The sequence below is a fragment of the Schistocerca americana genome, chromosome 5 (genome assembly GCF_021461395.2).
Source record: "Schistocerca americana isolate TAMUIC-IGC-003095 chromosome 5, iqSchAmer2.1, whole genome shotgun sequence".
Taxonomy (NCBI): Eukaryota; Metazoa; Arthropoda; class Insecta; order Orthoptera; family Acrididae; genus Schistocerca; species Schistocerca americana.
Window position 1 is genome coordinate 320,619,353 of NC_060123.1, and position 288,358 is coordinate 320,907,710.

The window sequence follows — 288,358 nt, forward strand, 5'->3', positions numbered from 1 at the left end:
TCTCATGCATCACTGAGATGTGGGTCTTAGAGAAAGGCAGGATTCGCTGTGGACGGGGCCTTACTCAGTTGCCTTTGGTTGCTCAGTTTTTTTTTTTTTTTAAATCACGTACGCTTTATTAGGAACCAATTGCAAATAAGGTTGGCAATAAGGAACGATTAAAAAATTTGACTGTTAAGACACAATCATCATCATCATCATCAAGACTGATTATGCCTTTCAGCGTTCAGTCTGGAGCATAGCCCCCCTTATAAAATTCCTCCATGATCCCCTATTCAGTGCTAACATTGGTGCCTCTTCTGATGTTAAACCTTTTACTTCAAAATCATTCTTAACCGAATCCAGGTACCTTCTTCTTGGTCTGCCCCGACTCCTCCTACCCTCTACTGCTGAACCCATGAGTCTCTTGGGTAACCTTGCTTCTCCCATGCGTGTAACACGACCCCACCATCTAAGCCTGTTCGCCCTGACTGCTACATCTATAGAGTTCATTCCCAGTTTTTCTTTGATTTCCTCATTTTGGACACCCTCCTGCCATTGTTCCCATCTACTAGTACCTGCAATCATCCTAGCTACTTTCATATCCGTAACCTCAACCTTATTGATAAGGTAACCTGAATCCACCCAGCTTTCGCTCCCATACAACAAAGTTAGTCGAAAGATTGAACGGTGCACAGATAACTTAGTCTTGGTACTGACTTCCTTCTTGCAGAAGAGAGTAGATCGTAGCTGAGCACTCACTGCATTAGCCTTGCTACACCTCGCTTCCAGTTCTTTCACTGTGTTGCCATCCTGTGAGAATATGCATCCTAAGTGCTTGAAACCGTCCACCTGTTCTAACTTAATTCGTCCTATTTGGCACTCAATCGGTTTATATTTCTTTCCCACTGACATTACTTTCGTTTTGGAGATGCTAATCTTCATACCATAGTCCTTAAATTTCTGATCTAGCTCTGAAATATTACTCTGCAAACTTTCAATCGAATCTGCCATCACAACTAAGTCATCCGCATATGCGAGAGTGCTTATTTTGTGTTCACCTATCTTAATCTCACCCAGCCAGTCTATTGTTTTCAACATATGATCCATAAATAATATGAACAACAGTGGAGACAGGTTGCAGCCTTGTCTTACGCCTGAAACTACTCTGAACCATGAACTCAGTTTACCATCAACTCTAACTGCTGCCTGACTATCCATGTAAAGACCTTTAATTGCTTGCAAAAGTTTGCCTCCTATTCCATAATCTCGTAGAACAGACAATAACTTCCTCCTAGGAACCCGGTCATATGCCTTTTCTAGATCTATAAAGCATAGATACAATCCCCTGTTCAACTCATAAAACTTCTCCATTATTTGTCGTAAGCTAAAGATCTGGTCCTGACAACCTCTAAGAGGCCTAAACCCACACTGATTTTCATCCAATTGCTCCTCAACTAATACTCGCACTTTCCTTTCAACAATACCTGAGAAGATTTTACCCACAACGCTGATTAAAGAGATACCTCTGTAGTTGTTACAATCTTTTCTGTTTCCATGTTTAAAGATTGGTGTGATTACTGCTTTTGTCCAGTCTGATGGAACCTGTCCCGACTCCCAGGCCATTTCAATTATCCTGTGTAGCCATTTAAGACCTGACATTCCACTGTACTTGATGAGTTCCGACTTAATGTCATCCACCCCAGCTGCTTTATTGCACTGCAATCTATTGACCATTTTCTCCACTTCCTCAAACGTGATCCTATTTCCATCATCATTCCTATCCCATTCTACCTCTAAATCTGAAACATTACTGACCGTATTTTCACCTACATTGAGCAACTCTTCAAAATATTCCCTCCATCTGCCCAAGGCATCCACAGGATTCACCAGCAGTTTTCCTGACCTGTCCAAAATACTTGTCATTTCCTTCTTACCTCCCTTTCGAAGACTACTAATTACACTCCAGAATGGTTTTCCAGCAGCTTGACCCAATGTCTCCAACCTGTTTCCAAAGTCTTCCCAAGATTTCTTCTTGGATGCTGCAATTATCTGTTTGGCTTTATTTCTTTCTTCAACATAACTTTCTCTGTCTACCTGAGTTCTAGTATGTAGCCATTTTTATACGCCTTCTTTTTCCTTTTACAGGCTGCCTTGACTGTGTCATTCCACCAAGCTGTTTTCTTCCTCCTACTTTTACACACTACTGTTCCAAGACATTCTTTAGCCACTTCCAGTACTGTGTCCCTGTACCTTTTCCATTCCTTTTCCGCCGGCCGGTGTGGCCGTGCGGTTAAAGGCGCTTCAGTCTGGAACCGCGTGACCGCTACGGTCGCAGGTTCGAATCCTGCCTCGGGCATGGATGTGTGTGATGTCCTTAGGTTAGTTAGGTTTAATTAGTTCTAAGTTCTAGGCGACTGATGACCTCAGAAGTTAAGTCGCATAGTGCTCAGAGCCATTTGAACCATTCCTTTTCCAATGACTGTAATTGACTACATTCAACTAACTGGTACCTTTCTGAGATCGCTGTTATGTACTTGTGCCTGATTTCCTTATCCTGAAGTTTCTCCACTCTTATCCTCCTACATATGGACCTGACCTCCTGCACATTCGGCCTCGCAATCCCAATTTCACAGCAGATTAAATAATGATCAGTGTCATCAAAGAATCCCCTGAATACACATGTGTCCCTCACAGCCTTCCTGAATTCCTGATCTGTTATTATATAGTCAATGACAGATCTGGTTCCCCTGCTTTCCCAAGTATACCGGTGAATGTTCTTATGTTTAAAAAAGGAGTTTGTGATTACTAAGCCCATACTGGCACAGAAATCCAAGAGTTCCTGCCCGCTCCTGTTGGCCTCCATATCCTCTCCAAATTTACCCATAACCTTTCCATACCCTTCTGTTCGATTTCCAATCCTGGCGTTAAAATCACCCATGAGCAGAACACTGTCCTTGTCCTTTACTGAGTGCCTCATAAAAACTATCCATCTTATCTTGATCAGTCCCTTCACAATGCGAAAATACTGACACAATCCTAATTTTCTTGCTAGACACTGTCAAATCTGTCCACATCAGTCGTTTGTTTACATACCTTATTGCAACTACGTTGGGTTCCATTTCTTTCCTGGTGTAAAGCCCTACACCCCATTGTGCTATTCCTGCTTTGACTCCTGACAAGTAGACCTTGTATTCTCCCACATCTTCTTCTTTCTCACCCCTTACCCGAATGTCACTAACAGCTAAAACGTCCAGCCCCATCTTACTTGCAGCCTCTGCCAGCTCTACCTTCTTCCAAGAGTAGCCCTCATTGATATTAATAGCTCCCCATCTCATTACCATTTGTTTGCCAAGTCGTATCTTAGGAGTCCCTGGTTTGTCAGTTAGAGGTGGGACTCCGTCACCTCCAAAGGTCCGAGGCATTTTGCTCTGATTGTTGCCAGCATCATATTTAAAGTACCAGGGAAGCAGGTTGCTAGCCTTACTTGCCCTGAGTCCCATTGGGTTTTACCCCTAACGGCTGAGGGACTAACCGTTGGATTTGGTAGTCTTTGCCGTATGAGCACAAAGGTGACCACGACTCAGAATATGTCCGAGATGCCCAGCCTTATTCCAAAGTAACGGGTATCCCGACTGTCGGGACCACTTACATGGCCACTCATACGTTGCCCGTGGTTCATGAACTAGGACATGACTACAGGAACCCACACCATGAACCACACAATGTCTAATAAAAAATTCTTAAGCAAGTGGCACTCACGGCTGAAGGCCTTATTGACCAGGAATTCACAACTATTGGTCGGCTGAAGGCCCAATAGTAATAACTCAAAAAAACAATTTGACGGCTGAAGGCCTGGGTACCGAATTCTTAAGAACAGTTAAACTTCTCCAACAGATACTAAAACTCTTTTTTTAAAAAAAAAACACAATCAGCAACACTTCACTATTGAGAGACAATATCTAATTAAAAATTCTTAATACAAATTGCATTCACGGTTGGAGGCCTTATTGACCAGAAATTCAAATTACTTGTCTGCTGAAGGCCCCAATGGTAATAACTCAAAATTAAAAAATATATATTTTTTAAAACAAACAATCATCACAATCTGATCAAACCAAGAGAGAAGTGGGCCTCAGACAGTGCTCCAAGGATCGGCCTGGGAAAATCACTCAACTTCGTAACCGATGAGATAGGCAGCCAAGAGTTGTAATCACGTAACCGGATGGCAACTCACACTAGACACAGTTTAAACGCAGACCAAAACACTTGAAAAATCTACCTAACGCTCAAATGGCTCTGTGCACTATGGGACTTAACATCGGATGTCATCATCAGTCCCCTAGAACTTAGAACTACTTAAACCTAAGTAACCTAAGGACATCACACACATCCATGTCCGAGGAAGGATTCGAACCTGCGACCGTAGCAGTCGTACATTTCCGGACTGAAGCGCGTAGAACCGCTCGGCCACTGTGGCCGGCCTCTACCTAAAGTCCGATAACCAATACAGCGATGGAATAACCCAAGCAAGGTGGAACCGGCGGACAGTACTGCGTCTTCACAATCCGGCGTTCAGATCATCCAGAAGCAGAAGGAACAACTACGACCAAAGCAGTGCAACAGAAACAACACTTCCGAACCACAAACACAATCACGGAGGCTGTCGAACTACAGGCCTTACCGGACAGCAGAAGCACGGCGGGGAAAGGTACACTGCCGCGAAAATACGCTGACCTCCAGGGAAGGGAACCGGGTCGTTAGTGGCCCCTAGGCAGAAAAATATCGCTGGTTGAACTTCACCAATAAACACAAGGAATTCAATGATTGATAAAAAGAAGCAGAGGACAGCTAATTTCGCCTACTCCAAAGACTCCACTCGTTGCTCTTCGTCTCAGCGACCTTGCGGGGTGGAGGTTTCACTACTGGGTTAATGTTCACTCAACACAAACGTCCTGGGTCTGGTGGACAACGAGGTTGTGGCCCTCGCAACTACAGCCCCTCGATTCGGCTGCTCCTTCCCAACCGAACTAGCTGTCTCACTGCGATCTGGAAAACACTTGACGTCCTTCCAAAGATAGTACTAGGGTACTAGATATCGATAACTGCTGCTGCTGCCACTCGTGGACAGACAACGCTAGGAAACGTAGTGGCGCCAGCAAACACGAGAAGAAAACGAGACGGCACTATCCCTATCACATGATGCCAACCTACCAACAGCACCAACGTGAGCAGCAACATGGCTCAATTACTGCTTCAATATCTTTTGGCAAGGGAATATTCGTTTTTACTTGATTGTCTCCACAGTTTATTTTGATGTGGAATATATTCGGAACGTACCAATATGATACGACTAAAATTCCATCCCATTCTTGGTGTTCGCTTGGGAGATACTGTGCCTCCACTCCTGCAGAGACGTGCATGTAACATGCGTATCCCAACCTCAGTCTCATCATTTATGTTACATATCTCTTTGGGAGATTATTTTAGGTTTACCACTATTTTGTTGCTACAATGCGCTGAAGTAAAGCAAACAAGCTGCGACATTTGCCACTGGGTTTCCCACCGCTCGTAGGCCTCGTTTTTTGATACGCGTAGACAGTCGCAATGTTATGTAAAATGCGGGTCCCCTTCTTTGACACTTTCCTTAGCAAGACTGTCTACTACTTCAGAATGGCGAATAATCTGAATATCCCTTTACCCAGTTAGATGAACGGATTTATTTTCTTTTTTTTTCCTATCGTTATTACTTATATCCGATCAGAAATAAAGCCATTACGAGTTTTCCAGTTTCAATGTTCTAATCGCTCCAAAGCGTTAGATTTAGTTGATGATGATGACGATGAGGTCCCAGTTACAACTAGTATTTTGTTTCTTTTTTTTTAAGTTTCAAACTTTATTACTTCTTTACCTGCTGTTACTTCTGCAGTGTAAATACTGCACCGCAGGGGCAATAAAACTTTCAGCCTATAACGACCTAGGGTAATATTATGCGCAACCAAAAATGGATCCATCACTGTATACTAGTGAATCACCTAAAATTGGCACCGTAAATATGGCGGAAATGGAATGTGCCAATGATTTGCTGTTTAACAGAGTGAATTGGTAGTCAGGGGCTCCCAGCCAACGAACAGACTGTAATAATACTTATAAAGTGGACTTCCGAGAAAGCAAACACTATTTTAAATGGAACGATGCCTTTTGACGTTACCAACTTAAAGTAGGATAGAACAAGAGAAGTTCTTACGCTAGAATTGCGGATTCTGGGCAGCAAGGAGATAACTGATCATCACACATTGTGATCAAAATGACTAAAGGCAGTGGTGATACCCGCTTCCAGTCTGTTCCAGTCTGGTATGGAACGACTACTGCACGCGTACTAGCATTTCACTGGAGATGTCCTAGCAGGCTGCGGTAATACGTCGTTGCATGTTGTTGGGTACACTTGGAGTGTCTGTATAGACAGCGTTTTGGAGATTTCCGCAAAAAAATAAATAAAATTTCTACAATCGTCAAATAAGGGGAACGAGCCGGCCAGGGTACTGGTCCTTTGCGTGAGATCAAGCGACTTGTAAAAAATTGATGAACACATGCTGTAGTATTTTGTGCACTATGGACTGGACAGCTATCTTTTTGATACAACAACTTTCTCCTAATCTGCAGAGTAATGTCTTCCAGCATCCGTGGAAGATGGTCTATTAGAAGGCTGTGATGCCTCTGCGCGTTCAGTGTTCCGTCTACTAAAAACGGACCTTTCATATGAAGGTTCACTATCGCACATCCTGCGTTCCCAATCCATGGACGCTGACGTAGCCCCTGAAGGAGCCGAGGGGTTGTCAACAGACCAATAGTGCATTTTTCGGCGATTTACTTGGCCATGATTAGTAGGTGTGGTTCATCACTAAACGAGATACATGGTACATCTAGAGTATCTTGTCTCAACGCCCATGTACAGAAGTTAACAGGATTCTTATATTCGTTTTCATACAACAATTGATGGAGGAAGATTTGATTTGGATAGAACCTATGTCAATGTGGAATACATAGGACAGTTGCATCACTCAGACCACTTCCTAGGGCGATTGTGCGAGAGCTGACGTGCGGACCAACTGCAACAGCAGCAAGAACGTTAACTTCCCGCTTTTCTCTCGCCACTTATTTCCCTCCCGTTACATTGTCTAGCTATTACACTATAACTCTCACGTAATTGGTTGAAGAGGTTGATAAATAACTGACGAGTTGGTTGACGTCTATCGGGACATCTTGCCCCATATACTGTACAAGGATGAAGTGCATTCTTCCTACGCTCTCCACAGACAATGAGCATGTCGGGTATTTCTGCATCGGAAAATCTCATCGCCCACTCACCACATAATGTTTGCCCTGTCACACAGTAACTGACCAGCAAGTCGCAAAGCACTCAAGGAACACACGCACAATGTAAGCAAACGTAACAACATCGTACCTAGCAAGTCAATGAGGAAAACTTTCCAAAATACGTTTCATAAACGACTCGCACGAGAATTTTGCTCCCTGCCGCCGTTGGATAAGCAGCTGAGCAGCAAGTCGTATACTCCTAGCTCACTCATTTGTTACATAGTTTAATTCTTAATTTCTTTACGTGTTTTTGGTACTTGCATTGTTTAATTCATAAATTTTGGGCGTATTATAGTATTTGAGAGTTGTAGCATCGCGTTTTAGTACCTGAATAGTGTAAATTTGCGTAGTCTTCTTCCGCCGCCGAGCAGTGTCAGCAGTGCGCAAGTAGCGGCATTACTGCATTTACTATGCAATCTTGTATTTCAATAACCGTTTAAATTTTGTCGATTTGTTTGCGCTCTCTGTAGATTAGTTCAGACGTTCTTTGCAAAACAGTTTTTAGCATGGATAGGGACGGAAACTGCTGTGTTCGGATGCAGGCTGAGTTGGCATCCCTTCGCTCCCAGCTTCAGGCAGTGTTGGCTTCGGTCACACAGCTTGAGGCTGTTGCCAGTGGGCATCACTGTGGGGGTCCGGATGGGAGTTTGTCGGGGACGGCCAGCTCGTCCCACGCATCCCCTGATCGGACTACGACTGTGGTTGCCCAGGATACTGCCCGCATTGAGGCTGATCCCTCACCTGTGGTAGCGTGGGAGGTCGTCTCAAGGTGTGGCAGGGGGCGAAAGACATTCCGGAGGGCTGAACGGAAAGCCTCTCCAGTTTGTCTGAGGAACCGGTTTCAGGCTCTGTCTCAGGCTGATACTGATCTTCGGCCTGACATGGCTGCTTGTCCTGTTCCAGAGGTTGCCCCTCAGTCTGCAAGATCCGGGCAGTCGCAGAGCGTGGGCTTACTGGTAGTTGGGAGCTCCAACGTCAGGCGCGTAATGGGGCCCCTTAGGGAAATGGCAGCAAGAGAGGGGAAGAAAACCAATGTGCACTCCGTGTGCATACCGGGGGGAGTCATTCCGGATGTGGAAAGGGTCCTTCCGGATGCCATGAAGGGTACAGGGTGCACCCATCTGCAGGTGGTCGCTCATGTCGGCACCAATGATGTGTGTCGCTATGGATCGGAGGAAATCCTCTCTGGCTTCCGGCGGCTATCTGATTTGGTGAAGACTGCCAGTCTCGCTAGCGGGATGAAAGCAGAGCTCACCATCTGCAGCATCGTCGACAGGACTGACTGCGGACCTTTGGTACAGAGCCGAGTGGAGGGTTTGAATCAGAGGCTGAGACGGTTCTGCGACCGTGTGGGCTGCAGATTCCTCGACTTGCGCCATAGGGTGGTGGGGTTTCGGGTTCCGCTGGATAGGTCAGGAGTCCACTACACGCAACAAGCGGCTACACGGGTAGCAGGGGTTGTGTGGCGTGGGCTGGGCGGTGTTTTAGGTTAGATGGCCTTGGGCAAGTACAGAAAGGGCAACAGCCTCAACGGGTGCGGGGCAAAGTCAGGACATGCGGGGACCAAGCAGCAATCGGTATTGTAATTGTCAACTGTCGAAGCTGCGTTGGTAAGGTACCAGAACTTCAAGCGCTGATAGAAAGCACCGAAGCTGAAATAGTTATAGGTACAGAAACTGGCTTAAGCCAGAGATAAATTCTGCCGAAATTTTTACAAAGGTAAAGACGGTGTTTAGAAAGGATAGATTGCGTGCAACCGGTGGTGGAGTGTTCGTCGCTGTTAGTAGTAGTTTATCCTGTAGTGAAGTAGAAGTGGATAGTTCCTGTGAATTATTATGGGTGGAGGTTACACCCAACAACCGAACTAGGTTAATAATTGGCACCTTTTACCGACCTCCCGACTCAGCAGCATTAGTGGCAGAGCAACTGAGAGAAAATTTGGAATACATTTCACATAAATTTTCTCAGCATGTTATAGTCTTAGGTGGAGATTTCAATTTACCAGATATAGACTGGGACACTCAGATGTTTAGGACGGGTGGTAGAGACAGAGCATCGAGTGACATTATACTGAGTGCACTATCCGAAAATTACCTCGAGCAATTAACAGAGAACCGACTCGTGGAGATAACATCTTGGACCTACTGATAACAAACAGACCCGAACTTTTCGACTCTGTATGTACAGAACAGGGAATCAGTGATCATAAGGCCGTTGCAGCATCCCTGAATATGGAAGTTTATAGGAATATAAAAAAAGGGAGGAAGGTTTATCTGTTTAGCAAGAGTAATAGAAGGCAGATTTCAGACTACCTAACAGATCAAAACGAAAATTTCTGTTCCGACACTGACAATGTTGAGTGTTTATGGAAAAAGTTCAAGGCAATCGTAAAATGCGTTTTAGACAGGTACGTGCCGAGTAAAACTGTGAGGGACGGGAAAAACCCACCGTGGTACAACAACAAAGTTAGGAAACTTCTGCGAAAGCAAAGAGAGCTCCACACCAAGTTTAAACGCAGCCAAAACCTCTCAGACAAACAAAAGCTAAACGATGTCAAAGTTAGCGTAAGGAGGGCTATGCGTGAAGCGTTCAGTGAATTTGAAAGTAAAATTCTATGTACCGACTTGACAGAAAATCCTAGGAAGTTCTGGTCTTACGTTAAATCAGTAAGTGGCTCGAAACAGCATATCCAGACACTACGGGATGATGATGGCATTGAAACAGAGGATGACACGCGTAAAGCTGAAATACTAAACACCTTTTTCCAAAGCTGTTTCACAGAGGAAGACCGCACTGCAGTTCCTTCTCTAAATCCTCGCACAAACGAAAAAATGGCTGACATCGAAATAAGCGTCCAAGGAATAGAAAAGCAACTGGAATCACTGAATAGAGGAAAGTCCACTGGACCTGACGGGATACCAATTCGATTCTACACAGAGTACGCGAAAGAACTTGCCCCCCTTCTAACAGCCGTGTACCGCAAGTCTCTAGAGGAACGGACGGTTCCAAATGATTGTAAAAGAGCACAGATAGTCCCAGTCTTCAAGAAGGGTCGTCGAGCAGATGCGCAAAACTATAGACCTATATCTCTGACGTCGATCTGTTGTAGAATTTTAGAACATGTTTTTTGCTCGAGTATCATGTCGTTTTTGGAAACCCAGAATCTACTGTGTATGAATCAACATGGATTCCGGAAACAGCGATCGTGTGAGACCCAACTCGCTTTATTTGTTCATGAGACCCAGAAAATATTAGATACAGGCTCCCAGGTAGATGCTATTTTTCTTGACTTCCGGAAGGCGTTCGAAACAGTTCCGCACTGTCGCCTGATAAACAAAGTAAGAGCCTACGGAATATCAGACCAGCTGTGTGGCTGGATTGAAGAGTTTTTAGCAAACAGAACACAGCATGTTGTTATCAACGGAGAGACGTCTACAGACGTTAAAGTAACCTCTGGCATGCCACAGGGGAGTGTTATGGGACCATTGCTTTTCACAATATATATATAAATGACCTAGTAGATAGTGTCGGAAGTTCCATGTGGCTTTTCGCGGATGATGCTGTAGTATACAGAGAAGTTGCAGCATTAGAAAATTGTAGCGAAATGCAGGAAGATCTGCAGCGGATAGGCACTTGGTGCAGGGAGTGGCAACTGACCCTTAACATAGGCAAATGTAATGTAATGCGAATACATAGAAAGAAGGATCCTTTATTGTATGATTATATGATAGCGGAACAAACACTGGTAGCAGTTACTTCTGTAAAATATCTGGGAGTATGCATGCGGAACGATTTGAAGTGGAATGATCATATAAAATTAATTGTTGGTAAGGCGGGTACCAGGTTGAGATTCATTGGGAGAGTGCTTAGAAAATGTAGTCCATCAACAAAGGAGGTGGCTTACAAAACAATCGTTCGACCTATACTTGAGTATTGCTCATCAGTGTGGGATCCGTACCAGATCGGTTTGACGGAGGAGATAGAGAAGATCCAAAGAAGAGCGGCGCGTTTCGTCACAGGGTTATTTGGTAACCGTGATAGCATTACGGAGATGTTTAATAAACTCAAGTGGCAGACTCAGAAAGAGAGGCGCTCTGCATCGCGGTGTAGCTTGCTCGCCAGGTTTCGAGAGGGTGCGTTTCTGGATGAGGTATCGAATATATTGCTTCCCCCTACTTATACCTCCCGAGGAGATCACGAATGTAAAATTAGAGAGATCAGAGCGCGCACGGAGGCTTTCAGACAGTCGTTCTTCCCGCGAACCATACGCGACTGGAACAGGAAAGGGAGGTAATGACAGTGGCACGTACAGTGCCCTCCGCCACACACCGTTGGTTGGCTTGCGGAGTATAAATGTAGATGTAGATGTAGAAACACCACTGACATTCTAATTTACGCTACATTTAGTTTGTTAATTTCAATAGGTATTGTTCTATTTAAAAAGTGTATGTTTGCAGAAAGAGTACCCTTTCTAAGGATTATTCTGTTGATTGGCTAATAATATTAGCCTCTGACTACCAATCCATTCTGTTAAAACCACACGTCAGGATTACTTCCTATTTCCGCAATATGTGGGGTACAAGTTTTAGGTAATTCACTCTGTATATGCAAAAAATCAGGCTATTTTATTTCAGGGTAATTTGTTATATCACTATTCGCTCTAATCCTTCGTACATCCACAGTTTAAATGGAGGACAGTGGGACGTCAGCTGGTATAAATTTATATTAAAAATGAAGGAATTCCTCCAGCTGTATTTAAGCTGTCGATTTTATTTTGGCAACTAGTTTCAACGTTGTAACAACGTCATCTTCAGGCCCATACACTTGTTGACGTCAACTGCGTGCGGCTGACACTAGAAGTCAGTGGTGAGATTTTTTGCATATACAGGGTGAATTACCTAAAATTTGCACCCCAAATATTGCGGAAATGGGAAGTAATACTGACGTGTGGTTTTCACAGAATGGATCGGTAGTCAGAAGCTAATATTATTAGGCAATCAACAGACTTTAATAATACTTATAAAGTGGACTCTTTCTGCAAACATACACTTTATAAATACCCACGTTCCACACGGAGCACGTCCATATCTCACCACTGACTTCTAGTATCAACCGCATGCAGTTGACGTCAACAAAGTGTATGGGCCTGAAGATGACGTTGTTAGAACGTTGAAACTAATGACCAAAATAAAATCGACGCCTTAAATACAGCTGGAGGAATTTCTTCATTATTAATATAAATCAGCTCCATTCTGTCTGATGGCAAAAAACGAACCTAAATCTGAGACACGAGAAAACTTTTACTATCAGTGGTCTCGGTTTTTCTTCCCCTGGATATCCTCTTTCCGCCAATAGCTCTGCTTTAACTATGACTGGATCATTAATTACCAGGTATCTCTCAAGCAGAAACTTTTTGACGAGTACTCCTCTACGGACGTCAAAAGCCATTTTATTTGCTTCTATTAGAAGGGAATTGATTGGTGAGGACTTCATTGATCCTAGGCAGTGCCTCATAGCATTTTTAGTATATTTTGTGGGGCATTTCCACACAGAAAACCTCAGTAGTCCATTACAGAGCGTATCATTCTTACGAGGGAACCACCCCATCGCACCCCCCTCAGATTTAGTCGTAAGTTGGCACTGTGGATAGGCCTTGGAAAACTGAATACTGATCAATCGAGAAAACAGGAAGAAGTTGTGTGGAACTATGAAAAAAATAAGCAAATTATGCAAACTGATTAGTCCATGGCAAGATAGACAACATCAAGGAGAGTGTGAACTCAGGAGCGCCGTGGTCCTGTGGTTAGCGTGAGCAGCTGCGGAATGAGAGGTCCTTGGTTCAAGTCTTCCCTCAAGTGAAAAGTTTAACTTTCTATTTTCAGACAGTTATTATGGGACAAACTCTTATGCTTTAATCACTTTTTTGGGAATGATTATCACATCCACAAGAAAACCTAAATCGGGAAAAGTAGAAGAATCTTTTTACCCATTCGCCAAGTGTACAAGTTGGGTGGGTCAACCACATATTCCTGTCATGTGACGCACATGCCGTCCCCAGTGTCGTATAGAATATTTCAGACGTGTTTGCCTGTGGAGGAGTCGGTTGACCTATGACCTTGCGAACAATTGTTTTCGGTTCGCATTGGAGAGGCACGTCCTGTTGTCTACGAATCGCACGGTTTTGCGGTACGGTCGCAAAACACAGGCAATAAACTTATTACAGTGAACAGAGACGTCAATGAACGAACGGACAGATCATAACTATGCGAAAATAAAAAAAAGGAAACTTTTCACTCGAAGGAAGACTTGAACCAAGAACCTCGCATTCCGCAGCTGCTCACGCTAACCACGGGACCATGGCGCTCCTGAGTTCACACTGTTCTTGATGTTGCCTATCTTGCACATGGACTTCTCAGTTCGTATATTTTGCTTATTTTTTTCATAGTTCCACACGACTTCTTCCTGTTTTCTCGATTGATCTGTGTTCAGTTTTTCATGGCCTATCCACAGTGCCAACTTATAACTAAATCTGAGGGGGGGGGGGGGGTGCGATGGGGAAGTTCCCTTGTTAGTATAAGATCAGTCCGGCTTGACCCCCAAACCACCACACGTGATTTGCAGCACGGAAGACATTCAGAACTTTTTCTGTTTTCATATCAAAATGTTTAACGTGTTCAACCCAGAGTAGTCGACTGTCCCAATACTTTTGCTGATGTTCGTACTTTGAATCTAAAAGGATCCAGCCTTATCGTATTCAGAGGGTGCGACCGGTGTTTTCGTGTAAAGGAAGCTAGGGAATATTTTGCATGCGCCAGATTGAGATAATTCGTCAGGAACCATTCTCACACTGGAGCGGTGGTGTTAATCGTCCGTGAGCAACATAGTTCCAGGTTGACAGATGCAGTGCGTTTGCAAGTATCATCTGCATATTGTAGCACATTAATAGTGAGGCCAAATACATTCTGAGATCTGCTACAAATGAGGCATATAGGAGCGATGCTTGTAACAGACGTACTCCTTTCCACTCTTGTTTACTCTTAGAGGCTTAGTCTCATCTGTGACTGATGCTCGTGTTTCCAGAAGTGTTATTTTTAACGCATGCGCGTTTACTCTACAGTTGAGAGTGCTTTTAACATGTCACAAATGATTCACCTTGAGAATGGCTCAAAGGTTGCCAGAGGAAATAGCGGTACAAGAGTTAATAATACGCACTCCCAAAAATTGCCGGAATAATCTTATTTGTGTTTGAGAAATGGCACAGTGAATTAATTCAGTGTCCCCATCTACAGTGAGTATCGATGTCAGCGTCGAAACCGAGATGCTGCACGTCTCTAGCAGAAAAATCGCCCCTGCTGACCGCAAAAAGCGGGACTGGTGTGTCACGTGGGTGCCTAACGCAGACATAAGCCTGCCTATGAGCTGTACCGGCACTGTGCTTAGTATGTCGTCATAACTGTGCGGTCACAACGTGACTGTGCTTTTTTTCTTTTTGGACTGTCTGGTGTTCGCCACTGGCGTATGTTCGGTGCACTGTTTACGTATTAGCCTAGTATTGGGAATGGACAGAAAAATTACCACAACTAGCACTGCGTCATTTCTTCGTCTGCTACACGTGCGACTACATTTTTTTTGAATTTATAGCAGCATATGTATCCGTCGTTACGCTTCATGTCTAATGTCCTCCTGACCGTCAGACGTTTATTATTCTGGAGCTGTGCAGTTTACACGGGTTATGAAGTTCCGATTTCATAGAATGGAGCGCCAAAGTCACCGACAGTGAAGTTTTACTGTGCGAATAAGGCAACAGAGGTATTCAGTAAATTGTAATGGTAAATGATTGTAAGAGATTGATACTTTTTACATTACGTGCGGTTGTTTAAGTCCACTGAGACGTTTTATTGGGTGGCATTGGCCCAGACTGTCGTAACAGAGAGAGAGAGAGAGAGAAATGGGTAGGGAGGGGGAGAGGGCAGGAGACAGCGAGGAAACGGAAACCCTTCTTGCCAGAGACTTCTGAGAGATGTCGCCTTCCATGAATGCAATAGACTGGCGAAGGAGAGCTGTTCCAGTTGTTCTTGTAGTGAGTAACCTACTTCTGCGAAACGTGCCTCAGTCGTTCCTCAGTGCCCCAGTCGTGTTCATGCAGAGCGAGATTTTGTATCCAGCGAAATATATTTAGATTGGGGTGCAGAAAAGAATTCTCATATCATAAGAGCAGATATTCGGCGTCACACTGACGTTAAAGTACTGACATGTCAATAAAGGGATTGCTTTTTTTGCGCTAGAATACTATGTCTTGAAAAGTAGGTAACATTGTACTCGAGAAGTCTGAATAGAAGGTAGGGACATTTTATAAACGAAGTCGAAGAGGCCGTGACTGTATAACAACTGATGCCCGTAGCTTTCTGTAGTTCCCGCAGTCGATACGATGAAGTCAGTCAAACAAGTTGGTTATATGTAAATTGAAGGTTTAGGGTTAAAAAAGGAATGAAACTGTGCCGTACTGAGGAAGGTGGCCTCGTCGCCTTCGACGTGAATCATTTATGGGAATGGATGGTGTCTGTTCTTGTTCCAAAAAACAAACAGCACGCATTGACATATACGAGTTGGTGGCAGCAACAAGGGCAAGTAGAAACAAGCTGTATTAAAATGGAGGAACAGAACCATATTTGATCAAGGCACAGTATTATCATTATCTTCGCACGATAAATGTGACTGGGGGTCGACTGGCTGAAGGACATAAACGAGCATTATTCGTGAACTGCGTATCTTACATGGCTTAGCACTTAATCGAAATTAATAACAAGCTACAAATGTCATTTTCATTGGCCCAACATGCCATACTGCTATTAGTTCACGATCTCCTTAACAACGTCTCACGGTAACAGAAAGATAAAAAATCTTGACCATTCTCGACACAAGATTCGAGGTCGGACGTGATATTCTGTCTTTTTTTTTTTTTTTTTTAAAAAAAAAAAAGGGAACGCGAAGCCATTAGCTCTCCTGGTCCTCCAGAGACTCGCCTCCTCACTGCTTCCATAAGCCTGCTGTAGGCGGAGGTTTTGCCGTTTCGCGTCTCTTTATCACGATGTAAGGACTCTTCTTGGTTGTCTCTAAGCCATGGAGGCCTGCTGTTCGTATGCCAATATCTTCGACCTTGTTCCGACAGGAAGTGTACGGCTCCCTTGGTCGGAAGGAAATATCTCATTCTTGTTCTTTCTATTATGATAGGAACTGGTGGGATCTCCTTCAATTTTATGCCTTGTCCTAGGTTTCTTGCCCTTCTCTATCAATGCATGGTTTTATTTCCTTGTTAGAGAAGGCTCTTGTGCCCTGTATCTCCTTTACCTTATCATATTCGGGCTCTTTGAGGCAATGTTGTGCACCTCTCAGTCTTACTGTTAGGTCTAGAGGTAGCAAGACTAATATCACCAGCAGTGCCTCAGCCATTGTTGTTCTACACGCACCTGTCATGCGCAGTTGACTCCTCTGCGCTCGCCGTAGAGCCTGTACTGCCCTTACCTTTCTTGCTCTATGAGCCCAGAAGTTCGACCCATATCCCACAATAGTGAATAATATTGCGTTATGATACGTTCTTGTTGTATTTAGTGGCAACTGAAAACTTCTTTGGCGAATTGTTGCTATTTTATTTAGCATTTTAATGACTCTGTGGCAGACGATTTCTACATGTGCATGAAAGTTTTGCCATTCGTCGATGTTAATTCTAGGGTACCAATATACTTCTTTTCTTTTCGCAGGTTGATTCATTTATTCTGATTGCAGGTTTTTTCGTGCTTGATAATGTTCCTTTTAATACCACACAGATTGTTTTGTGCGCTGCTATGCTTAGTTTGTTTACTACGCACCAGTTGCTTAGTCTTTCAAGAAAAACGCTATCGTTTTACTTTAATTTAGTCCTTGTGTTAGCAGAGACTATAGTTAGCGGGTTGTGTGTGTAGGCGATGCAGCCTCTAGTGTTCGTAATACTCTGATTCAGTTGCGGCTTTATGCCAACGTCCCAGAACTCTGGACCACAAACAGCCCTTGATAATGTCCTTCAAAATTTTCTTTCTAGGACATTCTAATTACAACTGCCTGTCTGTACAGTAATTTCGTAGACACCTTGGACAGTCCATCTGTTTCACTCTTTCTAACAGGGCAGGCCACCAAAGATTATCAAATGCCAACGCCACGGCAACATCTGTCATTATGACTATGACGTATTTGTGTTTCGAGGAGTTCACAATATTCACTGCGTGATTTATCGTATCTTCGCTGGATTTCCCTTTCCTGAATTGGTACTGCAGGGGGTTGATGCCGACTGTCCGTTGTCCCTCACTCGTCGGCACAGAACCTTTTCCTGTAGTTTGGATAGTGCATTTCCCATGCAAATCGTCCTGTAAGATTTCGGTTTTCTAGGGTTTTTGGAGTCCCCTTCTTTTAGTGAAATGATATTCGGCATTTTTTGTATTCTGGGCTCCCAACCCTGCAAAAAATGTTGATTTAATAACACTGTGATATATGTCACAGTTTGGTCCAATAGCTGATGCAACACTTCTGCTAGTGTTCTATCAGGTCCTGGTGCTTTCTTTTTCTTCATTATTGCCAGTCTCACTTCCTCCTTGAAAAATGGAATCACAACACTGTTTTTCACATGCTGCTCCAGTTATTCAAAACGAATATTCAGATAGAACTCTTTGTCCTCCATCGTTGTATCGTCAGACAACAATGTTCTGAGTAGGTACTGAACTTCACGTTTCCCAGTCTGTCGTCATCGTACCGTCGGATATTCTCAGTGTGGATAATACAGTGGGTAATCGAACTTTATTTGTTGCAACTTTTTATGGGAAACACCAAACATTTGTTACCATTCGGTCCTTAACATTTCGTCTCTCATATTTTCTACTCTTGTTTGGTGTAGTAGTTCTTTATGTTGTAGTTTGATTGTTCGATAGGAAATCAGCCTTCTCTGTAGTTGCGTTTTCCCTTAAAGATATTTGGTGGTGTCTCATCGTCTGCCTTGCTCTACATCTTATTGCATTTAGGGTGGGATTCCAGGAAATTTTAAACCCTTTTGACTTCCTAACAAATGTTGGGATTGCCTTGTCTTGCACCATCTGCAGCGCTCGCACTGTTTCGTGCGCTTTGTCGTCAACATCAAATACACTTCCTTGTAGTGGTTGTGTCTTGAATTCTACCTTTAAAATTTTCCGATTCGCTCTGCGTAGATTTTATAGTAGCTCGGGATGGATTTTAGTGTCTAACTCACTAGCCGCGTTTGTAATTATGAAGTAAATAATATTATGGTCACTTGTAAATCCGTCACAGATCTTTCAGTCGGCAGTGTGGTCACTGACTTTCGAGTTTGCGGTTTTGGAAAGTAGGTGGCTTGAGTGGCGTATTCATGACATGAAGGCCAAGTTCTTGTATAGTGTCCTGATGGCGCAGTCCTCTTTCGTCCGCTACTGTGCTATGCCACAACGTTGTTTTCGCTTTTGCGTTCATTACGAAAACTTTTCTGTCTCTTAACCCAGTATTGCTGCTGTTTCTAAGTTTTCTATGTGTGACTGTATCTCCTGACTGTATTGAAAATATTGATTAGTCATGTAAATTTTTTGCTAAGGCTGTCTTTATTACCATTGTGAGCGCGTGTTCGTCACAGAGTTGGTGTAGCTATGTCACTGTTATGTCTTTATCTGGCCCGGCACAACACATTTATCTGGGCGTTTTAATCATTTGCCTCTGTTCCAGTGCCGTTGGGGTGCGATCTGATTGTTAGTGAATGCTACGGGAACCTAGTGAGCACTTAGCAATACGGCTAGTGTAATCTGCAGTCATATAATTTCGGCCATATATCGTCAATAATTGCCAGTGCATGTGCTCGATATCAAGTGTTTTCTGTCTCATCTGAAAGACGACGTCAAGTAGAGTCTACATTTCCTTCGTATTTGTTGGAAAGTTTTTGACACTGAGTTGAATATAATTAACTTCCTCCATGACAGGAAAATTTATCGTGCAGCCTCTCGGATGACTGGGCCTTACTCTGTTAGCTGCTGCACGCTACCACACACCGCTACTACAACGTATTTCATGCTGCCACAGATTTCATTTATTGCACTTCCAGCTTTGCGTGAATTTGACAGAATGTCCTTCTTTCAGTCTTCGTTATCTAGAGGCAGCCATGCTGTCGGCCCCTTGCTTTCCTTACTTCTTAGGCACTTTCAGAAACTCGACTCCTTCTCTCCATTATTATTACTGTTGACCTTTTTATTGTCCACCTCGTTATAGTCCTTGTTAGTATGATCAGTCACGTTTTCAGTTTGTGTCGCTATGTCTGTTCTCGTTCTGACATTCACAATGGACCAAAATATTTTGCCTCTTTCTGTATCTCTCATTTTTTCCGATGGATCTTTCCGTTTATTACAATGAGGAGAGAGTCATGCTCTCCACAGTGAGAGCTAGTTGGCTTGTTTTCCGTACAGTACTTTGCAGTGTGCTCAAACCGTGGCAGTTATAGTTGGGTTGTTTGGGGAAAAGAGACCAGACAGCGAGGTCATCGGTCTCATTGGATTAGGGAAGGAAGTCAGCCGTGCCCTTTCAAAGGAACAATCCCGGCATTCGCCTGGAGCGATTCCTCTTCTGTTTCTGTTTCTGTTATGACTACACTGGTAGCTGTCTCAATTTTCCTAAGTCTTATATTTTCTTTATTCGGGTCAATTAACTGTGGCAAACGCGTCTGTATTTCCTTTGCGTCTTTCTTGTCCTTGGATTTGATGCACAGCCTGCTATCTTTCCTGGCTTGCGTGGTCTAAATCATTCACTTGTTGGCTGAGCCGTGGCGCCATATTGTACTTCGCTTGGATCTTGTGTGGCGGCACTCGCTCGAGTTTGCCATCGATTTACTATTTGTTCAGTAAGCATCTTTGGTCGAAGTCGCCCTGGGCGGAAGTGCGGGCTGTTTGGTGTTTCTCTGGGTGGGAAGAGAGTTAGTCTGAGGCAGCGGAGTTGCTCGGTTAGAGACGGTTTGCCGTGACATCGGGTTCCTATGTGGGAGCTAGGTTGGGCTGTTTGAGCCAAGTTGGCCTGCGAAAGCCGCATCCGCCCGGCACAGGAAACTGTTGGACGAGTGGTGTGTGGGGCGTGCTGGTCGGTTGGTGGGGTCTGCAGCCTTGTTCGTCTGCTTCACCATGGACCGTTCTGCCGGATACGCCATCTGATTGTTTGTTTAAAAATTATCATATCAAGTCAACTCTGGAATCCATGCCAACACCTTATGCAAGATTAGTATTAAGTGTGGCTTCGTTTGACTAGTAGTCTAAAAAGAATAACATTGTACTCATATTTCTCCAAACTGTCGCAGTAAGATTTAAATTGCAAATTTCAGCTGAACTTTTACATAGCTGGCTCTTTTCTTCCTCTTGCTATTATTATTAAAAGCAAGTTATATCTCCCCAAACTGTGGCCTTAAGATTTAAAATGCCATTTCATTTCTTTCATTTTAAGTTAAATTTTAACTTATCAATCAATTGTTATTTGCATGAAATAATAACCAGTTGATTTGTGGGCCCGGTCCTTCCAGTTTCCCCGATTTTCCGGTGAAGTGGCGACCGTCTGAACGAGTGGAACAATAGTAGCACACTACATCTACATCCATATTCGGCAAGCCACCTGACGGTGTGTGGCGGAGGGTACCCTTAGTACCTCTATCGGTTCTCCCTTCTATTCCAGCCTCGTATTGTTCGTGGAAAGAAGGATTGTCGGTATGCTTCTCTGTGGGCTCTAATCTCTCTGATTTTATCCTCATGGTCTCTTCGCGAGTTACACGTAGGAGGGAGCAATATACTGCTTGACTCTTCGGTGAAGGTATGTGTGGTGTCACCGCCAGACACCACACTTGCTACGTGGTAGCTTAAATCGGCCGCGGTCCATTTAGTACATGTCGGACCCGCGTGTCGCCACTGTGTGATCGCAGACCGAGCGCCACCACAAGGCAGGTCTCGAGATACGGACGAGCACTCGTCCCAGTTGTACGACGACTTTGCTAGCGACTACACTGACGAAGCCTTTCTCTCATTTGCCGAGAGACAGTTCGAATAGCCTTCAGCTAAGTCAATGGCTCCGACCTAGCAAGGCGCCATTAACCATTTTAAGATAGTCTCACTTGTATCATCAAGGAATGCTGTACACAAATAATGGATTAAAAGTTAAGTATTATAGCAGCTACGTACTTTTCTTGTTACCATTTATTACGTATCCTGTTTCAGACCTCTCTCTAGCCTAAGTGAGATTACGCGTGCCTTTCGGCTACTTCAGTGTGGCGCAGCTGTCTTGTTACGCCACAACAGTATGTTCTCGAAACTTTAACAAAAGCCCGTACGGAGCTACTGAGCGTCTCTCCTGCAGAGTCTTCCCTGGAGTTTATCTATCATCTCCGTAACGCTTTCGCGATTACTAAATGATCCTGTAACGAAGCGCGCTGCTCTCCGTTGGATCTTTTCTATCTCTTCTATCAACCCTATCTGGTACGGATCCCACACTGCTGAGCAGTATTCAAGCAGTGGGCGAACAAGCGTACTGTAACCTACTTCCTTTGTTTTCGGATTGCATTTCCTTAGGACTCTTCCAATGAATCTCAGTCTGGCATCTGCTTTACCGACGATCAACTTTATATGATCATTCCATTTTAAATACCTCCTAATGCGTACTCCCAGATAGTTTATGGAATTTACTGCTTCCAGTTTCTGACCTGCTATTTTGTAGCTAAATGATAAGGGATCTATCTTTCTATGTATTCGCAGCACATTACACTTGTCTACATTGAGATGCAATTGACATTCCGTGCACCAAGCGTCAATTCGCTGCAGATCCTCCTGCATTTCAGTACCATTTTCCATTGTTACAACCTCTCGGTACACAACAGCATCATCTGCAAAAAGCCTCAGTGAACTTCCGATGTCATCCACAAGGTCATTTATGTATATTGTGAATAGCAACGGTCCTATGACACTCCCCTGCGGCACACCTGAAATCACTCTTACTTCGGAAGATTTCTCTCCATTGAGAATGACATACTGCGTTCTGTTATCTAGGAACTCTTCAATCCAATCACACAATTGGTCCGATAGTCCATATGCTCTTACTTTGTTCATTAAACACTAGCGAACGAACGGTTCGTCTTGTGTTTGTTTCCTTCTCTTCAAAATACATCGAATATCATTTTGTGAAACAAAGAAATTGAGTTTAATCTTGAAGGAATGGAAGATACGAAGGACGCGTTTGGACCTATAGCCATGGATGTTCTTGGCTGGCGAGATAAAGATAAAAATTCTAGTAACTATATTCTGGCTACATCCATATTCTGCAAATCACCGTGAAGTTTATACTACAGGCTACATCCCATTATATCAGTTATTAGGGTTTCTTCCCCTACGATTCACGTACGGAGCGCGGACGGAGTGGTTGAATGTCTCTCTGCGTGCAGTGATTACTCTAATCTCATCTTCACTCTCCTTATTTGAGCGGTATGTAGGAGGTTGTAGTATATTCCTAGAGTCATCATTTAAAGCCGGTTCTGGAAGCTTGGTCAATAGACTCTCTCGGAACGGTTTACGTCTAACTTCAATACTCCTCCTGTTCAGTTCCTTTAGAATCTCTTTGTTACTCTCCCTTTTATCAAACAAACCTGTGACCATTCGGGCTGCACCAATCATCTGAGGTCGTTCTCACCCTCACCACGATGACTTCAGATGATTAAGTGATTTTATTTCTTACACCAGATGATGGACCCGTATCTGTTCCGAAACCAGCGTGTACACAATAAAAGATTGTGGATTAAGTAGCTGTCCTGTGGTTTCTTTATTTTTCAAAATACACATTCTGTTTCAAGATTTCTCATTATATTTGAGCTCACAATATGTTCTGATTTTCTACAACAAATTGATGTAAACACTGGACGATGTTTTGAAGATAACTTCTATTACCCTTCTTGTAGAGGGAGTGGACTGTGCTTCTTTTTGAGAACTGTGCACGATTTTTTGATCGAGAGATCTGCGATAGATTATAGTTTAGGGACGGACTAACTCATCGGCAAATTCAGTATAGAATCTGACAAGGATTCGATTCGGTCCTTGAGCTTTGTTCAATTTTATCAATTCCAGCTGTTTCTCAACACTACTGACACTCATACTTATTCCATTCATCTTTACAGTGAGAAGAGGGTTTAATTGGAGCAGTTCTCCTGGTTTTTCTTTGTAAAAGCACATTTGAAAACAAGCGTTTCGGCTTTGCTTTGCTACCCTCAACTTCAGTTCCTGTCTCATTCGATGGGGACTGGTCACAAATTTGGTGCCACTAACAGCCTTTACATGCGACCAAAATTTCTTTGGGTTTTGTAAAATATCATACGACTATATTCTGCTAAGGTAGTCATTGAAGCCATCACGGAATGCTCTTTTGGCAATGAAATGTTTCCATCGAAGAAAAAATAGTGAACAATATTAGTGATTGTACGGATGACACACCAATTTATTTACTTATTTCATTAAGAGTACAGAGTAACTCACCACCTTGAAATATAAGGTGGGTGGGATGCTTCTGAATCCAACAGCAAAACACTTCTCAGTATTAAAATTTTAATTGGTATACAGACAGCTGTTAAGCCGGCCGGTGTGGCCGTGCGGTTGTAGGAATTTCAGTTTGGAACCGCGTGACCGCTACGGTCGCAGGTTCGAATTCTGCCTCAGGCATGGACGTGTGTGATGTCCTTAGGTTAGTTAGGTTTCAGTAGTTCTAAGTTCTAGGGGACTGATGACCATAGATGTTAAGTCCCATAGTGCTCAGAGCCATTTGAGCCATATAGCTGTTAATGCATTTTTTAAATAATATTAAGAACATAACATAAAAATTTCTCTAAGGTTACAGCGAATTGAGTGCTTAACAGTTGTTAAATGTTTAAACCGTCAAAAGCGGGGAACAATTGGGAAAGAAATATCAGCCTCATTCAGCCGCTTCCTTAAATTCGGGTAGGCGCTCCGACCCTGTATTCAATCGCCCAGCAGGTTAACGGCGACGACTGGTGTGCCCGCCAGCCTGGATGCATTTGTTAGCCGGTTTCTCGCATACGAACAGGTGAATGCTGGGCTGGCACCCGCATTTGGTATCACCTACGACAACGTACTCCCTCTTTCACGTGGGATAACACCGGACGCAGAAAAATGGAGTTTACATAAATTCCGTCCCCAGTAGGGACTGAGGAGCGTCAGAGGCAAGGGGTGTCGACAAGAAGGACATCTGGCCCCTAACGTTGCAAAATTCAGACAAACATGCCCAGCCCATGAAGATACACTAAAATAGATGCAACAACAAGTGATGAAAGATTAATACACAAAAGAATCTAATTTCCTTGTATACGCTATTGTTAACGGACATCAGGGATGAAATTTTGCTATGAATCATCGTCGGGTGGCGGTGTCGATTTGGTTGCTGTGGACCATACAATTGTTTATCCAGATGACAGTAGCAAATAAGTGGTAAAATACGAGTACTTACCATTTTTCAGTAAATGCACCATACAAATTTGCAGAACAGGGCAGACTTTTATTTTTGAACTCACAGAGTAATATTTATATGCAGTAGTCTATATCTCAAGATTGTCTGTGTAACCTTTGAATATGTATTGTAATTTAGAATTGTTTAGCCCTATCGTTAGTTATTATGACGTCTTTACATTAGTTGTCTTTCAATTAAATATTATCTACAGTATTTCACATAACTATTACTGTTCATATACTTTTTGTTTAATTATTGCATGCACTGTATGTAATATCCGTAATGGTAGTTTCCCGTAACTATAAAAAAATTCTATAGTTCAAGCTTTCAATAATTCGGTCTGAGACTCCCTGTACCTTTCTATTTTATTGTAAAAAGTTTCAAGAAACTGTTTTCTAAATCTATAACTAGCACGTGACAGCAAAGACACTACATACAGACTGCTCAAAAAAAAGTGTCGTTACATTGAGAGGTGATAGTACTTATCAAAACACGAGAAACGACTCGAATAAACACTTTCTGAGATAAGTCCAATAAACATTCGTCTGAAAATGTATACGTTTCGTGATAAATGCAGGTTTGCAGGTGGTGTTCAAAGTGGCGTCCATTCATGACGCTTCACCCCTCTGCCCACCGCGTAAGGAGTGACGCACCAATTGATATTTTCCCGGTTGTTGCTGTACCTGTTGTCATGCATCGTTAATTGGCGTGCCTAAGACCAATTCCTGCTTATCCTCGTAAACAAAAATCTACGGGATTGAGGTCTGGGGAACGATCAGACCAAGGTGTGGGGTCTCACGACCAATCAAGCGGTCCTGAAATGTCTGCGTCACATGTTCGAGCACATTGTGACGAAAGTGGACTGGAGCGCCATCACGCATGAACGACATTTGTATTCGTTGCTGCAATGGCACAACCTCTAGCAAGGCAGGCAATACATTAGTGGCAAACTCCAGATAATGCGCCCCAGTTAACATTTGTGATAGCACGTGTGGCGCTATTAATCTATCGCCCAGTATGCACATAGGTTGATTGTGTTGATGCCCTCTTTCCTGAATTGATTGGGGATTTACATTTGACCATACAAGTTGGTTATGGGAATTCAAAACACTACCTCTTGTAATCCCTGCCTCATCGGTAAATAATATCTTGGATCTGAACAGTGGATCTGCTGCAAACTTCTGCAACAGCTATGTACAGAACCGCCGCCTGCCGTGATGATCCTGTGGCCTGCTGCCTGAACGCTCTGTAGGTGATATGGAGACAGCAGTTTTTCATGAAATATTCTCCAGATAAGAGTCAGACAGGCCTTCTGCTGCTACTATTCGTCGCACACTCGTCCCAGCGGTTTCTTCCACAGAATGGAGCACACCCTCTTCCTTGCCTGGCGTGCGAATTGTGAGAGGCCTTTCATTGCCAGTCTTGCGAGGAGCAAGGGTACCTACGTCTCTCAGACGCTGGGAAAGTCTGACGAACAGCTTACAGAGGGCCATGTTTAATGGACTTATTTTTCTTGATGAAATCCATCACCTCTCAAAGTATTCAACACATTTTTGAACACCCTGTAGGATTCCAGGACACCAACTAAAGCTGTCTTGCTAAAAAGGCATAAATAAAAAATTAATACGCAGCATGCAAAAGCGCTTTTTCTTGTAGAATACTGCAATTTATATACAGCTGCCGTGAAAAGTGGCCACCACAAGAAATTTGTACAAATATTAATTTTTAAAAATCCCACCACAGTCATGTCCTTTGTATTAAGTAACCGAAATTTAATTTTGACTCGTTTCAATACAGGTGACAGGCGTGTATTTGCGTAAATTTAAACCTAGATTTCAAGCTTCTTAAGATCTGAATTATTGCCATTTACTTAGAAGAGAACGAGTTTTGTTGGCTTTATTAAAAATACTCATCTAGTTGCGTGTCTATAACGGTATCTAAGAGATTCTTGAGCAAGGTAGAGGTATAACAACGAAATCAATATATTCAGGAAATCTAACTCATGCGAATTAATTTGAGAGCAGTGGTAAACTCATGTCTCTGGTAATGAACTTACGCCGATAAAAAAGCAATATGTGACGCCTATAGTTAATGTGTGGGACTTGGCTTGATTGGAACATTAGCTGATTTTTTCAACGTGAACTCTAGGATATTGAAACTAAACTGTTTAATTCGTCTTGAAATAAATTCACCCCTTGCTGAGAGTACGGCTGATATGTTCAATAAAACGTTAACCGTGATTGCACCACACGTTCATTGCTATACAAAAGGCGAATCTACGGATCTGAGGCCCAATGCTGGTTAATCAACTAGATGTTTAAAGTGTAAGGCCTGAAATGTCAAATTTTTAAGAGCTTGATATGATGTACATCTACAAGGTTACTCTGCAATTCACACTTAACTGCCTGGCAGAGGGTTCATCGAACCATTTTCATACTACTACTCTGCCGTTCCACTCTCGGATGGCGCGTGGGAAAAAGGAACACCTAAATCTTTCCTTTCGAGCTCTGATTTCTCTTATTTTATTATCATGATCATTTCTACCTCCATAGGTGGGTGCCAACAAAATATTTACGTATTCGGAAGAGAAAGTTAGTGAGTGAAATTTCGTAAATAGATCTCACCGAAAGAAGACGGCCTTTGTTTGCAGTGACTGCCAGCCCAACTCGAGTATCATACCAATGACACTCTCACCATTACTGCGCGATAACACGAAACGAGCTGCCCTTCTTTGCACTTTATCGATGTCCTCCGCCAATGCTACCTGATAAAGATGCCACACCGCGCACCAATATTCCAGCAGAGGACAGACTAGTGTAGGGTGTCTCTTCAGTGGGTTTGTCGCATCTTCTATGTGTTCTGCTAACAAAGCGGAGTCTTGTTTCGCCTTCCCCACGATATTATCTATGTGGTATTTCCAATTTAAGTTTCTCGTAATTGTAATTCCTAGGTATTTAGTCGAATTAACAGCCCTTAGATTTGTGCGACTTATCGTATACCTAAAATTAATTGGATTTATTTTAGTACCCATGTGGATGACCTTGCACTTTTCTTTGGTTAGTGCCAATTGCCATTTTTCACACTGTACAGAAATTATCTCTAGATAGTTTTGTAATAGGATTGATTGTCTGATGATTTTACTAGACAAAGATACATTAGCGACAACTGATTTATCAGTCTATCATTTTTACTGCAGTCTATTGTCACATTTATCTTTATAACAATAAGCGGTTTATTTCAAATTTTGAACGTCTTCATATCCATTGCAGTTGTGGAACAATCCTTCAGTTTTTTGCTCTGTTTGCAGCCTGCATGAATCACATACAACTGACGGGCTGCTTTACAATTACAATGGAACTGAAAGTATTCAAAATTTGAATGAAACCGGTAATAACTATAAATGAAAATGAACAATAGAATGTAAGAAATAATATTGGAAAAATAATAGCAAGTACTGGTTGGTAGCTTCTAATGCACAACTAAGTACAATTAGACTCACCTCAGACTGTAGAGAGAGTGTAGGGAAATCAAGTGGCTGTAGGTGCATAAACCTTGAAAAGCCGTCCAGAAAGCTACTGGGGAAGATCGTCATGAACGATGTAATAGCACAAGACAGAAAGTTTACACTTAATCTAGGGCGGGCTCATAGGGCTTTAGAGTTGTTAGACAGACACAAGATTGGATCCCATGACCAGAACACCCTTTGTCTGCATTCAGTCCCGGTGTAATACCGTTACTCAACCATTTTTGTCAAAACAGCCACATACCATAACTAAAGCCCAACAAATCAGTAAATATATCCAATCAAAATTAACCTCCATCTAGAAATGAAAGTACGAGTACAGGGTGACAATCATGGAAACACATGAGATAAAATCTTCATAACTTCTGAAAGGTTTGCATCATGACGTTCAAAGTGCGCGGTTGACCGTGGGGCATGATGGGAATTAGTATGCGCAGTATGGTTTGGTTTAGCGACAAAGCACACTTTCACTTGTTTGGGTTCGTCAATACGCAAAAGTAACGCTTTTGGGGGACTGAGAAGCCGCATTTTGCGATCGAGAAGTCTGCTCACCCTCAACGGGTGACTGTTTTTTTTTTTTTTTTTTTTTTTTTTTGGTCATTAGTCTACTGACTGGTTTGATGCGGCCCGCCACGAATTCCTTTCCTGTGCTAACCTCTTCATCTCAGAGTACCACTTGCAACCTACGTCCTCAATTATTTGCTTGACGTATTCCAATCTCTGTCTTCCTCTACAGTTTTTGCCCTCTACAGCTCCCTCTAGTACCATGGAAGTCATTCCCTCATGTCTTAGCAGATGTCCTATCATCCTGTCCCTTCTCCTTATCAGTGTTTTCCACATATTCCTTTCCTCTCCGATTCTGCGTAGAACCTCCTCATTCTTTACCTTATCTGTCCACCTAATTTTCAACATTCGTCTACAGCACCACATCTCAAATACTTCGATTCTCTTCTGTTCCGGTTTTCCCATAGTCCATGTTTCACTACCATACAATGCTGTACTCTAGTCGTACATCCTCAGAAATTTCTTCATCAAATTAAGGCCGGTATTTGATATTAGTAGACTTCTCTTGGCCAGAAATGCCTTTTTCGCCTTAGTGAGTCTGCTTTTGATGTCCTCCTTGCTCCATCCGTCATTGGTTATTTTACTGCCTAGGTAGCAGAATTCCTTAACTTCATTGACTTCGGAATATTTTGGATTATGGTATATCGCCAGACTCATATATTCTACACACCAACGTGAATAGTCGTTTTGTTGCCACTTCCCCCAATGAGTTTAGAAATTCTGATGGAATGTTATCTATCCCTTCTGCCTTATTTGACCGTAAGTCCTCCAAAGCTCTTTTAAATTCCGATTCTAATACTGGATCCCCTATCTCTTCTAAATCGGCTCCTGTTTCTTCTTCTATCACGTCAGACAAATCTTCAGCCTCATATAGGCTTTCAATGTATTCTTTCCACCTACCTGCTCTCTCCTCTGCATTTAACAGTGGAATTCCCGTTGCACTCTTAATGTTACCACCGTTGCTTTTAATGTCACCAAAGGTTGTTTTGACTTTCCTGTATGCTGAGTCTGTCCTTCCGACAATCATATCTTTTTCGATGTCTTCACATTTTTCCTGCAGCCATTTCACCTTAGCTTCCCTGCACTTCCCATTTATTTCATTCCTCAGCGACTTGTATTTCTGAATTCCTGATTTTCCCGGAACATGTTTTTACTTCCTCCTTTCATCAATCAACTGAGGTACTTCTTCTGTTACCCATGGTTTCTTCGCAGCTACCTTCTTTGTACATATGTTTTCCTTCCCAACTTCTGTGATGGCCCTTTTTAGAGATGTCCAATCCTCTTCAACTGTAATGCCTACTGCGCTATTCCTTATTGCGGTATCTATAGCGTTAGAGAACTTCAAACATATCTCGTCATTCCTTAGTACTTCCGTATCCCACTTCTTTGCGTATTGATTCTTCGTGACTAATGTCTTGATCTTCAGCCTACTCTTCATCACTACTATATTGTAATCTGAGTTTATATCTGCTCCTGGGTACGCCTTACAATCCAGTATCTGATTTCGGAATCTCTGTCTGACAATGATGTAATCTAATTGAAATCTTCCCGTGTCTCCCGGCCTTTTCCAAGTGGACCTCCTCCTCTTGTGATTCTTGAACAGGGTATTCGCTATTACTAGCTGAAACTTGTTACAGAACTCAATTAGTCTTTCTCCTCTTTCATTCCTTGTCCCAAGCCCATATTGTCCTGTAACCTTTTCTTCTACTCATTACCCTACAACTGCATTCAAGTCACACATGACTATTAGATTTTCGTCCCCCTTTACATACTGCATTACCCTTTCAATATCCTCATACACTTTCTCTATCTGTTCATCTTCAGCTTGCGACTTCGGCATGTATACCTGAACTATCGTTGTCGGTGTTGGTCTGCTGTCGATTCTGATTAGAACAACCCGGTCACTGAAATGTTCACAGTAACACACCCTCTGCCCTACCTTCCTATTCATAACGAATCCTACACCTGTTATACCATTTTCTGCTGCTGTTGATATTACCCGATAGTCATCTGACCAGAAATCCTTGTCTTCCTTCCACTTCACTTCACTGACCTCTACTATATCTAGATTGAGCCTTTGCATTTCCCTTTTCAGATTTTCTCGTTTCCCTACCACGTTCAAGCTTCTGACATTCCACGTCCCGACTCGTAGAACGTTATCCTTTCGTTGATTATTCAATCTTTTTCTCATGGTAAGTCCCCTCCCGGAGATCCGAATGGGGGACTATTCCAGAATCTTTTGCCAATGGAGAGATCATCATGACACTTCGTCAAATACAGGCCATATGTCCTGTGGATACACGTGACGTGTCTTTAATGCAGTGGTTTCCATTACCTTCTGCATTCTCATGCCGTTGATCATTGCTGATTCTTCCGCCTTTAGGGCTATTTCCCACCCCTAGGACAAGAGGGTGCCCTGAACCTCTATGCGCTCCTCCGCCCTCTTTGACAAGGCCGTTGGCACAATGAGGCTGACTTCTTATGCCGTAAGTCTTCGACCGCCTATGCTGATTATTTATCAAAATTTAGGCAATGGCGGGGATCGAACCCGGGACCGAAATCATTTTGGTTATGAATCAAAGACGCTACCCCTAGACCACGGGCACCTGTAGGGTGTGAAATGTCCAGTCCCGGAATAACCGATGCGATATTCCTTGATGTTACATAGACTGCCGAAAGGTACGTGAAGATTTTGGAAGATGATTTCATCCCTATTATTCAAAGCGACCCTGATTTCGACAAGACGTGGTTCATGCAAGGCGGAACTCGACCCCGTCGAAGCTGGAGAGTGTTTGATGTCCTGGCGCACCCAGAGACCACTGGCTTGGGCCTCGATGGGCCTCCGTAATCTCCGGATCTGAACGCACACGATTCCTTTTTGTGAGGCTATATTGAAGTTAACATCATTGACTGCCATATTCAATTATTATATTTCCACATTAAATTTCTCTACTGAAGGTCTGTCGGAATGTGGCTGGGAATCGTTTCGAGTTCTTATTGAACAAAGGCCACAAGACTAGGAAAGACAGCGTCCATTCTTTAAGAGCGACCATAGCCTTTTTAAATGCAACCACCACCAGGTGAAGGAGCAGAGCAGGTAGGAAGTTAGGATCTGCCTATTGCACGTGGGATGAACTCCACCAAAGAGACGGCATCTCTGTTCTAAATGACGGAAAGCCATTGTATCGTGACTGAAACATAGGCACTCCGCTGGCGCGAAGAGGACTCGCCACAAACATGTAATGAGGCATCGCAGTTTTACGGTGGCCCGCCCGCCGCAGGAAGCCAGTACCCTGGGAAACTCTGGAACTGAAGCAGTGCAATGATACAGTCTGTAAAGTATAGTGAAAGAGGAGGCCATGTGGCCGTTTTGTGTTCGAGGACACGGCAGCCGCAGGTGTCAGCCCGGCGCCAAGGTAATTACCTCGTTGACTCTGCTAAACCTTGTTAACTCCGCTAAGGAAGAGCAGCTACCATTGGCTAACATAAATAAAATCTAGAGTTGGAGAAATGAAATCACTGTATGTATGTGGGGAAGGCCTGGTTGGCTAAGACAAAACAGGACAGTAAGTGGTGGTCAGAAGCTACTTGTTTCTCAACACCAGCATTCAAAAACCACACGACTTGTTAGCTATGTTTAATCTGAGTATGGAAAGGTAATTTCTGCATTATTGGAATAGACATGATTGGTCAACACTGAGAAGAATCACTGTCACTGGTGGGCAATATCGTTCTCAAGTGAATATTATGTTCCAAGAATTTTGCTTCTTGTTGGGAGTGCATTTACTTTCGCCTGACAGCAGGGGACTTTTTAACCGAGAGATGGAGTTTGATTCCGGGAAGAGCAGCCTGATGACTCAGAATTTTCAGCCGCCACAGCTTCCACTCGCTGGTTATTGTTATTCTAAGTACAATAAGCAACTGCTGCGTCCGCATAGCAAGTGGTGGGATAGATGCCAAGTTTTCAGAATGACATTAGGGTATCTAGGTTTTTAATTCAACCATTTTTGTTAGCAATATCGAACTCAAGATGCACTGAATCCAGAAAATGGGTGCATTTATGATTGTTTCTGTAGTTCTTCCATTCCTCTCTAACTTTCGACAATCACTGTACGACTTTCGCTAACTTAATCTTTCCCCTAAAACAATGAGTTGACTTGACGTATTCACCTCAACCTCATTAGAGTATCTTATTCAGGGTGCCGTTATATCACTTCTATTGTCTACTTGTATTAATATCCAGTGAGCGTAATGGTTACATGCCCTTGTATATCTGAAGTCCACTGTATAATGCAAAAGATAGAATTCTATAGTGACCATTGTTTCATTGAATATTCTCTAATGAATTAAATTTGTTATCTGTCGTGTAATAACTGTAATTAAATCCACATGACTCTATTGGTTAAAGGCGCTGCCGTCTGGAACCGCAAGACCGCTAAGGTCGCAGGTTCGAATCCTGCCTCGGGCATGGGTGTTTGTGATGTCCTTAGGTTAGTTAGGTTTAACTAGTTCTAAGTTCTAGGGGACTAATGACCTCAGCAGTTGAGTCCCATAGTGCTCAGAGCCATTTGACTCTATTGGAAGCGTGTTTAGTATCGCTAAGGTCACCCTTAACAGTTGTTTCTGACATCAACAGGGTGTGTTGATGGCTCTGTAATAACTTCGCAGTAGGCAACGACTTTTCCCCTTCACTTCAATTTTAAACAGTGTAGCACGACACAAATTTATTTTCGTCGAATAAAGACTCAAGAAAATTATACGTTGATACTTACCTTAAAAGCTATAGGAAGGACTCAGTCGAGACATGGACCACCTGAAATGAGAAAAAGCGTCTTAATTCATTTCATAATAGTGTCGTGACGAACAGAGGAACAGTAGTCATGTACTCCATAGTTTAAAACTCTCCCTCAAAAGAAAGAATGGTGCCGCAGCGTGCCGAACATTACTCAGTGCTATCAGGAACACAAATCGGAATTTCTATTAGCTATGAAACGTACTGTTCGTCAACAGGCTGCAGATGCCCTTTCACATAGTGTCAAAGTGCTAGTGTGTGACTTCCCATTGTTTGGCCGTTGTGCTCAGATCAGTAACAAAGAACATACAATGGGTCAGCAGTGTGATTACGTCAGTTATAGAACAGATAGTCGTAAATCCAAGCGTGCACTGTCAAAGGTCTTTTATGAGCCCCGACACGTGTTGTCGACTGCTTTGAATTCATGTTTAAACGTGAAAAGGTATTCCAATATTGAGCCAAGGGCATCAATGAGCAGTACAGCCAGACAGAGTTCTATTACGCCTTGTTCACAGCTTGAAGTGTGAAGCTCAGCTCTAGCGAACGAATTAGATGGCGCTTTTCATAAAAGCAGTGGACAGGCCTGCGATAGTACCATAGTCTAGATCTCTAAGGGGCTATTCTAATTAAGATTTATCGGGCTTTACTCAGTCGATTAAGGAAAATAGCGGATTGGATCCCCTACAAAAGATCTCGCACGATAAGCTTCCCCATCTTTGTCTTATCCAAACTTCTGCTCCGTCTCTAAAGACCTTGTCGTCAACGGATATGTGCCTCGTCGGGTAGCCGCGCGATCCTAGGCACCTTGCCACTGTTTGTGCGGCTCCCCCCCCCCCCCCCCCCTGTCGGAGGTTCGAGTCCTCCCTCGCGCATGGGTATGTGTGTTGTCTATAGTGCAAGTTAAAGTTAGATTAAGTAATGTGTAGGCTTAGGAACCGATGATCTCTGCAGATTGGTCTCATAAGACTATACAACAAATTTCCAATTTCCGTCGACGGATATTAAGCGCTTAACAATCTTTTATCTTTCCTCACTTGTAGTGACCCTTGAAAAACCGAAGGAGGTTAATAACGAATCTTAATAATGTCAGCTTCCGGGGCCAGCTACATTGTGAATCAAAAAGCTACTGTTTCAAAGTTCACGTACATTCCGAAAACAGCTATGTAATGAAACTTAACTAACGTTCCCTCGCCAAGAAAGAAAACAGTGATGAAACGGAGAAAGATCTGCTGAGGATCGATGCTTGATACAAAGACTAGCACATGGATGGTTACGTGTAAAGTGCAGCTACTTACTGAGGTCCATTGTGGGCTGTAATTATTGTATGGAAGCGAAAGTTATGTAGATACGCTAATGCGTTAATGAGGAACCAACTTACGCTCAAAAAAAATTAGTTCCAGTTTTGACCACATGGTGGAAATCTAACTCTGTGCAGCCAACGTCTCCAGCTCTCATATTGAACAAATTGTGTAACAATAAATTCATCTTGCCATTCACCAAACATGAGAAAATTTCTACATGCCTTTAATGTATTCACAGCGCCAGATTTGCATCTGATAGCCAAAACTGGACCTAACTCTCTTCCAGCGTAAACTGGTTTCACACTACGGCATTAGAATATTTGCCAAGTCTCGCTGCCATACGATAATAGAAACCCACACTGATCTTTTGAGTAGCTGCACTTTAATTATAACCATCCAGTATAAAGACTTTTCGCATATACCGTACCATTATAATTACGCAATTGGCTATGTGCATCCAGAAACACAATAAAAATCATTATGTAGGAGTATGAACGCAGAACTTCCTAAAGTGTAAAAATCTCATAAACCTACATTTTAGAACAGAGAATGCATCAAAGAATTCAAAGAAAAGAATGTGAGGGAATTAATTTGCCCAAGAGAGGTGTAACTTACACGTATTGCCAATTCTTGGATACCAGCAGTGAATCTCGAAGATAAGCACATTTCGCTACGTAGTTTGTGTGGAGAATATGAGAGCATCGCAGAGATACTCATATGAAAACGAGTGACAGACCTAATTAAGAAGGCATTGTGCATCAATAAATTCGAGAGCGTAGAGTTGAAGATGAGTGAAGCAATACATTATCTCCTCCTACATACCTCTCTGACGTCACTATGACACAAATGGTTCAAATGGCTCTTAGCACTATGGGACTTAACAGCTGAGGTCATCAGTCCCCTAGAACTTAGAACTACTTAAACCTAACTAAGCTAAGGACAGCACACACATCTATGCCCGAGGCAGGATTCGAACCTGCGACCGTAGCGGTCGCGTGGTTTCAGACTGAAGCGTCTAGAACCGCTCGGCCACATTATGACACAAAAATCCTCTAAAGCCCATATGGAGCGATGGTGTCCCACACTATTCGCGATCTGAACAGTAATTGGAGTAGAGAGTAGTACAAGGAGTGCCCCCTGCCAGCCACCAGGACAGGACCAACGTAGTACAGGGTCAGAGCTACAGGGAATGGACAAAAACATGGGGGCTCCGAAAACACAACACATTACCATCATTAATATGGTGCAGATAGATCGTTGGCATTCAAACCAGCTTCCAGTCATCTCAAATGGATAAAAACAGCTCCTATATGGTTTTGAAGGTAGTTTTATACCACACTTGTTGTAAAATAAAGGCAAATTTTGGTAACGATTATGAAGGCGGACAGCGTGAAATGAGCCGAAGTTCGTCGTATTATTAGAGGAATCCAGCCAAACACCAAATCCTGTCGAAGTTCGCAGTGTAGGCAGTCGACAAGAGGGTAGCCGATATGTAGGTTGCAAGCATGTAGGGTGACTACGGCAACACTTCCTATCACCGTGCGGGCAACCTTATTCCTCTCCAGAGTCAAAAGAATCACTCTACGTGACGTGACGTGATGTCTCTAGTCTGCTTCAGTGCGCTTGATGCCTACTGCTAGTATGAGACGCCGCCAGTTGTGAGAGCAAATTAATATTCTCGCTATTTGAGTTCTGGTTGCAGCATCATCATGAATGTATGTTCATGGGTACTGAACACACAGATTTTTTTTAAAAAAAAGATTCTTCAGTTTTCACAAGGTTTCAACACGATGCATGTTGACTTACACATTGAAACTAAAACTTTACCTTAACCAGTTGAGGATGTTGCTGTAGGGGTCATCCTGATATAGTTAGCTCATTCGCTCGCTCGTTTATCTGTTTCTCTTTCCACAGTTGCGAGAGAATGACAAAAATTTCATTATGACTCTTGAAAAATAAACATTTTTCAACAAGCCGGAGCACAACCGCCCATCACCTGTCTGTACCTCAACAGTGAGCTGTCTCAGTAAGGACAAAAGGGGTTTACGGATCCCATATTGCATCACAGATAGCTTTATTTCTATGAATGTCGTTTATTCGTCTGGGTTTGTGAGACACTTCGTCTATGAGCCTCCCTTTCTCATAACTTTGCGTGAACTGCGATGCCACTAGACAATTTCAGTTAATACAAACTTGTTCGCAAAATTATGGGACTAGTTTAGATACAGATTACATGGTTTTAGTTCGTCCAGTGAACAACACAATGAACATTTGTAAACGGTAAATGAAAATTCTGATGCTAAACCTAATTGTAAAATACACAGTAAGGTCTTATGTGGACGTATGTAAAAGACCTGTGCTTATAAACCCAGATGATGGGTTTGACTATGAAAGCTTTATAAAATATGTGTCAGTTAAAATTTAACCAACTAATCTTGTATTCACTATATTGAGTTCGGTACAACAAACAGGGTCATACCTACAACTGATGTAGCACGTGAGTTGTAAATAGGGCAGAATGATCCAAATTTGTGGTTGTATATTTTGATTTAACTTGAACTACAAGAAGCGTATTACTGAGCGTCTCTTGTAGTTAAGTTCAGCTACCTTTGATCCTCGCATAATTGTTGATCTTGAAAACAAAATGATTAACCTTCTGACATATTTTGCACATTTCCACTGAATAATAAATTAGGGAATAATTTTTTGGGGCAATGCATCACTTAGAAAAAAGTGCTAATGGCACAAAAGCAAGCAGTAAGTACAATCTCGGTGCTGTACAGCGGTCGTCATGTAGGTTCCTCTTGGAGTAAGAAGCATTTTAACAGAACCACTACAATATATGTACTCCACGACGAAATTCGTCATACATAATCCATCAGGATTAGAGAACAATTGTGATATCCACACTAACTAAAAGAGAGTTAAAATGTCTTTTATTACCAATTACTAAAGCTGTCAACGGCACAGGAAAGAGTTCAGTACCCAACAACAAATTTTTTTTATCATGTATCTAGTAACATAAAATGTGTGAGATGCAACGAGACAAGTCTTAAATGTAAACAGTTTTTCTGGTGAAGCCCTTCTCTTCCGTAGACAGATTTCTATTTCTTCTTTAAAGCAAACTGGATTTTAAGTGTAGTTGCATGAGTACGAATAAAATATAATGTGTTCATTAATGTTAACATTAAACGTGTATACATATCATGTAAACTCGTTGCATGTCATTTCAGTAAGAGAGTCGTTCAAATGATCTATGGTATATGTAACTAACTATCTAATCAACACTGTTCATCCATGTCGAAGATATTGTGAAATTGTTACCCTTTTGGAAACACAATGAATGCTCTTATAAATTCCTGCAATAATTTTTAACTCCTGTAAGGCAGTTACGATACCATAAACGAAGAAGTGCGCCATCGTCACTCTACACACATAGAGATTTAATCAATTAGTAAATCTGTAATACTTGTTCAGGTAGACAGCTTGGTGCCTCTTCCGTCACTGTGTTTGGTGGCTAACGTATTACGTAATTTGGCCAAGCTGGTCTTCCGAGTTTCCTTTTGGTCTGATTTTAGTGGGTGCTTATATAGCGGTACGCCACGCGAGTGGTTTATAGCGCGCACCGACCGACATCACCATTTGAGAGAAATTCTCCGTTTTATTCCTGATGCCGCACATTCATCACGGCGAAAATTAATACGCGCTGTATGCTGAGGCACGGCCGGGATTTAAAATTAATTTACGGCTAAGCTGGGTGTGAGAGAGCTGTGGCCATTCGTGCAAAGCGGCCGACGGCGGCCGCGCGACCGCCAGAGACCGGCTTACGTAGTCGTGAATTAGCAGTGCAGCCAGCAACCAACCTAACACAAGCGGAACAGTAGTAGCGGCCGGATTTGTGCGGCTACCGTGCCTTGTTAAGAGCAAGCAGCTTTGACGGTACTTGCTGAGGACTAGAAGAAAAAAAACTAAGAAAAAACGTGAAGTTTGACGACCTGTCAACGACTAGGCTAGGCAATTAGAGACGGGGCACATTCTTAGAGTGGAGAGGGATTGAGAAAGGAACCTGCGGTGTCATTCCCAAAGGAAACTATCTTGCTTTCTAGTAAGCTGTTTAAAGGAAACCGAGCGCGCGTCCAGGAAGTATTTCGTTGTAATGTATTGCATCTTCGTCAAATTTAGAGCACAATAACAAAGTTTAATTTCTTCTACAGGACTGCAAACATCACAGATTTCTATGCTACATCTTTTAGAACGTGATGCTGAAGTTTCAAAAGATTCCTGTTACTATCTTTTACCCTTCGGCAACGGCCTTGCCGCAGTGGTTACACCGGTTCCCGTGAGATCATCGAAGTTGAGCCTGTCGGGCGTGGTCGGCACTTGGATCGGTGACCATCCAGGCCGCCATGCGATGTTGCCATTTTTCGGGGTGCACTCAGCCTCGTGATGCCAATTGAGGAGCTTCTCGACAGAATAGTAGCGGCTTCGGTCTACAATACCATCGTAACGGCCGGGAGAGCGGTGTGCTGACCCCACGCCCCTCCTATCCGCATCCTCCACTGGGGATGACACGGCGATCGGATGGTCCCGGTAGGCCACTCGTGGCCTGAAGACGCAGTGCCTTTTTATATTTTTTACCCTTCCTCACATCCCTTAGATGTAATTCCTTTGCTGAATTTTGATACACCACCATGAAACTGCCTCCAGCAGTCATAAAGGTGAACTGAGGGTAAACTACATTTTAATGCCCACAAATAGATGGCAGGACACTTTTGAGCACGTAGTGTAACTTGTCGTCACCCCCACTATTAATGCGTCACAGATGCGTAGCATTTCAATAATAATAATAATAATAATAATATTAATAATAATTACCCGAAAGTTCCTAAATGCAATGTAACATATACCGTAGAGTTAAAAGGAAGTCACTCTTTATCAAGGTCCGGGCCACTTTCCATTTTTGACCAGACATAACGTCTGAGAAAAGAATGAATAATGATAATAATAATAATAAAGAAATATATAAAAAATTAATACTATAATAATATAGTTGCAAACAAGTTGCTAATGTTCTGCAAAATTGTATTATTTAGTCACGAAGCGGTTTCGGCTCCAGAGATCTTCATCAAGTGGAAATTTACTGTCGCGAACATGTATGGAATGACGCGTTACTTACACAGGTATTACTGATACAGTGGATAGAAACGTGATGACATGTACTAACTAAAGGAAAGTGCTACTGTTTGATGTAACATGGTTACATGTTACTAAATAATGAAAATTTATTACTCACGTTAGTGTTGTTACATTTAACAACGGGTGAAAAGTAAAATTCGATTTACAAATGTGATCTGCTATTTGTATAACTAAAATGTAATTCAGTCCGTATCATGCGTTTAATGTTTCCAATTACACCTGTAGCGTCACCTTCGTGCTTTTCATAACAGAATGTAAAACCCCACACTCTACATAAGATGGGTTGTTTTCTGTTAAAACGTGTTCCCCAACGTTGAATCTTGAAGACTGACTTTTATATTATCCAAGTTTATTATGTGTCAACTACTTGTGAGCAACTTTTGCCGTTACCTAGGAACCCGCTGGTCGACTACTGTATGTCCGCTACGGCGTCTTGTTCCGTGTGTTTCTCTGTCGATGATCTTCGAGAAGTGTGCGGACTCAGGCAACGAGGAGCGAGAACACTCAGAGACTAGGCAAGGTTTGCAAGTTTTGAACCAAGACAAAACGTTCTTTTTCACTCTACTCTGGTTGAAGCTGTGCTAGAGTGTACATTTCTTACGATGTGATACCGTATGCTACTGAAAGTGGCTGCATGTATTATCTTGCGAAAGAGAGAGAGAGAGAGAGAGAGAGAGAGAGAGAGAGAGAGAGAGGGAAGGAGAGAGAGGAGAGAGAAGGGGAGGAGAGAGAAGGGGAGGAGAGAGAGAGAGAGAGAGAGAGAAGGGGAGGAGACAGAGAGAGCGCGCTGCATGAAAGTAGCAATTGGTTTGTGTTAATAACTAATGTAGCTCCTCTCATGAAATTATTGTATGACAGAGGGAAACATTTTTCTACAACTGAATGTTAGACGAACTTAACTGACGTTGCGAGGTTTCTTTGGCACTGATATTGAATGAATGGCATTCATTGCTACGATCAAATGTGGCAGATTCTGTTCTGTTTATTAACTGTATTTTACTTGCAATCACGTTTAGTAAGACGCATTTCCTTAACCAAACAGATTTCTCACCGTTATACTCTTCTTCTAATTAAAATTATGGAGGAGATATTTGTGCATGTGCTGAAACAGAAGACACTTGTCTCGTGTAATCTCGATCGCGTTGCCCTGTGTAGAAACTGTTACTGAAATAAAATAATATTCACCTTGTGAAATAAAATTAAGTGTCTTAATTCACAATTTATTCCTTTCATAATTAAATGGAGTAAAAATTTTTGCAAGGTAGTATTAATGAATATCTATGAGGCCTTGCACCAAGACTTTGTGCAGAAGTAATAAGATCAATATTCTCTTGTCTTTAAGTCAATCGATAGTTCAATGTGAATCACTGTCGCTCACAATATGTAATCAAATGGCAAGCATTTGTTTTGCATTAGTTAACTAATTTCAGGTCACAAAAGTTATATTTGCCACACGATCTTCAGAAAAGCAATTACTTACCCATTTTGATGATATATTTTGTGACATCATGGCATTACCAGATCACAACAGCGAAGTATGATAAATTTGTGAGTGACAAAACGTACGATTATGGGTTCATGTCGTGATGAGCAGGTGAAAATAAATGTTGTTTCTAGGATCAAACTTGGGTCCTATAAAGGTAAAATCAGCACGTAAACAACAGTAAAACATTTCAGATGCTAAAGGATATCAAGTGGTGTTTAAGCGTGTATGTATGTGACGAGCCATACCTGAAGGTAGTCAGATTGACCAATTACTTCCTTTGTACCCAGTTCACTTTGGAAATTAAATGACTACTGAAAGCAGCAGCATAAATAGACACACAATAAAATTTTGTAGACATAATACAATCTCTCTTGGTTAATGTTCAGATATCCTTATTGCCACAGCTCTGTCTAACTGCACAAAATATAATTTTCCACAGAGATTTTAAGCAGACCAATCTGTGGCAAAGTATGTGATTTGTCTTTATACTGAATGAAAATTTTGATATTATGTTGGTCTCAGGTTGTGAGATTTTAAGTTTCTTGCGCGATTGTAGGAAATTTAGACAGTGTATGTCACAGTGCATCCAGAAAGGCCCGTACAGGACCTGCAAAATATGGTCGTGCGTTATCCTGCTCAAATGTAGGGTTTCGCAGGGATCGAATGAAGGGTAGAGCCACGGGTTGTAGCACATCTGGAATGTAACGTCCACTGTTCAAAGTGCCCTCAATGTGAACAAGAGGTGACCGAGACGTGTAACCAATGGCATCCCATGCACCACTCCTTGTAACTACTGACTGTTTCCTGATGGCCAACATACAGATGTGGTTTGGCTGTTCCATTGGTTCATGCTATAATATTTTGTACACTACGAACGAAATAACTCAAGAAACTTGCGTAATTTTCTCACTGTTTAAAATTTATCAATCAGTGTTGGCTCTTACGTCATCTTCAGGCACAAAGATATATATGTATGGCTGAGAAATGTTTTTGGGTCCCAATTTCTTAAATTAGATTCTTTTACAGGGTAACTGAGTTGGTTTTCGAAGAAGACAGCTGAAGTGTTTGAATTACGACTAAAATTGTGAGATGAGTTATTTCAGTAAAATGCGATGTATAGTAGATCGAACATGCAACACATTAAATAATGAACTACACGGCAATTTACAATAATTTTTCTGAGAAAAGAAATACGTTGAACAACTTGTAGTAAATTTTGGTAACGTGTTCCAAGGGCGAAGAAGATAATCTTGTCCTTGACAAGTGCTCTATTACAAACTTGTAAAATACGAAAGTTGTCCAGAAAGTAAGTTCCGATCGGTCGCTAAATGGAAACCACAGTGAAAATCAGAAACATTTTATTTGCAGGAGTTAGCTACACTTTCCAGATAATTCTCTACATTGTCGCCGCTCCGACGTATACATTTGTCGGACCGTTATACCAAATTTCCAACACCATCGTCATAGAAGGCAGCCACCTGTGCTTTCCGATAATTCTCTACGCTGGCCTATAGCGTGTAGTCTGCGCGCAAGTGTTGTCTTCGTATCCAGCATTTCATGTGAAGAGACATGATACTCAGGACGAGCCAGTTACCATTGTGTTGTGGGTGATAGAACATTTCCCATCGAAAAGGCTGCAGGAGCGTCTTCACTGCCTCTGCAGAGTGCGGCTGAGAATTGGCATGAAGAAGGAAGCGCCTGGCAGTTGTGTTACGTGGGCTGCATTCATTAAGGTGAATCCTCTCTGCAGGCCCTCCTACTTGGTGGGAGGCATCGTTGTTCTACGCACCTTTACTCGCTCACAGTGCGCTCACACCAGTGAAGAGCGCCTTGATGCGATCAGCGGTCACAGTAGAGACACTACTCAACACATCTGTGCAAAGCTTCATCTCGTTCCCACTGTGGTGCCCATTTCGCGACCAGTCGGAACTTACTTTCTGGGCAACCTTCGTATTACAAGTGCGACTGAAAGGAAAAATTTTGACAGGGCAAATGAAACTGCACTGTAATGAAACATATAAGGAGGAGGGATAATTTACGAATCCTCTGGATTTCCCCGAGGGAAAACAGATTTTATAACACACAGCAGCAGTGGAGTGGGCTTACTCGACAACGTTAAAATTCTTCAGTTAGTCACTAGTCAAATTTTTGTGCACCTTGCATCACAGAATTGTATTGTAAACGTTCACACAGAAAAATAGTTTTCAAAAGAGCATCGAGAATACATTGTGGACTGCAATCGGGTAATTTTCTCTTCACAAAGTATGATGTAAACATAGATTTATTTAAGCAGTAAATTTCCTGACAGTTGTTTCGTTGGTAGAGGTAACATTCCAATAGAATTCTGTTATTATGAAAGCAAGTCTCATGAAGTTTATACATATACGCTTCCGTAGTTTTATGATAATTGCCGGAAACGTACCAACTAATCGTGCTGAGACAATATGCTCTCCTTGGTGATTAGCATGGTCGATTGTCAAGGAAATGATCGCTTAGTAGGAAGCTGTAAGTTATTTGGTGAAAACCTATAAGCATTACTCTATTTTTTCTGTAGTGCGATCGGCGATGCAATGCTGGCAGTGAAAATAGTAAAATTTGTTAATGTTTTCACCTTTTACCACAACCGGTAACGTGCCTTTAGTATAAAAACAATGTATGAGTACGTACTGTGTGCTACAACCACTCGATCGTGAGGACATCATTACAATGTTCCGAATTGTAGTTTGGTAGCGAATGCACTTCGCATAGCACTCCCAATCGCCAAGTTCTCGCGGCACTTTTATTGTTGTCGCAGCCCAGACAACAAGTAGAAGCAATCATAAATGAAACCCCATGTGGTAGCAGGATACAGGAATTGGCCCTAGACAGCAGTCCGTGGGACGCTCTAGGCTAATCGAGAAAGTTTCTGTTGGATCGAAACTCAAACAAACACACACACACACATCGGTTTTGAGATGTAGTAGTGTTAGCTGTAGAGCGGATATCATGAGAATTAAAACAGGACATGTGTTCTCAACTTACGAGTTTCATAAACAAACAGTAATAACACAATTATACTTTTACTGTAAAGTGACGAGGAATAGTAAAACCTTTAGAATAAAATGAACCGTTTATTGACGAGAAGAACACGGCAAGTGCCAAACCCGATTTCCAAGAACCTTCGATGTCTGAAAAAGGGGTCAAAGTAAGCGAGCACGTGTCTCAGCTTATCCGTAGACACTCGACGGTTTTTGGAAAAACTACAGTCGAAGTTATTGATGTATTTTCCACGTACCTTACGTGCCTTTTATTATGCGGTATCCTCAGACGAACTATTGACACAGTAGTTAGCGTCACGGTTTTTTTATTTCGCGCTCCCTATTCGAAACTCGAGTATTACTTTTATTTCTGCTTTTCATTTATATAACCATGTCTGTAGAAGATTATTACTTGAATGTTTTCCAGCGTATAATGACATAACGTTGCCCTTAATCGCCTAGTAATTGTATGTCCTTTTCTGCGAAATTCCTGTAGTGCATCTCGATCCATTATAAATTGGAAGCGCCAGTTTCCGGAAAAATCATCTTTTATGCAGGCTTTGCTGCGGAATTATCGCCAATGCGTGAAATCTTCGCCAGTGTTAAAGATGATATGATATTGAAAAACCTGTGTTATTCTGAAATACGATCTGACGTGGGAACTGGTACTGCGGCGTCTACAGCCGTTCTGAAATACGTTTTCAATACACGCGCAATTGCTAATGTGGACAACCTTCACCTGTAGAATGGAGTGAAGACTGGAAATTTATGCCGGACAGGAACTCGAACCCGGATATCCCGCTTTTCGCGAGCGGTCGTTCTATTACACTACTGGCCATTAAAACTGCTACACCAAGAAGAAATGCAGATGATGAACGGGTGTTCATTGGACAAATATATTATACTAGAACTGACTTGTGATTGCATTTTCACACAGTTTGGGTGCATAGATGCTGAGAAATCAGTACCCAAAACAACGACCTCTGGCCGTAATAACGGCCTTGATACGCCTGGGCATTGAGTGAAACAGAGCTTGGATGCGTGTACAGGTACAGCTGCCCATGCAGCTTGAAACACGTATGTAACGTAGCAGCGATGGTGAGGCACGTTAAAATCTTTGACCAGAGGGCCTATTATCGTGGTTAGTCTGCGCTTGACCGCGCGAGTGTTGCGAGCAGTACAGTAGTAGTCGTCGTGCAGTTCGCTAGTGGTAGTCGTGCAGTACAGTACAGTAGTAGTCGTCGTGGAGTTCGCTAGTAGTCGTCATGTAGAGCGGTTGGTCAGTAGTAGCAGCCCAGTGCGGTTGTGTGATGTAGTCTGTCGGCAACACTGGTCAAGATGCTGAATGAGGTATATTGTTAATTAAGGTAATCTTCAGATAATGTAAAGTTTATTTATTGTAATTAATTTCCAACAAGTGCCCCAATAATAATTTTGATTTCAAAGCATTTTACAAAAAAAAAATTTTTTTATTTAATTGAATTAACGATTTCGTTTCACTTCCCTTAAAGAAAAGTTTCAGTTAAATTAAAAAAAAAAATAATATTATTATTTGCAATGCAGTTCCTCCAAGCCGTGCGGAAGAATAAGAGCAGAAATTTGACTAGCAGTTACTATGAGGTAAGAATTTAATTCTGATTTTTGCACAGGGCCAAAGACCGATATTTCGGTTTAACTGAATTATCATTATCACTGAGATTTTCTTATCACTGAATTGACTTTCATTATTTTCGTGACGAACTTATACTTGGGTCAGATTGCGATTCTCATTTTTTATTGTCATTAAAATTTAATTGCTAGGGAGGTTACGTTTGGCTCCCATTCATTTATTATTTCTGTCTCTTTTAAATTTTTGTGGGGAGGTTACACTTGGCGACACCCAGTCCAGGATCGTATTTCGTTGAGAGTCTTTTGAAAAAACAGTCAGATATCTGCTCTTATTTGCTTAGATATAATTAGAATTTAGCGCAACGCTTTTACTAATCTTGTGACCTTCTTTCTACAGGTCAACGGCAATTCGTTGCTCTGTTGTATTTGTGTGTTGCTTTTGCATTTGTGCTTATTGTTTTGTGAATATTTGTGACTACTGTAAAAATGCCGCGAAAGACTGTGAATAGTGTTTCGCGAGGTATTATGAGTGAATTTACCGATTTAAACAACGTGACCGATAGTAATTGTGACATGCAGTGTAATGATGACAATTCTGCGTTCACTAACAATCAGTGCATTCCAACCACTAGTGATGACTTTTACCCTGATAATGAACAAACGAACTCAATTGTCTCGTCTCTTAATTTGACGACAATTGATGACGCGGAGCGGTCTATTGTAATGAGCGCTGCCCAGCTTAACACACCCGATTTGGAAAATTCAAGTAATGTACAGACAAATTTTTCTAATAAGAATGGACAGTGTACCGAAAATACGACGGATTCATTTAATTCCGAAATAGTGTCTGACAATGTACGTTCGAGTGACAGATCTTTTTGTAAATTACAGAATGACCAAATGGTCGCACAAAACGTAACAATTGTATTTACGCAATCAAACAGCGCAGATAATAGAGTAGAGGATGTTACATTGGATCAAATTTTGGCAATATTACAACTAATGACTGAAATACAGAAAAACGATCGCAAACAACGTGAATTAATTAATGAAAGGTAAAAACAATCGAATGAAGAACAAGACAACATTAATAAAAAAATCAAACAGCTTAGTGAACGGAATGAACAGCTTGAGGAACAGATTAAAGCCATTGCCGCGCAAAATTATGATAATAGAGGACAATTACGTGTGAATACTAAGACTTGTGCTAATAACAGTAATGAAAAAGTTGGCACTGTTGCACAAGAATTAAATAGTACACGTGTAAGCACAACAGAATTACATAAAGACGAAGTTAATGCAGTCACTGAACAATGTTCAGCAAACGCAACACAGGTACACGAAATTAATGCAGTCACCGAACAATGCCCTAAAAACGCAGTACAGATTCGCGACGAGGTTAATTTAGAGTCAGTGGAAGTTTCACACACTTCGAATACGGAAGTTGACGAGAAATTTGCATGACAGATCAACCAAATTGACGAAAGTGTTACAGTAACAGAATTAACAATTATTTCAGTCACCAACACGTCACAGAATCCGCCACTTTGCGAGCATTTGTCAGAGTCACGCAGCGTGTATAATGTGAGCAATTTACAGAGACTACGAGACGTAAAATCCGAAAAGCCACGCGACTTAAAATACGAAAAACTACGCAACTTGAAGTACGAAACGACACAGACAAACAGATTCACACACAAACCCGAACGTGTTCTCAAATTCAGTGACGAGAGCGTTGATAATAAGCAATTTGTATTTGTAAGAAAATGTAAAGAATTTAATAACGACAGAACACAGGTACACGCTTTGAGCTATATACGACAATTTGTTTTTGTACTTTCGCCGCTATTGTCTGTAATGCAGAAGCTAGCTTTGAACCTGATGCGACAATTTGCTATTGCATTTACAACAGTATTGCCTATAATGAAGAAACTAGAATTAACTTGGATACAACTATTTGCTTTTGAATTTATACCGCAATTGCCTGTAACGCAAAAACCAAAATTTATTTGCAGTGCGTAAATGACCTCAGGGGATTCATTACGCTTTAATGAATATGTGCCGTAGCGAGCATAGGGCCTCGAGCTGTAGTAGTGCTGTTTCATCTTTAGTTTTCTGCACTGCTGCCTTTTCTTCTACTATCCTTTATATCTATCAAAACTGCTCTTTAACTATTGCTCTATCTAGGATTAAGAATTTGTAATGGAAACCCGATATGACAAATCTTTTACCGAATGTGACAATTTTCAGTAGGCACTCCCGTAATGACAACTACCAGCGTAATTTTAATAACAGATAAAATCGTAATCATCAGTATGTACAAAATTTTCGGCAGTCGCAACCACATTTTTGTAACAATAGATGTTTTTCACCACAATAGCATGAAAGTCAACCGCTTAGCATACCTAACCAACAATGCAGTCTACAAGGCCAACCAAACTTTAATGTTTCGCCGCGTGCACGTATAATCCCAGCTCCAACAAATAGTAACGCATGGCAGCAAAGAAATAACTACGTACAGACAACACGCTATTTCAACTCGTATCGCAATGCGCCGTATAGAAATTACTATCAGGACAGACGTAAAAAGAATGATGAGCACAATTTTCAGCGTACATTTAATAGCGATCGATCTTATGAGCAGCAACAACATCAGCAACAACATATTATGATGAATGAAACAGACAATAGGTGTCATCTATAGCGTAACACGTCAGTAAGAAATAACAGAACAGTTCATATAGCGGATATGCCACAACATTCTCCCGTAAATAATAGCACGTACGACAGAATTTGACCAGACACAGTACAGGTTTCATATTCCAGTAACGTAAGCAATAATTTTGACACGCAGAATCTTCTTCACGAAAATGTTATTAATTTTGACGCCATCCGACACACGTTTGCATTAAGGACAGAATTACGACGTACGTAGACGATATTCTTATCGCAGAAGCTAACTGGTCTGAACACAATCTGATTCTTGAACAACTGTTACAAACTTTTCATGCACAAGGACTTACAGTTAATCTTAGTAAATCGCACTTTGGCAAAACCTCTATAAAATTTCTTGGACACGTAATTTCAGCAGAAGGCATTGCACCTGATCCGGAAAAACTTCAAGCTCTACGTGACATTACTGTTCCTACGACAAAGAAGCAATTACGCAGTTTTTTTGGGCTTAATTAACTTTTTTCGTAAATTTATTCATCACTCTGCTTTAGACACACCAAGATTATGTCAATTAACAGGTAAAAACAGTATTTGGTCTTGGGATAAGCAAGCACATTCTGAATTTGTGAACCTGAAACATGCTTTGTTGAATGCTCCACTTTTATCGCACACAGATCTTACCAGAAATTTTTCCATTGCCACCGACAGTTCCAATACCGCTTTAGGCGTACACATTTTCCAGGAAATTGAAGAAGATGGTTCTACAGTAATTAAAAACATCGCATTTGCAAGTCGCATTTTGTCACCTGCTGAACGAAATTACTCCGTTACAGAATTGGAAATATTATGTGTTGTATGGGCTTTTACGAGATTTCGGCATTTTCTTTATGGCAGACATACCACCGTTTACACAGACCATAGAGCTATACAATTTTTGCTTTCAGCTAAATTTACTCACGACAGGTTAAGTAGATGGAAACTATATTTACAAGAATTTAATTTTACGATTGTCCACATTCCCGGCACACAAAATGTTATAGCAGACGCACTATCGCGTTCTCTCGGCAACAATCAGCAAGACGTAGCAACCAACTTCTGCAAAACAAATTTCAGTGTCATGTACATTCAGCAAGTTGCATTTGAAAACTTTATTTCATCGTCATTACAGGACATAGCAAAAGAGCAAAATAAAGACAACGTGTGGAAAGAAATTAAACACCTTTGGGAAGAGTAGAATAATGTTACGATTAGAAACCATTACACTGTACGCAATGACATTCTGTTTCGCCGCTCTCATCCTGACAGCAACAATTGGTTATAATGCATTCCTGACGAACTGGTTAACAAATTAATCTGGTACACTCATTTAAGTTACGCACATTACGGAGCAAGAAAATGTTTTCTTATACTGAGACAGAACTGTTATTTTACCAACATGGAGAAACGTATACGACGAGTTTTAGCGTCTTGTAAAATTTGCCAGAAAGCTAAATCAGACACCACTTCACATATTCCTCCTTTATATCCCATTATACCTGTTAAATTAACACATATGGCCGCAGTAGATATTTTTGGTCCAATTCCGAGAACTAACAGAGGTTTTTGCTACATCTTTGTCGCTGTTGAGCTCACTTCAAAATTTGTTACTTTCACTCCATTACGCAAAGCTACTGCTAAAACTGTTTCGAAAGCATTTGTAAAACATTTTCTATTTCATGTAGGGCATGTGATGAAAGTAATTTCTGACAATGGATCACAATTTCGATGTGGCGTATAGACACGCATGTTACGAGCTAGAATCATTTCTCCGATTTATATATCCAAGTACCATGCTTCTTCGAACCCTTGTGAACGGTTAATGAAAGAAATTGGTAAGCTGTGCCGAATATACTGCCACAAAAGACATATTGATTGGGATACACACATACTCTCATTCCAAGATGTAATTAATTCCATTCCAAATGAATCCACTATGCTATCTCCGTCTGTTATACTGAAAAACGTTGAACCACCAAACAAAATTAAAGAATTAGTAAACTTCCCTAAATGTCGTCGACTAAGACACCACGAAATAATTGACATTGCGCTGAACAACATCAAACGTGCCGCAGAGCGCCGGAGAAGACAGCAAAAACAGGTTTGTAGACGCCGAGACTTTCACGTTGGACAGAAGATATTAGTACGTACACACTATTTATCCAGTAAATTAAAAGGTAAGTGCAGTAAATTTGAACTTCTATACGCAGGTCCATATCGGATTCGCAGCATCCCTCACCCCAATGTTGTACACGTTGAAACTTTGAGAACCAGAAAATCGAAAGGCAACCACCATTGGTCAAATATTAAACCCTTTATTGAATGAAGACACTGTATGATTCAACACACTATGATGCCATTTACTAATGCAATTATATTCACCTGACTAATTACTGATGATTATCGTATTTTGTATTGGCAAGTGCCCGGCAAGGTAAGGTTAGCAGGTCGCTCTTCTTGTCGTTACACATCAGACCGTGCATATTTTTCCAGACGAACTTACGTATTTTATGACTAATTATGCAATGTTATCTAATGACATGTTAATTTCGTTACACTTTTCTCCATTAAAGTCTTTAATTCTCGCCTCTATACAAGCTGAACACAACGAACGTCACATTTTGTCCTTTTATGTATGATTGTATTCCAGTTTTGTTTGTATGCACTGTGAAATAGTTAAGATATAACACACACCAGTTGACTCTGACATTTTTTGCCCTATGATATCTCAACATCGTGACTGTTTTACATTTTTTGCTGCTGCATTGTATTATTCTGTGTACATTTTTGCATCTGAACACTGTCAATGTTTTTGACATATTACGTTTTCTGTCATGTTATGCTGTATGGTTAAGTATGTTACCATAAACCAGTCATTATTTAGTGGGTATATGATTTAAATGCAAGACATTAATCTCTGTCCATCAATTTCAGAAAGAAATGATGCGTGTAAGAAATAAATTCAACAGAAATGGGAATTTCACCTACGGAATAAACGAAAGGAGATGCAATAACTTTATGGGGAAGAGTAAATGGATCAGGATTAACAAGCATTAACAAGAATATACTATACTCATCGTAGAATAGCAGTCTTAACTAATTTTTTCTTTCAGAATACAAGGTGATTGATGCAGGCTGTCAGACAGAACTACACATCTTAGTTTTAGTGATGAAATATGCTAGAGATAAGAAATAGTTGTATAATGAGTAATGAAGTGATTTTTTTGCAGATGATAATGAATGCTGATGAATAATGATGAAGAATATGCTGTTATGAATAATGAAGTTTTTCTTTAACGGTGATGATAATAATGAAGTTATGATAATATGGATAATGAAGTGATTGATAACGAAGTTTTTTTCTTTACAGATGAGGATAATGTTGAAGTTATGTATTTATGCTATGTAGTTATTTAAGTATTTGTTGCAGTTTGTTTTGACAGCAGGCGTTATATTGCATAGTAGGATGACGGAAAGTTTTGGAAAGGACAGCTATGGAACACATTTTTATACACATTTCACTACCTGTTAATTCGAAGTTCACTACTTTTCAGCATAGTGTGCGTTTCTTCTTTCAGGTCAATAATCCATTTTGTATTTTTTCCAGGAGAAGCTTTTCATGATACTTACTAAACCTGTTACTTATTATACCTGTTCTAGTACTTGCATTTTTATTTTTTACCCATTTGTGTTTATCATTTATATATGTGATCACATATACTGCCTTGTTACATAACCTTGCTACAGCTGACTCATGACGAATGACGTTACCTATCCTCATTTGCAGCAATAGGTCAAAAGCAAATAGTGTTATGCCTCAGCAATTAATTATCGATCCCAACGCAATGCATTGCTAACAAAAAAATGTATTACCAGTCCCAAATAGTGATACCAGTTTGAGAAAGTTCTGAGTAATGCTGATCAGCTCTGAATAGTATGTCACTTCAGTAATGACTTCTTAATGATACAAAAAAAAAATATATATATATATATATATATATATATATATATAAAATAATGCTTTGTAACTGGCTAATAACTGCCACTGTTTATTGTAATGAGACTACTTATAATGCCCATGATTATTAATGCTATGACTGTAATTAACTGATTTTTAATAATGACTTCGTAATGATCTGAATAATACTGAATGATGAACAATGTTTTATTCTATTCAATACTTACTGGCCACTGAGTGCCAATAATTAATGTCAGTCAATGAATTATGTTATTAATTATGCCGTTAATTAGCTCTTGTTTTCAATGTGGAGTTTTCATGTTTTGGTAAATGGCCAATGAGTGCCAATAATTTGTATCACTCAATGTATTATGTTAATACTAGGCCAATAATTGACTCTCCTTTTCAATTAAGACTTCTGATGAACATTATTCTGTCATACTAAATATGCTTTGTAACTGGCCAAGGACTGCCACTGTTTATTGTAATACGATTACCCATGATGCCAGCTAATGATTATTACTATATTGGAATGACAAATAATTAATTAACTATGCCATACTTTGTAACTGGAAAAGAATGTGATTGTTTAATAATGCTTTGTAATTAGGAGAAGGCTAATGATTCTTAATTATGCTTTGTAACTGGAAAAGAATGCGACTGTTTAATAATGCTTTGTAATTAGGAGAAGGCTAATGATTCTTACTATATTAGAATGACAAATGATTAATTAACTATGCTATACTTTGTAACTGGAAAAGGATGTGATTGTTTCATAATGCTTTGTACACATAATTAATTAACTATGCTATACTTTGTAACTGGAAAAGAATGCGATTGTTTAATAATGCTTTGTAATTAGGAGAAGGGTAATGATTCTTACTACACTCCTGGAAATTGAAATAAGAACACCGTGAATTCATTGTCGCAGGAAGGGGAAACTTTATTGACAGATTCCTGGGGTCAGATACATCACATGATCACACTGACAGAACCACAGGCACATAGACACAGGCAACAGAGCATGCACAATGTCGGCACTAGTACAGTGTATATCCACCTTTCGCAGCAATGCAGGCTGCTATTCTCCAATGGAGACGATCGTAGAGATGCTGGATGTAGTCCTGTGGAACGGCCTGCCATGCCATTTCCACCTGGCGCCTCAGTTGGACCAGCGTTCGTGCTGGACGTGCAGACCGCGTGAGACGACGCTTCATCCAGTCCCAAACATGCTCAATGGGGGACTGATCCGGAGATCTTGCTGGCCAGGGCAGTTGACTTACACCTTCTAGAGCACGTTGGGTGGCACGGGATTCATGCGGACGTGCATTGTCCTGTTGGAACAGCAAGTTCCGTTGCCGGTCTAGGAATGGTAGAACGATGGGTTCGATGACGGTTTGGATGTACCGTGCACTATTCAGTGTCCCCTCGACGATCACCAGTGGTGTACGGCCAGTGTAGGAGATCGCTCCCCACACCATGATGCCGGGTGTTGGCCCTGTGTGCCTCGGTCGTATGCAGTCCTGATTGTGGCGCTCACCTGCACGGCGCCAAACACGCATACGACCATCATTGGCACCAAGGCAGAAGCGACTCTCATCGCTGAAGACGACACGTCTCCATTCGTCCCTCCATTCACGCCTGTCGCGACACCACTGGAGGCGGGCTGCACGATGTTGGGGCGTGAGCGGAAGACGGCCTAATGGTGTGCGGGACCGTAGCCCAGCTTCATGGAGACGGTTGCGAATGGTCCTCGCCGATACCCCAGGAGCAACAGTGTCCCTAATTTGCTGGGAAGTGGCGGTGCGGTCCCCTACGGCACTGCGTAGGATCCTACGATCTTGGCGTGCATCCGTGCGTCGCTGCGGTCCGGTCCCAGGTCGACGGGCACGTGCACCTTCCGCCGACCACTGGCGACAACATCGATGTACTGTGGAGACCTCACGCCCCACGTGTTGAGCAATTCGGCGGTACGTCCACCCGGCTTCCCGCATGCCCACTATACGCCCTCGCTCAAAGTCCGTCAACTGCACATACGGTTCACGTCCACGCTGTCGCGGCATGCTACCAGTGTTAAAGACTGCGATGGAGCTCCGTATGCCACGGCAAACTGGCTGACACTGACGGCGGCGGTGCACAAATGCTGCGCAGCTAGCGCCATTCGACGGCCAACACCGCGGTTCCTGGTGTGTCCGCTGTGCCGTGCGTGTGATCATTGCTTGTACAGCCCTCTCGCAGTGTCCGGAGCAAGTATGGTGGGTCTGACACACCGGTGTCAATGTGTTCTTTTTTACATTTCCAGGAGTGTATATTGAAATGACAAATGATTAATTAACTATGCTATACTTTGTAACTGGAAAAGAATGCGATTGTTTAATAATGCTTTGTAATTAGGAGAAGGGTAATGATGCTTACTATATTGAAATAACAAATGATTAATTAACTATGCTATACTTTGTAACTGGAAAAGAATGCGATTATTTAATAATGCTTTGTAACTAGGAAAAGAAGGCTACTGATTCTATGTAAAACAATTAATGAACATTTTTCTGTAATACTACATACTTGGTACAGAAATGTTAAATAACTGGGCTATGAATGCCGCAAACTGCTAATGAAGACTGTAATTGTCAATATTATGTGACTTAATGTCCTTCACCTCATGAGCTAACTACCCTGAATTACTGCAGTGTCCATTTGTCCTGTTTATCCTAGTGATCATGGAGCACTATATTTGGTTTTGCACTAATTCTACATTGGTGTGCCTTGTAAGAGCGTGATGTTGACACGACATGCTGTCCACCACCGTGAGCGATGAAGACGTTATTATGGTCCCACTGTTTGGTGTACCTAGTGTACTGCCAAAATGAGAACATGGAACATTACTACGACAGTTCAGTGTCTTGGCTACACTGATAAATTCTGATGGGAAAAGAACTTCAAATTGTGTCACTTGGTGTTGTACTGCTGTGGAAAGATATGGACTTTCAGAACAGCTGTGTGCAATCTAAAGTGCTACAACCATGATGCAATCCCCCTTTTCCTATCCTAATTCTTGTCACATAGTGAAAATCATTTTTTTGCTAACGTCATTTATGTTCATGGCTATACATTTTTTTTTCGATTTGCTGAACTCCAGTGCGAGTACAGTTATGTCACTTGCCGATATGATTTTTTGCCATTATGTTTATTTATTGCAAAAATGCCTAAGACAATTTTTCGATTTGTTCTCAAGTACAGTATGTGCACTCTTGTCTTTTATATTGTATATACATTTTTTTTTATTTTGAGGATATGTTCTGAACTACAGTGCATGTGCACTTATGTTAGGTGTTAATATGTTTTCTACTGAACTTCAGTGCCTGTGCACTTTTCTCATTTTTCGATATGAATTGTACTCATTCTGTATGTTCAATACTACAGTGCGTATGCACTTATGTCATTTGTTACTCATTGTATATACATTTCATCATTTACTGATATGTTCTCAACTGCAGTGCATGTGCACTCATGTCACTTGTCAACATGATTTTTTTGCCGTTCTGTTTTTGCTAAAGAATCTTTTCAGTGCGTGTGCACTCTGTTATCTGTCAAATAATTTGTATATACAGTTTTTTGATTTGCTACTATGTTTTGTGCTCACATCCTGTCTTTGTCTGATATATTTTGTACTCGGTGCATGTGCACAACATTTAATTTATGTACTAAATCTAAATATTCTGTAAATTGTAGAAGTTTATTAATTAAAGAAAAATGTTGCCGCGCTTGGCAAGTCCAAATGACTCACCATCGCTGCCAAATTTTTGCCCCCCCAGTGGAGGGTTATGAAACACGTATGTAACGTAGCAGCGATGGTGAGGCACGTTAAAATCTTTGACCAGAGAGCCTATTGTCGTGGTTAGTCTGCGCTTGACCGCGCGAGTGTTGCGAGCAGTACAGTAGTAGTCGTCGTGCAGTTCGCTAGTGGTAGTCGTGCAGTACAGTACAGTAGTAGTCGTCGTGGAGTTCGCTAGTAGTCGTCATGTAGAGCGGTTGGTCAGTAGTAGCAGCCCAGTGCGGTTGTGTGATGTAGTCTGTCGGCAACACTGGTCAAGATGCTGAATGAGGTATATTGTTAATTAAGGTAATCTTCAGATAATGTAAAGTTTATTTATTGTAATTAATTTCCAACAAGTGCCCCAATAATAATTTTGATTTCAAAGCATTTTACAAAAAAAAATTTTTTTATTTAATTGAATTAACGATTTCGTTTCATTTCCCTTAAAGAAAAGTTTCAGTTAAATTACAAAAAAAAAAAGAATATTATTATTTGCAATGCAGTTCCTCCAAGCCGTGCGGAAGAATAAGAGCAGAAATTTGACTAGCAGTTACTATGAGGTAAGAATTTAATTCTGATTTTTGCACAGGGCCAAAGACCGATATTTCGGTTTAATTGAATTATCATTATCACTGAGATTTTCTTATCACTGAATTGACTTTCATTATTTTCGTGACGAACTTATACTTGGGTCAGATTGCGATTCTCATTTTTTATTGTCATTAAAATTTAATTGCTAGGGAAGTTACGTTTGGCTCCCATTCATTTATTATTTCTGTCTCTTTTAAATTTTTGTGGGGAGGTTACAAGCTTCAACACGATACCACAGTTCATCAAGAGTAGTGACTGGCGTATTGTGACGAGCCAATTGCTCGGCCACCAGACGTTTTCAGTTGGTGAGACATCTGGAGAATGTGCTGTCCAGGGCAGCAGTTGAACATTTTTTGTATATAGAAAGGCCCGTACAGGACCCGCAGCATGCGGTCGTGCGTTATCCTGCTGAAATGTGGGGTTTCACAGGGATCGAATGACGGGTAGAGCCACGGGTCGTAACACATCTGAAATGTAACGTCCACTGTTCAAAGTGCCCTCAATGTGAAGAAGAGGTGACCGAGACGTGTAACCAATGGCATCTCATGCCATCACGCCGGGTGATATGCCAGTATTGCGATGACGAATACACGCTTCCAATGTGCGTTCACCGCGATGTCGGCAAACACGGATGCGACCATAATTATGCTGTAAACAGAACTTGGATTCATCCGAAAAAACGACGTTTTTCCATTCGTGCACCCAGGTTCGTCGTCGAGTACACCATCGCAGGAGGTCCTGTCTGTGATGCAGCGTCAAGGGTAACCGCAGCCATGGTCTCCGAGCTGATAGTTCATGCTGCTGCAAACATCGTCGAACTGTTCGTGCAGATGGTTGTTGTCTTGCAAACGTCCGCATCTGTTGACTCAGAGATCGAGACGTGGCTGCACGATACGTTACAGCCATGGGGATAAGATGCCTGTCATCTCGACAGATAGTGATACGAGGCTGTTGGGATCCAGCACGGCGTTCCGTATTTCCCTTCTGAACACACCGATTCCATAATCTGCTAACAGTCATTGGATCTCGACCAACGCGAGCAGCAATGTCGCGATACGATAAACCGCAATCGTCATAGGCTACAATCCGACCTTTATCAAAGTCGAAAACGAGATGGTACGCATTTCCTCTTCTTACATGAGGCATCACAGCAGCGTTTCACCAGGCAACGCCGGCCAACTGCTGCTTGTGGATGAGAAATCGGTTGGTAACTTTCCTCATGTCAGGAGGTTGTAGGTGTCGCCACCGGCGCCAACCTTGTGTGAATGCTCTGGAAAGCTAATCATTTGCATATCACAGCATCTTGTTCCTGTCGGTTAAATTTCGCGTCTGGTGCACGTCATCTTCGTGGTGTTGCAATTTTAATGGTCAGTAATGTATTTGGCTATATTTTGTTTTCTTTTTCCTCCTATGGGGAGTAGAAAAGGGATTAAAAAAAGAAGAAACATTGCCGCCCCCACTTTTGTCCTATTTAAGAAAAATTAAAACAAACCGCCCCTCAGGCGTTGGCCCCTATCTAATCCTCCTCGCAATACGACTAACGAAGAGCTTTGAGGGACCGAAAAAGTATAAAAGGAATGAAAACCACAGGGGAGCCATGAAAATTATTATTATTATTATCCCCTTCACTTTCTCAGACGTTAAGTCCGGTTAAAAATGGAGTGACGCGGACCTTGATCAAGCGTTACTTCCTTTTAACTGTACGGTATGTGTTATATTGCATTTAGGAACTTTCGGGTGATTGAACATGTATCAATAATTACGGATTTCTGTAGTTGTATATATAGGTTGGGATGTAGGTGTATTACATTGATGTACTGGTGGATATTGTGTGGTATGACTCCTGTAGTTGATAGTATAATTGGTATGATGTCAACTTTATCCTGATGCCACATGTCTTTGACTTCCTCAGCCAGTTGGATGTATTTTTCAATTTTTTCTCCTGTTTTCTTTTGTTTATTTGCAGTATTGGGTATGGATATTTCGATTAGTTGTGTTAATTTCTTCTTTTTATTGGTGAGTATGATGTCAGGTTTGTTAAGTGGCGTTGTTTTATCTGTTATAATGGTTCTGTTCCAGTATAATTTGTATTCATCATTCTCCAGTACATTTTGTGGTGTATACTTGTATGTAAGAACGTGTTGGTTTAAAAGTTTATGTTGTAAGGCAAGCTGTTGATGTATTATTTTTGCGACATTGTCATGTCTTCTGGGGTATTCTGTATTTGCTATTATTGTACATCCGCTTGTGATGTGATCTACTGTTTCTGTTTGTTGTTTACAAAGTCTGCATTTATCCGTTGTGGTATTGGGATCTTTAATAATATGCTTGCTGTAATACCTGGTGTTTATTGTTTGATCCTGTATTGCAATCATGAATCCTTCTGTCTCACTGTATATATTGCCTTTTCTTAGCCATGTGTTGGATGCGTCTTGATCGATGTGTGGCTGTGTTAGATGATACGGGTGCTTGCCATGAAGTGTTTTCTTTTTCCAATTTACTTTCTTCTTATCTGTTGATGTTATGTGATCTAAAGGGTTGTAGAAGTGGTTATGAATTTGCAGTGGTGTAGCCGATGTATGTATATGAGTGATTGCCTTGTGTATTTTGCTAGTTTCTGCTCGTTCTAGAAAGAATTTTCTTAAATTGTCTACCTGTCCATAATGTAGGTTTTTTATGTCGATAAATCCCCTTCCTCCTTCCTTTCTGCTTCATGTGAATCTTTCTGTTGCTGAATGTATGTGATGTATTCTATATTTGTGGCATTGTGATCGTGTAAGTGTATTGAGTGCTTCTAGGTCTGTGTTACTCCATTTCACTACTCCAAATGAGTAGGTCAATATTGGTATGGCATAAGTATTTATAGCTTTTGTCTTGTTTCTTGCTGTCAATTCTGTTTTCAGTATTTTTGTTAGTCTTTGTCTATATTTTTCTTTTAGTTCTTCTTTAATATTTGTATTATCTATTCCTATTTTTTGTCTGTATCCCAGATATTTATAGGCATTCGTTTTTTCCATCGCTTCTATGCAGTCGCTGTGGTTATCCAATATGTAATCTTCTTGTTTAGTGTGTTTATTATTATTATTATTATTATTACTATTATTATTTTATATGAGCACCTTGAGTAGCGTGTTCTGCGTCGGCCGGCGCGCCTACACGTCTCGTCTCGTTGAGTAGACGTAAATTCCGTTATCGCTTATATTCGGTTCGAGTAGGTTCAGATCAGGTTTCAGCTTCTCTGGGCTTGAGCGTTCCAGCTGCGAGGCGGATCATTAACAATGCTCGGTAGAAACTGAAAAAGTTTTGCTTATAGCGTGTGTTGCATGTTAGGATGCAGTGCCGTTCGTTGAGATACAGTAATTCCAATAACCTAGCGCTGGCTTATTGACACAATTATGAAGATAACGGATAGTGTTGCCACAGATCCAGTTCAAGAGTGAGTTTTGGTTGTGGGGTAAAATTCCCCGCGAGGAATAAAAGTGTTTGGACGTCGATCTGAGCGGGTGTTTGATGTGTAAGAAACGCCAAAATACGCCGCGCAAGCGCCCAGGCATCGGACGTTGGACCACAGTGGAACCGATTGTCGTCTGTGTCGTCCATTCCACAGTGGGTGCAGAGGGGCGAGTCGACTAGATGCATGCGTTGCACTCGACGTTGGCTGACATGTTTGCCATTCGCTGCGCTATACCACGCTGACTGGACGTCTGATGTGAGGAAGCGTGTTTGGACCGGTTTCCATATTGGTAGCCACACATACTGGGATACTTAATTTCTATGAGGTTGGGCGGGCGGCACTGTTTTCGTCTGGTGCAAACGTGTAAGTGGTTAAAGACTGGTAGGCACAACTCATGTCCCGGAAAAATCGTAGGATATAATAAAATGGAGATGGAATGGTCGACACCAAAATTTGGGCGTATAAAGAGACCAGCTCAACGTCTTGGAATTGAGGTCCAGTGAGGCTTTGCGGGGAACGATATCAGAGTTTTTGTTGGGACCTGACGCACAGCGCAGTGAATCTGGTTAGCATGTGTGTTAGACCCACTCCACCACGGCCCCGTGGGAGTGCAAGGGAGTCGCATTGCTCCTTGAGTGACATCCATGAGCTGATGGAAGAGCCCAATTACATCAACAGACGTCGAACCAGGAGAGTTGGGACCCGGAGGACCTGAGCCACGCGTGGTATACTGGATGCATGATTGCGTGAGCTGGGTAATGTCGAGGGATCGTAGCCGATAATCTTCAAGGCTTGCTCTGATTGTCTGTAGTAAGAGCCTACCGTTGACAGCCGCTGAGCGACGGAAATCGGCAGTGTATTCAACGGCAAGGCACTGAGAGATGACGGCGACGTTAAGCGGGTGACGCGTCTCTCTGGTAGGCCCTCCATCCATGTCAGGGCTGCTCGAACTTCATCCTTATTCTGCAGATAAAGGACTAGATCGTCTGCATAGGCCATGCAACAAAAACGGCGTCCGTGCAACGTCGTACCTTCCAAGCGTTGGCACAGTCCTTGGGACGTCGGTTCCAAAGCGAAAGCACATAAAACCGTGGAAAGGGGGCAGACTTGCCGAAGATACTGTGCTATGACCGGGGGCGGCATAGGGCGACCCATGTACATGAAGGCGTAAATCTACTCTGGCGATACAACCGGGGAAACCCATATTCTTAAGACCCGTCCGCAAATTTTTGTGGTCAACACGGTCGAAGGCCTGGCTTAAGCACAGTGATGCCACGGCGCCAGGGAGACATTGGTGACGAGGAACTGCTATCATGTCTCGGTAACGGCAAAGGGCCGCACTGATATTGTTGTCGCCTCCCAGCGAAGTCTGCTCACAAATGTGATGTAACGTACTACCGTGATGAGTCGCAATGCCAGCAGGCGTGTATTTATTTTTTTCAGCAACATGAGTCGTCGATGGACCCTCTGTCGCCAGTGCGGTATGTGAACGGGGATAATGATGCGATCGAGAAACGCCTTAGGGATCACTGCCATCGGGGTCATCAGCTTTTGTAAACTATCCGCAGACGACTCAGACCCAGACCCATACTTCCATATGTCGTCAATCATGCATCTACAATCTGTACTCGTGTCCGCCCCGGTAGCTGAGTTGTCAGCGTGACAGACTGTCAATCCTAAGGGCCCGGGTTCGATTCCCGGCTGGGTCGGAGATTTTCTCCGCTCAGGGACTGGGTGTTGTGTTGTCCTAATCATCATCATTTCATCCCCATCGACGCGCAGGTCGCCGAAGTGGCGTCAAATTGAAAGACCTGCACCAGGCGAACGGTCTACCCGACGGGAGGCCCTAGCCACACGACATTTCCATTTATCTGTACTCGTACATCCGTTACATATATTCCCGTACAGGTCGGACATTTTGCTTGAAAGTCGCTTGCTCGTTATAATCGGGTAAATACTGTATTGCAATGCCTGTATTATTCCCAATTACGATGCAATGTTCCCTCGTCCATGCATGAATGTCCTAAGGAAAATAAATCCTCACTGTCGTCGTTACATTCTGGTTCTCCTTATTTGAAATTGCGAATAGACTTCATGTATCTCATAATGGCTGTAGTCGCCACAAGTGCCTGTTCATTTGAACATGTATGCATGTCCAAAGCAATCTGCATCGTAATTCAGAATAACGCAGGCACAGCAGTACAGTATTTATCTGTCGACATAGCGAAAGAGATTTTGAAGTAAAATGGCTCACCTTTACGGGAACTATATACAATCGATGTACGAATATACTTAGCAGACGCATGGTTGTCGAGATATGGAAGTTTGGGTATGGCTGTGAGTGGTGCACGGATAGCTAAATGGTAAGGCGGCCTCTCGCAACAAGCGGGAGAGCCTGGTTCGAATCCCGGTCCTGTAGAAATTTTCATTGTCGTCATTATATTCTAGAGCTGATGGTTGTCCATATTTGCAACACGTTACAAATGTAATGTTAACGCTGTTCCTTTCTCGAGTGAGATTCGTAAGAAGAAATGTCGCTATGGTAAAACTGTCTCACGCGATGCTCCTACTGTTCGGAATATGGGTTTCTCTAATGTTTCCACGACCGGTATGATGCAAGGGAATGCTCCATAGCATCCTAGAGTGAACACAAATAAAATAATGGAATTGATATAAGCACGTAATATCAGAATATGAGAATTTAAAAAGATTATAACCCCTCAACATTCCATACAGACATGTATTATCTAATAAATGTGTTGGACTTATTGTAAGATACAGCTGAAATATTACAGTTAATGTAGCGCCCTTGTATCCCCTAATGTGATAAGAAACAGGCCTATAGTAACAGTCTATGGACACGAATAGGTAATCGAAAACGATAAAAATAAAATAAAGGAAATGAAAACGGTAATTTGGTTTCGAACACAAGGTGCAAAATTAAATATCTGAGACGCGAACCACCTACGGATAAACCGAGACGGGCGTTCGCTTGACTCCTCTTGTACTGAGCGAAGTTCCTGGAAAATCAGGTGATGGTACATGCCGTGTTCTCCTCTTAGGCATAAAAGTGTGCTGAGCGTCATAGTGCAGTGGTCTGCCACTGGATTCGCATTCAGGAAGACGACGGATCAAATACGCGGCCAGCACTGCATATTTCGGTTTTCCGTGGTTTCCCTAATCGCTCCAGACAAAAGGTGGAATACCTCATTGAAAAGGGCCCGGCCGACTTTTTTCCTTACCCTTGAAACATTACTAGCGTGTGTTCCGTCTCTGTTGACATCGATATAGTCGTTGTATTCAGCCCTAATCGTTTCTCCTCCCTTCCTTCCTTTCTTCTGAAGTGGGCAAGAAAATTTCGTCGCCAAAAGTATTAAGTCGGTGCACAGGTTCGTAGCGTTTTGCCGTAAGTTTAGTAAACACAACAGATAAACGTAACAGACAATTTAGTCATAAATATTATATTCTCCTTCACTACTGACAACAGTGTGTCAAGGTTGGGGTAACTTTTCGATTCTGTAACTGTAGAAATCACGTGACGTTTGAGGCAAAGAACTCGTCGAGACATGTTCAGAGAGTATTTTCATCCGGAAAGGAATTTCCTTAAAGGCTGTTCCAGAGAGAGTGCAAAGGTGAAAATCTGATGGCGCAAGATTAGGTGAATAAGGTGAGAGCAGTATGACTTCCCATCCCAACTGCTGTATAATGTTTTTTTCTTTCTTTTTTGTCACTCTAGCAGAATGCGGGTGGTCTTAATCGGGTTGTAGCACCACTTCAGTCAGTCTTCCTAGTTGTAGTTCTTGAACTGCGTGTGCAAGACGTCTCAGCTGTTGACAATAAATGTCAGTAGTGATGGTTACTGCTAGGGGAACCATTTCGTAGTACACCATACCGTTGCTGTTCCACCACAGGTATGACATTATGTTTTGTGAGTGCACACAGGTTTTGTACGTGGAGTTGATGCTTTTATTGGGCTCAACCATTCTCGTTGCCAGGATCGATATAGGCTAGGAATGGTCGGCGTTGTTCACGAGCCAATTGATGGTGAGCAAGCAGAGACGCACATATGTCCCAACGATAATTGTTTTTTTTTTTTTTTTTTTTTTGGTTTAGAGGATATGGTACCTACACACTCGATTTCTGAACGTTCTCTATTGTATGCAAACGTCGCACAATGGTGGAAGGATCACAGTTCATCACATTGGCCAGTTCTAGATTACATTGCTGTGTATCATTGAGGGTTAATGCTTTTCAACGATCTTCTTCAAACCTTGACGGTCTTCCTGAAAGTGGAGAGTCACTAATGACAAAACGATCCTCCTTAAAACGACAAAAACATTTTCTTGCCATACTCTGTCGAATGGAATTATTCCCATAAACGAAGGAATTGTAGCTGGCTGCATTCGCTGCCGCCATTCCTCTGCTAAACTCAAACAGAAGACTATGTTGGAAATGTTCAGATTTCCCCAGCTCCACTGACTATCTACTAAGGACAAAACGACAATATGTACACTTATATAACAACAGTGAACTACAAATACATCTAAATCTACACCTACATGGTTACTCTGCAGTTCACACTTAAGTGCCTGGCAGAGGGTTCATCGAACCTTTTTCATACTACCTCTATACTATTCCACTCTCGAATGGCGCGTGGGAAAAAGAAACACCTAAATCTTTCCGTTGGAGCTCTGATTTCTCCTGTTTTATTATGATGATCATTTCTCCCTGTGTAGGTGGGTGCCAACAAAATATTTACGCATTCGGAAGAGAAAGTTGGTGATTGAAATTTCGTAAATAGATCTCGCTGCAAAGAAACCGCCTTTGTTTCCGTGACTGCCACCCCAACTCACGTATCATACCAGTGACACTCTCGCCCCTACTGCACAACAACACGAAACGAGCTGCCCTTCTTTGCACTTTTTTTATGTCCTCCGTCAATCCTACCTTGTAAGGATCCCATACTGTGCAGCAATATTCCAGCAGAGGAGGACAAGTGTAACGTAGGCTGTCTCTTTAGTGGGTTTGTCGCAGCTTCTAAGTGTTCTGGCAACAAAGCGCAGTCTTTGTTTCGCCTTCCCCACAATATTATCTATGTGGTCTTTCCAATTTAAGTTGCTCGTAATTCCTAGATAATTAGTCGAATTGACAGAACTTAGATTTGTGCGATTTATCGTCTACCCAAAATTCATCGGATTTAAATCAAGCCACAGGAATCGGAATACCAACATATAAAACAAAGCCTCTACGAACTTGTGTAGCAACCTAATACAATGTCCCACCTGGACGGTGGTTGCGTTCTGAGGCATCAATCACAGAAATTGATATAACACTGCCACTGAGGTTAGAATTATTATTACACTAAGATTTTTTACAACGACTAGTCGTTGAAATCCAATGCAGATCCTTGGAAGATGCCGGTACCACATAAAAATTTTAACTATTGAGAATAATCTTAAGCCTGGTGGTCAGTCTCCGTGGATAAAGCATGGGAAGCGATCTCCGACTTTCCTTTGCCACCGTGTAGCGATATACAAATGAACTATTTACTAAACTCAGAATCTTATCATAAATTCTCCCAATGCGATTCTTATGCTCTTAATGACATCTGACTATGCAATACACGCCTCTGCCGAAGAATCCGGTTTGGTTAGGTTGCTTGCCTCATAGAGAGTAGTGACAGATGTCAATTATTAACATCAAATAAACCCCACCAACATTTCTGAAAAGCTTGTCGGATAGAGTTGGTATGTGTACATATGTAGTCTGAAATGTCGAGAAAGGTAACCAGCTTCATTTCATTTGAGAATTGACATTATTCATAAATTCCATTAAAGAGGTGTTCCCTCTTGAATGTGAACAGATTAATATCTTAAAAAATAGAAAGGAGGTTAACACGAATCTACGACTATAAAACAGAGTAGTACGGTTTGGCACTTCCCCTTAATTGAATGAGAGAACAAGATCGTAGGTCACGCTCTTTCCATTAGTATCTAATAACAGAAATTATGCAAGAGTGTGCTGTGATGCTCAGTGGATTATTGGCCACCCGTTTAACATCTATAAACTGCAAGGCTGATCGCACTGCGGCCGCAGCTGCGTGTATTACATATTCTGCTCTTCTGCTCCACGACAGGGTCCCCAGCCGGGTGTTAGTGTCGTGAAATTATAACAATCTGGTGTGATGTTGCTGCAGCCACAGCGGTGCATGTACACTACACAATTCCACGAAATTATCCGGAATTCCGGATAAGGTACGCAGCTACTCCACAATTACACCGTATCGCCCAGTACAGAGTACTGCGCCCTTATAGAACGGACGCGGAAACGCGAGTGTCTCATTTCTGCGAAAATCTAGTGTCGCCTGCAGCTCCGCTGCTGCGGCTGTCCAATCGCAACATTCCAACAAATTTTTCACCATTAAGCACCACTCCCTCTCGACTGTGAGTGCACTGGAAGCACTGCTTGGACACACTGCTTACTTCACATCGCCGCCAGTGGGACTCGCCGCTCGTCCGAAAAACTTTCCAGACCCTTCCTTGGCGCCAGCGTGTAAAACGGACACATTGCGCTCCTCTGCCACCGCTCAAAAAGCATCGAGTAGGGGATTGCGGAGGTATATTCCTTGCTGGAAATGTCGCCCGCGACGCCTTTCTGAGCCCAGGGCGACCCGGGCGAGGGGGAAGCAGCACTCCCTCCGTTATTGACTATGGGGAGACATTCTGCTTGTCTCGCAGTGTTCTGCTGGAAAAGCCACCTGTCGTCGGGTCGGCTTGGCGGGGACACCACCTCCTGAAATGCTTCAGATTGCAAACGTTGACCTTTGTACAAACGCGCTGGCTTTACGTCACCCTCTCCCTCAGTAAAACCCCGCACGAAAGTCTGTCTGCAAAAATTATTTGCACTTAATGCAATGCAGTAAATTCTCATGGCTCATCCCTTAGCTATCTCTGTTAGGTTAGCGTGATGAACCATACATTTGTTCACATCAATGCTGTACTTGTCTACACTGCCCTAATTAATTATTTAAAAATGCAAATTGGTCACTGATGTGGACCTTGCTGTCCCAGTGCACGGTCCTTATAAATAACTACCCAGAGACTTTCGTCTGCTCTAAGACGATAGCAGACTGATCTATAATGGAGCCACACAATAAATCAGCTACAACTCTGTAAGAAGTGAGTAAGAACTACGTAAAAACTTGCACCAACTTGGCTGGGGACGAACTGGCTGAGCTGTTGTCAGGCGATCACTTTATCCTTGTGATGCGTACAGCCGGTGGCGTCTCAGCTCAGGAGGCGTAGCATTCTCGCCACTAGCAGCTGGTCGGCTCCGGTCGTTGTCAGTCCTGCTTTCTGACGACGCGGCAGCTCTAGTGCCAACCTTGCAGCCTCAAACGATTGCCACCTGTGTGTTATCGAATGGTTTCGATACCACACCTTCAATTTGAAGAAGAAATTTATGCGTGTGTCGTCTAGACAACACTTTTGGCCGGCTGGTGTGGCCGAGCGGTTCTAGGCGCTACAGTCTGAAACCGCGCAACCGCTGCGGTCGCAGGCTCGAATGCTGCCTCGGGCATGGATGTTTGTGATGTCCTTAGGTTACTTTGATTTAACTAGTTCTAAGTTCTAGGGGACTGATGACCTTAGATGTTAAGTCCCATAGTGCTCAGAGCCATTTGAACAACACTGTGGTATACTCTGTACGAAACCTGAAAAAGAACTGAATGTCAGAGTCTAAGTGACTTTATGGTGTATATGTTATTGTAAGTTGATATCTATGGAGAAACATATTTCTGATTTCGCTCATTGTAGCGGAAGTACACAAAAAATGTAAATATACGTAACATTCACCCGCTACGGCACTGTATAAGGTGTCACGGGAGGAATAGTCAATAAAGAAATGCTCAAATGACACAAGAACTTTATATGGACACATGCCCAAGTACGAATGGTTTCTGGGATAGAAAATAAGCCGGCCGGAATGGCCGTGCGGTTCTAGGCGCTACAGTCTGGAGCCGAGCGACCACTCCGGTCGCAGGTTCGAATCCTGCCCCGGGCACGGATGTGTGTGATGTCCTTAGGTTAGTTAGGTTTAATTAGTTCTAAGTTCTAGGCGACTGATGACCTCAGAAGTTAAGTCGCATAGTGCTCAGAGCCATTTGAACCATTTGATAGAACATATTGTGCGTTTGTTATTGGGCTGGTGGTGCGTATATTTCCACGGAATGGAATCAACAAAATGTAACGATCACCGGTGATCGCAGGAAAATCCACAGGCTGCAATGGACCAATTTCAGAGTTCGTTTTTCGACCAGTGTTTCTTGCGGCATGATCAGTAACATGTTGATGGATTGAGTAATTCTAAAAGAGCAAATTCTGGGATATAATTACTTCTATTTTTTTTTTTTTTAAATTCGTTTGTTTTTCATCTTGAGAACGTTCCTTCACCATGAGGACTGCAATGTACCTCCACCATGACGGAGACCTTACCCTTTGTACCAAACGTATGAGGGAACATCTTAATTTCACTTACCCAAATCGCTGGATTGGGCGTGGTAGTACAGTTAACTGGCCTCCAAGATCGCCATACTCTTCGTCACTAGAGTTTTGTTCATGGGGTCGGATGAAGGCTGATGTGTACAAAAGAAAGTCGAATATGCGAGGTGAACCGCTTGGTCGCATCATGGACACTGGTGTCCTCTATAGGGAACGTGCAGAGACACTCAGACAAGCAACACAATTTCTCCTAAGAATTGGTTGGTTGGTGGATTTGGGGGGAGAGGACCAAACAGCTGTAGTTTGTCGTGTACAACATTGCTTAAAGCAAATGTGTTGCAAATCGTGTTTTTCAATTGGTAGGCTGCTTTGTAAAACGCAAGTTGCTATGTTTACCAATTGTTATACATCTGTAAAACTGATAATGAACTGACTAATACAGAAAATAAATAAGAATGTATAATAATTGTGTTCTGTCTCGGAAATCATTTGAAATACGGAATCTAAGAATATGGAATTTTTTACTTCAAATGCTCGTTTCCTGAACACTGACCATTCTTCCAGTGATATCGTGTATACTTACTTGCAGCACAGCTAGTTCTGTGACGATATCAATGTAAGTTACATTGCTCTCCTACATTTGTTCAAGCAATTAACCATGATAAAAGAAAATAATTTCCACTTTCCATCACTTATGTGTATTTTCCTGTATGTATAGGTCAGACGGGACTCCGCAGTTACTGTACCTAACGAGCGCTGTATTCATAAATATGACTTTGAATTGAGTCATAATATACCAACTCAAAATAAAGGATGATAAATTAGTATAATGATAATAGTATTTTACTTGTTGGTAGCTGATTTGCAAATTAATTTACTTTTCGTTCCAATCACAGTGAATCTCATTATGTCATACATTTACAACATAAAATTTTTATCTTTATTCCCTCTATTTGTCGTACATTGCTAACAAATAATCAACTTCAGTTCTGTCTAAGCCTATGTCTCAACAATAATTAAAGTTTCCTTTTTTATAAATAATTTAAGCAATGTTCGCTCAGATGGGGTGTCACTAGCACTCTTCTCTTCTACTGCCTCTTGATAGATGGTAACCAACCAGCAAACACTACAGTGGAAAAGAGCGAGCAGTCTGTCACAAGAGAGGAACATAGATTCAGTGATACTGGCGAAAAGTACCCTGTTCTTAAATAAGAACACGAAACTCCTTTCCTCAGTTAATCCATCTTTCCAGCGTTGGACCTCGGTTGTTCACCACACAGAAAGAGGTCAAATCAGACACTTTCAGCAATCTAAATTTCCGACCTGTTATTTTATTGGGCTAACAGTTTCGCGATATATTACAAGATGATGTTTGAAGTAATCGTCGTATCAAAAATCCTCAGATACCAGACGTTGAATGTTGACCCCTAGTTTGACCGGAACCGAGGTTGAAATCTTCCTACACGACTGTCAGGTGGCGTGAAAATAGAGTAATACGAGGGTTGGAGCTTTAATAGTGGTAACTATTTATTTACAGCACTTAAAAAATAGATACGTGTTTCAATGTTTTACTGACCTTTAACGTAGTCACCAGCATTGTGTACAACCCGCTGCCAGCGATGTGGAAGTCGTATGATACTCTTAGCAGTGTCAGTTGTGTTGACAGTTCGAGCGGCGCGGTCTATTGTCCAACGGATTTGTAGCAGTTCTGAAGCCAATGCCGAGAAGTGTACGACAGAAGTATCACAGTCATGATCCAGCTCCATCAAAGAATTTAGTTTTTGATAGAGCTGAATAAACTTTTTAACTGTTCAGCATGATAAAGATATGCAGCTCAGAATAAATGGAAAGCCACATGGACGACGGTATAGATGTGCAGGGAGAAAGAAGAAAGTTATTTCATTCATTTCACCATTCCTATGGATACGGTCGCCGACTGCAGTTCTCTGTTAATTAATCTTTGTACATTTTCTTTCATAATATCCTCACAAGTTCTTGCTTTACTTACAGAAAAATAACTAAAACTCCAAGCTTATTTTTATGACAAGACATCAATCTTCGAGTGTACAATTTCGGAATAGCATCACGTGACGTTTTTCAAAAACAATGTTTTTGAATGAAGCAGTTGTCTCTTAACGGACTTCGTGTACATCTACTATCTCCGATAACGTGTAGGTCTAAATTAGACTCATCACGTACGTTACTTATCAGAAGGTCACAAAGTTTTACAGATGTAGGAGGAGACCACTCTTGATTTGTCTATTAACACTCAGTGGTAACGACATCGTCAGTCCCAGATATCGAAAACGATTCAGACGTGAAAATTCCGTTACTACACTAATGTTACAGTAATATGACGTCACAGAATGAATGTCTTCATGTCACTCCTTCGTATGACTCTGCACGAAACGCCCACCAAACTTTAGTTTCGGGACGAAAACTAAAATCGTCCATAGCAGCAGGCAAATCCAGCCACTCTTACGGTATGCGATAAGTTGTGCTCTGCTTGACCACGTTTGCTATATCGATTATCGATCCTCTTGGGCGAGATACCGCGGCTTTAACGGTCAATCCACTCATCAGTAAACAGGCAAGCGAACGGGAAGCACTCAGCAGGGATCATCACTTCATCCCTGCTTTATGGCCAGGCACACCGGTAGCTATACACAGGCGGAAAGCAGGTCGAAACGGCGGGCCAGCATCCTCAGTCTTCCCAAGTCGGTGGTCACTGCTCGTGGGTACGTTCAACACCTAGAAATGCTATGTCATACGTCATAGATCTACAAACAAATATGTAATATCTCCGCTTGGTTGAGGCACTGATAGCACACACTCCTAACGAAAAGAAAAAAAAAAACCACTAATGTTACTTCATCAGTTAGTATTCTGTCTCTCGACTGCACATAGAAAGTCATGCAAGGGGGTCGACGTTAAGATGCCGGTGGACACTCACTGTTAGACGCAGGGGAGAGAGTTAATATGAGTAAAAAGTACATTGAAGGCCTCTACGAGGGAGAGATACTGTAGGCTAATATGATAAAAGGTGGAATGGGAGTCGATGTGGAAGACAGTATCAGGGTCGGTTTCATATAGGTCCGGGGTACTTGCATTAAAATAGAACACAGGGAACACATTAAATTTATTCGGAATTTTTAAAACCGTTGGGAGAAGTGGCAACAAGTAGTTCAAATGGCTCTGAGCACTATGGGACTTAACTTCTGAGGACATCAGTCCTCTAGAACTTACGAGATGCATTCAAGTTCTAAGGCCTCCGATTTTTTTTATTATTAACTACTCACCCGAAATCGATGAAACTGGCGTTACTTCTCGACGTAATCGCCCTGCAGACGTACACATTTTTCACAACGCTGACGCCATGATTCCATGGCAGCGGCGAAGGCTTCTTTAGGAGTCTGTTTTAACCACTGGAAAATCGCTGAGGCAATAGCAGCACGGCTGGTGAATGTGCGGACACGGAGAGTGTCTTCCATTGTTGGAAAAAGCCAAAAGTCACTAGGAGCCAGGTCAGGTGAGTAGGGAGCATGAGCAATCACTTCAAAGTTGTTATCGCGAAGAAACTGTTGCGTAACGTTAGCTCGATGTGCGGGTGCGTTGACTTGGTGAAACAGCACATGCGCAGCCCTTCCCGCACGTTTTTGTTGCAGTGCAGGAAGGAATTTGTTCTTCAAAACATTTTCGTAGCATGCACCTGTTACCGTAGTGCCCTTTGGAATGCAACTGGTAAGGATTAGGCCCTCACTGTCCCAGAACATGGACACCATCATTTTTTCAGCACTGGCAGTTACTCGAAATTTTTTTGGTGGCGGTGAATCTGTGTGCTTCCATTGAGCTGACTGGCGCTTTGTTTCTGGATTGAAAAATGCCATCCACGTCTCATCCATTGTCGCAACCGACGAAAAGAAAGTCCCACTCATGCTGTCGTTGCGTGTCAACATTGCTTGGCAACATGCCACACGGGCAGCCATGTGGTCGCCCGTCAGCATTTGTGGAACCCACCTGGATGACACTTTTCGCATTTTCAGGTCGTCATGCAGGATTGTGTGCACAGAACCCACAGAAATGCCAACTCTGGAGGCGATCTGTTCAACAGTCATTCCGTGATCCCCCAAAACAATTCTCTCCACTTTCTCAATCATGTCGTCAGACCGGCTTGTGCGAGCCCGAGGTTGTTTTGGTTTGTTGTCACATGATGTTCTGCCTTCATTAAACTGTCGCACCCACGAACGCACTTTCGACACATCCATAACTCCATCACCACATGTCTCCTTCAACTGTCGATGAATTTCAATTGGTTTCACACCACACAATATCAGAAAACGAATGATTGCACGCTGTTCAAGTAAGGATAACGTCGCCATTTTAAGTATTTAAAACAGTTCTCATTCCCGCCATGGGCGGTAAAATTCCATCAGCCATATGGTGCTGCCATCTCTGGGACGTATTGACAATGAACGCGGCGTCATTTTAAAACAATGCGCATGTTTCTATCTCTTTCCAGTCCAGAGCAAATAATCGGAGGTCTTAGAACTTGAATGCACCTCGTAGAATTACGTAAACCTAACTAACCTAAGGACATCACACACATCCATGCCCGAGGCTGGATTCAAACCTGCGAACTTAGCGGTCGCGTGGTTCCAGACTGTAGCACCTAGAATCGCTTGGTCACTCCGGCCGGCTGAAGTGGCAACAAAAAGAACAGCCAAGTATGTTTGTAGAGTCGATGAATCCAGATACACACCATTTGACTTTTCGGACAAATATTACGCACAAAATCTCGTAGATCGAAAGGGCAGGTAAGTGCGAGAACTATCGCCGAACCAACTAACATGAATAATATGCCGAACAATGTAAAATAAAAATAACTATCTGTTAGAGCACGATCAGGTTCACTTTACGAAAATGAAAGACACCAGAGGGGTTTGAGAGCAAAGGCCATACACAGTAACCCTCGTTGTATTAGACGAGCTACAGGAAGTGTTCGGCAATGTAAAATTCCGTACGATGTTTTCTGTAGTCTGAGAGATATGCACAGGCCTTTGAGAGCTGCGAATTTTGTGGAAAATATGCAAGAACCAAGATGGAACAATTAGAATGGAAGACCAAGAGAGAATTGCTCTGGTTAAAAAAGGGCGTTCGATATGGGTGCCGTTTTTCTCTCCAACTTTTCAACCTGAACATTGGAGAACCAAAACTGGAAATAAAATATTCAGATCTATGTTTGAATTTCAGGATAAAAAAATGATAAGTTTCAATGCCACCTTTCTAGCATTTGTAGGCATAGATTAAGCTTTTGACAACGTTGATTGGAATACTCTTTTTCAAATTCTGTTGGTGGCAGGGGTAAAATACAGTGAGCAAAAGCCTATTTACAACTTCTACAGAAACCAGCTGGCAGTTATAAGAGTCGAGGGACATGAAAGGGAAGCAGTGGCTGGGAATGGAGTGAGACAGCGTTGTAGCCTATCTCCGTTGTTATTCAATCTGTATATTGAGCAAGCAGTAAAGGAAACAAAAGAAAAATTCGGAGTAGGAATTAAAATCCATGGAGAAGAAATAAAAACTTTGAGGTTCACCGATGAGATTGTAATTCTGTCAGCAAAGGACCTGGAAGAGCAGCAGAACAGAATGGACAGTGTCTTGAAAGGAGGATATAACATGAACATCAACAAAAGCAAAACGAAGATAATAGTACGTAGCCGAATGAAATCGGGTAATGCTGAAGGAATTAGATTAGGAAATGAGACGCTTAAAGTAGTAAATGAGTTCTGCTATTTGGGGAGCAAAATAACTGATGATGGTTGAAGTAAAGAGGATACAAAATGTAGACTGGCAATGGCAAGGAAAGCGTTTCTGGAGAAGAGAAATTTGGTACCATCGAGTATAGATTTAAGTGTCAGGAAGTCGTTTCTGAAAGTATTTGTATAGAGTGTAGCATTGTATGGAAGTGAAACGTGGATGATAAATAGTTTAGACAAGAAGAGAATAGAAGCTTTCGAAATGTGGTGCTACAGAAGCATGCTGAATATTAGATGGGTAGATCACATAACTAATTAGGAGGTAATGAATAGAACTGGAGAGAAGAGAAATTTGTGCCACAACGTGACTAGAAGAAGGGATCGGCTGGTAGGGCATATTATGAGGCATCAAGGGATCACCAATTTAGTATTGGAGGGCAGCGTGGGTGATAAAAATCGTAGAGGGAGACCAAGAGATGAATACACTGAACAGACTCAGAAGAATGTAGGTGGCGGTAGATATTGGGAGATGAAGAAGCTTGCACAGGTTAGAGTAGCAAGGAGAGCGGCATCAAACCAGTCTCTGGACTGAAGACCACAACAACAACAAGATTCAATGATGACATTGCCATTCTCACTGGAAGTGAACAGAATTACAGGACCCGCTCGACGGAATTGATGGTCTAATGAGTATAGAATATGGATTTAAGTTAAAGTGAAGGAAGGCCAAGCAAATGAGGAGCATCAGAAATAAAATTAGCGATAAACTGAAACATAAAACTTGAGGTCCGCACAAGAGAAAGAGCAAGACTTCTGCTACCTCGGAAGCAAAACTTCACATGATGGACAAAGCGAGGAGGGCATAAGAAGTGGGCGGCCAAATGGAAAATGGGATTTACTAGCTGCAAGTTGTTACTAGAGTGTAAGTATCAAACCCTGACATTAATTCAAGGAAGAGATTTCCGAGACTACGTATGGAGTACTCGTATCTTTGGAGTTGGCGTATAGATATTGAACTACTTACTTACAGCTTCGGATCTGAGGTGAATGTGCCAATTGCATGGAGGGTGCATTGTCTTGCCGTATAATGGCCCGGATTAGTGGTCGCTCCCCGTCTTGGTGTGGGCTACAGGGCATGGTGACCGTATGGAGTCGCGTCGCAGATAAACAGTATGTGGTAGTTGGTAGTAAAATAATTAAGAACGGAAAGTGTTACGTGGCATCGTACAGAAGAAATGATTCAGTAATTCAGCCAGAATGGTGCTCGGGGTTACTTATGAGATTTATGGTTGAAACGGTGCTGACTTTGTGAATCAGTAATTTTATTGGAGGAACATTTTGGTGGTAGAAAGCAAGTGAAATGGCATTCGTGATCCGTGTTAACCTCTATAATGTTTGAGAAGTAGAGGGTGCTCCAGAAATGTTGCGACAGACGTCGAGGAGACCTAGGGAGGGTGTTGACCACAAAACAAGAATAGGAACCAGTGTCTAGGGACGTCATTTAACGACGCTGTAGAGCGTCGAAGTTGCAGGCACAGGAATCTGCCACTCGGGCACCCGTTCAATAGTATGCCGCCGGACAGTAGGCGGAAGGGCTCGCAATGTTCTTTCTTGTTCATGTTCGCCACTGATTGCCACGTTCTCCAGTGGAGAAAATGGAACTAGCTGTTGTGTAGAATGGTCATTTTCCCTCAAATTTGATGCTCTGTACCATCGACGGATGATACTTTCGGAGACAGGTTTCCATCAGCAGTTTATTTTTATCCTGGAAACTTCTAAAATCTCCAATGTTTCTCGATATACAGGAGAAAAATTAACTGCAGTTGGAAATTCGTATTCAAAACCGAGGCAACACAGTATCGCATTCGTAGGAGACAAAGCCTTTACACGCAGGAGCTAACTCTACCTTCCCCATTGGCGATAGTAGCCTTCAGTCTCGATAACTGAATGACAGACAACACTGATAGACTTCCCGCTATGGACCCACAGCGTACAAACTAACACTAAAACCTCTCGAACTTTGTCGCAACATTTCTGGGAGACAATGTATACCTAGACATGTGTTTGTATTAGCCGCATACCCTGGTTTATATCATAACGAAATATATTCGCTATGTAAAACTGACATACTCGAGTCCGATACGACGACATCCGCAAAATGTAATCTAAAAATCAGATTTTTAATAATACAAAGCACAGCTTTCCATGGCAGCGAGTAATGGACTGTGGGAAAACTGCAGAAGAAATGAATAGAATCGATTGAGATGTAGTGCTATACAAGGGACTTGATAATATGGTTGACTGATAACATGAAGTGAGGAAGTTCACTGTAGAAACCGAAAGGAAAAGAATTTACAGAAAACACAGAAGAAGTAGGGGATAGGATGACAGAACGTATGTTAAGACGTCACGGAAGAAAACGGAACATAACATGGTAAAAGCGCAGGAAAAGGCAGGTTAACATTCATAGATGAAGTGAAAATCGGCGAACTGCTTTTAGTGGACCGAACAAAAATATGCAATACGACCGGACCCCCAACTAGAGGGCGTGTTGAAAAGTAATTCCTCCGACTTTTTTATACGAAAACTGTTGAAGCTTTTAAACTAAAGCAAATGTCATTAACATTTTACATCCTTATTCTTTATGCTTACATATTTGCAGCCTTATGCCACTAGAGGGCTCCGAATTATAACGTGTAACACGGCGATGTGTGACGTAACTATGTCTATCCGTGAGAAACAGCGCGCTGTAGTGAAGTTTCGAATTCGAAAAATTCGTTCACATTTTGTTTTTCAGCGTGACAATGCCATCACACACTAGCGCTGCGACATATGCAACAATCAGGCGTCTTGTGCTCACTGTCATCGATCATCCTCCATACAGTCTCGACTTGGCCACATTCAATTTCATCTGTTTTCATGACGTAAAAAACACCTTCGAGGACTTCACTTTGGTAATGAACAACGAAATCAAAGATTTTACAGTGACGGTGTCCAGAAACTGGTCTCCGTTGGGAGGAATGTGTTTGTAACCAGGGCGACTATGGTGAGAAATAAATGCGTGGCCGTGATAAAGATGGATAATATTAATAAAGTTCGTTTTATTTAAAAAGTATTAAGAGTTTACACATCAGAAATTCGGAAGCGAAGTGTCACATCATTGATGGGTAAAATCTAAACACCCGTACTACAGCAGCATTCTTACGTGTTCTAAAGACTTACTTGGTAATGGTTTAAGGCCAAAAACCCACTGAAATATGTTAAACTGAAATTTTCATTGTGTAGTAGCATAACTGTAATTCAGTCGTAGGAGTGGATTATTAATCTCATAAATTGTGTAAAATTCAAACAATTTATTGTTTACAAATAATTTGTTTCACTTAAAATTGAACGTCAATCACTGATTGTCACTTTTATTATGACTTAGAGACAGACAAGTTTTTCTTCCGGACCCTTGACGATGAAGAGAGAAAAAATTGGCCTCTGACTTAAGATAGAGTTATCTGTTGTGTGTGCTGAAAATACAGCAGCAATATTCCACTGTATACGATAATACAGATTGAATATTTAGAAACGACATTGAAAAGTTATAGATGATGACACTCTTGCATAAAGCCTATTGTAAGGGGAGGAAATTGGTGACGTAGGGTTACTGGGGGAATTCTTGGAAGTGTCACTGCTATGCAAAACTTAAGAACGATGTAGATAAAGTAACATAATATATTAACTGCTTGGTGGAAATAAATGGAACTGCGATAACATATTCTCAGAAGTCTCTGAGTCGTGCACAGGAAGTAGGAAATCAGATGGCATAAGGCAGGAAGACCATAGCACCAAAAGGTGGCGACCCTGCAACAGCAGACAGTCGAAGGAACGGCAAAAAGTGTGTGCCAACCAGCGAGTAATTACGATCCACTTTGTTGGTGTTCCTCCTTGCACTAAGGCCGGGAGACAACCTCTGGATGACTTCACATGAGGAAAAATGGTCGGAAAACTGGGACAAGAACGAAGTGTGACTTGTGTAGCAGAGAGGTTTCGTTTCGTTCATAGCATTTTTTCACGTGCACGGGGAGCATTTCGAACAACAGGTACTGCTGGTCGAAGGAGGTCCACCACGGTCAACTAGAGGCGCAGATGGCCCCTATATTGTGCAAGTAACAGGAAGGGACTCACATCAAACAACGGATGTAATAGCAACCACAGGACTACAAGGCACGCAGTCCCACACATCACAGTGGCATGACGACTGCGTGGGACTGGTCTCTTTGCCCGACGACCAATACGTTGTGTTCCTTTTCTAACAATACCACCACTTGCAAAGTAGGTTATAAATCAGATTGGTAATGTTGCTCAATCAGCATATGTTCGCTTTATCGGGCAACAACAAAGTTCTTGACTGTGGATGGTATCGTCAGAATGGAAATAATGAGTTCACTGTAAAAAAAGTCATTAATTTGGCACTTATCTTGAAAGGATTCCGATGTAGATTTAGTCGAAGTCGTTATGGCTCATCTTGTTGATTCTAGGGAGATTCCACTTTGACTGCTAGAAGGTCCAGATCTGCATTTTAGCAATATTTGAAGACCTAACAATTGCGATTTTCATGAAATTCTTAATGACCAAACAATCTCAGATCAGAACAATGGTATGGTAGAAATAAGTTTTGACTTGGTGTTCAGGATCCACATTTTTATTAAACTTCTTCTAAATTCACATATACTTCTTCCTAATTGTCACATCGACAAGAAAACAGTTTTGTATCAGTCTTCATATATTTAATTTCCACTTTAACCAAACAAAAGACTTACTGTTATTTTACAAAGCGAAATAACAACTTAACTTCTGCAAAGTGAAACAAAGACTGCTCTGTGCGCATTCGCGCCAAAACGGTTACAAGTAAGTCAAAGATTATGACAGTCTCACAGAAATGAATACACACAAGAACCATATCACTATAATATATCGATACATCTGAGTACTTATACATCAATAAAACCAAATGTGAATATGGTCACAAGAATTTGTCTGTTACTTCGCAGAAAAGTAGTACGATATTACTGGTATCGAGAACTGGGGTTGGAGTGCCGTAATGGTCACGTAAATAGAGAACCATTACACGTTGACATCCGCACTAATGTGGCGCCGTTTCTAATGGTTCGAGGAGCATACTGAGTGGACCAACGGCGAGTGTAGTCGCGTGCTCTTTTCTGATGGGAGCAGATCTAGTCCCAAAGCTGTACACGTATCTCCATATTGCGAGATGTGGGAAAAAGCTATGCACTTAGGAACATTATCCAGTGTTATTGTTTTGAAGTTTAGGTGTCGCGGTGTTGTGATGAGTAACATTGCATGGGCGTATTGATCCATGATCTTTGAACACAGTGCAAATGGTTCAAATGGCTCTGAGCACTATGGGACGCAACTGCTGAGGTCATTAGTCCCCTAGAACTTAGAACTAGTTAAACCTAACTAACCTAAGGACATCACAAACATCCATGCCCGAGGCAGGATTCGAACCTGCGACCGTAGCGGTCTTGCGGTTCCAGACTGCAGCGCCTTTAACCGCACTTACTTTAACACAGTACCCCTTCCCCATGTGCGTCATCTCTTAGTGGCATTCAACCCTGACTTAATTTCTGTGGATGACAATGCGCGACCTCATCGAACAGCACAGGTGGAGAACCTCTTGGGAGGAGAGAATATACAGCGGAGGGACTGCTCTGCACGTTATCCCGACTTACATACCGAAGCACACTTCTGGAATGGATTGAGGAGACATTGTGCAGCATGCCCACGTGCATCAAACACCATTCAGCAATTATCAACCACGCCGGTGGTGGAGTGAAACACATACCGCAAGAATTCCTACCCAGACTTGTGGCTAGTATGTCAGCACGTTCCAGGGAGTGCTTTCCAGTCCACGGTGATCACACGCTTTACTAAAACACATGCCCCGCCCTTTACAGTCTCCAGCGAATCATCATAAACTGCCGTGACTTAAGTGCAATTATTGTCTATGAATAAAAGTACCATCTCTGTTCACCTCATTACCTGTTCCCTTCGATTACCTTCTGTGCGACACCGCGGCAGCTTTTCCAGTGTCTTGTCGAGGTTCTTCCCAGCTATGTTACCTGGCCATGAGAATTCATGCGAAATTTACTTTCGTCCTTAAGTATTGTACACTAGTGTACAGTGCAGGCGAAGATGGTGATCTTGCTCACGATATATGCGTGACCACAATTTGATCAAATAGTTTGTTTGAGATGAGCTGGTCCGATTAAGAGAGGAGATTAACATTTTCGTCTCCTCGAAAATGTATTGGGTAAAGTTACAGGACCTGCGGTATCGTCAATAGATTGTTTTGCCAACACTGTACTCTCCAAAGACGTGATCAGAAATTTTGAAGGATTATTTTCAAGTGATCCAACCGCTGCTGAAACAGAAAGGGGAGTGAGCTACAGGCCCCAAAATTCTCATAATTATCACATATACGATGCTACTCGAGTTTGCTGGCTCGTGAGGAAAGACATATGTCTGTTGTGTCTTCCTGCTTAATGCACTGAGTGACACTGCACAATGATCAACAAACTGGATTCACATTCGTCAGGGTCATGGTTTATGCTCGCGTCCGGACCACAGATTTAGGTTTCCAATTAGCTACATATATGCCGGAATGACATTCTGAAAAGCTACGCACTATCGTTCAGTGAACAAACCAAGAGCCAGGAATTTCTATAAATCAGAATTCAACACGTTCCTTAAGGGTCCAAACTGTGAGACGTAAAAGTAATTTCAGGAGCGCCACAAGGGAATGTCATAGTGTGATTATCAATTTATACATTATTGCTACTGTTGTTATTCGTTTCTGTCCTTAAGACAATGTTTGAACTTGAATATTACGTTATTATTCAATTTTTTCTTTCTTGGTTGTTTTTCATTCCCAAAGTCTCTTCATTCTTTGACTGTGTTCCTTTTTCCTTTGTTCTGTCCATTATTTCGCTGTTTTCTTCCTTTCTTTAGTCCAGATGTTCCTGAATTTGTCTTTTTCATTTTTCATTTCACTACTGATCCTTTTTTTTGTCTTCACGTATTTCTTGATGCCACTTGGTTTCTTTGATTGACCTGTTGAGTACTTCTAAAATTCTCTTTTTGTTGTTTATTCAATGTATGTATCCACAGAATGGTGGTCGGCGTACTCCGATCATGTCTATGAGTCTGTGTGTTCGTACATTTCTTTGGTTGATGACAATTTTATGTTCCATTGACGCCTGTGATACCTGATGCTCTGAGTGTCGTTGTTTCTGGTACGTTAAGTGCTTCTGATAGTAAAACAGTATTGTAGTGCCTGAGATTGGCCTGTCTTGATAGGATTCTTTTATTGTCATGCGTCCATGTGAGTTTGCATGCTTTGTGAAGTTTTATCCCTTTGTCTTATGTAGAATGCTTTGTTTGATCCTCCTATTTGGTCATATTCCCCTAGTTACTTGTATGTTTTCATTGTGTTACCTTTTTCGTATTTGGTGTGCATGGCTTGTGTGTTGTTATTTTCATCCATGTATTGCGTTTCCCTTATATGATACCTGTAGACTTGTTCAAACAGAGACTTACTGTAAGTTTTCCAGTGCTTCTTATGCATCTTGTTTATTTCTGCTGAGTACCGTAAATTCACCTGTAAGTACCAGGCATTTTATGGTTGTCTTGTTAGGATGCGCTCTTCCTAAGTCAATCCCTTGTACTTTTTCTTTACATTGCACAACTGTGGGACACTAATAGGTTTCTTAAAATTATATCTTTCATACTTGGGGAACACGGACATATTAAACTGAAACACACAGAATTCTACTCGATTCATTTTTTGTAATTTTGGGACATTAATACTGTGCTGAAAATAAAAGAAAGGTTCGAGAGTGGAATTAAAATTCAAGGTGGAAGGATATCAGTTAAAATATTCGCTGATGACATTGCTATCCTCAGTGAAAGATAAGAAGAATTGCATTATCTTCTGAATCCAATGAAAGCTAATGAGCACAGAAAAACGGATAGAGAGTCAATAGAAGAAAGAGGAAAGTAATGAGAAGTAGCAGAAATGAGAACAGCGAGAAACTTAACATCAGGTTTGATAGTCACGAAATATATGAAGTTAAAGAATTCTGCTTTTTAGGCAGCAAAATAACCAATGACTGACGGAGCAAGGAGAATATCAAAAGCAAACTAACACTCGCAGAAAGGCCATTCCTGGTCAATAGAAGCCTACTAGTTTCAAACATAGGCCTTTATACGAGCAAGAAATTTCAAAGAATGAAGGTTTGGAGCACATAATGGTATGGTAGTGAAACATGGATTGTGATAAAATCAGAACGCAAGAATAGGAAGCACTTAAAATGTGTGCTACAGACGAATGCTGAAAATCAGGTGGACTGGAAAGGTAAGGAATGACGAGGCTCTGCACAGAATCAAAGAAGAATGGAATACGTACATCAATCTGGCAAGCGGATACAACACTTGTTAAGAGAACAGGGAGTGACTTCCATGATACGAGAGGGAGCTGTGGAAGGAAAAAACTGTAGAGGAAGGCCGATATTGGAATACATTCAGCAAATAATATAGGACGTAGATCGCAAGTGCTATTCTGATATGAAGACGATGGCAAAGGAGGGTAACTTGAGATGGGTCGTATACAACCACTGAAAAGACAGACGACTCAAAAGAAAATGAAAGTACTTTGACTTTCAGCTTTTCATAGGTAGCATTGTCTCAGTACCTCACAGAGGCAGAGCCTATTTGGAGACCAAGCCGAATCACAATGTCCAATAGCCCCCTTGAACACTATGAACCAGTATCACACGTATGTACTCTTTCAGGATTATAGTATGATCTTTTAAAATTAAGGGAGTGTCCATTTTTAGAGAACAACTTAACAATTCTTTGAAAAACTTCATTCACAGTCTCTTCTGTGGCTTTCTCTTTAAGGGTGTTTCTTACAACGTATCGTCTGCAAGAAGTACCAATTCTGCTTCATAAATGTTAAGAAGGTCATTAGATGTATAAGGAATAGGAGTGAACCTTAAATTGAATACTGTTTGATCCCCTTTCTAATGTCTCGCAGTAATTAACACGTTCTACCCTTGGAACAGTGAATTATTCAGGACAATTTTTACATTATGTGTAGGTATGATTCAAACCAGTTATGTGTGTGTTCATCAGTCCCATAGAACGTGGGCTTCTCTAAGAGTGTAACATGATCTACACAATCAAATGCCTCAGAAAGATCACAATAAATACTAGCAGACGATGGTTTTCTGTTTAGCGATTCTAACAGTTGGTGAATGTATAAATAGCATTCTTATTTGAGCAGCCCTTCTAGACTCCAAATTCTGATCTCCTACATGTCTACTTATTTGTGAGACTACTTTTGGGTAGGTCTAATTTTGGAATATTTTGGAAGAAAATGTCAGTAAGGAAACTGTAAGATAATTATTTATGTCTTTCTTGTCATTTTTCTTAGAGACAGGTTTAAGATTTGACTATTTTTATCTGTCTGAAAAAATTCCCCGCACCTGTGATGCATTAAGTGTATAACTAAATAAAATTTCTATTAAGGCAGAATAACTTTTCAAAATTTGTTTGATATTGCATTAACAACATATGCGCTTACTGTAGATTTTTATAATAATAATATACATTAATTCTCAAGTCAACATCACTATATCTCAACTTATAATAATCGTGCTGCGATGAAAGAGGTTTTGTTAGAAAGGTTTTCTAAGCAGCTTATGACACTTCGTACCCATATTGCGCTAAAACCTACTATTTGTAGAAAATTTGGACGTAAAGAGACTTTTAAATATCACAGACAAAAGGGCATCATGGAAGCCCTATATTTTATGAAACCAACTTGTTGATCAGAAACAGTAGATTCCCATTACTTACTGTCTCATTATAAGTACAATTTAATTTTTTACAGTACTTATAAGGGAACCTCCCCATCGCACCCCCCTCAGATTTACTTATAAGTTGGCACAGTGGATAGGCCTTGAAAAACTGAACAAAGATCAATCGAGAAAACAGGAAGAAGTTGTGTGGAACTATGAAAAAAATAAGCAAAATATACAAACTGAGTAGTCCATGTGCAAGATATGTAACATCAAGGGTAATGTGAGCCAGGAACGCCGTGGTCTCGTGGTTAGTGTGAGCAGCTGCGGAACGAGAGGTTCTTGGTTCAAGTCTTCCCTGGAGTGAAAAGTTTAATTTTTGTTTTCAGTTTATGTGACAAACTCGTATGTTTTCATCACTTTTTTTTGAGTGATTATCACTTTGTGAAAATGAAGAAAACCTAAATCGGGCAAGGGAGAAGAATCTTTTTACTCATTCCCCAAGTGTACAAGTAAGGTGGGTCGACAACATATTTCTGTCATGTGACGCACATGCCGTCACCAGTGTAGTATAGAATATATCGGACGTGTTTTCCTGTGGAGGAATCGGTTGACCTATGACCTTGCGATCAAATGTTTTCGGTTCCCATTAGAGAGGCACGTCCGTTCGCATACTAATCGCACGGTTTTGCGGTGCGGTCGCAATACACAGACACTAAACTTATTACAGTGACCAGAGAAGTCAATGAACGAACGGACAGATCATAACTTGGCGAAAATAAAGACAGTAAACTTTTCACTCGAGGGAAGACTTGAACCGAGGATCTCTCGTTCCGCAGCTGCTAACGCTGACCACGTGACCACGACGCTCCTGAGTTCATATTATTCTTGCTATTGCCTATGTCGAACATGGACTACTCAGTTTGTATATTTTGCTTATTTTTTTCATACTTCCACACAACTTCTTCCTGTTTTCTCTACTGATCTGTGCTCAGTTTTTCAAGCCTTTTTCGAATGTGCCAACTTATAACTAAATCTGAGGGGGGTGCGATGGGGAGGTTCCCTTGTTAGTAACTGGATAATTTGTATGCATCATTGTCGTATATAGTAACTATTGTATGACCACTGTGGTCTTTTATCTCTATCCATCGTACATTTGGCTTTTCTGAACGAATATACTTTCTATCCTGACAAACATAGTTGTCACTGTCACCAACTTATTCCAACGGCTGCACTTATTGCAAGTACTGTTATTATTTACTACTACAAAAGAGCAAAATCTTCGCACAGGTCCCCTGTTTACAATTAGTACCCAGATGATTGACACCTGGGAAGTTGTTGTAACACATGGATAAACATAACACCATCTGATACAAAGATGTCTTTTCAATTGACAAGAAGAGAGTTGGCTATTAAAAGTCTATTGACGATTACTACAAAAAAGTCAAAGCCATAATCGCTTCGAATAGCAGGGTTTGATTCACCAATTATCATCTTCACTCACAGGCTACTGTATGTAGCTTTTTGAAGGGTAACTAAATTCCTTAAAGAAAATGAAAGTAAAAAGTAAACGAAAACTACATTCTAACGTCAAATATCGTTTCTACCTCTGAACTGCAGCGCTCTCTAAACAATTTTGTTGAATATTATAGGGATGCAAATGTATATACAGGGATGGTTCAAATGACTCTGAGCACTATGGGACTCAACTGCTGAGGTCATTAGTCCCCTAGAACTTAGAACTAGTTAAACCTAACTAACCTAAGGACATCACAAACATCCATGCCCGAGGCAGGATTCGAACCTGCGACCGTAGCGGTCTGGTGGTTCCAGACTGCAGCGCCTTTAACCGCACGGCCACTTCGGCCGGCATACAGGGATGTATCAAATTCATGATTAATATGTCACGTCGTTCGGTTCATTTTTAAACATGTTTTATCTTCATTTTCACAATTACTCTTATACCAGCAATTAAACTTATTGTAAGTACTGCCGTTATTTACTACTGTAGAAGTGCAAACGTCCCGGGTTCTATTCACTTCAGTGAAAGATGTTGCTACTACTTCAATACTTAAAGCTTTGTTGAATTTCATTTAATATATTGTATGTTTCTTCAGATGGGGATATATACTTCAAAAACATGTCTGGTTGTACTGTTCATACAAAGAACTTGCATTGGTAATCAGAAATGATGTTATACACCTTGCTTGGAAAATAAATACGACAGAAGCACGTTCACTAGGTACGAGTGGACATTCAACTTGATTCGTGCAAAGTAGCACGGATGTTATGCGACACAGAGCCCACTGCAGTGTACAATTAATCAAAGGATAACACGAGTACTGTCCGCAGTAAGTAATCCCAGCCATATAGAGGGCTGTGGTTTGCCCGAAACGGTGCGAGTTTAACGGGCTGGGGTGTGCGATGCGCTTCGTTGTGCCGAGGCTATCGCGCCGTACATGACAGCTCCCTGTTTATCAGACACTGCCCTGATATCTGTGACGCGCCTGATTAATTTCACACAAACGCTGTGGCAGCAGATGGTTACAGGGGCCTGCGATATTCGTGAGGAACGACTACTAATGCGTCCACCGAAAACACTTCCGCAGAACGTTCGTGCTGGACGTACTGGGACGGTAACAAATCTTCCGACATCGCACTTCCCATAAGGATAACAGTAACGTGTTACACGTTGCGCGTCGCACTTACGAGCGGCGATTTTTCTGGTGACTATTACTCATCTCTACTAACGTGGCATTAAACTGAAACCAGCGCTGCAGCTGACGTTATCTGGTTTGTTATTTTTTCATACATCCTACCTCAGTAACAAATAGCTTGTCCTGGTTTTTGTTTACACTGATATATATTTTAAAAACTACCAAACACTACTTCACTTCCATTTGTTATCCATTTGGCACAATTCCTGTTAACGATAACAGTGAAACTTTTTTGGTCTCCTTACTCATCCTGCGGAAGGTTCCGCTATTTGTTCTCCAGAACAATAAGGATGGACTGCAAATTTACTGCCCATGTTTGAAGTTTATTTAGCAACTTGTTTGTTGTTGTTGTGGTGGTCTTAAATCCAGAGACTGGTTTGATGCAGCTCTCCATGCTACTCTATCCTGTGCAAGCTTCTTCGTCTCCCAGTACTTACTGCTACCTACATCCTTCTGAATCTGTTTAGTGTATTCATCTCTTTGTCTCCCTCTACGATTTTTACCCTCCACGCTGCCCTCCAGTATTAAATTGCTGATCCCTTGATGCCTCAGAATATTCCCTACCAACCGATCCCTTCTTCTAGTCAAGTTGTGGCACAAATTTCTCTTCGCTCCAATTCTATTCAATACCTCCTCATTAGTTATGTGATCTCCCCATCTAATCTTCAGCATTCTTCTGTAACACCACATTTCGAAAGCTTCTATTCTCTTCTTGTCTAAACTATTTATCGTCCATGACACTTAAATCTATATTCGATGTTAACAAATTTTTATTCTTCAGAAACGCTTTCCTTGCCATTGCCAGTCTACATTTTATACCCTCTTTACTTCGACCATCATCAGTTATTTTGCTCCCAAAATAGCAAAACTCATTTACTACTTTAAGCGTCTCATTTCCTAATCCAATTCCCGCACCATCCCCCGATTTAATTCGACTACATTCCATTATTCTCGTTTTGCTTTTGTTGATGTTCATGTTATATCTTCCTTTCAAGACACTATCCATTGGTTTCATCTGCTCTTCCAGGTCCTTTGTTGTCTCTGACAGGACTACAACTTGTAACGTAGGAAATTGTGATTAAGTCAAAAACATTTTTCACTCGCCAGTCCTATTCTCTTAGGAGACTGGACAATACAAATGTTTCCTGTTTCTTGATATATGTATAGTATTTACCTCAACAAACTTTAACGATGCACAAACATTCATGTGTGTTAGAGCTCTGTTTACGAACGAGTATAAGACAGAACGTCATTTACATCCTACTGCTTATATACATTATACTGCCAGTCGAGCTACTATCTATTACAGTTATATGAGGGTCTTCAATTTATATCAAGCATTAACGGCATCTAGCGCTCTCTTACTTAGGATTCATTCTAGCTACTCGTTCAGACACCAAAACTTCCAGATATCAGACACTCAGATCGGTACCGAACGTTGCATCGCGACGGAATGTTAACCAAAACAGCTGTTTCGTTCATGGTGTGTGCTGTCGTTGAGTAGAACATGCGTAAATGATAATTAAAAATAACACCGAAACCACAGAGTGAAGGAAAAGCGTATTTGTGTTTTGAAGATCTAGTGTGGTTGAGTTGTGGCGGCACGGTATCTCAGCGTATTCGGTCAAAGGGCTGGTTCCTCTATGGCATGAAAAAACTGAGCAAAGGAATCCACGATCAACATTACCGGCTGTTATGACGTACGCCCAGATCAAACGCAACGAACAATACCGAACAAAATGAAGATAATTTTCCTGACATCTAAAAGGACTTTTCAGAGTTTATAGCAATGACCTTTTGACCGTCTGCTTTCCCTTCGTTAGTCGTAAGCAGTAAACCTACAGAAAACATTTGAATAGACACGTGAGGTGTTCTGTCACACATATGTTTGCTACATTCATCTAATGAAGCGAAATCAGATTGCCAAAAGGACATTGCTACAAATTCCGTAAAGTCCTTTTACACGCCAGGAAAACTTTCTTCCGTACAGCAGATTCACGCGTAAACAGTTAAATAAAAATTATTGTCAGTGGGGTTTTAACACTGGACCTTTGATACTTCGACCACAAGCTCTACCATTTTTTCTTCTTCTTTGGGTATGATGTTCGTTATTGTTTACTGTTCGTTACATGTCTGGAAGGAGATCCCATGACACCCGTCCAAGATCGTCATTTATCCATTGCTCAGTTTTTCTATTACAGAGGACAGTTGACCCTCTGACCAAACACCCTGAGTTTCCGTAACAGCATATTGAAGCACGCGAGACCTACAAAATAGTTACTCAGAGATACGCTTTTCCCATACTCTGTCGTTCTGAAGTTGCTTTTAATTACCGGTTAGGCATGTTCTACTGGATACCAGCACATAACACGAACCACATCGGTGTTTTGGTTCATAATCTATTAACACACAGGCCGGCCGTGGTGGCCTTGCGGTTCTCGGCGCTGCAGTCCGGAACCGCGGGACTGCTACGGTCGCAGGTTCGAATCCTGCCTCGGGCATGGATGTTTGTGATGTCCTTAGGTTGGTTAGGTTTAAGTAGTTCTAAGTTCTAGGGGACTGATGACCTAAGATGTTAAGTCCCATAGTGCTCCGAGCCATTTGAACCAATTTTTATTAACAAACAACGTTTGGTACCGATCTGTGTGTCTGACATCAGGAGGTTTGGATGTGGGTAGTGCTGTTCTGGACATTCTCAAGAACATTTAAAGACGAAAAACAAAATTGCAATGTATAGCAAGTGGAGTGGCATTCAAGGAAGAGGGATATCAAGTAATGAAATTCAATGAATAAATGGTATTTAAAAGTACTCCACTTCAAAGTTAACTGTTTACAACTGCATCTTTTGACATCACATGATATGTATCACCAAGAGCTGAAGCACAGATAAATGGACTACTTATAGACCTTCAAATGTTAGTAAAGTAACTCTTATCTATAAATCGAATTACGCCATCATACAACGGACTGTCATGGATGTACTATCAATTGATGAACTTTCAAAATTCTTATGAAAAGTGTAGACAGCTACTCACCATAAAGATAACACATTGACTTGCAGATAGACACAGAGAAACGATAGTTGACAAGCACTTTATAAAAAACTGTTTAACTGTCAGCTGCTTTATTTAACCTATATACTATTTACTGATTTTGGTCTTAGACCATCCTCACTGGATCTAAAGTAAAACAGATCAGTTTAAAATATACCCAATTTTCCTTTTAAGCTGACACCACATCAAAGCTGTAACAGTGAAATCATCCAAACAAATAACGCAACCTGTCCTTGCAATACAAACGAACAAGATATGGTCATTAGTATTTCAAGGACAGGTTATGATAATTGTATGGTTGGATGCTGCATCAGCTTAAAAGTAATGTGGGATATGTTTTCATCTGACCAGTTTTACCTTACATTAAGTGATGATAGTCTATGGCCGAAATCGATAGATGATATATAGGATAAATAAAACGTCTGATAGTTCTAAACAACAAGAGGACTTTTACATATTTCAGCTTTCAATTAAAGCTTTCGTCAGAAAGGAAAGGGAACACAGTATCACACAAGCAAGCACACCTCACCCACACATGACTACTATCACCAGCATCTCCAACAAGAATGCAGCTTTGTCACGTCTAAAGAAAGCAGTAACGTAGAATGGGGTGGGGAAGGTGGCGGAATGTTTGGGTACGGGAGGGGGGGGGGTGGAGAAAAGTAAGCATTGCCTTGCGAGTGTGCAGATATTAGATGGTGGCAAGACAAGGCTGTATCCTACCCCTCTATTCACAATGACCTTCACGTTTCGGATGCCGCCAGTCCCTGTCCCTTACAAACCTGGAACTGCAAAACCACACGTCCCATGGCACAGGCATTCCAGAACCACCTTCGCTCCCTCTGCAAGATACTGTTACTGTGAAATCAATAGTACAAACATCACATCCCTGAAACAGAATCCATTGTGCGCCAGCACCTATAAGGACATTCCAGACATCACCTCCATAAGCTATACAACCTGCAGACACCTCACTGCCGCCTTGGTGCACCACAGTCCACACCCTATCCTACCTCCTCTACAATCCTGTAAGTATTCAGAGCCTGCCTAGATGACGTTTTAATATGACAAATCTTCGAGAACTCTTACCAAAACATCACTGAATTCAGAGACGAAACTGGCCTGAAACACTGTTCTTAACCTTTCCATCTGACTCATCAGTCCTACAGAAGCTTCAGTCCAATCCAAATGCCTGTTGCCTTAAATCCAAATTGAGCAATGTTGGACCTGTCAGAGACCTATCTCCTTCTCACGATCCTTGCAATGAAAACATTTGTTTGCCAGTCCATACAACCACCTTCTACATTCTGGACAAAATTCACAAACCCGAACAACCGACTCTCTGCTATCCCCACACTTTTACCTACTGGATCCCTACTCACCACTGCTGATCCCACTTCTCTATTCACCAATATCTCATGCACATGGTCTTGCCACTATTCAACACTAGCTCTTCCAATGTCCTGCAGACTACACACCCACTACCTCATTTCTCACATAACTTAGTAACTTCATCCTAACACCCAACAACTTCTCCTTTGAAGGTGAGGTATGCAAAGAAAAGCATGACATAGCTGTGGGAAACTAAATGCCACATCTTATGCCAGCCTGTTTATGGACCATCAGGAGGAAACCTTCATACACTCCCAAAACTCCAAACTTCTGGTCCAATTCTGGTTTACTAATGATATCTTCATGATCTGGGCTCAGGGCCAAAACATCCTATCCTAATTCCCTCTCAATTTAAACACCTTCTCTAACATCTGCTGCACCTGATCCCCCTCATCCCAACATTTCACATTCCTGGATATTGTCCTTCTTCTCTCTGTTGGCTCCATCCACAAATCTGTCTCCAGTAAACGACCAAACGACAACACTACATGCATTAGCATTGTAACATCTCTTTCAAATCGAAATTCCTCCTATGCAGTCTGACCAGATGGGAACGACATATCTGCAGTGGAAAGAATTCTGTTGCCCAGTATGCTGAATGTCTCAAAAAGGTTCAAATGGTTCAAATGGCTCTGACCACTATGCAACTTAACTTCTTAGGTCATCAGTCGCCTAGAACTTAGAACTAATTAAACCTAACTAACCTAAGGACATCACACACATCCATGCCCGAGGCAGGATTCGAACCTGCGACCGTAGCGGTCGCTCGGTTCCAGACTGTAGCGCCTAGAACCGCACGGCCACTCTGGCCGGCGCCTCAAAAAAGAAGATCTAGCCCAGAAAGGGATTTCCATATCCCCCTTATTCCCAATACTTTCACCACACCCAAGAACCAGCTACAAAGCTCAATATAACCAGGAGTGGAACAATTGAACCACCATCCTCCTCAGAGCTTGGATTATCTATCATCATACTGTGTAATAAGGGATATCATGCAGGAGATCCTTCCTACCCCTCAACAAATTCTGTTTGGTCACCCATTCGACCTCCATAACATCCTACTCGTCACTATGCCACTCCCAATCCTAACCCCTTGGTACAGTGATAACCCTGTAGAATTCTCGAGGTGCAAGACCTTCCCAATTCACCCACTCTTTCTGTTTCAGTCCTGTCGCAGGTGTATACTACCCCATGAACAAAGCTAGACGGATATGGTCAGATACAGAGTAACAGATCTACAACATTATGATTCTGGCAAATCAGTGTTGTTAGTACTTTCACATAGGTTGTTTTCATATTTTGGAGAAAAAATAATAAAACGACACAACAAAAGAAAATACAAAGTAGATGACCTGGAAGCTGAGCACTTGTAAGTTTGTCCTGTACAATGCTAAAGCAAGTAAACTAGCGTCATATAAACGTTCCAGAAAAACTTATTTTTGTAAGGACAGTACTACTGGGTATGATAAGTGTTTGTGAAAAGACAGTTGGATTTGCAATATACTTCAAAAATATGGTTCAAATGGCTTTGAGCACTATGGGACATAACATCTGAGGTCATCAGTCCCCTAGAACTTAGAACTACTTAAACCTAACTAAACTAAGGACACCACACACATCGATGCCCGAGGCAGGATTCGAACCTGCGACCGTAGCGATGGCGCAGTTCCCTACCTAAGCGCCCTAGAACCGCTCGGCCACAGCGGCCCGCTTACTTTAAATGACTGCATATCGCCTCACACAGACTGGACTGCGATGGAGGGCCTTTCAGAGACTGGATGTATGTTAAAACTTGACAAAATTCAGCAGTAGTGGTAACATAACCTCACAAAATGTTCTGTTAAGGGCTGCACCGTGAATAGGTTACTCACATTAATCACAGAAATGCGTCTGCGACACCTGTCCAACAGAATTTTACTACCGATACATCCGACAGAAAGGCTCCATCATAGATTACCGCGTATAGAGGTCTTGATAAAGGTGGCACACATATCAAAAGTGTCAGTCAGTGCTCAACAGAGGTTAACAGTATAGACAGTTTACACGTTGTCGTGGACTCAATCTTGGTTTAGTTCTGAAGCTGAATTCCCTTTCCAAAGTACTCTTTGGTTTCCTTTTATATTTGTACAACGCTTTTTTTCTGACTCATCAATCTTCTGACGCGTTTGATGCACCCCGCCTCAAATTCCTCTCTTGTGACAACCACTTTATCTGAGAGTAGCACTTGCAACCCACGTCCTCCATTATTTGCTGGATGTATTAGAATATTTGTCTTCGTCTACAGCTTTCACCCTCTACAACTCCCCATAGTACCTTGGAATTTACTCTGCGTAGCCGTAACAGATGTATTACCATCCTGTCCCCTCTACTTCTTGTCAGTGTTTCCCGTATGTTCCTTTCCTTGAAGAATCTGCGATGGAACTCCTTATTCCTTATCTTCCGTTCTGCTTTCCCCAAACACCATGTCTCACTACCATACTATGTTGTGCTGAAAACGTGTTCTGTACTCATTACATTGTTTATTCCATTTAACAGATCCTGTAATTCTTCACTTTCATTCAGGATAATAACGTCATTAGTGAATCGTATCATTCATGTACTTTCACCTTGAATTTTAATTCCATTCGTGAATCTTCTTTTTACTTCTATTATTGCTTCTTCGATGTGTAGACTGAACTGTACAGTGAAAGACTATATCCCTTTGTAAGTCCATTTTTTCATGAAGGTGGTTTTGAGATGTCGGCTGTTCAATACAAAATGTCGAATCAAAACCCCTTCGGCCATCCTGATTTAAGTTTTCCGTGATTTCCCTAAATCTCTCCAGGCAAATGCCGAGATGGTTCCTTTGAAACGGCACGGCCGACTTCCTTCCCCGTCCTTCCCTAATCCTATGAGACTGATGACCTCGCTGTTTGGTCTCTTCCCCCAAATAATCCAATCCAATCCAATCCAAAACCCCTTCCTGCCATTGAAATTTCCTATTGTTCTTCTGTTTGAGCAACCAGCTTCGGCGCTTCAACACGCCATCTTCAGGTCCTTGTGTGCATACGACAATTGTAACAGTGTGAAAAATGTAAGAAAAGAGTGGTGTAATATATACAGTAGTATGCGGTAGTAATATGTAGTAACACATAACAGTACCAAATTCTACAGGGAGTAATATCAAAGTTAAAGATAAGTAACGGGATAAAACAAGAGAACAGAAGCACGCTGTGTTAATATAAACAAGGGAACAAAATATAATTATCTTGAAAAAGAATCTAATAAACGTGGGTCAATACTGTATGTTTTCACAGATATTCACCGTGTAATGCTGATATCAGTGTCCATCAAACTTCTGGAACATAATAATAATAGCCATATACTAATGAGTACAAACTGAGAGTAAAATATTTATTCGTATGTTGTCATATACTAGTAAAGCTTAAAGCACTTAACTGGAGGTCAAACTCACAAGTATATGTATCACCACGTCCATTATACTAATAATGACGAATAAAACCAGAATATCAATGTAATATATCAATCACAAATTTGTAAGATGCCACTTATGCAATGAAATATTATAATAAAGCAAACTATGAATCTAATGTAAGATACCGTAACGAATTCGCACTGAGCAGTAAGTATTGGCGTACAGGGGAAAGGTCATAACCAACTTTATCACAAAAGTGCTAACCGCGCGACCGCTAAGGTCGCAGGTTCGAATCCTGCTTCGAGCATGGATGTGTGTGATGTCCTTGGGTTAGTTAGGTTTAAGTAGTTCTAAGTTCTAGGGGACTGATGACATTAGAAGTTAAGTCCCATAATGCGCAGAGCCTTTTTTTTTTTTTAACAAAAGTGCTAATCCTGCTAATAAGGAGAAGTGAGGCTGGATGATACACCAAACCATAAGCGTAAGTCTAAAGAAGAGTACAGTAATACATACGCAGGATATTAGAAAGCTATTCAGTTCAATCAGAAAAAACAAAACATGTCTGTATGTCACGTAGCCATTAAGCAGGGGAAGAGAAAGAAAACTATTACCTACGACAGAAAAAGAAATGGAAAACATGTTTGAAGATATGCCACTACATGCATAATATGTCAGTTGCTCCTTCATGAATGTAGTTATTGAGAAGATGGATCTCAAGGAAAATACCATAATTCTATCTAAGGTATTATCAAGGCATCAAAGGTACAGGTGTGCGCTCTGAAAAACATACCCATGTCATCTAATACACGTTACGTGAAAACGAATACCTTTCATGTACCATCGAAATAAAGTAATGAATGAAGACACACAACAATAACACCATAATGCCAACAAACATAGCGCAGCTACCTTAGAAGTCGAAGAATGGAGGTAAGATAGAGAGTAGGTCAAGGAAACGTTAACTTACGTCGAACAGGACTTGTGAAAATACTAGAAAGGTACTAAAAGCTGAAACACACTGATACGATCTAAACAAGGGGAGAAAGACTCATAAAATGATCGTGCCTCTAAATCAGACTGAACACAATACGCATAAATAGGATGCCCGCGATATAAACGACCAAATATAAATGAACTGTTGCAATGTGAAAACGTTAAACCAAAGTCATCTACACATGTCATCAACGCGGGAAGTGATGAAGACTTCGCAATATTGTCTAGACGAAAAATGCTACAGCTACATTCCTATCTCTCACCCTTTTTACTCGAACACTTAGTTCTTGGTGTTCTACTCTTATTGTTCCCTTTTGGCTCTTGTTGTTATTGTGCAGTACCCTTCTTCCCTCATAGCTTAACCCTGTTTTTCTCAGAATTTCGAACATCTCGAACCATTTGACATTGTCGCATGCTTTTCTCTGGTCGACATATTCTATCAACGTTTCTTTATTTTTCTTTAGTCTTGCTTCCATTATGAACCGCAACGTCGGAATTGCCTCTCTCGTGCCTTTACCTTTCATAATGCCAAATTGATCGTCGTCTGACGTATCCTCAATTTTCTTTTCCATTCATCTGTATATTATTCTTGTCAGAAACTTGGATGCATGAGCATTTAAGCTGATTGTGCGATAATTCTGGCATTTTTTGACTCTTTGCAGTTTTCAGAATTGTGTGACGATATTGTTTCGAAAGTTGGATGCTATAACGCCGCTCATACATTCTACACGCCAGCGTGAATAGTAGTCTTGTTGCCACTTCCAACAATCATTTCAGATATTCTGGTGGAATGTCTTCCATCCATTTTGCTTTATTAGATTTTAGGTCTTCCTAAGTTCTTTTAAATTCTGAATGTATTGCTGGATCTCCTATTTCTTCTCCTTCGACTTCTGTTTCTTCTTCTTTCACATCAGACGAATCCTCCCCCACATAAACGGCTACAATGTATTCTTTCCACCTATCCGCTCTCTCCTCTGCATTTAACAGTGGAATTCCCATTACACTTTTAATATTGCCACCCTTACGTTTAATTTCACCAAAGACTGTTTTCATTTTTCTATGTGCTGAGCCTGTCCTTTTTCGATTTCTTCACATTTTTCATGCAGCCATTCGCCTTAACTTTCCTGCAGTTCCGATTTATTTCGTTCCTAAGTGACATGTATTTCAGTACTCCTGAATTTCCCTGAACATTTTTGTACTTCTTTCTTTCATCGACCAGCTGAAGTATTCCCCGTGTTACTCATGGTTTCTTCGCAGTTACCTTCCTTGCAACTACGTTTTTCTCTCGACCTTCTGTCATTGCCCTTTGTAAAGGTATCCCTTCCTCTTCAGCCGAACTGCTGACTGAGAGTTTCGTTATCGCAATATCTAGAGCCTGAGAGAACTTCAAAAGTCTCTCTTCATTCCTTATTACTTCCTATCTAATTTATTTGCACACTGATACTTCCTGAGTAGTCTCTTAAACTTCAGTCTACTCCTCATCCCTTGCTGTTGTTGTGGTCTGCAGTCCAGAGACTGGTTTGATGCAGCTCTCCATGCTACTCCATCCTGTGCAAGCTTTTAGATCTCCAAGTAACTACCTCACCATACATCCTTCTGAATATGGTTAGTGTATTCATCTGTTGGTCTACTGTTTTTACCCTCCGCTCTGCCCTCCAATACTAACTTGGTGATCCGTTGATGCCCCAGAATGCGCCCTACCAAGCTATCGCTTCTATTAGTCAAGTTGGGCCACAAATTCCTCTACTCCCCAATTCTATTCAGTACCTCCTCATTTGTTACGTGATCTACCCATCTAATCTTCAGCACTACTCTGTAGCACCACATTTCGAAAGCTTCTATTCTCTTCTTGTCGAAACTATTTATCGTCCATGTTTCACATCCATACATGGCTACACTCTACAAATACTTTTAGAACAGACTTTCTGACACTTCAGTCTATACTCAATGTTAAAAAATGTCTCTTCTTCACGAAAACTTTCCTGGCCATTATAAGTCAACATTTAAGATTGTCTCTACTTCGACCATCATCAGTTACTATGCTCCCCAAATAACAAAACTCACCTACTACTTTAAGTGTCTCATTTCCTAATTTAATTCCCTCAGCATCACCTGATTTAATTAGACTACATTCCATTATCCTCATTTTGCTTCTGTTGATGTTCATCTCATATTCTCCTTTCAAGACACTGTCCATTCGGTTCAACTGCTCTTCTTTTTTTTTTTTTTTCTTTATTGAGATTTCATTCCCCTGCCCCATATGGGCAGGGGAGGGCTGTCAGCAGCACAATCCGCCGCTCTTCAGCCGAGTGACACGACAAATAAAACAAGAATAAAATGATACATACATAAGGGGATAAAAAGGGGGAACATAAAACAGAGTAAGGGGAGAAAATGGAGGTAAAAATACACTGAGATGTAGATGTTCATGGGGGACATTTAAAAAAGTCACCAGAAAGTTAAAAAAACAAAGTTGGCGATTCTTAAAACACAGGGAAGACACTGAATGCTCAGGCATAGGTTAAAAGTCGGCCATAGTATTAAAAACACCCCAAAACAACCCACTTAAAACCCACTTGGAGCACACACGATGAAGAATAAAACTACCAGGTGGGATCTGCCCAGGGGAAGGTCAGAGAGGATGGAAAAGGAGGAGAGAGCATGGGGCAGCTGGGGAAGTGGCGGGATGAAGAGAGGAGGGGCAACCGTGGGTTCACAAAGAGGCAGAAGACACGTGGGGCGGGAGAGGAAAAGGGAAGACAGGGCAGGAGGGAGCGCAGAGACACTGGAGGAGGCACAAGAGATGGAGGGGGAGTAGGAGGGGAAAGCCGCTCAGAAGGAGGGAGGGGGAGGAGAGGGAGCCCTGAGGAGAAGGCAGGAAGAGGGGGTTAGAGTTGTAGGAAATGTAGATGTCAGGGCGAAGCTCATCATCCGGGAGGGGTAGACGGTGGAAGTTGTGTTGGGAAAGGAGATGGAGGGTGTGGAGATGGAGAGAGGGAGGGACACAACGGTAAAGGCGCGGCTGCTCTTCCAGGTTCTTTGCTACTTCTAACAGAATTACAATGTCATCAACACACCTCAAAGTTTTTATTCCTACATAAAACGTAGCGATCTTTGTACTATTTTATCCGTTTGAAGCTCATTTATAAATGTTACTCAATAATTTGTAAAATTAATTTTTGTTAGACGCTATATTGGCTACACGTATGATTTACTTCAGAAAATGTGTAATATACAAAATTGTTTTGCTCACGTTACTAGTGGCCCGCTTGTGGCGGGCCCTTCATTGCGCTTACTTGGCAGTGTGACTAGTTGCCACACAGTCAGTCTCCTCACACCACACCGATGTTACTTATGTTTCAATGTTTGACTTTTTGAAGAACATTATGTCTTATATTTTAATGTATGACTTGAGCAACTCAGCTCTTAAATCACTGTACATCTTTGACGATATGTTCTTCATGTAAGTACTATTTGTTTTACACTCGTTTACATTAATGGAAACTTTTATTAGATAAGATATTTAATCTGACATATTCATTTTAGGTACGTATCTTACCTTCTGATGAAGAAACCCTTAGAGGTGACGAATCCTGGTCAATGTATATAGAAAATCTATGCAACCCGTTGGCTGATTTTTACATATTTTTCATAGATTGTATTCCAGTCATTACCCTCAGACTTCAAGAAGAATATAATAATTCCAATCCCAAAGAAAGCAGGTGTTGACAGATGTGAAAATTACCGAACTATCAGCTTAATAAGTCACAGCTGCAAAATACTAACACGAATTCTTTACAGACGAATGGAAAAACTAGTAGAAGCCAACCTCGGGGAAGATCAGTTTGGATTCCGTAGAAACACTGGAACACGTGAGGCAATACTGACCTTACGACTTATCTTAGAAGAAAGATTAAGGAAAGGCAAACCTACGTTTCTAGCATTTGTAGACTTAGAGAAAGCTTTTGACAATGTTGACTGGAATACTCTCTTTCAAATTCTAAAGGTGGCAGGGGTAAAATACAGGGAGCGAAAGGCTATTTACAATTTGTACAGAAACCAGATGGCAGTTATAAGAGTCGAGGGACATGAAAGGGAAGCAGTGGTTGGGAAGGGAGTAAGACAGGGTTGTAGCCTCTCCCCGATGTTGTTCAATCTGTATATTGAGCAAGCAGTAAAGGAAACAAAAGAAAAATTCGGAGTAGGTATTAAAATTCATGGAGAAGAAATAAAAACTTTGATGTACAGAAACCAGATGGCAGTTATAAGAGTCGAGGGACATGAAAGGGAAGCAGTGGTTGGGAAGGGAGTAAGACAGGGTTGTAGCCTCTCCCCGATGTTGTTCAATCTGTATATTGAGCAAGCAGTAAAGGAAACAAAAGAAAAATTCGGAGTAGGTATTAAAATTCATGGAGAAGAAATAAAAACTTTGAGGTTCGCCGATGACATTGTAATTCTGTCAGAGACAGCAAAGGACTTGGAAGAGCAGTTGAATGGAATGGACAGTGTCTTGAAAGGAGGATATAAGATGAACATCAACAAAAGCAAAACAAGGATAATGGAATGTAGTCTAATTAAGTCGGGTGATGCTGAGGGAATTAGATTAGGAAATGAGGCACTTAAAGTAGTAAAGGAGTTTTGCTATTTGGGGAGCAAAATAACTGATGATGGTCGAAGTAGAGAGGATATAAAATGTAGGCTGGCAATGGCAAGGAAAGCGTTTCTGAAGAAGAGAAATTTGTTAACATCCAGTATAGATTTAAGTGTCAGGAAGTCATTTCTGAAAGTATTCGTATGAGTGTAGCCATGTATGGAAGTGAAACATGGACGATAAATAGTTTGGACAAGAAGAGAATAGAAGCTTTCGAAATGTGGTGCTACAGAAGAATGCTGAAGATTAGATGGGTAGATCACATAACTAATGAGGAAGTATTGAATAGGATTGGGGAGAAGAGAAGTTTGTGGCACAACTTGACCAGAAGAAGGGATCGGTTGGTAGGACATGTTCTGAGGCATCAAGGGATCACCAATTTAGTATTGGAGGGCAGCGTGGAGGGTAAAAATCGTAGAGGGAGACCAAGAGATGAATACACTAAGCAGATTCAGAAGGATGTAGGTTGCAGTAGGTACTGGGAGATGAAAAAGCTTGCACAGGATAGAGTAGCATGGAGAGCTGCATCAAACCAGTCTCAGGACTGAAGACCACAACAACAACATTCCAGTCATAACGCTTCCTTAAGGATAATAATTTATACAACTACTTCAAAACAGTGTGAGGCAGAAGCAGGTACTAGGAGAAGTCGTCAGCAGCGCTCATCCGCCAGCAGGACTGGAATCGGAGGTACTTTTGGGACTCTTCGTACTGTGGTGCCGTAGAAGACAAAGCACTTCACACGTAATTACACGATTTGATTCTGCAGGGCTGTAGCTTTCTGACGAGAAGGTGACGCTCTGCAATAGTTCTGCGAGAATTAGAACTCATCCCGTCATTCGGACGACAAGCTTGTTTCGAACAACTCTTCTAGCTGGTCTATATTTAGGACGCTATTTTCAACCCTAACTCGGAGGATGGAATCCGTTCCGGTGAGCAGTGAGCCTTATTGCGTCAGACAATGACGTCTTTACCACAAAGGGGACCGAATATGTAGAAATAGCACGCCCGAGCACACCATTAGAGCATCCTGTACAGTGTGTGAAAGCGGCACGTGGGCGTCAGGTATGTTCCGCGGGTGCTCCTAATGGGCATTGCTGGACAGAAGAGAGGACGAACATTAAGAGCAGCAGCGGCTGCCGCCTACGCCCCGGTCTGCAGATCTCGGCACAAGAGGAGTCTCTGGTGCTGCCTGCGCGGACTTCTGCGTGGGCTGCTCGGCTACACATTGGGGTACTACTGTGCTTCACTTTTCCCTACGCACGTCGGTATGCAATAACAGTGCACCGCGTCTGATAGCTATTATTCTCTCAATGTTTAGCGACATTTCATTACCATTTAGCGGAATGTCGAGATTGTTTAATGTTTTTTATTCCAGTCTTTGATCACAATATCTATCCTTTTGAGGATGACCGGTTTCAGTCCGTAATGACCATCCTCAGATCTCTTCTGCACCCTGTGATAAGACCATAAGGACATGGTGTAGAAAAGATCTGAGGATGGTCTTTGCGGACTGAAACCGGTCATCGTGAAACGAATTGATATTATGATAAAAGACTGGAATAAAAAACATTTGACAGTATTGGATCACTGTTAGTATACGCGACTATGTCGCAGCTGTTGAGATTGTTTGTCAGATCGCTGCGTTTGTAAACGACTAAGCTAAACTAAAGCGCCAAAGAAAATGGTATAGGCCCGTGTATTCAAATACAGAGATACGTAAATAGGCAGAATACTGCGCTACCGGTTGGCAACGCCTATATAAGACAGCAAGTGCCTGGCACATTGTTAGATCTGTTACTGCTACTACAATGACAGTTTATGTGATTTTGAAAGTGGTGTTATAGTCGCGCACGAGCGATGGGACACAGCATCTCCGAGGTGGCAATGAAGTGACTTTCCCGTACGACCATTTAAAGAGTGTCCCGCGAATATCAGGAATCAGGTAAAACGTCTAATCTTCGACATCTCTGCGGCCGAAAAAAAGATTTTCCAAGAACGGTACCAACGACGACTGAAGGGAATCGTTCAACATAACAGAAGTGCAGCCCTTCCACAAATTGCGGCAGATTTCAGAGCTGGGCCATCTACAAGTGTCAGCGTGCGAACCATTCAACGAAACATCATCGATATGGGCCTCCAGAGACAAAGGACCACTCGTGTACCCTCGATGACTGCATGACACAAAGCTGGACGCGTGGAGTCTGCCTGTCAGCACCGACATTGGACTGTCGATGGCTGAAACGACTTGCCTGCTCGGACGAGTCACGTTTCAAATGGTATCGACCGAATGGACGTGTATGGATATGGAGACAACCTCATGAATCCATGGACCTTGTATGTCAGCAGGGGACATTTCAAGCTGATGAGGCTCTGTAATAGAATGGGGTGTGTGCAGCTGGAGGGATATGAGAGCCCTGCTACGTATAGATACCTCAGACAGGTGACACGTACGAAGACATTCTGTCTGATCATCCGTATCCATTCATGTGCATTGTGCAATTCCAGCAGGACAATACGACTTCCCAAACATCTAGAATTGCCACAGAGTAGCTCCAGAAACCCTCGTCTGTGTTTAAACACTTCCGGTGGCCACCAAACTCTTCAGACGTCAACATTATTGAGCATGTCTGGGACACCTTGGAACGAGCTGCTCAGAAGGGATCCTCACATCCTACTCTTACGGATTTAAGGACAGCCATGCAGGAATCATGGTGTCAGTTCCCTCCAGCACAACTTCAAACATTAGTCAAGTCCATGCCACGTCGTGTTGCAGCACTTCTGCGTGCTCGTGGGGTCCATACAGGATATTCGGAAAATGTACCAGTTTCTTTGGCTCTTCAGTGTAGAATGAGGATATCGACTAAAGCAGATGATTATAAAATGGCTCTGAGCACTATGGGACTTAACATCTGTGGTCATCAGTCGCCTATAACTTAGAACTACTTAAACCTAACTAACCTAAGGACACCACACACATCCATGCCCGAGGCAGGATTCGAACCTGCGACAGTAGCAGTCGCGCAGTTCCGGATTGAGCTCCTAGAACCGCTAGACCTCCGCGGCCGGCCAGATGATTTCCCGAGGTTTCTCCCTTCAAGGAGAAAAAAATATTGTGGGACGTTCACATCAAAGAGGCTCATCGACATCAAGGTAGCAAGTATCAACTCTTCTCAAGTTCCCCTTCACTGCAAATACTGTATATGATGCAAGTGTTGTGAACAGACGAAGCTACTTCCTTCCACGCATACCGCTGGGTTCTTAGATTTCTTTGGAGAAGGCTCATCAAACTAGAACTCATGAACTATTAGTTTATTTTATTTCGTTAATGAATAAAAGATTTACTTAAGTTTGGCACACTTCTTTGCCACAGGAGAACGGAATAATTTACAGCTTTCATGGACTAGCAAAGCATCACTTGATGCACTAATCAACAAACTGTTCTCTTGCAGTACAAAATGCAACATTTACGGAAGTACATTTCATCAGAAACAAACTATTACTGTGCCACACAATGATGCTGACAACTGTAGACGAAGTCTCGCACAGAGCCGGGGCGTTTGCATGCTCAATACTCTACTGACCTCTGTGAGGGGGCACTGCAGTGATGAGAGGAGCGTCACCCATACGTCGCTGTGGTTTGCAGGGAGTCCTCGGTAGTGTCTGTGGCATCGATATGCGTTTCGACTTTGGTACGTCATCACGACCTCTGCACGATGGTAGAGGAAGCTCAGCTGCTCTTGTTTGTGTTAGCTTACTCTATGCTGTTTATATCACTTATTTCGTCATTACGATGATATTATTTTGTAACAGTTGTATAAGCGATCGACAGTGTTTACTGCAAACTATATGTACTTATCTTAGAAAATAGATTAAGGAGAGACAAACCTACCTTTCTAGCATTTGTAGACCTAGAGAAAGCTTTTGACAATGTTGACTGGAATACTCTTTTAAAATCTAAAGGTGTCAGGGGTAAAATACAGGGAGCGAAAGGGTATTGACAATTTGTACAGAAAGCAGATGGCAGTTATAAGAGCTGAGGGACATGAAAGGGAAGCAGTGGTTGGGAAGGGAGTGAGATAGAGTTGTAGCCTCTCCCCAATGTTATTCAATCTGTATATTGAGCAAGCAGTAAAGGAAACAAAAGAAAAATTCGGAGTAGGAATTAAAATCCATGGAGAAGAAATAAAAACTTTAACGTTGGCCGACGACGTTGTAATTCTATCAGAGACAGCAAAGGACCTGGAAGAGCTGCTGAACGGAATGGACTGTCTCTTGAAAGGAGGATCTAAGATGAACATCAACAAAAGCAAAACGAGGATAACGGAATGTAATCTAATTAAATCAGGTGATGCTGCGGGAATTAGAGTAGGAAACGAGAGGCTTAAAGTAGTAAATGAGTTTTGCTATTTGGGGAGCAAAATAACTGATGGTCGAAGTAGAGAGGATATAAAATGTAGACTGGCAATGGCAAGGAAAGCGTTTCTGAAGAAGAGAAATATACTAACATCGAGTATAGATTTAAGTGTCAGGAAGTCGTTTCTGAAAGTATTTGTCTGGAGTGTAGCCACGTATGGAAGTGAAACGTGGACGATAAATAGTTTAGACAAGAAGAGAATAGAAGCTTTCGAAATGTGGTGCTACAGAGGAATGCTGGAGATTAGATGGGTAGATCACATAACTAATGAGGGGGTATTGAATAGACATGAAGAGAAATTTGTCGCCCAACTTGACTAGGAGAAGGGATCGGTTGGTGGGGCATACTCTGAGGCATCAAGGGATCACCAAGTTAGTGTTGGAGGGCAGAGTGCAGGGTAAAAATCGTAGAGGGAGACCAAGAGATGAATACACTAAACAGATTCAGAAGGATGTAGGTTGCAGTAGGTACTGGGAGATGAAGAAGCTTACACAGGGTAGAGTAGCATGGAGAGCTGCATCAAACCAGTCTCAGGACTGAATACCACTACAACAACATATTTACTGTTTTCGTATTTCGTTATTGCCTCACTATTCGTGAAAAACTGTTCTATAAATTGCCCTTTAGAGACTATTCTGTTCACTAGGATATCAATGTAATATGGCATAGACCCTACGCTATGTAGGAATCTCGTTACCGCTCGATTACACGTTATTTCAAGTCCCGAACAATGAGAAGTGGTGGGAAGGCTACAACCAAATAAATAACAAGTCAGCAAATGTAACACATAGTGCTGTGCGTGTTGCTAATTGCAATGCAAGGTACGTAAAAGTAAACGTTTATGCAAGACAAATATAATCAACGTCGCTTACACATCATACGTGCACCTCATCTATCCCAAATTATTCCGAGAAGAGAAAAATAATAATATTATATTGCAGTGATTGTGTTGCTCAGAAAAACAACGCATTTAAAAATGTCTCCCCTGTACAGGGATATACATAATCGGTGTACAAGTGCAGGCTGTCAGCACACGGTTGACGGCAAATTAAAGTTTGTGGGTTGCCATGATTCGCGCTGTGATAGCCTAATCGCAGCCGGCACGGTAACTCAGCTTGCCCAGTCAGAGAGGGTGTGGCTCTCTCTAATAAAAAAACTGAGTAAAGGAGTCAACGATCAACTTGAACGGATGTCATGTGACTGACCAGACCAAACGTAACGAACAGCACCTAACAAAATAGAAAGTAAATCGTAAGGCCACTGCTCGCGATTAACGTGAAATACGGGTTCGAGTACCTGTTCGGCACATGTTTTCATTGTCGTCATTAAATTGTACTCTTGATGGTTGTCCATATTCACAAATGCAGATACATTTTGTATACAGTGAAGAATAAGATTTACAGTTTCGCTATGAGTCTATGGCGGACCGAATATTTAAATTTTGTGTCACCTCCAATGTGCAAAATACTGTTTATTCTTTGTGGTATGGAATACACAGCTGTGTTCTACGTGGTGAGAAGTATCATCATCAGCAGTTTGTCGGACATTGCGGGCTAGTGGTACAGTGAGTCCGAATCTCGGTCTTGCCAGGGCCTATTGCAGTCTGCCTTTGGCGTAGCCTATACTTCTCAACGAAAAATGTACACTGAGATGACAAAAGTCATTGGACGTCAGATACAGATGGCGGTAGTATCGCGTGCACAAGGTATAAAAGGGCAGTGCATTGGCGGAGCTGTCATTATTTGTATTCACGTGATTCGTGTGATAACGTTTCCGACGCGATTATGGCTGTACGACGGGAATTAGCTGACTCTGAACGCCGAATCGTAGTTGGAGCTAGGCGCACGGGACATTCCACTATTGAAATCGTTAGGGAAGTCAATATGCCGAGACACACGGAGCGTGCCTATAATACCACATTTCTGGCATTACCTCCCTCCACGGACGATGCGGTGGTCGAAGGCTTCACAGCCGGTAGCAGAGGCGTTTGCGTAGAGACAAGCAACAGTGCGTGAAATACCCGCAGAGATTAATGTGGGACTTTTGACGAACGTATCCATTAGAACAGTGAGGCGAAATTTGGCGTTACTGGGCTATGGCAGCAGCAGACCGACGTGATTTCCTTTTGCTAACAGCACGACATCGCCTGCAGCGCCTCTCCGGGGCTCGTGACCTTATTGGTTGGACCCTTGGCCTAGATGAGTTTCGATTCGAGTTGGTAAGAGCTGATGGTAGGGATCGATTGTGGCGCAGACCTGAACGAAGCCATGGGCCCAGGTTGTCAACAAGGCACTTTGGCTAATGGTTCAAATGGCTCTGAGCACTATGGGACTTAACATCTGAGGTCATCAGTCCCCTAGAACTTAGAACTACTTAAACCTAACTAACCTAAGGACGTTACACACATCCATGCCCGAGGCAGGATTCGAACCTGCGACCGTACCAGTCGCGCGGTTCCGGACTGAGCTCCTAGAACCGCTAGACCACCGCGACCGGCCAAGGCGCTTTGCAAGCTGGGAGTAGCTCCATAATGGTTTGGGCTCTGTTTACATAGAATGGACTGGATTGTTGACTACAAAGATTATGTACGTCAACTTGTGGACCATAGGCAACCAATCATAGACTTCATGTTCCCACACAATTGCCCGCGATTGATTTGGAGTGCATTCAGGACACCCAGATCGCCCGACATGTGTCTCATCGTACGTTTATGGGACATAATCGAGAGATCAGTTCATGCACAACATTCTGCACTGGCAACACTTTCGCTATTACGGACTGGTACAGAGGCTGCATGGCTCAGTGTTTCAATATTTCTGCAGGGGACCTCCTAAGACTTGTTGAGTCCATGACACGACACTACACCGCGCAAACGAGGTCCGGCGCGGTGTTAGGAGGTATCCCTTCACTTTTACCTCCTCCATGTGTGTTCTCAGGAAATGACAGAAGATTCGGATTCCACGTTAAATTGTAGATTATCTCTCTCCTGTGGGATTATTGGATTAGGTCAGGGAGAGCCAAATCACCGAATTTGTGTCAAATATGAAAGACTTGCACTAGACCGTTGACCAACACAGACTTAATAGTTTCAGCCATTTGATACTGGACGAATGCTTTATCCAGGCTTGTCTGCGATTATGATCTGCACCTTCAAGCACCAACGTTAATGTTGAATTTTACCTAGTGTCAATTACCAACTTTCTATTAGGTCATTGTCGAAACCTTTTCTTATTTATTGGGATCTAACAAAGATATTACTTGGACCACTCAATACATCAGGGTACATGTAGTGTACACCACCGTACCACTTTCTTTACAGTCATTGCTAAGCCTGCACTCCATCCATTTCCCTAATCAGTCTGTCTGTTTTCCCAAGACCCTCTACAACTACATCACACTCCACAAGCCACCTAATAGTGTGTGGCGGAGGGTACTTCTGGTACCAGTAACTGATCCACCTTACCCTGCTCCACTCGCGAATGGCGCGTTGGAAAGACGATTATCAGCAAGCCTCTGTATTGGCTCTAATGTCTCTACATGTCTTGTCATATGGTCCTTTCGCGAGATGTACTTGGGTGTAAGTGATATATCGTCCGACTCTTCTCAAAAATGCTCTCTCGAAATCTCAAAAGTAAAGACTTGTGTGATGCAGAACGCCTCACTTTCAATTTTTGCCGTTGGAGTTTGTTGAGAATCTATTTACCTTTCTGGCGCTAGACGATTCTTTGACGAAACGATCCGCTATTCATTGGATCTCTATCTCTTCTATCTGTACTACCTGGTAAGGACCCGTTATGGATGAGCAGTACTCCATAATCGGTCGAACAAGCCCCTTATAAGCCACTTCCCTGGTGGATGAGTTATATGTCCTTAAGATTCTTCCTATTATTTGTTTTATGTGAGCACTTCATTTAAGGTCTCTATGGTTAGTTACTCGGAGATATTTTATGATATGTATTATTTCCAGCAGTTTCGCATCAACACTATAATTACACAGTAGTGGCCTCCTTTTCCTATATGGGTGATATGTTACATTTATTTACGTTCATGGTTAACTACCATAGCCTTTACCATCCATCAATCCTCTACTGGTCATTCTGCAAATCGATACTGCTTTATGACGTTGCTACTTTGTTATAGACAACCGCATCATTTGTGAACAGTCTGAAAGAGCATCCGACGTTTTCTACTAGATAATGAATATACACTGTAAATAATTACGGCCCTTACACACATCCTTGGGGTACTCCTCAAAGTACCTACATATGTCGCTTTTATTCCTCTAAAAGTGACTTCTGTCTGAAAGGGAATCTTGAACCCAGTCGGAAATCTGGTCCCATGCTCGATAAGCTGGTTTCTTTCTAATAAACATTAGTGCGGAACGGCGTTAAATAAATGTTCAAATGTGTGTGAAATCTTGTGGGACTTAACTGCTGAGGTCGTCAGTCCCTAAGCTTACACACTAGTTAATCTAAATTATCCTAAGGGCAAAGACACACACCCATGCCCGAGGGAGGACTCGAACCTCCGCCGGGACCAGCCGCGCAGTCATGACTGCAGCGGAACGGTGTTAAATGTCTTTCTGAAGTCAAGAAACACGGCATCTACCTGAGCCCCGTTGTCTGACGCCCTATGGAGCTCACGAGTTGTTTCCAAAGATCTCTGTTTGTGAAATCCATGTTGATTTTTATAGAGGTGACTTTCCTTCTCGATAATGTCATTATTCTTGAGCATAGAACGTGTTCCAAAATTCCACAACAGATTGACGTTAGGTTAATAGGAGGCTGAGGATAATTTCATGGGCATTTTTCTAGTATTTGGATGACATGAACGCCTTCGTATTGTTTGAAATTATTAACGCGCAGTGGCATCAGAGATACTGTGTCACGTGGATGCTTACTTGGATCACATCTGCTTTGCAAAATGCGCGGGAAATGAAGCACACTGTTAAAAGTGAGGTGAGACGCATCAGTTGGCATTGGTGTGTCGTGAGTGTAGTACGGCATAGGCCGAGTACTAAGGCTGCACTTATATTCTACGGAAGTGGAACATGTTGATTTACTGATTAATTGTTTGAGATGAGGAAAGAGACTGAAGCATTTTGAGAGGAATATTTTATTATGATTATTTTGATAAGTGACAAAAGAGAATTTAACTGAAGGTAATTTGATTTCAGATATTGTATTTTATTGTGGCAGCTAGTAGTTAGTCATTCTCGGTCCAGACTTGAGTATAGGGAAAGATAAACAGCCATGCATAATTTGAATTAGTGGGGGGAATAACTGTTGAATATTTAACGACATTATTTTTGTGCGTATTAATATTTGTGAAGCAAATAAAAAGATAATTTTCAATATTTGAATTTTCTAGTAAGGAAATTAATTGCATTTGATGCTATAGCATCCCAAGTTATTGTCTGCATCCAAAGTCCATGCCACAATATGACTTAACATTTTTAGTTATTCATATTTGTTATAAATGAAGTACGCTGTTGCCTTTTTCTGAAAAAGTGATCGTATTACGCCAGGTGTATCTCTGTAATTAGTTGTAGCTCAGTAAATGCCACCCACTTTAAAGAAAATTGTTTCCACTGTGTAACAGGTAAGGGAAAATTAATTAATAAAAATGGAACATTTGGTTTTTTTCAGGGTCAGTCTATCATTTTAAACGAATAATGATTCACAATGTTAAATTCAGACAGTATTCTTGCCATTACGCATTTTTATACAGAGGAAAAGAAGACAGACTCTTTCAAGTTACTTTCTCGCAGTCAGATTTTGCAACCAAGTCTCTCAGTCGATTTCTTAATTTCAAAATTTACGATTCCGTATGTTGAAAGTCTACACACGGTTACAGATGGCTCGCTTTGCCTCTAAAGAAAAATTCCATGAATAACAACAATCATATTGTATATGAACGAGTACATCAGTCCTATGATCATCTTCGATAACGGATGACACCTGCGCTTTCTTCCAACGCTAGATACACTTCCTTACTCCGGCCACCTACGATAAACTGTTGCTGTACCAAAACTTTTACTGAGATACGAAATAACATTACAAACGCAGTTTTCAGCTCCTATTTGAATAATTTCTTATCTATTAAATCTAAAAGAAGGAAGACCTAGATTAACGACTATTCGATGATGAGCTTGATCCAGAAGAAGTACAAACTGAGATAGGGAAAAGATGGGGAAGGAAATGGTCCGTGTCTTTGTGGAAATAATCATGCGGAATGTGTCTTGAGCAATTTGGTGAGACTGCCTGGGTGACTAGAAGGGGATATGAACTGCAGACATACCGAACACCAGTTCCGCACGAATCATCGCACAACCTCGTCTCCTTTCTTCCTTTTTCAGGGAGAATTGTTGTGGTAGTACGTAATCCCTATACAATCCGCTTTAGAGACATGATACAGGTATATTACTTTCTTACGCATAATACTTGTAGAGTTTATAGGTATCTAGTCTGATCCTCACGCCTTTCCACTACGAAGAGATTGGAGTTGCTTTTCTATGCCGCGATCAGTTGTCTCAGTATCTGCTAATTGGACGTTCCTATGATGATTGAAAGGAGAAACTTGGTTACGAATGTCTGCGGTGAAACCGAATTCACTATTTCGGTCTTCTCTCTGTTCTATTCCGTTTCTTTGTCAATATGGTCTCTGAGCGAATGAAAAGACCCTTTCCAACCGCTTACTGTTTATGCATAAGACCAAAACCTCTTTGGTTTTTTACTCTGATCGCTTCCAATTCATTGAACGGTTCTTTCATTGTCTCCTTATGCTCATTTCGGCTTCGTTCAGCTTTTGTATATCAGCTAGGTCTTGACTTCTCTTGAATCTGATATGAAGCTCTGTTGGTTGTGGAGCAGTTTTCTGACACGGATATTAAACCACGGTGGGTTCTTCCCATGTATTAAGGCCTTGCTTAGAACATACTTACCTAAGGCATACTGAACGATGCTTTTGAGTTTTTTCCGTTTGTGAACAAGATCTTTCTCCTCATGAGTGAATATTTGATGGTAAAGAGTAGAAAACTTTTTTTTCACACCGCACATCCCCTGCTACCTTAGTAGCCGCTTCCCACATGTTGTGAACGTGTAACCTATTAAGAGGAACATTACAATTCTCCACCCTATAGCGGTGGTAGAGAAATTCACCTCCGATACCCTCGCAGACTCATCTGAAACTCTTGCTTAGAGCTTTCACTTTGCTCCTGCGACTGACAATGGGTACAATGCTACAAATAGACATCTGGGCCTGCACTCCGCGTGCGATGCTAGTTGCCTTCATCAGATCAGCCATCCGCCGAAAGAAGCCGAAACAGGTCTCAGAACCGTAGAGTCAGGCGTCATTCGTGCCTATATGAGTCACTATGTGCAGTTGGTTGCGCACAGTGCGCTAGATAATCGCCGGAAGTGCCTCTTCCGCCTCACAAGTGACACGCTCCAGGAAACATACCGAGTGCACACTGGCACTGTTTCCCACCCAGAACGCTATTTTTCTGAGTGCCTAAGACTGGAGCGCCGAAAAACTTGCATGGTAACCTACAGAACTTGTCTGGTCTGATCAGGAAAATCGGTCTCTGACCCAACAGGAGAGGCTTCCCGCGCTGGCTCAGAGTAATCATGAACACTGTATAGCATCACGTACCTGTAGCTACGGCGTAAGGAGCCAGCCGTGCGGCCCGTTTTCTGTTTCGCCTTCCATCAAGTGACACGCGAACTCACCACCGTCCGCCACTCACTCTTGATGATCCGGCCATATGTTATGTATTGGAAGACGCAGCGACAACCAAATCACCAGGGGAATCCAATATCAACGAATGTGTCGCAAGTCTTGTCATCGGTGCCCCAGTGTTGTCACAGATTTGAGCATTAGCTAGAAGCCTACAGGCCGTAGAGAATGCAGTTTCCAGCTGTTTACGAACAGCATCCAGTTCTCCTTACGTCTTCTCACAACAAACACAGTAACCAGCCGTATCGTACTGTGTAAAAATTGATATAAGTTCTCAAAAATGCAAACAAGGACGTCAAGATTAACTCAAAAAGGACTAACATACCACGCTAAAGGGAAAATGGCCCGATTGTGGCACAGCTGAGGTTGGGATGTACGCAGAATAACACGAAGGGAATAAAAAATTGTAAAAGTCTACTCTGTAGCGTTCTCTGTATAGTCTGAGCCTGAAAGATCCGCAATCTCTTGAAACAGATACAAACAACTCTCCTAAAAATGGTTTAGCACAGTTACTTTTTGCTAGAAACTCTGCTTACCCAAAAGCTACTGCAGTGCTGTGTACTAACAGGAGATTGAAATTTAGAGACGTGACGATGCCTATCATCCGCTTCACATAATGATATGCACTAAGATTTACGAGAAAATAAAAACTTAAGAGTAACTTCAAATTCTTGTCTGGTTTCCAGTCGGATAAAACTGTCATCTGAACACCATATTTCAGTGGTCCACCTAGCAGCCATCAACAGGTGAGAAAAACTACGCTGCTCTCGCCGATAAGTAATTCCACTGGAAAATGACTGTACCTTTATATGCATCGGAAGAACAACAGCGCATGCGCTAAATACAGTGCGCACGCGCTCAATCATTCCTGCTGGCCCCCTGAGGCAAAAAGAGTTGCAGCGCCTCCGGTGGTGAATACTGTTGAAAACGATATATCGTTACAAATGATTATTAATAGCTGGCCGATTCAGATGCCGTTGTTTCTTCATTTCTGATAAAACACGATTCCACCTTTTACTTAGCGGGTATCCATTATCACGATTAATGATATTATCTGCTACACTGATTTCAACAGATTCTTTTAAAACACTATCCCAGTACCGCGAAGCATTTGCAACTACTTGCGTCTCATTGTATAGCGCGTGCGCACTGTATTTAGCGCATGGACTGTTGCACTTCCGATGCATATAAAGGTACAGTCATTTGCGAGTGCAATCAGTTATCGGCGAGAGCAGCTCAGCTTTTCTCACCTGATGATTGCGGCCAGGTGGGCCGCTGAAATATTGTGTTCAGGTGATAGTTTTATCCGGCTGGAAACTCGACAAGAATTTGATATACTAATTCGCCGGGAAAGCCTACAGAGTCACATTAAGAGTAACTTGCTAAAACCCTAACCAATGCAGCAAAACACGCATGTGTAGTTCACGTCTTAGCTGAATTATCTTCAATAGTGTTTTTTGTACATTTCTTAGCATTCACTCAGCCGGCCAGAGTGGCCGAGCGGTTCTAGGCCATACAGTCTGGAACCGCGCGACCGCTGCGGTCGCAGATTCGAATCCTGCCTCGGGCATGGATGTGTGTGATGTCCTTAGGTTACTTAAGTTTAAATAGTTCTAAGTTCTAGGGAACTGATGACCTCAGAAGTTAAGTCCCATAGTGCTCAGAGCCGTTTGAAGCCATTAACATTCACTCACCAGCTCTGCTTTGAAAAAGTCACAATATCAAAACCCAAGTACACCAAAAACCACTGTTCCTTCTTCTGAAGGAATTGTTGTAAATTTGACGTTAAAATTTCACGTTGTCTAGACATAAACAGTTCATAACTTTATCCGATTATTATACCGAAACTTGTACAGAGATCCGAAATAATATAACAGTTTCTGTCTACAGTCTACAGAATAAAAAGTAAAGGGATGGAGGTCATAGATTTATGACTCGTCGATGACGTATCTTCACAGCTGAAGTACAAACTGGGTCTGGGAAAAGATGGGGAAGGATATGGGCCTTGCTTTTCTGAAAGGAACCATCTGGAATATGTCTTGAGCAATCTGGTGATACTAAGGAAAACTTGAACCTGGATGAGTACAATGGTGGTTTTCAACAGACATGCTGCCTCGTGCACGTTCTTCTTCCTCCGACTGGTGTATCAGTTTTTCTACTTCGGCAGCCAAGAAAAGAGTAATTTACACGTTGGTTCCATATGGACGCGTTTGGCAATGAGGTGGCCATAGTTCACGTTTCCGCATTGACCGCAAGCACGTCGGGAAGCCACGAATGCCACACTAACCCCTTACTTTAAAGTTCGGTGCTTATACTCTCAGATGAGTAAAGTCATGGGGCAGCAATATGCACATATACAGATGGCGGTAGCATCGACAGCCTTCACTTAACAACCGAGAGCAGCGGCGTCTGGGCAGATTTGTCAGGGTTAGCAGAGAAGCGACGCTGCTTAAAATAAACGCAGAAATCATTGTGGGACGTACGATGAACGTATCCATTAGCACAGTGCGGCGAAATATGGCGTTAATAGGGTATGGTAGCAGATTACCGACGCTAGTAGCTTTGCAAACACCACGAAGTCACTGGCGGTGCCTCTCCTGACGGTTTTTAACCAAGTAAGTTGGACCCTAGACGACTGTAAAACTGTGACCTCGTCCGATGAGTCCGGATTTCTGTTGGTAAGCGTTATGGTAAGGGTCGAGCGTGGCGCAGACCACACGAAGCCATGGAGCCAGGTTGTCAACAAGGCGCTATGCAAGCTCCATCAAGTTGTGAACTGCGTTTGCACGGAGTGGACTGGACCACTGACTGGAAATGGCTATGTTCGGCTACCTGGAGACCATTTGTACCAATTCATGGGTCTCATGTTCGCAAACAACGATGAATTTTTTATGGCTGACATTGTGCCATCCTGCCGGCCACAATCGTTTGCGATTGGTTTGAAGAACATTCTGGTCTATTAGAGCGAATTATTTGGCAACCCATATCGCCATAGATGAATCCCTTCGAAACTTCATGATACGTAATCGACCACAAAATCCTACACCAGCAACACTTTCGAAGTTACGGACGGCTATTGAGGCAGCATAGCTCATTATTTCAGCAGGGGACTTCCAACGAGTTGTTGAATCGATACCACGTCAAGGTGCTGCTTTACGGCAAATGGACGTCCGACACAATATTAGGAAGTACCCCATGAGCTATGTCACCTCCATGTATATCTGCGTCAGAGTAGCGCTATGTTGCATACACGTTGTAATAACTCCCTCAAACACAAACTTCTTGGTCGCCCCTTACATCTTGAATGGAGAATCATCGCAACATGTAGAAATATCTTCAGGTACGGCCCCGGGAAGTCTCTCGGGACTCTTGTTTTTCACGTTATATACCAGCTACCTTTTAATCGTAACTTAAGACTATTAGGAGACGGTTCAGTTATTTAAATTGAACGTGTAAGTGTAAGAATCTGCACAAACATTGATAAGATTTCCATATGACGTAGAGATTGGTAAATAGTTTTAAATGTTCAGAAAAGTGCGATTGTCCACTCCACAAAACGAAAAACGTAGTACCCTCTGACTATATTGTCAACGAATCACAACTGGAATTGGTGAAATCATGCAAGTACCTTGCATTTACAATAAGTAAGTATGTGAAATGGAACAATCTATCAGGCTCAGTCATCAATTAATTGGTAGAACGCTGGGAAAATACTATCAGTGTACATAGCAGACCGCTTCGGAACACTTGCGCGGCTCATTCTAGAATACTGCTTAAGTACCAAATGGGACTAAAGTGCGATATTGGAAGTATACAGAGAACGGCAGCACGTATGTTCACAGGTTTGTCCGACACGGGAATGTCACGGAGATGCTGAAGAGACTGAACTTGCAGACACTTGGCGGTAGAAGCAAACTATCATGAGAAAACTTACAATGTTTCAAGAATTGGCTTTACCTAATGAATCTAGGAATGTACTGAGATTCCCAACATAACGCCCCCATATGGATTGCGAGGACGCGATTATATTAATTACGTCGCGAAGAAGAGTCACTTAAACAATTATTCTTCCCGCGCTTTGTACTGATTGGAACCGGAATAAGCCCTAATAGCTGTTACATTTGAAAGAACATTGACCGTAAAAGGGATGTAGATGTGGATGTAGATGTAGCCAGTGGACAAAATTTCCTCTTGAACCAACAGTGAGACTCCCAGACTTTGGAAAGAGAAGCCGAACATTATTTCTAATTATGTATCCCGATTCTGTGGTATCGATATTTCATTCTTCTAGACTGACTTGATCTGGTAAACACTTAAGTTCTTCTTATCCTGTGAAATGTAAGAAATGTTTTCAGTGACCTTTAAAGGTCAATGATAGGTCAGATGTCGATGGTGAATTAAGAATTCAGCCACGAATATCGTTGGGGAAGCGTTATCAGCCTACCGGAGAAGTTGAGGAAATTCCAGGAAGTGAAGCATTTGCGCGTCACGGCGCGTATGCCGCTCCCCTAAGGCAACCAGGGCCTTGTTTCGGCACCGGCGGGATTCGTGGGCGGGCAGCACGTCAAGCCAGCGGATTTATAATCTTGTTTTCTGGGCGCGGTTTTCCGTTCGCTTCGTCTTACGCCCTCGTCCGCATCCCGCTTTGCCACTGATGAATGAAGTGGGCTACGTGTACCAGGGACTAGCGCGCGGTCGTGGAATATGTCAGACTACAGGGTTCCCCGTAAGCAGTTCGTAACGTTGGAACAATTTCTATCTATCAACTACTAGGCTGTTGTTAAGGCACTTTGAAGCGTATATTTACAGGCAGCTCACTGGTGTGTAATGTGCCCGCCACGAATGATTGAGACCACTAACTCATACATCTAGCAAAATGTTCTAGAGTATTTATTCGTTTATTCATGCGTTTACTTACGTATTTAATCTATCTAGTATAATTAAGACACGATGCTCGTCAGACAGCAGTTAATCTGCATATTTCACATATCGTAATGGTGATGTCTAACTATCATGTGCTGGCTGGGCGGTTCTAGGCGCTACAGTCCGGAACCGTGCGACCGCTGCGGTCGCAGGTTCGAATCCTGCCTCGGGCATGGATGTGTGTGATGTCCTTAGGTTAGTTAGGTTTAAGTAGTTCTAAGTTCTAGGGGACTGATGACCTCAGAAGTTAGGTCCCATAGGGCTCAGAGCCATTTAAACCATTTGTCATGTGTAACTATTCGTTTTTATAATGTTAATGTGTTCTCTGAGTGAAACATGTGGCATCATGCTATCCATTTAAATGCTCGTTTCTTGGCCTACTTTCTTTTCATACAAACAGTGATTTATACTTAGCTGTGTTCAACTTTTATATCTCTATTTCTTCCTCTCCTTCACAAAAACACAGACACACAACATTATTAAATTCTTCTATGGTGTAGGAGTTGGAAAGCAAATTTCAGTTTGTGTCTGACGTTAATTTTAATATCGGTAAAAAATCTTACTCAGTTCGTGTTCAAAGATTTGTATGATTGTACAATTCACTCCTTACTGTGCCGCACAAAGACACTGTAATTTATTTACGAATATTAGAGTAATTTTCTAAACAGTTATTCATTCTTAATAACACACATAATTAACGAGTAGATGCACTGTGAGGCCGTGGTCTGTTGCCTTTTAAATAGCAGTCTGTAAGAAATTATACAATGGACTCCAAACATAAATCAGGCCTCTTTTAAAGATCACATTAAAAACTTTCATTACGATGAATACAGAAGCAGAGATATATAGCCACAGAAATTGACTAAAAACGGTTCACATAACTCGAAATGAAGTAGGTACGACATGATGTCACGAAGTAGGTATGTGACCATGTTGAAAATGATGATGATGTTTGGTTTGTGGGGCGCTCAACTGCGCCGTTATCAGCGTCCGTACAAATTCCCAAACTTTGTTCAGTCCAAACTCGCCACTTTCATGAATGATGATGAAATGATGAGGACAACACAAACACCCAGTCATCTTGAGGCAGGTAAATATCCCTGACCCCGCTGGGAATCGAACCCGCGACCATGTTGAAAAGTATTCGTACTCAGTAAAATGATGAAGAGATCTATGCGGGGAAAAAAATCTTTGACTGGACGCAAGCTGATTTTATTATTCCAATATTACACCTTCCAGACGTTGTCGTCATCAGATATCCTGAAAAACTTGTTGCACGTAGTTGCAAAAGCTACATGTTGTATTTGTCTGTTTATTATCATTACTACTACAGCATGTAAATTTTGTATCTATGTGCAACATGACGCTCTAGGATATCTGATGATGTCATCGTCCGAAAGGAGTAATATTTGAATAATATGGTCAGCTTCCATCCTGTCAACGACTGTTTTGTCAGCGACCTGTTCAGCATTTTGCAGACTGCATATAAATCGAAACACCCAAAATTAACGCCGAGGCAAAATAATGTTCGACTAGGAACCTGAGATTTGAGACCAAAATTTGTCTCAGAACTTGTAGTAAATGTAAGAAACAAAATTTTATTTCATTTACATGTATAATAATTCACTGATGAACTTCTGTCTTTTTTTATTTCTTCCTGTATTTATGACGTTATTGATTTCACAGTGAGGATGATTTTGCCTCTTTCTTTTATTTAGTCATGTGTAGTACTAAGTAAGTAAAGTATCCATCAAGCCGAAGACTGTTTTGTGCACCGCAGTGGTCTACTAGGCACGCTCTTGTTGCACGTGATATGCAGTTGCCTTCTTCCGACCTTTGCCCTGATTTACCCAGACAGTTATAGAGAGCCGTACAATTTAACGCGGATTCCGAAAAATACATAATATCCAAACTTATAGATCTCAGAGTGGAACTGAGGAAGATAATTAAAACGTATTCGATTGGACAATACATTACGACACTACGACATGAATGAAACCGCGACTCGAAAATACCTGGCATCGATCGCAAACTTTGAGAATGTCTAGGAAAAGTCTGAAATTATGCTTAAAGTTTGTTGAAAGTCGCAAAAACTTTCATTATGATACACTGTATGAATAGAGTGTGGATAATTTGCGCTCAATTTAAAGCAATAGCTAGTTTATCTCGCATCTAAATTTTTATGCCGCGTATCTCCTGAAGTGTATGTCGCACAGTGATATAATTTTGCAGATTGATTCAGTGATATATGTATACTTACTGAAAAGAGTGCTGCGTATAGCACAGAAGAAATAATTTAAAACATCATGCATGATTTTGAAGTATTACTGCGCACCGTTTTAAACAAACGCCAATTTTCACCAATCCGATTATGGCGTCACATATCGTGAACTACGTGACGTAGCATTATACAATTTTGTAGATACATTCAGTGGTATATGTGGATACTGTCTCAAAAATAAGTTGCGAAAAGAGTCTGCAGTAAAGAAGTAATAAATTAAAACGTGTCACGCCTGATTATTGACTGTACGCAAGTGAAAATGTAGTAATCGATAAACAGTGGGGGAGGGGGTAGGGTGGGGGTTGTCAGCGATGTATGAAATTGTTTATATATTCCCTTAGATGTTGCTAACTGCTCTCATTCCCAAATATTTGACGAATATATTCGAAGTATTTGTCCGCCGACAGGTAGGCTGCATCAGGACAAAAATATAGTTTCTATCGGTAACACCTGCTCTATTGTTTCAAACTCTTAATGTGTACATTTGAATCTGGATGACTATTCTGCAATTCACATTTAAGTGCCTGGTAGAGGGTTCTTCGAATCACCGTCAGACTATTTGTCGACTGTTCCTCTCTCTGAAGGCGAGTGGGGAAAAATAAACACTTAAATAATTCTGTACGAGCTCTGATTTCTGTTATTTTATTACGATGATTATTTCTCCAAATGTGGGTTGGCGTCAACAAAATATTTTCTCATTCAAAGGAGAAAGTTGGCGATTGAAATTTCCTTAAAAGGTGTCGCTACAACGAAAATGTCTTTGTTGTAAACATTACCATCCCAACTAGCTAATTATATCCGTGACAGTCTCTCCCCTGTTTTGCGATAGTACAAAATGAGCTACCCTCTTTGAAGATTTTTGACGTTCTCCGTCGGTCTGGTAACGATCCCAACCCGCACGGCAATACTCCATCAGAGGACGAATAAGCGTGGCATAGGCGATCTGCTTGTTAGACCTGTTGCATCTTCTAACTGTTCTGCCAATAAAACGTAGTCTTCGATTTTTCTTCGCCACGACATTATTGATTTGATCGTTCCAGTTTAATGAAGATCATGGAAGTGTTTTAAATTGTTAAATTCGGTCTACAACTATACGAAATATTGAAAACCAAAGATTCATCCTGTGGTAGCTGCTAGAGAGGCAGCGTGGAACGGTTTATTGATAGAGAATCTGGGGAAAGTCTTGAACACTTAACATAGAGATGCCCAGTTCGTTGCTCCATTGCGATTTGTGACAGAACGTTGATACACTAGGGCTATATGATCACTACTCAACCCTGTCTGCTCACAGTTCACTGGCCAAATGCACATCAGTAGTTTACTGTCATTGGTTCAAGTTTCCACCATAGTTACTGTGCTGACATTGCTTGTATGTCTGTAACAAAATCAGTCTCGTAACTCTTAGGGCCAGTGGTATATTTCCTCACCTCACAATTTTATCTCCAGAGAAGACACTTTTATGGATCAAGAACGTTACTTAGTGCAGAGTTTTACAGAATCTACGTTTCTAGGTGAGAGAAAAATTTACGCTCATTGAAGTCATAAAATTGTAGACTATGATCTGATACTTTGTGCGATGATGAGGTCGTCAATATTAAAACTGTGCCATTACTGTCACAAATCGATCTGGGATAATGTTACTTTTCAGCCAACATTTCCTGTTTATTATATTTGCGTGTACTGACCATGTGGGCCAGGGAGAAACTCGTTGAACTTTTGACACTCAGAAGGTGGACTGCTAGTATGGTTTATTGGTCCTACTGTCGGTGAATCTCACTAGGAGGCCAGGCTCCACAGGGAGGCCTGGCAGATTTCTCCGGAACTGGGGCAGTTGCCCGCTCCGTGGTTTTGTTGTCTGAGCCAGTAACCGGTCTGCCTGTAGGCAGCGTTCGCCACACCAGCACTGCCGTCCGTAGGGGACAGTTGAGTTGTTGACATTTCAGCATTTTCCATACGGACAACAAAGACTGAGACACCGCGCCGTCGCACAGTAGGTCTGAACCTCGAAAAAGTGACTTAAAAAAAAGAGAGAGTAGGAATTCAGAAGTTTTGTTTTAATAGGTTGGCTAGAGTAATTTTGATCCTATTGAATTTCGGTCTTAGCAAATGGCCAGCTGTTTCTTCCGAAGTTTGAATATGAGGTCCACGCGGTACTCATTTAGGCCGCGCGTCGAGTTAGTCGGGATGTATAGGTACTGGATTTCACGTTATATGAATCAACGTTAGATGAAATGGTTTTTTTTTTCTCAGTGAAACCAGACCAAAATATTTTAAATGGAGGCAATTCCAGAAGATACCCACTTTACTGTGAACACTTATCTCACTATTTAACCATGAATTAAATATTAGACTTCTTTTTTTTACTTAACCTCTTACTGGTATGCATGCAAAGAAATTGTGAAAGTCGAGCGACATTCTGCCTTCTGTTCCATTCCAACCCTAAATATGAACATCTTTGTGAATCAGCCTTAAGATCCACCTACTAGCCTCCTATCCGCTTTTAGCCTCTTTTAAGCGACAACAGCGAAACGCAGTTATTCACACCTTAGAAAAATAATTATACAATTGTAATTTATATAAAATTGCTAATAAGCTATTATAAAATAAAAATATAATTACTGTAATTTTAAGCATCGGTGAGCTGTTGGAAGATGCGCAGGAATCAACAAACAAGTTAATACAGCAATATCACCACAGCTCTACCCGAAAGTCGTGTTGCTTGAAAAGTGTGTAGAATATATTCAGGGAAACTTTTGGCTCCAATCGATCCCTATATTTCTTCTTTGTAGATACCATCTACGAGGAAAGTCAAGACTCTGTTGTCGGAAGCTGTTGTCCTCTTGGTACCTGCTGCAGTGCATTACGAAGAATCAGATGCTGAGGGTAATGTAGAGGACAATAATGTAGGTGGGGATGAAGATGAAAAAGGAAATGAACGTTAAGAACAACAAGCACAAGGGGAAGAAGATTAAGAAAGCTTGTAAAACTTTCAATTTCTATTATTAATATATATTTTGTCTAATGAAGTCAGTAATACGGCAGTTTTGCAGTACAGTTCACGAATAAAATTTTTAATGTTAATTGAAAATATTTTTTGGCCACTTCATTCATGTTTCCCAGATTATTTCCGCCTCATTGGATCTTTCAATTTGAATTTTTCAATTGCATAAAGTCATGGTTTACACATTTTAACAGGTTTTTTTCTTCTTCTTCGGATGATTTTTTATGTTGTGGACAGAACCTGTATTTTTTAAAAGTCACATTTGATCTTACCGTATGAGAGTTCGCTTCTATTATCGTTATTGGCTTGTGGTGTGTTAACACTTTACTGCAAACCTTCACAAGATACAAATTGCAACCATCGGCATTGTTCCGTATTTTATCATTATGCAAGGACTTGACCCATTGTTTCTTGGGTGTAATGTTATGCATTTGACTCCTCTTTTCACGATTATTTCCCATAGTTCAATTGTGTCAAGATGCCTTTCAATACAGGCAAAACGCGTCTCAAACGAAAAAGTAGTCAAGCCATCGTTCTTGCAGCCACGATCGAATTCTCTCTTTCAGAAACATAAGTGTAAATTCTAGGGAAAGATGGGTAACATGCAATATTTACAATAACTAAGAGGGAGCAATAGAAGTGAAATACCAAGAACGAAGTGCTTGGATTAAAAAGATTGTACGACAGGGACGTAGTCTTTGTCTCCTATCATCAATCTATACATCGAAGACACCATGAAAAAACAAAAGAAAGGCTCAAAAGTAGAATTAAAATCATGGCGAAAGGACAGCAATGATAAAACTCGCTGAGGACATTACTATCCTCAGTGAAAGTGAAGAAGAATTACAGGATGTGTTTAATGGAATGAACAGTCTAATGAGTACAGAGTATAGAATGAGAGTAACTCCAAAAAACATGAAAGGATTGAGAAGTAGCAGAAATGAGAACAACGAGAAACTTAAAATCTGGTTTGGTGGTCGCGAAGCAGATGGAGTTAGACAATTCTGCTATCCAGGAAGCAACATTACCCAGGACGGGAAGAGCAAGGAGGACATAAACCGCAGACGAAAAGTGACAAAAAGGGCATTCCTGGCCAAGAGAAGCCTGCTAGTATCAAACACAGGCTATAATTTTAAAATGCAGTTACTGAGACAGTGTGTTTGGAACACAGCACTGTTGGTACTGAGACATGGAGTGCGGGAAAATCGGGAGAGAAGGGAACTGAAACATTTAAAGATGTGGTGCTCGAGACGAATGTTGAAAATGAAGTGGACTGATAAGGAAACGAATAAGTAGGTTCTTCACAGAATCGGCGAGGAGAGGAATATACTTTAGACACTGACAAGAAGAAAGCGCAAGATGGTAAGACATCTGTTATGTTATTAGGAAATAACTTCCGTCGCACTTGAGAGAGCTGTATTGGGTAGGAACTGTAGAGGGAAAGAGAGACTGGAATACATCTAGCAATCAACTGACGACGTATTTCGCATGTGCTACTCTGAGATGGAGAAGTTGGCACAGGAGATGATTTTGGGGCGTATCGCAACAAACCACTCAAAAGACTGATGAGTCAAAAAAAATCAGAATGGTCAGAAACCCGACTTCACCAATTTTTGGCGATATTGGTAAAGATTTTGAAGTTCTGCCTAGGTCACCCGGACGACTGAAGGGATTTACTCCATACGTTTGGTTACCCGATGGTATTGCGTCGCCCCAACTCCGAGCCTCACACAACTGACAAGAGGTAACGTTTAGGACAAAGAGGTGGAAAGGCCACTGATTTTTTCAGACAGTTACTGTTTTGACCTATACTGTCTTAAGAAATCAAGAAAAGACTTAATCCTGACGGACCGGAGCCTCGAACATTGCTTTACGTCGTTCTGTCTTCATCTGGTCTATGCTCATCGTAGAAAACTGCATTATGAAAGAAGGTTCGCCTTATAGTTTAATGCAGTAGGGTAGCGTACTTCCATACTAACTTTTCTTTGTAGTTAAGCAAAGGTTATTGCTGAAACCGTGTTTTGGCAAAATATCTTGTCACTTAATTCTCGCTCGAACGTCGGTATACCAGCAGGTGCACTGCCATACATTACGCGTGCAAAACTTCACTAACACCTTGAATTCTGGATTTAACCTCGTGATTTAGTTCTTCATGTTGAACTACGCACTTAGAATGAACAATTTCCCATATTCACGTTCAGTGTGACGTAACAACATGAAATGTTCTCCAACGTTAAAGTATATTCAACATCATGTTTTGGTCCACCGTCTACGATATATTGAAGGCCCTCCTGTCAGATAATTATAGTACAATGCAATGAAATTAAATGAATAGTCTCGTTCCAGTGTGCTATTAAATTTTGTGTTAACAGCAGAACTTTTAATGTTTCGTGGACAAATGTCAAACACAAGATGTTTGAGATATTGTAGTGATGGGGAAAACTGGTAATCTAGTTCCGTGCCGCTCAGTCGCAGGGTAGTGTCGACACGGATAGCAATTAATGTAAAAAATTTTAAATACCATGGAATCGAGAGTAAAATTTGATGATATTGACACCTTGGAGTCCCAGACTGAGATTAGTTCGGTTTTTAATATTTGTTTATGAAGTTAAGATCACTTGAGGTGGTATAAATAGTTTCAGGTTGATATTACCACATTCAGATTTGGTGGTACTGCACTCTCGCACTGTGTACACAGCCGATAAAAAGACATAGAACCGCGTTTGCGACAGAGTGTAGAACGGATATGTTCCCATCAACGTCCGTATTGCGTAAGGTCCGCGAAGAGAAGACAAGGGAAATGAGGGCTCGGGCAGAAGCATGTAGTCAGTCGTATTTCTCTCGCCCCATTTGCTAGTGGAACAGGAAAGGAAATGACAAGTGGAGATGAAACTACCGCATCGCAATCAGATTTAGTGGTAAGATAGCTCAGAGGATACCCCATCAAAAACTGAACACAGATCAAGCATGAAAACAGGAAGATGGTGTACTGAACTGTGGAAAAAGAAGCAAAATAGAAAGAGTGAACAGTCCAATCCTAAGACGAGCAATATTGTGCTGTGGTGAAGTGGTCACGGTATTGGACTGCAACCATGACAAGCCGTATTCAAAACTCCCTCGTGCCATTTTTTTTATTATTATTAATTGTCAGTCCGTCGTTTAAACGTTTGTTCTCTTTCGGTAGTCTTGGCAGTTCTCATAAAATATACGCATTGTTTATAAAATGTGAGTCATGTGGCAGGTAAACGTTACCGTCGCAACTAAACGTGATGAACAATAAAACAAGCGATATACCACGTAGAAGTCTCACAGAAATGAAAACAACGAGTATAAACTAGTATACAACAAAGGAATTAAAGAGTCAAACCTCCCAAAACAGAAAGCAATTTCATAAACGGTAAAAACATATGTTTCGATAGAGCACAGAAAACTTGTGAAACTTTGAAAATTGTGAAACCCTTGCTTTATTTCTTGCAATTTATGTTCACATTCGTACGAACACCTAAATCGGGCAAGGAGGCATATCTCACTCACTTACCAGGAAAAAAAATTAGGTGTGTCGATAAGAGATTCCTACCATATGACACACGTATTGTCACTAGTGCTGTGTATGACACATCACACGTGTATCCCGGTGGAGGACTGGGTCGACTCCTTTCGGCTGCTTCGGAGTAGTTGTGTAGAATAAAATGGCACGACCGATCTAGGAGATATGAACACGGCTTGCCCGCTTGGCAGTCCAATATCGTGACCACTTTAAGATGACGTCATTGCTCTGGTAGCATCCTCTACATCACACGTCTCGTCCTTGCATCGTTCACTGTTTTATTTTACTTTTTTTTTCACAATTAAGTACACCTTTTTCCTGTTTTCATGCTTGATCTGCGTTCAGTTTGTGACGGACTGTCCACAGGTAACTCTAACCATTAAATCTGACGGCGGTTCGATGGAGAGTTTCCCTTGTGAGTACCATGTACTATTAGGTGGCTTGTGAAGTAGTTTGTAGGTAGATGCAGATATAAACGTGAAGAATGATAATAACTCGTGACTGAACGCTGTAATGAGAGATCATAATTATGTCTAAATCCGCTATCTCCCACCCTTGGAAATAGGTGTCGAAATGCAAAAAAATCACTTTTATTACTATTGTAGTGAAAACAGTTACTCGCTGATGAGCTTGCCGTTTAGTGTCTTAATCCACTAAAACAATTAACTGTCCTAAAGTGTTACAATTAGAGACATTTCGCCGGCACGAGTGGCTGGTATAGTTAAAACTTCACACTTCACAGCCTGACAACGCCGTCAGCAGTGTAGGGTGACTCTTTGACAATGCCAGAGTCTCATGAGGGCGAAACATCAGAGAAATCGTCAAACAGACGTCGGTCTATGACACCGAGACAAAAGCCAACAGGCTGTTCGTCAACAAGCGGCCACGAAAGCCTCAATCATTTTGCGTTTAGAGACTAGTTACTACTCTAGTCAGACGTAAATCAATTATCTGATATGCAGATAGCCTGACTAGAAACAAAAAGGATCTTAGGAGAGTCCAATAAAAGGAGAAAATTGGAGCGAAAAACGTTTTCAATATATGACGGCCCACTACATAGCGTAGGTGTACGAATTTCACGGACACGGCACTCCTGCGGAAGAGACCAGAAGCTGCCGCGTCTCTGGCAGACACGAATAGCGGTCTGTTGGAAATTGAAATATTGAAAACTTCCACATGACAAGTTCGCCCGCTGTAACCTTCATTCGCAATAAATATTTCTCCATATCCTCACGATAGTTCCACAGAGGTACCTATGTGTGCACAGACAAATCTCATAACCATTGAAATCTAGGACATATCGTATAAAGAAAAGTGTTTCACTTTATTCATGTATATAACTAACACACAATTATATATTGAATAACTATAAACTATGCCACCACTCTCTATCTCTTTCTATAGGTAACAAGAAAACTGAAAACAGACATTGTGCCCGTGTGTTCCCCGCGATCCCTGACGTTCCTTGAAGGTTTCCTTCTTAACCCTTGCTGCCACAGCGCAAGCCTCTCAAATTAATGATAGGCACCATCACATTAGAAAAAAAGTCCGCCCTGGTAGCTGAGTGGTCAGCGTGACAGACTGTTAATCCTAAGGGCCCGGGTTCGATTCCCGGCTGGGTCGGAAATTTTCTCCGCTCAGGGACTGGGTGTTGTGTTGTCCTAATCATCATCATTTCATCCCCATCGACGCGCAGGTCGCCGAAGTGGCGTCAAATCGAAAGACTTGCACCAGGCGAACGGTCTACCCGACGGGAGGCACTAGCCACACGACATTTCCATTATTTCCATTAGAAAAAAAAAGAAGACTAGGGTTTAACGTCTCGAGATGGGGCACAAGTTCCATTTCAAGGATAGGGATGGAAATCGGTCATGCCATTTCGAATGAAACATCCCGAATTTTGCCTGGAGCTATTTAGGGAGATCGCGGAAAAACTACACTCCTGGAAATGCAAAAAAGAACACATTGACACCGGTGTGTGAGACCCACCATGCTTGCTCCGGACACTGCGAGAGGGCTGTACAAGCAATGATCACACGCACGGCACAGCGGACACACCAGGAACCGCGGTGTTGGCCGTCGAATGGCGCTAGCTGCGCAGCATTTGTGCACCGCCGCCGTCAGTGTCAGCCAGTTTGCCGTGGCATACGGAGCTCCATCGCAGTCTTTAACACTGGTAGCATGCCGCGACAGCGTGGACGTGAACCGTATGTGCAGTTGACGGACTTTGAGCGAGGGCGTATAGTGGGCATGCGGGAGGCCGAGTGGACGTACCGCCGAATTGCTCAACACGTGGGGCGTGAGGTCTCCACAGTACATCGATGTTGTCGCCAGTGGTCGGCGGAAGGTGCACGTGCCCGTCGACCTGGAACCGGACCGCAGCGACGCACGGATGCACGCCAAGACCGTAGGGTCCTACGCAGTGCCGTAGGGGACCGCACCACCACTTCCCAGCAAATTAGGGACACTGTTGCTCCAGGGGTATCGGCGAGGACCATTCGCAACCGTCTCCATGAAGCTGGGCTACGGTCCCGCACACCGTTAGGCCATCTTCCGCTCACGCCCCAACATCGTGCAGCCCGCCTCCAGTGGTGTCGCGACAGGCGTGAATGGACGGACGAATGGAGACGTGTCGTCTTCAGCGATGAGAGTCGCTTCTGCCTTGGTGCCAATGATGGTCGTATGCGTGTTTGGCGCCGTGCAGGTGAGCGCCACAATCAGGACTGCATACGACCGAGGCACACAGGGCCAACACCCGGCATCATGGTGTGGGGAGCGATCTCCTACACTGGCCGTACACCACTGGTGATCGTCGAGGGGACACTGAATAGTGCACGGTACATCCAAACCGTCATCGAACCCATCGTTCTACCATTCCTAGACCGGCAAGGGAACTTGCTGTTCCAACAGGACAATGCACGTCTGCGTGTATCCCGTGCCACCAAACGTGCTCTAGAAGGTGTAAGTCAACTACCCTGGCCAGCAAGATCTCCGGATCTGTCCCCCATTGAGCATGTTTGGGACTGGATGAAGCGTCGTCTCACGTGGTCTGCACGTCCAGCACGAACGCTGGTCCAACTGAGGCGCCAGGTGGAAATGGCATGGCAAGCCGTTCCACAGGACTACATCCAGCATCTCTACGATCGTCTCCATGGGAGAATAGCAGGCTGCATTGCTGCGAAAGGTGGATATACACTGTACTAGTGCCGACATTGTGCATGCTCTGTTGCCTGTGTCTATGTGCCTGTGGTTCTGTCAGTGTGATCATGTGATGTATCTGACCCCAGGAATGTGTCAATAAAGTTTCCCCTTCCTGGGACAATGAATTCACGGTGTTCTTATTTCAATTTCCAGGAGTGTATATGTGGAGAGCCGGACGTGGATTTAAACGGTCAAACTCCCGAATGCGAGTCCATTTTGCTAGCAACTGTGCCACCTCTCTCCACATATTTTCCCGATGTTATAATTTACGACCACATCGAAAATTTCACATTACCTCTCACTGCCAATGCAAACATTGACTCTTCTTGGCGTAACTGAATTATTAACTGATATAACACATCTCTGAGGCTAATACGGCCATGATAGGCACTATAAAGAAGATGTATGTCAGTAAGTGTGACAGTGAAATCTCGACAACTTCCTCGACAAATATATCTGCGTAGCTCATAGGCTTTGTTGCTACACATTTGCAAGTGGATTCCCTTTACAGGTGACTTCTAGGAGACAGATAACTTATGAAACGAATTCCTTTAAAAACACTTTACCAAAGCGCTCAGCTTATTTGCTAATTTACCCACTGAGGCCTTATCACGGGAACATAGTCGTTACCCAATTGTTTACCCCCCCCCCCCCCCCCCGATTTGTTGCTAAACAATTTCAGAAAGAATCTACACAGTGAAGTTAAGTACACGGTGACTATGAGAGATTGGCAATGGAATTCGGCGTCTACTTTGATTCTGTGAGTACAGTTTACGCCATAATATACATGCATTTTATGGAAAAACCAGGTCTGTCACTCGAGAACAATATGCTACGCCTACAACGTCTGGGGAAGGAGTTTGTTTTCTATTAGACTGAATGCTATGCAGACATCTAGGACAAAACCTGTCAGATTTAGCAGCTAACGACCCCAAACTATTCCTGCCGTGGCACAATGTTTAATCTGAGCTACGGAAATTTTCTACAACAAGAAATCGTTGAGCATCTGCCAAAGTTGACAAATTCGCTTCATACATATCTTAAATTAGCCGTAGCGATTATTCAAAATTTGCCAGACATGTGACTGGCTGGAGTTATATTGTCTCGATCACTTGACACTAACTAAAGTGATGCCTGTGAAATTTCTCTATGTCGCTGCTTCAGCTCTCACGTGTCTAAGATCATGGGCCTCTGAAATTCAACCAACATTCCAGTTCACTGATGTTCAGAGAAACCGTCTGTATTGCGAAGACGATTTATGGCTGTTGTTGAAATGATGCTACGGTATTATGATAATATATATCGGCGCACAGCCTTCTTCCATTGCAGGGGCAGTAATGTGGGAGATTACATGACCAGGCCTTGTAACACTAACCATAAAGGACTTGCGGTGCTGTCACTGTGAACAGGTGAAAGCAAGGGGAAGTCACACTGTAATTTTTCCTGAGGGCATACAGCTCTATCTTCTGGTTAAATAATGATGACGTCCTCTTGCGTAAAATATTCCGGAGGTAAAATAGACCCCAATACGAGTCTCCCGTGTGAAGGGAGGGAGGGACGGCTATTCAGCAGAAAATTACGTATCGGAGCGTGGAATGTTAGAGCCGTTAATCAGGCAGATAGGTTATAAAATTTAAAAAGGGAAACGGGGAAGTTAAAGATATATATTGTGGGTATTAGTAAAGATAGGTGGCAGATGGAACAGGAGTTCTGCTCAGGTGAATGCAGGGTTATAAATACAAAATTAAATAGAAGTATTGCAAGAGCAGGGTTAATAATGACTAAGAAAATGGGAATGCTGCTATGAGCAGCCTAGTGGAAGCGTTATTGTAGCCAAGACTGATACAAACCCCACACCCACTACAGCAGAACAAGTTTATATGCCAACTATCTCTGGAGATGAAGAACTTAAAGAAATGTATGATGAGGTAAAAGAAATTATGAAGATAGTTAAGGAAGACGTAAAGTTAATAATGATGGAAGTGAAAGAACTGAAAGAGGAAGCAGCCTGATACAGTTCTACACAGAGTAAAATTTAGTTATCGGTAACAGTTGGTCGAAAACTCGTGAAAATAGGTTGTACATGTGGAAGAGACCTGGAGACACTGGAAGGTTTCAGAATGAGTATAGAATTGTACTACAGAGATTTAGGAACCAGGTTTTAAATTATGAGACACTTCCAGAGGCAGATGTGGACTCTGGCCGCAATTTATTGGCTATGAGCTGTGGATTAAAACTGAAGAAATTGCAAAAAGGTAGGAAATTAAGGAGATGGAACGTGAACAAGTTTAAGAAAGCAGAAGATGTTTAGAGTTTCGGAGTTAGCCTTGGGTTAAGAGTGACCAGAACAGGAAAAAGGAATACAGTAGGAGACTGAAGGATTAAAGGATAGCTTTGGGAAATGAAATAGTGAAGTCGTCAAAGGAAAAAATTATAAGTAGAAATCCTTCGATAACACAGATGATGTTGAATGTAATTGATGAAAGGTGAAAATATAAAAATATTGCCGGCCGGGGTGGCTGAGCGGTTCTAGGCGCTACAGTCTGGAACCGCGCGACCGCTACGGTCGCAGGTTCGAATCCTGCCTCGGGCATGGATGTGTGTGATGTCCGTAGGTTAGTTAGGTTTAAGTAGTTCTAAGTTCTAGGGGACTGATGACCACAGCAGTTGAGTCCCATAGTGCTCAGAGCCATTTGAACCATTTTTTTATAAAAATATTCTAAATGAATCAGGCGAAAGGGAATACAAACGTCAATAATTTGAGATTGACAGAAAGTGCAAAATAGCTAAGCAGGAATGGCTACCGGTCTTATGTAAGGATAAAGAAGCTTATGTCCCAAGGGGAAAGATAAAGATAGATACCGCCTACAGGTAAATTAAAGAGGCATTTGGAGAAAAGAGAAGCAGCTGTATGAAAATCAAGAGCTGAGATGGAAAGCTAGTCCTAAGTAAAGAAGGGAAAGCTGAAACGTGGAAGGAGTATACGAGAGACAATATAAGGGATGTGAATTTTCAGGGAATATTATAGGAACAGAAGAGGACATAGATGAAGAGATCGAAGATGTGATAATGCTACCAGAATTTGACATATCACTCAAAGACATATGTCGAAAACGATGTCCGCTGACATTCCGTCAGATCTACTGACAGCCTTGGGAGAATCACCCACGACAAACCTCTTCCATCTGGTGTGGAAGATGCATGAGACAGGCAAAACATTCTCAGATTACAAGATGAATATAATAATTCCAGTACCAAAGAAAGCAAGTGCTAACAGGTGAGAATATTACCGAATTATCAGTTTTGCCGGCCGCGGTGGTCTCGCGGTTCTAGGCGCGCAGTCCGGAACCGCGCGACTGCTACGGTCGCAGGTTCGAATCCTGCCTCGGGCATGGATGTGTGTGATGTCCTTAGGTTAGTTAGGTTTAAGTAGTTCTAAGTTCTAAGGGACTGATGACCACAGCTGTTAAGTCCCATAGTGCTCAGAGCCATTTTTTAGTATCAGTTTAATAAGTCACGGCCGCAAAATACTAACAGGTCTTCGTTACAAAAAAATGGAAATAAATGGTAGAAGTCGACCTTAGGAGATAGGATAATTAAAGGTAAGCCTACGTTTACAGCGTTTGTAGACTTATAAAGAGCTTCCGACAATTTTGACTGGAATATTCACTTTGAAATTCTCGCCGTATTAGGGATAAAACACAGTGAGTTAAAGACTGTTTACAAATTGTACAGAAACAAGATGGCAGTAAAGGGAAACAATGGTTGAGAAGGGAGTGAGTAGGGTTGCAGCCTTTCCTTGATGTTATTCAATTTGTACATTGGGCAAGCAGTAAAGCAAACCAAAGAAAAATTTTGGAGTAGGGGTTAAAGTACAGGGAGAAGAAATACAATCTTTTTGGTTTGCTATTATATTACTTGGAAGAGCAGTCTAGCGTAACGGACAGTGCTTTCAAAGAGAATATATGATGAACATCAACAAAAGCAAAAGAAGAATAATGGAATGCAGTCGAATTAAATCACGTGATGCTGAGGGAGTTAGATTATGGAACGGGACACTTAAAGTAGTTGATGAGTTTTGCAATTTAGTCAGAAAAATAACTAATGATGGCCGAAGTAGAGTTGATATAAAATGTAGACCGGCAGTGGCAAGAAAAACGTTTCTGAAGAAGAAAAATTTGTTAACATCGAATACAGACTTAAGTGTAAGGAAGTCTTTTCTGAAAGGATTGGTATGGAGTATAGCCACGTATGGAAGTGAACATGGACGATAAACAGTTTAGACAATAAGAGAATGGAAGATTTTGGATTGTAATGCTACAGAAGGATGCTGAAGACGAGATGGGTAGGTCACATATTTAATGAGGAGAAACTGAAAAAAACTAGGGAGAAAAGAAATTTGCGGCACAACCTGGCTAGAAGAACGGATTGTTTGTTAGGACACATCCAGAGACATCATGGGATCACCAGTGCGGCCAATACCTATCGTAGAAGGAGACCAAGAGATGCATAGAGTAAGCAGATTCAGAAGGATACAGGTTGCAGTTGTTACTCGGAGATGAAGTGGCTTGTACAGGACACAGTGGCGTGGAGAGCTGCATGAGACCGGTTCTTTGGACTGAAGACCGTAACAACAACAACAACAAAACAATTCGGATCCTTTCAAGCTCAAAGGTCACAACACTAATGGAAAATATAAAAACAGCTCTTTTAAAGTTAACGCCCAATAAACCACAAGAAAATTCTGTACCATAATAAATGTTCTCCCACAGGCATCAGGTGTGACCCCAATTTCATTTAACCTATTCACGAAGGACAAATAGCCACCGCTGATTCCGCAAAGTTTAACTAAGCCGACGACGTAGCCATTTGAAACTGAAAGTAGCACAGTCGAACAAGGTGAACAGACACTGACTAACGACCTAGAAAGCCTCGACCAGTATTATAAAAGAGTCGAGACTACATAAGCAATAATACAATCGGAGTCAGCAGATACCATCCAACCAACAGAATCGCAACCAGGGAGCTGAATGCAATCTTCCACAAAAAAAAATAAAAAAAAATGGACGTTTCTGACACACAATATATTTGGGTTTGGCACCTCCCTGTCATTTAAAAATCACGAAGAACCAACGGAACATAATTTAAAATCGAGAAATGACACTTTAAGGAAACTGGCTGGTGCTAGTTGGGGTCTAATGCAAAACTCTCAACATTTACAGCACAAGGTTTTGTGTTTACTGTTACCGAATAATGTTCTCCTGTTTGAAAAAGAAGTAGCCATGTTAGCAAAACAGATATCCCTGTAAATGATGCGATGAGGATCGTAAGAGAAACTCTTACACCCACACCAAAACTGTGGCCTTCAGTACATGCAAGTATTGCCCCTCCAAGTCTCCAACGACCGCAAGCAGTATCATATTACTGGATGAACTCAAAAGATCCAAAGACTTACCAATTCACGAAACATGTTGCCCCACACTGATTAAAATCTAGATAACCTGCCTGTGTGAACACTGGCCAACTCACTCCAGAAAGCTATAATCTAAGAGATGAATTGTGAATTCAATAGACGTCCTTCCGTTGTCGTAAGAAGTTAGGCAACATAGAGCCAACTATTCACCTCCTGGGTGCCAAACACGCAGCAACAATATGGAGCTCGCTGAACCGAATGAGAACTGGCCATTCCGTGATCAAATCAACGTTAAGCAAGTCGAGAATTACTGATTATGTCCCATTCGACTGTGTAACATCGAAACAAACTTTGGAGCACATTTTGAACAACTGAAGAAATTTGTGGCCACCTCAAAAGACATTATATACGCAACACCTGCTACAGTTAATTGGTTGGACTCTTTGGTTATCCAACTATGATGAAAATTGGATTCTTCAACTTCTTGTCTACCTACAGTTCCCCAACTTCCATTACAACGATACACGTATCTGCTCTACTGATTCATATCATTTTATATTATGTTACACCAACTTAATTTCATGTGCTTTTAAATATAATTCTGCAGGCAGTACGCTAAATAAATAAGTAAATCCCTGTCGTGACGTTTATTTCCAGTGCTCATGGAAAATCATTTGACCTGGGAACCCAAAAATGTAAAAAAAGAGAGGTGGCACACTGTCTGGCACCCAGTTGCATGGGACTGTTTTAGACTCTGAGTAGGAACGTATTACATTTGCTAACAGATATGATTATCTTAAAAAAATTCCTCTGAAAGTTGGCCCACAAAAACCTGCAAATTCCTGAATCTTTTTGTTTCCTGACAGTGAACAATTTCCAGGGCCCAAGTTCATCGAACATTAAAGCTTGAAAGTAGTAAAAATCCCTTCCACAAGCATTTGGTACAATACACTGGAGTTGGTGGACGGCAGGATACTGCTCATGGTATGGCGACTCTGCATCAGGCAGGGCCTACTGCGAGCCTCTCCCGTGAGGCAAACGTGGTGACCAGTCTCCGAATGAGCCTTTGCTGTTGCACCTCTAGCTAGGCGCTTCCGCCTTTCCAGAACTCTGGCCTGTTAAGACGACCCAGAGATAAGCTCGGAACAGTGTGCCTCTCCCTACACAGCAGTGACACAAACAGAATATGAATTTTTAGTCAGAAGAAAGAAAGACCCGTCACCTCTAATTACACAGTGCAAATATAGATGGAGACAAGGAACACACACTGACTGTCAGTCTGCTGCCCTCGTGCCCCTCCATTTTGATAATAATACATTAAAATCTACATATAACTGAATTAATTTAAGTGAAAGGAGGTAAGCTCTCAGGACTTGCCGTCTATCGTACTCTCCGAGAGTGAACGTAGACCAGAGACTTTACACCACAACCTGTATGCAGTTCTAGCAGCTGACTCCTCGACAGAACCAACACAAATCATATCCAGTGGTATACCACATGTTGCAGAACTGTGACCTGCCGCGATTTATTTGCTAACTTACACAACACCTACAATACATTCGTGAGTATGGTGGTGAAGGATTTGGCGTGGAAGTAATAAAGTGCACTCATAGAGTGGAAATCAATAACGGGCTAAGTGTCAAGAAATGTTTTTGACTTAAAGGCGAAAAACCAAACTACGTGTAGTTGCCAACAACCTGAAAAGTTGCCAAGCACTGCGATCGCTTCTAATACCGCATATAAGGGTCGAAAGGTAGCATGACCGGTATTTGTTGACCTACTGGTGAGGCTAAACCGGGCTACGTGACAAAAAGCTTTGTAAGGGATTGCAGCAGTTGACAGAAATTTTGCCTAGGCTGAAAAATCTAAGAGTTTGGAAGAATGTCAGAGTATCAAGTATCTAAGGACCTTGTAAATCCTATGGAGAACGCGACACCTAACAATCTATTTGTAGTTACTATGTACCAGCCTGAGGATTTTTTTATTTTACAAGAACAGCCGATACACTTATTAACAAAACTAAAATAAATATTTATAAATGCACCTGTAGTCACGTGAAAAAATTGCACCTTATGTCGTCAAGACCAAAACAACGTATAACGAGTTTGAATACCGGAGCACTTTCAAGATTTTCAAGAAAGGGATTACCACCAACATAATAAAGAACTTGATTTACGTCACAGCAATATACAAACAACTTGTCAGCTGAAAAGGAAAAGGATCTGCATCAGATCTTCCCATATTTTAAAACAGGTAATAAAACATTTTTCAAAAAGTTGCTCTATAAAACTAAAAGAACGTTTAAGTATAATCTAATGACAGGGTTACTACTAACAAGACTGATAAATGCTTCGGATTTCTGCCATTGGTACTTACCGCGTTTTTGCAGATACCTGTATGTTATTTAGCACATTATTTTTTTACAATAAAATACTTATTTTCGTTGATGAAAGGAAGGGATCTTAAAGCAATTTTGCAATAGCTGTGTGAATCTTACTCTACATAGGAAATAGAAGGTATTGTTGAGATTTTTCGATTAAAATGTTTTTCTCAAAACAGAATGAATCAGTCTTTCGGCATTTAGCACGGTATTGGTTTCCACTGCCAATAACGCAAAATCGAAAGTTTCTACATCAGCATTTATAGTCAGCTAGACACCTCACCGTTTGTGGTAGGGACTGCTTGGTGCGACTACCATTTACCCATTTTCCTGTTTCAGTCGCCAAAGGTCCATGCGATGAACCATTATTCGTAAGCCTACATGTAAACTCGAATCTCTCTAATTTAATCTTCATAGTAATATCACGATGGAAGCAATATACGGGGTGTTTATAAATAAATGGCGCAGTTTTATAAATTAATAATAAGTAGATTTAGTACTTTATCTGAGCAGACTTTACAGTCTAACAGCGGCAACTCTCCAAGTTTTTTATGGATTAATCACAATTCTTGAATGTATGCATCCTTGGTCACATAACACACAGCTACGCAATAATTTAATTCTTCCCATACTCGGTGCGGTATGTCCTCTGTGATGATCTGCACTGCATGTTTTCTCTGATCAAACACCTCCTGAAGGGGCGGAGGCATTGGTGGTGCATAAACTCAGTCTTTCACAACTCTCCACAGAAAAAAATCGCAGGGAGCTAAATCCTTGTTTATCTACAATGCAGCGTCCTCCATTTTAACTGCAGCTCTTCACAAGAGTCAATTCCTTTCACATGGATTTGCTGGTGTAAGGGTCTGCACTAATCTCACTTCAGACGGTTTAGAACATAGCCGCTAACGCTACGTCTTCCACACCGTAATCCTTGGCACGAATAATTACCTTCGTGCATTACTAAGTGACAAGTGAAGACTTCGGTGAAACATCTTGCGAACTCTCTCGGCGTTTGCATCAGACACACAAGTTCGACCAAGACTTTTCCCCATTACAAAGCCGTCCCGTTCCCAAGAACTGTCGATACCACCTACCTGTTCTATTCTTTTGAGATGGATCTTTCCTAAGCCGTACAAGAAAGTCACGCTGCACTGTAACGACAGATCTTGCCACCTTAAAACGGAGGACACAGAAACCGTTCGCTGTTTTGTCGCCATCTTGAAAACAGATGCTACGACTCTGACCATCACAACGAAAAACTTGAATAGTTGCCGCTACTTATGCCGTATGGTTTGCTTACAAAGTGACAAAATTTGCTGCTGTTTTCTGATCTTTCCTAGTTCCTCTACCAATCGCTCTGCATGCATACTCCCGGAAATTTAATGGAAGTACTGATTCCAGCGGTTGTTCAGCCGTTCCTTAATCACACGGGAGTCGGCCTTTCCACCTATTTAGGCGAAATCCGTTACACTGTTTTATCTTGAGAGTCAACTTCAAATACCCACATCAACTCCCTGCATTTTGCTACAGTTCCCCAGCGATGCTACTTCTCTGTATACATCACTTATCATCCGCGAAATGCCTCAGGGAAATTCCAACGTGATCCACTACGTAATTTATACTGAATGTATATTGTGATAAGTATAACACCATAGGAGTACGCCAGAAGCAACTTTTACGTCTGAAGGCTTCTTTCTGTCGCGAATGACATGCTGTGTTCTGCTTATTTGGAACTCTTCAATCCAGTCACCCAGTTTGTCTGGTATTCCGTATGCTATTAGTTTGTGTGGAACTGTATCGAGCGTCTTCTGATAGTGAAGTCTACTTTGGCATCGTACCTATTGCTTTCGGGGACTCGTGTACGAACACAGTAAGTTTGACCTAACATGAAATTTGTTTGCGGAATACATCTTAGTTCCTACATATGAGTTTTTCGGTCTCCAAAATGTCGTGATGCGTGGGCATAAAATATTTTCCATATTCTGCAACATACTGGCAGTCTTGTTCAAGTGTTCGACGACACTTATTGAAAACGGTAATAACCTGCGCTTTTTTTTAATAACCAGCAACGGTTCACCCCTCCACGGCCCCCTTCCCCCCCCCCCCCCCCTCGCCCCACCCCACCACACCCCAACCGACATACGATACTCTTCTGCTAGATGAGGAGCAAATTGTTTCGCATTTCTTTGTAGTATAATATAAGCATTCCATCAGGTACAGTTGCTTTGCGTATGTTGAGCGATTTCAGTTGAACTGTCTGCTTCATAGCCACTTATTTCGATATCTGACTAAAATTGTGAAAAATTTTCTGTCTAATCCTCATTTACAACATGGTATTGTAATTTTAGTTCCTGAATAATATGACGTTCCAGTTCCACACCTAAGTGTGATAAAAGTAAGTAACAAAAGCTTGTACGGGGCAATGTCCTTTTGTTGTTCTGTATGTTTTCTAATTATTTATTCCTGCAGTGTCCTTTCCAGTAGAATTTGGGGAATGCTTCGGTTTCAGCAGATTCAGAACATCTACAAAAGTGGGTATATGGAAAAACTTCAAAAATCCTAACAAGTTACAACTCTCTGATAGGAAACCCATGCACCAAGACAAAGTTTGTTTCCACAATTGCTGATGAGGTTGCAGCGTATGATGCTCGTTTAGTTTTTAGTTTTGCTTATTCTGGCAGACTACGGACTCTACAGAGGCTAGAATTTTGACCAACAGCTTTCACAGTGTCGATATTGAAGGAAATCATAACTGGAGAATTGCAGCAGCTGACATTATTGTTACTCATTTGGAACATCAGTTTAACATAGAAGGTCAAGAACAGAAAAGGCTGCTTGAAGATCAAGAGGAGAATGCATATGGTTTGCATTAGTTCACCTAGATAAGGTAAGACCTAATACAAACATCGTCAAACCTTTGATTGAGATTTCCCATAACTTACATTTTGCCAACTTCATGTAACATTTCCTCAAAAACCACTGATATTACTGCACTTAAATTTGGCATGAAACTAGTCAATACTATAGTGAAATATCCTGTGCAAGGACTTTTCTTTTAGTACAATGGTAAGGCAGGTATAAGAGAAAAGCCGTAAGATTTGGGACATCGATTTTCACAGAAATTTGGAGAGTTGTAAAAATCTAGCAAAAGAGTATAACGGTATTATGTTCCACAGATGTTTGTGTTCTTTCGCAAAAAAAAAAGAAAAAGAAAAATCATTGATTTCGTTCTGACTGATTTTTCCAAAAACGAACATTTGTATTCACATATTCTTCATAATTAAAAACGTATAACTTCAATAAGTATGAAAACGTCTCTGGGTATCCATATAACTTTCCTTAACAACTGAGCCAAATTTTGTTACTTAGCCTTGAATATTGTGGATTCGATCAGATCTTTTTTCAATGTACTGCTACTTCGCATAGTTTCCTTCTTAGGGTTAGTGATACGATTAAACACTAGGTCCGCTGACTGGTCAATTTGACCACTTTTTATATTTTAACATGTTATTATTCGGTCAATTTCTAATCTATGCTGTTGTGAGTGAATGACTTTCCCTAAATGATTATGTAGATCATATAAATAGTCCAACATTTATTTTAGCTTCATTACTTTTCTTTGAATGACCACTTATATTTAAAACCGCCGAGTGGTCGCTTTGACCACATTACACGTATATTTGAAAACAGATAGTTTAAAGATTGTTGTGCGTCACTCCCCGGATTTATTCTTAGCACTCGTCAACAATGTACTAAATTTTTCGGTTACTGAAGTTTATTCGCATTGTTTGAATTTAAAAGCTCAACAATGCAATATGTCGTTTATTGTTTGCTATTGGGTTTCGCATAAACAAGACTGATTATGAGTACTGGTCTCAGAGCAGACATGGCTCAGATGTCACAGCGATACAAACCACGGCCACGGCCCCTTTCAGATGAAGAAATTGTCACACTTTTGTATGAATCGGATGCTGAAAACGATCCTGAAGTTGTGGAAGATTCTACAGATGAAGATTACCAACCTGTCGCTAATGTGGAGAGTGACAGCTCCTAGTCTGAATATGAAGGTAATTTACATTCACTTATATTATTATTATTGTTATTATTATTGTTACAATATGAATAATGATCACTATTATAATAGAGGTGACACTTCTACTGCTATTTCCGTTACTGCTATTTTATTGTGTGGTATGTTATCTTTATAATGAGTTGTAGCTTTCTAATTCTCTCTTTCCTCAGGAAGTTGCCGAACCAGGACCAAGCAGTAATATAAACAATGCTAGAGAAGGACCTACACTGGGTAAAATAAGAACTGCACCGGGGTGACACTTCTACTGCTATTTCCGTTACTGCTATTTTATTGTGTGGTATGTTATCTTTATAATGAGTTGTAGCTTTCTAATTCTCTCTTTCCTCAGGAAGTTGCCGAACCAGGACCAAGCAGTAATATAAACAATGCTAGAGAAGGACCTACACTGGGTAAAATAAGAACTGCACCTCCTGTAAGTGGACCAGTACAGAATCGACGTAGAAGAGGAGAACGAAGTAAGGGTTCACATCCAGAATATGGCTCAAATCTCCTGGGGAAGGACTGGATCACGGAGTGGACTGTAGCAGACTGCGGTGTTACTACTCCAGGTAGGATAGGTCAACAGAATATATTGAAAGAAACACGGGGACCTACTCCACACGCAAAGCGGCACGTCTCAAATGATAATGTTTCGAGTGCCTGGCGCCTTTTAGTTGATCAATCAGTGTTGAAACACACAAAGAAATGCACAGAAGCAGAGGCACAACGGCTTCTTGGAAATGATTCCTGGAGTTTGCATTTAGTAGAATTAGATGCATTTGTTACTTTATTATATGGTGCAATAGGTGCCAGATGTATTGAAGTAGATGAGTTGTGGTCGAAAAAGTAGGGAGCCCCATTTTTCACTGACACAGTGAACAGAAACAGGTTTCGAAAAATTTTGAAATATCTGCGTTTTGATGAAAAAAATACACGGTCGGATCGTTTGAAAAGTGACAAATTTGCACTTATATCAACTACTTGCAACCATTTTATAGAAAACTGTCAGTTGAATTACATACCTGGAACAAATGTCACTGTGGACGAACAACTTTTCCCCAGCAGAACCACGCGCCCTTATTTGAAATATATGCCGAATAAGCCTGATAAATTCGGAATCAAATTCTGGCTTCTAGCGGATGTAGAAACAAAATATCTTTGTAATGGGTTCCCTTATGTAGGAAAGAACGAACAGAAGGCACCTAATGGGAAACTTCCAGAACAAGTAGTAATGAAGTTGGTAGCTCCATATCGCAAGAAGGGGCGAAATGTGACTACTGATAATTTTTTCACTACGGTCACACTTGGGGAGAGACTGGAAAAAGAGATAACTAGTCTTGTCGGCACTATCAACTGTGCAAGAAAAGAAATTCGGAACACTATAAAAAAATGAAAACTCCTCTTTATAGTCTGTTCTTTTTAAAAAGGAAGGTGGTACTCTGACTGTTTACCAAGGGAAAAAGAACAAAAACGTTCTTCTGTATAGAACCATGCACACAGATTTTGAAATACAAAATAATTCGAAACACCTTTCCGATACAGTAAGCTTCTACAATAGCAAAAAATTTGCTGTAGATGTCTTGGACCAGATGACGAGGAAATATTCTGTCCGCTCTGGTACTCGTCGATGGCCTATACACGTATTTCACAATATCCTTGATTTAGCAGCCATCAACGCATGGATCATTTTCAGGCTAGTGACAGGGATCAAAATAAGTAGGAGGAATTTCATCCTAAATCTAGCAGAAGAATTACGTAGAGCCTATATGGAAACCAGAAATCAGGAAAGGATGCCATGAGATGGAAAAGAAAAGGGAGACAAGGACGATGTTGATGAAGAATGAGAAGAAGCGGAAATACCTGTGAAAGTAAGAAAACTATGCCAAACGAGGAAATGCAGAAACAAGACAAATGAAGTGTGTAGTAAATGCAAGAGATATGTTTGTGGGCCGTGTACATATAAAGTAATAAAGATAGTAGTTTGTAATGCTTGTAAGTAGGGTTAGGTACTGCATATATTACCACAGTACCGAGGCCCGTTCCCTTTACTTCATTTTTTGTGCATACATATCTTCAAATGCTCATTCCTTCCTCTTCCTGTGAATTCCACCAAAATCCCTTGCAGGATGTTCATTGTCAAAATAGTTGAACTCTACGGAATGTCGAATTCGAGTCCTTCCACACGGAGCGCGAGCCTGCCTAGTGGGAGTCTGAAAGAGAACACGGTGTGCGCGGTAATGGAGACACTTTTAGTGAAAGAGGAGGAAGTGGAACTGGCAGGGGGTGAATCGACATTAGGAGCAAGACGGCTGTGGCTCTAGAACTTCGTCATGGTCTCTGTTGGAATTAAATTAGAAGATGAAAGCGGCAGGAATGGTCTCAAATCCGCTGACTGCTTTTCCGTCTGCGGAGTATCTGCCTTATTCTCAAGGCAGAATCCGCTGCACAGGGTTGCAAGAAGTGGTTCGTTCGTGATACGACTGTAACGCAGTAAATACGGTTCTCCAGTCAAAAGTGACAATTAGTATTACACAAAGGTACATCTACATGAGCACTGATCTTAAATTCATCTCAGTGAGGAAACTTTGAAATTCAGACATCTAAATTCAATTCGATTTTAGTGTATCGTAGCTGAATATGCGCGAATGTTGTTGCGGCTCACCATGAGCTTAGAGAGAAATCTGGACGTCGTGCTTCTCCTGTGACGTCAATATGAAGATTGTACGAGGAGTCTAGTGTTAGAAGATCTATCTTTCATTATCAGGGTAACTGAAATTGAAAATACCTTGTTAAAAATGTGTGAGGTTTCGCCGGACCGTAAAGACTTAGTACAGAATCCGCCGTAGATGGAACTGAAGTCACACAGTTAACACCCGAAATGACTGACCGGCTGCAGGCCTTTGTTCGACAACTCAAAGTCTCGTACTTGGTTGAGTTTTCCACAAACTCCTGTAGCACACGGAAACCAAGTACCACAATAGTTTATGTGCAAAGTGATATGAATCCTCGGACAAACAGAATACAACCAACGTTCTACCAGAGTCTGTGGACCAGGTTACGACATCCAAACACGAAGACTGGACCGTCGGTGGAGTTGTGGAGGGCAGGCGGCTGGTCGGCAGGAGGCGGCGGCGCTGTTGTGGAGCGGTCGTCGGTCTACAGCTCTGGCTCGACGTGAACTCACTCTGCACACAGGTGCGCTTGAATAAATACTGTCGCGCATTAGGATATCGTAGGAACTATTTGAGGTCACGTCGGTTGTGAATTCAAGTAGTTACCCTGGACCGCAACCACTGGTGACGCTGCCAGAGCATCCTAGTGGAATTGCTGCAAAATTGTTTTCTGGTGCAGGAGGTTGCGTGGCACGTAGGCAACCCGTGACGCTCATGGGCCAGGTCGATTCCTGGGGAAACAGGAAGAACGCCGCAGAATGTCGCTTAGCATGGGAAGAAAACCAGCAGTTGGAGTTAATAATACAAGAATCAAATGCAAGAAATGGTCTACGGAAGCGACTGCTTTTGACCTCCGGGTGATGGTACGCCAACAACCCCGAAGGTTATTTTCCAGACGAAAATGTAATTTCTGATAATTTTGTGCGATTTTTGGTAGCAATTAAGGACCTTACAAAAAGGCTCATTACTTAGATAACTGTACTTGTTGAAAAGTATGTAGCACAATGACCAATATCTGAATCTGAGATAGAACTCATTTTCTCCAGTATAATTACAGCAGGACACATTGCTTGACTTGCTGAACTTCGTGTTAACGTTTAGTAGTTATTTCATTACATTGCATTAATCGTAGTGTGTGAATCTCTCGAAGAGTGGACTCTAATCACAAAATATTCCTACTACTTTATCGTAGACTAAAAACAAAGCTTAAATAAAGTGAAGAGGACTGACTGCTATCAGATGCAAGGGACATTAAGCGGAATTAGCGGCGACGAGCGAAAAATGTGTACCAGACCGAGATTCGAACCCGTGATCTCTTGCTTACGTTTTTGTTTCTATTTTTTTTTAAATTTTTTATTCGTTTTATTTTTATTTTTTATTCAGGTGGAGGGATGAAAGGGAGGGCGGGGAGAGCAGAGTGGGCAGGGGTCGTAATCCGAGGCCTAGCCACAGTGTCCCCCTCGCCCCGTACGGCATCAGGAATAGTAAGAGGAAATCAATTGTCTGATTTTTTAAAATTGATTTTTTATTTTTTTATTTACGTGTTTTAATCTATTCCTAATTTGTATTCACTTTATATCACAACAAAAATAAATGTACCTAGTACCGCGTCGCGCTCTGAGTAAACAAAACAATATCTCTGTACTTCCATACACCGAGGTAATATATATGAGGAAAACGAAAAATAATTGCTTCGTACACGATGCAGAAGGGTGTGTCGCTATTCTCCTTACGCTTCATCATCCAGGTACGTCTTCAAGTATGTCGTATGTTATTACACGGATAATCGGACACAGTCTTGTCAGCTCAGTCAATGGGTATCTTCTCCTACCTACTGATAATCCTGCTGGGTGGAGGGTCGCGTAGGGCACTACCTAACTAATTAGAAAAAATGTTGTCCGTATTTCTGGTTCCGTACGACCTCGCAATGACGTTCTTCTTGGTAGTCCCAAAAGTCTAATACATCTTTAGGTCCATCGTGAAATAAGTATTGTACCGCATGCCCACCGATCCACGAGACTGCTTTGGATTTGGTGCGCGGGAAATACTGGTCGTCCGGAAATAGCACAAGCCGAGGTGTGATATGTTCCGGAGTCAGTCGAAGTAAATACGACAAAATTTGCAGCACCAAGCGCCATACGTCTTCTGCCGCGCCACATGTGAGAAGGTGCTCGTCCGTGTCCGGTATTCCGCAGTCTATACATAGAGGCGATTCCGCCATATTTATCTTGTGGGTGCGTGATCGGGTGATTTGTTTACCGTTGACTGTGATGTACCATGTGGGTCGGACGTCTGTATCCAGTGCAACCACATGTATCATTCGCCACACCACCTTCCAATTAACCTGAGGGTTTTTGGCCTCCACGATGTTTGGAGGGCGCCTCTGCTGTAGGACATTATATATATATATCCTGCACTGACACCCGTTTCGTCGGTGGTACTGCGATACGGACATACCTGTGTTCAGTGTAAAAATGCCCGAAGTAGTAGAAGAGTGGGGGTATGTCTTGCGTCGTCAGTGGGGGCATAATGGAGCACGGAGCTAAAGACTCCTTCAGCAAAACTGTCAAACTTTCCGAGTGTGGCGCCACAGCTTAATGTACGAGCTGACAAACAGGGCGACAGCTCTGTCGTGGACATGGACTAGGCCAAGACCTCCCCTTTCAGGGAGGTCAGCGACTCATAACTGACTTTGAAAAGCGTACCTATACTGACGTAGGCTCGTAATGCTGTTAATAGACGTCGATCAGAAACGGTATTGGAAGGACACGCTCCATGTGTGGAAGGCGCGACGCGAGGTAAACATTGAAGAAGTGAGTCCTTTGAAGAATGTCGAGGGTCCGCAGACGAAGAGTGAAGATCTGGACCCGAATTTGTTGTAATAAGCGGCGGTAGTTAAGGGCCACAGAGCGCCGTATGTCGTCGTGAAACTCTACTCCGAGACATCTGCCAGTGCCACTAAGCTGTAGGGGGCTCGACACAGGCTGGGGTCAACCCGTCTCCTATGATCATGCCGACCGATTTAGTGACGTTGAGACAGCTACCGGAAGCCACACCGTATGTGGTAACCCATTCTAGTACGCTGGTTATATCGTCGCGATTGCGGAGCACGAGAACCAGGTCGTCTGCATATGCTGTGCAGCGAAATGTGACGTCACGTGAGTCCGGTGAGGCGTTGAAGGAGGCCACAGAGGAGCGGTTCCAGGGGCAGAGCAAAGAGTAAGGCCGCCAAGAGGGTGCCTTGACGCACCAATCGGAAAATCGATCGGTGCAGGATACGTCGGGAGGTGGCGGACACACGAACTCCATATGTCTTCGGTGGCGCGTCAACATTCCGGAGAAGTGAGATGAGCAAGGTTTAATTTCCATGGATGTCGGCTGTGCCACACCCATTGGCGACGAAAATGGTTCAACTGGCTCTAAGCACTATGGGACTCAACATCCGAGGCCATCAGTCCCCTAGACTTAGAACTAGTTAAATCTGACTAACCTAAGGACATCACACACATCAATTCCCGAGGCAGGATTGGAGCCTGCGACCGTAGCAGCAGCGCGGTTCCGGACTGATGTGCCTAGCACCGCTCAGCCACAGCGGCCGGCTTGGTGACGAAGGGTGACGGCACATATATAGGCCTTGTGATCAGAAAAGGCTACGGGCTACACCTCCGCGTCGCTCACTGTTGCCGCGAGAGAGAGGGAGAAGTAAATCCTATAGATGCCACTAGAAGAGTGACGCGTGAAATGGGTGTTTCCCGGTCGATTTCCTCGGACATGTTCCCATTGTATCTACCAGCTGGAGATCGCTGATGAGTGTTCCAAGTTCGGGGCACGGTGGGTGGCGTGGCACCTGATCTTTAGGTGCTTGGGTGCTATTGAAATCGCCTCCTAATATAAAATCATCGTGCCTGCCCTGATAAAACTGTGCTATTCCTCCTGCGAAGAAGAGAGATCGGTGCGACGGCGATTTGTTCCGGAAGGGGCGTACAAATTGATAAACTGGACGCCTGGCACCGTTACGGCCATTCTTCTAGCGTCGGGGAGATATCGGGATTCGTTCACCTCGAGGCCCTTTCTGAGGAGAACTGCGACTCTACTAGCTGGAGAGGCGAGGGACACATTAGCCTTATAACCATACATACCCCCGAAATCGGCGACGAAGACTTCTTGGAGAGAGACAATGTCAACGTCTGCTGCATTGAGCATCTCTTGGAGCAGCGACTCCTTCGTGCGTGTTAATGTTGATGGCTGATAAGCGGTAGGTCGGCAGTGGGGGCCGTCGTCAGCGTCGCCGTAAAAGGTGGGGCCTGTGATCTGAAGGCCGCGTCCGCGCCGCCATCTGCTGCTACTCGATAATGGCCGAGGTGTGGGAGGAGAGACCCCATCCTCATACACCACATCGGGCGTAGAATCGTCTTCAATGTCGTCCGCCCAAGGTCCGTAAGTTAACAGTGGCTGCGGCAGAACACTTGAGAGCTGAGTGACTAAGGGTGAATCAGTAGTTGTTTCCGGTTGTGTAACTATGGTGGACGCTGTGCTTGTGATCTCTTTGTCCGAGAGGGCGGAAACGAGTTCGTCGAAATCAGAAAAAGTGACAAGTGAGGTTGATCCCGTGTCATCCATTTTTCTCGTCTCATTGGCCATCCGGTCGTCAACTGGAGATGATGGCCGCTGGAGGCAATCGTCTGAGGGTGTGCGACGTCACTTTTTATGTTTTCTCGGTGACCTTTGCTTGCCTAAGTCGGTTTCTGTGTCCGAAAGAGTTTGTGGTTCCCGGACCGCATCCCTTTCAAGGAGAAAAGCCGAGGTCGGTACAATCCCAGATTCGAGTTCCATTCTCTCGTCCGAATCTTCTTGTGGAGTTGATGGGCGGCATTCTGCAATCTCTGTGGACTCCGTAATGTTGCTGGTCAATCCAGGACTTGCGACGGATGTGCATTCTAACGTTTCCTGTCTGCCAAGAGGTCTTTCGTCTGCCATGACGGTCAACCGTGTCACCCCTGCGTGATTGAGGGAGAGGGCCGCGAGCGTAGGAGGTGGTGCTGTGTCATCTAATGGAATCTGTGTAACCCGACATTGAATACACGCCGATTGTACGTGACCCTCCTGGCCGCAACCAGAACAAGTACGAGGATGTCCATCGTACATTGCTCGAGATCCATGTATGGCTAAGCAGGATGGCACGTGTCTCTTTCATTCAATTTTGACCTGTCGGACGCCGTTGAGGACCTGATATATCTCTAAGATGTTCTATTTTTTGGTCACGGGGCTAATTACCGTCCCATACGGGTGGAAAGCTGAGGTAACTATGTCCGGTGGCACTTCGAACGGGAGTTCGAATACTCTTAGTGTGCGTAATCCTAGTCCCGCGTGGTCAACGTTAACACCCCCCCCCCCCCGCCCCCTCCCCCCCCCCACCCCACCCCCCACCCCCGATGGGACCATCGGAGTGTTTGAACTTGAGAGTGATCGCACATCTGTTCACAACTGCGTGACATAACTCGTCATCGACCGTCTTGACGTAAACGACGCTCCTTGTGATGGATATGTGTATACCGATGATGTGCTGTAGTGGTATTTTAACTTCGTCCCGGATGAATCGTTCGATTTCAAAGGCTCGTAGTCTTGCGTAGTCGGGCTGGAAGCCGATGCCGATGATAGCTTTTCTGTACGAATGAGCCGTAGCGACGCAGTACCATCGAACGCGAGTACTAGCTGCGACGATGAAGTAAGCAAACCACGCGCGCTCGCGACATTGGGACGGGACTTGTACAAGACGTCCTCGCCGCTCACCAAGCGAAAGCAGACTTTTACTATCCAGGTGTGGTAACGATTGCGCCAGCCGGAACACAGCGTTGTCGCAACTACACGGGCTATCTCTGTGCGCCTCACGACCAATCCACACTCCCACCGACCTTCGACTAGCGGCAGTCTCTGTCCATTTACACTACTGTTCGCTACTTCAAGATTCCCACAGGAGTTCGGATGTATTTTTGCATTAGCACTGATGAAAGTGGATCCATTGCCCTGCCAGGCTTACGAATTATATGAAAGCTTGGCGCCTGTCCCTTCGAAAGAATAGACACCGCGCTGATCCCGCAACTGTGGAACACTGTATGTAAATTGAAGGTCGCTGACTGATATCAGCTGCAGCGGGACATTAAGAGGAATCAGCGGAAACGAGCAGTCTGGTACACATTGTCGATCGTCGCCGCTGATTATGCATAATGTCCCGCTGCTGCTGATATTCATCCACTTTCTGTTAACATGCAGTGTTTCACAGATGCGGGAATCAGCGTGCTGTCTGTTCTTTCGAAGGAACAGACGCCATGCATTCAAATAAAAACACAGCGCCTGAAAAAAGGTGAAGCGCTCAGAAGACGTGTTTGGATGTCAAGATAACTTAGTACACAACATCGTCAGATATGCATGACGGGCAACACAACATCGTCAGATATGCATGACGGGCAATTAAATAAAAAAAGACAGTGACAGAAAATAATCACAACACAAAAAAGTTAGTCATGGAATTTTAGGAATACATTTGTTTAGGTAACATATGTAAGTGATTAACATTGCAAAGTCATAGGCTAATGTAAGCGGGGGATAATCCATTGCAAATGTGGAATGCTGGTACATTAATAAACGTAGCTGCTAGAACGTTAAATGCAAGCATGCAGACATGCATTTATTATACAGCTGCCGGCTGTCAGTTTGTAAGATGGGGTTCCATGCCTGTCTTACTTGGTCGAGAAAGTGATCGAGAAGGTGAATGCAACACATCGACACTCTGTGGAGAATGATGGGTTAGAGCAACGGTATGTGGGCAAGAGTTATCTTGTTACAAAACAGGCCCTGCAATGCTGCTCATGAATGGTGACACAACAGGTCGAATCACCAGACTGACGTACAAATTTCCTGTCAGTGTGCATGGTATAGCCACGAGAGTGCTCCTGCTGTCAAATCTCACCCTAGACCATAACTCCAGCCATAGGTCCAGTGTGTTAACCACGCAGACAGGTTGATTTCAAACCCTCAACTGGACTCCTCCTATCCAACACACGGCGATCACTGGCACAGACGCAGAACCAGCTTTCAACAGAAAATGCAACAGATCTCCACACTGCCCTCTGATGAGCTGTCACTTGAGACCACTGAAGTTTCAAATGGCGGTGGTTTGGGGTCACTGGAATGCACGCAACTGTGCGTCTCGCTCTGAGCTGTTCTTGACGTAACCGGTTTGTAACAGTTCGATCTGTCACTGTGGTGCCAACTGCCACTCAAATTGCTGCTTCAGATGCAGTACGATGAGCCATAGCAATACGCCGAACATGATGCCACGGCCATGTGACCCTCTCGAGCCAGGTCTACTTCCGGCTGTACGTTCTCGTGACCATCGCTGCCAGCAACCAACTGCAGTGGCCATATTCCTGCAAATTATTCCTGCAGTATAGCAGGAGGAACCTGATTCAAATTCAGTGGACGTCTTTGTAGCCGTAAAGGCATTTTTGACTAACATTGGCTAGTTACGTCCATTCTCAAAGGTAATTACCGCTCACGACCGTCACAGTATGTACCGGGTAATCAGAAAGTCAGCATAAATTTTAAAACTGAATAAATCACGGAATAGTGTAGATAGAGAGGTACAAATTGACATACATGCTTGGAATGACATGGGGTTTTATTAGAACCCAAAAAATACAATCGTTCAAAAAATGTCCAACAGATGGCGCTTCATCTTATCAGAATAGCAATAATTAGCATAACAAAGTAAGACAAAGCAAAGATGATGTTCTTTACAGGAAATGCTCAATATGCCCACCATCATTCCTCAACAATAGCTGTAGTTGAGGAATAATGTTGTGAACAGCACTGTACAGCATGTCCGGACTTATGGTGAGGCATTGGAGTCGGATGTTGTCTTTCAGCATCCCTAGAGATGTCGGTCGGTCACGATACACTTGCGACTTCAGGTAACCCCAAAGCCAATAATCGCACGGACTGAGGTCTGGGGACCTGGGAGACCAAGCATGACGAAAGTGGCGGCTGAGCACACGATCATCACCAAACGACGCGCGCAAGAAATCTTTCACGCGTCTAGCAGTATGGGGTGGTTTTTTTTTGTTCTAATAAAACCCTATGTCATTACAAGCATGTGTGTCAATTTTTACCTCTCTATCTACATTATTCCGTGGTTTATTAAGTTTTCAAATTTATACTGACCTCTTGATCACCCGGTATTTAAAGCAAACATGATTTGCATCTTCGTAGTGGCGCTAATAGCGAAATTTGAATACACCATCTTTCAGATGTATAACTAACTTCAGATGTATAACTAACTTTCGTTTATGCCGAAACACTCTTCCTTGGTGTTGCGATTTCTTTCCGCCAGCGAATTTCAAAAGTAACCGCCTTAACTGTTTACAAATTCATCCACTGTGAAACAAAAGTGTCTTCACCTTAATTGAAAAACGGTTGCTGTTCTCTAGGGAACCAGGTGTGACCTTCTTCATCCAAAGCAAAGCGACGGCCACGAATGTCATTCCTCAGGGCATAAAAAATACGGAAATCGCATGGGCAGTCATCGGGACTGTATGGAGGATGTGCAACTGCTTTCTGGCGAAACTTGGGCAGCGTATTCGGAGCAACTTTAGCGACTTGTGGGCGGGGAAGGTGTGGCAACAGGAAAGCCATCCCACCATATTTTTCTAACAACATTGCCGTTTTCTGATTGACGTGCCAACCCTGTGAAAATATGGGACTTGGCCATGTAAAAGAAGAAGATATTTTATACGAAAATAGTTTTATTGTGTTTCGTACCTACAACCGAAACTACACCTTTCTAAATTTCTTCGGGCTGCGAAACACTTGTTTCCCGTCGGCTGCTGATAGAATATCAACAAGTGTCGCGCTGTTCGTACCGCTGGTATTCCCTCAGAAATCATCGCAACTGGTCCCTGCATGCAGCGATCGATCACACGTCACCCTCCTTTCTGTGTCAACTGCGTAATTATCCAGGCGTTGAAACTCGCCGGCCGACAGTTTTCCAGAAGGAAATCAACGCAGCGACCTGAGCAGCCTGTCACTTGCGATGGACTGAATTCCAGGTGTCAGGCGGCTTTGACGTTTGTCAGCGCAGGCGCCGCCGTTTTAATTGAAATTCTCGCTGCCAGCGCCGAGCCGAATGCGACCGGCCGCGCGCTCGTGCCGTCTCGGTGTGGGTTTCGCAGCCAGAGGCCAGCGGCCGGTGATCGGCAGCTGCCAGCTCTGGCCGGTGCGCGGTGCTGAATATGGAATGCGTCTTTAAGAGCGCGGCATTCCTCTCTCTGCGCTTTGCGTTCCAGATCGTATGGAAATTTAACTTTGTATAAACAAAAACAGGAAAATCATAAAAAAAACAGGAATGTAATCTGAGCAGATGTAAAAAATTTCGAAAAATCCGACGAGACAAGGTATGGTCAGACTCTTATTCCATAACACGGAAAACGTTTTTTCACAAAATGGAGGGAATAGAATTGGATCTGCACGCCGCTAAGCAACTATTGTTTGGGTGGTTTTTAAAGACTGAGATACTCTTTCAGCGTTTTATGACACCCTCGTAAGCGAAGATGAAATACGTTCTCCATATCAAATAACGCCTGAAATTGGAACATTCGAAAACACACAGAGCAGACTTTATTCACACCCTGATCAAATATTAGGTTGGTGAATATGTTCGTAGCGTTTTTGTTTTGCATGCTGGTATATCGATTGCTATGAAGTTTCTTATAGGTGTTACTTTTTATTTGTAGTTCACTGTTGCTATCTGAAATTACTGATTACCATTCTATGATCTGGAGATTGTGAGGGGAGTTGTGGGCGCTAGGAAAGGAGTACTCCATCTTCAGGCCGCGAGTGGCCTACCGGGACCATCCGACCACCGTGTCATCCTCTGAGGAGGATGCGGATAGGAGGGGCGTGGGGTCAGCATACCGCTCTCTCGGTCGTTATGATAGTATTCTTGACCGAAGCCGCTACTATTCGGTCGAGTAGCTCCTCAATTGGCATCACGAGGCTGAGTGCACCCCGAAAAGTGGCAACAGAGCATGGCGGCCGGGATGGTCACCAATCCAAGTGCCGACCACGCCCGACTGCTCTTAACTTCGGTAATCTCACGGGAACCGGTGTATCCATTGAGGCAAGGCCGCTGCCTGCTAGAAATGGAATGCCAAGTGGAAAAATCGGAACATATCCGGCATATTCCTCAGTTTGAGTTCAATAGAGGGGTGACAGCAGCGGAGGCCTTTTATGTCATGCATTGGATAAAGCGAATGGACAGAGCAAGGAAAGAAAGTGGGTTCCTCGTTTTAATGAATATGGTTTTGACATTAGTGACTCTACAATTTCAGGAAGGCTTTCGGGGTATGCTGAATATCGTGCAAAAGCATTAATCCACAATGTACTTCACAGTGTACTCGAGAACTGCCAAATGTGTTGAACTGTGATCGTTCAACCATCGTATGACGTTTGCAAGCAATGGGGAAGATTCAAATATCCGTTATGTGAGAACCGTATGCACTAAGCCAAAATCTCAAAAATCAGCGGGTGGCCATATGTGCTCACCATCAGCTGTTTCGCGAACAACGCCGACAATTACTGTTCTGTATCATTACTGGTGACGAGAATGGTGTCTTTATGCTACTGAGGAAAATAAGGGAATGGTTGAGCCCAAACAGAACAACCACTCCTACACAGACCCCCCATACTCATCCACAAAAGATAATGTTGTGTATGTGGTGCAAAAGCGACGGTATGGTGAACTACGAATTGCTTCCTCGAGGTTTAAATACCACTGCTGACGTTTGTTGTCTAGAACCGAGACACTTTGCGGACGCAGTCCTTGAACAACGACCAGGAACACTGCTCAAAGTGACACTACTCCAAGCTACCAAATGGTTCAAATGGCTGTAAGCACTATGGGACTCAACATCTGAGGTCATCAGTCCTCTAGACTTAGAACTACTTAAACCTAACTAACCTAAAGACATCACACACATCCATGCCCGAGGCAGGATCCGAATCTGCAACCGTAGCAGCAGTGTGGTTCCGAACTGAAACACCTAGAACTGCTCGGCGACATCCAAGGTACCCACCACCCGATTTCTGATAGACTTACAAGAAACAGCATACAGGAGTTGGGTTGGGAAATCATTTTGCGCACACCTTATTCACCTGATCTTGTGCCCACAGATTTTCACCTTTTCCGCTCTCTATGGAACCACCTTTTAGGAACTTCGTTTCCAGATGAAAATGCGCTCCAGACATGGCTCGACGATTTCTTTACCTCAAAACCACACGATTTTTATAGTCACGAAATCGAAAAGTTACCCCAAAGTTGACATACTATCGTAAATAGTGACCGAGAATATGTTACTGATGACTTAAGTCTATGATTTGTGTATCTGTTGCGTTTATTAAAGTTATGGAAAAACGGTACGAACTTATGCATCAGCCGAGTAACACAAATAATAATCTGTCAATTAAATGTTGGTAACATGTATAGTACCATGACATCCCTGGCTGGGAGATATAGTTGTAGGTATATTCCTCTAATCAGAAAGGTTTTAAATACTCTTCATTCTTCCAGGAAGAATCTGTGTTCAGAATTTACTGTGGCATGTTTGTGAATGACCACTATTGCACAGTTCTAAAAATTGCAAAAAGCTTAGCTATGTTGGGCCCATTGTTTAAGAGGAAACAGAATCCAAAAATTTTACTTACATTTCTTAACTTGTTTTAGTTTCTCTGGTAATGGTACGTATTGTAAGTACCTTACAAGTAAGGACGAAAAGTTATCAAATATTGGAGAAGCTCTTGTTAGCTTAGCTTTGGTAATGGAGAAACCCATCCGCTATCCAACAATAATCACTTAATAATGTCATCTCCTGTGTACCTTTACTTCATCAGTGAAGCATCCAGATGGATGTCTTTATCACGTTTATCGCTTAACTCTCCGTAATGTAGCGCAAAGGAACTCAAGTATAAAACAAAAATGGCTCTGAGCACTATGGGACTTAACATCTATGGTCATCAGTCCCCTAGAACTTAGAACTACTTAAACCTAACTAACCTAAGGACATCACACAACACCCAGTCATCACGAGGCAGAGAATTCAAGTATAACCACTAAGTTTCTCGCGACGGATTTGTTGTTCACTACCTGATCAAAAGTATCACTATGTAATACGGAAGTAACCTCCAGATTTCGCGAGAGGCAGACCTGTCAGTATAAAAGGAGGAGGAGACTACCGTTTTGTCGCCAGAGTAGCAGCAACAGCTGAAGGGATCGGGCAGGAGAGCTCAGTGATATCGAGCGTCGAGTATGAGTGTACGTATTCAACACAGTTTCTCACTTGCTATTTCGTGTGAACTCTTCCTTGATTACTAACAAGACATTTACGTAGGATACCATCTACTGTGCTGAACTCCTGAGTTTTGACGTGATTTTTAAAATACTTGTTCTTACATAGTAGTAATACTTCCGAGTGGTAGATAAACAACCAAATTGTAATAGTTTCTTGCAGCCTTCGTTATGTGGAATGGTCGGAGCGTTGCCTAATCTAAGAAAAACCTTCTTTGCTCCCCACACACGGTCAGCTCTAATGATGTCGGTTACATCAGGAGATGAGTCTGGTGCGTGACAGAAGGACCCAATTACCAAGTTATGCCCGTCCTCGATACTGAGTCTTGCCCAAACAGTGCAGCTTATATTTTTATCTCGGAGGATTTCAGTTTCTAGTCTACTGCGACAAGCGCGTCACCTACATTTTCCATTCGCCTGGGCTTTCGATGTACGCTTTAAGTTTCGCCAAAAATGTCACTGCTGTCAACTTGAAGTTTCAACCAGCTTTCTGCACCTAGTATTATGTGAGCTCCACTGCTTTTCACTAGCGCTTGAAACTCTGGCGCTTTATTGATAATGCTTCGGCAGTCTATCACTAGCATTGTAATACTCTCACCTGCGGGGAGGCATTTCTTTCGATCTCAAACTGTTAGTGGTACCAAAATTAGTGTCCAGTCCGTAGCGAATGGCACAGGAACTGAAATTGAGGGTAGCAATGCATAAGCTGAAATGCTGAACTCCGTTTTCAAATATTCCTTTACAAGGGAAAACCTAGGAGAATTACCCCAGTTTAATCCTCGTACCACTGAAAAGACGTTTGGAATAGGTGTTGGTGTCAGTGGTGTTTAGATATAGCTGAAATCGTTAAAATTGTACAAAGCTCCAGGTCCCGCTGGAATCCCTGTCAGATTATGCACTTAATTTGTGTCTGCATTAGCCCCGCTAAATAAAATCTATCGTACATACCTCGAAGAAAGAAATGTACCTAGTGCTTGAAAAAAATCACAGGTCACACCCGTCTGCAAGAAGGATAGTAGAAGTGACGGGCTAAACTACCATTCAATTTCCTTGATATTGATTTATTGTAGAATCTTAGAACATATTCTGAGCTGAAACATAATGAGGCATCTTGAACAAAATGACCTCCTCAATGGCGACCGGCATGGATGTCGAAAACATTGATCATGTGAAACCCAACTGACACTTTTCTCAAATGCTTTGCTTCAAGGCGACCAGGTAGATGCAGCAGTTCTTGATTTCCGAAAACCACCTGACTTGGTACAGCACCTACGCTTATTGTTAAAAGAACAATCATACGGGTTATCAAGTGATATCTGTGATTGGATTGAGGACTTTTTGGTAGGGAGGACACAGCATGTTATCTTGGATGGAGAGTCACTGTCATGTGTAGATGTAACTTGAGCTGTGCTATGTTAACGACCTTTCAGACAATATTAATGGTAACCTCTGATTTTTACAGGTGATGCAGTTATCGATAATGACGTACAGTCGGAAATAACCTGCATAAATATTGAGTCAGATCTCAATTAGATTTCAAAGTTGTGCGAAGATTGTATACTTTAAATGTTCAGAAATGTAAAACTGTGCACTTCACAAAACGAAAAATATGAAGTGTCCTGTTGGTGTAACATCAATGAGTCACTGCTGAAATCGGCCATCTCACAGAAATGCCTGAGTGTAACACCTTCTAAGCGATATGGAATGGAATGATCACATAGGCTCAGTCGTAGGCGAAATTTGTGGTAGTCTTCTGTTTATTGGCAAGGTACTGGGGAAGGGCAGTCAGTCTACAAAAGGAGGCTGCTTACGATTCTAGAATATTTCTCAAGTGTGTGGGACCCGTATCAAATTGGATTAACAGGGTATATTGGACGTTTACAGAGAAGGGAAAGGCGAATTTTCAAACCTTTCTTTAATCCGTGGGAGAGTGTCACATAGGTACTGAAGAAATTGGAACTGTCAGGCTCTTGTAAACTGTCCCGAGAGAGTATATTAACAGACTTACAAGAAGCGGCTTTAATTGATGATTCTGTGAATATATGACAATAACCAACTAATCGCTCACATAGGGATCGTGACGTTAAGATTGGAATAACTACTGCTCACGTATACTAATTCAAAGAATCATACTTCCCAAGCTCCTTACGGGAATGGCGCGGGAAGAAACCATAATAAGTGGTACAGTGGGACGTACCACTGCCGTGCCCTTCACGGTAGTTTACAGAAAACAGTTGTAGATGTAGTAGACGTTGAAGATAGTGGCCAAGGGAAAAAATTGATTTCTTAGGCGTCACTAGATCCCCTTCCTTCTTGTGACTATTTCTCTCTAACCAGTGGCAACCTCGCAAATGATCGGTGTCGACAGAAAGCTACAGCAGACAGCGATTAGTTGTGTTTACAGAAATTGTTCCAGCTCTCTAAGGCATATTTAAAAAAATATTCTTGTCAAGAAAACTGAAAAGAACGTTCACTTGAACATTTAGAATTCCGCTCTATCTCTATCGGTCACACATTTGACAAATTATCTGATTTTTGCGTCGTCGATTAGTTTTACGTTTCGAATAAATCGACCTAAGCAGTATGCGTGCCAGTTTCTTATTTTAGGAATTTAATGCTCGCTTTGTTTCGAAATACCTCTATACTATAGACCTATATCATTGACGTCGGTTTCCAGTAGGGTTTTGGAGCATATACTGTATTGCAACATTATGAATCACCTCGAAGGGAACGATCTATTTATACGTAATCAGCATGGTTTCAGAAAACATCGTTCTTGTGTAACGCAGCTAGCTCTTTATTCGGATGAAGTAATGGCCGCTATCTACAGGGGATCTCAAGTTGATTCCGTATTTCTCGATTTCCGGAAAGCTTTTGACACCGTTCCTCACAAGCGACTTCTAATCAAGCTGCGGGCCTATGGGGTATCGTCTCAGTTGTGCGACTGGATTCGTGATTTCCTGTCAGGAAGGTCGCAGTTCGTAGTATTAGACGGCAAATCATCGAGTAAAACTGAAGTGATATCAGGTGTTCCCCAGGAAGGCGTCCTGGGACCTCTGCTATTCCTGATCTATATAAATGACCTGGATGACAATCTGAGCAGTTCTCTTAGGTTGTTCGCGGATGATGCTGTAATTTACCGTCTAGTAAGGTCATCAGAAGACCAGTATCAGTTGCAAAGGAATTTAGAAAAGATTGCTGTATTGTGTGGCAGGTGGCAGTTGACGCTAAATAACGAAAAGTGTGAGGTGATCCACATGAGTTCCAAAAGAAATCCGTTGGAATTCGATTACTCGATCAATAGTACAATTCTCAAGGCTGTCAATTCAACAAAGTACCTGGGTGTTAAAATTACGAACAACTTCAGTCCCACGCCCGGGTTCCCGGGTTCGATTCCCGGCGGGGTCAGGGATTTTCTCTGCCTCGTGATGACTGGGTGTTGTGTGCTGTCCTTAGGTTAGTTAGGTTTAAGTAGTTCTAAGTTCTAGGGGACTGATGACCATAGATGTTAAGTGCCATAGTGCTCAGAGCCATTTGGACCATTTTTTTTTTAACAACTTCAGTTGGAAAGACCACATAGATCATGTTGTGGGGAAGGCGAGCCAAAGGTTGCGTTTCATTGGCAGGACACTTAGAAGATGCAACAAGTCCACTAAAGAGACAGCTTACACTACACTCGTTCGTCCTCTGTTAGAATATTGCTGCGCGGTGTGGGATCCTTACCGGGTGGGATTGGCGGAGGACATCGAAAGGGTGCAAAAAACGGCAGCTCGTTTTGTATTATCACGTAATAGGGGAGAGAGTGTGGCAGATATGATACGCGAGTTAGGATGGAAGTCATTAAATCCAAGACGTTTTTCGTCGCGGCAAGATCTATTTACGAAATTTCAGTCACCAACTTTCTCTTCCGAATGCGAAAATTTTTTTTTGAGCCCAACCTACATAGGTAGGAATGATCATCAAAATAAAATAAGAGAAATCAGAGCTCGAACAGAAAGGTTTAGGTGCTCGTTTTTCCCGCGCGCTGTTCGGGAGTGGTATGGTAGAGAGATAGTATGATTGTGGTTCGATGAACCCTCTGCCAAGCACATAAATGTGAATTGCAGAGTAACCATTTAGATGTAGACCGTAGTCACTAAAAAATTAATTCGAAACCAAAATGTTCTTATTTCCAGTGACCGAACCATTTTGTCTGAAATGATTTAGAGGAAATAGTAAGCACTGTGTATTTGTAACTTTGGTCACACCAATAAGCAATTCAAATTCAGTAAACAAGTACTGTCGGCAATTAAAATACGTAGTCTTCTGAATACATATTTGTGTATCAGAACTTTGTGACGCTGTGTTACATCATAAATTCATGTCACATATCGTTTAACGAGCGGTAAAACGAAACCTCTTCATCTCTTTCAATTCTCGGTACTAACGTAGATATCTTTATGGAGCACTAGCTGCTCCGCAACAGGATGCTGTAAATAAATATGTAAAATAAACTCACACTTAAGCCCATATTATATCTTATAGATGGCTCTGAGCACTATGGGACTCAACTGCTGAGGTCATTAGTCCCCTAGAACTTAGAACTAGTTAAACCTAACTAACCTAAGGACATCACAAACATCCATGCCCGAGGCAGGATTCGAACCTGCGACCGTAGCGGTCTTGCGGTTCCAGACTGCAGCGCCTTTAACCGCACGGCCACTTCGTATCTTATAGATCACATAGAAGTGTTGTATTTATGTGTACCATTCTGAATTACTAGTATGAAATTGGGGTAATAAATAGTTAAAATGTTACATTTTACAAGCATTTCCACATCTGGTTAGCTTTTATACTTCCTCGAGGGAAACATTTCGTATGGCATCCACGATGTCAGAAAATTGCAGGCGCTGCTGCACCGTTAGCACCTAGAGCTGTTTGTCAAAGCAAGCCACGTCTTGAATCTCATTCAAACGTCTCGGTGCATTTTCTACCGCCAGTGTATACTTACTGGGCCTCAGGGATAAAAGATGAAATAACAAAGAATTGTCTTTTACTAGAACTGAAAAATAGCTTATAACAAAGATATTACTCTACACCGAATCTCCATTGCGCGAGCATTTAAGCAGATTAAATAACAAAAACTGTGGTCATCAAATCGAAAATAATTTATTATTTGCGTCCATAAAATAATACACGCAGCTATAGGTAAGTAGCGTTATGATAAAACAGCAACTAGCTGCACACTGCAGTAGGAATGCACACTGAAAGAAACAATAATTTTGTGGAGACGAAATAATAGGACCAGTCAATAAAAAACCGATGTGTCTGAATCCTGACTACCCAGTAGAAATTCAAACGGTACTTAAAATTATGCAAGTTGGTCCACAGTACAACATAAGCAAATTAACATTACCAAAAGCGGAAGATGTGATTGGAAATAGATGACTAAAAGAGAATAAAATGTCAGTGAGAAGAATAGTTTGAAATTTATTGATATCCCAATCGATAAATTTCCTTTTCTTCAAATGGACGTCATGTTAGCTCTTAAAAGAACAAATTATTTAGGAATGAAGCTGCGCAAAAAATTAAAGGATGGCTTATCTAAAACCACATCCTCTCCCCCCACCCCCCCTCCACTGTGAAGCAGATGTTTGGCATTTGGCTTACAAAGTTCCTCTGTAATACAATCTCCGGTTCGACGACGCTTCAGACTGCTTAGTGTTGACGAATGTAAAAAAGAGACCAGACCTCAGAAATTCAGGTGATGTGTGGGCGCGTTAATTACGTGAAAAACGGCACCAAATTTCACTCAATTCACACCTCGTCCCACCCCCACCCCCCAACCCCCAATCTTTCTCTAAACTATTCCTCACCCTGTCTCTAGACGTGTCTGCGCTGAACATCAGAACCCGGCCCAGAGCTGAAATCATTCTATTTTCTAATAGGTCGTGTAGGAAAACTTTCCAGACGTACTATTGCTCATAATGGACACGATAAGGTCTCAGTTGGTGGCATAAGTGGTGTCAATGAAACCAGCCCTTCTCTTCGATAGTTCATTTACAAACATTTCGCGCTGGAAGACCAGAGTTCGTAGTGCAATATGCAACAAAGCGACGTTCTCGAGCATTTTTTCCGCCGCTGACACGCCCCAGACGATTAAATATACTCCTTTGTGGTATATTGTGAACGACATTTGTGCTCTGGTGTACAGGGTGGAAGTTGTAGGGAACGTTCGAAACCTTTCTACGAAATGAGAACGTGTAGAAAAGGATGTTCAAGTGTGTGACATTGACACGTGTTGAAATAAAATGGGTAAGGGTCCCTGTAAGATGTTCCAGTTTGGCAACAGAATCGATGCCATCTTTCCAACTTCTTTGAGCACATTAAAATGTTCCTGCACAGAGATAACCCCTGACCGATTCCTAGGCACCTGTAGGAAACCAACCCCTTCTACATCCTTTAAATTCTGCGTGCCTGCAGGTGGGCGCTTGAGCATCATCGTTGTGCCACTCAGCTGAAGGACTTCTAGGGGTTGCCTGCAGTCATGAGTCTAGGAATCAGTCAAGGATAGTCTCCATACAGGTACTCACCCAATCTTATCCACCCCAAGCCTCCAACTACCCTAAAGTCCCATCTAACCCACACCTCCAATACATGACGCAGCACCCACCACCCACCTTCAGGTCCTGTATCTACTGTTGCACTGTCTTTTGTCTATTCCCTCGTTATCCCCTACAGTCACTGCTCCCCCTTCCTCTGCAGCCTACCTTCCTTTCCCCTCTACAGCGTCACCAAGCCACCCACCGCACTCATTTTCCTCAGCCCTACAACCTGACCTCTTCATCCTCCCTCGACGGTACAGTAGGGTTTTTGGGTACGATATTGTGGGCATAGTCGTATTTTGGGATTGCGGGTCTTAAGAGTTGTGTGGTCTTTCGGTTTTGTCGTGCTGCCTGCGTTTCACATGGTTCTTGCAGAATGCATCATATGTTTGATTCCTTTTCGTTAGTCGTCAGGAATCAGCTGATAACGATTTCTTTAATAAGGCATCCGTAAAATCGTTCTTTATCATGTTATGTTATGTATCTAGAACCGATTACACTTTGAGATTGGAGTACTGCATTGTTCCTTTCAAAAAAAATGGTTCAAATGGCTCTGATCACTATGGGACTTAACTTCTCAGGTCATCAGTCCCCTAGAACTGAGAACTACTTAAACCTAACTAACCTAAGGACATCACACACATCCTTGCCCGAGGCAGGATTCGAACCTGCAACCGTAGCGGTCGCGTGGTTCCAGACTGTAGCGCCTAGAACCGCTCGGCCACTACGACCGGCCCATTGTTCCTTTGTAAGAGGCTATCATGAGCATGTGTTACATGTTACGAACTTAGAAAAATGAATAATCCTGATTCCCTTTGTTGATAATGCCTGTGTCAATTATGATATCATGCAACTCATACAGAGGCGCTGCTTTATACAGATTTCTAACACTGTTTTGACCTTAGTTGATGCATGCCCGGGATGAATGAACGTCACAGCTATGTATTGACTGTCAAATACTCGTTACAGTATGTTAATGCTCATTCGCTATGCACAATGTCCGCATTTTTATGTGCCTTTGAGACATACCCATAACCTGTGACAGCACGACTAGTTTATGAGACCAGATACATGTTATTTGGGCGCTGGCATGTCATTTAGGAATGTCGGATGTTTTGTGACATGTAAGTAATGTTCATGAAACTTCCATGTTTGCCGGACCGAGACTCGAAGACCTATACCTTTCGCCGGCAAGTGCTCTACCATCTGCGCTACCTAAGGACGACTCACAACCTGTCCTCACAGCTTCACTTCTGCCAGCACCTCGTCTCCAACCTCCCACACTTCCAGAATCTCGCAGCAGAGCTTTTGTGAAGTTTGGAAGGTAGGAGACGAGGTACTGCCCAAGTAAAGCTGTGGAGAAGGATGTGAGTCATGCTTAGGTAGCTGAGATAAAGTGCTGCCTCCGTGGCTGGCACAGTAGCTCAGCGTGTTCGGTCAGAGGATTAGGTACCATCTGAGCTAAAAATGTGAGTGAACGGATTGACGAAGAACCTAAACAGGTGTCATGGGACGTCCGCCACGAACAAATAAGACAAACAGTATAGAACAAAATAAGATAAAAAGAAGATATGGTAGAGCACATGTCCGAGAAAGATAAGCGTCCCGAGTTCGATTCTCGGTGCGGCACACAGTTTTAATCTGCCAGGAAGTTTCGTATCACCGCCCACTACGCTGCAGAGTCAAAATTTCATTCAATTTATGTTCTTAAATTATCTAATGATTCCTCATATTATACCCTTGGCGTCATTATCTGAATGTTTCAAAAATGGTTCAAATGGCTCTGAGCACTATGGGACTTAACATCTATGGTCATCAGTCCCCTAGGGCTTAGAACTACTTAAAACTAACTAAGCTAAGGACATCACACAACACCCAGTCATCACGAGGCAGAGAAAATCCCTGACCCCGCCGGGAATCGAACCCGGGCGTGGGAAGCGAGAACGCTACCGCACGACCACGAGCTGTGGACTCGAATGTTTCATTAATTTTCATTTGAACTTGCAGCTGAGAATGGATAAGGCCGAAATCATGATTGTTTGAAATAAATGAATAGTAATTTATAGTAAAATAGCGGAAGTTTCTTTCAAGGTCTTCATAACTGTGTCTCCCGCGAAGGACAAATCAATAAGCGACTGTTTTAACAAAAAATGCTTTCATGACAATACATAGGACAACTATCGGGCATCCATCCGCCGGTGTACTGCTAACCCGTCCAGGATGGTGAACTACTGATGTCCTGTCTTCTGCCAACGTGGTCCCACTTCCCACCACAGAGGCCTGCCACCCTGCCCCCATAGTGAGAATTTTTCATGAACCGAGACGAATGAGATATTGTATTTGTATTTCTTCTGTTCTTGAAAAATCGCACGACCTCTTCGTCTACATTCACCTGTCACGTCAACGCCAGTACAAGGTCTCACGATATATCAGTTACGTTCCATATGGAACTGCTCCAGTCTACATGTCGACTGAAGAGCGGAATTCATAATGTAGGCAATAAAATACATACATACATACAAAATAAAACCATGTAAAACAATATGTAGGGTAAAATTCAATGGGTGAGAGACGTGGAGATTGTCCTTGTGTGTTACTGCGTTGAAACATCCCACTGCCATCAGCCCTAAAATATCAAAGAAGAAATTGCAGGTGCCCAGACAGTTCTATATCCTAACCCAAGGTATGTGACATAGCTTTACTACCATGGCTGAGTGAATAGCGTTTCTGAACTTTCAGGGATACCTCGCACCTGTTAGTTGAGCTTCTGCGTGTCTTTGATTATGACACTCCCAATCGCATCGATAAAATTTTCACGTGGCAGTTGTCGGATCCTAATCAGGGCAAGCAGCAGTATCGTGAAATGGTGAATCGCAGTCTGAATAGACTACAATCCTCCTGCTGTCGATTCTCAACACACGCAGATACAAGGAATAACACGATTTTCTCGCAAATAACCAACATTAAAACGTGATGACTAAAGAGGAAACCCACAGTGTAGTCTTCGTTTGGATACAGAATGCAGATGGTGTTACTTCTAACTAGTAAGTCCCGTCGCGCTGAAACGTTCGTCATTTGCATATCCTAACAGGAGGCACACTTGACACCGGTTTGACATTGCTACATGCCGCCTTTGTGGTATCGCTCTTTAAATGGCTAGTAGCATAATACTGTATTTCTCCTGTAGTCTGTAGTTCTATCTTCATTTACAAAGATTCTGAATATTAGTCTTATTCAATCCAGTACTCGTTTCTCTTCTTAAAGCAATTCTCCGAACACACATTTTTAATTTCCATCAGGGTAATTTCGGTAGTCTTTTATCTTCATTCTCTGCGTATATGATGACTCAGTGATGTTTGAAAATTTTGAAGTGATTCATGACCTTAATATCTTGGACAACTACTTCATTATTTCACAAAACGTTGTAAACAGTCTTCACGGGTTTGCCACCGGATCATGTTGTGCACACTCCCCAATATTTCCTCGGAGTAACTGTCCGACATCTTCCGGTGGTTCAACCTTGCTGGTGGCTACGTACGACTGACGATCTTCTCAATGTTGTCAATATCATTTTTAGTTCTGTTGCTTCTTCGAAAATCCATATCGGATTTGTTTTACTCGGGCAGAAAATATGCAGAAAAATTTGTTGTTTTTCTCCTCAGTACCTTTAATGAGATTAGAGAGCAACATGATTTAAGTGTACAACAGAGGAATGATTAGCAGCGATCATTGACTATTGTATTCCAGATATCAAATACGTTTTATCTTCTTTTACAAGTTTCGTATATTCCCACACCATTTCACAGAAAGGTCAGGTAAAATCAGTAAGAGACCTTATGTTCAGTTAAAATAGTCACTTCTTTATCTCACTTTCTCAACAGCCTTGCTTTCTGAATCTTGACATAATGCATCTGTAAGCAGACTTCCGTGTTTCCTATGTGCCACACTACAGCAAAATAAATTCTCTCAATCAGGAATCAATGTCAGAATGAATTTATTTTCGACATGATAGTAAATAACATCCATTTAATCCTCACGTGGGAGTGCCTGTGTATACAGTGCACCAGCCTTGAAAAACATTGTCTTCCCTCCTTCCATTATTGTTTTAAACAGTGATAAATTGTGTTGTGCTACGTCCAAATGAGCATTACTGATAGATAATGAATATAAACTTGGGTGAAAAAAAATTACGTTTCGTGCAAGAAAATAACTTCCGAACTAGCAGCACAATCCCATACTGAGGCATAAGTCTACTAGATAATTAGTACTCTACTGAGCGGTTGGCTGGGGTGTGATGCTGTTGAGCTGCCTAACACAGACTAGTTCAGTAGTGTGGAGTAACACTTGTACTCGGCAGCAGAGTCATGTAATAATAGTTCACTTTATTGTTGATTACGGATAAACCCCGCTGTTCATTATAAGATGGTGTCACCTTTAAACCACTTAATGAAACAATATACAGAGAAACAAAATTGTTAAAATCTCAAATAAATGTTACTCAGAAAATACAGTGGGAAGGTTTAGCATCAAAACACCTAACATAAAAATTCGGTTAACGCGAAATATAAATCATTTAACACGAATGTTCTGCTTTTTAGTGATCGAGCAAAGTAAACGATATTTGCTGTTAGGCTTGCCTTTGGGTGATGGCTATGTTAGTGAATTTTAAGTCAAAATCGTTTCCTATCATTTTGTATTAAGGATAGACGCTGTATATTTATATTTTTTACACCCAGTGGTGAAGATACCGGAACGAACGTTAAACTGCTACTTTGCATAAATTGATAATGCGACATCTTAAGGCAGTTGATAACTGCTAGTAGTTTGGTACTAGTAACATCACACTGTTGACGACATAAAACCTGGAATTCAGATAATGGCAATGTTTGAAAGCAATATGTTCGAGTTACAGAAACAGGTATGAAAAAGACTAGACACGAGCGTGTACGCGGCTTTCTTTTATGCCGAAATAAGTTACGAGTACCTCTTATAACAGGATGTTTTTCGTAGGACAAGGCTATAAATTCTTAAACAAATGAGTATTGAATATTCTGCAAATGCACTTTGGTTAGAACATTGCAACGAATAGAGCAGAAACGGTCAGGGGTTGGGGGTGGGGGTGTGGGTGTGGGGGAGGGGCAGGGGTGGATTATTATTTTTGGTAAACGATTCTTGCGAAAAAAGCATCAGTTCTTAAGTATTATTAATAATTATTCTACACATCCGGCATCAAATTGGAAAGCTTATATTTTGCTTACGAGGACCATCAGTTTTCTTACAAACATATGAATATTGCATTACACAAAATTAGATATTTCATCGTCGAATACAACAGCTCCGAAAATACGTACTTAGAACCGAAGCAAAAAAAAAAAGAAAGTTATGCATCAGTTCATTAGAAGCAGAACATATGTTGCATTCTGCGAGGAATTTGGTGACGCCAGAGATGACTAATCGCCATATGAGATTCGACAAAATAATGTATTATTAGAAACAATTCTTATCTTATTTGATAGTCCTTTAATATCTCTGGATGAATTTGTTAGAGACGATGATGGTGCAGTGCCGATTATGAAAGACAAAGGCTTTTGCGGTCGTGCAGAGTTGGCACGGAATTGACGACAAGTTGTCAGTGAAACTGACGATGCTGTATCTCTCCACACCACATCAAAAGTGCGGAACGTGATGATAAGTATGCGTACCTGTGTATAAGTGTGTTTCAGTGGTGAAATTAATAAAACCATGTATGATATCAAAGACATTGCAGAAAACATTTTCCCCGTATGCAGACTTCAAATGCGCAGTACGTATTTTATGCTGTACAAATAATTGAGAATTCCTCACATCAATGATCCTTTTGTGTTTTCACAAAATAAAAATGTAGTTTTTATTTTGGTCATATATTTTATTTTACGGGTCGGTTGCTTAGTTGATCGTCAGTAGACAATCTCCCTAGTTTGGAGTTGTCATGCATTTGTGTCGAGAGCGAGGAGTGGGCAGAGGGGAGGAGGAAGGAGAGACTGAGGAACCAGGTCGATGTTTGCTTTACGACTGTTGCAGGAAACTGAGAATGTCTTGAATGTACACTGGAAGTCGTTTATGCAAGGCAAACACTTTCTTTCAGTAAGTTTTCCAGTACACAGCTCTATTTGTCAGCCCAACTGTGTAAGTTGAGGAAATTTTGCAGTATCCTATATTGTAATTGACTCCAATCAGTTCTAGCAGAAAATAAGAGGGCAGCTAAAAGCGACCAATTACGTTATTACCAATGAGCATGATGAAGGGTGAAGTCACGAGAATGGTTACACAGCTAATGTGCAATTACAAATATATCACTGTAAGACGCCTGAACAGAACAAGAATTGGGGAAGACAGCGTCTGACAAAAAAACTGAAGTACCCAGAAGAACACGTAACTTAGAAACAATCTAACAGAACAGATACCACACACATAGTAATATACAGGGTGAGTCACTAACCATTGCTACCAACAATAACTCCGAAAGTATGACAGGAGCTGAAAAGTTTGTAGGACAAAAGTAGCATGAGACAGCGGGCGTCATAATATGACATTCGTTTTTTGTTGCTAGGTGGGGTTGTGTCAGAGATAGGAAGATCAACTTGGTTATTTTTAAGTGGGATGCTATAGTTTGGCACTTATTTTCTGATAGCTGCTATCAAGAAGAATCCAATGATGTGTAACAATACGGTCTTTCAATGTCAACGAACGTCACAAAGGTGACATGAACGTCGATTTACAGGTGTTCGAAGTGATGACCATTGGTATCGATGTAGTGCTGCAATCTTCTTATCATGGACTGAGTGGTATTCCTCATCACTTCGGCACATATCGAAGCACATTCTCTGAAAATTCTCTCTCGCATATCTTCAGGTACATTTCGAACGTATTTATCAACAATGTCTTTTACGAATCCCCACAAGAAGATATCCAGAGGCGTCAAGTCTGCCGAACCAGCCGGACACGACACATCTCTCTCGTCCGCGTCCAATACACCGATTTGGGAATTTTGTCTGCAACTCATTTCCAGCCATCAGCGGAAAATTTGCCGGACACCCATCGAGTTGATACCACAAGGTATTTCTTCCAATAACAGACCTAATGTTTCTTGTAGGAATGTGGTGTATTCCCTACCATTAAGATTTCCTTCGATGAAAAAGGGGCGTATAATTTTGTCCTCCAGAATCCCACATCATACATTCGCCGACAAGGTTTTTGTGTGCAACTTTCCGCAGCCAACATGGATTTTCAGTTGCCCAATAATGCATGTTATGCAAATCAACATTTACATGGTTCGTGTATGTAGCCTCGTCAGTAAATGGAATGAAATTAATAAATGTGTCATCCCTCTGTATCTAAAGTTGAGCCTATTGGCAGAATTCAATGTGACGCATACAATCCGTAACAGTTAATTGTTGGTGGAGGCTAATATGGTAAGGATGACATTTATGGGAATGCAGAACACCAACATGCCATATTCCCTTGCGATTTGACCCCAACTAACACATGGATCTCGAACCACAGTGGCAAGGATACCAATTTCCGTTTCCTCGTTAGTAACTTTCCTTTGCCGGACATGTTTCCGATGCGTTAAGGTCTAGTTGTTCTCAATTTATCTTACACGTATTTAAATGTACGACGTCTAGGGTGAGTACGTTGAGGATATCTTTCAGGGTATAAGTCTCTAGCTCTCAATGAATTTCGGAATTTTCCATAAATGAGTCTTGTTCTTCGAAGGAATACATTATTCACATTCTCTCGATTCGACAATACCAGTTTTACCGTTCCTATTAGTGTTGTATTGCGAAATCATCGAATGGTGTTTAGGTGTCAACTATTCGGCGAATAATTACTATTTGCACTATATACGAGAGAGAATAGTCAGAGAATATGCTTCGATAAGTGCCGAAGTGATAAGGAATACCACTCAATCCGTGATAAGAAGATTGCAGCACTACATTGATACCAATAGTCATCACTTCAAACACCTTCTGTAAATGGGCGTTCATGCCACCTTTTTGACCTTCGTTGACCTTACATCATTGGATTCGTCTCGATAGCCGCTATGAGAATATAAGTACCAAACGATAGCATACCACTTAAAAAAAAAAGTTGATCTTGCTATCTCTGACACGACTCCACCTAGCAACAAAAAACCAACTTCATATTACGGCCCCCGTTGTCCCATGCAACATTTGCAATACAAATTTTTCAGTTACTACCATACTTTCGGAGTTATTCTAGGTGGCAATAATTAGTGACTCACCCTGCATATACGCCTTGACGGTAATAACTTAAGTGCATATTCGAACTCTTGCATGAATCAGGTAAGATTGCGAGCAATGAAGATAATGGACAGTGGAGGCTATATGTGTAAGTGCGTGACAAGTTAATTTCGACTGTAAGGGAAATGTGTCCAGAGAGGCGAAGAACTTTTGTTGATCGCTCCCCTAAAGCAGGAAATCTACGTCTGTGTCCCGGCCCGTGACAAATTTTCACTCATCGTCATTGATTTTAATTCAATGCCTAGTTGCGCCTGAGATCTTCATTTCTCTTAAAATCACTTAAATTTATTTAACTGGCTCTGAGCACTATAGGACTTAACATCTGAGGTCATCAGTCCCCTAGAACTTAGAACTACTTAAACCTAACTAACCTAAGGACATCACACACATCCATGCCCGAGGCAGGATTCCAATCTGCGACCGTAGCAATCGCGCCGTTCCGGACTGAAGCGCCTAGAACCGCTCGGTCACAGCAGCCGGCTAAATTTATTTAAATGTCTTAATTTTCTAAGTACATTGTATGAAACTGAATGAAGGAGAAAGATTGTAAATATTTTTATAACGTCTAGAAAAAATATTATATCTGCCCTTTCCGGGGTAGAAAATTCTGTCCCAAGAATAGTATGTCAGTCATATAATAATAGCTGTTAAATTTATGTATTTGCCACAGTCTGTTTACATGAAATGTTTGCCATTAATATGTACATTCTTATTTTAGGAACCTTGTAACTATACTGAACAATACTACACTGTCCAAGAAGGTATTTTATTTATCCTTAGATCAAGAGAGAGAGAGAGAGAGAGAGAGAGAGAGAAAGAGAGAGAGAGATGAAATGCGAACATATTCCGTAAGTCGCTACTGCTGTGGACAACCTCCTCATTCCTTGTCCCATCAGTACACCTGATTTTCAACATACACCTGTAGCCTTACGTCTCAAACGCTTCGGACCCTGTATATGATGCATCTGAAGGCACGTTACCGTAGATCAGAAACGTTGTTCTTTACCTGAACAGATCGCCAAACAAGTGGGAAATTTGTGAAAAGCAATAACACGTATTACATGTTGCTCCCACGGCTCCTAAGTGAAATGGTTCGGAAGGATGTAGAAAAAGGAAAAAAAATTAAACCATTTGCATTTCTAAATTCATAATGTAAAGACAAAAATGAAAATGTACGCCTACTTGACTACAAATTCTTGCATATTGGGCATGTCCACAAGGCTGACTACCATCTGGAGGATTGGGGCTCGTTTCCCGGTAATGCAAGAGATTTTTTTGAATTGGGGAGTGGGGGGGGGGGGGGGGGGAGGGTTGTGGTTCAGGACTGTAACGGGGTGCACTCAGTCGCTTGACACTACTTAAAGTGTCGGCTTCAGATCACGAAAACTCAACGGCCGGGGAGCTGTGTTCTGAACCCACGCCACCCCATCCCGCAGCCGTATGACGTCGCTGACAGAGGATGACACGTCGGGCGGTCGGTACAGACGGGTCCGCCAGTGGCTGTGGACGGAGTTTACGTTTAAGTTACACCACAAACATCTTAACTGGACGTTACCAAGCTTACATCTATTGTGTATTGTGTATTGATGTGGGGATCTAGAAGCGACGTAGAGGCTTCGTTCCGCTGTAGCCCTCAGTGGTTCACAACCCCACAACAAGCCATAGCAGTCTACCCACCTCACTGTCGCCCCACACCGAACCCAGGTTTATTGTGCGGTTCGGCCCCCAGTGGACCCTCCAGGGAACGTCTCATATCAGACGAGAGTAACATCTAGCATCAGTGTTTGTGTGGTAGAGTAATTATGGTGTACGTGTACGTGGAGAAAGTGTTTGCGCAACAATCGCCGACTTGTGTAACTCAGTCGGAATAAGGGGAATCAGCCCGCATTCGCCGAAACATATGGAAAACCGCCTTAAAAACCATCCACAGGCTGGTGATAACACTGTACGTCGCCACTAATCTGCCGGGCGGATTCGTGCCCGGGACCAGCACGCCTTCCCGCTCGGGAAGCTGCGCGTTAGACCGCGCAGCTAGCCGAGCGGGCTTCTAATCTATTACTTCCATATATGTAGAATCTAATGAATAACTTTTCAACAGTATGCAAGCTTCTTTTCCGTGAAGAAGAGAACACAAGGCCACAGGCCTAGAATATTATAAGTATGTGACGGTTATCGGAGGTGTCTAAATTATACTAGGGCTTTTCAGGTGGATATCGCATCATAACATACCTATATGCATGTGAATACTTTGAGACGGGTTTCATCATCGTTGTGAAACACACGGGAGCATCACTGTACCTGAAGATCTTACAGACAGTTAGCTGTAGCGCATTAACTACAGAATGAGGAGTGACGAAATGGACTCTCGACAACGGTGTGGCAAACGTCTTCCACGAGTAAAATGACAGGTGAGGATCCAAGGCTTGTTCGAATGACTCTGCTGAATTGGCTGAAATGCTTGCAGTGGTTACAATATGAGTGTCTACACGCATCTTCTACGACGACCGGCCGAGTACCCTGTGTTGCCCGAGTATGTGTTTATTCCATTAGTCCCCCTCCTCCTACCCACTCTCCCAGTCCATATCTTCCTCCCGGCCTCCCTCCCCACCCCCTCTCTCTCGTCATCTGCTCCTCCACCCTCTCTCTCCCTCTCCACCTCCTCCTCCACCCCCTCTCTGTCCATCTCCTCTTCCCCCTTCCTCAGTCGATTCCCTCCTCTTCCGTCTTTCTGTCCATTCCCCCTCCCCTCTCTTTATCTATCTTGTTCTACCCAATATCTGTGTCCGCCTCCTCCATCTCCGTCTTTGCCTGTCGATCTATTCCCTCCATCGTTCACTCCTCACGGTATCACTCCAACACGAATAAGAGACTTGTGGTCCGTACACGCACAGTATTTCTTTCCAGACAGAAGGTAGTATGTGTACCAAGTTCGATTAAAATCTACGTGGAGGATTAGGAGAAATTTCTCATCCGTGGCCTTGCCCGCATATGTACATATTACATGTGCTTTTCAATAAGTATTTGTACACATATTTCACTTGTATATCTAGCGGATTTCGCCCAGCTGTTTCATTTCCACGATCTCAATTTGTATGGTGCCGTATCTTCAGATCTCTCTTCAGTACAATGATATAATTTTGCAGGTACCTTCCGTGGTGTATGTGAGTACTGGCTGCAAAGTGTGTCGCGAATACAGTCAACAGTAAAGAAGAAATTAATTTAAACGTTTTGCGTGAGGCAGAAATTTAACTACTCAAACAGCATCAATGTGATAAGCGGTAAACTTTCTTCTTTTCATCATTTTGTGGGGGTTCTCAGCGAGTTCTCAGAGAGTCACTGACTGCTCTCATTATGAAATATTGGATAGTCTGGGTGTGGGTGCATCGTGGGCTACATTTCCTTTTTGCCCCCATCCCTTTGACAGGTAGAGACTTCTTATCATCGCAGCGAAACTTCACAGACAGTAAGTGATTTGTGTACCAAATTGTCCTGTGGTGTAGAAGGGGATGTGGACCATACATTTTTATAATACGAATGGATTACTGGAACCTGGTGTAAGATCTCTAGTTGCCTTGCGTCATCTTCCACCACTGACGACACCCCACAGACAACAATAATTTCGTGGTAGTGTGCCAGTGTGACGTGAAACCTGACTGCATTTCTATGGTATTCAGAGAGGAGTCTTGTTTCATTCTGTGATGGTCAATCGACATCAAAGCGTGCAAGTGACGTATGCGATGTGTAAAATCAAATGTGGGTGAAAGAACGCCGGAAATAGGCCAACTAGAGCATGGAGACTAATGAACACATCTCCAGGACTACACTCATGGGTTAAAAAGGGTTGGAAATCACAACCGAAGATGCTTCACAAATAAAAGAAACGAAACGAGTATGGTAATAAGCAAATAGCATTCAATTAGTTGCATAGAGGGCACATACCTCCACGGATCTCGAAGCAGCTAAGGAACGACGGAAAACAGAAAAATGACGAAATTATATTATTTTCATGTAAAACTGTGTGTGAATTCAATACTACGATCTAACAGTTGGAAACTGGTATTATTTCGTTGAACGATATACGAAATTCACTGAACATGGTTCATTGACGAAATGATGCGGGCGAACTGAAGCGGTAGGGAGTTGGCAGGGGAGTAGTAAGGTGCTGGGCAAATAAAATCGTAATTCCGTGAAGAATAGCTAATTATCTATTAAGCAAAACATCTCTTAACAGCAAAGCATAAAAATGAAGTACAATTTTCAAAATTTTAAAAGCACTGAACAACAGTACAAGTGCGGCAGTGCCTAAAAAAAAGATTAAAAAAAGCCCGATTCAGAAACCCTTCGTAATTTTGGCAGAGTGCTTGAGGTTAAGCGATAATAAATACAATAATAATAATAATAATAATAATAATAATAATAATGGTCTTGAACAATGAAATTAGCGGCCAAGGACTAAGCAGATTTTATAGAATATTTCATTAGAATACGAGAAAGCCCACCAAAAATGTCTACATTAACACATGCATCTTCATCTACGTTTACATAGATACGCTGCAAGGTACGGTGCGCGGAAGAGGGTACCTTACTACTTATCATTTCCTTCCCTGTTCAGTCGCAAGCAGAGCGAGGGAAAAACAACTGTCTTTATGACAAATTTCTCGTATTTTTTCTTCGTGGTCCTTACGCGCAATGCATACTGGTAGCGGCAGAATTGGTCGGCAGTCAGCTTCAAATGCCAGTTCTCTAAATTTTCTCAGTAGTCTTTCCCGAAAAGTACGTCGCCAATATAAAAATGCACACGTTCGCCACAAGTCGTGAAATGTGTTCACAACGGTTGCAGAAAGCACAGCACAGGAACATAGGAACATGTAGGTGCCCCACATTATATCAGGTCAAGTGAAAAACACTCTCATACCAGAAAGGCAACAAGGATGCGCAGAGCCACAACGGGTGTTAATCAAATTCAAACTTGCTGTCTGTAGCTGAATTGGGCACTCACAGTCATATCCACAGATTTGAGGCATGTCGGTGTACGAAGTCAATTTCCCTTCCTCCAAATGGTTGAGTGGTTGTTACAGTTCCAACCTGCGTCTTGGTGCCAACAAAAGCCACACCGAGCTAGGTTGCCAAGTTCACGCGACGTTGGGTCCACAGGAATGTCAATACGTCTGTGGCAACAGCAATCACCCAACTATTCACAATTCTGCAGACACGATTAGTCGTGCGAGTGTGGCATGTACGCCCATTCCCGTATACGCCGCTCAGTGCGAGCTCCCCCGTTACCCCTTGGCAAGAAGTCATCCTTCGGTTACCCACAGCAACTGGCTAGAGACATTCGCCGTGAACGACTATCGATAAAGCGAGCGACCCCGATATGGAACACACACAGCTTAACAATAAAATACAAAAATAGTGAATCGGCAGAAGTACTGCTGCCCGTTCACGTGTTCATCTCTCTTCCTACTCACCCTGCTGTTATAGTTGCTGAGTGTCAGTGGAATGACGCTTGCCACTCCAAGTGCTTGGCGCCTCATTTTAAAACTGGGTCACAGCTGTCGGGACCACTGCGGCGCTCCAGCTGTGTGAAGTTCGGAGGGGACCTCGAGGTCCTCTACTCGGCGTCTCTTCGGAGGCCAACTGACAGAGGCTCGGCCGTTAGCAGCGGTTCACTTCAAAGTTGATCCAATAATCCCACAGTATCTCCCTCCTTTCAACCACCGCGTCAATATTAACTTCGCTGGACAGTTATTTCTCTCGTCTTAAGGTGCTTCTGAATGGAAAAACGTGCTGGATTTGTTTGAGATAGACTGAATGCTACGTCTGCTACAACAGAACTGCTGCATTTTGAAAGCTTACTTGAGATAGACTCAGCGTATTTTAGGTTACATATTTTAATTTTAGATCTACTGATTCAGATAACTTGTACCCTTCAAAAGTTTCATGAAGGCTCAATAAATTTTAATTCTGTTTTCTATAAAAAGAAATGTGCAAGGCTACTCACTAAACGTAGTCCCTTTTCATAGCTACATTAATTACAGAGCTGTCGGTATCAACTTTGTTCTTTCCAATAGAGATATAGCAATCCCTGCTGCTGGTATTGTAGTACCAAATGGAACGAATTAAACAGAGCTTCACTTTCCACATTCTGATTAGTAGATTCGGAGAAATTACAGTACCTAGAACTTAGGATTTTTCTGTTTGAGACATAAAACGGAAAGCTAACTGACGCGGCAGTTCGTGTTGCAGGAGGGAATTGACGCGTCAGGCACATGTGGCATTTAACCAAGACGTAGCTAAGAGAGTTTACTTACAAAACGGAAAAAGTTGGGAAATGTTTAAGTAAAACCGGTACTAATCACACTTGGCTGCATATGGTTGGACTGACACACTAACTAGACAACAAAAAAGTGGCATCTAACAATGATTCATAATTTGAGTTCAGTACTGCTTTCGCTCTCGTTTCTGCCAGAGTTGCAGGCCAAAATGTGAATGGGTTAGTGAAACTTGGAACTAAAGAATAAATATCTGTCAAGAGTAGCTCCGTGTCAAACGTTCAGTACTGGGATACACACCTACTGTGTAACTTTACATCAGTAACAGCAATAAAAAGGAAATCGCAACAGGACTTAATCGTAAACATTGTTAAAATTCTTATCACTTCATAATGTTCGAAACGTCTGACGTGTACGACTGTACACGTTTACAGTCGCCGGTGCTAAATTTCTGCCAGCCGTTGTGGCCGAGCGGTTCTAGGCGCTTCAGTCTGGAACCACGCGACGACTACGGTCGCAGGTTCAAATCCTGCCTCGGGCATGGATGTTTTTGATGTCCTTAGGTTCGTTAGGTTTAAGTAGTTCTAAGTTCTAGGGGACTGATGACCTAAGATGTTAAGTCCCATAGTGCTCAGAGCCATTTGAACCATGTTTTTGCTAAATTTCTAGACAGCCCAGAGAGATTCCTTCGATGTAATTCCAGATGCCTGAAAAATACTATGCTTTATAACCTCCTGGGTAGTCGAAACTTGTGAATAGACATAGTCTTTAAAGTTGTTCCTTGACCTCAGATTCCGTTGGTCACAGTATCGATTTCAGTCCACAGTGAAGATCTTTGAAACTGTTCAAAACATATTCAAAATGGCATTGTCAAGAGATGTTACCCATCCATTGTCGAACACAATAATATAGAGCGAACTAGGTCACTGTGCCGACAGATTCATAATTAGAACGGCACTACCGTTCGCAGCAAACTCTTTTACTCCGGAAAAAAAAGTTTATTGCCATTAAATCAAGTGTAAGGACAGGCCAGCTGTTAAAGCCTTAACGAGGTGGGTAAGCGCTTTCGAAGGCGCAAGCGAATATTAAGCCGGGCAGCCATAGCGCTGGCACCTCATACATATACGTATTTAAAGTGGAACTTCCTCATTCACAACCGGCAGCACACTGGCGGGAAGTTACACGTAAAATTTATTCGTTAACGTTCTTCAATGAAGTAAATACCAATCAAGTAGTCTTCAATAGCCCTATATCAAGATTTCACTCAACTGTCTCTGATATTCTACCTGTCTTAGCCTGTGCGTTTCCTCAGTGACCCAGTAGTGCATTTTGGGGTAAGGTTACTATCGATGGGCGGGATTCATCGATGGACTGGTTCTTTTTATCTGAGGATACTGACAATACGTGCATTCTAGAAATCATTAAGTATTCCTCATGTTGGCGAAAAATTGCCGTCTTACTTATTAGTGGTGAGTTTTCACACAGACACAAAGGAACAGTGAATAAAGGTAAAATTTGCATTATGTTCTTGTAACTGATTAGTATTAATGACTCAAACGTCGTATGTGATTAAATTTCTGATGCCATCATCGCAAAGTACAAGCACTTCACACCATTTTGTCATATCCACAACAGAAGATACGTGCTATGCACAGAGACTACGTGCTGCTAAGTGATGCCGTGAGTTGGCTTGAATAAGCAACTTGGAATTTTGTCTGCTAGCCTAAGAAGGCCACTTTGAACAAAATTTAAGTAATGGTTTCCATTATATGTTTTGATACCCAGTCAAACTGTTTTCCTTCTTTTTTTTTTCTTTGACCTTGGAAGCCGACATTTCTAGTTTTAAGTGCCTCGGTTATTCTGTTTCAGACACCAAAAAGAAACTCAAAGGGACATTAAATCTATTGACAATTATTTATATGTGCATATTACTTAACAGCTATTACCCTATAGCTCATCCAAGGAAACTGCCTGGCCCAATGAAGAGATCTAGTCCACTATATTGTGTCGATGTCAAGTTTTTATTTTTCAGGCATGACTTTCGTGTCTGTTATAATTAAATGTAAAAGCCGGCCGCTGTGGCCGTGCGGTTCTAGGCGCTGCAGTCCGGAACCGCAGTACTGCTACGGTCGCAGGTTCGAATCGTGCCTCGGTCATGGATGTGTGTGATGTCCTTAGGTTAGTTAGGTTTAAGTAGTTCTAAGTTCTAGGGGACTGATGATCTAAGATGTTAAGTCCCATAGTGCTCAGAGCCATTTGTCCCATTTTGAAATGTAAAAGATAATCTTGCAGCTACACTGGTAGTAACATAGCCTGTTGACTTCAATATGTGAGGAATTTATTACAAGTTTTCTTTAGGCAGCCCATCGACAGCAACGTTCCCCTACTTACATTTGTCTTGCCATAATATGGAAAATTAACTTCGCCGTTAAGGAGAATGTTTCGAAGAACAAACCCGTTGTTCCCATACTGCATCGGAAACGAGCGACAGATTTCCAATTTTGCTCCGCAAACTCCGCGGAGTAATCTGCTGCGAAGTATAGTGTGATACCACTGGAAGCTACTTGCACGCAATATGAGTACATCTCTGGGTTGATCTAATCTAGAGCCACCCTCAGATTCTCTGGAGCTAAGGTGTGGATTACTAGCAAAAGCTATAAACCATCTGTTTCGTTGATTCCGTTGCAAGCTTACTCCTTACCCTGTGGGTAGTTTTCCTTTGCCCTTCCAATAACATTTTTTGGCATATTCGCTCAACTGTCATTCTTCTGTGACACCATCTGTCGGGATATTTCTGCACGTACAACAAATCTCTTGGCATTCCTTCTACATTCTCCGTAAAGAAGTGGCGTGTACTGTTGATCTGGGCTATTTCAAACCAAGCAGATTTCCGCACACTTCAGTGACCCAGACAGACTGAAAATACATTTCCTGTGTGTCGCTCTTACACCGCTGTCCCGCAGCGGTGCAGCCCTGTTTTCTATTAATCCGAAGTGATGTACTTCCTTATTTAGGAGTAGAATCACGAACTTCCGCATAATACAGCAGTTTGTTTCACGTTCGAGGCAGACAAATCCGTAATGGGACATTGAAGACTGAAACATTGTAGAATTCATCTACTTCAAAACTACGACACTATAAGTAGAAATAACTTTAGGTCTATCTCACATTTTGAATTTAGTAGCGATATCTTTGTGATTAATATGAATATGAAAAGAGACTATACGGAAACTAGTGAGTACATTCTCAGAATTCATCCGAGCGAAAATATAATTATGATCACTTTGAAGACAATACGGTGATGTACATGTATTAGTAAATAAGTCAATACTGACAAAAATGGCTCTGAGCACTATGGGACTTAACATCTATGGTCATCAGTCCCCTAGAACTTAGAACTACTTAAACCCAACTAACCTAAGGACATCACACAACACCCAGTCATCACGAGGCAGAGAAAATCCCTGACCCCGCCGGGAATCGAACTCGGGAACCCGGGCGTGGGTAGCGAGAAGGCTACCGCACGACCACGAGCTGCGGACCAATATTGACACATTAAGACTTAATAGTAAACGCAAGTACTGATGTCATCTGGGCTTCGTTATGTCAGTAGACTAATTTCATTACTGTGTGCCTCCAACATCAACTAAGAGGGGATGTGTATACAAAGAAGGGCTGCACGGAAGGAAGCACGTTTTTTGTTTGACCGACGCAAGGGCGTCACCGATACACCATATGATCAAAAGCATCCAAACCCCTGGCTGAAAATGACTTACAAGCTTGTGGCGCCCTCCATCTGTAACGATGGATTCAATATGATGTTGACCTCATCTTTAGTCTTGATGACAGCTTTCACTCTCGCAGGCATACATCCAATCAGCTGCTGGAAGTTTCTTGGGGAATGGTAACCCATTCTTCATGGAGAGATGAACTGAGGAGAGGTATCGATGTTGCTCGGTGATGTCTGGCACGCATTCGGCTTTGCAAACCATCCAAAAGGTGTTCTTTAGGATTCAGGTCAGGACTCTGTGCACTCTAGTCCATTACAGGGATGTTATCGTCTTGTTACCGCTCTGCCACAGGCTGTGTGTTACGCTCGATTGTGTTGAAAGATGAAATTGCCATCTCCGAATTTCTCTTCAACGACGAGAAGCCAAAAGGTGCTTAAAACATCAATGTAGGCCTCTGTTGTGATAGTTCCACGCAAAACAACAACGGGTGCAAGCCCCTTCATGAAAACACGACCACACCATAACACCACCGGCTCCAAATTTTACTGTTGGCATCACACACGCTGACAGATGACGTTCACCGGGTATTCGCCATACCCAGACCCTGACATTGGATCGCCACATTGTGTACCGTGATTCGTCACTCCACACAACGTTTTTTCACTGTTCAATCGTCCAATGTTGCCGCTCCTTATACCAAGCGAGGCGTCGTTTGGCATTTACCGGCGTGTTGTGTGGCTTATGAGCAGCCGCTCGACCATGAAATCCAGGCTTCCTCACCTCCCGCCTAACGGCCATAGTACTTGCAGTGGATCCAGAAGCAGTTTGGAACGCCTGTATGATGGTCTGGATAAATGTCTACCTATTACACATTACGATCCTCTTCAACTGTCGGCAGTCTCCATCCGTCAACAGACGAGATCGGTCTGTACGCTTTTGAGCTGTAAGCGTCCCTTCACGTTTCCACTTCAGTATCGCATCGGAAACAATGGACCTTGGGATGTTGAGGAGTTTGGAAATCTCGCTTACAGACGTATGACAAAAGTGACACCCAATCACTTGACCATGTTCGAAGTCTGTTAGTTCTTCCGAACGCTCGATTGTGCTCTCTCACGATGTCTAATGACTACTGAGATCGCTGATATGGAGTATCTGGCAGTAGGTAGCAGCACAATGCACCTAATATGAAAAACGTATGTTTTTGGGGCGTCCAGATACTTTTGGTCACCTAGTGTATGTTGGCAAATGGCACACTGAACTAGCAGAAAGCTAGCCTACGAAATCCTGAAGACTCCAGAACTAATATTGTGTGAGAAATCAAGGAATATACTACACCTTTCTATGTACCGCTCTCCAGTCGACCATGGTTGTGATTAATTACAGTGCACATAGATATCAGGGCTATTTGGAAAGGGGGGAACGAGCGGTCGCAAAATGGAAACCACTGTGAAAATCCGACGAGGCTTTTTACAAACATTTTGAGCAGTGTTTCTAGTATGCCCGTCGATCACATCAGCACGCTCTTTTCAGTTCTGAGCGCGCTGTGAGAGAGTGAAGTTGCCTTGAACAACAATGTCTCCCGCCAAATAGGAGGGCCGCTGAGAGGCTTCGCCTTAATGAATGCAGCCCACCTAACACAACTGCCACACACTTCCTTCATCATGGCAATTCTCAGCCGCACTCTGCCGAGGCAGTTAAGACGCTTCTGCAGCCTTTTCGATGGGAAGTGGTCGATCACCCACAACACAGCCCTAATTGGCTCGTCCTGAGTATCGTCACTGTTCACATGAAACGCTGGACACGAAGACAACACTTAAGCGCAGGCTACGTGCTATAGACCAGTGCAGAGAATTATCAGAAAGCATAGGCGGCTGCCTTCTATGACGATGATGTGCGAAATTTGGTATAACGATCCGACAATAAAGTCTAACTCGGAGTGGTGACAATGTAGTGTAGTATTTGGAAGGTGTAGCTAAATGTGCAAAGAAAACAGTTTTGATCTTCACATTGGTTTCCGTTTCGCGACCGATCGTTCCCTACTTTCCGAACAACCCTCGTATTATGTGTGTGTGTAACGGTGGTTGGGGGGATGGTTATGTAAAATTCGTCAATAATGTAGAAATTTTTTATCATCAGATAGTCCTGTAGCATGGTAGAAATATTGTCTCCACTTTTCAGAGTTAAATTGCCCTATATATTATGTGAAAGCCTTCATATTTCGACAAGTACATAGTAACACGTCCTCTCTTCTACACGCTTCTGTCTTTGTTGGCGATATTTTATAAAGGTACACATGGCGGAACACAAAGCCCGAACGAAAACTTTAATAACGTCACTTAGGAAAGACGTCCAAAGACAACATTTTGCTCATCTACTATTGTTAATTTTTCCTCATATGATGCATGCCTGGTGTTCAATGATATTTACATTGAAAGCAGCGGTACCCTTACGAGACTAGGATTTGATGCAGGTTGCTTTCCTCAAAACCTACTGAGGAAGCTTAGTGATGTGCAATATTGCTGGGTCTAAGTTGTCACTGAAAGATATTGCCGAAAGGGCACACCAGAACGATCAGAGTCACATTAAGACCAAAAATACCAAATGTAAAGTTATGGCGAACATTAAGGTACTTGTTTCCAGCATACATGTTAGTAAAAATTTTGTCAGCATTTCCAGCAGCTTTTGGTTTCCAGTGTATAGGGAACATTTTCGGCTGAACAGTTGCAGATGAAAACGTGAAATTTGCTAGAGAACTTGTTCACATTATAGCATGACAAACTTGGGTTCAAAATTTGTCGAAGTGCGTTACTGTCAAATACATTTAAATTTTTGTGAAATAAAAATTGTTGTGTACAATACACATAAATTTTAAAAAATGATGCGAGAGTTCTAAGACTGGTACTAAAAAACTGGCACACATATTTGTTTATCTAATAATTTTGAAAGTGATAGGTACAGTAGCCTTTGACAAAAGATTCCTCATGGAAAACTACGATGATTTGCTGCGACTATTAACATCCTGCATCGTTATTATTCATGCTTACGTACTTATTTCTGAAGATAGTCACCATGGCGACGAACACATTTCTCCAGAAGAGAGACCAGTTTGTTGATAGCGTCACTGTAAGAGGTTTGGCTCTGTTGACAGAGCCATATCGTCACATCTGCTTGCGCCGCTCGATCACTATCAAAGTGACAGTCCTCGAAGTTTTTCTGTAAGTTTTGGAAACAGATAAAAATCGTATGGGCTTAGTCGGGACTGTATGGAAGATGATCAATGACAGTGATCCCAAGGCACTGAATTGTCACAGTGCTCGTGTGTGGCCTGGAACTGTCATGGTGAAGGAGAGGATACCGCATATGTGGACAAACTCTTCGAATTCGAAACTCAATGCAGCCCGTTGTTTCTCACGCACTGACATAGTTACGTTACATCCGCCATTTTACACGCTGAAATTCGGAAACCCTCAAGGGGCAGAGGGCTGTAAATAAGTAGACATGAAGATTAGAGATGTAGAATGTTAACGAAGTTAGTTTCATTTAAAAAGCTTCCGGGGTTTCCACGTAATAAATGCAAAGGCATTATGTTTCAACGCGCCGTCATAATGTTCTAAGGTATTCAGCAGCACAGTAATCATTTTATTTGACAACAAATGAAAAAAATATCCAGATTATAGCTAGCAAGATAATGATAACGTACGCAATTCTTTTTTTCAAATAGATCTCAAACAGCAAAAGACACATTAGGTTGTTTGTACCTATACATTTTCTCATACGTCACCTCTTAAGCATTCTTTCTTCTAACACTCCATACCCTAATACATGGTACAACGGGAGCTATCGCCTGGCGTACCCCTCACAGGATTTGCAGATTATATATATAGATGCAGATTATGTTGAGAAAACAGATTAATGAGCTCAAACAGAGTCGACGATGATCAATATAATGATGATGATTGTGATGATTGTAGAATTCTTTGAGCGCACGACATCGAGATACCTAGCACCATACCAAGTCTGATGTGACGAATTTGTAGTACCAGAGTTAGATGATCACATCAAGTGATAAACAGCTAATAAAAGGCACGACTCACCGACATGCACAGCAGGGCGTTGACTGGAGCCTGCAGGATCGCTACTTTTTAATGACCCAGTGTTGCTTTCCTGTGTAGGTTCACGGAGTTGCAAATTCGCGTTACTGATTTTGGCTCTCGGTAACTTCATGTTGGGTTTTCTATTTACTTTGTGAACCTCTTCGTCAATTGAGTGAACGCCCATTTCGGTAAGGGCTATGGAGTAGCACTTCTACAGTGTCTTCATAATCTTTCAAACGCTTGTCAATGCGGACCTCCCACTTCTGTCACTTTCATTTCCAGCCATTCACCAGAATATACGATTTGGCGCAGTGCCCTTGTCAGTCCCATTCAGTTAGTGCTCAGAGCTAGTTGCTGCAGCCAATAGTGAATTTTTTTTCCCTTTATTGATTTTCAATTCCCCCCGAAGGGGGCGGGCTGGCAGCAGCTTAGTGCGCTGCTCTACAGCCTACAGACTTTTTTAAAAAAACGGAAGAAGAAGAGAAACAAGAAAAACAGGCGATAAAACGGTGACTTAAAGTGTATAAATGGCGGAAAAATGCGGAAAGTTAAAACAGAAAGCAAAAGGGGTTGGCAATGTTAATAAAAGACTCAGGAATCAGACAAGTAACATAGGAGACACACAATTAAAAAACATGGCGACAGTCTGGTTTCTGTTCGCAAGAGATAAAACAATCACACCCAGCGACAGTATCATGGCCGTTCGCAACACTTCCCAAAAGACACAACACAGAACACCCACTGTAAAGCACTCACTGTAAAGCACTGCACGAAAATGGCGGCCCAAAGATGACACTCCCGAGCCAAGGCAGATGGGGGGGTGGACCTGGAGGAGGGCGAAAAACAAGGAGGGAGGAGAGGAAAAACGAAAAGGGGGGGAACCAAGGAGGGAGAGGACTTATAAGGCGGGAGAGAGGCAGGGCAGGCACAAGAGGAAATGAGAAGAGGCAGAGGAGGGAAATGCAAAAGGACTCGGGGGAGAGAAGGGGACAGAGAGAGGGGAGGTGGGGAAGAAAGAGGATGGAATAGGGGGAGAGGGAGCCCAGGAAAAGGACAGAGGAAAGGAGGGGGAGTGAGGATCAGAGTTGATAGGAGGGATAAATGGAGGGAGAGAGGGCATCATCGGGGAGGGGGAGTTGATGGAAGCCACCTTGGGAAAGGAGACGAAGGGTGTAGAGATGGAGGGTAGGGGGGACACAACAGTGAAGACGTGGCAGGGGGCGGGGATGGGAGAGGAGAGGAGCAACCAGGGGGTGAGGGGGTTCAAGGCGGCGGGAGGTGTAGAGGCTGCAGATATGTTCGAGGAATAGGAGCAGATGGGGGAAAGGAATGAGATCATAGAGGATCCGCGTGGGGGACGGGAGGCGTATACGGAAGGCGAGGCAGAATGCATGATGCTCCAGGATCTGGAGGGACTTATAGAATTTGGGGGGGGGGCAGATATCCAGGCAGGACTGGCATAACAGAGGATGGGACAGATTAAGGATTTGTAGGTGTGGAGGATAGTAGAGGGGTGCAACCCCCATGTCCGGCCAGAGAGGAGTTTGAGGAGTCGGAGGCGGTTGTGGGCTTTGGATTGGATGGAGCGGAGATGAGGGAGCCAGGTGAGGTGACGGTCAATGGTGAGGCCAAGGTAGGTGAGGGTGGGGGTGGGGCGGACAGGACGGCGCAGACAGTAAGGGAGAAATCCAGGAGCCGGAAGGAGAGAGTGGTACGACCTACAATGATTGCCTGGGTCTTGGGAGGATTGATTTTCAGGAGTCACTGGTTACACCATGCTGCAAAAAGGTCAAGGTGATTCTGGAGAAGGCGTTGGGACCGTTGCAGGGTAGGAGCGAGGGCGATTTCTGCAGGCACGTCTTCTGACTTAATATTTCAGACACTAACTACACCAAATCAGAAGCTTCTTTGCACTTCGGCAGTATGAGTTTAAGGGTCCTTATCTGTGATGATAAAGAACAAGGTGCAGTCAAAATTGTTTAGTTATTACGACATAAAAATTGAAGTTCAGGTATTAACTGAAGACATGCGCGGAAAAACGGGCTAATCTTTAAATGTAAAAACTTAGAGATAAGTGTTGTCATCTGTTGCTGAGTACGGGAACCATCAAAACTGACATTGGTCTCACCCCTAAATATCACACAGAGGTGAGACCAATGTTCGCGTACCCAGCAACAGATGGAAACAGTGATCGCTAAGCTTATAAATTATAGGGTTAGCCCGTTTCTCTGCCCATGTCTTAAGATTTTCTTTTTGCTTGCAGGTGCAAGAGTCGTCGGAACATTGAAATCCTGGCACCACAGTGCCGGAGAACGCCACGAAGCGAAAAAGGAATAGGACAGCTCGTTCATATAGTAGAGTGTCGTGCAGCACTTCGTTTTTCTGCATTTCAAAGAGTACGACACTGCAACAACCCATGCCGAGACGGTGTCATAGTAAAGCAACAATGCACCACTGTATGGCACTTCCTTTGTGGTCGGACAAATGTGAATGACAAAGAACGAAGCGGCAAGCCACTGTCTCTGAAGAACCGAATGCCTCAATAAAAGTGGACCCCTTGAAATAGAACACCAGCTTACCACAATCGAGTATCAGGTTTCAACATCTTGCACCACATTTTGGACAAGTCTGCGACAGCTCATACCCACTGAAAAAGCCTGCTGAATCGAAGCACAAGCAGAAATGTTGTGGCTGCGTCAGGCGAATCCAGATCTTCAAGTGCCTAATCAGTAACCACCATGGACGATTGTTGGGTATACCACTACCACCGTGAGACGAAGGAACGAAGCAAGCAATCAAGGAGTGGAAACATGGGGAGCCACGACTGCTGTAAAAGACCGAGACATGACCATCATCTGACAAAATGATGCTGATGGTGAGAGTTTTCCTTGTTGTTGTTGTTTAAGTGGTTTTGAACGGTGACAGCGAAGGCGTCAGTGAATGAGCGGATTAACGTGGTTCCTACAATGAATATTGCAGGAAACGGGCCGCGCTGATGGCTCAGATGTTGGCGGGGACTGCTAGACGCCGGCAGCTAAGCAGCTTGCAGCAGGTCAGGCACATTGCCTTCCAGCGAGGCAGCGCGGGGTGCGGTAGTGGGCGCCAGCCAGGTGGCCCGTGGACGCCTCTGTGGATACGATGGGTCTCTGCGCTCTCGAAGATGGCCAAGTGGTTAGACCTGTGCCTCACAGCATTTTCCGGATCGTGGTTGTTGTGAAGCCAGAAGGAAGCCCAGAGCTCCATCAGCTGACTCAGCGTACAGGTAGGAAGATAGTTCACATACAGATCGGACGCGGCACTCAGGCGATTTGGCACTCCGCCAAAGGAAGGCGCAATAGATTTTCATTTTGTATCAGTCGCGGCTTGTGGTCCATCAGTAGCGGCAGCATGGAAATATGAGGTCCACCCATTGTCAGGAGGCTCCAGTCTCGAAGCTGAAGTCTTTCAACAGGCGGTAAGCAGCACATCACGGTTCGCCAGCAGGGCTAACCTGTAACTAACGAAACAGCCAAGCCATCGCGAATGGTGGTGCAGACGGAATGACTAGACATTGATGATGAGATGCCCGAAACAGGGGTATTTGCCAGATATCACGTAACCAGCAGGTTATGCGGCCATTTGCCCACTTTTACCCAGAGGCGTCTACGCCCCTGTCCTCGTCGTGGTGTTTCAGGTACGTACGGGTTTTCCTTGGCTCTGCATTTCTCTTCAATAGTAGAACGCCGTGGAATGGCAGACATCCGATGTTGCCTTTTGTTCCACCGTGTTGTAGAGTTTGGAGAATAACAGTGTGGGTGCTGTCACACTCCTTCGACGGCATTCCCTGCTAAAGCTCTGTTTGCTATGTAGCAATGACTTATGAGCATTGATCTCCTTTTGCAATACTGACACTTCCGTGTGCTGCACATCGTGATTGTGGCACACGGTCTGAGTTGATCTTGATTCCTTTACCGTCTGCGTCGAGCAATTGTTTCGAAAATGTGTTAGAGCACTAGGGAGCGGGGTTGATGTACAGCAGAACTATCGAAATCTTCTGACGAAGTTACAGGAGACTGTGAAGGTAAAGCAGACAGGAATCTGTCAGAAAACACGTTTTTCTCGGCGACATGGCCTAAGCTTATTCTACACAGGGCACAACAGCACATATTTTTTCCTTGGGGTATCAAAAATTTGACCTGCTCCACCTATTCTCCTGGTATGCTTCCTCTTTCCGTGGGTAAAGATACCATAGCTTTTCAGGAATTTCCAGAATGACAACGTGTTGATATTCGAGCCGAAGGCTGAGCACTATTGTGTGCTATCATCTACGCTATGAGAACAAAAAAATGGTTCAAATGGCTCTGAGCACTATGGGACTTAACTTATGAGGTCATCAATCCCTTGAACTTATAACTACTTAAACCTAACTAACCTAAGGACATCACACACAACCATGCCTGAGGCAGGATTCGAACCTGCGACCGTAGCGGTCGCGTGTTTCCAAACTGCAGCGCCTAGAACGGCTCGGCCACTCCGGCCGGCGCTACGAGAACAACTGATACTAAATGTATCTGCCGGGGCCGTTTAATTTGGTCACGCAACGACCTGATTGACTAATTTCAACGCTTCATTTATTACTGAAGGGATGTGTTTGTAGTGTAACTAAAACAGAGTGTAATATGTCCTTAGTCATCGTGTAGACCGTACATTGTCGGCAAAAATGTGTCGCGTAATAGGGTGCAAAAGCCGACAAGAGGAAATACCGTGAACGACTCGGTAACGGCATAACGTATCGAATTTTTTCTTAACAACTATTCCTTAGTACAAGCTACACTGAAATACCCTTACAAGCCTTTCAGACTCTTTATGATTCTGAAGACCCTGTATAATGGTGATATTTGATGGTTAATGTGTGCTTAGTAACACGACACAGGCGGTCTCTCTCTCTCTCTCTCTCTCTCTCTCTCTCTCTCTCTCTCTCTCTCGCTCACACACACACACACACACACACACACACACACACACACACACACACACACACCCGCGTGTGCATCTCGGAAAGAACTCAGCGGAGCAAAACATCATAATGGGCACAGTTACGATATACAGTAAAAGGAACTAGCATTAGTAGCTAGGCAGTCACTGCTATTTGAGAGAGAGATAGGAGACACGATTGAGACTGTAAGCAGCCTGTCAACATGAATCAGGGATACACGCTTCCATCATCCTGCCAGTCGGAATGTTTACGTCGCTCGCAGCACTGCTACATCGGGCAACGTAAGAAACACACTGATCGAATGCACTTAACGCATAGTGTTGTCTCAGCCGCATCCTGGTACCACAGTAGCAGCCCCAAGTCACTGTGCCGACAGTTAATAGAAACTACAATAAAAACAACAAACAATAAAGGAAGTCAGCCTCCCCCCCGCTTCCCCAGTAATCTCACTTGATGAAAAACCGATTTTAGTATTGTTCTTGACAATCGATAATTGGAGTACTATGAAACAGCAGTTGCACTGGCTATACACAACACTGACGAAAATCATCTGAAGCTGGCCTCTGTGGCCGAGCGGTTCTGGGCGCTTTAGTCTAGAACCGCGCGACCGCTACTGTCGCAGGTTCGAATCCTGCCTCGGGCACGGATGTGAGTGATGTCCTTAGGTTAGTTAGGTTTAAGTAGTTCTACGTTCTAGGGGACTGAATACCTCAGATGTTAAGTCCCATAGTACTCAGAGCCATTGGAACCATTTGAATCATTTGAAACAGTGGACGAAAAATGACTCTACACAGGAATTGACGACAGAGTCATACATACGAAGAAGCCCTTACTTCCAGATCTTATCGTCTAATGTTTTCTTATTCATTATGATTGAAAGTAGGCGCCTTCAAAGCCAATATCGCTACCCCACACTACTGTAATGACGCTGCCGGCCGAGGTGCCGAGTTGTTCTAGGCAGTACATTCTGGAACCGCGGGACCGCTACGGTCGCAGGTCCGAATCCTGCCTCGGGCATGGATGTGTGTGATGTCCTTAGGTTAGTTATAATATATGAAAAATAAACCACGGACGTGACTCGAGATGTCGCAGTGGCTCTGTGGAGTCTTCTACCGCAAGGAAACAAGAGAGAAGATGTTGCTATGGGTGGCCGGCATCCTCTTTCTACAACTCACATGCACACATGGATTCATACGGTTGTTTAATTACATGAACTGGAAATATTTACTTAAACTGAATAGATTCCATATTTTGTGGTACTGACGTAAGGTGAATATCGGTAATCTAGGGATTACAAATTTAGTTCCTCATTGCTAGTAAAGTATAATTCTGGTTGAGGTAAACTAGTCCCGCTATAGTCACTAACTTGGTCACTGTGTACTGTCGTAGCCTGTGACGAACTAAACCCGCTCCGCGAGTAAGCTGACAGACGCCAAACTGGATGATTGAAATAGTGAGACCCTCCGGTTCGTGGTGGTGGCATGTTAATTATGGATGTGTCTTTGGTCTCTCTCGTGATGCGCACGCTTGATCCAGCGCCTACTAATCGATCCTCGCGGTTTATCTTTGTGACCGGTGTGCTGGCCACAGCTTACGCCAGCAAAGGCTTTGTGTAGCACAAATATCGTTTAGTGCCCTCTAGAGCGTTCTCCATCATGAAGATGAAGTTCCGCAGGCCACAAAGTATTTCTGAACGAAACGAAGACACCCAGGAACATCTTTTGACTGGACAGTGTGCTTGGTACAGGACGTGAACGAAGGAAGGAAGTAATTAATTTTGGGCTTTACATCCTGTCGACGTCGAGTTCATCAGACAGGGGGCATATGATTTAAGGACAAACAAACTGAAGACAGACTGATGAAGAGTAACAGATGGTCAATAGCAATTTCTGAAAGCTGAGGCAGGAGTTTACGTTTAAGTTCAAAAACGGCTCTGAGCACTATGGGACTCAACTGCTGAGGTCATAAGTCCCCTAGAACTTAGAACTACTTAAACCTAACGAAGCTAAGGACATCACACACATCCATTCCCGAGGCAGGATTCGAACCTGCGACCGTAGCGGTCGCGCGGTTCCAGACTGTAGCGCCTAGAACCGCTCGCCCACAACGGCCGGCTACGTTTAAGTAGGGGAAAATTAATTAGCATATACGAATAAAGGATTCACAGTATTGACGCAGTGAGAAAGATATCGACATTACACAGGCTCAAGTAAAGAAGTTACACAGACGTGTAATGCTGATACTCAACAGGAGAAGAAAATCCCAAAAGGGTGCGCCTGCAGTACTGCACTGCTCAGAAGTGAAACGTGATCCGTGCTAATACAAAAGAATAGACGGGAAGCAATTGACGTGTGAGGCTATAAACAGATAATTTATGTAAATAAATATATGATGAAACGACGTTTTACTATAAAGCACATGTAAGGATGAGTGAAAAAGTTTTATGTCAAGAAAGTATGAGTTACACGTTTGCTGCAGCATCCAGCCCGCTGCACGGGACAAAAAATGAGAAAGCCTTTAGTTGCAGACAAAATTTAAGGAATTTCATACGGATAGATCGACAAAACCCCGAGGTCGTTGGAGGCCCCTATACCTAAGTCTCCGAATGTCCTCAATTGGGGAGGGATCCAGCGATCTTGCCTGCCAAGGCTGGGTTTGGGGCAAGCATGAAGACAGTAGTAGAATTAACTTTTTATACTTGGGATTCACAGTCATGTAGAACGTTATAAAAGACATCAAATTTACGCCAGTGACTCTAACACTGTCTTCAATTCACAATTGCAATTTCGGCCTTAGGCCATTACCAGGTGAAGAAGTTATGACTATCAGCCCATGTCAGCCTAAAATGAGCCGACACATTTATATGTCGTTGTCATTAGTATTAAATACACGTATTTAATACTATGACAACGACATATAAATGTATCAGCTCATTTTAGGTTGACATGGCCTAATAGCCGCAACGTCGACAAAACCCCAAGCTCGTTGGAGGCCCCTATACCTAAGGTCGAAATTCCAAACGCGAAATACAGAAAGTAAATATGATGTCTTTTATAAAGTAGTAGTAGCCCAGGCCGTGTGTGGGCGGGTATTTCCTTGCTGAAATGTAAGCCCAGGAAGGCTTGCCATGAATGATACCAAAACTAGGCGTAGTATGTTGTCGACGTACCGTTGTGCTGCCAGGATCCCGCAGATGACAACAAAATGGGTCTTGCTATGTAATGCAATGACAACCCACACGATCGCTGCTGGTTGTCTGGTTGTGAGCCGCGCGGGGTAGCCGCGCGTTCTTAGGCTCTTAGTCACGGTCCGCGCGGCTCCCTCCGTCGGAGGTTCGAGTCCTTCCTCGGGCATGGGTGTGTGTGTTGTCCTTAGAGGAAGTTAGTTTAAATTAGATTAAGTAGTGTGTAAGCTTTGGGACCGATGAACTCAGCAGTTTTGTCCCATAAGATCTTACCACAAATTTCCAAATTGTTCTGGCTCTGTGCCAGGTGACAGGTTGGCATCCCACTGCTGTCCGGAGCGTCTCCAGACACTCCGCCGCTGGTCACTGGGGCTCAGTTCGAAGCGGGGCAATTCCACTCCAGTCAATCAAGGTTCCAGACCAAATACATGTCTGGTGACGCCCCAGACAGCAGTGTGGTACCGACCTGACTGCCAGCCGCAATACAACATGACAGTCACGAGGGATGGTCTGGGGTACAATTTCATTGCATAGCAGGACACCTTTTGCTGTCATCCCGGGCACTCTTACAAGCTCAGCGAGACATCTGTGATATTCTACACCCCGTTTTGTTACACTTAATAGCAAGGCATGCTGGGCTCACATTTCAGTAGGATAACATCCGCCCGCACAGGGCGAGAGCACCTGTTAGATGTCTTCGTCCTTGCCAAATCCTACCTTGGCCAGTGAGGTCTCCGAATCTTTTCCCAGTTGAGAACGTTGGGATCATTATGTGTAGGGTCGTCCAACCAGCACAGCATTATGACGATCTAATGAGCCAATTGGACCAAATTTGTCACTGTATCCTTTGGAGGGCATCTAACAACCCTATCAGTCACTGCAAAGCAGAGTAACTGTTTACGTAAGGGCCATAGGTGGATCAACTCGTTACTGACTTGCTCAATTCATGAATCTTGTCCTCTAGAATTAATCATTCTACCTTTTCTGAAATATTATTAATTTGTTTCTCTGTTCATGCACAGCGCATCTTCCGATTTCCGTACCATTTGGATAATTCCTAGGTGGTGCGTCGTTCCTTCATTTTTTTGTCTTAGAGTGTACATTTGATAACAAATACATCTAAAACATATAACACCCAATATTTTACTGCCTGTCTGTAGACTGAATACTGACACTCTAGATGAAGGCAAAATTTTTCTTTACTGACAACGTATGCTACGATGCCAGCGATTTTTTATTTTCTAGAGACGGAAAGAACGACCAGGTTTCAGGACAACAGGTCCATTTTACGCGAATCTGTAAAATTGCAGCTAAACTGTGTCGACTACGTAGTTGAATTCGACATTTATTCGCCAACTACCAATTCTTTGACTTATATTGTATTAGGTATAGATGACCTATTTGCTAGTGACGTTTGGAAATATCCGCCTTCCTGGGACTCGAACCCGGACTCCCCGCTTATCTCGAGAGGTCACCTGAACCACATTGGTTATCCATGCACTCTCCCCTGAGAATCCCAAACCGGCTTATACCACACAATCTGTATCCTGTGCTGAGCGGTCCGGCCCTCCGAATATTTTGAAATCCAGCCACCTACCGTGGCTGCTCTCTCTAGCAGCTGTTTTCGCGGCCTGAGGTATGCAACTGCCAGATATCACGTCTTCTGTCTCGTACCTCGGAGCTACACAGTGCAGAACTAGCCATCAGGGCCGCTTCTAGCGCTTGTGTGATAGTTATCCTCGTTGTGTGGTTGAGGCGTTGTAATGGATCTGGGAGATTTTATTTTTTTACCGTATTTGTCGATACTGAATTGAAAATGTTTTCTTATATTTTTGTCAGAATTTATTATAATTAGTCTTATTATATGTTAATTTACTTCTGTTTTTGAGAGTAAGAGCATATTGATTACTATTAGAAAATGTATCGAAGAATAGCAAAGAAACTGATTGTGTAAAATATCTTTGACGTTGGAGTAGTCTTTGACTATAGTCAGTCCGAGTCGGAAGCTAACTCTTGGTGTGTGTTGACGGAAGAACAATGTGAAGGTCGCAGTCATAAATAATTTTGAATTATGTTAACTATTATTTTTGTATTATCTGAAAAGAAGAAACTACATTGTAAGAAACTATATTTGAAACACCAAAATGAGAGAAACACGCTGAACCACGTCATTTTCTGCAGCCGACAACGATGCATTGTGGAATCATACTTAGACAACTGAAGCCAAGACTTATATTTGCTTGCAAACGTCTAATGGAAAAGGTACTGTCACGAAATATGGCAAATTTAAGTTTATAAAGAATAGTGACCATATTTTCAACTTGTGTAATAGCCGGGAAGGCATATTTCAGCGTGCAGTCACAGATGTAGAAGCTGTTGTGTGTTTTCGATCTCGTCGTTACAGGCAATAGGATCCAGTTGCATACTGTTCAATGCTCTATTAGGAGCGGAAGCGCTTTGAGTATGGTCCTCGTAGGTTTGCTTGTTTCGTTACTAGGTGGCGAACTGACTGCACATCGGTTAGTGATGCTACATTCTAACAGCTGTAGTAAGTGTTCCGTATTCCGGTCTCCGGCATGCTGACGCCTGCGCAGTTTCGAAGCGGGTTTAGTGTCCGTGTGTCAGCCTACTCAGTTATGTAACACGCACTCGGAAATTTGTTTTGTCTCCTTTGCGGGTGTTTCCGTAATGTCGTGTTGTGGATTAGGTTGGTTCTGAGCACTATGGGACTTAACATCTATGGTCATCAGTCCCCTAGAACTTAGAACTACTTAAACCTAACTAACCTAAGGACATCACACAACACCCAGTCGTCACGGTCGATTAGGACAGTGGCGTTTGTGTCATATGCGGACAGGGTTACGGGGTCAGTTAGCATTTGTCGGTCGGACATTGTACGTCGGTGAACGTGTGTGTGTGTTCCTGTTGGTTTAGGCACCAAGTCTTGGGAAAATTCTTTTGGTTCGCTTTGAGAGGTATCCTCAGTGATGCACGGCTGCTAAAGGAACACTGACGTTTGATGGTGGTGTGAAATGTCTGGAAGTTTGGGCATTCATACTTATTTGACGATGCATCGTACGATCAACTACTAAGCCAGGTGCTCCAAACTGGCATCCAGTGGCAAGACCTGTTTATGAAGTTTGAGTCGAATTAGGAAAAATTAGTAAATAACTGGAAACCAAACAAATGTTTCCGCTATCCACCCTCAGTCGCAAAAATCCTAGTGCTTCACTCTCCAGCCACGTTGTCCTCGTAGAGTCCGTATATCATAGACCACTATATTCATCACCTAATGCTCGCCAACATTATTAAATTTACTCGAGTGCCAGGGAAAATGTGATCATGCGGAATCGAGACTATGTTGTTATCGTCATACGCCATATCATAGACCACTATATTCATCACCTAATGCTCGCCAACATCATTAAATTTACTCGAGGGCCAAGAAGAATGTGATCATACCGAATCGAGACTATGTTGTTATCGTCATACGCCAGGCTAGGCTTGAAATACTTAAACTTATGTCTGAAAAACAGACCTTCTTGACCATCCAGAACTGTACGAAACGATGAAGACATTATGACTTATGAAGATTTGGGTCTGTTCGGGGAGTATGCAGGGAAATCCGGGTTCAAGTTCCTACTTGCAAAAATTTTCGTATGTCACTAATGCGCAGGATATCTACAGGGTGTTACAAAAAGGTACGGCCAAACTTTCAGGAAACATTCCTCACACACAAAGAAAGAAAATAAGTTATGTGGACATGCGTCCGGAAACGCTTACTTTCCATGTTAGAGCTTATTTTATTACTTCTCTTCAGATCACATTAATCATGGAATGGAAACACACAGCAACAGAACTTACCAGCGTAACTTCAAACACTTTGTTACAGGAAATGTTCAAAATGTCCTCCGTTAGCGAGGATACATGCATCCACCCTCCGTCGCATGGAATCCCTGATGCGCTGATGCAGCCCTGGAGAATTGCGTATTCTATCACAGCCGTCCACAATACGAGCTTCGAAGAGTCTCTACATTTGGTACCGGGGTTGCGTAGACAAGAGCTTTCGAATGCCCCCATAAATGAAAGTCAAGAGAGTTGAGGTCAGGAGAGCGTGGAGGCCATGGAATTGGTCCGCCTCTACCAATCCATCGGTCACCGAATCTGTTGTTGAGAAGCGTACGAACACTTCGACTGAAATGTGCAGGAGCTCTATCGCGCATGAACCACATGTTGTGTCGTACTTGTAAAGGCACATGTTCTAGAAGCACAGGTAGAGTATCCCGTATGAAATCATGATAACGTGCTCCATTGAGCGTAGGTGGACGAAACTAAAATGAGCTCTAACATGGAAGTTAAGCGTTTCAGGACACATGTCCACATAACATCTTTTCTTTATTTGTGTGTGAGGAATGTTTCCTGAAAGTTTGGCCGTACCTTTTTGTAACACCCTGCATATATAATGTAGCCGATATAAAAGAATTCGCAATCGTGGGATAAATTGTAATTATTTGGTACAGCTGTGAATTGCCATCAAGGTCTGTTCTCTCACGTGTAACTAGGCAGCTTGTCAAACTCTAAAAAAAAAAAAAACAGAACATATAGTGATATTTTAAATAAAACACCGGGTAGATACACAGAATGTCCATACGAGTCAGCTAAGGCAGGGTATTATAGTGATTCACTGGTACATGGCATGTAAGCAGAAATTCCATCTTATACATATATTCCTAGGCTGGGTGGAGCACCTCTCGAAGAGCACGGCCAGAAAAAAAAAACTAACTGGATCCTGGATCCCTGTATATAAGAGTGTAACCGCCACAAATAAAATCAAAAGACAAACTATTAACGACCCCACATTACAAAAACGGGGGTGAAGCTGACTCCTGCACGTGGTGCCCCTGCATAGGTACTGGACTAGATTCTCCAGTACTGAACTGAACGTCAGCATTCCAAAAGCATTGCATTATAGGTTTCACTATGAATGGAAACCAAAGGTCTTTATCAAGACCTCACCTTGTGATTGTATCAATCAACATAGAAGGATTGTCTGTTGCCAAAGAAGAACTCCTGCAACATATTGCCAAGGAACCTAGGTGTGATATTTTATGTATACAAGAAACCCATCGAGATGACACCATGAGAAGACCAAAAATCCTTGGGATGAAACTGGCAGTTGAGCGACCCCATAGACAATATGGCAGTGCTATCTTTGTGAGGAACGATATAGCTGTTCTCTCTACCTCACTTACAGAATTCAACAATATTGAAATACTGTCTGTAGAACTGAATGGTTGTATTGTGTCGTCAATTTACAAACCCCCAGGAGCAGATTTCCAATTTTCACCTACAGACAACTACACCAATCAACAAGCTCACTTTATTGTTGGAGATTTCAATAGTCATAGCAGTGTTTGGGGTTATGCTGAGGACGACAGTAATGGTGAAGCAGTTTTGACTTGGGCTGATACCAACCATCTTAATCTTGTCCATGATAATAAACTCCCACCATCTTTTAACAGTGGGCGCTGGAAACGTGGGTATAACCCCGACTTAATTTTTGTTAGCGAGAACATAGCTCACCAATGCAGAAAAACTGTTCTAAATCCGATACCAAATACTCAACACCGCCCCATAGGCTGCCAAGTGTTTGCAGCCATTACTTCTAGAATCACATCATTCCGAAGGCGATACAATTTCAAGAAAGCAGACTGGCAGAAGTTTGCTGATCTCCTTGACTCAGAAGTTTCACGCATAGAACCCTCAGTTTCCAACTATGATGAGTTTGTAGAAGCCGTGAAAAGATGCTCAAGACTCTCAACTCCCAGAGGCTGTCGAGTTAACTACATACCTGGCTTGACAGAAGAATCCGTGAAGCATCTACATAACTATATCCAACTTTTCAATGATAATCCTTACAGCATTGAAACCTTAACTGCTGGCCAAAATTTATCCTCAGCCTTAGCCAAATCCAAAAAAGAACGATGGATAGAGCTACTCGAGAACCTTGATATGTCTAAAAGCAGTCAGAAAGCCTGGCAGTTGCTGCGACGCCTGAACAACGACCCTGTCCACAATCATGGCCATGCAAACATTGCACCAGATCAAATTGCTCATCATCTAGTTCAGAATGGAAGGGTCAATTGTTCTAAAGATAGAACAAAACTCAAAAGAGAACCTGAACGTGAAAACAACCATATATCAAATGACTTCATCTTACAAGAACTCAGAACCGCAATTCAGAAATGCAAAAATGGTAAAGCGCCTGGTCTAGACGACCTAATGATTGAGCAAATTAAACATTTTGGTCCCATCACGGAAAGATGGCTTCTGCAATTCTATAATGGTTGTCTGAAGCGGAAACAGATCCCTGCCATCTGGAGGAAAACTAAAGTTATTCCCTTACTAAAACCTGGAAAGGGTGCAGCTGATCCCAAGAACTACCGACCGATTTCGCTCCTTTGCCATTTGTATAAAATCTATGAAAGAATGTTGCTAAATAGACTCACTCCCATTGTTGAAAAACAACTCATACCTCAACAAGCAGGTTTCCGACCTGGAAAGAATTGTACAGCACAAGTCCTTAATCTGACTGAACATATTGAAGAGGGATATGAAAAAGGATACATTTCCGGGGCTGTCTTCGTGGATCTCACAGCAGCATATGACACCATTCAACATCGACAATTATTGCACAAAGTCTACTACATCACTAGAGACATTAATTTCACCAGAACTGTGCAGACACTTTTGGAAAACCGGCGATTCTATGTGGAGTTCCAAGGAAGAAAGAGTAGATGGAGAAGTCAAAGGAATGGCTTGCCTCAGGGTAGTGTCCTTTCCCCCATATTGTTCAACATATTTACAAATGACCAGCCTCAACCTTCTCTTACAAAGAGTTTCATCTATGCAGATGATCTTGCCTTAGTCACACAAGCCAGAGATTTTGACACAGTAGAAAACCAGCTTACTGTTGCTCTCAAGGACCTATCTGAGTACTACAGAGTCAATAACTTAAGACCGAACCCTGCTAAAACTCAAGTTTGTGCTTTCCACCTACGCAATCGAGAGGCCTATAGAAAACTTACAGTGTTTTGGGAAGATCAAGAGCTTGAACATTGTTTCTACCCCAAATATCTGGGTGTCACCTTAGATCGAACGTTGACCTACAGAAAACACTGCACTAACACCAAGCAGAAAGTTGCTGCTCGTAACAACATCCTGCGGAAGCTCACTGGCAGCGTTTGGGGTGCAGATCCCAAACTACTAAGAACATCAGCCTTGGCCTTGTGTTATTCCGCAGCTGAATACGCATGTCCTGTATGGTACAAGTCATCTCATGCAAAGCAGGTTGATGTGGCCCTGAACGAAACCTGCAGGACAGTAACGGGATGCCTCAAAGCTACACCTATTGATAAACTCCATAAACTAGCAGGTATTGCTCCTCCAGACATAAGGCGTGAAGTCGCAGCCAAACTTGAGAGACATAAAGCAGATCATAACACCGATCACCTGCTACATGGATACCAGCTACCAATTAGTAGACTCAAATCTAGGAGGAGCTTCATGAGAACTACTACACCCCTCACCGGTCGGACTGGAGCAGCCAGACTATCTCAGTGGACAGCAAAATCTGACAGTAACGATTGGATGACTCCTTCTGAGACCCTTCCTCCTGGTGGAAATCAAGTCTGGACAGTGTGGAAGTCTCTAAATCGGCTCAGGAGTGGCGTCGGACGAACTAAGGACAATCTGTTTAAATGGGGCTTCATGAAGGAATCTTCCACCTTGTGTGACTGCGGAGAAGAACAGACAACCAAACATTTAATTAACTGTCCTAGATGTCCTGTATCATGTTCCACACAAGAGCTTGTTGATGTTTCAGACAATGCTGCTGCCGTTGCACAATTTTGGGCTAATACCGTTTAGTTTGTTCTTTTATGATTTGACCTGATTTGTTATATTGTATATATTGTAAATATTGTTGTAATGTTTTTGACTCGAAATAATAATAATAATTACAAAAACCACAATACAAGTACGCAAATATCAAAGCTTAAGAGTGCAACTAACATGCTTCACCATAGAGCTGAAATATCACTACAAGATCAGTTGGATTTTTTAGAGTTTGACAAATTGTACAGGTGATACAATGATATTGTAACTTTTCATATGAACGACGATGGAACTGTTGTCCTGAAGCCTCGACGTGCTTTCATTTTCCTGGAAAATAAAAAAATTATTAGAAATGTAATGAATGTTACCAAACATGCACAATACTTAACAACTGGGGATGTCACATCAAGAGAAAGCGGACACGGAATACCCAGTAAACGAATCTATTCTCGAGTTATGAGAGCTCTCTGCCGTAGTCAGAAGTGGCACGGTGCTCGAAAGGGCTCCATCTCTGTTTCCGGTCTCCAAGGGAAGCACGTCCGCCAACCTCTGTCCACCAAACAGTGTAAGTGAATTATAGTTCGATCAAGGCTACAGGTAATTACGTTCTGCGGAACCAATGGCCCCGGGGCTGAGGATAATTGGAGGCCAGCATGCAAATTACAGCCCGCAGTGAACATCGTAATTTGGGCGTATTCATCGCTGGCGCCGCACTGCGCTGACCATTCTTCCGCTACTCGAAGCCGCCCAGCGGCTGTTGGCTGCTGCTTATCTGCGCAACGGACTGCCAGCTGAGCGTCCGCTGGGATGATCGTACGTTTTCCCCTAATGACACAACCTTCATTTGGACTTCATGGTCACGCGGTCTACGAAATATAAACGTGAAGAGGGAAACTTCCAATCCTGCACAAATATGGCGCTGGCAGCAATTGAATGGCGTTTCCAATGTTTTTAGGCCTACATATTGAGCAGTCAAGTGTCTACTTAGTGTGTACATATCCTTCTACAGATTTTTGGAATAATATCACTGAAAGAATGGAACTATTACCCCGGCGCGGGATTAGCCGAGCGGTCTAGGGCGCTGCAGTCATGGACTGTGCGGCTGATCCCGGCGGAGGTTCCAATCCTCTCTCGGGCATGGGTGTGTGTGTTTGTCCTTAGGATAACTTAGGTTAAGTAGCGTGTAAGCTTAGGTACTGATGACCTTAGCAGTTAAGTCCACAAGATTTCACACACATTTGAACTACGCCCCGGCGATGTAATACAACAGATGAGCTGACCAGTAACTTCCATTCTATGGCGATAACAACTGATAAAACGATCTCTCTGCAGGTACACATCTCAGTGAAGAACCTTCGCGGCAGAATTACTGCCTGAATTCACCGCCAGGAAATGCTCCAAACGAGTAATGGAAATGCCACGAGAGACCCAATGACGTCATATATCGTTATCCTTCGCACAGCCACTTCCAAACACGAAAATCTGCCGCCTTTCGAAGTTCCTTCTCGTCACTGCCTCAACTCCTGTTTTCGCACTGCGTCTGTGCACCTTTTTAACGCCAAGACGTGCGGAATTCGCCACCTATCGCCGCGTGTCGAGGAAACTCCTGGTTGGTTGGTTGTTTTGGGGTAGGAGACCAGACAGCGTGGTCATCGGTCTCATCGGATTAGGGAAGGACGGGGATGGAAGTTCCTTTCAGAGGAACCATCCCGGCATTTGCCTGGAGTGATTTAGGGAAATCACGGAAAACCTAAATCAGGATGGCCGGACGCGGGATTGAACCGTCGTCCTCCCGAATGCGAGTCCAGTGGAAACTCCTGTTCCCCAGGCTCAAAACGCCACTGCTAGTTTACGATACGAACGTTTCAAAATGCTATGAGCGTCTCTAAATTTTTCTTGTCTTGTTTCCATTATCATCCGGAATGTCAGAAATTTCTGCCTGGCGCCTTTAATGTTAATAAAGGCAAACTGATCGCCGTATAAGAGAACCTCACTTTATTTTCTGTGTTTTGTGTATTATTGACACTAAAAATAAATTTTACAATCAGACCACTCCAAGAGACAACACGTGCTTCCCTCGCTGTTGCTGTCACTGGATGCTGAACATTAGCTGACGTTCAGATCTGGGTTTCATTTAGATAAAATAATATTTGCTGTTAACTCAAAACCCTCTCTCCGTGGAGATGATGGATACTGTAGGTAAGAACCGTCAGTGTAGTGCGGGCGTATGATGCTTGAAGGCAACCACTGCTGTATTCTAGACTCAGGCAGATCAGGACATCCGATGGATCTGTTTATTAGTGACCTCCGATTCTTTTTCGATGTATAAAAGACGAGAATGTGGATCTCGGTACAAATTTCACCTATGACAGCACGTAGTGACTGACAAATAAAGGAGAAGTCGAACCGATAACCAGATTATTAGAAACGGCTCACTGGCTATGGTTTGACACGAACGTTAAAGAAAATCCCACTGTGTATGAATGGCGAGAGGTGTATTTGCCCAAACATTCACCAATGTTACGACGTATTGACTAATAAATAAGGGAAGAAAAACTATAGCTGAACTCGAACGAAGATCGAGATCGTTAAAAACAGTTCACTAGATGTGATTCGACAAGAACAATGAATGAAATCTGCCAACTTTTTTTTTTAAATGGAAACTTTCTAAGGAGTCGTCCATCTGTATCTACACTCCACACGCAGTGTACCAGTGTAACTTTCCATCGTCCCTGTCCCAACTACAATCACGAACGGCACGCAGCAACGATGATTATCAGTATCTTTTCGTTCACTTCACTATTTCTTGAGGTTTCTTTTCATAGAATATCGTTCATAAAATAGCTTCAGTTAATCTTTACTTGTGGCATAATCTGTTGAATCCATATAGGACTACCTTAAATAGGTACTGCTCTGCTCTGAAGGAGAACTATTAATTTCAAATTATAATGTGAATATGTTATGGAATTAAATTATTAATTATTATTTTGTATCCGATAACTGTTAATTGACGCATTGTGTGTATTTACATGACCACCTTTTCCCCAGAGTGCTGCCCATGTGTGCATTAAACACAAACTGAGCACACCTCCTCTTCCCTATGTCCACCTCTTCCTTCTACTATCTGTCCACGTCATCCTCCTACCTCTGTCAGTCTCCTCATACCCCCCCCCCCCTCTCTCATCTCCTCCTTCCCCTCTCTTTGTCTGTTTCATCCACCTCCTCTGTCTGACCATATCTTCTCCCTCCTCTCACCTACACCTTCATAGTGTCTCGCTAATCTCCCCTCTTCCCTTCTCTCTGTCCATTCCCTCCTCCCCTTTGCTCTGTCCAACTCCTTCTCTATCCATATTACCTGCGTCTAGTCATTCAATGACTTTAGTTCTTGTATCTCCTGCAATACTATTCAATAAGGTAGACTGAATCAACTCCCTTAGCACACCTGTCATGAACTGTTGGCTACACATTAGGGTCTTGAAAATCCTTTATTTGACCTTGATGTAAAGGCTGCCATACAAAGCAGGTCGATAACACTCCAAAACAACATGCTTGTCCTACAAGACAGCATACATGTCAGGACCTAGAAAACCTGTTTCCCGCCCCAGACATTTAGGCTGCCCTGGCAACCAGGTAGATCTGGCAGGCCTATTTGGTTCCCTTACAACATAACTATTATCCAGGTCAGCCTATACCTCAGGTGCTGGTGAAACGGCATTTTTACTGTGATACGCTCCTATCGAAGCTATGAGGTTACAAACCTCACAGTGCTGATATTTTTGGGGTGTGCTGTTTCTGTGAAAATTTTGGTTGAAATCGATCCAGATGTTTGGAAGAATATGCAAAACATGAGCAGCAGTGTGATGACTGAAGTCATGAGTGTGTGTATGTTGGTGTAAGAGTCCTGTAACGTAAGTGTGTTGCAAGTAGGCCTGCACAAATATCTAAATCTGAAAAAAGCACATGTAGCTGAGATGCTACCTTACGAAATGTCTGATATTGAGTATGGTGCTATGGTGACAGTGAAAGATGAAGAAATTCAAATTTTTGGGCCAATGATGAAATATCGGTATCATGGAGGAGAAAGACACATGACATCCAGGATAAATGTTATCAAGTGATATATACTGTGCTAATAAATGCTCTAGAATGGCCCTTAAGACTCAGCATAGTTTCACTATCGCTCTAAATTTCTCTTTGTTGGTAAATGATAATTCAGTGAAATTGAGGCTTTGACATCAACCCCATTGAAACACTCAAAACTCAATTCTAGATACCGCCAACCACGTTGATTTCTTAACGGGTAGTTTGGTTAACGCAGCTGTTACTTATTCAACAGTTAGAGATGTGAAATCAATGAATCGTTGAAGAGTATACTAATGAGTTGCCTTATTTCATTCTTTTTTTTTTTTTTGCGCTGACTGGTTATCGATTTGCAAACAAAAAACTCAGGTGTAGCTAAAATCGATCCATAAATTATATGTTTATCAAGGAGATAGTTTTTGGAGTTTGCAATATTTATTATGAGTTTTTGCTGTTTTAGAGAGTACAGCACTGGGCATGAAAGAGAACGAATTTCGTCTGCATATCTTTGTGCGATTGTGAGGTCATAAAAAAAAATCATTTAGGTGCACATTAATTACACTACTATTGAACAGACATAACTTTATGTACGTCTTTTTAAATATAAGATTCGTAGAGTGGTTGTAGGCAGCACATTGTAGACCACGTTTATTACGACTCAAATTTAACACTTTCGTAAAGCCAAGTAAAGTTTCAACTACATACAAGTTGGAGGAAGCAATATGTTTCCTGCCTCATTTTCGTATCGTGGATTCTTGAAATTTAGTGTATGTGGCTTACCATAATGTACCAGACCATGTTGTAGTTCCCACACCGCAGTTCGCATACCATTTCTGACGAGTTCCTGAGTCAACTAAGCGAACCCTTCATGAATCATGCTGCTCTTCTCTTAATCTTCTCTGTCTCTTCCGCTAATCTAATGTGGTAAAGATCTCACTGGCGGCGCTGAGGATGAAAATATCGCCTTCACCTCGGTCAATTTCCGGCCGAGTGCTATCCGCCAATGACTAAATAGTAATGGAAAGAAGTATACTGGGAAGATAATAGAGCCGCTCTCGCCCACTTGCTTAAAGACCATCGTTCAGGACTGACCGACAGGAAACCTCGTTTAGTGAACTCTTAGGAGTGAACAGACAGCTGCAAACTACATTTGCTATGTACCGTAAAGTTTACCTACGATTATTTGCGTTTAGAAAATTACAGCTTTTTGTGTTCTATTTACATGCAGTATTATAGAGTCCACTATACAACGGGTCACAAAGATAAGAAAACCCTTCTCACTCATTTGCGTGACTTTGTTCCTAATTTGTTGCAGTGTTGTAGAACCTTCTTTCTCCTATCCTGTTATCCGACCCTGGGGTATAGCTGTGTAATAGTGGCACGGAGATATTGTCTAACGGTGTATTTCATCAAAAGCCGTTTCAAGAATTCACAAACTCAGCCTGCCGTAATAACAGCGGCAACTCGGCCTCCACAGCAATAGCGTAGAGATCTTTACAAAACTGGCGACGAGGCCTTAAATAACTCTTAATCATTTCAGACAAAAGCTTCTAGAATTTCGAGGCTGGCTCCAGTTATAGTAGGGATCATGAAGCAGGAAATGGTAAGGTTCTGAACCAAAAAAATGAAAGACTATTAACAACAGTTGTTAGTCTCTGTGGCATTTTGACATTGAATAAAATGAACAGTTCGAAACCGGTGTTACAAGAGCCCGCATAAAACTATTAATGAGTCTCACAATCAGAATGACAGAACACTTGAAGAAAATTTTATAGCTGATATATGCGACTTAGGAATACGGTAAACTGTGAGTGAATCAATATTAACAAAACTTAAGCAGTTAAAACATTAATAATATTAAATTACAATTCACGGAGCCAAAATAAATACATTTTGTTATTAACCAGGCTGTGGCATAAGGCGACCAGCTTCAGTGTAGTCGAGACATCGCTCGGTCCCGTCATTCGGCTTAGATTAGGTACTCCAAACACACAGAGAGCAAAACTTGAAACAACATAGCAACAAGGAGCCAATAACCAAACGAATTACAGCGAAAAAGTCACAAGGTCTTTTCCAGCATAACTTGACAGATTAATCTTGAATATAATTCTGGCAATTTAACACGTAAGTACTTAGAAGAGAACAAACACTTCAAAACATAAACCACTCGTAATAGGTTTATCACATGGGCACGTCAAAGGAAGCGCGCTATTTAACAAGAGTTTGTTTTTGCATAAATAAATACAGGAGTCAGACCATCATAAAAACAATCAACTCTAAAAATTCAAATTGTTTTTGCTTTTTAGAAGTAGGCCAAATGACTCAGGCATATACAGGTAACTCGGAATGCTGATCCATACTGACGACTAACATCAATACGACAGTCGCTGATCAAAGCTGACTACCAGTAGTTTTATCACAGGTAACCAACAGCTGCTCAACGTTCTTCTTTCTACCCCAGCCTTTGGATTTGTCATACAAATACTGGCAACTCAGCATTCACAAAAAACATAAACCTGGTGCAGACACTGCACTCATTGCTACTACTACTACTAGCAGCCATATTTTCACCACACATCACTGTTTACATGTGCACCTCGTAAAAAACTTTCCATTAGTGTGAATCATAAATTAGAAACTGGGGTCCCATTTGCTTGTTTATCGTGGATCTATGTACTCTTGTGAGTAAAGCACACCAAGTATCATGTTTTACATGCAATAACTCTGTTTCTCATTGTGTATCCGTTACCATAGTCTACATTCGAAGTCTTCATATAAACAAAGTCATTTCGACCTGTAGGTCTAGCACCCTCTAAATTACTCCGTCTTTAGGCCACCAGTGTCCCATCGGAACCATCCGACCACCGTGTCATCCTCAGTTAAGAATGCGGATAGGAGGGGCGTGTAGTCAGCGCACCGCTCTCCCGGCCGTTATGATGGTTTTCTTTGATCAGAGCCGCTATTATTCGGTCGAGTAACTCCTCAATTGGCATCACGAGGCTGTGTGCACCCCGAAAAATGGCAACAGAGCACGGCAACCCGCATAGTCACCCATCCAAGTGCCAGCCATAACACCCTCTAAGGGCGATGAAAAATTTTTGAAGCAAATAGTGAAGTTGGCCTAGCATCTCCATACAGACTACTGTTCCTTGAACGTGACAATTATCCTCAACTCCTGCATAACTGCCTCACGCCGGCCTGTTGTTATGTCATCATTTGGCTCAAGGAAATTTCGATTGGAGGTGAAATTCTCACATGATAGCTTGAAGAAAAAGCCTGTCGCGGTGAGATTATCCCCCAACTGAATGAAGTTGCAAGTGGTTAACATCGGCATGCTATCAGATTTACTCCTGATTATTGGGAAAGAATGCCCCTGAAAGTGTCCTGTTGTGTACTTCGTGCGAACCGAACCTACCGTCCGATTGACCAATATACGGTTGTCAAATTATGTCGAAGTGTGTATGTTATTAAATGATAGCAGGTAACGTCTGGTTGCACACTGAGCCGCCGTCCACCACGTCGATCATAGTAAAGATAACAGTTCATGTAACTACTTCACAAATGACACGTTTCCAGAAAGGAAAACCGTTTCTACGATTTGCTTTTAATTATTTTTCTGTTCAAGTTAGACCCCTCACGAATTGTGCGTGGGTGAAAGGCTATTGATCAACATTCGAGGATTGCTCAGTAAGTAATGCACCGCGTTTCTTGTCTTCAACAGTTCTTTATTGAACATAATGAGAATTAGACAGAATGGTGTTTTATCTACACCTTCATTCCTTCAGTGCGAAACAAGGGCGTGTATGCCTGTTGTCCTGGTCCTGTATTCCCTTGTCCTGGCGGTGGAGCCAGTGCTTCACTGTGTGAATCACCTCCTCATTGTCCTCAAAATGTCTTCCACGAATGGCATCCTTTGCAGGCCCAAACAAGTGGAAGTCCGAAGTGGCTACGTCAGGGCTGTAGGGTGGCCGGAGTAACACTGTCCAACCATGTTTTGCAATGTGTTCAGCAGTCCTCAGACTTTAGTGGGGACGAGCGTTATCGTGCTGCAGCAAAACATCTTCCAGGTTACTGTGGCGCCGAAGTCACTGGAAGGGCGTCTTGAGTTTTGTTAATGTGTTGACATATGCTTCTGAATTAATGGTACCGCCCCTTGGCATCACGCAGTGATCGTGACCTCACCGGCGGAAGCAGTTGCTTTGAATTTCTTCTTCTGTGGGGAGTGGGAATGGCGCCCAACCATCGACTATCATTTGGTTTCGGGCACAAAATGGTAAACTCATGTTTCATCACTTGTCACATGCCGAGAGAAGAAGGCCTCCCCACTCTCCCCCGCCCCAGCTGCAGAACGTTGCAACAAATCAAGACAAATGTTTTTTTCTGTGCCATTTGTGATCCACCGTTAGACACTGAAGGACCCATCTTGCACGCACTTTTCAATATATAAGAGTGAGGATAATTGCATTCATACTTCCTCTGCTGATTGACAGATGCAGCGCCATCTGCCGAGTCGTAAGGCATCTGTCGTCGCAAATGACATCATCAGCTCGCTGCAACGTCTCAGGTGTGACAGGCATGGATGGTCTCCCCGAACGCTGCAAATCGTGGAGTTACGCCGAACCGCCTTCTGACGACCTCACTGTCTGTGCCCAGCGACTAGCTGTACTTCTGTCGACAGCAGACGCTCAACAGACTTTGCACAAGTGTCTGTGAATATTCCTCACAGTTTCTTTCTCTGCAGCGAGAAATTCAGTGATGGCACGCTGCTTGCAACATACGTCACCTACAGACGCCATTTTGAAACTGTCCTGCAGCTACGCTATCTGTCAGAAGTGATGGAAACTTGGTGCGCTCACTCAGGAGGCTTCAAATAATACAGACGTAGCGTTTAGCATTCGTAGCATTCTTTTGAAGTGGGAAAAAATGCGGTGCATTACTTTCTGGGCAACTCTCATGTATATAAAGCCTAATGTCTCTTATTTCCATGTTGTGATCATTTCGTGAGACGTGCTGGCTTTCAAACAAAATAATGATATGGTGTGGCCCTCAACTATGTACCCTCTGCCTCAGGGTGAAATATTAAAAGTTTTGGCTGGTTTCATTGTCTAGTGGCTGGCATACGTAATTGCCGCATTACAAGCCAAATACTGCTGAGTCTACAGTGTACAATATGAATATGCACATGAATCGAGTGGTAGAAGGTTTCTAACACTCGGCAATTGCGAATTTTGGATGTTATATAGAAATTTATAAATGAAAGATAGCAATTAAATAAATTCTGCAGGTACTATTTTAACGACTTTAAATGATGGGTATGATAACAGAAGTACCTTTAAGAATTCCCATTATTACTGTAAAACACTTATTGGTGTCGATGATCCTGCAATTAAATAAAATATAAGTTTAATAACTACATAGCTCGTGAGACATTCACTTCTAAACGCATACTACGTCTTCACTGCAGAAGCCAAGGAAATCACACACGAGCACAAGTCGGCACCCCGAAATATTTTTATCTCCCGCTACCACGCGCAAACTGCTCCACTCACCAAGTCTTTCCCGTGACCGTGAGTCTGTCGCACCGTACTGTCCATTACTGTCTGCCCTGTCCTGTCACGTACTGCCCCTCGCGCCGCACTGTCCAGAACTCACCATTCACGAGCGCTGTGATTGGCTATAGGGCTCCCGCCATGCCTTCAAGCCAATGTACACTCACAAACAGAATGGAACACATTCGAAATACTGGATTTACACTTAAATAACTTGGAATTCAATAAATATTCCAACTGTTGGAACATAAATACGCTCGAATGCATTATTGAATACATAAATAAATCAAATAAACATATATCAAAAGAATTGAAACAAAAGGTAGGCCAGTAGCCTAATGTCTCTGTGCTTTCTAAAAACACAGTAAATATTTAACCAGTTTCTTCATGAATAGTATATATCAGGCATAAACAAGGACATAGACGAATAAATATATTTATAAGGATGGTGCTTCCGTTTTCTCGTGTAGCTGCGGAGTTTTTATGGCCTGAAGCGATCGACGGTAGTCGGCCACTTTGACCTCCAATAACTCATGTACTATTCAAGTTACATGCCTGTAATTTACACCAATTTAGGTTTACACTAATAGCCTTCTAAAGACATGACGATCGACAAAATCGGATGAACTGTTTAGATTTTGGAAATTCGTTGCTGGGTGCTACTTGTATAATTTATCGTCAGATACTAAACTTTAAGCTAATAAAGATACTGAAAATCTGAGTGCACCATCAGAATCGTCGTGGAGATAATGGTAATGTACATGTTCCTTTTTGAGTTATCATGATTCCTCTGGCTACTATTAATTTCTGTATGGGCTGTGCAATGTCTGCCATTAAGGTTTCACCAAGTCCGCCATATTTGGCACTCCCGGCATGTCTCTTTCATCGACACAGCGTCACCATGGAATTCGCAGCCACGCGGTCGATGAACCGCGTGGTCTGACAGTTGTGCAAATCATGCGGTGACTAACGAGGCGCGGCTTGCCGAGCGGCCCCTGTGCTGACCGCCAACTCAGCACTTAGAGTATTTTCAGGGTGCCACAATTCTCCCGTTACCTCACAGACGTGTGTGGGAGGAAGTAATATGTTAATAAAGTACTGCTTTAAAGCATGTATTCTTAATTTCAACTGCAAATGTCTCTGCGATACACGACGTCTTTCTTGTAGCATCCGCCACTGGAGTTTTTTGACCACATACGTAACTGTCACGCGCCTGCTACATGATCCCACAGCAAAATGTGCCATTTTACGTTGAAACCACAAACACACACACACACACACACACACACACACACACACACACACAGAGAGACAGAGAGAGAGAGAGAGAATTTTGTTACAGACGCTACATGTGGCACTTGCTCTCAGTGTTACAAACGTTCAAGCGTTCAGTTGGCCCCAAGCACTCTGAAACTAACTGTTGTCATATATGACTAAAGTTGTAACTTACGAATTCGAGGGATTCTCTGTTTGAGATGCTTGGTTGATGTAAGAATATTGTTGTAAATAAAAGATATTGAGCTACAGAAGGGTAAAGTAAGAACTCCTAAAGCCCTAAACCATACTGATGTGGGAAATTAGCGCTACTTCCTTAACCGCAGTACAGCCTCAATAAAAAAAGTAACATGTTTTTCGCTTATTTGACAGAAGAGGTGTTGAGTACAAGAGCACTTAGCGATTGTGGCACGATAACTAGAAGAAGGACAGTAAAGGGAAGAATAAACATTTAAAGCTGGTAGACACGAGGTACGATAATGTTGGCCAGGTTATATCATATTGTCCCATCCCGGTGCTGTTCGTAGGGGTCGTAATACCCGTATACATTGCGCAGCGCTTGCGGCCCCTACCTGCTCCAGTCTTATCTCGGACAGAGCATCTAATTTGTCACCGTTAGTGGCTGTCCTGTGTTCGCCTTTACTGCAGTGCCGTTGTTGCAGATAAGCATCAGCTTGAGACGGAAGCAATGGCTTGAGAGTCCGGGCTGCTTGCCATACTATTCCTCAGCAAAATCCCCACGAGAGCACCGGACTTAACGTACCCGCTAAACTCAGGATTCAGCAACATTGCCATAATGTCAACACTTTACTCGAAACGCCTCGCGATAGCACTTCTTCCTATCGGTGACGCTGCAACAAGGAAGCTATCAGCTCAACTACGTAGAGGAATAATGATGTAGCGGTCTCAGTGGCACTGTTCGGTACGTGGCTAGGTGAGATACGCAGTTATGGAGTCAAAGGGTTAGGATATTATAAGAAGCGTTCATAGTCTTTCAAGGGATGTTTCATATCAGAAACTCAGGATATCTACAAACATATTAACAAATAATTGCCTCCCACCCGATTTTTCCGCCGAAATATCCTTGTAAATATGCACCTAGCCAAACTGTCTCTGGAAATATCGTGTCATGATTCACTCAAAACGCTCCAACGACGTTTCTTAGACCTAGCTCAAGTCAATATGACGAGACAGTTGGTTGCTTAGCTCTACTTTTATCTATAGCTCGGGAAAAATAAATCGGTACTGACTATACACAGGGTGTCATTTATTGCCCTATATGAAATAAAATCATCATAACTTCTGAACGATTTGCATTAGGACGTTCAAACTGCACGGTTGGCCGCGGGTCATCATGGGAATTAGTATGCACAGGCGTGGTTCGGTTTGAAGACGAAGCCACGCTCATTAGAATGGGTTCGTCAATAAGCAAAACTGGCGCATTTGGGGACTTATAATTCGGATTTCCCGATCGAGAAGTCTCTTCGCCTTTAACAGGTGACTGTGTGGTGCGCGATGTCCAGTCACGGAATAATCGGTGCGATATTCCTTGATGGCACGGTGACTACCGAACGGTACGTAAAGTTTTTGGAAGGTGATTTCATCCCCATAATCCCAAGTGACCCTCATTTCGAAAAGATGTGGTTCACGAAGACGGAGCTCGACCCATCCAAGCAGGAGAGTGTTTGATGTCCTGGGGGAGCAATTTAGGGGCCTAATTCTGGCTCTGGGGTACCCAGAGGTCACTGGCATGGCCCTTAATTGGCCGCCATATCTGAACACATACGACTAATTTTTGTGGGGGCTATATTGCTCAGCTGAAAACAGCCATTCAGACGTTCAGCGACGGCATTGATGTTCCGACACTTCATCCGCTCATGCTGAATTTAGCTATTCGTCTCCAACACATCATCGCCAATCATATCAGGCATATGGAACATGTGATAACCTAAATGCGAATATCTGTAGTGACGCTTACATGTTCAATAAAGGGTGCACAAACTGTAGTTTGTAACTAATTCATGTTATTTTTCTAGTTCAATAATTGTTATCCTGTATGTCATACTATCTACTTGGTCATGTGAGGATAACAAGAGCACACCATATCCCAGACTTCTTAAATCATGAATATTAGTCTAGGGTCACTCGCTACACAGTGTGTCCTTGTCATTGGCAGTGTGAATAATCAGTATCGATGAACAGTGGGCGTTCGTGCAAATAGGAAGAAAAGTATACTTTTCATTTGTCGGAAAGTTTCTGCATTAGTTACCTGCGATGACGTCACAGATGTTCCAGGTCAACTAACAAAACATTCCGCACACCAGTACACAGTCCCTGGAACCGTCCATGAAGCAAAGATGAATTCATGCCACCCTATGGTTTCACAATTACCCGATTCAACACGTTCAGCGACTGAGTAATCGAGGTAATCTTGTACCATTCTTCAAGTGTGTTGTACCTGGTTCTTTTGGAGTGATGCGACATGGGTTCAGCATGGATACTGCTTTGTCGCGGCTCCTTCTGTACATCATAGCGACGGGTGGTTCTACACTGCATGCCTGTTGAGGAATAGTCTCTTACTAGTAAAATGATGAGTGTGCTACATTATGTCGCAATAATCAACTATCTATGTTTCCCTTAACCGCTAGGGAGTCGTGCAGTTAACATGATCTTCGAGATGGAAGTTGTATTTCCTTAATCCCCAAGTAAAGGTAATCGTATCGTATACGTAACATGATAGTCCTCGAATAACCTTCAACAGCGGTTCTGAAACCGTTTCAACTACTGCCCACACAGCCTGAAACACTCTTGCTTAGCGCCACTCGAAATTACCCTATGTTAAAAAAATTAACTCCGCCCGAACAGGACTTGTAAGATCCAACAGTACAGATCAAGTTCCATGTCATCCTCAGCCTCTAGCCGTCACTGCACGCGGACCTAGAGGGGCATGTGGTCAGCACACTGTTCTCTGGAACCTAGTCATTTTACGAGACCAGAGCCGCTACTTTTCGATGAAGTAGCGCGTCGGTTTGCCTCACAACGGCTGAGTGGGCCACCGCTAGCCAACCGTTCTTGGCAGACCCGTACGGTGACCCACTCAAGTACTAGCCAAACCCGACATCGTATGTAACTTCAGTGATCTAAGGCGAACTGGTGTTACCATTGCGGCAAGGCTGTTGGCACTCTACATTAATCTTTAAAATCTAAATGCGAAGAAGGGATTCACGTTACTCACTACACTAAAATGAGTTCCTACTAAATATGACGCTGGGAATGTAACAAGAAAGTTCTTAATGTCTTCATAATGTAGGGCACCAGCGAGGGCACTTTCTGCAACCAAAACTCCTGATAAGCCTTCTCAAATTTTTGTTTCAAAAAAACAATCATTTTTACTTATATTAGTTTTTCCTCCAAAACTTCTACTTTCCCAATATCTGAAAACTGATTTATCACTCAGTCTGGAATTTGCGTCGAAAGCAGAGACTCACTTCTGTTATATCTCCATGTAACACACTCAAATGATCATAGAAAACTTTCAGATCATCAGTATGAATTCTACTCTTTTCATGTAACCCAAGAGGCTTGGAAATCGGTAAAAGTCTCGACTACTAAGTTTCTCTAGAACAAAACTGACTTCGAAGCAAGCGTTGAGATCACAAATTGGGCTTTGGTAACATTGAATTAGTTACCTTGTAAATGGGCATTAATTAAGTAAAATTTGGAAATAGATCCGACAGATGTGCACCAAAATATCTGATCGCTTTTTTAGTTCTTCATTGAGCAAAGAATTGTTTCTTTCATAAAACTACACAACAGTGTCAAAGAGATCATAAACACTCTAACACAGTTTCCATTCGACAGTCATCGAACTTCCGCTAAGAAGCAGCAGACGCATAAAGTTTTCATCATTCCCATCTAAGAATATCCGAAAGAGTCTGTCATTGAGAGCTTGGGATTTAATTTTATTCACTTCAGTGATGACGGTCTGAAGTGAGTTGTGTAAGCAGTCACCTAGGTGTTCCGACACTAAATGCTGGCGATGAGTAGCACAGTGAATTGTAAACACATCCGAAATAGTTTTCTTCAAGAAAGTAAAAAGCCAAATGTAGGAACCTACCGCTGACGGTGGTGCATCGGCCGCCCAAGAAAATGCGTTTCTAATTCCTATTTCCTTCTCTCTGATGAACTCTTCAATAACACCATGTTCTGATTCTCCTGTAGTGTTTATGTCTAGTAGCCGGACAAATAAAAGCTCTTGAACGAAGTCTTCATTATTTATACGTCACACTTAACCGAAATGTAAAGATTCCTTCCCTGGTAAAGCTGACTCCTCAAGCTGTAATGCTGTGTTAGTCATCCTTAGTACACAGCGTGACGTTTATTCCTCGTCATCAGAAAGTACATCTTTTCGCCGTTACATAGAAGTGATGTTGAGTGTAATAGTCTTAATTATGCTGTGTCGTCAGTTCCATTTCAAGGGTATTTTTCCACTCAAACGAATTATTACTTGCGGCCCCTCTCCCCGTTTTCCTCGTGCACTTTCCCCTATGTTAGTCTTCGCTATTAATTGTGATATCTACCATTTATAAATTCCAGATGCAGGGGCTTGTGTTGCTCCTGCTTTAAATTTGTCCTTCGTGTGGTGACTTAGGTAAAACAGTTCGTAGAACCTCAGTAACAGCTGGTAAGATCAGTCCCTCACCTACCGTATGTGGCTGTCCATACTTGGTAATCAACAATGAAATGTTTACTGCATTTTGTTGTGAATCACTACGAAATATGTGTAAGATAGTGCGTAGCTTCTCAGATTTATTTCGGAGGGACTTAAAGAAACTTAAATTCATGTTTACCTTCTCAAGATGTGCTTTTCTAAAGTCTTCTGTTATTCTGGAGGGCTTCATGATTTCATTATAGAAGAATCTATAAACAGACACATTCGTAGTTACTAGTTTGTAGGCGCTGATATATGTCTTTGGTTAAGATAATCCACGTCACTTGGTCTACACTTCTTCTCCGGACCTGCCATTTCTATGCGGAAACAATTTCAAATAAGTGTCATAAAGAACTGAACTCCATAGAAATATTTATCTCTATATTTCTATCTGGCTAATCTAATCTGGTAACTGTGAAGAGCTTACCTTCTATCTTTTGTACAGGAGATCCATACGTCTGTTTCTCTTGGTAGAAAGTTATCATTCACGTTATCTTTATGTTTCCAACCACTCATAAGTTGTTTCACCTGATAATTTTTCTGTGGTAACTGTGAGGAGATAACATAACCTATCATTTGTTATTAAACCTCGCGGGTAATTCATAATTCTTTTAAGGGTGCTCATACTTCTTCCACAAGAAGCTGCAGTAATAATAACTTTGTTACTTCGTTATAAGCATTTTGATGATCATTGTCCGTAATGAATTTAAGAAAAATGCGGTAAATATTTATGTTTGTCGATATAAATATTTCCAACACATTTTCCAGCCCTTCTTTGTTGAAGAAGGAGTAATTTGTGAGAATGTCTTTCGTTTTCATCGTTGGGAAACTTTATTTGTAATTTCCAACCCCATTTTTATCATGCAACTCCACAGACTGAACATTCTTTCTCCGAAACGCATTTACATTTGGACTATCATATTATCTAAAATCTGGGACTGGAAGTAACGTTCACAGATACTTATTTCGCTGTGAGATTTCTTGTTACAGCTTGAAATACATGAGATTTTTCTGATCTCATATCCTTTAATAAACTGACGGTCTTCTTCATTTCATCATTGCACATATTAACGTCACATGCAGTTTTGTGTTGAAGAGGTGAATATAGATGGTCAACAAATACAATCATTTCTTTGTAAAGGGAAAGCAGAAAAAGAAACTGAGATTTATTAAGAGTGCTAAGCAAGCCAGAGGCAGTATTAAACGACTCTGCATACCAATCATCATCATCTGTGGTGTTATTTTTAAAAATGTCTATCAACTCACGGAATTTAAGATAAGTGACTTGAACAGTCCTTGAATTGCAATTTTGGTGTGTAGTACATACCATAAGCGATCTGAACCTTTATTTTCTAAGAGTTGTGTTCTCTTTGAGCACATCCTGAACATGACTGGAATGCTACAAGCACATTGTATTTATTGTCATCCAAAACGCTGCTATCTGAAGACATTCTAGTAAGATGTTACTTTGTGGTGCGAGAAGCTTATTTCGGTTCATTATTTTATCAGTAGCTCTCCAAACATTAAGGGCAGTGAGCAAAATTTCTGGTAACCCCTCAACAGTTTTGTCACTAGAAACTTTGTGAAAACCAATAAATTCTCCTATGGGAACGTCTTGTATACAAAGACAGTGATTAATACTCAGTTTTGACTTGGAAGGAAGTGTCCAGCGTTTCATATGTATGCATTTCAGTAAACTTGAGATGTGGCACGCCACTCTCTCACGTTAACAAAATTGTCAGTCGGATAAACATTCATATTTTTGGGCATGCTCTCGTTGTTCCGCGGTTGCTATGTGTGGTTAACGACTATTTCTATGTGAAGAAATTGTGGGCACAACGATCTTGTAGCTGCATGTGTAAGATGTAGTGTGGTTGTACAGGGGGGGGGGGGGCAGTAGTGGAGACCAAGAAATGGAAATAGATGAACTGGGGGCAATAAATGCTGAGTGCAGTGACCTGACCATGCAAGTGATTCTGGGACACAGTGCTTGTGATCCTACCTGCACAGAGCCTTCTGGCCGAAGTGCTCGCCTTCTTATGCTGAAGGTCAGATACAAGAGCGCTAGTGGGCCAGACATTTTGCCTTAGCCAGGCAGAAGATGCCCAAATGGCTGAAAGTGGAAGGAGAACGCCATTTGAGAGAGATTGCTGTAAAGTGAGCTGTTTTGCAAACAATGGGAAGGTCATAAAACCCTGTGCATTCTCATATTAGAAGTTGTGATAATACAGAAAGAGTGACAGGTCTACGTGTCTAGTGGAGATACGAGGACTGTAATCCCCCTCCCCCGGATGCAAGGAAGTCCCCAGGTTCCTTCAGTGAGCGGCAAAAGCATATATTTCGTGGACACAAATGTTATGGAAGCTTATTCGCCTTCTTTCCGAAACTGGAAATTGTCCGCATGGAATGATTAGATCATTCTGTAAATAAGGTACTGTGTGCCTTATAGATTTTTTTTATCAAAACGTGGCCATGCTTAGCGTGAGAACGACAACTCCGTAATCTAAAATCTTTTTTCAAACAAAAGAGATCTGGAGTCGCTGATTGGCGTATTTCAGGACATGCAGAGCAGCGACTTGCTCATCCAGTGTGGGAAACCTGATGCTGTGTCTGGATTGTCTACCGGGCCAAGAGCACAGCCAAGACGGTGATTCAATGAGTAGAGGATAGTTCGATTGGTTTGTGCAATATGGGGGCGGTTTCGTTTTGTTAATGCAGTTGCTGTACTGAGGCATGGTAAAATGTGGTTGTGATTCCTTCAGGGCTTCATCTTCTGGTTCTCCTCTCATGGAGAATTTCAGGTGTTTCCCCATTGGATGACATTTGAGGCTGTATTTTGTGGTGGACTAACAGCATGTGGCATATTCCAACTGCACCAACAGTAGAACTACAAATCATCTCAGATATATCATGTGTCATGAATGTGAGCTATTCCGTCCTGAGTCGTCTGTCAGTTCTTAGACAGTTCCAGCATTCATCATTGTGCCTGCGAGTCAAATCGTCCAGACGAGCGACAGGTGCACTGCACACTGAAATTTGTCAGGATTTCAAGGCTCTGATAACGAAGTTTTTGTGGACGCGTCAGAACATTATAGCTGCGACAGCGACCACTCCTCGCCTACTGCGCGCCATTTCGTGCTACTGCCTGAATCAAAGTGAAAGATTTAAGTCCTACTGCACTGACTTGGGGTTGTTAAAACATATTCACAGCTCCCCGATCTAAGGTGAACACAGTTTGTGATATAGCTGATCGTAGCTGAATCCATTTCAGTAGAGTTGGGTCCCACAGTGTATTCATGTAAATGAAGTCTTATTGCATTGCAAGAGGGATAAATTCGTTGGAGAATTCGTATAGCTGCCACCCCAATATACGCTTTACCTCTGGAACACCACTGCTTATCTGATTCGTGTTTGTCGCGTTTGTATCAGCTGGTTGTAATTACTAGAGGTTTAATAAAATTTGTCATTATATTCTAAACTTAAATTCGCTACTGTTCTCATTTATACTCCCTCTACTATTCACTATTTTTATTTTCGAGTGATAGTACATGAGTAGCTTCACTCAGACATACATTTATGATAAAAGCGAGCGACGGCTTTCAGTTGGCGTCCCTTGGACAGGATTTTGAATTAAGGCAGTTAGCGCGTTTTGTTGCGGAACAGGCACATGTTTCTCATTTTTTTCTTTTCTCGAACTGAGCTATTGTGCACTGAGATCATTTAGACCCGGATTGGCGCTTTGCGTTGCATCTCAGCAATCTGTAGTATGTTGTAGTCATTTTATTTCTGTGTATGTATTGTTTCTGTCTTTTTTCTCATAGTGTCTTGACAGTGACTTCTGTGTCAGTTGTTGCCTGATGCTGCGGCGTTGCTAACAGCATTGTGCGAGGCTTTGTGCAAGAAATTTGATTATGGTGATGTGTACGATATTTTGGGGTAGGTTTTGTTTCGGAGGCTTACGCATAAACGTGTGAATTTTTTAAAAGAAAATCAAAGTTGTGGCGCGAGATGCGTTAGAATCGCAAACTGGCGGAAGAAGCAGTCGATTTGCGTGTTAATGCAAATATTCACAAATTCGGGGGTCGTATTTACTTATCAGATGAGGGATGAACTACTAAAATCATGATAAAGGGAGCTGTTTATATTTATTACTTTGTGCCTACTACAAATGTAAAGTCACTAACAGCATAAACTAATAAATTTGTGGAGAAATTTGATTTGTCTCCTGAACAGAGGCGTCGCTACAGGAAGAAAATATTTTTCATCCGAAAAGATTAGACCAGTCAAAAAAAAGTCGATATATTCTGCTGCAAAAGCCATGCGGTGAATCCCCTGATAGTCGGTCAATGGCTGCTTTATAGCAGCTCTCCGACAGTGTGATCCGGCGTCTTTCATTCTCCTCGTAACAGTCTTTCCGCTGCTGGGAAACTGAGATATCTCTTTCAGGCCACGCCAACTGAGGAATGGAGTAGCACGTATATTCTCCAAAACAAGTTGATCATAGACACACGAGGCCGGCCACTTCCTCTTTTCCGCCCCACATAGCCCCTTTCGTGGTTTTCTTTCCACCAGCGCCTAGCTGTTACTGCCGGTACTCCACACTTTTCTCCAGCTTTTGATGCCGAGTAGTTGCTACGCTCAATCAGTGCAACAACACGCACCCTACTCTCTCGATTCCACTGCGACTACATTGCGACTGTCGCCCTTGTGACGTTACCACGCGTTTTATAAAGAGAACCATTTACAGCTCAGTGGAGAAAGAAAGACTGACAAAATAAAATAATATCTTTTTTCAGTTATCTGACACACAAAAAAATAAACTTCGTTAAAATGCTTTGTCAAGAATCATTGTTAACAAAGAAACAGTAATCATTAGGGAAGATGGTAAACGATGCTGTTGTTCATTTAGGTCAGACCACAAATAAGCAGTGAAAGGTAAATTACGTTTTCTGTCCCACTCATGTAATCCATTTGACTTATTACTTGAGTAACATGTTGAAAAAACACTGCGCCCTCTTGACACTGCCACTCGCAGCATGTGACGTCGTGAGCAGTGGGCCCAGACACGTGGTGTTTGTGTTGACGAAACGGGAACGCTGCGGCAGCCAGTGTGATGTAGAAACAGCACTCGGTCTTGACCATGATCACATCACTCGACTACCCAAAAACTGATTCCCATTCTCAAATCCAACGGAACTAGTGAAATCTGCGTTACCCGACTTTTTATCATCACAAAAACACCCTTTCCATACACTACCAGACTCTAAAGCATTCATGTAATGAGTTTTTCGAAAAGTATGTAAATCACTTCTGCATCTTGTGACGTAAAACATGGGTATTGTTACTGCCCACAGTGTTGTATTCCAGGACCTGCTGACAGCAGGCCCTTCTTCAGAAGTGGTCTTCTGTATTTTCGAATCGCTGCTCAAATGATTTGATGCTCTAAAGTAAGTCAGAGCTTTATGGGTGTCTAACTTGCGGTATGACTAACACTCGATATAACGCTTTAAGAAATCTCTGAGGCCGGAAACATTTCAGTGCGTCATCAAGGAATGGGCTGAAATTAAAATTAATGATGGCCGCAAGCGAAACGCTATCTAACGTGACCAGGTATTCTTTCGGTTACACGTTGGAAGTAGTTCCCATATGAGTACATTGACGCTTTTGTTTCAAGATCATATTTTGGTCTATCAGGAACTAAATTCGACGGAAACTGGTCCAACTTCAAGGCACTGCATCAAACCCTCCCCACGCTCGCTATGGTCAACTTGCTCCTCTTAATATTATTTTCTTTCATTCGGTTGGGTGTGTGCTGCAAATTGATAGGCTCGTTCAGAGGTTCTGAGCGCTTTTATAAGCAAAATTTTCAGATTTCATCACGGTAAACATTACATATAGATGTTATTTCTCTTTCCTTGGTGTGTAGCCTTTAATAAAAGGGTAATGAGCAGCAGTAAAATTTAGTAAGGCTATGCAGAGGGTATTATGTCAGGAAATGAGACGATGGTAGTCTTAGACGTGGTTTCCAATGTCGGCAGCAAAATAACTGCTGCGGCAGAAGTAAGAAGGATATGAAATGTAGTCTGGAAATAGAAACAATAGCTTTATTGAAAAAGAAAACCTGCTACATCAAGAAATGAATTCAAATATCAGCGCGTATACTCCGGAAGTATTTCTCTCCGTTTCTGCTGTTATTTGATAATGTAGGTAAGGACGAACAGTGGTAATACATGGGCTTTATCCATGATACGAGTCACAGACGTGGGAATATTACTCAAAGGGTTAACAATTAGGTTTTCTGCTCTTTTTAGATATGTAGGCATACCACCATATCTGTCATTCTGACTGCATTGTATCCGCATCCGTTCGCGAAGAATTCCTGCTAAGAAAACGAAATCTTTTTGCCACTAACGTAGTCATGGACTCACAACGCCGTATGCCTTTCTTGGCAACTGTGTTGGTATGAGAATGATTTGCGGTTTTGGGACTACATTGTATCTGCTACATCCATTTAATATTTTCTTGTCATCTCGATCAAATATTGTCAATAATTATCACAGAAGGAGTGGTTTTGAGTTAGGGAACGTATTTCAGTTCAAAATGGTCGCTTCATGCAAAAGGTGGTCGTACTCTCCATGTTTCACGTTGGGAGCTGTATACGTCAGCTACGATTATGGTAAGGGCAGTATTTACTACTGTGCGAACAAGGCACTGGTGCAGTAAAGTGCTCAATTTATGTAACTATAGCTGTTTTTTTCATTAGTTACAGTTTTTCTGCAGAAGCTTGATCTTATCAATTCCTTCCGCTAGTGCTCTTTTTTAAGTTCTAATGCCTAAGGGACCAAACTGCTAGGGCCATCAGTCCTTAGACGCAGAAACTACTTACACTAACATAAACTAACTTTTTCGAAGGACAACACACACATCCCTGCCCGGGGGAGGACTCGAACTTCCGGCAGAAGCGGCCGTAAAATCTGTGACACGTCTCCAAAGACCGCGCGGCATCTGCTATTCTAAAGGTCAAAACTGAGAGACTATTCTTAGCCCTCCGTGTCATATGTGTTTCGAAAACCTCTCAGGATTTGCGACAGTAGTATTCTTCGCCAATGCCAATTTACAACAACAACAAAACAAGACTAAGTCCCTGAAGAGCTTGGTTGTTTTTGGGGAAGGAGACCAGATAGCGAGGTCATCGGTCTCATCGGATTAGGGAAGGACGGGGAAGGAAGTCGGCCGTGCCCTTTGAAAGGAACCATCCTGGCATTTGCCTGGAGCGATTTTAGGGAAATCACGGAAAACCTAAATCAGGATGGCCTGACGCGGGATTGAACCGTCGTCCTTCCGAATGCGAGTCCACTGTCTAACCACTGCGCCACCTCGCTCGGTTCTCTGAAGAGACTATAGTTATCTGTCAGGGACCCGAATTTGTGTTGTTTGCATCATCTCGGTATCAAACAAGACGGTAACAGTCACTGAAGCAATAAAATCGGTTATTATTAATGTATTAGCTATGGCCCTCCCACCATGAACCATGGACCTTGCCGTTGGTGGGGAGGCTTGCGTGCCTCAGCGATACAGATAGACGTGCCGTAGGGGCAACCACAACAGAGGGGTATCTTTTAAGAGGTCAGACAAATGTGTGGTTCCTGAAGAGGGGCAGCAGCTTTTTCAGTAGTTGCAGGGGCAACAGTCTGGATGATTGACTGATCTGGCCTTGTAACAATAACCAAAACGGCCTTGCTGTGCTGGTACTGCGAACGGCTGAAAGCAAGGGGAAAATACGGCCGTAATTTTTCCGGAGGGCATGCAGCTTTACTGTATGATTAAATGATTTACCTCTTGGGTAAAATATTCCGGAGGTAAAATAGTCCTCCATTCGGATCTCCGGGCGGGGACTACTCAAGAGGATGTCGTTATCAGGAGAAACCAAACTGGCGTTCTATAGATCCGAGCGTGGAATGTCAGATCCCTCAATCGGGCAGGTAGGTTAGAAAATTTAAGAAGGGAAATAGATAGGTTAAAGTTAGATATAGTGGGAATTAGTGAAGTTCGGTGGCAGGAGGAACAAGACTTCTGGTCAGGTGACTACAGGGTTATAAACACAAAATCAAATAGGGGTAATGCAGGAGTAGGTTTAATAATGAATAAAAAAATAGGAGTACGGGTAAGCTACTACAAACAGCATAGTGAACGCATTATTGTGGCCAAGATATATACGAAGCCTACGCCTACCACAGTAGTACAAGTTTATATGCCAACTAGCTCTGCAGATGACGAAGAAATTGAAGAAATGTATGATGAAATAAAAGAAATTATTCAGATAGTGAAGGGTGGCGAAAATTTAATAGTCATGGGTGACTGGAATTTGGTAGTAGGAAAAGGGAGAGAAGGAAACATAGTGGGTGAATATGGACTGGGGCTAAGAAATGAAAGAGGAAGCCGCCTGGTAGAATTTTGCACAGAGCACAACTTAATCATAGCTAACACTTGGTTCAAGAATCATCACAGAAGACGCCTGGAAATACTGACAGGTTTCAGATAGATTATATTATGGTAAGACAGAGATTTAGGAACGAGGTTTTAAATTGTAAGACATTTCCAGGGGCAGATGTGGACTCTGACCACAATCCATTGGTTATTACCTGTGGATTAAAACTGAAGAAACTGCAAAAGGGTGGGAACTTAAGGAGATGGGACCTGGATAAACTGACTAAACCAGAGGTTGTACAGAGTTTCAGGGAGAGAATAAGGAAGCAATTGACAGGAATGGGGGAAAGAAATACAATAGAAGAAGAATGGGTAGCTTTGAGGGATGAAGTAGTGCAGGCAGCAGAGGATCCAGTAGGTAAAAAGACGAGGGCTAGTAGAAATCCTTGGGTAACAGAAGAAACATTGAATTTAATTTATGAAAGGAGAAAATATAAAAATGCACTAAATGAAGCAGGCAAAAAGGAATACAAACGTATCAAAAAGGAGATCGACAGGAAGTGCAAAATGGTTAAGCAGGGATGGCTAGAGGACAAATGTAAGGATGTAGAGGCTTATCTCACCTGGGCTAAGATAGATACTGCGTACAGGAAAATTAAAGAGACCTTTGGAGATAAGAGAACCACTTGTATGAACATCAAGAGCTCAGATGGAATCCCAGTTCTAAGGAAAGAAGCGAAATCAGAAAGGTGGAAGGAGTGTATAGAGGGTCTATGCAAGGGCGATGTACTTGAGGACATTATCATGGAAATGGCAGAGGATGTAGATGAAGATGAAATGGGAGATACGATACTGCGTGAAGAGTTTGACAGAGCACTGAAAGACCTGAGTCGAAACAAGGCCCCCGGAGTAGACAACCTTCCATTGGAACTACTGATGGCCTTGGGAGAGCCAGTCCTGACAAAACTTTACCATCTGGTGACCAAGATGTATGAAACAGGCGAAACACCCTCAGACTTCAAGAAGAATATAATAATTCCAATCCCAAAGAAAGCCGGTGTTGACAGATGTGAAAATTACCGGACTATCAGTTACGGCTGCAAAATACTAACGCGAATTCTTTACAGACGAATGGAAAAACTAGTAGAAGCCGACCTCGGGGAAGATCAGTTTGGATTCCGTAGAAATGTTCCAACACTTGAGATAATACTGACCCTGCGACGTATCTTAGAAAATAGATTAAGGAAAGGCAAACCCACGTTTCATGCATTTGAAGACTTAGAGAAAGCTTTTGACAATGTTGACTGGAATACTCTCTTTCAAATTCTGAAGGTGGCACGGGTAAAATACAGGGAGCGAAAGGCTATTTACAATTTGTACAGAAACCAGATGGCAGTTATAAGAGTCGAGGGACATGAAAGGGAAGCAGTGGTTGGGAAGGGAGTGAGATAGGGCTGTAGTCACTCCCCGATGTTATTCAATCTGTGTATCGAGCAAGCAGTAAAGGAAACTAAAGAAAATTTCGGAGTAGGTATTAAAATCCATGGAGAAGAAATAAAAACTTTGAGGTTCGCCGATGACATCGTAATTCTGTCAGAGACAGCAAAGGACTTGGAGGAGCAGTTGAACGGAATGGATAGTGCCTTGAAAGGAGGGTATAAGATGAACATCAACAAAAGCAAAATGAGGATAATGGAATGTAGTCGAATTAAATCGAGTGATGCTGAGGGAATTAGATTAGGAAATGAGACACTTAAAGTAGTAAAGGAGTTCTGCTATTTGGGGAGCAAAATAACTGATGATGGTCGAAGTAGAGAGGATATAAAATGTAGACTGGCAATGACAAGGAAAGCGTTTCTGAAGAAGAGAAATTTGTTAACATCGAGTATAGATTTAAGTGTCAGGATGTCATTTCTGAAAGAATTTGTATGGAGTATAGCCATGTATGGAAGTGAAACATGGACGATAAATAGTTTGGAGAAGAAGAGAATAGAAGCTTTCGAAATGTGGTGCTACAGAAGAATGCTGAAGATTAAATGGGTAGATCACATAACTAATGAGGAAGTATTGAATAGGATTGGGGAGAAGAGAAGTTTGTGGCACAACTTGACCAGAAGAAGGGATCGGTTGGTAGGACATGTTCTGAGGCATTAATGGATCGCCAATTTAGTATTGGAGGGCAGCGTGGAGGGTAAAAATCTTAGAGGGAGACCAAGAGATGAATACACTAAGCAGATTCAGAAGAATGTAGTTTGCAGTAGGTACTGGGAGATGAAGAAGCTTGCACAGGATAGAGTAGCATGGAGAGCTGCATCAAACCAGTCTCAGGACTGAAGACCACAACAACAACAACAACATAGCTATGGCAGCTATATCCTAGTCATGTATAACAAGTTTCACAGAAGCCGATGAGTATAAGTACAAAATTCATTTGTAGATTTCAGTCGTCTAATGTGCTACCAGGTGGGCGTCTGGCAGCGCAGCTTCACTATCTGCATTAACCGTCATCAGAGCAGTGTCAGGGAACAGAATGCAGCAGTGCCTTGGTAGCGTTTTGGAGACCTGCTTGACTCGTGTACTAAGGAAAGGGTAGTTGCTGGTTCACATTGTATTACACAAGCGAGAAGTACCGACTTTTTCATTTTCTCTGCAAGCTACCAGAACTAAATTCAGTAACCAAATGCTAAGAATATATTTGCATTGTGCCAACTCAAATATCAACCTATTTTTATAGATTTTTATATTCACAGCTATTCTCATTCTGCACTGCAATAAACTTCATTCATTATTTGCTTCTTCTTGTTACGATTATTATTGTCATTCTCTCAGTTTCAAGAGTTTTCGCATCCCTATTTAGTATCGATGTGCATAAAGAGTAGCTATGAAAGAAGGGTCTGCTTCAGGAATTCCAAGCAATAAAACTCAAAAAACAACGCAGGAAGGGTTCGAACAACTACTTTCATGCAGAGACGTGCATTTGGAATCTGTTCATCGTTACGGGGCCAAACAAGAGGGTAACTTTACTGAAACAGTGATCAGGCTACTTAGTATATAATAGAGCATGCAGATTTCAAGGAGGAAACGTATGAAGACACAGACTTCCTCGTTATCCACATGTGCGGCATATCTTTCGTGTTAACGAAAGTAATATCCCGCTTTACCTCTTCTTACATCTGAAATGAAATGAATGCCATGAGGAATCGAATGCTTGTTGACTGCGTCTCTTCTTGCTTCCATACTTACCAACATATTTCTTCATTCTCGTGGTAATCATGACATTCTATATGTATGCTGCAAAACATTACACGTGGACACATTCGACATCGACGTGCAAAGCGTTTGGTATCTTAAGTTATATTCCATTCAAATAATCTTCCGATGTATTTTTACTTCGTTTGTATTTTTAGATGATTATGAACGTTACGGAAAATTATCTCACATGCTGTATGTTGAATGAGAAACATCCGTTTTACTTTCCCTAAGTTGAAATGATATAATGTCGGCATCAACAGCCTTCTTGCACGCCGGAAGCTGAAACTTGTACCATTCTGGATTAATGATAATTGAATGTCTCAAATGAATACATAGCCCACAAGGTGACTTCGGAAACCATCAGGGTAGAACGCCGCATGAAAAACAAACGTGCGCGCGCGTCTCCACCCTGAAGAACCGTATCGGACAATCACGACAAGCATTTCGCTGAAGAGCTGCCTCGTAAGAGAGCCGAGAATTGGCAGCATCGTAGCAAGTATTTGTCAACACTGTGATAGTACATTTACTTCCGGGTGTAGGCCGGCATTACCTCGCTAAATTCACTTGACATTCGTTTTCCACATCGAAGACTCATACGATATAATCCACTGTTAAATGAGACACTTAGAAAGTATATTCAATTTCTGGACTCCAAGAACGGCGTTCTTCACATAGGTTAGACCTGATTGTGTGTTTAAGGTTGCGTTTTGAGGCCCAGGCAACATCGAAGTGACTATAGTCCGCCTGTTGCCGCCAGTGTGTCGTTAGCGCCGAGGTTCCCTTGTGCGTTGCGGTGCTCGTACTATATGACATAGCAGTTCCAATCTAGGTGGAAGCCGCTGACAGCAACCTTTTATTTTCCATTTTAATTGATGGAGTGGAAAACTGCTAGTAAAAATTCCTTATACGATATCTGAAGAATGCCTTTAAATATCAACCTTCGTCCGATTTCAACTTAGTAAATTTAGTTCATAACATGGATGACTGCTTTGCAAATGCCAAGGTGCTTTATTGTAAAATAGTTCCTGAAAAGATTTAAACCGACTGCCAACGATATAAATTTGAGCTTTGTTCGTCATATAGGTCTAACATGTCAGGAGGTTCTTTATAAAGTGCACATATTGATTAATATAGTTCCTCTCTTCTAAATTTTTGCAATAGCATTTAACTTTAGACGTTTTCTGACACCGGCGTTAGCAATTCCTTTCCGTTCACTGAAACCTCCAAAGCCATCTATTTTTCTGGTTTAAGTCTGATGACCTTAACTATCACTTCCGATCAACATTAAATACTTCATGAACCCATACATGGAACTCCAAATGTGCAGTGTTCCTGTACTCATGCATTGCAAGGTATTCACACAGTTTATCGCATAGACTTACCATAAGGAATGAAAGAAGAACTGTAATACACGTTACACCACAGACGCTCACTCTGGCTTGACGGAAACATCCGAATATTGGCCAAAAGTTGCCCAAATAATTGAGTTTGAAAGGAAAAGAAACGAGGTATGAAGCATTTATAAATTCGTCGATTGTAGTGAGGTGGTTTAATTTCGTCCCAGTGTATAAAATTAATTTTGGGCCATACTCAACTCTTGCCGGTTAATGTAATATTATACCCGCCTACTAATCACGGCGTCTGTCTCCGTTGTTTTTGAGCGTGAATGGAAATCGTAGAAATTTTCTGTGGAGCAACATTTAATAATAAAGCGTTTTAAATCATCAAAAGCGATGAGCGGTAGCAGGCGCTTTCGATAAAGAACGGGGGAGTGCAGCCCTACTGCTGCCGCCATGGCCGCTGCCGGTAGCCAGCAAATGGATCCCGGTGCTTTGCCGCATACGGCGACCAGAGGACAGTCAGCGGGAAATCTGCCGCAAAATGGTTACTCGATAAAATTTTGATATCGGTGTGTCAGACAGCGAAATAGATTGAATCTGCGCTACCATTACATTCACGTCTGCAGCATTCAGACAGAAGAGGCTATAAAAATATTTTATGCCAGCTCCTCTCGATCCAGTGACATTGTGAAGAGAAACAAAGCACGCTGCCGCTAGACTACAGGCGTAATCAGCCTATGATTTCTCTATCAAGGGACAAGTTTTCCTCCAGGAAGTGCCGCAGTCTACAGTGTTGCCAGAATGTGCAGACAACCGGACTTAGAGAATTAGCGAGTTGGCCAGTTTATTTGTCCCACGTCGCGATCGGCGCGGACTTAGCCTCTGAAGCGGCCGGCCGCCGGTTGAGTTTTATGTCAAAGAGTGTATATCAGTGAGGAATTAAATTAATGGTGCAATAGCAGAGGTTGAAGACATTAGGAAAACGTCAGATGAGACGCAAGAAGAAGCGGTAAAATCGAAATGTGAGGCTAGAACATTCAACATTAGTAGGACGAAATGCGCGTAAAAAGGCCCAAATCGCCCGAGATGAGGCAGCGCTGGCGAAGGTCGAAGTGAAAGCAACCAAGAAGCCTATTTCTGCTCTTAAAAAAGAGGAGCAGAGAGTATCTGAAAAGACAGAGGCAGAATGGCTAGAAATCAATGACGAGCAAAAACATCTCACTTCGCAGCAGAATGAACTGGCTGATGAGGTGAGGCTACTGTGCGAACGGTTCGCTCGTGTAGAACTTCAGCCAGAAGCAGCAGCACATCGCCGTGAGTTCTTTGGTCAGCAGTGATGTCAAAGATAAAATTCTGCAACCGAACCGGGACCCACATACTTGTTACATGCAGACAAACGGCAGGAACGCCCGCGTAACGGGGAACGGCGCTCGGAGGAGCGAGCACAGTGGCAAGCAGTGCAAAAAGTACCGACCTGGACCACAGTTCAGTGCGACTCTGACGTACGGAAACATTACCGCATGACTCTGAAGAGACGAGACGAGGGTACCATAGCATTCTATTATCGGTCAGCCGTGAAATCTAGGGCGCACGTGCGTCAGAAGTTAGAAATCCTCAGGCGGAAAATTATGAATATTTTGAAGTAAACTTTTTTTTTCACCATTGAGTATTTTCAAGTTTACAATTATAAACACAACTGATTACACTCCCAGTCATTAATTTCTCAGTATGATAGGGTAACACTCGAGTCATGGCCACTAGTTTGCAGTCTGGAATTCGTCTGTGTATACTTGGAAGATTCAATTTCAGATCAAATGCGTAGCGTTTCAGCGAACTGCCGCATCTACAGCGGGTTCAGAGTGTCTTTCCCGAGGACCTACTGGTCACAGGACACCCACGAAACGATTAAGCGGGATATTATTTTAGCGACTGATTACGAGGCTTGGGGGTACCGCACTCCCGTAAAGTTTTATGGTTATATTATTAAGACAGTGTTGAGGATCATTTGTTTCCAATCCATTTATTTAGTCATTTAGTGTATTGTTCTTCATTTGTTTGCACTAACACTTTTTGAATGATTTATTATTATAATTAGCGGATAAGATCTTCTCCTGCAACATCTGATCAACGAGTTAGACGTTTGCAGTTTTCTGTACAGCATTTGCACACTGATAATTCACAGCAAATTTTAGACGTACTGGTATCCTCTCAGGTTTCACAGATAAAAAATTTGTTCGTGGATAGGAATGCGCACGTATCCCCCAAGAAACATCTAGGGTTTATGATAAAACTGGTTATTTTAACACTTTAGCATTGCTATATTATTAGCTTGTCACGCTACAGAAAACGTATGTTTTGGAACAGCGCGATAACTGCGTTTTTGGTACAAAAACAAATGTACAAGTCTTGGAGACACAGTTCTTCTCACAATTCATCTTGGAGGGTAGTAGTGGTTTGGTATCATCCGTTGCAACTGCGTACATTGCCAGTGGGGCCAATGTACGGACTGTTACGCCATTCGTAGCGAGGAGGCTATAGTGAAGCGAAAGAAGTTGATTTGCAATCCGACAGTGGGTCTTGGCGTGATTTTGACCATACCACCGCTACAGATGGGAGCATCTTGCGAGATGGACGTAGGTTGTCCACGCCAAAGGGGTGTTGACGTTCAAGTATGGTCTTCTCTCTTCTCGCTGTGATTCGATTAGGGTTGTCCCCAATGGACCGATGTGTTGGTGTTGGGGGTTTTCGAGTGTGGTTACACTTATCGATAATGGCCTATCAGGCGATAATTTGTTGCTGGTGGGACTTTTCTGACTGTGGTTGTCGCTTATGGATTATCGCCTATAGTGCGATTATGTTTGCCTTCCTGTATTTCGATTGTGGGTCACCAGCGCCAGAACAGCGCCATCGGCCAACTTTTGTATTACGTGGAATGAGCACACGGAGTGCAAGTCACGATAGTAGGTTTTTAAATGAATAGGACCAGATAAAAACGTAAGATAATCACAAATTCTTATGCACTACAATTATACAAACTGGTATTTTATGTCTTTACAGCGGCTGTTATTTGATTATATCTGTACATTAATTTTTTCGAGTAGTAGGTCAGTTTCCGTCAGTCTAATCTATCCTGATACCCCAGTAAGGAGCGTACAGATTGTAGTGAGTGGCATTCGACACAGATTCTGTCCAGATACCCGCATCAACATTACTATCTAATAAGTTAGCATAAGTATCAAGATCCAGAGACAATAAAGTAGAAAGGGTTAAAATTAGCTGCACTTGGTAATGGGCAGGATAAATTAGAAGTACGTGTTGCTGGTTGTGAGAGTGCTTCAAATGTGAATGTGTAGTGTGTGCTGGCTTAGTCTATTCGGGTGCATGAGTGGTGTTGGGAAAGTAGCGAAACACTGACATGCATTATGGCAACATGACTTCAACACTAGAAAATTATTAGTATTTGTATTTTACATCAGTGATTAACTATCGATGTATACTAATATGAACGAGATCTGCAAGGTACTGCATTCTTTTAAAAACAACCTTACTAGTAACATTATGTAAATAAAAGAAATCGATAAGAAACGTTTCAATTTTTTGCGTTAATCGTGTTGTAAAACTTAAACTACAAACAGGTCATATTTTTGTTGCGATTTTCTATGTCTTTGTTTTTGTAAACATTTATTGTAAGAACCTGGTGCTAAAATATATGCTAAGGGTTGTGCAGAGGAATACGGAGAGCCAGAAGCATGTCTGTTTCCGGCCATGGGATGAATAACCAGCTGACGTCATGCCACCACATAGCCACACCAGCAGCTCTCGGCTACGGCAGAGCCGCCGAGACTCTTTCCCTTGAGGAAACAGCGCAGGCAGCCACCTGACGGTACTATATTGGGTAGCTCACAGGTGGTAGAGGCGCGAAAAGAATCCCTCTCATCCCTTTCACTCTCATCAACAGTGAGGGAAAGGAATTCCAGGTGCTACAGTGCATCAGCAGAGGACTATCAACTGCAGCTAGCAGGCTCGCCCCTCACAACTGGAAGAATGTAGAAGGTTGAAATTAACAGCACACGTTGTTTCCAAAAATCAGCAGAGTCCTCTAACAGGGGAGGTATCAAGAATTGTATCCCTCAGGGTTCAGTATCGTGTCCATTATTGTTCTTAAAATACTTAATGACTTGCCAATCCATATTCATGAAGATGCAAAGCTAGTTCTTTTTGCTGACGATACAAGTATAGTAATTACCCAACAAACAAGAATCAGCTGGGGAAATTGTAAATAATATCTTTCAGAAAATTATTTAGTGATTCTCTGCAAATGGACTGTCCCTACATTTTCAGAAAACACGATGTATGCAATTCTGTATAGTAAGTGGCATAACACCACTGATAAGTGCAGAGTATGAACAGAAATCTGTTGCTGAGGCAGAATTTTCAGAATTTCTTGGTGTGTGCATTGATGAGAAACTGAATTGGAAGAGACACATGGGTGATTTTCTGAAATTGTTAGGTTCAGCTACTTATGCTATTAGGGTTATTGCAAAATTTGGTGATAAATATATCAATAAATTAGCTTACTATGTCAATTTTAATTCACCGCTTTCATATGGCATCATATTATGGGATAATTCACGATTAAGAGAAAAGGTATTCGTTGCAAAAAAGCGTGTAACCAGAATGATAGCTGGAGCCCACCCAAGATTACCTAGCAAACATCTATCTCATGAACTTCGGATATTCACAATACCTTTGCAATAGATATATTTACTTAACAAATTTGTTATTAATAACCCATTAGAAATCAAAAATAACAGAGAAGTGCATAGCTAAAACACTAGAAGAAAGGATGATCACTAATCGGAGTTAAATCTGACTTTGGCACAGAAAGGCGTCAATTATGCTGCTACAAAGATCTTTGGTCATTTGCCAAAACGGCATTAAAAATCTGACAGACGGCAAACCGAAATTAAAAAAAAAATTAAAAGAATTGCTGAATGAAAACTCCTTGTACTTAATAGATGAATTTTTAGATACGAAGTAATAACTGAAAAAATATGTCTTAATTATTTTGTGTAAAGAAAACTTATGTTAAAGTGATACATTCCACACCATAACGAGATGTTGTATTCATGACCTATAGAACCAGATTTTATGTATGTATGTACGTATGAGGTCACCTAACCGCCGGGGACCACTGCTGTTTCAAGTAAGGGTCTCAAAAGGAGCAACCTGAAGGCACCACCATTGCCAACGAAAACTGGAGGGACCAGAGAGCGCCAAACCAAGTGACTGACGCCTCTTGACACTCATCACAGCACTGACAACTGCCGCTGGAGGACGTTCTTCAACAAAGGCGACAGTTTGTTAACATCTGCCTCATGTCTTGACTGTCAGTAGTCCAGATGCTTACGTGTTTCCGCCATAGACAGGAGTCAGGTCCTGCTGAAAACACTGCTGCCATCACTAATGATGTTCGATAATGTTACACACCTCGTGAGCAGTGAAGTACTGTGTTTATTCATGTGATGAATACAAAGTGAATTTTTGGACTCCCTACTGACCCTTCAGAAGGGACCAGTAGGAGATGTAAACCATAAATTTGTGTTTTTTACTTTATTTTTGTGTGTCTTACTATATTTACTTTGTTGCGTTAAATGTAATTTCTCATTTTTCTTTCTTCCTACGTTGGCCACGAGGGATGACACCATTTTTATATGTGTGCTACGGTACAAGGTCACTCTCATCAAAAACTGAAGATTGACAAAAGATCATCATGCTGAGTCGCATCTATCAATCGATCCCTAGATCTCGGTAACGGGTTATGATATTTGGTGGTTCTCTGTGCAAGAAGCCGTGAGCACACGTAAGGTGGACTGTTAGAATTTGCGTGCCGAATTTGAAGGGGCCTTTGCAGGGTGAGAGACAAGGTTACATCCGCTGTCTGGAACCGATAATAAACATCTTTTTCAGAGAACAGACCTCGTCTTGCGAAGACAGTGTTTTGGGATGGCTGTGGTGGTGATACGTCTCTGGAAATTTGCTGGAGATTCTGAGCGTAACTTGGCTAATGATTCATCATTTATTTTGGCGAGACGCCTTCTGTGGCTTCCCCGCCTTGTTTGTTTAAGTCGTAGTACTGCAAGTAGGCTATCCTTCCGGGAAGATCTGCTACGTTTGCACATTATGGGGGTTCACTCCAAAAGAACTGAAGTTTACCTTAATGGAAGCAGCTCTGTTTCATTACAGGCGTTAGTCACAACTGTTTGTGAAACTTGTGGAAGTTGCGTGGTCTGTGTTACAGAGCTAGTGGAGTTATGTTAATCGGAAATGCCTGTTTGATGATGATTCTGAGGCCCCATACTCCGAGGAGCGTAGGTAACGGTGCAGGAGACCTGCACCGCCGACTAAGCAAAGTCGGAGCGGAGGTTTAAATTGGTCATATTTCGAGTGGCTTAACATGGGCCATGATGAAGGCTGAACTGTGTAGTATTTTCCTTTTAAACAAAAGTGAAGTCTAACTTAGTCAGAGTCTCTTTTCACTGTAATAATTTTAGTTAATCATTTGTAAGACATTTCAGTGGGGTATATCTAATTTAATCAGGTACTTTCCACTGTAATCACTTTAATTACATATCTGTAAGACATTTTGGGGGGGTTCTTAGTTGACCCACACTGAGATGTTATATGGTATATTCTGCTAAAATATGAATGCTCTTTTCCACTGTAGTTCTTACATGCAGCCTGGTAAACATGTTTGACCTCTGAGATTCAGTTGCTTAGCTATCTGAAATATTGTAGTTTACTTTAGTAATAGCTACCTGATTCTTAACTTATGGCTTCTGTCTTACTGCAAAACAAGTTAGAAGTTGGAAAGCTTGAATTTTATTTTGTAACAAAATATTGAGTAGTGACTGTTCCTGTAGCATAATTACTGCAAGTAACTGTTCTCCAATTAATTCTAGGGTCACGTAAGCCGTATTGGATTTCTCATTCCTGTAATCAAAGCGCTACCCAGTTGTTGAGTCTTTTGTTGCTTATACCATATTCAGTGATTGGGTAGATGGTTGCTTTTTTATTTATTTACTTTTGACTCTTAAAGGTAATATACTAAAATAAATGATGCCATTTGTAAAGCAGTGACCTGTTACTAGTTTCCCAAGGTTAGTTCTTAGTCTGTTGTCGTTCACATTGTACGGTACCTGTCCCATCCACTAGCATGCCTATGGGTTTCGAGTTCACACCGTCAACCATTTCTTTCTGATTATCCTGCCTGTCGCGGTACTGAACTGTAACTGTATAGCTTCTCCTGGTTCTGAACACATGTCACTAATGGACGTGACTTTTGTTGTGTTACTGTTGTTACCAAAGTCACTGCAATCGTTTAATATATATTTAGAAGCTCATTTAAAAAATTTGTAAATTTAAAACTTTGAGTATTAATACTCAGCTTGGCTGACTTCAGGTACCTGCTAATGTTGGACATATTGCTTAGTGCTTAACTGTTTAAAACTGTTTAAGCTTACACACTACTTAACCTAAATTATCCTAAGGACAAACACACTCACACCCATGCCCGAGGGAGGACTCGAACCTCCGCCGGGACCAGCCGCACAGTCCATGACTGCAGCGCCCCAGAAAACTCGGCTAATCCCTCGCGGCCACTGATATCAATTGCCTATCTAATTTCTTGTTAGCATTCGACAAGTAGTTTAATTTCTTATATGTTTTTATAATATCTGTTTTACTGACTAAGGTTGTTGACTTTTACTTGTATAAAAGATTATGTATGATTTCAACTGCGAACGCTGCTTCTTTGTCTGCTGGAAACTGGAAAGTGTGATGTATGTGATGTCAGAGTGCTTTGCTAATGTATGTTTGTAACTTATGTATAAATATGTGTGAAATGTATAATTTACTGAATAATACGTTGTCATGGATTAAAGAAATGAAGATGTATGTAATTTTGTATATTTGAGCATGTTGTCATTTGTATAAAATGGTACACACTCAAAGACGATGTGTAAGATATGTGTTATGTAATACTAGAATTCTCCCGTGCTGTACGTAAACTGATGTGAGAAGTGTAAAAGGTGACTTGGCTTTTTGGCGCGATATCTGTAGAGTGAGTGGGAACGAAAGGACAGAGTCTGTAGGCTGCAGTGAAATAGGCAACACTCGGATGGATCAGGCGATGCCTTGCCTGAAAATTGTTGCGTACTAGCGTAGTAGCCTCAGATGACAACTGCTGAATTATTATTGCTCTGTTGCAAGTGGTTGGACTGCGATAGGACGTTGAAATGACGTCAAGAAGAACTGGGTAGTGTAGCCGCCATAACTAACCGCCAGGCTCAGCGGACACAGCCAATACGTTACGAACTGTATAATTAGAATTGTAGAGCCATGAACCATTACTTCAAAATTAACATCTTTCTGAATAATTATTGTGTTAAACATAACGTTTAGTGTCCCTTATGATTTTATTCCTAATCCTTCACCTATGTAAGGTCCTTTCCTGGTGTCTGATTATTATCAGAAAACCTGTTATAAAACATTTGTAGTGCTTTGTTCATTATCTACAAGCACTAATTTTCATCTCTGAAAAGATGTCTGAAAACAATTGTTGTGGAATAGCTTTCAAGGTGCAGGTAAAAATTCTATATGATTTACATAGTAGAAGAACTGAATTGAAAAGTTCTGAAGTAGATATTTTCAGAAAAATGGAACAATTTTAATACTCTTACTCTCATTGTGGTAATGAAAGTGAGTAAATAAGTTTTGCTAAAAAGACGAACTTGTCATGCATAAATACTAGCGATTTGGAAGTTTAAGTTTTGAGTAAAGTAAAGACAAAATTCTTTCAGTTATAAACGAAATTCAGTAAAGTGTATAGAGTTATAAAAGGACATTCCTTTTGTGGCTAATTAACACTTAAGTAGGACTGCATAAAAATACTGAATGTCAGTAAAGAGTGACTGCATACTACCTTTGGCTTCTGACAGATCGTTTGTTAAGAGAAACAAATAAATAAAGCGTGTTAAACATTATAATAGCATAATACTTATATATATATACTTATTAATTATTTAATTTGTTGGTTATACAAAATGCAAGCATAGAAGTCGCCCCTGTCCAAAGTTTTAGCATATAATGATCATTAAAAATCTGTGTCCTTTCCAGATCAGAGCCATACACATATATGGCAGTAGTAGCTAAAAGATTTTTGTGTCTTTCTCAGAACCATAACCTGAAATTTTATGTTCACATGTGAAGTTATTTAGGGAAACAGCAGGAACGTAGATCATATTTACTTCTTCTGCCTTTCTGAAATTTAACCATTTCTTTGCCTGGATTGGCTGGCGACCGTAAATCTATTAGACAAACCACTTTATGAACTTGGTACAGAAAGATCCTAGATTCATTATTGTTCCATTTTTACTGCATCTCTGTCTAATAGCTAGAAGACTCTTGGGAAAGAACTAATAGACTGATTTTCATGTCTAATAGTCATACATCACTGTCTGATCCTGTAAAAGTAGGCACCTTTATGATATATATACTACAAGCACAATTCCCTGTGTAATACTGTTATATGTGACTTTTTCCGTGACAGGGCTATTTGTTTCGTTGTGGTATAGCGTTATAATTGACGCCTGGTGACAGGACCTTTTACAATGCTAAAGAACGCAGAAGTAGCTTAGGACTGTTGTACATTTCACAGATAGGTAGGATTCTTTGAGAAAAGTGGGAAGGTTTCAGGGGCATGAATTTGTTATAGCAGTTAGGAAAAAGACAGAGCAGTAAAAGCTTATATGTGGTTACACAATTATTGAAAATGGTCAAAGAAAATTATCTGCAGTAAAGGGAAGTGAAACAGAAGTGTAATAGTGAGGATACTAGTGTAAATTGTGATAATGAGCAGGACACAAAGGAATTAGTTTTGTAATTAGAAAATCAGAGAATTTGGATCTTTCTTTGGAATGAAACTTTCACATTGTTAAGGCCATCTAAAATTAAGAAGAAAAAAGTAAGTTTAGAGTAAGAAGACAAAGGCGTAGACAATAGCATTGAGCAAAACATGCAACTATCGATTTATTTGTATGAATTGCTACACAATATCAATACACAGCTAATAGTACATAGCAAAATTCTACATTTATGAGTGAAAATAATGCAAACACATTGTACAAACACCAAAAGTGTAAACGAAAAACTCGAAACCAAACTAAAATTAGCAGGAACTGATTGAAGTCCCTAAAAACTGAATGAACAAATGTACATTATTACCGAAAGATAGAAAAAAATAAACAACAAAGTAGGTTCCCTAACTGAGGACCTAAAGAATGATGTACAAAATTGAAATAAAAATGTCAGTACAATTCGGGTGGATGTTCTTGAGATTAATTATAGGTATGAAACTGAAACAGAGAACATACAAGAACAGGTCGAACCTATGGTGGAATCAAAGGTTGAGGAAAAGGATTCCCAGATAAAGAAAGCAATGATTAAAATAATCAAGGAGCAGGTGTCTCCATTTCTAAGGAAGAAATTAGAACATTATGAAGGGAAATGTTGTTTTCCGGTATACATGAGTACCTTTAGTGACACAGAAAGAAAGATCAAGTGACATAGTACTTACGTTGTAGATAAAACAGAATACAACAAGGTAGGTGAGGGCGAAGAGAAATTCGAGCCTGATCAAAAGCCTAATGGAGTATCCCCTATGGACTTAATAAAGAACTTTGAAAGGTTATTTCCCGAAAACCTTAGAGGTCACGAAATGAAAACATTGTAATTAGTGGTTTGCAGGTGATGGTAAATGATGGGCCGGCCGGGGTGGCCGAGCGGTTCTAGGCGCATCAGTCTGGAACCGCGCGACCGCTACAGTCGCTGGTTCGAATCCTGCCTCGGGCATGGATGTGTGTGATGTCCTTAGATTAGTTAGTTTTCAGTTGTTCTAAGTTCTGGGGGACTGATAACCTCAGCCGTTAAGTCCCATAGTGCTCAAAGCCATTTGAACCATTTGCTAAATGGTGGGATATTAAAATAGGCACTTCGGTGGATTTAAACAGTTCTTGGACGAATATTGGCCTTAGCAAATACAAAACAGTCTTCGACATGAATTTGTAAAGGTTAGAATGTTAGAAGGCATAGGCCGAATGACTAAGAAAGAAATTTACGAGTTATGGTACAGGAAGCTGGCTCACTTAAAAAACCATAAGACTGATTCCGAAATTATGGGGGAACTCTGGAAGGAAGTACCAGAAGATTCCAAGAGGTATGTTGACAATAACCATAGAATGTTTTCTTTGTTTTTAGAAAAAGTATTTAACGAATACCACTGGCGAGACTATCACAATTTCCATCATAATGATGGCAGCTGGAACAGTTGACATAACAACAACGTTGCGCAGAATGATAACCAATATCAGGTTAATATTGTTCAGAGAGGAAGGGTAGAGGAAGATTTTCCTCTAACAGTCGCGGAAGAGGTAATAGGTCGCGAAATAATTCTAATAGAGAGAAAGAAAACTAATAAGCGCGAATACTAAGGGTCGAGTGTACGCATGTACAAGATACAGTAGGCCCAAACGTAGGAAGAATTCTCAAAACTGACAGAAAAACTTTGATGCACTACTATACTTTAAGGATGCCGCGCTGGACAGCAGGCGGCGACTGACGATACAGAGCGTGAATCACAGTCGGCTAGGAACAGGCGCATTTTGTGCGCTGAGGAGAATTCTTCCTAACGTTGGGCTTACTATATCTTGTAATTGCGTACACTCGACCCTTAGAGTAACTACTCCAGCAGTGCAGACAAAATGAGGTCACAGAGTCAGTCAGTGAACTGGAATCGGATATGCAGTAAATAAGCGAGTAAATGGTGATTCACTCACTATAACAAGGTCAGAGGCAATGGATCGACAACTTGCAGTAAATGAAAAGGAACATAGCGATCCTACAGTAGAAAATGTGGCTAGAAAATGGCAACGAAGTGTAGGAGAAAGATTTATTTAATGGAGGCGTGAGGTGTTCACTTGCTGCCAATGTAAGTGAATCCAAAAGCACCACTCAAAGGACGAGTGTAGCTGACGTTAGGGTAAATGAAGAGATCGTGAGAGGACGCGAAATGGGAGATAGAAATTGCTGAAGAGTCATTCTGTGACAACGAATCTGGGAAAAACGTTTGCGTCATTCACAAGAGTGACTTAATAGAAAATGAATATGATAGAAATATCCAAAGATTCGACGTATATGAAGTGCAAGCTGAAGACGCTAGGGAAGATGAGAAAAACTCTTCAGATGAAGACGAACTAAAGCTTACGGGAAATAATCTGACAGCTAATGAAGATAAGCAAGAGGACCTCATTATTATCGAACGAATTCAGAAATGCTTGAACTATGAGACTATCAGTGACCTGTATAGGTTTTTATATTGGTAACACCACATAGCGCTTTGTATGAAAATCACTGGCTGTCGTGTGTGCAGTCTGTGGCTGGTTGGCATTGTTGGAATAGTCGCTATTGTAGTGTTGTGCAGCTAGATGTGAACAGCGCGTAGCGTTGCGCAGTTGGAGGTGAGCCGCCAGCAGTGGTGGATGTGGGGAGAGAGATGGCAGAATGTTGAGAGCGGACGATCTGGACGTTTGTCCATCAGAGAGAGTAAATTTGTAATATTAGATATCATGAACACATGCATATGTGATGACGTTTGAATATTGTTAAGGTAAATATATTGTTTGTCCTGTATCAAAATCTTTCATTAGCTAACAATGCCCATCAGTTGTTAGCGCGTTCAGTAGTTAGAATCTTTTATTGGCGCTGGCTGTATTGCAGTAGTTCGAGTAACGAAGATTTTTGTGAGGTAAGTAATTCATGAAAGGTATAGGTTGTTGTCAGTCAGGGCCATTCTTTTCTAGGGATTATTGAAAGACAGATTGCGTTGCGCTAAAAATATTGTGTGTCAGTTTAGTGTTGATCAGAATAAGTAAAGAGAGAAATGTCTGAGTACGTTCAGTTCTGCTCAGCTGTTTGAAAATCAAATAACGTTAGAGGTTAATCAGCACAGTAATTCATTAATTTTTCTAAGGGGACGTTCAAATTCTCAAAGAAATTAAAAAAAGCTTTCGTGCTCGAACATGACAGTCGACGACTTAAGTGAAAACAACGATATCATTCAATCAAGTGATTCAGAATGTGGAAACATCTATATTATAGAAACAATAATGCAGTAAATTGAGAATATCCCTCGCGAAAAGTTGCCGAACGAAAAAACAAACATGAAGAAGAAGTAGTTCAAATGGTTCAAATTGCTCTGAGCACTATGGGATTTAACATATGAGGTCATCAGTCCCCTAGAACTACTTAAACCTAACTAACCTAAGGACATCACACACATCCATGCCCGAGGCAGCATTCGAACCTGTGGCCTTAGCAGTTGCGTTGTTCCACAGTGAAGCTCCTAGAACCGCTCGGCCACAGCGGGCACCAAGAAGTAGAATAAGAAAGAAACAGCATTTGAAGACGAGTTATGTAAAAAGGAATAATATTAATCCACGATCCAGAAGATGTAACTCAGCCAAATAAAAAGGAACCATGAGACGAAATTATTGGTATGAAACAAAAACTAAAGATAGTGAAAGAATTTGCGATCAGAAAAAAGAAGCAACCAACTGGCACGGAATTTAAAGAAATGAACGCCATTTAATGGGAAGATGCAAAGCTCAACAAGGCTGACTGTGGAAAGAACCAGAGGACACGGAGGTGAAAGTAGCTAAATTAACCATAATTCTAATAGAGGTTCATGGCTACAAAATTAAAGCGTTACTGGAAACTGGATCTCAGTTTACTGCTTTACTTCAATCGTTTTATGACTACATGAAAGACAAACAAGTTGCAGCCGTAATGTCTCTGCAAAGACTCACAGCCAGCCAAGTGGCCGCGTGGTTCTAGGCGCTACAGTCTGGAACCGCGTGACAGCTACGGTCGCAGGTTCGAATCCTGCCGCGGGCATGGATGTGTGTGATGTCCTTAGGTTAGTTCGGTTTAAGTAGCTCTAACTTCTAAGGGACTGATGACCTTAGAAGATAAGTCCCATAGTGCTCAGAGCCATTTGATTTTTGAAAGACTCACAAATGCAGGCGCGACTGGAAGAAATTTTTATCAATAAAGCCGCAAGTCTGGATAGGTTTGTAAAGAAAAGGTCATGTTTTTGACTGCAGTACGTTGTTTGTATAATTTTTGCTGCAATTAATTTCCTTGCATATTCTCGATATTTTCCATTTCTCTGCTTTTGAAATATGGCGGAACCCAGTAATTCTACAGGTAAAGGATCTGATGCAAGTAGCAGACAACGTATGAACACATCACACCGAAACTCCGAAGAAACTGTGAGCCGATGGTTGGAGGAATTAACGATATTAACTGTGACAATAATCCTGAAGAAACTGAACCCATTATGAGTGAGCCTCACACTTTTCCAGAGCAAAGTGTAACAGATAATTACTGTGATGAAAGTAGTGAAAGCAGTGATTCACGTGATGAGCAACTCAAAAGCAAGAATCAGTACAAATGGGCCAAATAACCTCCAATCCGAGCTGTTAGAACTCCTCGCCATAACTTCATCATGAAATATCCATCCACCACGCTGACTACAGGAGACCCAAAAGATCCATTTTCATTATGGCATCTCTATTTCGATGACGAAGTTCTCTATCACATCCTATTATGGAAAAATGCTAAAATCAATCGCGTCAGGCAGAAGTACTCTGACAAAAGCAAAGCTGAACTTCAGAACCAGGATTTGGATGAACTTTTGGCTGTTTTAGGGCTTCTGATATATTCTTCTGTCTTCACATCCAACCACGAAAATGTAAATTATATATTTGCAACTGCTGGTTCAGGTCGGGAAATTTTCAAATGTGTCATGTCTAGGAACCTTTTCCTTATGTTGTTGAACTGCTTACGGTTTGATGACTTTCGAACTCGAAAGGAGTGTCTCAAAGTTGACAAAACGGCAGCAGCCTCTTTTCCCTTTATAAAAATTGTGGAAAACTCCCAAAACTATTTCAACCTAGGCACATGTGCTACTGTAGATAAGCAACTAGTTTCCTTTCGTGATAAATGCTCATTTGTGGTCTACATGCCAAAGGAGCCTGATAAATACGGTTTAAAAATAATGCCCTTGTGTGACGCAACGACCTGGTACTTTTATAATGGTTATATGTACAATGGAAAAGGCTATGATGGCGATACCTTGACGTACAATGATGAGAAACTGATTATATCAACGCAGTGCCTTTTGACATTGTGTAAACCAATCAATGGCAGTAATCGCAACATTACTGCTGACAATTGGTTCAGCTCAATTCAGGCTGTAGAAGAGTGGAGAAAATGAGAACTGACTTTTGTTGGAACTCTAAAAAAGAATAAGAGAGAGATTCCGCAAGCCTTCTAACCAAAGAAGCATTGACCAGTTGGTTCGTCTTTGTACGGTTTTACGGAATGGAAAACTCTGTCGTCGCATGTGCCAATTTCACACAAAGCGGTTCCTCTGTTATCTCCCATGCGTCATAGCCCGCTGAGGATTTGACTTCTCAGCAACCAGAAATAACATCATACTACAACGCGACTAAAGGAGGTGTCGATGAACTGGATAAAAAGTGCTGCATACACTTCTGCAGTCGAAGAACTTGACGTTGGCCGATGGGTTTATTCTACCACTTATTGGACATCAGTAAATGCACATGTTATTCAGAAGATTGGATCAGATGAAGCTCCTGCCAACAGAGGTATATTCCTGAAACAGCTGGCCCATAGTCTTGTGCTCAAAAATATGCAAAAGCGAACTCAGAACCCATGACTTCCGCAGGAGTTACAACTAAAGACCCGCCGAATTTTAGGCCCACATGCTCTAACAGAAGAAGCAGTGGAAGAAGACTTAGGTCCCAGCCAGCAAAAAAAGGAATACTTCGCATGTTTGCCCCATCTGCAGGAGACCAATATGCATGCAGTGCTGTTCCCAGGTCTCCAAGCACTGTTCTGAAAAATTGTGATTTGGAAGACTCTGATTTTTCATGACGTATTTTTTGCAGGTTAAAAAAGTTACATTTTAGTTTCATTAGTTCTTCAAGAAGAAATACAAAATCTATCAAATCATTAATTTCGTTATTAGCTTATGAAAAACACATAAATGTATTAATTTACGAGATGTACAGTAAACATATCTGAACGACGGTTTATCGACAATTATTTAATGTTAATGTTTTGTATCTTTATGTTTATTTACACTGTTTTAAAGACTCTGCATATTCAAAACAGAGAATTTCAAAGGGATTCAAATTGTTAACATTACACCCACCTACTATTAAGAGGTGAGATTGACCGCACCACGGTGTTAGTGTCCCACGTTTGCCACTACGTTACTTAAAGGTTAAGACAAATAATACTTTTTGTTGTTGTTGTTGTTGTGGTCTTCAGTCCTGAGACTGGTTTGATGCAGCTCTCAATGCTACTCTATGCTGTGCCAGCTTCTTCATCTCCCAGTACCTAATGCAACCTACATCCTTCTGAATCTGCTTAGTGTATTGATCTCTTCGTCTCCCTCTACGATTTTTATCCTCGACGCTGCCCTCCAATGCTAAATTTGTGATCCCTTGATGCCTCAAAACATGTCCTACCAACCGATCCCTTCTTCTAGTCAAGTTGTGCCACAAACTTCTCTTCTCCCAAATCCTATTCAATACCTCCTCATTGGTTACGTAATCTACCCACCTTATCTTCAGCATTCTTCGTAGCACCACATTTCAAAAGCTTCTATTCCCTTCTTGTCCAAACTGGTTATCGTCCATGTTTCACTTCCATACATGGCTACTCTCCATACAATTACTTTCAGAAACGACTTCCTGACACTTAAACCTATACTCGATGTTAACAAATTTCTCTTCTTCAGAAACGATTTCCTAGCCATTGCCAGTCTACATTTTATATCCTCTCTACTTCGATCATCGTCAGTTATTTTGCTCCCTAAATAACAAAACTCCTTTACTACTTTAAGTGTCTCATTTCATAATCTAATCCCCTCACCATCACCCGATTTAATTTGACTACATTCCATTATCCTCGTTTTGCTTTTGTTGATGTTCATCTTATATCCACCTTCCAAGACACTGTCCATTCCGTTCAACTGCTCTTCCAAGTCCTTTGCTGTCTCTGACAGAGTTACAATGTCATCGGCGAACCTCAAAGTTTTTACTTCTTCTCCATGAATTTTAATACCTACTCCGAATTTTTCTTTTGTTTCCTTTACTGCTTGCTCAATATACTGATTGAATAACATCGGGGAGAGGCTACAACCCTGTCTCACTCCCTTCCCAACCACTGCTTCCCTTTCATGCCCCTCGACTCTTATAACTGCCATCTGGTTTCTGTACAAATTGTAAATAGCCTTTCGCTCCCTGTATTTTACCCCTGCCACCTTTATAATTTGAAAAAGAGTATTCCAGTTAACGTTATCAAATGCTTTCTCTAAGTCTACAAATGCTAGAAACGTAGGTTTTCCTTTTCTTGATCTTTCTTCTAAGATAAGTCGTAATGTTAGTATTGCCTCACGTGTTCCAACATTTCTACAGAATCCAAACTGATCTTCCCCGAGGTCCGCTTCTACTGGTGTTTCCATTCGTCTGCAAAGAATTCGCGTTAGTATCTTGCAGCTGTGACTTATTAAACTGATAGTTCGGTAATTTTCACATCTGTCAACACCTGCTTTCTTTGGGATTGGAATTATTATATTCTTCTTGAAGTCTGTGGGTATTTCGCCTGTCTCACACATCTTGCTCACCAGATGGTAGAGTTTTGTCATGACTGGCTCTCCCAAGGCCATCAGTAGTTCTAATGGAATGTTGTCTACACCCGGGGCCTTGTTCCGACTCAGGTCTTTCAGTGCTCTGTCAAACTCTTCACGCAGTATCTTATCTCCCATTTCATCTTCATCAACATCCTCTTCCATATCCATAATATTGTCCTCAAGTACATCGCCCTTGTATTAACCCTCTATACACTCCTTCCACCTTTCTGCCTTCCCTTCTTTGCTTAGAACTGGGTTGCCATCTGAGCTCTTGATATTCATACAAGTGGTTCTCTTCTCTCCAAAGGCCTCTTTAATTTTCCTGTAGGCAGTATCTATCTTACCCCTAGTGAGACAAGCCTCTACATCCTTACATTTGTCCTCTAGCCATCCCTGCTTAGCCATTTTGCACTTCCTGTCGATCTCATTTTTGAGACGTTTGTATTCCTTTTTGCCTGCTTCACTTACTGCATTCTTATATTTTCTCCTTTCATTAATTAAATTCCATATTTCTTCTGTTACCCAAGGATTTCTATTAGCCCTCGTCTTTTTACCTACTTGATCCTTTGCTGCCTTCACTACTTCATCCCTCAGAGCTACCCATTCTTCTTCTACTGTATTTCTTTCCCCCATTCCTGTCAATTGTTCCCTTACGCTCTCCCTGAAACTCTCTACAACCTCTGGTACTTTCAGTTTATCCAGGTCCCATCTCCTTAAATTCCCACCTTTTTGCAGTTTCTTCAGTTTCAATCTGCAGTTCATAACCAATAGATTGTGGTCAGAATCCACATCTGCCCCTGGAAATGTCTTACAATTTAAAACTTGGTTCCTAAATCTCTGTCTTACCATTATATAATCTATCTGATACCTTTTAGTATCTCCAGGATTCTTCCAGGTATACAACCTTCTTTGATGATTCTTGAACCAAGTGTTAGCTATGATTAAGTTATGCTCTGTGCAAAATTCTACAAGGCGGCTTCCTCTTTCATTTCTTCCCCCCAATCCATATTCACCTACTATGTTTCCTTCTTTCCCTTTTCCTACTGACGAATTCCAGTCACCCATGACTATTAAATTTTCGTCTCCCTTCACTACCTGAATAATTTCTTCTATCTCGTCATACATTTCATCAATTTCTTCATCATCTCCAGAGCTAGTTGGCATATAAACTTGTACTACGGTAGTAGACATGGGCTTTGTGTCTATCTTGGCCAGAATAATGCGTTCACTATGCTGTTTGTAGTAGCTAACCCGCACTCCTATTTTTTATTCATTATTAAACCTACTCCTGCATTACCCCTCTTTGATTTTGTATTTATAACCCTGTAATCACCTGACCAAAAGTCTTGTTCCTCCTGCTACCGAACTTCACTAATTCCCACTACATCTAACTTTAACCTATCCATTTCCCTTTTTAAATTTTCTAACCTAGTTGCCCAATTAAGGGATCTGACATTCCACGCTCCGATCCGTAGAATGCCAGTTTTCTTTCTCCTGATAACGACGTCCTCTTGAGTAGTCCCCGCCCGGAGATCCGAATGGGGGACTATTTTACCTCCGGAATATTTTACCCAAGAGGACGCCATCATCATTTAATTATACAGTAGAGCTGCATGTCCTCGGGAAAAATTACGGCTGTAGTTTCCCTTTGCTTTCAGCCGTTCGCAGTACCAGCACAGCAAGGCCGTTTTGGTTAATGTTACAAGGCCAGATCAGTCGATCATCCAGACTGTTGCCCCTGCAACTACTGAAAAGGCTGCTGCCCCCCTTCAGGAACCACATGTTTGTCTGGCCTCTCAGCAGATACCCCTCCGTTGTGGTTGCACCTACGGTACGGCCATCTGTATCGCTGAGGCACGCAAGCCTCCCCACCAACGGCAAGGTCCATGGTTCATGGAGGGGAAATAATACTTATATAATCGTAAATGTTAATGTGCAGAGTTAAAAATAACAACGAAAACTTGTATTTTATATATACCAGGAAATGGTTTACCTCCTAGGACCTAGAGGTGGAATGTTAGAAACTCATGCTTCTTACTCCGACGACTGGCAAGCAACGGTTCACGTGTTGTATAGCCTATGCTTCTTTGTATAACTAAGCATCAGATGGCAGCACCGATCAGATAAGACTATCTCTCACAGTTAAAGACAAATTGATGTGCGTCATTTTACCCGCTGCGCAAAATCCCAACCCCCCCCCCCCCACCCCCCCCCCCCCCGCCCCCGTCTCTATATATGTACTCGTAACTCTCCTACAAAACTAGAGAAATAAAAGAGGATGAAAGCAACTATAGAAAGAACAATCCAAGTGCGTGTTGAAATCGGTAATAGCAGACATCCAGGAAACAGCTCTTCGAAGAACCGATGAGAATGTTGGAAGACCAAAACACTCAATATGGTGGTTGCAAAAAGAAGATAATTATGATGATGAGCTCATAAATATCAAAAGGAAAAGTGAAGCAACTGAAACGCAAGCTCTTGTACGCCCTTCTCCGTTTCTGTGTCTCCTCTTCGCGCAGCCACATTTCTGGGCTGGCATCAGAGAATTGCTTAGAGCGCTCCTCCTAGCCGCTGCTCCTCCAGTGCAGAGCTAGAGGCGGCTTGGCCCCGCCTCCCTTTCGCCGCCAGCCCTGAGTGGCAGAGACAGCGGCGGTGGAGAGCTGCCACCCGCCTCGGCGTGCTCATTATCCTCGCACACTTTGCAGGCATTCGCGGCGGCCCGCGGCGCCACCGAGTGGCAAATTAAAGCGGTGCCAGACCGCTCCTATCTGGACTAGGTGGAGGAGAGCGGGGGTGGCGGGGGCGAAGCGGTGCGCCAGGAGGGGAGACGGCTGCCAGCAGCGAGCGGGGCAACCATTTTTCATTCTCAGCTGCTCGGCGGCTGCCCCGGCAATCTCGTCTAGCGAACGGCCATTTTTTACCGCAAACACGTCCCGTCACTGCGTCAGCTCTAATGATTTCTTTCCGGACCGTCGCGGTCGGACAGACAGAAACGCGCGGTCGACAAGTTGTTTCTGCAACCGTCAGGGAGAGGGGATGGAGGAGGGTTGTAACTGAGTTAAACAAGAGGTGATACCACGGCCGCGAGACACACGCCCCAGTAAATAGTATCCCTCCAGAACGCCGTAGTGTTTCATTTCCTCTTTTCTAATCACCGGTACTTATTCGACTTTTGCTCATTCATTGTCCAAATGTTCAAATGTGTGAGACATTTTATGTAACTTAACTGCTAAGGTCATCAGTACCTAAGCTTACACACTACTTAACCTAAATTATCCTAAGGACAAACACACACACCCATGCCCGAGGGAGGACTCGATCCTCCGCCGGGATCAGCCGCACAGTCGCTCATTCAGTGTACTTTGTTACGTTAACAATCTAGTCCAACAGAGGCTGTTTGTACTCTTTGTTCATGAGAGAGTAGTTTATTTGTACAGAAAATGTATTGGCAGTTCCGAGTACGAACCACCATCAGCTGTCTGTCAATGCTAAAAAATTTATCGGCTCAACCACTTGCTTATAGTGTAAAACCCTAAGACTGACGCGTTTCGGAAGTCAAGCTTCCACCATCAGAATAATAAAAAGTAAAAGAACCTGTTAAAACTCGCTAAAATGGAGCATGCACCAGGAACAATAAAATTGATAATAAAATTAAAACATCGTGGTTACTTCCCTTGCTGCAGCCGTGTCTTCCAAGGTGCATCTCCACATAGTCGTCAAAATACAAAAAAACTCTAAAATGGTGTCGCCTATGGTGTTCATCATCTAACCACATGGCTCTCTCCTCTATCATCGTAAACCGCCTGTGCGTCTTCGTTGATAGCACACACCACGTAGGTCGTGTTTGGCCATTCACTAGTAGACGCTGTAGGTTTCGTAGTGGGCGGCAGGTAGTAGGGATTTCTAAAACATTTTCATTAGGGTTTCATAAAATTTTGACATATAATATTTTGTTGGTAATTATTAGTAATTAGCTTGCCATACTTTGTAAATTTTATAAAGTAAGCTAACTTTCCTGGTTTATAAATCACCATTACTTTGGAACCTGTGGGCGATTAGAAAATTTTGCTGGTAACAAAGATGCAAAAGTAGGCGGTAGGAAAAAAGGTTTTCTACCCTTGCCGTGGACAGTACTGGCATGTTAAGTGACAGCTTAGGTGTTTCTGCTGCCGCACTCTCTGATGTCCAGGAACATATTGACTTCCTAGTTGGTTACCTTCTTCAGGCTCAGCTTTCCCGTGCGCATGCTCGTATCAGTCACTGGTGCAACCGATATCAAGACTTACAGTTCGTTAACACAAGTAAGGAGCTGGTTTCCGAATTGACGAATTACAGATTATTTTTATGCCACTATAAACCAAACTAGCGAGAAGCTTGCCTCAGATCTCTGCGGTTCTCTGTTCTACTGGTGGCTGGCACCTACTTTTGCTGGGTGCATTATAACTAATTCTCAATGATCTAGTTGTTTCTTTCAGAACTTTAGTTTTATTGTACATTTCTGGCAGTTATTTATGTTAGTTTGGTTTTTAATTAAAACAGCACAAGGCTGACCTAAGTAAACAAAAAAATCTTTATATGAATGACGTTTATTTGGTCGCCTGACACTTCCAGCCTCAGCTCCTCGCTTACCAACTTTCAGCGTCTTCTTTCATCTTAATCTGCTACAGACATCTCCCCAATGTTTGTTCATTCCTCACCACTATTTACCATGTTTTCTCGTCTATTGAGGTCAACACACCATTATCAAGGAGTAAAAGATACACAGCATAATATTTCATTTTTCTATCAAACAATACGAAACATGGAAAAGAAAGTGGTATTTCTTGCAACAATGACGGGATTCCACTCTGTGTATCACTCTGTCGATCAAAGCAAACCATCAACAAACTAAAACAAAAAACTCGAAATATGCTATCCACATGTTCGTTGAGTTACTTCACGTGGCATAATGAAAATTGCTAAACCTACTAGCCAAAAAGAGGAACAAACATCTTCGTATCAACTATAGATAGGTCTTTCAGAACTGTTGTTCAATACAGACCAATCCTAGTATCCTCCTGATTTACTTTTATATATCTCCGCCTCTTCTCGTTTTGGTGCTATCAATCCTTTCGCCTTTTTTCTTCTCTACCATTGTCAATTCCTCCTCCTCCTCCTCCTCCTCCTTCTTCTTCTCCCCGTCTTCTTCTCCCTCATACTTCGTCCGCCGATTTCTTCATTTCTTTTGCTATTCATTAATTTTTCGCCTGTCAGAAGCTGCGTCACCAGGACGTGCATTCCTAGTGTCGCACCCTAGTCAGTCCACTGTTAATAAGCTCTTTTATTATAGTGGAATTCATATACCGTGATCCTCCTTAGCAAAAGACCAGTAAGATAAGTCTTTTGTACTGAGTTGACAATTGCTTCGTCCAATTACCTGGCAACAGCGTGCAGTTCACTTGCGATGTAACCACGAGACGTATTGTGCGCTGTAAGGCAACCGGTGCCCTTAGCTACAAAATAGCGATAAGTTTCTTGCATGTAGGTAGCGCTGCATTTTCGTTTCTCTTCACTCCATTGTATTTCGTCTTTAATGTTTATACAGCTCAGTGTGGTTGCAATAGGATCCAAGTGCGGTGAATGGTACTAGCCCAACACATGAAGTCAAGTTGTGAAACACAACCAGACTCGAAACTTCGTATGTTCTCTGCGAATGTGTTTTGATAGCTGGAAAGAGACTCGCAAGCTGTTAGTTCCTAACTATCAAGTGGGAAAATATTACAATTTGGAAATGAAGTAAGAAAACTCTTCTAATAGTAAGAAAAGAACGAGAGAACATACGCACGTGATAAGGCTCGCTTTCAGAACGATGCAATCTATCATCATATAAATAATTGCTTTTATTATTATATATTACAGATTAATTAATGTCGGAGAAATGAACTGCACGTATCCTTTAGCAAGAAATTTTTGTTTCACAGGAAGCAAATTTTCGAAACCTTAAGTGTATAAGTAAGCTGTTTAGATTTTTATGTTGGTAACGCCACGTAGCGCTCTGTATGAAAATCACTGACTGTGCTGTGTACAGTCTGTGGCTGGTTTGCATTGTTGGAATATTTGCTATTGTAGTGTTTGGCAGTTGGATGTGAACAGTGCGTGGTAGAGATGGGTCGAGCTCGTTCATTCCCGTGAACTACTTCATTCATTTCACTCTTTGCCGTGAAGCGTTCAAATGAAGTAGTTCATTCATGAAGTACGGAAGGCTGGCGAAGTTGCCCAGTTCGCCGCTCAGCCGCGGCTACGCTCGCTTCGCCTCGCTCGTACAATAAAGCTTCGTAATACTTCATAATTTTACCAACAGATGGCCGATCATGCAGTAACGTGAACGCAACGTTTTACGCTCTTACAGTGTCTGAGAGTTAAATAGAGCATGGTCGAAGGGGACAAAGGAAAGATAAACAGAGAAACCTGTCACATATAAAGAAGGGATTACATTTAATCTTGCTCGACATTTTCTCATTGAAGCGCCCAAAAAAGTCTTTATCCGCCAAGTGAAACCTTATTTGTTGTATTCATGGACTGAAAACTAGGGCTACCAACGAAATGTAGTCCAATTTTGTTCCTTTTAAAATTTAAACCAACATAGAATGAGTATGTTTACCACTGTTACAAAGTCTGTATACCTACGTTAAGTAATTATTCAGAAGTTTTCCTGTAGATTTTATTTTTGTTGAGAATAATAACCCTCCAAACTCAAAACGTTAACTGTCACCTGTAGTCATTGGTACGATTTCAGGTGAAACCCTCTTTATTTTCTTTGGAAAGCAGTTTTTGTGTCTGTTCACTCTTATACAATGGCTAGCAACTCGCGATCGCGTAAAAGTAGTGAAATTTGGGGTTTCTTCGCCGATTTAGGTGATGGGAAAGCAAAGTGCAATTATTGTTCTAAGTGTATTTCATATAAAGGAGGAAATACATTTAATCTAGCGCGTCATGTTCGAGTGCTGCATCCAACAGTGCCATTGTCAGTCAGACGCTTAGCGCCCCCTGCTCCTGCATCTTCCGATATTTCTTGGATAAAAAAACCCGCACAATCCGGAACTAACATCAGCAAATGCCAGAAGCGAACAGCAGTTGGTGCCAGAAAATAACAGTACCACTTCAGTATCAGAAAGCAGACCTCCATATCACGGAACATTACCCATGTATTTTCCGAAACCTAGGAGATAGATTTCGCACTTCTGCAGACTGTTGTAAAGGATTATTTGCCCTTCAACATAGTGGAAAGTAAACATTTTCAAAGTTTTGTAGGCAAACTGAATGGTGCTTACAGAATGCCATCTCGGAAGACCATTTCCAATACGCTGCTACAGCAACAGTACGCCATGATGAAAGAAATTGAGAGAGCCAAAATTAATTCTGCGGAAGCGGTTGTGCTGACAACGGATGGGTGGACCTCAACTACAAATGAGAGTTATTTGTCGGTGACAGCACTCTACGTTAAAGACCTGGAGCTGGCGTCTTCCCTCCTAGAGTGCTTTAAATACGACGAAAGGCACACGTCAGAAAAACTCTCGGAAGAACTGCTACGTGTCACAAGGGAATGGGGCATTCAAGAAAAAGTCGTCTGTGTTGTCAGCAACAATGCTGCTAACATTGTGGCAGCTATAAGACTCACAGCCTGGAAACACATCCCCTGCTTTGCGCACACACTCAATTTAATTGTTCAGAATGGGCTTCCGCACATTCAACCCATACTGAATAAAGTAAAATAAAATGTTGAATTTTTTAAAAGAAGTTCGCATGCCTGCACGAAACTGAAAAAGATGCAGGAACAGTTAAAAGAGCCAGTTCTAACACTAAAACAGGACACTGTTACAAGACGGAATTCAACCTATGATATCCTGCGAAGAATAATCGAGGTTAAGAATTCCCTAATGACAGTTATCACTCTGAATTATCCAAATCTGACTGCAGAGGACATTGCAAGTGTAACACAAGCCTGTGACCTGTTGAAAGTTTTCAAAGACTGCACTGAGGAAATGTCAAGTGAAAATGTTGTCACTGCTTCTAAAGTTATACTACTTAGTCGCTCGTTGAAAAAATGGTGTTGCAGGTTTGTTAATAACACTGAAATTCATGTAGACGTGCAACAGATGGCCGAAAAGTTAGCTGAAGACCTAAAACGACGATTTAGAAATATAGAGGAAAATTCCATTTTCGCGGAAGCAACTGCATTTGATCCCCGGTTCAAATTACATGGTTTTTCTGATAAAAATTCTGCTGAGAAGGTGAAATTAAACCTGATCAGGCACTGTGAGAAATTTGTGACGAACACATCCACTGCTACTGCAAAAATCTCAGTTCCAACCACTGAATCAACTTCCAGTCTCTGGCTCGAATTTGATGAAGTGTTTTCCAGGCTGCAGAGTAATCCACACCCGAGAGCTGCTGCAATAGTGGAAGTGGACAAATATTTACAAGAGCCCCTGCTACAGAGACAAGGCAATCCACTTCAGTGGTAGTCTGAACGACTGTCAGTATACCCCTCGCTCTTTGAACTTGCAGAAATACGACTGTGTATTGTCGCAACCTCCACGCCGTGTGAAAGAGTGTTCTCGAAGGCAGGACACCTTGTAACTGACAGAAGAAATCGCCTGACAGGGAAAAAAGTGGAACAAATTATGTTTTTAAACGGAAATCTCTGAAGATTCACCAAATCCGTTGATGTTTATTCATAAATATATATGTGTATTTTTTTAAAAATTTAATTAGGACAATCCTCAAATTGACATTTAGTGTAATTTTTTCAATAATGTGTACGAGTTAAACATTCCTACATGAACGATTATCTTTCAAGCGTGGATTCCACGCATGCTTCAGTTCCAGACTCACAAGGTAAGCATTTTATTTTCGTGTTGGCTGTGCGTGCTCACACAGCCAGCCTCTTCGTTTGTATTTAATATTCATTTGTCTGCAAGCGCTGCCAACGGTAGCTTACCCGTAGACGCGAAGTATAACTCCACAAATAGTCGCTGGTAATGATGTCAGCACTGCAGGAAGCAGCTGACGCTACCTTCCCCTCGCCCCTCAACGACTGTACCCCTCCTAACCCTATCGTTCCCCAGAAACACCGCGCGATTCGTCGACAGGCAGTAGAGGGAGGACTGAAGTGAAGGGACCAAGGGAGAATGAGTGACGTAGCGCCGATGTACTGGGGGAGGGAGAGGGGAAGAGAGTGAGTGAACTAGAAAAAAGTGTGGAGTGTGCTATCTGTGAAGAGTTTGAAGTACCAGTTCGTTGAAATTGAGTGGTTAGTTCACACTTCACTGGAGTGAAGCGTTCATTTGAACGACTCATTCACGAGCTCCCCATCACTAGCGCGTAGCGTTGCTCAGTTGGAGGTGAGCCGCCAGCAGTGGTGGAGGGGAGAGAGATGGCAGAGTTTTGAGAGCGGACGATCTGGACGTGTGTCTGCCAGAAAGAGGACATTTGTAATACTGTATATCATTAACTGATATATATATATATATATATATATATATATATATATATATATATATATATGATGACTTTTGAATATTATTAAGGTAAATACATTGTTTGTTCTCTATCAAAATCTTTCATTTTCTAACTATGCCTATCAGTAGTTAGTGCCTTCAGTAGTTTGAATCTTTTATTTAGCTGGCAGTAGTGGCGGTTTCTATATTGCAGTAGCTCGAGTAACGAAGATTTTTGTGAGGTAAGTGATCCATGAAAGGTATAGGTTATTGTTAGTCAGGGCCATTGTTTTGTAGCGATTATTGAAAGCCAGATTGCGTTGCACTAAAAATACTGTGTGTCAGTTTACTGTTGATCAGAATAAGTAAAGAGAGAAATGTGTGAGTACGTTCAGTTCTGCTCAGCTGTTTGAAATTCAAATGACGTAAGAGGTTTATCAGCACCGTAATTCATAAATTTTTCTAAGGGGACGTTTCAAGTGTTTAAAGACATAGGCTGCAGTTACCTTGTTATTAAGTCATGATAAATATTCGTAGAAAGACAGACAATTATTGCTTGGCGATGCACTTATCTGCGGAGAACAATACACTGACGGATAAAAATGGCAACATCAAGGTGGAGCTGTGCGACATAAACAAAACTTAGTAGACCTTTTTCTACATCTGAAAGTTGATATCTATTCAAATTTCACGCCAGTCACATAAGAGTGGCGCTAGCAGTAGATTGGAAATGGTGAGGCGATGTCAGTCGAGAATGCCTCTAGGGTGACAAAGGCGCCATTATCAACACCTCACTGAATTTGAACGAGGTAATAGGGCTACGAGAAGCTGGATGTTCTTTCTGCGATACTATAGAAAGACATGTCAGTAATGTAGCCACTGTACCTGTCTGCTGGAAGCTGTGGTCACGAGAACGTATGGTCGCAAGGAGACCGGTATCCCGACGGACACGTGGCGCTACGAAGAGGAGACACCACAGTGTTCGGCGTACGGTTCTGGTGCATCGTACTCCATCTGCAGCAACAACCTCAGTAGCAATTGGTACCACAGTGGCACAAAGAACTGTTACAAATCGCTTACGTCAAGGACAGTTCCGAGCCAGACGCCATGTTGCGAGCATTCCACTGAACCTAACCAACCCCATTTGTGACTTTAATGACGTCATGCGAGAGCCCATTGGATGTAGGTTCGATGATCTGTTGTGTTTTCTGATGAAAGTTGGTTCTGATTGGGTGCCGGTGATGGCCCTGTGTTAGTTAGGAGGAGGTAAGTTGAACGCCTGTATTTACCCTGCCCGTGTCCAACGAACACTGGACCTACACCGGAAGTTGTGGTCTGTCGTGCGAATTCGTAGGACAGCTGGAGCAATCTCGTGGTTATCCCACTCACACTGACTGGAAATTTGTAGGTTATTCTGCTGGTTCGACCTGTTGTATTGGCATTCATGAACAGCAGTCCACGCGGTATTTTCTAATAGGATAGCGTTCCCTCACATACCAATGTTGTAACACAACGTGATTTACAGAATGTCGACATGCTGCCGTGGTCTGCTCGATCACCAGATCTGTCTCCAGTCGAGCACGTATAGGAAATCATCGGACGAAAACTCCAGTGTCATCAATAATGTGTATTGACGGTCCAGATAATGAACTACAAAATGCAAAAGCCATGGAACTCCATCCCACAAACTTACATTCGAATCTGTAAAACACAATGCACACATATTTGCATGCTTGCATTCAGCATTCTGGCTGTTACACCGGTTATTAATGTGCCAGGATTTCACATTTTGCCCGCATCTCGTGGTCGTGCGGTAGCGTTCTCGCTTCGCACGCCCGGGTTCCCGGGTTCGATTCCCGGCGGGGTCAGGGATTTTCTCTGCCTCGTGATGGCTGGGTGTTGTGTGCTGTCCTTAGGTTAGTTAGGTTTAAGTAGTTCTAAGTTCTAGGGGACTGATGGCCATAGATGTTAAGTCCCATAGTGCTCAGAGCCATTTGAACCATTTTTTTTTCACATTTTCAGTGGCTTATTTCGCACTTGCATTATCCTGTAACCTTGCAATATCGATCAATTAAGTATGTTATTTAGATAAATGTAATCCAGAAATTAGGTTACTCTATATTAATTACTTTTTGGTGTCGCGATTTTTTCCCGTCGGAGTAGGTGTAAGACATTTTATGACCAGATGAACAGCGTGCCGATGGTAATTATATGCTACGTAAAAAAATGAAGGGAAGTTAAATCCCAATTCCCAAGGGAATGCTGTGTCTCAGGAAAAACTGAATGAAATATTGACTACTATGCAAGTACATCAGCTCAGTCTGTGCTAAGTGGGCCGTTGTTTAATCGACTCATATTTGCACCGTAGTGAATCTAAATGCCTATACATTTTATCTCCACTATCTGAAAAACCGACCATTTTCGAATTATCTTTCGCTGTCCTTCTATATGTACACTTCTATCCACTACTTTACTCCAGTGAAAGATACTGTGGGAGAAGGACAACTTTCACATTCACTTACACTGGCCATAGGCGTTTTCTTTTAGCATAAATAGAAATGTCAGGCGAGGATGTTTACTGAAACATACGAGTGTACAAGAATACTGATTTCATCAGTCCTAATGGAGGGAGACGAGAAGGCGAGGAGCCTTTAAAGCATAGAACAGGCAAAAGAGAGAATTACAAAACCAACTTTTCTGCCCTTGCAGTAGGTTAATTTAAGTCCTTAATTAGTGTACAACTGAAAGGTATCTTCAATAAACTGCTATGTTTTAACTTACCCGACGTTGCTAAAATCTCTCATTTTGGTTTAATGATGGCTGCGTATGACAGGTGAAAAGGTTATAAAGTCAAATTGTGCGGTCCGATCCAGCATTATTCCATGTTTTGAGAAACATTTCATCAGTCCTAATGGAGGGAGACGAGAAGGCGAGGAGCCTTTAAAGCATAGAACAGGCAAAAGAGAGAATTACAAAACCAATTTTTCTGCCCTTACTGTAGGTTAATTTAAGTCCTTAATTAGTGTACAACTGAAAGGTATCTTCAATACACTGCTTTGTTTTAACTCTACCCGACGTTGCTAAAATCTTTCATTTTGGTTTAATGATGGCTGCGTATGACAAGTGAAAAGGTTATAAAGTCAAATTGTGCGCGACCTGTCTCTGTTTTGTCCGCATCAAATTCACAAAGGTCGCTTTGATCACGGCAGACCATATGAGCGTTTCATTAAAAGGCTAAAAGCGTTCTAGAAATCGAAACAAATAAGTTACAATGGGACTATGTGCATTTTTTTGTACTGCAGTGAGTTAGCAGACTTGTTTTCCGCGCACGAAACATCTTCTCAGACAAGTAGTCCTCACCAAGACAGTGTTCTTTTTCTGATTAAAAAAGTTACTCACTAGTAAATTTAGTATTAGTTGAAAACAGTCTTGGTTGCAATTTTAGTTTTTTTTATTTATCAACTCTGCGTTTCACTTTATTTAGGCATCTTCAGGCTGATCTTAATTTGGGATTTCTTACGACGATCCATTAAACAGTGTAGCTAAAGAGCATCATCGAGTACATCAGGCCAACATATCCTTCGTTAACCTCGGTAAATACTTTCAAGATGGACGTGAGTGACTCCAAGACCTGCATAACGCATCACGTTCATATGAGCAAATTTGCGATGTTTGCTTGATGTATTCGACGATGCCCTTTAGCTACACTTTCTAATGGATCGTCGTAAGAAATACCAAATTAAGATCAGCCTGAAGATGCCTGAATAAGGTGAAACGTGTAGTTGATAAATAAAAAAAAACTAAAATTGCAACTATGACTGTTTTCAACTAATAGTATTAAACACCGGTTTGCTGATTCATCCCACAGATGGACTGGAAGAATTTCTACTAGTATATTTTGTTGTAAAGTAATCACACGGACCTGTTAAAACCTTTTTTTGACCTACGGGCATCACTCGGCTGAAATTTTTAAAATTCTCATGGTGAATGCAATATGAATATGCTTTCACAATTCATGACACCTGTCACATTGCAATGTGAGGTCCTCGTGTATGACATGACATCGTCAAGCTATTTACTAAGTTTTCAAACTCAGTAAAAACAACTATCCATGTTTCCCAACTGACATCGAATTACTACTTAGATGTATACAGCAAAAAACTACAATGACCTACCGAAGCCTTTCTGGATATATAATGACCACGGTTCAGGGTGTAGTGCAGCTTTGGAGTGACTCACTGAACAGACTAACAGCTTAAACAAATGTGCAGAATGACTAAATAAGGTTGCCGGATTTAATGTTAGTCACTGAATGAGAGAGAACACTGGCAATTTTTGAGCACTTTACACTGCGCAGAATTGGTACAATGGACTTATTTGACCACCCACTGTTGACTGTCGGCACTAAGGCGCCATAGAAACGGCGTATTCAAATACAGATACATGCAAACAGGCAGAATATTGTGCTATGGCCGGCAACGCCTATATAAGAAAACAAGTGCCTGGCGCAGGTTTTAGGTCGGTTACTGCTGCTACAATGGCAGATTATTAAGATTTAAGTGCGTTTGGAAGTGGTGTTAAGTCGGCTCAAGAGCGAAGGGACACAGCATCTCCGAGGTAACGATGAAGTGGGGATTTTCCCGTACGATCATTTCATGAATGTACTATGAATATCAGGTATCTGGTAAAACATCAAATCCCCAACATCGTTGCAGCCGTAAAAAGATTCTGCAAGAACAGTACCAACAACGGCTGAAGAGAATCGTTCAGCGTGACAGAAGTACAACGCTTCCGCAAATTGATGCAGATTTCAATGTCGGGCCATCAGCAAGTATCAGCCCGTGAACACTTCAACGAAACATCATCGATATGGGCTTTCGGGGCCAAAGGCCCATTCGTGTACACTTGATGACTGCACGATACAGAGCTTTAAGCCTCGCCTGGGACCATCAATACCGACATTAACCTCATGAATCCATAGACCCAGCAAGTCACAAGGGAACTATTCAAGCTGGTGGAAGTTCTGTAATGGTGTGGGGCGTGTGCGGTTGGAGTGATGTGGAACCCCTGATTCATCTAGATACGACTCTGACAGGTGACACATACGTAAGCAGTCTGTCTGATCACCAGCATCCATTCATATCCATTGTGCATTCCGACTGACTTGGGCAATTCCAGCAGCACAATGCGACACCCCACAAGTCCAGAATTGCTGTGGAGTGGCTCCAGGAACACTCTTCTGAGCTTAAACACTTTTGCTGGCCACCAAGTCTCCAGACATGAACATTATTGAGCATATGTGTGATGTCTTGAAACGTGCTCTTCAGAAGAGATCTTCACCACCTCACACTCTTACGGCTTTATGGACTGCCCTGGAGGATTCAAGATGTCAGTTCCCTCGAGCACTACTTCACACATTAGTCTAGTACAATCCACGTAGTGTTGCGGCACCTCTGCGCGCTCGCGGGCCCTAAACAATATTAAATGGTTCGAAGCACTGTGGGACTTAAAGTCTGAGGTCATCAGTCCCCTAGACTTAGAACTACTTAAACCTAACTAACCTAAGAACGTCACACACGTCCATGCCCGAGGCAGGATTCGAACCTGCGACCGTAGCAGCAGCGCGGTTTTGGGCTGAAGCGCCTAGAACCACTCGGCCACAGAAGGCGAGCTAAACGATATTAAGCAGATGTACCAATTTCTTTGGCTCTTTAGTGTACTAGTGAAGTAGCGTATACTGGCAAATTGGATATATGGATTCAGCTCAGTGACGAGTTGGCCATGCGACAAGGTGTTCGGCAGCTCTCGTGTTAGAAATTTATACCGGGAAATAATTTGTCAAGTTTGCTAGTATTTCAGAGCGGATTGTCCAGCTTGTCTTCAAAGAATGGTGTACCACTCGCAACCATGTAACATAACATGAGAATAGTGGTCGCGCAGAGATCTCAGTCAACAAAAATTGGAGACGGGTGTCACACCTTGCCATTACGAAAGGATTTGAAACCTGTAAGAAATATATTATCCAGTCACATTAATGTGACCGTCAAAAGCATGAATAACTACTTATTTCAGCGAGCATGGGCAGGAAGAGAGTGACTGAGGCTTTGGAAAGTACAAAGGGAGATGTGGAGCCAAGTCGACTACCCTAAGCTCTTCAGTTGAGGACCCATGGCACAAACAGCCCTATCGAGGTAGCTCCACAGATTCTCGATTGGTATTGAAACTGAGGAGTTTGGTGCCAAAATGGTTCAAATGGCTCTGAGCACTATGGGACTTAACAGCTATGGTCATCAGTCTCCTAGAACGTAGAACTACTTAAACCTAACTAACCTAAGTACATCACACAACACCCAGTCATCACGAGGCAGAGAGAATCCCTGACCCGCCGGGAATCGAACCCGGAAACCCGGGCGCGGGAAGCGAGAACGCTACCGCACGACCACGAGCTGTGGATATTTGGTGCCAGGGGGTACAGTAAGAGCATCCTGGTCGTCTTCGAACCATGCAAGTGAACTACGAGATATGTGATATGTTGCATTGTCCTGCTGGAATATGACATTGTGCCGAGGAAAGATCAAATTGCCGGTCGCAGTGGCCGAGCGGTTCTAGGCGCTACAGTCTGGAACCGCGTGACCGCTACGGTCGCAGGTTCGATTCGTGCCTTGGGCATCGATGTGTGTGATGTCCTTAGGTTAGTTATGTTTAAGTAGTTCTAAGTTCTAGGGGACTGATGACCTCAGAAGTGAAGTCCCATAGTGCTCAGAGCCATTTGAACCATTTGAAATATCGAACTACATGTAGGAATAGACACCGTCCACAAGGATAGGCGAATAATTGTGTTGATCCGTTGTGCCTTGCAAAATGATGAGGTCACCCAGGGAATAAATATCCATCAGCCTGTAACAGTCACTTCTCCAGTCTGGACCCTTCCGATGATTGTTGCAGGTCCGAAAACGCTAACGGCCAGTGGAGCATGAAACGTGATTCATTTCAAAATACTACCTTTCGCCACTCAGTGGTCGTCCCATTGCTGTGGAGGCGTGCGAATTCTAGCCTTCGTCGCCAATGAGCAGCAGTCAGCATGGGTGTAGGAACTAGGTGCCTGCAGTGGAGGCCCAGTTATGCAATAACGTTTTCTGAATTTTCGATGAGGAGAGGCTGCTAGTAACCTCTTGATCCATCATGGTTGTCAGTTACCCAACCTTGCATGTCTATTCGCCCATAAACATCTCCACAGCTGTCGTTCATTACTGTCATCCACAGGCCGTGGTGCACCACAGTTGCCTCGGCGTTGGTTTTGGATAGCCCTGTTTTGCCAGTCACTGCATACCTTAACCAAGGCGACACGCAATCGGTTCCGGAAACGCATCTGCCTTTGACCCAAAAGCCAAATGATCATACCATTTGGACATCAGATGAATCGATTCCTATTAGCGACAACTGCACTGATCCCGAATCACCTGAGATACTTAACACAGGGTGTTTGGAAATTTCCGTTGCGAACTTCTAGGACTTGAACAGGAGGTGATTAAACAATCTTTTGAATACTAACTGCTGTGGCCTTCTCCACCAGACATAACGGCGCCTAGAGTATCAACAACCAAACTGACAGCCCACAGTCGCGGGTTGCCCGCTTTGCAGGCACACCAAGGCACTACACAACCGACAGGCAATATTGATGAATGGCCACAACAACAACAACAACAACACAGCAAAGACACCAGCGGGCTCCAGGGGCCACTACTGGCCCACATAAACATAAGGAAGAGATCGCTGCAGATCCCAGAAATATTTTCACACGTTAAACCACGTGATGGAATATAGTTCCGAGGTACTGATCCGCCGAAGCGCTATAAAGGCCGGCGCTCGGCCGCACATCGGCTGTTCATCGACCGGCAGCAGACGTGGATAGCTGCTGGCTCGGCTGCTCGGTTGCCCGGCTTGGATCTTCTCGCTGATCTCTGGATTAGGCTTGGTATATAGGAGAAGTCTCTGGCGGAGACTAGTAGGAAATTATTTCTGTTGTTTTCTATATTATTCTTGTATGTAGTTGTGATAAGAAGACGGATCACTGTTTTGTGTTGGTGCTATAGTTGGAGAATTCGTATTAGTTAACTGAACAGTCCAATAAATTGTTTTCAGAGTTTGATCATTAGTTTCTTCTGCTTACGCAGACATCACTAACCATGTCTTGTAACGTACCATTTCCGTTCTACGACAACTTCAATTCAGATATTCAATTCTTCCACTTCTTCTTGAGAGAATGAATTAGGTATAGCGCACTACAGTTATTAGGTAACAATTCAAAAGTAACGCACCTTAAGCATTTCTTTATTATCACTTCAATATTACGTGTTTACATTATTCCAAAAGAAACAAGAAACCAGCAAACTGTACATACAAATCGTAACGGTTAAGTGTGAATATAGACTGTGCCATGCACAAATGTTTTCTGGCAAGGTGCCAGCGATCGTCGATGGACTTCAGTTTTTTGATTTTTTTTTTACCTGTGGTTTGCCGAGTTGAGAAGGCCGTGAGTTGCTGAAAACGAGGATATAGAGGCTCACGCAGCATGAGGAGAGTTGAGCTGTGTTTAATTCTGTTGCCAGTGTGGACGTCCGTTGTGGTGTGTCGGGTAGGGCGCAGCGCCTCTGATATCGTCCGAGAAAGGTCATGAGGAGGTGGCAGATACTGGAACAGGCTGCAGTCGTGCTGCGACAGTTACGTTGGATATTTGTTTCAAATTGCGTAGACGGCAGCTGAGCGTTAATTGGCTGATTATGTTACGGACTTGGTCTTATGGTGAGCATCCCTGCACCTGATCATCAATGAGTTATGTTGAGTGCTGTTAGACCGTGGGCGGTATCTGTTACATTATCACAAGAATACTGAAATTTTATACATTGTGATCCGAATTAATGTGTCAGTAAGTCGCGCTTGGAGTAATCCTATCTGATGAGCGTTCGAATAAGTATTTGGTAGTTATTGTGATTCATAAATTTCCTGTTAAATGGAGAGAGAGTTAGTGCCTAAAATTGTGTTGTTGTCTTGTAGCGATGTTACTCGGCTATCGTGTGGGCTGGTTTATGTTAGTAGTAGTTCACACGAAATTCATTTCACCGCGTTCATTCCGATCTGTCTATTGCTTTACTGAAATTTAATGTTCTGTCTACATCTGTTGCAGGCAGACTGTTTGCCAGTCATGGCTCCACTATTATGCTGTGTAGTGCCGTTTAGTTCGCGCCATTGAATCTGCACTATGTCTATTAGTCAAGGATTTCGGTACGGATCATGATCAAGCAAGGTATCAGGTTAGAGTTGTTAAGTTCATGTACTTGCAGCAACTCCGTAGGTCTTAGACAGTTTCGTGTTACATTGTTCCTTTTGGTTTTACAAATGTGTACCGTTATATTTTCTATATTTCGGTAATTGATTTGTTGTATGTTCCAGTTGTGGCCAAGTGGTTTTCAGCGCACTAACGTAGACCACTGCCTTGGGGTTGATGTTAGATTACCTAAGTGGCCTGAGAGCTTCGTTTAATTTCACTTACAAATTATTTCAATTTACTTGAAGTGTTATTTCGTCCTGTTTGAATATAACTGAATGCTTCTCTTGATGTAAAGTTTAAAGAAGCTGTCGATGTAGATCTCCGAAGTTTGAGTAACCTTTGCTTGATGATCTTGGAGAAATAAGTACAATTACATTTTGTGAAGCTTTGATTGGCTGCGATTCGTGTGTAATGCTAAATTGTTTAATCTCAGACCTCCGTAATTGGTCAAGACATGGAGTTTGTCAGATATATTCGTGTTGTGTAGTAGATCATTTCATTTAGGCACCAGTACCTTACCGCTCCGATCTAGTTTCCTACCAGCCACCAAACGTATGTGCTTAAGAGGTAAATGGAAGTTTCGTTATATTTCATGTTGAAATGTTACCTAATAATTGCACAGTGTCACACCTAAGTCAATTCTTCAAGCAGAAGCGAGTGTGTTAAACATCTGAATTAAAACCGTCACAGAACAGAAAAGTTACGTTCAAAATATTATCTAATCTTTCCCCTCTACAAGCCCACAAATAACTGTATGCGCTGTGATATTCGTTTGCACAGTTTTGACATGATTTTTACATTTTAGGAACTACCAATTTTGATAATGTGATGATTTGAAAATTGGTCCCGGCCCAAAACTAGTTACCGAATGGATAAAAAATGTTGTAAATGGCATCATAGGGCTGGTTTTTCTTTATACTTATCAACAGAAGTTGCGAACCCACAGCTATTCTAGCATCCTAGAATCTTGTAAAGATAACATGCTTCGCACTCCCTACCAAAGGAAGTCCAATCCAATGACAAATTTCGCTTGGAAATGGGTGCGTATGTAGTAATAACTCAAATGCATTTCGGGAATCGAGAAATACAGCATATACCTTACTGCCTTGATCTAAAGCCTCCAGCATGTCATGTGAGAAAAGTGGGAGTTGGGTTTCGCATGGCTATTTGCTTCCGGGTCCGTGCTAGTTGGAATGACGGAGGACATTATGCTCGAGGTACCTCATTTAATTTGAGGACAGAATATGAGCTACGACTTTACGAAAAATGAATGCAATGATAATGGACGGTAGTTTTGTGGATCACCTCTACCACCCTTCTTGAAACGCGTGTGACTTGTGTATTTTGTAAATACTTCCATCCTTCAAGGTGATTACAGCCGTGTGCACAAATTTCTGGTTACATGCACTCTCACACTGACTATCTCGTCTTTGATGACCTACCAAGTCACCTGGTCTTAATCCTATAGAAATTTCTATTTGGAACAAAGGACAACAGATAGCAGACATATCTCAGAAATTTGGTAAATATTGGGATCTCATCAGTGACGAGAGGTTTCTGCTTGGCATGGCGTACCTGTAGAAACCTATAAACTTTCATTGGTGCCAAACTGAGGCCATTATCAGGGATAGAGCGGCGGTGCATGGTAGTAGCGACATGTCTCCTGGGGTGATATTTCTCGTCTGTCGTGCTTACGTCGCATGTGGGATAGGCGTGAAGGAGATTGGATGAATGAAAAATAGTAGTTGTGGTACCGTAGCCAGTCCATACCACACAGAGAGCTTTAGTTCGATGAAGAGAGTCTGGCACTAGAGGTCCTGCTGCGGTCGAGCAGGAGTGGCGACTGCGACCGGCGCCGCCCAACCGCTGCCACGCCCCCTGAGCTGAGGCACGTGGGTTAAGAGAGCTCTAGCCAATTCTCGCCTAGTGTTTGCCCAATTGTCGAGTAGCTTCAGTTAGCAGCAGTGGAGGATCGTCGTAGCGCAGTCTCTATTTCCTTTACGAAAGTAGTACATCGGAAATGGTCTCAAGAATTATGTTTATTTCCAAACAGTGAACAGTTATAGTGTACAACTTATCCAGGCTTTGTCGAGGGCTTGTATATGAAATTCGACGAGGATACTCTGTACCAAAGTCGAATATAATTTAATATTTCTCTCAAAGCTTGTGTTGTCTAATTCTTTTGATTGCTGCCTCAGAACCAACACACAACCCCGAACGGACATTGTTCTTTTGGCGACGAGACTTTACTTGGTCACTGCAATAGTCTACCGCAAGTTGAATGATAGATCAAGCAGCTCGTTGGTATTAATGCATGATGTCTGTATTCCGGACATGTCAGAAAGAAGACACCATGCGTAATTCGCAGCTGTGGAACATACAAGCTCCTAGGTAGTTTGACAGTCTAATAAAATAACTAGCAAGAAAAATAGTTTAACATTTTATATTATTCGACGTAAATCTCTGATAACTATTTGCTTCAGTAATGAATCATTACAGAAGTTATTTCGACCTATAAATGAACAAACTCTTCAGTCTTCAGAAGCAGCCAACGCACAAGTGGTACAGTAAGGGTAACTCGTGGTAAATAGCCTACCTTAATGAAGCTTAGACCATCACAACATGAATTAAAAAACGTATTGGTAACACTTGTTGTGCAACTCCAGTAGGAAAATGTGCTGCTAAATGAACAAGAATATTTTCACCAGTCACAGTAGAACAGACTAAACACTGGTAACACATTTAACACTTTGAGTTTCTACCTTAAACCACGTTTTATAACCTTTTTTTTTAAATACCAGTGATCTCACATGAAACCACCGATTCCGCTGCAAGACAGAGACATCTAGTGGTACACTGAAGTACTTTATGAATACTGTGCACTGTAGCAGTCACTTAAAGCGTTCAAATCAACAGTCGACGGGGAGACTGTGTTCCTTAATAGTTGGAGATTGTAAAATGTGGCTTTTATTTATAGTGATCATACTGGAGAGATTATTGATAGTGGAAGTAAGTACAGGGAGTACATAAAGTCTGGGAACACATTCAATTATTTATTGCACAAGAATTAAACATTGTACAGGTGTCATACATATTGAATTTGGAAGAGAAACCCTGTTTTTTTTTTTAGTTTTTTTACGAACATTCGATATGCGAACCATGACTGACCCGGCAGACGTCCATACGGTAATCGAATTCTTGTCATACCCGTCCCAGCATGGCATCGCCACTGCGGCAGTCACTTCTCCTCTGCCGGAGCTCTGCTACATCACGTGGTAGAGGCGGTACATACACCAGCTCGTTAATGTGTCCCCACAGACGAAAGTCACACGGAGTGCAATCTGGTGATCTGAGGCCATTTCATGAAATAGCTGCCCCCTTCTGCAGCACAACCGATCCATCTATACGGCAGCTCCGTGTTCAGATACCCACGAACTTCCCGATGTAAATCGGGTTCAGCCACATCCTACTGAAAGAGAGTCCGATTGCATTATGCATCAGCCATTGCTGCAACATGTCCAAGTAGGAATATCCGGTGACAGTGCTCTTGGCGACGAAGAATGGTCCATACAGTTTTCGACGTGACAAGCCACAATAAACATTTATCTTTGGGGAACCACGCTCAAATTCAATGCATTCGTGTGGATGCTTTGTAGCCCAGATTCAACAATTATGCCTGCTCACTTTCCCATTACTGTGAAAAGTGGCTTCACCGCTAAAAATGAAGCGATCAACAATGCCATCCCCATCCTTATTCAATTATTGCAACTGCAAACAGAACCCAAAACGCATGTCTTTGTCGTCGTCATTGAGCTTCTACACTAGCTCAAATTTGAATGCTTTCATAGACATGTTCTGTTGCAGGACTTTCCCCACAGTCATCGGAGCCATTTCGAACTCGAACACACAGAAAGAACGCTCCGCACCTGAACTCGCCATGTTTGCGACTAGCGCAGACTGTCGGCAAATTACGAAACTACGCTGTGGCGGTATACATGAAAAAAAAAAAACCTAAAGGGTTTCTCTTCAAAATGACATGTGTATGATATCTGTACAATGGTTGGTTCTTGTGCAATAAGTAATTGAAAGTGTTCCCGGACTTCATGTACGAGGTGCATTCAAGTTCTAAGGCCTCCGATTTTTTTTCTAATTAACTACTCACCCGAAATCGATGAAACTGGCGTTACTTCTCGACGTAATCGCCCTGCAGACGTACACATTTTTCACAACGCTGACGCCATGATTCCATGGCAGCGGCGAAGGCTTCTTTAGGAGTCTGTTTTGACCATTGGAAAATCGCTAAGGCAATAGCAGCACGGGTGGTGAATGTGCGGCCACGGAGAGTGTCTTTCATTGTTGTAAAAAGCCAAAAGTCACTAGGAGCCAGGACAGGTGAGTAGGGAGCATGAGGAATCACTTCAAAATTGTTATCACGAAGAAACTGTTGCGTAACGTTAGCTCGATGTGCGGCTGTGTTGTCTTGGTGAAACAGCACATGCGCAGCCCTTCCCGGACGTTTTTGTTGCAGTGCAGGAAGGAATTTGTTCTTCAAAACATTTTCGTAGCATGCACCTATTACCGTAGTGCCCTTTGGAACGCAATTGGTAAAGATTACGCCCTCGCTGTCCCAAAACATGGACATCATCATTTTTTCAGCACTGGCAGTTACCCGAAATTTTTTTGGTGGCGGTGAATCTGTGTGCTTCCATTGAGCTGACTGGCGCTTTGTTTCTGGATTGAAAAATGGCATCCACGTCTCATCCATTGACACAACCGACGAAAAGAAAGTCCCATTCATGCTGTCGTTGTGCGTCAACATTGCTTGGCAACATGCCACACAGGCAGCCATGTGGTCGTCCGTCAGCATTCGTGGCACCCACCTGGATGACACCTTTCGCATTTTCAGGTCGTTATGCAGGATTATGTGCACAGAACCCACAGAAATGCCAACTCTGGAGGCGATCTGTTCAACAGTCATGCGGCGATCCCCCAAAACAATTCTCTCCACTTTCTCGATCATGTCGTCAGACCGTCTTATGCGAGCCTGAGGTTGATCCGGTTTGTTGTCACACGATGTTCTGCCTTCATTAAACTGTCACACCCACGAACGCACTTTCGACACATCCATAACTCCATCACTACATGTCTCCTTCAACTGCCGATGAATTTCAATTGGTTTCATACCACGCAAATTCAGAAAACGAATGATTGCACGCTGTTCAAGTAAGGAAAACGTCGCCATTTTAAGTATTTAAAACAGTTCTCATTCTCGCCGCTGGCGGTAAAATTCCATCTGCCATATGGTGCTGCCATCTCTGGGACGTATTGACAATGAACGCGGCCTCATTTTAAAACAATGCGCATTTTTCTATCTCTTTCCAGTCCAGAGAAAAAAAACGGAGGCCTTAGAACTTGAATGCACCTCATACATTGTGTATTATTGTAACATGCTACTGTTGTTACGAGTGGTTTCGAAATGAAGATACTGTAACAGTTTGTACCTTTAATATAAATTTATTAAATTTTAGCCACATTTTTGCTTGTTTTTTTGGGACTATAATTTGTTTTAGGCACTACGAATTCTTGGAAGTTCTGAGATTTGGAACCTTGTCTAGGAAAATGCAAAGTTGCTTTCAAATATGAGTCATGAAACGTTGGGTGTTTGAAAACTATATCTCCCAGTGGTTGAAAAGTGAAAGCACAATTTGAAAATTGTTTATTATTAACTTTTTTCAAATTTATCCTCGTACTCGTGGCGTAATGTTATAATAAATGTTAGTTTTGTGAATAATTAGAAAAATATGTTCTGGAGCGAAACCACCTCCTTCAAACGATTTTTTATTTACTTTTAGCCAGTTCCTTCCTGTATTACTAGTTTACTAAGATACTAAAGTGAAGTTTTGTGAAAAAAAATTTACAATTAATTTTTATTATGTTGGGAATAAATTAAGTGTTTAATTATTAAATATATTGCGTACCTCACCTGGTTGTTTACCACAATATCCGTTTCACTACTACATAGCCTCCACAGTTCCTGTTCAACGTGGTAACGTAGCATGATTTACATACTTGATAAATAAGAAGCTTCCGAATATAGGGCCGAATTGGATGCTGATCAGATCTACTAAAAAGTAAGGTATGCTGAAAACGCTGTCAAGGATAATGACTCACCTTTACAGCACTCCCGGAATACGATGTATCTCGTTCCTTTTACCTGAATTCGCAGCCTGGTAATGGGCGTGGACTGATCACTTCTCTATTTTTAAGTGGCTTTCCAATAATCTGAGCTATTAACTTTCCAGAACCGAAAGTTTTCCTCACAGTCAGGTGAAATTAAGACCAGATGAAAGAGGAACCTCCTGGTTTCTGCTATACCTACTGAGACTCTGATCAGAAACACACTTAAGTGTAGTTCAAAATGGTTCAAATGGCTCTGAGCACTATGGGACTCAACTTCTGAGGTCATTAGTCCCCTAGAACTTAGAACTAGTTAAACCTAATTAACCTAAGGACATCACACACATCCATGCCCGAGGCAGGATTCGAACCAGCGACCGTTGTGGTCTCGCGGTTCCAGATTGCAGCGCCTAAAACCGCACGGCCACTTCGGCCGGCTAAGTGTAGTTATTTCTGATGATAGTGTGTTCTGTTTATTCAAGAAAAGTAGTGACAAATACATCATAGGATTGCTTCATGATAATGAAGCAGCAAGTGTAACAGTGTGTTATTAAAATAATTAGCACGTTGAAGGAACATATTTTTTATTGTATACTAAAAGATGAAGATAATGAATGAAAAAATGCTTTACTAAATTCTGGAGACTAATAATAATCGTTAGCAGCGTAAATAAAAAGTCTAAATGGATTCGGCGGTTAACGAACAATGCAGAAACTTAAATAAGAATTCAGCCTCGTGTTCAGTATATAATGTTTCTCCATAGAAAAAAGTCCCATTCTGACAGATGCTAATAAAATAACTTCTGTACAGGATACTTACGTTGTGAAAAATGAGCGTATTACAACGCACTGTGAGCACTTCACTGCATAACTACCTGTAAATTTTACAAATGAGATGAGTGAAATATGAGAAATATTGTTTAACATACATAAGATGCTCTTAAATTAACTCAGTTTATTTGTCGAATGTGTGAAGACATTTTTGCTTGTTTCATTGGTTTAATCAGAAATAACTAAACCATGAAAAAAAATTTACAGAACACCTTCACTCCATAAAGTTTTTTTTTCTTCTCTACGAAACATTTGACTGAATTTTTCAGGTAAGCTGATGGGAATTGCAGTAACACAATATGGAATCCAGGCATTGGTGCTATGATCCTGGAGTCAGTTGATAACGCATGTAGTTCAAATGGCTCTGAGCACTATGGGACTCAACTGCTGAGGTTATTAGTCCCCCAGAACTTAGAACTAGTTAAACCTAACTAACCTAAGGACATCACAAACATCCATGCCCGAGGCAGGATTCGAACCTGCGACCGTAGCGGTCTTGCGGTTCCAGACTGTAGCGCCTTTAACCGCACGGCCACTTCGGCCGGCTAACGCATGTAGTTTTACAATATGAAATTGCCTGCGGAGATCGGTATATTTGGAAATAACTGAATAGATGACCGGTGTAGTAGAGTACTAGCTATTTGCATTACTAAATAATGCAGAAAGAGTATTGTGTATTAGAAGTAAACAGAATGAGGTCGATCTCTTTTAACCTGGATAGCCTTGCGTTTAGGGAGGATGATACTCAAGTCATCCAAAATTATGTCTTCCGTATTCTAGATTTATATCTGGAAAAACAGAGGAATAGAGAAAAGCGCCCTACTAACTAACGGCACTTAATAATAATATGCCAGAGACATATGCCGTCTTGGATAACTAGTGACAAAAAATATTGCAACAGGTGTTGGCATTGTACATATTTAACATGTTATTTGTGGATATCAGATTTGCCTTGAGAACTTACATACAGTTGTAGTATTTGAATTGTTGAAACGAGTAAGGAAGGAGTAACTTGGAACTATGACTATTCGCAGTAAGCACATTTGCTACTCTGCATTTGAATATCATTGAAGCATTTCTTAAACTAATGTGGAATACGTAACCGCTTAATAATACTTTCGTAAATTGTATGAATATAGCCATAAGCGACGTAAGAGTTAGTTACGAATATAAGAAATGAATAAATAAGAATGCACGCGTTTCTAAATACATAGTGCATGAATTAAAGATTATTTTGTGATTGGAGGTAGCTTCATCATTTCACGTTCGTTAACCATTAATTATGGTCGATAGGATAACATGTTCAATAACATGATCATCCATAGAATCAGCCAGATACATAATTGTGATGTGCATTTGGTGATATACTAAGAGGTCTAATTTATTCCAATGAGTATAGCACTCCTATTGCAATATCCACATCTACATACATACTCTGAAAGCTACCGTACGGTGCTGGGAGTACAAGATAGCTTGTATCACTACTAATCATTTCCCTTCCCGTTCCGCAGTAACTAGAGCGAAAGAGAAATGACTGTCTATACCCCTCAGTACGGGCACTAATTTCTCTTACCTTATCTTCGTGGTCCTTAAGGAAAATGTATGATGGCGGCAGCAGAACCGTTTCGCAAGCAGTTTTAAATGCTGGTTCTCTAAATTTTCTCAGTAGTGTTCTTCGAAAAGAACGTTGCCCTTCCTCTACGGATTCCAATTTGAGTTTCCTTAGCGTCTCTGTAATGCCGTAGTACTTGGGTGTGGATCGAAGCTACAGGTAAGAAGTTCAGCAATGTACCTCTTAGTTGCTTCGATATCTCCCGTCAGTCCGATCTGGTTGACTCCCAAGCATTTCAGTACTACGTAAAAATGGGTTGCAATAATGATTTACACGCGGTCTCCTTTAGAGATGTGCCACACTTTCCTAAAATTCTCCTATAAACCGAATACGCCCACTTGCCTTTGCTACTAGAATTCTTACAAGCACGATCTATTGCAAATACGTATTAAATCGATGCGGCTGTGCCCTGCAGCACTCTATGAATAATGTACTCTGACACTGCAGGACTGTTTCTCCCTTTCCATTTGCGTTAATTCAGATTTTTCTACCTTTACAGCAAGCTGGCATTCGTCATACCACCTAGAAATTTCGTCTACGTCATCTTGTATAATCCTACCCAATATATCTTCCTGTAGACTACAGCATCATGAGCAAACACCTGCATGTTACTGCTCACTCTGTCCTCCAGATCATTCACACGTACTGAGAATAACAACGGTTCTTTCAAACCTCCCTGGGGCACTCCTGACTATACCCTTGTTCCTGATGAACACTTGCCGTCGATGACAGCGCACTGGGTCCTATGACTTAAGACGTCTTCGTGCCACTCAGATATCTGGGAGTGTTTCTCGTATGCTCGTATCTTCGTAAAAAGTCTACTGTGGGGCAACGTGTCAAGCATTTTCCGGATATGTAGGAATCAAGAGCAAGTTGAGTTTCGCGAGTGTGATGCTTTCTATAACTGTCCTCATTCATGGATAGAAACCTCACCGTCTCAAAGAAATGTATTGTACTCGGAACGAGCATATACTCAAGAATTCTGCAGAATCATTCTTCTTGTATGCAGGACGACCCTGCGCCATTTTTTTCAGTCTCTTGGAACTTGGCGCTGGACAGGATATTCGCGATAAGTGCCAGCTAAGGGAAAGACCAATCCCATAGAATACTCTTTGCAAAACAGAGTGGGTATTGTATCCAGAGCTAGCGACTTATTTGTTTTAAATTCTTTTAGTTGCTTCTTTGCGCGAGGGCCGCTTTTTTTTATTAAAGGGTAGAGCCACTCCACGCCCACACCAACGTGGTGACTATCTCAATAGATCTACTGTCACCTGCGTTTTGTTAGTTGCAAATTGAGGCGTTCACGGGATATGGGGTCGTGATGTCGTCCTGCGTCTCGGTAGAACTACCCACTAACAGGGGCCCATCGCGGTAATAGAAGTGGGGAAAAAAGCAATGGAGAGTGACGGTTTTAAGGGCAGATGGAAAAAAGTACCAAGGCAAGCGCCAAGGCAAAGAAAACTCTACGACACTCTGGACGGATAGTGGCAGCAGTAGCGCATTTCTTGCCATCTGCTACTGATTATGAAAACGTTAGTTATGTTAGTAATGGGTCTCACGCATCTCGATACCGTGTCAGAGCTGTTGTTCGTCGTAGTAAGATCGGTCCTGTGCGGCAGCGCAGTTTGCTACTGTGCCATTCTGTACCGCAGTGTCAGTGGTGACTTGGTGCAGCCTCACGATGGCGTTAGCTGGCAGCAGCTCGCTGGTGTTCGGCCTGTTCAATTATTGCATTGCGCAGTTTTTCTTCAGGTGGTCTTCGAGCAGGGCTGCCTTCACGGAGTACTATGCTGCGTCCTCTTCGAAGAGCTGCGAGCCGGCTTCTCGCACTTTCACGATAAGGGCTGCTCTCTTCTCTTCCTTGGTGCAGGTCACCTCCAAAGCTTGCTACGTCTCCGCCGTTGCCGATGGGGCGACGGGTGTCTCAATTGCCTTTTCCTGCGGCACTGCTATAGCGGTTGCAGAGTCAGGCACCCTGAGAACGACCAATTTCCTCGCGACGGTCATCTGCGGCAGCGGTCGCCGGGCTTTGTGCGAGCACTGTGTGCAGTTTTCTCAAGGCCTCATCCTTCTCAGCACCCAGGGCAGCTGCGAAGGCGGCCCTCTCTGCCGCGATGGCGTCTTTAAGAGCTGCTTTTGCCTCATCTCAGTGACGGTTTCCCCCGCTGTCGACGGGGAGGATTGCTTCCGTGCTGCCCCTGTGCTGCGCCGGGGTGGTCTTCGCCCGCTAACGGCGTCATCGTCGTCGTCTCCGCTTCTGCGTCGTTGGTGGTGCAGCCACACCAGCTGGTGACGCGTGGCTCGCCACACGAAGCGCTAGTCGGCGAAACTTAGCTGCCGCGGTTGCAGGTGCTGCTGTCGTGTTCGCCATAGCAGTTAACACACCGCGCTTCGCAGCGGTAGTAATTGGCCAGGTCCTCGCCCTGGTACTTCTAGCACTAGGGTTGAGGGTCCATGCTGTAGATCTTCCACTGTTACGGGGAAGCCCAGCAGCTTCCGCAGATAGAAGAAGTTGCTTGCGCTGCCTGCCGATTGCACCGCTACGGCAAATAGCCACGGTACGCTCATGTTGGTCCAATTATGAAGCCTTACAGCTGCATTACCGAACCCAGCAAACACCAGCCCTTCCCGGAGGGCGTCACAGCACCAACGCAACCCTCTCACGAGAGCCTCAGTCGTCTTCTCTCTTGTCTGCGGAGTCGTCCTCTCTCGCGCTGGTGCTGCAACGGCGACATGGTCGGCCACAGCGCTCTCGATTGCCCTGTGGTTGGCCATGCTCGCTACTTGGACGCAGGTCAGTGAGTCTGAGACAGGAGACTCGAGGATCACTTCGTGTCTAGAGCAGCTCGACATCTTGTCAAACAGTGTTGCCCACACGATATCTCTCCACTCAATGGGAATTGGTGGCAACCTCTGACTCTTATTCGCGGTTCTTCCTGGGTCGATCGGCAGCCTCGGTGATCTCTCTTCTTCGGTCCTAGTAGCGGTGCGCGCCGCACAGTGGTCCGGTCGCCTTGCTGTCCCAGGCTGAACTCAGCTAGGGGTACCTGTTACTATGTCCTCAACACAAGAGCCTGTCCGATGACCAAACGATGTTATGTTTGTGCGATCCTCCCACATGGACTATTTCTTAAACGGGAAATTTAAAACTACAGCTTCCCCTTTTACTTCTTCTATGGTTCTATTGCCACACCAGTGTGGTCGACCAGTGACTGGCTATAAGTCTTCTATCCGCTTACCGGCTTTCCGTAGAGTCTGAATTTTCTCGGGTTTTAGGTAAGATCTTTCGCTGAGGTATGACTGTGATAGCTATTTTCAGCTTCGCGCATCGATCTTTTTACAGATGCACGAATATCTACTAATGTCTGACAGTCGACAGTTGCGCGTTGTCTTTTGAATGGAGGGTCCAACAGTCTTGCTTCCTCAGTATTTTCCAAATTTTGTTATTAAACCCCTGAGGGTAATTTCCGACCTTAATCCATTTACCAAGCATTTACTTCTTCAGAGAGCGACTTGCAGTCTTTTTAAACTTTGCACGTAATTCCTCGGCGCCCTTTATGCTGGAAGTAAACGATGTCCGTTCATTGTATAAATAGGACACTAACAACTGCATATCTGCTCTTTGTAGTAAGATCGCTCTCCAAGCCTTCTTGATTGATTTGTTAACCTTAGTAACAATCGTAGCACTATTCTATATTCCTGCGGAGGTTGTATGGCATAGATAGCGAAATTCGTCGGCAGTTTTTACTGGTTTCCTCAATCCGTTCCTCTGTATGTCGCGGGGGTTCGTTCAAAATGGCCACAAAAAATTCCAATACCGTATCTCACCGTCCTTCTGACCAACTGCTCCGGAGTTAATTACTTCAACAATGCCGTGACATTACACCGCAATCAAACGTTGCTCATACATTGTTGGAGCCGCGTGACAACGCTAGCCCTCTGAGTGAATGTGGCGCCACTTTTCTCGTTACGACTGGATTCCATTATGAACTTTCCAACAATGCTACATGGTATAATTCAAGAACACGATGAAGAATATGGGTGAAACTAGATACGGGTTTTGTGAATCGATGGTATCCGGAGTCCAAACACAAAACCTCTAGGGACTACGAGAGAACTTACTTTTAAAACACATGTATGTCAATGTCCTCAGTGCCCTACCACGTATCGACCACTATGATTACAGCCTGCCATGCGTAAACATAAACTTTCTTACCATGTTTAAGTTTTTAGGGTTAAAGTCCCCAGTCTGTAAAAACGGAACCCTTTTAGAATCTCTTTCTTCTCCGTCTGCCTGTCTGTTTGTGCGCCTGTTAAGATCCGTTTCTGTCCCAAAAATATAAATGCCGTGCGACTAGGGACTCCCGTTGGGTAGACCGTTCGCCGGGTGCAAGTCTTTCGATTCGACGCCTCTTCGGCGACTGTCGCGTCGATGGGGATGAAATGATGATGGTTAGGGCAACACAACACCCAGTCCCTGAGCTGAGAAAATCTCCGACCCAGCCGGTTCAAATGGTTCAAATGGCTCTGAGCACTATGGGACTTAACATCTACGGTCATCAGTCCCCTAGAACTTAGAACTACTTAAACCTAACTAACCTAAGGACATCACGCAACACCCAGCCATCACGAGGCAGAGAAAATCCCTGACCCCGCCGGGAATCGAAACCGGGAACCCGGGCGTGGGAAGCGAGAACGCTACCGCACGACCACGAGATGCGGGCGACTCAGCCGGGAATAGAACCCGGGCCCTCGGGATTGACATTCTGTCACGCTGACCACTTTTTTTGTTTTTTTTTTATTTGTTTATCGTCAATAAAGATCACTCTGTTAAAAGGAACATGTAGATCATTTCATCGTATAGTATTTGCATTACAAATTGAGTGGTGAGAGAAGCGTGAGGTTCATTCCCAGCTGTCAAATGTGCACACCGACTGCACCCGGCACATCCCAACTGCGTGGGGGGTCGAGGAAGACTGCCTGAAGATAGTTGGCAAAGGTTTTCCGGTAGTGTGACCATCTATGAACCTCATTGTGGGCTTGCTGCAAGAAAAACCAAAAGTCAAGTCGCGACTTGGCAGCATCCCCATAGAGGTAGGCGATCGTCCAACCTTTGACTCAGATGACTGACTGTGATTTAGTCGCCGGACAGTAGTCTCTCCGGATGTAAGAAGGAAGCAGGTGTAATATGTTGCGGGGTCACACGGAGGTAGCAAGCCACCATCTGTCTTCCTAGCAGCCAGACCTCCTCCACCGCGATCCAAGTTAAGCGGTGATGGTCGTCATCCAGTTGGCGACCTCTCGGGCATAGTGGAGTGTCCACTAGTCCAATTGCATGGAGCCGTTGGTTGGTGTTGAACTTGCCACAGGCGACAGAGAACCACAGTGCCCGAACGACGGTAGGAAGGAATTTTTGGTGCACATGTCTCCAAATCTTCGGCCAAAGCAACTTGGGGTGTTTGAGTTCAATGACATTACGACTTATCCGTCGTAGCAGCCAAACATAAAAATCCATCGCGAATGGCGGACTCGTGCGCGGAAACTCGTCTCTGATATAACTAAGTTCCACGATAAATGTTGATACATGCGCTAAATGTGGCGTAATGTTGCCCACCGCCACCGGAGGTGTGAGGGACGCTGGAACCAGGAGATCCAGTAGGCGGGATGTAAGGGAATCACGCCCGCTACGCCATTGTTTGTACATCGTGGCTAGAAGGAGCGCCGTCGCTCGGCAGTGAACATTCATAAGTCCGAGTCCCCCCTTGTCCGTAGTGAGCGTGAGCGTTTCGTATCGCACCTCGAGAGGCGATCCAATCATCACAAAATAGCCTAGTGCTGATTGAAGTCGACGTCAGAGCGTGAGTGGTAGGTGCAGGATCTGCGAAATATGCACCATTCGAGAAACCACATAGGTGTTCACATACTCGACTCGCTGCAAAGGATCAAGGAACCGTAGGAGATGTTGTCGGACCATTGTACGTGTTGTCTGTAAAATACGTCGGTAGTTAACTGCTGCAGTATGTTTTACAGATGAGGTAAAGTCTATGCCGAGATAGCGGAATCGTTGCACATAAGGAAACGGACTGATTTCTTCCGGCGTAAGGCCCCTTCCAACCGGCATTGCCGCAGATTTGTTCATGTTCACTGCACTAACGCCGTCACACTGTGGTCCAACAACAGTTCAAAGACCGTCTTCACCTCTTCCACAGAACGAACGAGCAGCAGGAGGTCGTCCGCATAGGCACGACATTTGAAGGTGTAGCCCCGTTGTTCCATCCCAGAAAGAGATTTGGTTAGCCTCCCAATTAATGTTTCCAACGCTATCGCAAACAGCAGCATCGAAAGAGGGCAGCTCTGGCGAATGGATCGTCGAATCTGAATGGGCCCTGCTATACGCCCATTAACCTGTACAAGGATTGTGAGCCCCCATAAAGCCTTCTAATGAGACCAGTAAAACGGTCTGGATATCCCATTTGTTCCAGTACAGCGTACAGATAGTTGTGGCGCACCTTATCAAAATCACTGTCAAAATCAACCGCCACCATCGCCGCCTTAAACCGGCACTCCTCCGCCAGCGCTATCACATCACGGCATTCGCCAGTGCACATTCACCGATCCAGCCGGTGTCGTCTGTTCTGGAGAGAGAACGCTACGAATTAACATACGACATCGGGAAGCTAGCAACTGTGCAAAGATCTTATAGTCGGCATTAAGCAGGGTGATGGGGCGATAATGTGTCACCGTAATTCCTGGCTTCGGTTTATGTACTGGCACCAAGAGGCCTTCCATAAAAGCCGGTGGAATAGGCGCATCGGAATTTAGCATCTCGTTGTACTTTTCCGTCCATCGCGGTGCCATTTCGTTGCGAAATTCTCGATAAAATTCAGCAGGAAGCCCATCAATGCCGGGGGACCGATTCAACGCACCTTGTACTTCCTCACAGCTAATGGCTTCCAGTAAGGTTCCCGCGGCTTCCACCGTCAGAGTACGGGAGACGTACGTGGCTATACGGTCGAGGTCATCGACAGGGGCTGCTTCTTCCCGATAAATGTGTTGGTAATGGTCGACGAATGCAGAGACGATGTCCGCTTGACGCGTCACTCTTCGGTCTTCGCGGGTAATTAATTCCCGTACCAAAACGCGTCGTCGGTGCTTTCGTTCATTCACGACGTGGTGCATGGATGGAATCTCGTGCCTTATCGTATCGTGACATCTGGCACGCATCATGGTTCCCTGATGATGTTTACGAGCTAAAGCCACTAGTTTAGCGTTTATCCTTTTGCGTTCTATCCAGATGTCCTGCCCGGCGGACCATCACCCAGGTCACGCAGCGCTGCAAAATAAAAGTCGGTTGTACGGCGGCGCCATTCTGCCATCTGCCTGCTCTATTAGATGAACGTACGGCGAAGCGCCGGTTTAGCACAAGTCAGCCACCAATCAAGCATCGTCGCATACCTTCCAGCCCTTCGCTCGCACATCGTCCACGTCTCAAGGATCCGTTGACGGCATTCAGGATCATGTAGATATTGAATGCTTAGTTTCCACAGGGCCTTACTTTTCACACCTCTCTACGGGGAAGAAGCACCGTACAGATGTAAGCGCTGTGATCGGAAAATGCCAACGGCCAGCGTTCCGCGCCCAGGACATCATTTGCATGAGCCCGTGAGATATAAAGGCGATCTAATCTGCTCGCCGAATGACTTACCACATAGGTGTATCCCGGTGCATCTCCATGTCGTAATTCCCACGTGTCACAAAGTACAAGGTCGTTGACAACGATTCGCAACTCCTGGCTGATGTTTGCTTGCGGCCATTGGTCTTTCTGGCTGAGAACACAGTTGAAATCTCCACCAATTATTACACATTCATAACGTCCATGGAATAGTATAGTGGGGCAATGTCTTCTGCATAAAATCGCGCCCTTTCCTGCCTCCGATTATTTCCCGACGGTGCATAAAGATTGATGATGCGTGTCCCAAACGTCGTGAAAGCCATTCTCCTGGTCGACGGAAGATAACACACGTTTTACACTGGGAAACCATCTCGCACGTAAACTGCCACCCCACTCCCATTGTGATCTCCATGTGACGAATACGATTGGTAGCCTGCGATGTATGGGAGTGCAGCTATGTGGACTTCCTGCAGCAAAGCAATATCCACATCAGATGCCCAAATCGTTTCCTTCAGTAGGTGTATTTTGGTCGGTGAACGCACGTCATTTATATTTAATGTCGCAATACGGTTCGCATGGCGTTGAATCCCACTCTGTCGAGGCGCAACAACATCTCCCTGCATCGTCGCTGGGGGCTGAGTTAGAAGATGTTCTCTCGCCCCTCTCCCTTCACCTTCAGCAATTATTAGGCCGTCTTCGTGAGTGCCGGCTGACTCTGTATGACGTCCGGCGCCTCCTCAATATTGTCATACCACATCTTTTCAGGCAGTGATATATTCGTGTCCATAGCCGCAGCATCTGCGTCTGGAGAGCCAACTGGCTGTGATTCCTCTCCAGCATCACCACGTCCCGGTACCGTCAATGTGACAGACCGCTGTGGGTCTGATCGAACAGGTCCTATTGCCTCATCCTGTTTCGTAGAGGCTGTTGTGTCGTCTTGGTCCATAGGCACATCGTCGTCGGGGCAAGGGGAGTCATCCCGAGGAGATGTCGTGTGACGCCGCCGTTTCCTCCTTTTCGGGGAACGTTGTTTGCGCGATCTTCCCTCCGTGTCCTCAGATTGCAGGGAATCGCGGCTGGCCGACAGAAAAGCATTCGTAGGAACTGGAAGTTTTTTGAGTCCCATCGTTGTACTTGGAGGGAGTTCGGTAGAAACTGATGTTGCAGTCACAGAGTGCGTTCCAGACGGAACAGCATCCGTAGTGGCTGGAACTGCTTCGTGTACTATCGGTGTGGTTTGGTGGGAATTCGGTCTCATTTGATGTTGTAGCCGTAGAGTGTATGCTCGATGGAGCAGCATCCTCTGTCATACCGACGTCTGCGACAAGGTTTCAGAGAGTGCCATCTTGATCTTCCACCGGACGCAGTGAGGGCTTTGGCATAGGTGATCGGTAGTACTGTCATCGGCGGCGACGGCTCCCGCACATTTGAAGGCAGTTGCGTAATCCGCCGTTGCATACAGTTCGACCTGAGGTGTCCATCCTGGCCACAGCCAGAACATGTACGTGGTTGACCATCGTAAATCACCACCGTCCGACAACCACCAATTGTCAGATAGGACGCTACATGCTTCTGAAGGTCAATAGTGATCTGTCGCACTCCGTTAAGAACGGGGTACGTGACGCATTGTGTCCAGCGTCCTGCCGTGTGACCATGTACCGTGCCGTATGGCTTAAAAGCCTCGATAACTTCTTCAGCCGGGAGCTCAAATGGCAGCTCAAAAACACGTATTGTCCGTACACCAAGACCAGCATGTTCTACAGTTACCGTGCCGACATTCCCGTCACTATAGCAAAATCGGAGACCTGCTTTTGTCGCCTGTAGAATTCTCTCACACGCCGCGTCATTCACCACCTTAACTTACACCGTGGGACTAATGATGGACAGGTGAATTCCGACAATATCGTTTGGCACTATCTTGACTTCCTCTCGAATGAATCGTTCCACTGCTAAAGCCTTTGGACGTTCGTAGTCTTTGCAGAAATTGAATCGTAATGCCCGCATCTCGTGGTCGTGCGGTAGCGTTCTCGCTTCCCACGCCCGGGTTCCCGGGTTCGATTCCCGGCGGGGTCAGGGATTTTCTCTGCCTCGTGATGGCTGGGTGTTGTGTGCTGTCCTTAGGTTAGTTAGGTTTAAGTAGTTCTAAGTTCTAGGGGACTGATGACCGTAGATGTTGAGTCCCATAGTGCTCAGAGCCATTTGAACCATTTTTTTGAATCGTAATGTAGTTTTCCTGTACTTGTTCGCCATGATCGTTGCTACTAGCCCGCGCGCAGACTAAGTCCACAAGTAAACAAACACTCGCACACGCCGCACAGGCGGAAGTATCGGACCTCGGCTACGCACGGCCGCTAGCGCCGAACTTGACCACTCAGCTAGCGGGGTCAGACGTTTCTCTTTTGAAGTTTCACGTATCCAATTCAAATTTCTGTCAGATACTAAGACCTGTGGTCCCTCGCCGGTGTAAAAAGTTTGAAGTTTCTAAATCAATGAAATCGAAAGATACGGCCATTTATGACACATATTTTGATACTCGAAAACTCACCCTTCAAAAGCTATAGCGCACTTCCCGTTGACCTAGAATCATGAAATTTTCAAAAACGCACAGTTGATACTACAAGTGAAGGAAATAATCGGAGAGTTCTTCATTTGTAATTATATGAGAAGAAATATATATTTTCTATCGTTTCTTTACCCATGACTGTCCGTCTGTTAAATACCATTTTTCTGAAGAACGTGTAAAAATGTTAACTTCATATTTATGTCAAACACTAAGGTCTACGGTCACTTGGCAGTCTAACAGTTTTAAGTTTCAAAGTCAGTTCAGTCAGAATATGTGGTCATTTACCTCAGGTCACGAAATTCGAAAAATCTCTCATCAAAAGCAAACGGCTACTCCCACTGGCCTAGAATCATTAAATTTGGCAAGAAGCAATGTTTCACACTTCAAGTAAAGGAAAAAAAAATTGTCGAATTATTAATTTGTAATTACATAACTTGAAGAAATGTTTCTTGTGCTTTTTCATTCGTCTCTCTCTTTGTTCATCTGTTAAGACACATTTTCTGTTGAACAGATTAAAGTTCTAAGTCAATGCAATGTCCTTTCATGTCAGGTAGTTTTATACATAGAATCATAAATTTTGGAAAGACGCACTGTTTCACACTAAAAGTAAACGAAAAACTCAGAAAACTATTAATTTGTAATTATATAACAAGAAAAGAATAATGTTTTTAGCAATTTTGATCTATGTGTCTGTTTATCCGACTGTTAAGTACATTTGGTCTGTGGAACAGTTTGTCGTATGAAGTTCAAATTCATGTCACATACTAAGATCTATAATCTCTTGGCGGTGTAAAAGATTTAAGGATCGAAGCAAGTTTAATCAAATAATTCATCCATTTATGCCACATACGTGGAAACTCGTAAACGCACTCATTAAAAACTCCTTTAACCTGGAATCATGATATTTGGTAAGAAGCAAAGTCTCAACATACAGGTAAAAGAGATAATCCGAGAATATCTCTTTTCCATTCCATTCATTGCATTCACCATCCGTCAAAAACATTACAGTCGAGCGTTACTACATGCAAACATAAAATATAAGATGTAGTTAGGCTATAGTAAGTAAATAAAAATTATTTTATTAAGTTTTCTATATCTACATACTTAAACTGAAGTCCCCTGCGCGCTTCTTTTTGTATGCAGAGGCTAGTCTGAGGAACAAGTGTAGAGATTTTCATGCGATCTTGGAATTCCCGGGACGAGTATCTTGCCAGTATCTATATCGATTCCCAGGGTATATTCACAAGGAACACTCAGTGTGAGAGTCCCGCTTGCACTTGACGACATTTTTTTCAATTAATATAATTAATTTCCGGTGCTACGACACACAGTGCTAGTGTGTTACCTTTATCACAGCAATTGTTTCATGTATATTCATTGTTGTAATCGACGTATAAGCTAACTTTTGTTAGACGATTAACCTACGCAAGAGACGGTGTCTGTGATTTTACGATTCGAATACGGAAAGGCACAAAAGAAAATTAATCTAAAACTTACATTGGAAGCCGCGTTTGTAAAGTTCGCAATTCGTCGCTACTATCGTCGATGTTTTGGGGATGTTGTTTGGGTAAAGAGACCTAACTGCGAGGTCATCGGTCTCATCGGATTATGGAAGGATAGGAAAGGAAGTCGGCCGTGCCCTCTCAAAGGAACCATTCCGGCATTTACCTAAAGCGATTTAGGGAAATCACGGAAAACCTAAATCAGGATGGCCGGACGCGGGACTCAACCGTAGTCCTCCCAAATGCGAGTCCAGTGTGCTAACCACTGCACCGCCACGCTCGGTGGTTAATCGGGGTTGTAGTCCTCTAAGTCTGAGATCTTCGTTGATGCATCTCGATCGATATGAGAACTAATGCTAACTATGTGAGGTGT